This window comes from Lynx canadensis, chromosome B1 (assembly GCF_007474595.2).
Source record: "Lynx canadensis isolate LIC74 chromosome B1, mLynCan4.pri.v2, whole genome shotgun sequence".
In the NCBI taxonomy this organism is placed as follows: domain Eukaryota; kingdom Metazoa; phylum Chordata; class Mammalia; order Carnivora; family Felidae; genus Lynx; species Lynx canadensis.
In genome coordinates, this window is record NC_044306.2 from 58395533 (window position 1) to 58683890 (window position 288358).

The following is a 288358-nucleotide window of genomic DNA, read 5'->3' on the forward strand; positions in this document are numbered from 1 at the left end:
TGTGCCTGAACCAGGAAGAGGGCCTGGGCAGGGGCAGGACACAGAGTGGCAGCGGGTCCAGGGGCCTGGCAGTGAAGGAGGGCACAGAATTCACTTGAGGGGAGGAAATACAGTGGAGAAATGGAGCTCACTCTGTTCGAAAGAGTTATTTTCCTTTTGAAAGACTCCATAGGTAATCTTGGTGCAGTACTTGAAGGTCTGGGAAGAAAGAAAAACTTCCCGGATTGGTCCTCAGAAAACAGTCCAAGTCTGTTTCTGTCATGTGCCTTAGGGAGAGACCTCTCCGGAATGAGCACAGCATCTGTGCTGACACCAATAAGGAAAAAATAACCAGGACCTTCAACCCGCCTCCCTTAGATCATAAACTGATCATTAGTTGGAGAGAAGGAGCAGTTTTTGCCCACCTGGGATTATGCAATTAGAAACAGTCTGGAAGGTTTTATGTTTTCCTCCAAGGCAGCCACAGGGATGAAGAGCAGAGAAATGAGAAGGAGTGACAAGGGACAGCTCCCTGCTGAATCTGACATCTTCGTGCTCTGACACATTTAGAATGCATGGAGTTACTGGGCCTCATGGCATATGACTCCCAAGAGGAGGTTGCCTTCCTTGCTTACATAGGCATGGATCCTGTGATGGTCAGAGCCCCCAGGGAATGTAACAACCCTGACTGGTATTCCTGAAGGAAAAAAAAAAAAAAATACTGGTGCAGCTTATGCTTCAGAAGAGAGACTATCAATGCTCAGATTTCCCTATTGTGTGACATTTGGCTTAGAATAGAAAAGAAAATGTGAAAGGAAAAGACATTGAGAGTCTTCTGCATCTTTGACTTGCTCACCAGGGGAACAAAGAATAGTTAATAGACGATCTCTAACTTTGGTCTGCCAGTTTGAATATACCATGTTATTCTCAGACTGAAATGATAGAAAACAAGCTTTACCAATGGTATCCTCCTGAACAGCTTTGAAAGTCGTTGGTTCAAGAGCTATATTAAGAAATAAGGACGCTTCCTGAAACCAATGAAATGTAGTATTTGCTTCTGAAGATAGGCTGCATACAATCACTATTCAATGGCCACCTATTTTCTCCCCTACACTCAGCATGTATATAGTACATATATATTACACAAATATCCTCTATTGGACAAAAATGCTGCAACACACATACACATCAACACACACATACAAAGACTCGGTTCCTTTGTTCAAGGAGTTTACAAGTGGTTGGTAATTACTATTACAATTATTCCTCACCACAGTATACCACATGCCATTTCCAAAGTTATTTTTATAGTCAAAGCTCTTAAAAGCTGATTTTAGAGATAAAAAATACTTTTTCAGGAAAAAAATCATTGGCAATTGCTAAAAACACATAAGGATAATGTGCAAGTAACAGAATGGAGTCAAGAAGCAACAAAAATTCTTAAACCTTCCCTGCACCCCTTCTCATCACCACTATAAACCTTGAAATTAGTCACTTTGGGCTACAGAACAATTAGGCTAAAACTGATGATGAAGTCAAACTTTTAATTATCAAACAAAAATTATAAATTCAAAAAATCTTTCCTTAAATACTCTACTAATAAAGAACTGCTTCTATATGTAACCTCGTTTACTATCTTAAGCATGACTCTATTTTAGAAGGGCTACATGTTTTGTTGAAAACCAATCTTTTCTTAATATTACATAACTGAATATTTCTTTTTTCAATGTGTTGCTATAGCATTCAGCCAAACAATAAAATTAATTTAGTTGAAGGACCTGTGATAAACTCCAAGCCTTTGCAGAAGTGATTAATCATAATATGAAGAAAAACAAAGCTAGCTTTAGAAAGACTGAAAATAAGAAATCTAGAATACTCTTAACCATCATGTTGGAAATAGTTTCCAATCTTTTCTGCCTGTAGCGTGCAAATGTATCTTCCAATGTAGGTAGAGAAAAATAACGGTCAAATATTTAAGGTTAACATTTTTTTTTCTTTGAAGCATTTGGTAGAGAACTGGAAAAAAAATAAGAGCAGGGGAATGGTAAAAATGACACAACATTTCACTCAACATTTATTCAGTGTAATGTTCATGCCAATCACTGTGAGAGAGGCTGAGAACACATAAGTGAACAAAACTTGGACTTGCCTTCCCAAGGAGTGACCATTTGCTTATATTGGAGAAGACATTTCCTAGTAAGATGATGGTCTCCTCTATCTTTCATCTTGGCCACATCCCTAAATCCTACCTGCTAGTCAAAAATTAATTAGCAGGAAAATGACTTAATAGTCCTTCAAACTCAATACTTCCAAACCTCAACAATTTTCTGTAACTCCACATGTCCTGCACACCTCACCCATCATTGTTCCTGGTTCTACAAGCTAGAACACTCTGGGCTAGCTTCAGCTCTTCACCTTTTCTCTTACCTCTGTTATGTGTCATGCCAGCCTATTCGACCACAGAAATAGCTCTTCAGATCTTCTTCCCATCCATCTTATGCCCTCTTCCTAATTTAAGACCTTGTGATCTTGGCAGTGAACTAATGAAAAGGCACATCCAGTGCCTCTTCCAAGCTCCTCCCTCTCCCTTAAGTCCTTTGCACCAACACAAGGGCTATCTTCCAAAACACATGAAGATCTGATCATGTCTCACTGTCCTACTTGAAAACTTCAGCTGAGAAATATTACCAAGTTCTTTCAAGTGGCACTAAAGCCCCTAAATATGGCACAGCTTACCATTTAGAGGCTACTGCATGGTATGCATCCACACACCTCGTGCCATGCTAAACTATATCCTCTTCTTCCAAAAACAATCCAGATATTCATACTTGCAAACCTTTCTCCCACCGGTTCATGTGCAGAGAGTGCTCTCTTGCTTACCACCATATCCCCAGACTACACAGATTTGCAGTCTCTGGTTAGAAGCCAGAAAGAGAGTATAGACTTGTGGAAAACTAGTCCTTGAGGCAAAAGCAGGTGGGTGGACATGATTTGGTCAGATACTGGCAAAGTTTAAGACTAAAATGAGAAATCTGAATATATAGGGACCTTGAAATCTGAAGGAGGAAAATCCAAGTACAAAGCTGGCAAAATTTAATAAGGAAAAAGGCATGCTTTGTCTACCGGGCATTTGTTGTATCTGTGAAATGGTCATGAACAGTGATTCTTGACTTGATGCTTCTTTAGAGGACCCAGGACTCCACTACTGCGCTCTCCTGGGTTTTCTCATGAACACAGACCTCTACAAGGCTAAAGACTGACAGAACATAATATCGCAGCCCATTCACATAGCAGCAGAGTATTAGACAACATTGCTCCCATAATGAAGAACTATTTCTCTTAGGTTGACTAACAGGTGGGTTTCAAGAATTTTTGATAGCACTTATTTCATAGTGTTCTCTCCTTGGCATACTTCCTAGCTCTAAGATTTTTGTTTAATGAAAAAAAATTGCTGCCATGCAAAGGAGAGCTAAAAACAGCATATGCAATTTTATATAACCAGGCTTATCCTAGCATGTCAGGTCACCTTAATCCCTCAGTGAATAAGCACTAGTTGAACTACTGAGATATTTCCATCCATTATAGTCTCATTTCTTGAATGTCCGAGGCAAATGTAACCAAGAGCCAATTACCACTGTAGTTCATTAATCATCAGTGTTGCTTAATGCCAAGAACTGGAGGGAAGCTGCCTACATTGTTTTACTTAAGTTTCTCTACAAGAAATGCATAAATGAATAGCTGGTCCTACAAGAGTAGGCTAGTCTTGTGTAGGCTCTGGATAAACTGCACATGAAGCCTCATAAGAAGTTTCTTACGGGGCTCTTGGGTGGCTCAATTGGTTATGCACCTGACTCTTGATTTTGGTTCAGGTCCTGATCCCAGGGTCGTGAGATCGAGCCCCCTGTTGGGCTCTGTGCTGAGCATGGAGCCTGCCTGAGATTTTTTTTCTCTCCCTGTGACCCTCCCCGGATCATGCTTGCTCTCGCTCTCTCTCTCTTTCTCTCTAAACAAAACAAAACAAAGTTTCTTCCAACAAAATGTGGTGTTTCATGTAGTTTCTGTGTAAGTTTTAGCAATAAACCATAAATTCACATATCACATGTAATATTTTTATATTTTATAAAATGCCTATTGGACTATCAAAACCTATTCAAAGTTTTTACTGTATCTAGAGATCAGTTATAGGAGTATTGTTACAAATCTATGTTATCAAAAACTGCAGCCTATTATGTACCCAATGAGCTTAAATGTGAAGCCTAAGCCATATCAAGTATATTGTTTTTCCAAAATGAATACAACTTCCCATATGAAGAATGTTTGTACTTTTAAGAAAACTATTTGTAGTCAAATACATACAGAATTTAAACACTTTCATAGAGCCCTAGAAGACAGGTACCACTGCAAAGGGGATGCTATTTGTTCTAAATGGACCCCACAGATTAGGAAAACTAATTTTATCCATAAATGGGTAAAAATTCCACAGGATGGATTTTGGCTCCCTAATGAAAGCATGTCATGATAGTCAGATGCTCTAAGATAGAAAGCCATACCTTGGCAAAGAGAAAAATGTAGGACCAAGGAAATGTCGGGGACACTGAAGCTTGAGCACATGAAACCATAACTTCCCAGGGCAGAAAATAATGACTTTTAGGAAAATAGATACTTAAAATTTTTAATTTAGGTGTTGTTCTGTAACTTATTTTTTATGTGTTGTCATAGCCTCCACTATCCCAAATCTCCAACAAAGGCAGTTACACACAGAAATTCAGGGAGAGACAATCTGAACCATACCCACCAGGCCAGTAGGGAATAGAAAATGGGAAAGCGCAACACAGAATGGGAGTGGGCAATTCAGAGGAATAGCCATTCAGAGCCAATAGAAATTAAAAAGAAATGTAAGTTTCCCAGAACTCACAAGAGGTATTAGGTGCTAAACAGAAAATGGAAGATGGAAGCCAATTTTGCTTTCGATTTCAGAAGACAGTATGAGCCCAGAATGTATCTGGGTTATTACCATTTATTTATCCAAATTGATTCAGCACCTACTATGTGCCAGCTACTAATCCAGGCTTTGGACATAAAGGTACAGTAGGCGGAGCAGAGAGTAGAGGCAAGTAGTAGGAGCTGAGGCTGAGAGCCAACAGGGCAGACTACAGGGGCTGGTAGGCTCTGATAAGGACCTTCCATGATGAGGTGGTCTCTGAGCGAGATGGGAAGCCACTGAAGAGCTCTGAATGGAGGAGTAACTCAACCTGACTTACATCCTGTCCAAGGCGTTTAAAACAGTCTAAATGGAACAAGGGAGGAAACAGAAGACCAGCTTGAAGGCCAGTAGTTTGAAGGTCCTCCAGGTGAGAGACAGGGGCAGGATAGATGTTCTCAGAGGAAGTGGTGAGAAATTTGGAGCATAGATATATTTTAAAGGTAAAGAGGACAGGATCAGCTGACAAATCGGACGTGGGGTGCAAGAGAAAGAAAATTCAGGGAAGATTCTAAGGTTTTCACGTTGAGCAGCTGCAAACATGAAATTCAATTCAGATTTCCAAATCAGAGACTTTTTCCCCTGCCTTTAAAGTCTAGGGAGGGACAGAACTGAAAACAGTCAAATGGCAACATTAGAACCCGCAAGGATGTTTCAGCCATGCTAAGCCAGTCTCCTTCCCCATTCTCGTCCTGAAACATAAAAGAAAGGCAAAGTTTCTCCATTGTTAACCTGCTAAGAGTTAAAGCTCAACAGTCTTTAATAGTACATTGCAAATGATAGCACTTCATGACTATTTTCATTAAGTAAAACTAACATCTTATTTTGATTTTAAATAACTTTTGAGCAGATTTTCATTATTTGCAATTTTATCACTTGGAGGAAAACTGCCTTAACTCATAACAGTCTGGAAAGCTTTAGAAGTTCCTTGGAAGAATATTATGGTAGCTCTAAAAATATGACCGTAAGTCTGACCCTATATTAATGCTGGAGGAGAGAGAGAGAGGAAAAGGGAACAGAGCAAGTTAGAAACCAACTATTAGAGCTACTTTGAACTACGTAAGGTTACCCAAGACATACTAATCTCTGGGCCTGTTTTCCAATTTGTAGACTTAAAGTGAAAATGTATCACAGGATTGACATAAGGAAATGTCTTCTTTTACAAATAAAAGCATTTAATAAAAGTATGTTGATATTCCCAATGTTTGGGGTATATTTTTACTATGCAATAAAAGTAAAATTTGGTCAGAGGAAAAACAATTGTGACAGCTTGCAAGCCTCAATGTGACAAACATTAGCATTTGCTTCTTTTTTTAAAAATATGACCACTTTTAGCCATGACTAAATCCAACAGCTCCAAGAGGGTTGTTCCCAGAATCATGTGGTGCTGTGCCCACCCTCCTTCGTGAGGATGAGTGGAGCCTCCCATGACAGCAGACTTCAGCCAGGCTGTCCCAGCTCCAGCCTCACCCCCACCCACTGGGGAAAGATAGGACCGATCGGCACTAAACCCAAACTATCGTAGCTCTTGCTGCTTTTATTATCTTAATTACCATATTCCTTTTGCCACTGTTGCACAAAATGCTCTATTTCCTTTCAGCAGCTCTTAAACTTTCTTGGCTTATAGACCTGTCAGGCAGTCTGGGGAAGTCTCCTGGGCCCTTCTCAAAATCACATTTTTTAATTCATTAACATAAAATGCACAAGATTACAAAAGAAACCAGTTACATTCGAACACAGTTGTATCCTTACTCCCCGTGGCAGTTCATGGACAAAGTAACAGTTCACAATGTTTTTTCTTTAGTAATCTTGGAAACCCATTTGTGGCTCGACCCCACAAACTGTGAGATCATGTCCTGAGCTGAAACCAAGAGTTGGACACTTAACCAACTGAGCCACCCAGGCGCCCCCAAATTACTTACATTTTAGCCCTCAGTTTTTATGTCAAAAACATGTTGACCAAAGTAAGATTGTTCATCAGAAGCTTAAAATAAATTGAGAATTAACAGAGACCATGACAATTTGGGCCATTAAAAGGAAGTGATTAAATTTTCTGATGCCCCCCTAACAACCCAAACCATACACACTGCTGGTCTATATCCCTCATCCCAGCATCTCATACTCCACATGCCTAACACACTTACTGTGAGGTCAGTGTGAGCTACACTCATGCCTTCACAGAGGCCATCATCTGGGACTGCTTTTCCTAACCACACATTAAGGCACACGTAGTAATATAATTTGGAGGAACAAAAGTATAGCCAGGGGAACAGGGGCTTCTGGAGCATCTTTACTATTAACCAGGACCTAGAACCTCCAAGGCTCCTACAGATTTGAATGTAGAGCAACGTGAAATAGGAGTTATGCAATAATTACTTTTTGAATGACTAATGATGACTGTAGTCTTTACTTCATAAAATAGATTCATACATTTTACTTTTTTGTTGATTTCAAATTTTTACTTATTTTTCTCAATTCTTTCCACATTTATTTATTTTTGAAAGACAGAGCTTGAGTGGGGGAGGGGCAGAGAGAGAGGGAGACACAGAATCTGAAACTGGCTCCAGTCTCTGAGCTGTCAGCACAGAGCGCGACTCGGGGCTCAAACTCATAGACTATGAAATCATGACCTGAGCTGAAGTCGGATGCTTAATTTTTTTTTTTTAATTCTAGTTAGTTAACATATAGCACAATATGGTTTTAGGAGTAGGATTTAGTGATTCATCTCTTACATATAATACATATACATATACATACATATATGTATATATATACATATATATGTACATATACATATGTACATACATATAATACATATACATATAATCACAAGTGCCCTCCTTAATGCCCATTTAGCCCATCCCCCTCATCCCCTTGTCTCCATTGTGCCACCCATTGAACAAATTCAATCAACTGCTAGAGTTTCTGGTACTTAAAAACAATACTAATATATTACAAATATTTTGTATTATTATACAAAATTACACGTATAATTTACATATATAATTTATATTTATATATTTATATATAATTTATACACATATAAAATATATTAATTGCCTGTGTTCCATTTCTCACTTATTTTTTTAAAGAACATGATAGAAAGCCTCTGCAGCTTTTGAGACAATGACGAAGGAAAAGCCACATTCCTGATTGATACACGGAGTCTAATAAAACCCAAAAAGATTTCAGATTTCTAGGATTGGTATGTTCAGAAGTTTTATATTTCCCTCAGCTTTGTGCTCTGTCAGATATAAACATAACAAAAGAAAGATCTCTAGAGCAAACATGAAAATACAGCAGAAATTAGGCTTCTGTATAGTGAATGTTACCTGCGTGATTAAAAGGGGAAACAAGAACTACCTTCTTTCATGTAAATTATAAAATTAAAAGATCAGTTGTTATCCATGGGTGATCTGGGGTGAATCTATCCTCCTACATCCATAATTATTAAAACCACCACTTAATGTACAACATGAGCCTAACCTAGAGTTAGCTAGAAATTGTGCGATTTTGTAGCTTTTTTTAAGATTCTAAAACCCCAGTTCTTGAGATGGTTTTGATGTGCCCTTTAATTAGAGGCAGAAAGATGACCTAAACTTCGGCTGTAAAATACTGAGTTCCATACACTTCCAGTGTATGATTATATGCCTGTCTGCTTTGTTTTAAAATAAAACTGATTACCATCAGCTAAATTTGATTATTAGACCTTCTGTGAAAGAAAATATATATATATATATATATATATATATATATATATATATATTTAAAAGGTTTTTAAATTTCTCAATTTCTAAAAAAAAAAGGTATTATAGAATTACAGTTGGAATTAAGTTTGGGGATTATTTTCTATTAATTCAATGACAAGAGTTTCCTAAATATCAGTTTAAGATCTACTGATCAATATCTATATTATACTGATTCATACATACATGTATACATGAATATACTGATTAATACCTATCATTAACAGTCAGCTTCTTGAATTGTATACTTTGGGCTACAAATAATAGAAAATCTGACTCAGAGTAGTTGAAATATAGGCTATTTCTTGTTTAGTAATAAAAGACTGGACAAGGCAGTCCCATGGTTGCTCCATGATGACACTATGGGATTGCATCCTCATTCTAGGTTTTTCTAGGCAACAAAAAATCCTCAGTCTAGGTTTTTCTTTGCATCCTCAGTCTAGGCAAAACTCAGTTTTGCCACAACCAGTTAGCTATGGCAAAACAAATTCCAGAACAAATTCCAACACCAGAGAGTACGTTTCCTCTCACCCCTCTATCCTTTCCGGGTGGATAGTCTCCCCTTGAAGCCTCAGAAGTCTTCCCCTTACATGTCATCAGCCAGAACCGGATTTCATGCCGACAAACCAGTTGTGGTGATGGAAAATGAGATTGCCACAGTGGCATTAACACTCATGACTAATCCCCCAGGGCAGGCACACTGTTACCCAAATAACCTTAGGATCCTTTTTTTTTTTTTTTTTTTTTTTTTTAATTTTTTTTTCCAACGTTTATTTATTTTGGGGACAGAGAGAGACAGAGCATGAACGGGGGAGGGGCAGAGAGAGAGGGAGACACAGAATCGGAAACAGGCTCCAGGCTCTGAGCCATCAGCCCAGAGCCTGACGCGGGGCTCGAACTCCCGGACCGCGAGATCGTGACCTGGCTGAAGTCGGACGCTTAACCGACTGCGCCACCCAGGCGCCCCCCTTAGGATCCTTTAGGCTAGGAAAGAGCAGGGAAACCCGGCAGTGTCTGCTACACACAATATGTGCCACATACTATAGACCAATTTTTTAAATCTTTAAAATTTTTAAAAGGAAACCACAATGTGTATACTTATACTTCATAAATGAAGAAAGCAAGGCTTCAATAAATTCAATGATTTGACAAAGTCACACTGCTCATAAGCAAGCAAGTCTGAACTGAGGACTGAGGCTTTGGAGCCTCCTATGCAGTCACTGATGACAACCAAACCACAAATAAAACAATGGTCCAGGTTCCTGTGGCTTGAAAGCCAGCAACGTTAGGCTCTGTTCACCAAAATATGATTAGCAACTTCAGACTGTTTCTTCAAAAAAGATGTTCATGTGTATCTTCAAGATATCCTCCAAATGCTAATATGTTTTGGTTCTTCCAAAGAAAAACTCTCTCTGAAGTTGAGGTGACAGGGACCATCAGTTCCAGATAAGAGAAAATACAACCCCATCTACACTCTCCATAAACTGGGGCCGTGCGCCTTGAGACCAGAACAGGTCATATGTCATAGGTGGCATCTTTTTGATGATTTGAGAGCCTCATAATTGTTTATTGACTCAAGCCCAGCTTCACTTCACTTCTGCTTTAGGAGAAACTATTTTTCTAAAATTTAGTGGTAAATGATTTTTGAATAATGAGAACTTGGAGGGAGGAAAGAGGAAGTTATATGAAGCGAGGCAAATAATTGAAGATGTTCATAATGCAAGTCATTTTTCTCCAGAAATAGTACCTGCTGAATTCCCTGTCTTTTTTTCCTGGGTGAGGAAAAAAATAACAAAAAACTTGCAGTGTGTGTGTTAAGATATTGATGCTTGGGTATCACGTGGCAGAGCAGCTGCTATTCATAAAATTAGGCAGTAGCAAAGCTCAATGTTCTCAACAAGATGCTAATTATTTACTCTTACTTGATATATTCTTCCATAAATTTCCTATTATTTGCCTTATGTTCTGTCTGTGATCTCCCATCAAAGAAAAGCATATCACCATTTTTTGTGTTGTTAACATAATGTTTTTAGGGTAAATGTTTACTTTAGGAAGATGTTTAATCCCAAATGCTAATGAAAATATAAGAAAATTGATAAGTAAGTAGAAGTGAAAAAGACACCACAGGGCCATATTCCCAGCATTGCTTTGAACTTGCTAATTGTTGTTCGGTGGTAGCCCTTAATGTCACATTCCCTTTTCCTTAAAATGGAACTTGTAAAAACTGTTTTAAGAAAACAGTTTATTTTGGTACTGGTGGCACAAGAAGTTACCAAAGGAAATGTGTTTCCTATATTTTGTTTAAAACAGCCACACAAATGATCCGTCCCAGATGCCTTGACATCTACTTTTACTGGCAAAAATATAAAACAGCTCCAAGAAGCAGAGTTAGGAATATGATAAACTTCAGTTGTTCGTGGGAAATGAAAGAAAAGAGAAAATTAAGGGCACCTGGGTGGTTCAGTCAGGTGAGCACCTGACTCTTGATTTTGGCTCAGGTCATGATCCCAGGGTCTTGGGATCAAGCCCTGCACCAGGCCCTTCACTGAGCATGGAGCCTGCTTAAGATTCTCTCTCTCTCCCTCTGCCCCTCTCCCCTGCTCATGCTCTGTCTCTCTCTGTAAAATAAATTTTCAAAAAATAAATGCTATTTTAAAAAGAACAAAGCAATGTAAAATTGTGCAAAATATAAATTCCATTTCTCGTAATTTCTGTGTTCCATGCTTTTTCTAAGATATGCCAAGAAAAACATTGTTGTGTTTAATGTAGTATCTAAGGAAATTTTTCAATTCTCCCCAGTATTTTTATTTGTGCCTATTAGCTTAGAAATGTATTTTTAAGAGCTTTACATTACACTGGTCATCAATCATAGGTATATATGGAAATAGAAATAAATACCACCGCTCTCAGCATTTTAAATATCCCTTTGAACATTGACTATGAGTACACAGCTCTTTTTGGCCTATATAAATGCCTTATCTTTTAGAGCTTGACAGTTTATAAAGTGCTGTGTGCTCCGTACTATCTCATTTGTTCTCATGTAACCACCCAAACCTTGAAGTGAATGGGTGGGTAATAATTCCTATTCTACCGATGAAGGTGGGTTCCAAGATGAAGAGTAATGTCCCACAGGTTGTGGTGGAGCCTGGAATAAAACACAGGTCTCGGGGGGGAGCCTGGGTTGCTCAGTTGGCTAAGCATCAGACTTCAGCTCAAGTCATGGCCTCACAGTTCATGAGTTTGAGCCGTGTTGGGCTCTGTGCTGACAGCTCAGAGGCAGGAGCCTGCTTTTGAATTTTGTGTCTCCCTCTCTCTCTCTGCCCTCCCACACTTTCACTCTCTCTCTCTCTCTCAAAAATAAACATTAAAAAAAACACACACAGTCTTGGCATTACTGCCATTATACATGGTATAAGGTAAGAAAAATGGCTGGTAAATGCCTTAACAGAAATGCAAATAGAAAAATCTAATTGTTTCATTCTGGTTTGTTTACACAGAGCCCTACAAGCACTGCTCCAGACAAATGTTTTCTCCAGTAAATGCAAAACACTGATGCCAAAGTCTTCTTGAAATTGGTGTTCAGAGAACCTAAACATTAAAATAAATTCTTCCTTTTAACGGCAGTCTTCCCTCTTGCTGATTTTTCTATCTTAAATTTTTATGTCTAGAAATGCAGAATGGAAGAGTCCTGCAATGGCGTTAACTTGGCCATATTTGTAGATCTGCTGATCAAAAGCCTTTTACACGTTAGCTGGTTTAAATGTAAACCGGGCAGATTATTTGTGATGTGAAAACCATGATTTTTGCTTTATATAGGCACTTTTAGCTGTGAGAAATTTCTGTGCCTTTTCATAGTTTTAGCTGTATACTACCATTTGCAGATTTGTGCATATGTAGTCATATATATTTTTAATTGGTCAAAAGTTGCCCTTGTTCACAGTGGTTGTTAACAAACCAGCTGGACTTTGTTTTAAAAGCCAACTAGTAGAAAACAGTTTGGCCTCAAAATAATAAGCATACAGTAACCATAGGACCCAACAATTCCACTTCTAGGAATTCTATGAAAATTCATAGGAATTCTATGAAAAAGAAGAATGCACACAAAGACTTTGCTCTCAGTGTTCACAGCAGCATTATTCATAATAGCCAACAAGTGTCAACAACCTAAATGGCCATCAACTGATGAATGGCTAAACGAATGTGGCATATCTACCCAATGGAATATTATTGAGCGATAAAAAAGTGTAAAGTTCTGATACATGCTACAACAGGAAGAACCATGAATCATCATCCCAAGTGAAAGAAGCCAGGCACAAAAGACCACATATTGTATTGACCTCATCGAATAGATAAATCCATAGAGACAGAGAGTAGAATAGTGGTTGTCTAAAGCTGGGAGGTGGTGTTGGTTGCAGGTGAACAGAGAACAAGTGCTGATGCAGACAGGTCTTCTTTTTGGAGAACAGGCATACTGCAGAGATACCATGGGTTTTGTTCTAGAACACTACAATAAAGCAAATATCACAATAAAGCAATTCAAGTGAATTTTTTTCATTTCCCAGTGCATATAAAAGTGATGTTTATAGTATATTGTAGTCTAAGTGTGCAAGTGCACTATGTAAAAAAAAAAATGTAAATACATTCATTGAAAAACATTTTATAGCTAAAAAATGCTAACCAGCATCTGAGCTTTTAGCGAGTCACAATCTTTCTGCTGGTGGAGAGTCTTGCTTCAATGTGGATGGCTGCCAAAGGTCAAAATGGCTGCAAAGATTTCTTAAAATAAGACATGGAGTTTGCCACACCAACTGACTCTTCATTTCATTTGAACACTAAGAGACAAGGGGCACCTGGGTGGCTCAATTGGTTAAGTGTCCGACTTCAGCCCAGGTCATGATCTCATGGTTTGTGGGTTCAAGCCGTGCATCAGGCTCTGCGCTGACAGCTTGCTCAGGTCCTGGAGCCGGCTTCGGATTCTGTGTTTCCTTCTGTCTCTGCCCTTCCCCCGCTCACTCTGTCTCTCTCTCTGTCTCTCAAAAATAAATACATGTTAAAAAAATTTTTTTAATGTATTAAAAAAAAAGAGACCATCTCTCTGCCCCTCCCCCACTCATTCTGTCTCTCAAAAATAAATACATGTTTAAAAAAATTTTTAATGTATTAAAAAAAAAGAGACCATCTCTATGCCCCTCCCCCACTCAGTCTCTCAAAAATAAATACATGTTAAAAAAAATTTTAATGTATTAAAAAAAAGAGACCATTATGGGGTTATTAATTGGCCTAATTTAAATATTGTCATGTCTCAAGGAACAAGAAGGCCCAAGGAGAGGGAGGGAGATAGAGGAACAATGGTCACTGGAGCAGTCAGAACCCACAGAACATTTGTCAGCTAAGTTCATGGTCTTAAATGGGTGTGGTTCATGGTGTCCCCAAATAACTATAATAGCCACATCAAAGATTCCTGATCACAAACCACCATAACAAATACAATAGTAATGAAAAAGTTTGAAATATTACATGAATTGCCAAACTGTGACAGAGATAGGAAGAAAATGCTGTTGGAAAAATGGCACCAATAGACTTAATCAATGCAGGGACACGACAAACCTTTCATTTGCAAAAAACAGGATATTGGGGCACCTTGGTGGCTCAGTTGGATAAGTGTCTTACTCTTGGTTTCAGGTCAGGTCATTATCTCATAGTTCATGAGATTGAGCCCCAAGGAGGGCTGACAGCATGGAGCCTGCCTAGGATTCTCTCTCTTCCTCTCTTTCTGCCCCTCCCCTCATGCTGTCTCTCTCAAAATAAATAAACATTTTAAAAAATATGACATCCAGGTGCCTGGGTGGTTCAGTCAGTTAAGCATCTGACTTCAGCTCAGGTCATGATCTCATGGCTTGTGAGTTCGAGCCCTGCGTCAGGCTCTGTGCTGACAGCTTAGAGCCTGGAGCCTGCTTCAGATTCTGTGTTCCCCTTTGTCTCTCGGCCCCCACTCGTGCTATGTCTGTCTCTTTCTGTCTCTCTCTCAAAAAATAAGTAAACATTAAAAAAATTTTTTCATTGGAACGATACAGAGAAGATTAGCATGGCCCCTGTGCAAGGATGACATGCAAATTCGTGAAGTGTTCCATATTAAAAAAGAAAAAATTTTTTTAATATGATATCTGTAAAGCTCAACAAAGTGCAGCACAATAACATGAGGTATGCCTATACTGAAGTCTTCTAAAATATGATGATGATTGCACAATTCTAAATACATTAGACTAATAAATATATTAATATAACAAACTATCACAAACTGGGTGGCTTAAACAACACAAACATCTATTTCTCACTGTTCTGGATGCTAAAAATCCAAGGTCAAAGTGCTGGCAGATTCAGTGCCAGGTGAGAATACACTTTTTTTCTGGCCATCTTTTCTGTGTCCTCACACGGCAGAAGGGGTGAGGAAGCTCTCTGGGGTCTCTTATGTGAGGACACTAATCCCATTCATGAAGGCTCCACCCTCATGAATTAATCACCCCCAAGGGCCCCACCTCCAAAGACCTTCACATTGGGGGTTAAGTTTAAGGGTATAAACTTGGGGCGGGGGGGTGGGTGGGGACAAAAACTCTCAGTCTACAGCACCTAGTATAGGCACGTCAAGTTTTCTGATTTGATATTCAAGATAAACTAAGTCAAAATGTTGCAGGATTTTTTTTTTACCTCAATACCTAGGATTCATCACCTCAGACGCTTTGAAGAATGAAGAGGTGGACACTAAATGAGCAGCAGGCAAAAGCTTATTAGAGTATAAGATCAGAAAGGAAGAATAGTAGGAAAGCTCTCTTTACAGAGAGGGGAATTCGAAAGTGAATGCCTGAGGACTATAGGCAAGAGTCCTTGTTTTATAAGGTTCTGGTCAGCCCTCCCCCTTCCTTTCCCCCTTGTTCCTCAGGTTCTGCCTTTATTGGCTTGATAGCTCTAGGTGCTGGGTTGTGCATTCCTGATTGGCTCATTTTCATTGTATGAGAGGTGGTCTATGGCCATACTGAGGTCTTTTGTCAAATTCCTGAGGGAAACCTGAGGGGGAGTTTAGGTGGGATCTGTTACATTCTTAAGAGGAACCTTATGCCTAAGGGGGTTTGCTGTCATCTGACACTCCCAGCATTGTTCCAAAATAGGTGTTTTTCCCCACCCAGGGATCTCAGGTCCTAATCTTTCCCTCTCTGCCTACTGAATCCTATCTTCTCCTATCATACTCCCCCCTCTGAACGTATGACTTCTAACTCCTGTTAGGAACCAGGATAATGATCTTAACTGCTTCCTGCTGAAAGCAGGGGAAGGGGAATGGCAGTCAGGGCAGGTTCAAAGGTCAATCCAGAGGTCGATAAAATGGGAACATCTGGGCTAGCAGAATTTTTCTTGGATATCTTATTTCTCTGGCATATGCAACGGCTTCTACAAATGACATACAAAGAGTTTAGACCAGCAAGCATTAATATTCCAAATGCAATGCTACCTAGGGAGAAGGCCACACCCTTAGGAAGGGAAGATGCATTGTAGCCATCCAAAAAAATCCCTACATGTCTGGTTATATATACTTATTAACTATAGTTTTTTTTTTTCTCCCTCTTCCATCCTTATTTGGATGATAAGTATAACAACTCCATGATAAGTATTTCATTTTACCTCAAGGAAAGATTGATCTTCGATATCCAGATTACTGTAAATTTAGGCAACTGTTTTTCTGTCCTGAAGCTAGTAGCACTAGAGTCCCTAATTCAATCATAATATCCCTTCCTAGCAAGAGAGTGTGGATCTCTGGCATTATCAAAAAAGAACGTGAGAAATATCAAGTCTCCCCATACACACCCCAGCGGCTGAGGAAAAACGTGATCATGGGTTTTCCAGTGACTCTAATCATCATGTTGTGTTTGGATGGTTGGCCTGGAGTGGAAAGGAGAACAGAAACGGTGACTCAGGTGTCAAGAAGGAAATCAACTGGTTTTCCTTCTATATCCAGAGTTACCAGAGGTGAGGCTCTGGGTTTCCCATAGATAGTTGTTTAGAAGAGCCACCGTAAAGAGCCCCAGGCCCTTTCAGGGATGTTGGTAATCTGAGCGCTCCCAGATCAAGGTCACTGAGAGCATTCCGATTTCTAGTGATTGTCTCCACGAAAGGGGCATGGCTTATGGGTTTCAACTTCAGTTGTCCCTTCTGAAGACATTGTCGCTTCCAGTGCCCTGAATGGCCACATAAATGGCACTTGGTGCCAGGACCTCGGGAAGTCTGGTCTGAATAGTAGGTAAGGCTGTAACTAAGGTCTCAAATTTTTTCTAAAGCCTCCTTTCTTGTTCCTTACTCTCCTCTTGATCTCGGTTGTAATATACCCAATTGATACTTTGTAAGAGCTCCTTGAGGGTCCCTTCCAGGCCAACAGCCAGCATTGTTCCAAAATATGTGTTTTTCCCCACACAGAGACCTCAGGTCCTATCCTTTCCCTCTCTGCCTATTTTATCCTATCTTTTCCTATCATAAAAAGACCTGGGCTCACCTGGGCAATCACTTAATCTCTCTGCCGTTGCTTCCCCTTTTTATGAAAAGTAAGGTTTCACTAGTGACTTAAGATGACTCTAACTCCACAAACCAGCATTATGTTGATCTTTATTTTCATAAAGGCAGACTAAGAAAAATGTTTTGTAATAGAGACAGACCAAGATACCACACCTTGTGCTGCTCCAGCTGCCTTTCCATCGGGAGTCCCAGACATGGTGAGAAAGGGTATGCTATTGCTGGGGCAGCCTTCCAGCTAAGGGAAGTCTGAGCGTGTAAATCATATGGCTGTAATGAAGCCAAGATGTATGTGCACCAAGTGGCTTGCAAGACATTTAAAACTTCACTTTTTAAAAATCCACTCTAATATATGTCTGACGCTTTTTACTCTAATGTCATCAGACTTTATAGAATCTGTAGACTTATGGAATTTGAATTGGAAATATTTTGTCCTCTTTTACCTTTATGTGTTCCCCCAGACTATGGAGTCTATAGTGGTTTTTGATATTTGCAATATAAAACTCATTGTTAAGTAGGTAAACTAATATATCATTTTAGTTGCCGGAGGCTCATTCTATTTAAAAAGTGAAGGGGCAATAAATCCCTTGGCTGTGCAATGATGTGGCTTAGCTTTTTGTCAATTAGCAGTTCTCTTAGTTCTCTTCTACCCAGCCATCCCTACTCTCCCCTCCCCAAAGCAAAAAGAAGTCTAGAAACTCAACAGATAGGATTTGTTACATGATTAGCTCCCTAACCACCAACACCACCACCTTAACACATACACACACACTCACACACACACACACACACACACACACAAACTGAGAAATAGTACATGTGTAGCAATCCGAAAGATATTCAGATGTATCAATGGTACTAATATTTGTTAATGTTCATAGCAGGCATTTATCCTAATACATAGGAGTCCCCACTCCACAGATGGAAGAGTTAGATAATGATATGCATACTTTCTCCAATCCTCTCAAAGGAATAAACTCATTTACTCTTGAGAGAGGATAATGGGACTGACTGGAAAAGAATCTACCTTTCAATGTTCTGAAGTTCTATCACATGTCTCTCCTACCATTGTTCTCCAGGTGCCTATAACGTGAAACACAAAGCATACACAGAGAACCCTTGAGATATTGTCCTCGAGTGCACACCTCACCTAAGAAGAAAAAAACAGGCTATTAAGGCTCAAATCCCAAGGATGCATCCACTCATATAATGTGTCATATATATATATACACACACACACATATATATATATATATATATATATATATATATATATAAAAGAAAGAAAGGAAAAAAGAAAAAGAAAAACAGAGTAACATAGCAATTCCAAGACCATGGCTTGATTTTCATCCCATCTACTAAGCATGTTCTAACTCATTGCTACAAGAGGTCATATCTTAAAGTGGCAAAGTGATGACTGAGGGTTTTCTATATTTAAAACTTCATTGTCAGGAAGATGCACAGGTGTACCTGCTGTAAATCATGGAACAAGACTGAAAATGAACGTGGCACACCCTTTCTGCCACACACAATAAAGCTCCCTTTCCTCAAGCTGCAGGAATCATTGTTTGCAAAGCACTTCAAGGCAAGCCAGGGAAGCATGTTTGGAAAACAAAGGACTTTTTAATTGCTGCTGACATGAATGAACTCTCTGAAACAACAGCTGTGTCTTGAGATTACATTACAAGGCATGTGAGCAGGATACAAAGCATCCTCATAAAAAGACAAAGCCCGAGAAGCCTTTTATTGTTTTCTAAAAAAAATTCCCAAGCCTGGGATGCCTAATTTCAATTCCTACAGGATGCAGCAATCATATGTTTACAGAACAAAATTGAGAAATAACCTTTATATTTACTGTGGCTGATAAAAAAACAAAATCCTGGTAGATAGTTTGGGTAGGAGAAGGAAGTCAGTTGTCAGTTAAAATACTGTCCCAGGAGATTATTTCCTTTCTGTCTTTCTAGTCACAGAATGTCGGCTGCTGAGTATAAATTATGGACAAAAGAACTCATTTGGAGAAATATTGACCCAGTCATACTTCATAGGTTTATTACTACCCTGAGAGAAATGATCCTTGTGAAATTAGAACTGCTGAACTACAACCAAGAGTCTTTCAGAGACAAACCTCAAGGGGAATGGAAGAGAAGGTTAAGGGTGGGGGGAGAGGGAAATCAAGGATGCTTAAACAAGAAAGAAAGGGGCCAAGGAGATAGGGATTTAATGAACACACCAATGGACCTGACATCGAGCTAATGATTATAATGCTATTTCTATAATTCCATTCATCAAGCAGCTTTATTTCAGACATTCAAGTCTTCAGAGTGTTTCCATCAAAACTGCATACGCAACGTAGTGAGAGTACATTTTCCCATAACCTTTATTAGATTCTCAGAAGGCTCCAGAAACTGAAAAAGTGAAGACCGTGCTATATGAAGGATGAAAGAATGCCGCAAAGCCTTTGATTCTCCTTCCATAAACAAGTGGATTATATCTTCCCTCTCCTTGTATCTACACTGGACCCTGGCTGCTTTCACCAATAGGGAGCATGAGGGATGATGTGACTCTGGTTTCAGGCTCAGCCTGCAGGAAGACAACCAGCTTCTACAAGGGTGTTCTGGAATCCCAAGCTGCTATCCTGAAACCACTGGATGTAAGCAGGCCAGGCCACATGCAAAAGGTTCTGGAGGCTGAGATACTATATGAAAAAAGAGGCAAGGAGCACCAAGGCACCAGATATGTGAATGGAAAAGCCATCTTTGAGCTGGATCCTATAACTGTCAAACTGCTCAGAAATGAATCATCCATCCTGGGCCTTCCAGAAGTCCTGATTTCCCAGAAAAAGGAGATTTCTTACCTAACCAATATTGTCGAAAGTTTCCTTTGTGTTTTTGGACCTGACAGGTGTCTATAGTCTACTCTTTCTTTTATGGGTTCTTCAGAAATTCTTCCACTTCTGTACTCCCCCTGATGTGGATCATGCACCCTCCTCTGGTCATGTTTCTGTAACCCCCTACAAATCTAGGAGTCCATCTCCAGCTCCTTCTATGGGGTCCCATCTCCCCGCAGGCATCTCAAATAAGATCTAGGACAACTTCAAGCTTCACTTCTCATGAAGTGAAATAGAGATAAAGCATTAAACAGAGATGGAGATGGTAGAGATAGAGAGATTTTCAAACCCATATTGCAACCATTTTCTCCCCATAACTGAATTTCTTCTTTTACCTGACCACGATGATTTAGATACCAAATTAGATAATAATACAGAGCAATTCCATTCCAAAATGTGCACATTTATGCTCATCTAACCCAACTGCCAGCACTTTTTCTTTCTCACTGCAGATAAAACATCCTAAAATGTTTCAGGATGTTTTATCTGCAACTAACAGTTAGTGTTCTCAAAGGTTATCTGATAACATTTTATAATCTGTAGTAGATGGTATGGAGCTGATGTCAATTCAAAATCACTCTTCTAAATTGGCTATCAATGGCCCATCAATTATGGTCTTGATGTTTTCAATTCTTTCAATGTAGTGCATTGTTTCACTGATATGAAGGTAAAATGAAAGACATCTGCTAATCTCACCTTTCCTGGACCCAGTGCCTTATTACCAGCTTTCTAGAGAATGTTCAAGGAAAAAAAAAAAAAAAAAAACCCTTTCCACTCCTTGATGAGAGCCCCTAGGGGGAACAGATATCAAAAACTCTAACTCATGCTTTGTTTTTTAAATTGTAGAAATAAAAATAAAAATGATGTTAATTTGCAGTAATTTGATGTTTCTCTTCTCAGTATCAAAGGTGGCAATTTATTTTCATCACCTGAAACATGACACCAGTATTATCAATTTGGAATTTCTTGCTTGCCGTTTTTATTTTTCACAGAACTTCTAACCCAACCTGTAATGTTCCCCAAAGGAAAGCACTCATTGTTATTTAATTTCTTCTTCAAACTTTGTGTTACTCTTCACAAAGAAACCTATAACTGGAATTTAAATGAAAACTTGGAAGAAAAAAAAAGAAACTTGTAAGAAACTTCCTCAATGTGAATTAACTATCTTTGTCAAAATGCTTAGCATTTGAGGTTTTCATATCTCGTTCCTTAATATGATTTGATATTTTCACACTGCTACCTTAATTTTTAAAAATATAATGATGGAAGAAAATATTATTTTGATGAAAGAAAATATTTTTCCTGTATATTTGAGTCAAAAGGTGCTGATCTTCAAAATATTTCTTCCCAACTCAACCAACCAAACTTTTATTTATTTTCTTTTCAATATAATGTGGCAATCGAAGCATCCAAATATATTGAAATAGTTTGGTAAAATATAATACCACAACATGATGGAATACATATTTAAATTCTCTGTAGAAATCTGGAAAATTTTGATGTTTTGTTAAATTAAAAAACAGAACAAAGGGGCGCCTGGGTAGCTCAGTTGGTTAAACATCCAACTCTTGATCTCACCTCAGGTCATGATCTCACGGTTCGGGAGTTCGAGCCCCAAGTGGGGCTCTGTGCTGACAGCATGGACCGTGCTTGGAATTCTCTCTCTCCCTCTCTTTCTGTCCTTCCCCCGTGCTTGCTCACTCTCTCTCAAAACAAATAAACTTTGGGGAAAAAAACAGAATACAAAATAGTATATCAAAATCATGAAAACAGTATACACATGAGGAAAATTTTAAGGTAATACAGAAAAATAAAAAACAATTGTGTCAAATGATTTTTCATAAGGGAGCCAAGACAATTCAATAGGGAAAGAATAATCTTTTCCACAAAAAGAGACAACTTTTTTGAGGCAACTGAATATCCACATGTCAGTAAATGAAAATGGATTCCTACATCTCATCATACACAAACATTAACTCAAATGGATCACAACTGTAAAAGTAAGAGCCAAATCTATTAAGCTCTTAAGATAAAGCATAGGAGTAAGTCTTTGTGATCTTGACTTACACATAATTTCTTGGCTTCTTAGGCAAAGCACAGTGGCAAGAGAAACATATAAATCAATCAGACTTCATCAAAATTTAAAACTTTTTTTTTAGAGAGAGAAAGAGAGAGAGAGAGCATGAGCAAGGGATAAGGGAAGAGGGAGAGAGAGAGAGAATCTTGGGCGGATTAGGATGGCAGCATGGAGCCTGATGCAGGGCTCAATCCCATGACCCCAGGATCATAACCTAAGCTGAAATCAAGAGTTGGACACTGAACCAACTGAGCAACCCAGGTACCTCTGAATTTAAAACTTTTATAAACAACCTAATACACCTAAAGGAGCTAGAAAAAGAAGCAAATAAAACCCAAAGCTAGAAGGGGGGAAAAAATAAAGATCAGAACAGAAATAAACAAAATAGAAATTAAAAAAAAAATAGATCAATGAAACCAGGAGCTGGTTCTGTGAAAACATCAACAAAATTGATAAACCTTTAGCCAGACTCACCAAAAAAAAAAAAAAGACTCAAATAAATAAAATCAGAAATGAAAGAGGAGAAATAACAAACAACAACACAGAAATACAAAGAATTATAAGAGAATATTATGAAAAATTATATGCCAACAAATTGGATAACCTAGAAGAAAAGGATAAATTTCTAGAAACAGATAACCTTCCAAAATTGAATCAGGAAGAAATGAAAAATTTGAACACACCAGTTATCAGTAATGAAATGGAATCACTAATCAAAAACCTTCCAACAAATAAAAGTCCAGGACTAGATGGCTTCACAGGTGAATTTCACCAAACGTTTAAAGAAGAGTTAATACAGATTCTTCTCAAACTAATCCAAAAAATATAAGAAGAAAGAAAACTTCCTAATTCATTCTATGAGGACTCCATTACTCTGATGGCAAAGCCAGATAAAGACACCACAAAAAAAGAGAACTATGGGCCAATATCTCTGATTAAATTAATGCAAAAATCCCCAACGAAATAGCAAACCAAATCCAACAGTACATTAAAAAAATCATTCACCACAATCAAGTGTGATTTATTCCTGGGACACAAGTAGTTCAATATTCACAAGTCAACAAATGTGATATATCACATCAATAAGAGAAAGGATAAGAACCATATGATCTTTTCAATGGATACATAAAAAGCATTTGACCAAGTACAACATCCATTCATGATAAAAAAAAAAAAAAAGCACTCTGGGGCGCCTGGGTGGCGCAGTCGGTTAAGCGTCCGACTTCAGCCAGGTCACGATCTTGCGGTCCGTGAGTTCGAGCCCCGCATCGGGCTCTGGGCTGATGGCTCAGAGCCTGGAGCCTGTTTCCGATTCTGTGTCTCCCTCTCTCTCTGCCCCTCGCCCGTTCATGCTCTGTCTCTCTCTGTCCCAAAAATAAATAAAAACGTTGAAAAAAAAATGAAAAAAAAAAAGAAGAAGAAAAAAAAAAAAAAAGCACTCAACAAAGTAGGTTTAGAGGGAATATACCTCTTCATAATAAAGGTCATACGTGAAAAATTCCCAGCTAACATCATACTCAATGGTGAAAAGCTGAGAACTTCTCCTCTATGATAAGAAAAATGACAAGGATGTCTACTCTCACCACTGTTAGTTAACATAATACTGGAAGTCCTTCCACAGCAATAAGACAACAAAAAGGAATAAAAGGCATTCATATTGATAAAGAAGAAGTAAAACTGTCACTATTTGCATATTACATGATAATATATATAGAAAACCCCAAAGGCTCCAAAAAAATTACTAGAACTGATTCATAAATTCAGTAAGGCCACAGGATGCAAAATCAACATGCAGAAATCCATTGCATTTCTATATATTAATAATGAAGCAACAAGAAAGAGAAATTAAGAGAGAAATCCCATTTACAATTTCCCCCCAAATAATAAAATGCCTAGGAATAAACTTAACTGAGAAGGTGAAAGAACTGTACTCTGAAAACTATAAAACATTGATGAAAAAAACTGAAGATGACACAGCGAATGGAAAGATATTCTATGATTATGGACAGAAAATCAAATATTGTTAAAAATGTCCATACTACACAAGGCAATCTACAGATTCAAGGCAATACCTATCAAAATACCAGTAGCATTTTTAACAGAACTAGAATAAATAATCCTAAAATTTGTATGAAACCAAAAAAGACCCTGAATAGCCTAAACAATCTTGAAAAATAAGAACAAATCATATCACAATCCCAGATTTCAATTTATACGATAAAGTTGTGGTTATAGTAACCAAAATAGTATGGCATGGCACAAAAATAGACATATAGATCAATAGAACAGGATAAAGAACCCAGAAACAAACCCATATTTATATGGCCAATTAATCTCTAACAGAAGAGGCAAGGATATGCAGTGGGAAAAAGATAGTCTCTTCCACAAATGCTGTTGGGAAAACTAGACAGCAACATGCAAAAGTATAAACATAAAGTTAAACTCAAAATGGATAAAGACCTAAAGGCTAAAACCAGAAAACTCATAGAAGAGAGCGCAGGCAGTAATATCTCTGACATTGGCCACAGCAACATTTTTCTAGATATGTCTCCTGAGGCAAGGGAAATAAAAGCAAATATAAACTACTGGGACTACATCAAAATAGCTTCTGCACAGTGAAGGAAATAGTCAACAAAACTAAAAGGCAACCTACTGAATGAAAGAAGATATTTACAAATGACATATTTGATAAAGGGTAGTATCCAAATTATATAAAGAATTGATACAACTCAATACCCCAAAAACAAATAATCCAGGTAAAAAATGGGCAGAAGACATGAACAGACATCTCTTCAAAGACACACAGATGGCCAACAGATATATGAAAAGATGTTCAATATCACTCATCATCAGGGAAATGCAAATCAAAACTATGAGATATCACCTCACACCTGTCAAAATGGCTGAAATCAAAAATAAGTGTTGGTGAGGATGTGGAGAAAAAGGAACTCTACCTCATGCATTGTTGGTGGGAATGCAAAACAGTGCAGCCACTGTAGAAAACAGTATGGAGTTTCCCCAGAAAATTAAAAATAGAACTACCTTATGATCCAATAATTGCTGTACTGGGTATTTACCCAAAGAATATGAAAACACTAAATCAAAGGGATACAAGCACCCCTATGTTTATTGCAGCATTATTTACAATAGCTGCAGTATGAAAGCAGCCCAAGTACCCATCTAAAGATGAATATAGAAGGAATATTTTATATATATATATATATATATATATATATATATATATATATATGGAATATTATTCAGCCATAGAAAGAATGAAATCTTGCCACTTGCAACACTATGGATGGATCTAGAGAGTATAATGCTAAGTGAAATAAGTCAAAGAAAGATAGATACTATATGATCTCACTAATATATGGAATTTAAGAAACAAGACAAATGAACAAGAGAAAAAAAAGAGAGAGAGAAAAGCCAAGAAATAGATGCAGGGCTCGAAGTCATGAACTGTAAGATCACGACCCGGACCAAAACCAAGAGTTGGATGCTTAACCAACTGAGCCATGCAGGCACCCCTAGACTCTTAACTATAGAGAACAAACTGATGGTTACCAGAGGGGAGGTGGGTGAGAGGGGGGAGATAGGTAATCAGGATTAAGAGTACATTTATCATATTGATCACTGAGTAATCTACAGAATTGTTGAATCACTACATTGTACACCTGAAACTGTGTGTTAACTATACTGAAATTAAAATTAAAAACTTCAAAAATAATAACATAAAAAATAGAAAGTTAATAAAATTTGTTTAAAATTTAAAACTTTTTGTGCTACAAACAATACAACCAAGAAAGTTAAAAGACAACCCACAGAATGAGAGAAAATATTTGCAAAACCTATGTCTTACAAGGGACTTATGTCCAAAAAATAGAAAGAACACTTACAACTCAATAGCAAACAGAAAACCTAATTTAAAAATGGGCAAAAGCTCTGAACAGAGCTTTTCAAAATGGCAAGTAGGCATTAAAAAAAAAAAAAAAAAAAAAAGCTAAACAACACTAGTCATTAGGGAAATGCTAATGAAAACAATGCTAATGAAAACCCATTAGAATGGCTATAGTCCAAAAGATAAAAAACAACAAGCATACATGAAGATTAGAGAAATTGGAGCCCTGATACATTGCTGCTGAATTGTAAGATGGTGCAGCTACTTTGGAAAACAATTTGACAGTTTCTCCATGTGTTAAATATACAGTTTCCCTAGGAAACAGTGATTCCACCACTACACATATACCCAAGAGAAATGAAAACATTCCGCCACACAAAAAATTAGACCTGAGTGTTCACAACTGCATTGTTCATAACAGCTAAAAAGTGAAAACAACCACTTTGTGGCAAGGGAGCCAAGATGGTGAACAGCATGGAAGTTTTTTGTGTATTTCGTGTCCATGAAATACAGCCAGACCAACACTAAACCATCCTGCACACCTAGAAAACTAATCTGAGGATTAACACGACAATCTGCCTGACCTGAACCATAGAATTCAGCAGGTACGCAGCGCGGAGAGGTGAACTTGGGGAGAGAGAAGCCATGGAGACAGGGAGGTGCTTTTGCATGTGGAGAGAGGACGGAGACAGTGGGGAGAATATGGGAAAAGCACCCCTCCCCAAAAGCAGCTGGAGAGAAAGTGGAAAATTAGAAAAAGCCACAGGGACTGAACTAAAAAGGGAGAAAGGAGAGGGTTTAAATTCCATTAAGACTGTAAACAGGGGGAGCGCAGTCTGAAACTCTGCAGCTCGATACCTGGCGGTGCTCTGGTGGGAACGGAGAATCCCCAGGAGCAGAGTGGGGTCCTGGAGGTTCTCAGGCCATACGGGGAGAAGCAGTTCCACTGCTGGAAGGACATTTGGTACAGGCTTGGAGGCAACCTGGGCCCAGCAGACCCCAGAGAACGGCTACATTCACTGGTGCTAGAGAAAGGTCATTAAGGGTGAAGCCTGGCCCACATGTGTATTATGATTTTCCATAATCCCTGAAACACTGCTGCTACACTGTCTCACAAACTTTTTCTGGGGAGGGCTGGCATCTGGCCGCAGCCTCTAGGCTTTGGCAGCAGTGTGGTCCCACGAACATTCCTGGGTGCAGCCAGCATTCAGCCATTGCTCAGTGAGACCCTCCGCAGAGGGGCAGAAAAGGTCAAAGCCTCAGTCCCTCAGAAGTAAGGGGCTGGGGAAAACAGCCGCATCTGAGACAAAACTTGAGAGAGAGGTACTACCTGGGACTTAGTCACAGACAGTGTAAAACCAGGGAGTGGACAAAAGCTGAATACAAAGGATGGGTGCACAATTGCTGGTCAGGGAGAACAGAGATCCAATACTAGAGACTGGATAGCTGGGTGATGCCATTTTCACTGCTCCCATGCATATGCATATGCACCTATAAGTGCCACAACAATCCACCCCAGTAGGCTAGCAGTGCCATCTAGTGGAGAAGAGAACCATTACAGTAAGCTCCGCCCAACTGGGCCAACCTCGTTCTTCAAGAACACAAGTCTCACTGCCTGCTTAGTTTATGGACTATAATGCGTTTCATAGTTGGACTTCTAGGGGAAAATAAAGTAATTTCACTTGTATTTCAGTCTGTTAGCAGGTTCATCTATTCAATTTTCTTTCTTTTTTCTTTTTTTCTCTTTTTCATTTCTTTTCTTTTTCTTGAAGGAGAAAAATTCATTTTTATTTTCAGTTTTTGTCAAAACTATTTTTCTTTAAATTTTTTTTACTATATTTTTTACTTTTGTGTACACTTTTCAAATTCTATTTTATTTCTATCATTTTATTTCAGTCTACTTCAGTGTATTCATTTTTTCAAATTTTCAAAAGATTCCCTTTTTTCCATTTCTCTTTTTTGTTTCTTTTGTTTTTCTTGAATAAAGAAAAAGAAAATTTTCATTTTTATTTTTAATTTATGTTAAACATATTATTTGTTAATTTTTTTCTATTATATATTTTTTAATTTTTTTAAATATTTATTTATTTTTGAAAGAGAGAGAGACAGAGCTCAGGAGGGGGAGGGCCAGAGAGAGAGGGAAACATAGAATCTGAAGCAGACTTCAGGCTCCAAGCTGTCAGCACAGAGCTCGATGCAGGGCTCGAACTCACAAACCACGAGATCATAACCTGAGCCGAAGTCGGATGCTTAACCGACTGAGCCACCCAGGTGCCCCTCTACTATATTTTTACTTTTGTGTAAATTTTTTTCAAATTCTATTTTACTTCCATCATTTCAGTTTAGTCTACTTCAGTATATTCATTTTTTTTTCAAATTTTCAAATGATTTCATTTTCTTTTCTTCTTTCCCCTTTTTTCTCTAATCTTTCAAGCCACTTTGAACACCCAGACCAAACACCTAGGATCTAGCATCATTTATTCGATTTGTGTGTGTGTGTGTGTTTAATTTTTTAATTTTAATATTTTTTTAATTTTAATTTTTCTGCCTCATTAATTCCTTTTCTCCCATCAAAATGACGAAACAAAAAATTCATCCCAAAAGAAAGAGCAAGAAGAAACGACAGCCAGGGACTTAACCAACATGAATACAAGCAAGATGTCTGAACCAGAATTTAGAATCATGATAATAAGAATACTAGCTGGAGTTTAAAATAGATTAGAATCCCATTCTTCAGAGATAAGAGAAGTAAAAACTAGTCAGGATGAAATAAAAAATGCTATAACTGAGCTGCAATCACGGATGGATGCAGCGGAAGCAAGGATGGATGAGGCAGAGCAAAGAATCAGCAATATAGAGGACAAACTTATGGAGAATAATGAAGCAGAAAAAAAGAGGGAGATTAAGGCAAAAGAGCACGATTTAAGAATTACAGAAATCAGTGACTCATTGACTCATTAAAAAGGAACAACAACAGAATCATAGGGGTCCCAGAAGAGGAAGAGAGAGAAATAGCGGTAGAAGGGTTATATGAGCAAATCATAGCAGAAAACTCTCGTAACCTGGGGAAAGACACAGACATCAAAATCCAGGAACCACAGAGGACTCCAGATTCAACAAAAACCTAACATCAACAAGGAATACCATGGTCAAATTCACAAAATACTCAGGCAAGGAGAGAATCAGGAAAGCAGCAAGGGGGAAAAAAAGTCCTTAATCTACAAGGGAAGACAGATCAGGTTTGTAGGAGACCTATCCACAGAAACTGGCAGGACAGAAAGGAGTGGCAGGATATATCCTAGGTGCTGAATCAGAAAAATGTGCAGCCAAGAATTCTTTATCCACAAGGCTGGATATGCTTCAAATTAGAAGGAGAGAAAAAGTTTCCCAGACAAACAAAAATTAAAGGAGTTTGTGACCACTAAACCAGAGAAAGAAAAGATGAAAAAAAAACAAAAACAAATAAATAAAGACCAAAAGCAACAAACACTAGGAAGGACCAGAGAACACCACCAGAAATTTCAACCCTATAAGCAACATAATGGCGAATAAATTCCTATCTTTCAGTACTCACTCTAAATGTCAATGGACTAAATGCTCCAATCAAAAGACAGAGGGTAACAGAATGGATGAGAAAACAAGACCCATCTAAATGCTGTTTACAAGAGACCCCCTTTAGATGTAAAGACACCTTCAGATTGAAAATAAGGGGATGGAGAACCATCCACCATGCTAATGGTCAACAAAAGAAAGCCAGAGTAGTCACACTTATATCAGACAATCTAGACTTTAAAATAAAGACTGTATCAAGAGATGCAGAAGGGCATTATATCATAATCAAGAGGTCTATCCACCAAGAAGACCTAAAAATTGTAAACATTTATGCATCAAATGTGGAGCACCCAAATATATAAATCAATTAATCACAAACATAAAGAAACTCATTGATAGTAATACCATAATAGTAGGAGACTTCAACACCCCACTCACAGTAATGGACAGATCATCTAATCAAAAAATCAACAAGGAAACAATGGCTTTGAATGACACACTGGACCAGAAGGACTTAACAGATATATTCAGAACATTTCATCCTAAAGCAGCAGAATATACATTCCTCTCCACTGCACATGGAACGTTCTCCAGAATAGACCACATACTGGGACACAAATCAGCCCTCAGCAAGTGCAAAAAGATTGAGATCATACCGTGCATATTTTCAGACCACAATGCTATGAAACTCGAAATCAACCACAAGAATAAATTTGGAAAGGTAACAAATACCTGGAGACTAAAGTCCATCCTACTAAAGAATGAATGGGCTAACCAAGAAGTTAAACAGAAAATTAAAAATCACCTGGAAGCCAATGAAAATAACACCACAACCCAAAACCTCTGGGATGCAGCAAAGGGGTCATAGGAGAACAGTATATAGCAATTCAGGCCTTCTTAAAGAAGGAAGAGAGATCTCAGATACACAACCTAACCTTACACCTTAAAGAGCTAGTAAAGGGACATCAAATAAAACCCAAAACAGCAGAATACAAGAAATAATAAGATTAGAGCAGAAATTAATGCTATCAAAACCAAAAAAAAAAAAAAAAACACAAAAAAACACACAGTAGAATAGATCAATGAAACCAGAAGCTGGTTCTTTGGAAGGATCAATAAAATTGATAGACCACTAGCCAGTTTGATCAAAAAGAAAAAGGAAAGGACCCAAATAAATAAAATCAAGAATGAAAGAGGAGAGATCACAACCAACACAGAAGAAATAAAAACAATAATAAGAGAATATTGTGAGCAATTATATGCCAATAAAATGGGCAATCTGGAAGAAATGGACAAATTCCTAGAAACATATACACTACCAAACTGAAACAGAAAGAAATAGAAAATTTGAACACACCCATAACCAATGAAGAAATCGAATTATTAATCAAAAATCTGCCAAAAAACAAGAGTCCAGGGCCAAATGGCTTTCCAGGGGAATTCTACCAAACATTTAAGGAAGAGTGAACACCTATTCTCTTGAAGCTGTTCCAAAAAATAGAAATGGAAGGAAAACTTCCAAACTCTTTCTATGAAGCCAGCATTACTTTGATTCCAAAACCAGAGACCCCACTAAAAATGAAAACTATAGACCAATTTCCCTGATGAACATGGATGTGAAAATCGTCAACAAGATATTAGCCAACCAGCTCCAACATTACATTAAAAAAATTATTCACCACAACCAAGTGTGATTTATGCCTAGGATGCAAGGCTGGTTCAATATCTGCAAAATAATCAATGTGATTCATCACATCAATAAAAGAAAGGACAAGAACCATATGATCCTCTCAATAGATGCAGAGAAAGCATTTGACAAAATACAGCATCCTTTCTTGATAAAAACCCTCAAGAAGGTAGGGATAGAAGGATCATACCTCGAGATCAGAAAAGCCATATATGAACGACCCAACCCTAATATCATCCTCAATGGGGAAAAACTGAGAGCTTTCCCCCTAAGGTCAGGAACACGACAGGGATGTCCACTCCCACCACTGTTATTCAACATGGTATTGGAAGTCTTAGCCTCTGCAATCAGGCAACACAAAGAAATAAAAGGCGACCAAATTTGCCAGCAGGAGATCAAATTTTCACTCTTCGAAGATGACATGATACTCTACATGGAAAACCCAAAAGATTCTACCAAAAACTTCTAGAACTGATTCATGAATTCAGCAAAGTTGCAGGATATAAAATCAACACACAGATATAGGTTGTATTCATATACACCAACAATGAAGTGAGAGAAAGAGAAATCAAGGAATCAATCCCATTTACAATTGCACCAAAAACCATAAAATACCTAGGAGTAAATCTAACCAAAGAGGTGAAAAATCTATATACTTAAAACTATAGAAAGCTTATGAAAGAAACTGAAGAAGAAACAAAAAAATGGAAAAAGATTCCATGCTCCTGGATAGGAAGAACAAATATTGTTAAAATGTCGGTGCTACCCAAAACAATCTACATACTCAATGCAATCCCTAATGAAAATAACACCAGCATTCTTCACAGAGCTAGAACAGACAATCCTAAAATTTTTATGGAACCAGGAAAACCCCGAATAGCCAAAGCAATCTTGAAAAAGAAAACCAAAGCAGGAGCCATCACAATCTTGGACTTCAAGTTATACTTCAAAACTGTAATCATCAAGACAATATGGTACTGGCACAAGAACAGATGCTCAGATCAATGGAACAGAATAGAGAACCCAGAAATGGACCCACAAACATATGGCCAACTAATCTTTGACAAAGCAGGAAAGAATATCCAATGGAATAAAGACAGTCTCTTCAGCAAGTGGTGCTGGGAAAACTGGACAGCGACATGCAGAAGAATGAACCTGGACCACTTTCTTACACCATACACAAAAATAAACTCAAAATGGATGAAAGACCTAAATGTAAGACAGAAAGCCATCAAAATCCTCAAGGAGAAAGCAGGCAAAAACCTCTTTGATCTTGGCTGCAGCAACTTCTTCCTCAACACATCTCCAGAGGCAAGGGAAACAAAAGCAAAAATGAACTACTGGGATCTCATCAAAATAAAAAGCTTCTGCACAGCGAAGGAAACAATCAGCAAAACTAAAAGGCAACCGACAGAATGGGAGAAGATATTTGCAAATGACATATCAGATAAAGGATTAGTATCCTGAATCTATAAGAACTTATCAAAATCAACCCCCAAAAAACAAATAATCCAGTGAGGAAATGGGCAAAAGACATGAATAGACGATTCTTCAAAGAAGACATCCAGATGGCTAACCGACACATGAAAAAATGCTCAACATCACTCATCATCAGGGAAATACAAATCAAAACCACCATGAGATACCACCTTACACCTGTCAGAATGGCTAACGTTAACAACTCAGGCAACAACCGATGTTGGTGAGAATGTGGAGAAAGAGGATCTCTTTTGCATTATTGGTGGGAATACAAGCTGGTGCAGCCACTCTGGAAAACAGTATGGAGGTTTCTCAAAAAACTAAAAATGGAAGTACCCTATGACCCAGCAATTGCACTACTAGGTATTTATCCACGGGATACAGGTGTGCTGTTTCGAAGGGACACATGCACCCCCATGTTTATAGCAGCACTATCAACAATAGCCAAAGTATGGAAAAGCCCAAAATGTCCATCGATGGATGAATAGATAAAGAAAATGTGGTGTGTGTGTGTGTGTGTGTGTGTGTGTGTGTATACACAATTGAGTATTACTTAGCAATCAAAAGAATGAAATCTTGCCATTTGCAACTACGTGGATGGAACTGGAGGGTATTATGCTAAGCGAAATTAGTGAGTCAGAGAAAGACAAAAATCATATGACTTCACTCATATGAGTACTTTAAGAGACAAAAACAGATAAACATAAGGGGAGGGAAACAAAAATACTATAAAAAACAGTGAGGGGGACAAAGCATAAGAGACTCATAAATATGGAGAACAAACAGGGTTATTGGGGGGGTGAGGGAGGGAGGATGGGCTAAATGGGTAAGGGGCATTAAGGAATCTACTCATGAGATCATTGTTGCACTAGATGATACCTAATTTGGATGTAAATTTTAAAAAATGTGAAAACAACCCAAATTCCCATCACCTGATGATGGGTAAATAAAACACAATGCATCCATGTAATGAAATATTATTCAGCAATAAGAAGGAATGAAATAATTGATACATGCTACAACGTGATAAATCTTTAAATCATTTTGTTAAATGAAGGAAGCCAGTCATAAAAGACCACATAGTGTATGTTCCATTTACATGTAGTATTTAGAATATGCAAATCTATAGAGACAGGCAGTAGATTAGCAGTTGTCAAGGGCTGGGGGCTTTGGGAGAAATTGGGAGCGACTGCTAGTGGTCAGAAGGTTCCTTCTGGAGTTAATAAAATGCTCTAAAATTTAGATTGTGCTGAAAGTTGACTAATGTGAATATAGTATGATATGTACTGTGAATACTAAGATGTTGTGCTGTGAAAATATTAAAAACCCTTGAAATTTACAATTTAAATGGGTAAATTTTATGGTGTATGTACTATATCTCAATAAAACTTTTTTTCAAAAAAATGATGAATACTTGCTGTTGAATGCTCTTTACAATTTGTGGAATCATATATTTCAAATACATAATTATTTGTGGAAATAAAAGCACACTGGTCACTAACACACTAGAATTCTATTGATTTTTTAATTGTATCATGATAACAAGGAAATTTCCTAACAATTTAAATTCATGAAAACAAGTATAAAAGAGAAACCTAAGCCAGGTTTTGAAAATAAATGTGCCAAATTAAAGGAAATTTGAAGACAATAAAAATATGGGCTCAGAAAATTGGTCACTTAAAAATCCTTCTCAGTTAGACAGTTTAATTCATGCAAAATTAGAATGGACTCATGAAAAGTGACAGCTGAAGAAAATGTAATGGCATTAAAGTGGCTGCATCAGAACATTCCATTTCTAAAGCTACGTAGCACAAATCTGCTTTTGTCTTCGTAACTCCAAGCATTGTTTCCTTGCTTCCCTTCAGTCTTTCCTTCTTCAGTTTAAATATCCCCCATAATCATTTTTGATAGGCAATAATTTTCTGATGATTCAATATTCTGATTCCCCATCTCTGTTTTATCAATAACACTAGAAGACACAGCGTCCAGATGTGGTCTGACCAGCACAGAATACAATGAGACTATCTCCTCTTTCCATCTAAATTAGCAAGTTGGCAAATATGTGATATGCATGTCACCATTCTCCTGTCTCACATCTATGACTATAACATTCCTTCTACAGGAAGCCTTCTAACAAGATATTGCTGGCAAACGAAAAAGCAACTAACTATTTCTTGTTCATTTGTATTCAGGTATTTTATTAACAGTTCAGCTGGCCAGGGTATAGGGCTGGGTTCAATCCCAGGCATGAGACCCAGGGAAACAGAGAAGCTCTGGCCACCAGAAACCTGTTCAGACTGGGTCCCTCTCTTGAGTGACAGTGTTGGTGGTGACACCTCACATGTTATTACTCTTAAGCTCAGATGCATAACACAGTAATTAACTAGAGAGCAGAAAGAGAGCCCCTAACATCCCTTCTGAGTGACCGCTCATAAGCAGAAGTGACTGTGACCATAGAAGGGACTGGATGGGCACTGTGGGCAGGTAGGATGCATTGATCCAGACAGGGAATACCAGCTGTTGAGAAAAAAAAATCTTCTAAAGGAAATGATCTATATTGAACTAAGGCCACTGGCAATTTCATGTATGACCTTAATTAGCTCTGAACATGCTATTTAGATGATTGGTCATAAACACATCTGTTTCACTGTATTGAAATAAGCCACTGGAAAAACATGGTCACATGATATAGTCTGCATTTAATACCTAGACAATAACTTTACTTGATTCCTTCAGCCAGTAGTTGAGTTGCAGTCTATGCAACTCATATGTTGCATAGATCAGGATCAAAGATAGGAAGGGAATTTCACCATGCCAAGCCTGGGGAGCCATATCCTGTCCTAATGAAATGTCCATGGGCCAGAGGTACACGAGCAGAGGCCATGTTCCCATTATCAACTAATAGAATAGGACCTTAGAGGTCAAATATTTTAATGCCTACATTTTAAAGATGAGAAACTAAAGTCCAGGGAGATGTCAATGCTAGTTGCATAGCTAGTTAGTGTCAGAGTTAGTACTACAATGTGCTTTTTACTTAACACATAGTTATGGCATGAACTGTGTCTCCCCAGAAAAGACATGTTGAAGTTTCAACCTGCTGGTCAGAATATGACCTTATTTGGCAATAGGGTGATTACAGATAGAATTGGTTGAGGTTATACTAGAATAGCGTGGGTCCCTAACCAGTTTAGTGTCCTTATAAGAAGACAGTCATGTGAAGACACAGGGATACAAAGGAAGAATGCCACGGGAAGATGGAGACAGAGACTGAAGTTACTCAGCTGCAAGCTAAGGAATGTCAAAGATTGCTGGCAAACACCAGAAACTTTTTCCAGAAGCTAGAAAGAGGCAAGAAAAGACTCTCTTGTAGGTTGCAGAGGGAGTAAGGTCCTGCCAACACTTTGATTTCAGATTCTAGCCTCCAGAACTATGACACAATAAATTTCTGTTATTTTAGGCCACTCAGTTTGTGATACTTTGGTACCCCATCCCTGAGAAACTAATCCACACACTCTCAGAAAAATGTTTATTCCCACCACATCGCTCAAACTGAGCCTGGGGATGATCAAGAGATTTACCATGGGGCTGCTTCTGAGTAGAATGATCTTGTCTTTATGATCACAGAAGGTGCAGAAATACTACTCCATATCCCCAATTATTGTCACCATAACCTCACACTCACTTTCAGACACCAAAGTTCACAAGCCTACAAGTGCAAAAGGCATTTTTTTCTTTTTCCTTTGTGCTACATTTTAAGTCACATCAGGACCAGAGGAATAGGAATCACTGTAGCACTTGATTTAAAGGACAAGAAAAGATAGCACTTGATTTAAAATATTCTTGAAATATTTTAAACATCTCCCTTATTATTCCATGATATTGTGTCATCAGACAGAAAGTCCTTTAAATTAAGTACTGAGCGCTCCAGAGCCTTCCCAAATACAGATCAACCTGGGAAAGCCTATACACATTATCCCTGCATGAATGAGTCCATCTGAATGCACACACAGGGCAGCTCCAAAGAAGGGGCAGCATGGTGTGGTGGGAATAGCATAAGCCTCAGAGTTCTAGGAATTCCAAGTGGAAGAATGGTTCTGCATGTGCCCCTGGGAAAGCCATTTTACTTCTCTGAGTTTAATTATCCATAAAGATGTTAATGCCCACCTTGCTGGCTTCATGTAATGAATATAAAGTTAAAACATACAGTTCAATTGGATATACAATTAGTGAATATAATTTTGTGGATGTTTTCATTATTCTTTGATTAAATCCCAGTCCTGAACAAAGATCTTGGTGGAAAATCTAATTATGTCATCTCAATTCTTCTCCATCCTATACTGGAAGCATGAAACGAAAACTAGGTGCCCCCATTTGACTCTGGGTTTATCTGTCTTACTAGAGTGTACATTCAGAAGGCCATTGGAATAGGGACCAATGCCTACCTAAGTCCCTGTCACTAGTAGGCAGTAAAAAAATTTTGTTGTATGCAGAATTTATCCTCCGTGATCAGTTTTCCTCAGGATTTGCAATCATCTAAAGTGGGCAAGTTAAAGATTCTTCTCCTAACACTGATCACTTTTGCCATTGAGGAGCACCAGTACAAACTTCATCTACGTTTACCTGGACTCAATCCTAAAATAAGTTAGGTTATACTAGAGCTTTACAAAACCAGTGATGCATCAATGATACTTTGCTTTAATCATATTTTAAAATAAGACAAAGTCCTTTGGATACAGAAGACTAAGAACAGAATGTTCACACTTTCTGGATATGCATTCTCTTTCACAGAAGAGAATGGTCTCAGTTTCTCAACTGGCCTCAGTTTTTAAATCTGAAATCTTCAAAGGGGATGAAATGCACAAAAAATGTGATACTTGGCAACATGGATGGGATCAAATTTTAACCCATGCGTTTTCCCTTGATTCTCTATAGATTCATCATACCCCTTTCCTTCTTGCCTCAATATACAGCCTTAAGATGTGTATCCTTCTCCATATTCAACCTACTGTATCTCAGGTCTGTCCAATTCCTGAGTTTAATGCTCTGAACACCATTATCTGAGGACTATGACAAACAAACAAACAAAAATCTTGCTGTGGAAACATTAGAGCATTCTTAATGCAGCTTTCAACAAGAGCAGTTTTAAAAATGCTGTGTCTTGACTGCCATCTAGAGAAAACTAGAGATACTGAAATTAACCGAGCTAATCTAGTATCTTGATGGGTTTACTTTTCTCTAACCCTGTGGCAAAAACCATACGGAAAACCATCTTAAATAAGAAACAGAAAATATTTAAATGTTGTATTATGAGTTGGGATGGTACCATTAATCTCTTTTTTACAAAACAATATGCAGCAATTGTATTATTTCTAAGGAGAAATGATACTATTAGTGATAGCAATCTGCTTGCCTTTGAATTTATTTTATGGATTCCTCATGAAAATATACATCAAGGTAATGTAATTATTATATCTGCATAATTGTAATGCTGTAATTAAAACTGGGTGCTTGCTCTCATTAAATTCTCCAGATTGTTTGTGGTTTATTTCCTGCTGGCATGAGTTTTCACCTTAAAACAGATTTTAGAACCTTTCTATGCTCTTCTTGTCATAATAATACTAATATTACCAGACAAGAAATTTCTCCAGTTTTGTAAAAAGTTTTTTAGCAATTGTATTGTGAAGTATCAATAAAACTTAAAGGCACAGAGAATCTAGAAATGATTTTTCTCTGAAAACCACCCCAAAGTGTCCCCTGTTTATATGCAGCAAATACATGGTTTTGTGCAGGCTTCTACCACTAGAAATTTAAAAGCATTGGTGGTGTTCATTGCCTTTTACATCACCGTGGGAATTATCTATTACTCAGATGCCAAGAAGTCAAAACTTGAGCTTATTGAAATTCCCAACCATCTTCAACAGGGTTTTTATTTGCTGCACTTTGCAAATAATGGTGATGAGAGTGTTAAATTCAGGAAATTGGAAAAGTGAAATATAGCAGGATGAATTATAGTGAATGATGCACATCTTCAAGCTGTACATTGAGATAAGGAAAGGGACATGAAGACTTCACAGAGTATTAATTTAAAAACCACAGACTAAATTCTGACCCCATCCCTTGTTGCCAGATATCACACTTTTTGTGTCTTGCATCTTCTTTAAAGATTTCAGATTTCAATACTAAGTTGAGCTTCTGTGAAAGAGAATGCATATTTGGAAGTCTATGGATGAGAATTTGGGGCAAGACAAAATCCAAAAAGTATGAATATTCCACTCCTATTTTTCTATATCCAAAGGACTTTGACTTATTTTAAAATGTGATTAAGGCGGGGCACCTGGGTGGCTCTGTTGGATGAGCATCCGACTTTGGCTCCGGTCCTGATCTCACGGTTTGTGAGTTCAAGCCCCGCGTTGGGCTCTGTGCTGACAGCTCAGAGCCTGGATCCTGCTTCGGATTCTGTGTCTCCCTCTCTCTCTGCCTCTCTCCCGTTCATGCTCTGTCTCTCTCTTTCTCAAAATTAAATAAACGTTAAATATATATATAGACATAGAGATAGATATAGATGTATAGACATATATAGATATAGATATAGATATAGATATAGATATAGATATAGATATATAGATATAGATATATGATTAAAGTAAAGGATCATTAATGCAACATGGGTTTTGGAAAGCTCTACTGCAACACAACTTACTTCAGTACTGAGTCCAAGCAAATATAAATGAAGGCTGGGTGCTCCCAACAGGGGTCAGCATACTTTTTCTTGAAGGTTCAGGTAGTAAATTTTTTTTTACTTTCCCAACCATAAGGTCTTACTAATCAATTACCATTGTAGCATGAGAGTAGCCAGAGAGAATATGTCAACAAATGGGTATAGCTATGTCCCAACAAAACTCCACCTACAAATACAGGCAGTTGTGGTTGGCCAACCACTGTGTTGAGACAAAAACCTTTAATTTGCCCAATGTAAAATGACTGTCAGATTGTGCAGCCTAGGAATTATCTGTGACTGAAGTGTACAAGGACTCAAAACTTAATGTAGGCGACCAAGCACAGCTCATACCAACTCCAACCTACTGCAAATTAGTCTCGGTTCGGTTCATTTTTTTCATGCATCTGGTACATCTTCTAACTGTACCAAACTTAAAATACTCTCAGGGAAAATAATTTTTTCTTGGATAGTGAAGAATTCAACACACAAACTCACACACACATGCATGCGCGCGCGCACACACACACACACACACACTCACACACAAATACTCTTCTCAGATTAGTAATAGAAGCAGAAAGTGAAAGACAAGTAAATTTAGAGTAGACAAACACTTATATATATTAATGTGTATCTCCAGGCCTGTTTTAGGTCACTATTATTATCTCTCTATATTGAGCTCTATATTGAGCTATGAGACGCGTTTTCATTTCAAACTTAGCTTCTATCTCACCATCGGTCCTCTCCCATGAGTCATGCCTATAAAAAGGCAACCACTTGTCTTTGCACTTGTAAGAGCTGTTGATATTAGATGGAACACATCTGAAGAGTCAGGCTGTAGAGAAAATAGAAATCAAGCACAGTCTGAAAAGTTCTGCTTCAATCAAGTGTAGATAATTTTTCTGGGCTTTTTGGTCTGTTTTACTGTTTCAAGGATGGTAAGGGAAAGTTTGATCTCCAGTTTGATAAATTACCAGCTTCACCCAATAGATTATCAGCTTCACTTCCTGCTTCATGAAGTCATACTACTATGAACTCCCATAGTCAATTACTTCCATGGTACTTTTTTCTTCCTATTAATGGCCAGAGTAGAGTACAGAGACAGAGCACAAACTCTAAGGAGGACAGACCTGAATTCAAACCCTCGCTGTGGTGTATACTGGCCTTGTGACCATGGGACTGCTCTGAGAGTCAGTTTTCTCTCTCTAAAATAAAGGTAATACTAATAGTCCATACTAATAAAGGTAACATGTATATTGCAATATTGTCATTAAGATTAAATAAGAACACTTGTGAGGGATCTTGCACATTGCTCAATCAATGTTGGTTTATCTCTTCTCCCCCTCCCCACCCAGTCCCTTCTCTAGGACATAGATTGCTGAAGTCTGGGACTGATTTATACATCCTGCCTCCTTACATGCCTGCTGCTAAATTGGACACACAGTAGGTGCTTTATAAATGTTTCTTGAATAGCTGTGGGTTCTCATATTTTGCTTTATTATTGAATATCTTACCATTTTAAACTGCTATAAAGGTAAGCCAAAAAAAGGGGCACCTGAGAGGCTCAGTCCGTTGGGCATCCAACCCTTGATTTCAGTTCATATTATGATCCCAGAGTTGTGGGATCAAACCCCATGTTGGGCTTCATGCTGACAATGGAGCCTGCTTACAATCTCTCTCTCTCTCTCTCTCTCTCTCTCTCTCTCTCTCTGCCCATCTCCCCTTCTCTCTCTCTTTTTCTCTAAAATAAAATTTAAGATAGAACTGGAGAGTGTTATGCTAAGTGAAATAAGCCATACAGAGAAAAACAGATACCATATGTTTTCATTCTTATGTGGACCCTGAGAAACTTAACAAAAGACCATTGGGGAGGGGAAGGAAAAAAAAAAAGAGGTTAGAGAGGGAGGGATCCAAACCATAGGAGACTTTTAAAATCTGAGAACAAACTGAGGGTTGATGGGGGGTGGGAGGGAGAGGAGGGTTGGTGATGGGCATTGAGGAGGGCACCTGTTGGGATGAACATTGGTTCAATGGAAACCAAAGTGATGATAAATTTCATATTAAAAAAATAATAATAAAATAAAATAAAATTTTAAAAGCTGTAAAAAGATAAGCCAAAAAGTATTCTCTGAGTCATGAAAAGAAACAAATTTTGTAAATTCAATAACAAAATAACCCACTCATAATATTGGTATATTATACAAAAAGTAGACATTCAAATATCTGCTGAAAAATGATGATACATAATTATGTGGACTACATTAAGGAGATACAGTCATGACATTTTTTTCTGTTATTGAGAGAGATGATTTGACCCACAATATTATCAAAGCTGTGGAATAACAAGGTGCTTTCTCATAAGGTTTTATTACCTATTGTTAACTTCTGTAATTCTCATCATGACTCATTGGTCAAATTTATACACCACTTAACTGCTCAGGGAAGAATCTTTATGTTTATCCTTCATGTCAAAACTGGCCTCACATACATTTATTTACTTACTTATTTATGGTCATACATAGTACTACAGGTTGAAAAGTTTATGAACATGTCATTCAGGGAATCATCAAGATTATATGTGACAAATTTGGAGTCTTCCAGGCAAAGGAGTTTTGAACAGAGAGGAAATTAAAGAATCATCTGTGGGGGATACAAGTGGAAAGAGAATAGAACCCAGCAGTTATTTAAAGACAAAGGAAAAGGAAATAGAGCCAGAGTATTGAGAATGCTTAAAAAAAATCACTAGCTGTGGGGCACATGAACAGAGGAGCTAAGATGTCAATAAAAATAAAATGGGATTTGTGAAATACCAACAGAGCATATAAAAGGAAACCAATTAAATAGAATATTCTCCTTTGCTTTTCTGTATCTATCCTGGCTCTAAGGAATAGGAGCTACCAATTTGTTTCCTTCTCTTTGCTTTTCTAGCTCTATAAGACATAAAAAAAAACTAGTTATGCTGACACAGTTAAATTTTTATTAGTCACTTTTAAAACTTGAATTTTTCTCATGAAGCATAACTGCTGTCTATTCTGGCTATCAGAGCATATAGGATTTTCTAGAATATCAGCATTACAATAAAGCAAATTGTCACACAAGTGTTGTGAATGTTAATAGACTTACAGAATTTTTATAGCCCATGATGTACAATATCCCTGATAAGTTATCTGTCTGGCCATAAAACTCAAAAGCTGTTTGCAAGAGTGATTTTACTTATCAGTAATTAAAGATCCTTCAATCAGTTTGTTTAAATTTATTTATTTATTTTGATAGAGAGAGAGAGAAAGAGAGACAGACAGAGAGAGAGAGAGAGAGAGAGAGAGAGAGAATAGCAAGAGGCTCCACACTTGGAGCCCATATCATACAACCCAACCAGGGCTCGATCTCACAAATCATGAGATCATAACTTGAGTGGAAACCAAGAATCAGACATTTAACTGACTGAGCCACCCAGATGCTCCTCAGTCAATCAGTTTTTAAAGATCAATATGCTCTTAGGAATATCTATGAGCATATCTATCTTTGGAATATATGCCAAAGATAGCCATTCAATATTTATTAATGGCACTAGATTCTTCAGAACAACTCTGATGTGTGTCCTCAGCAATTTTCATCTAAAATGATAAGAGCTGACACTTATGGAGTGTGTACAATGTGTCAGGCTCTGTTTTAATACTTTGCCTGTAATTAAGTCTGCCAATATTCACAATAACCTCATTAAATATGTTATTAATTTCCTCATTTTACAGATGTAGTAACAGAGATAGAATGGTTAAGTAGCTTACCCAGGGGCATACCACTTGTAACCAGATTCTAACCCAGACAGTCTGACTCCAAAGTTCACACTTTCAACACCATGCTCCCAGGCAAACTACTAGGGGTATGCAATACCTTAGGTTTTTAGAAAGCAGTTTAGTATAAGCTACTCATTACTCTTTAAAAAAACAAGATTAAAGAAGCCTCCTAAAGAATAGCATATTACTTAGATGGAATGTCTTTCTAATATGATCCCCAAAAGAAAGAACTGTAAATAAGTGGGAAGAGGCAAGGCCTTCACCATTAACAGCCCAATAACACATACACAACTTTTTCTAAAGCCTGTATTTTACCCTAGAGAAATATAATCAAACTTCTGTCTTTAAGTTAATCCATGATTCAGCATAATAGAAAATGTACCACAACTCAGTGTCCTGAAAACATGTGAAATAAATTATAAACACAAAAAGAGGAAAACTCGGGGTGCCTGGTGACATAGTTAAGCATCTGACTCTTGAATTCAGCTCAGGTTATGATCTCACAGTTTGTGAGTTTGAGCCCTGTATCCAGCGCTGTGCTGAGAGCACAGAGCCTGCTTAGGATTCTCTCTGCCCCTTCCCTGCTTTCTCTCTCTCTCTCTCTCTCTCTCAAAAAATAAATAAATAAACCTTTAAAAAAAAAAAAGAGGAGAACTCTGCCAACTTCTTAAGCAATACAAGAAACACTTTAACTGAGTGAATTATAACTAAAGACCTTAACTCAAATTGTTTAATCAGCAACTGTAATTTTTTTTAAATAAAGAATCATTGACATAAAAGAAAACGATCTATCTGCTCTTTTCAGCGAAGCATTTAATCAATGTTACATAAAAATTTTATCAACGAGTTCACCAAGGGTTTAAAGAAAGAACTCAGGCAGGATAATGGAATTTATTTCCAAATCTAGTCATTTTGGAAGAACTACATCTTACCTATATGTTCTTTCTTCATGTATGCACTCTTTTTGTAACAGGTAATATCTTTTTATAAAACAATTGCAAGTGATTTTCCAACAATAATGATCTTGAATCATCTTGAAGCTCTAAATTATGGTTTTAGTCTTGTTCACAGACATCTTCCAAGTGAATAATTCTACAATTACTACACAAGACAGCCCCACAGGGACCAGGAAGGAAGAACAACTGCCCCACAGAAACCAAATAACTCCATGATGGCCCTGATATGAGTTTGCTATCAGATCAAACTCAATAGTAGTATAAAGAAAATCAATCCTTTGAGCACAAAACTCAACTGGGTTCCTTCTGCCTGCAGAATGAAGTCAAACTACTTAGGCCAGTCTTCATAGAACACCAGGATTCCGCTTCCACTTTTAATTCCCATCCCTCTCTTCTTGTTGCCCTTCACGCCAATCAAAGGAAACCATAATTTTCTACCCTCATCCTGCTTTTCCTTACTTCCTGCCTTTCTTTTAATGCTTTGCCTTCCATTTCAAATATTCTCCCTCAAATCTCTCTTCGAAACTCAACTCCAATACAATTTCTTATCTACACACGTTTCTTTCAGCTGTTTGTATATGTGACGGTTAATTTTATGTGTCAACTTGGCTAGGCCCTGGTACCCAATTTTAGGTTCACACATCAGTCCAGATGTTACTGTGATGGTATTTTTCAGTTGAGTCTAAGCTCTTGTCAGTAGACTTTGAGAGGCGCCTGAGTGGCTCAGTCGGTTAAGCATCTGACTCTTGATCTCAGCTCAGGTTTTGATCTCAGTGTTGTGACTTCAAGCCCCACGTTGGGGTCTGTGCTAGATGTGACACCTACTTAGAAAGAAAAAGAAAAGAAGAGAAAAGAAAAGAAAAAAAGAGAAGAGAAGAGAAGAGAAGAGAAGAGAAGAGAAGAGAAGAGAAAAAAGAAATCAGTAGACTTTGAGTAAAGAAGATTACCCACCATAATAATGTAGGTTGGCCTCATCCATCAGTTGAGGTCTTATAAGACTGAGGCCTTCCAACTCAAGAGTACGACATCAAGTGTCCCCAGGTCTCCAGCTTGCTGACCTACCCTGCAGATTTCAGACTTGCCAGTCTGTGTAGTTTTGTGAGCCAAGTCTGTAAATCTCCCTCTATTAATAGATATGTGTATACACCAAAAGAAATAGACCATAAACACCATATATATATATATATATATGTTTTACATATAGTATATATACACTATATATACACTATACACACACACACACACACACATATCCTATTGGTTCTGTTTCTATGGAGAATTCTAATTAATACAGTATAATATCTGATTTCCCTACTAGAATGTAAGCCCCTAAAAAATAATCATCTTTCCATTCCTCAAGGAACAATGCTTTAAAAATACTGCGTTTAATAAATATTATTTTAATATTAAATGTTTGGTCAATAAATGAATAAATATTTGTTCAATTCCACCTGTGAAATAACTCAGTTTAATTTTTTATTCTCTCTTTCCTTTGGCAGTACTGTAGTTCACACACTTATCTTCTTTATCTACACTATTTGAGTTTCTACATAGATGTCTCTGCTTCCAGACTCTTCTAATTCCTGCCCCAAAGTATCCTTCACATTGCTACTTAGCTCTCTCTCCAAATCATACACACGCGCGCGCACACACACACACACACACACACACACACACATTCAGTGTCTTGCAATAAAACACATAGTGGCTTTCAATTACCTGGAACCTCTTTACAGCTCTCATAAATACTTATTTTGCCTTCATGGCTAGTATTGTCTTACTAATGTCTCTCATCAAAATGTTCTTAATAGATTTCTAGTTAAAAATAAGTTTTCTGTGTATTTATCTTATAACTAGCAAAGGTAACTGAAGAGAAGTGATTTAAAAGTTCTAAGTTATTGGAGCACCTGGGTGGCTCAGCTGGTTAAGCGTCTGACTTCGGCTCAGGTCACGATCTCACGGTTCATGAATTTGAGCCCCACGTCAGGCTCTGTGCTGATAGCTCAGAGCCTGGAGCCCACTTCGGATTATGTGTCTCCCTCTCTCTCTGCCCTTGCCCCACTAACACTCTGTCTCTCTCTGTCTCTGAAAAATAAATAAACATTTAAAAAAAAGTTTTAAGCTTTTTCCACTTTACAAGAGGTGGCTTATATTATATTATATTATATTATATTATATTATATTACATTACATTACATTACATTACATTACATTATTACACAGTTCCAAGAGGCATAGGTATTTGGGCTGCATGCTTTACCATCTTGGGACCTCTGTCTGCCTGTCAACAACTTAATTAACTTTAAAGTCCAGAGGTTACCTCCTCTGTGAAAGATTCCTTTCCATCCTCGTTCAGGTAGGTACTCCTCCATCTCTCATACATATTTTCCATGTATTTGGGGGAATGTTTGTCTATCTCACTAGAATGCAAGTTCCCCCCAGACTTTATTCTTATCTCATCTCTCTTGTATACTCAAACATCTAGCTTATTGCCTAGATAATCCCCTACCCTCTCCCTAAAGGATGTTTTATGTTTTTATAGGCCTGCAGGAATGTGTGAAAGTCAGTAGCAATGCATAAATTGGTGGCTTTTCGTTGGAAATTCTTTCTCAAAACCAGAAACAAAAATTAGGCAACATGAAGAACCATCTGTTGCTGTGCACTGATGAACAAATGCTTCTCTTCTTTTTCATCTGAGCATGTTGACATGGTATAGACCCAGCTGGTAATTCTGAAATTATAACCTCTGGGTTTCTCGTGTTTCTTCCTGCAGAAATTCTGAATGTTGCCCATTTTGCATCTATGAAGTCTATCTGCTATTTGTCCTATACAAAGTTCAAAGTGTCATCCAGCCAGTAGCCATGAGTTTGCCAGGTTAAATAGTAAATATCACCATTTGTTAAAAGTGCTACTATTGAATTCTGTTGTAAATGTCTAACTTTTAAGATGGCTGAGCACAAACAAAGCCAAGAACAAAGCTGAAATCTTTTGATAAATGTCAAGTTGCCATTATAATGCTGTTCATAGACTTTAAGGTACAGTCGATGTCATCGTTCTCACCAAAGAAGCAATTGCTTCCCCTCGATACCTTGACAGATCTGCATGAGTCCATAGATTATCACTGCCCTTAGAACTCTTTATCATGTTTTAAATCTGTTGAAGTATGAAAAAATCAAGTGTGCTTCACAAAACAGGATCATAAAAATGAACTTGGCTAGAGCTGTCTTTGATGGAAGATTCTGAATCATGCCCTAGACAAATCAAAAAGGAGACTGGGAAGTCGGCTGAGACATCTGTACAAAAATGCTAAATACAGCAGCCGTGCGTTAAGTGCAAGAAGATGTGACTGCTCAGTTAAGGGCAGACAAAACCCTGACACAAAATAGAGCCAAACTTTTGAGAAAACTGCTTTACAATAATGTCTGTAACAATTTAGCCCACAGTTGAGCACATATACAGCCTGTGTGGATATTATATACATTAAAGGTAAATAATTAAATGCTTTTAAAATTCCATTTACAAAAAGATCCCTCTTAACTATCTTCTATTCTACCCACATACTTAAATACCTGAAGATTAATTTTCTTTTGTAAACAATACTGACAACCTATGCCACATTAATGCCCCTCCCCTGCATCCTCGACTTTTCCTTTCACCCACAACTGCTTACCGATTCCATCTATTCACAAAATTGTATGTGTCACTAGACATTGTCATAACTAATGTTTTAATAAATGTTATGTAAACTGATGAAATGAAAATGTAAGAATAATGGGGTTGTTCTCTCAATTTTTCTAAAGCCAAGAAAAATCAATGGAATCACTAAAAAAAAAATGCTATTATTTGATGGCTGGTTGAGACCATTGCAGCATTAAAAAAAAAAATGAAATTCAGAGGCTACATTGCTTCAAAAAAAGAAAGGAAGGAAGGAAGGAAGGAAGGAAGGAAGGAAGGAAGGAAGGAAGGAAGCCAAACAAAACATGCAGTGCTTGCCAACCTGCAGAGAGTGGGGTTATGCCTCTGCAACTCCCTTTGTGCCCTCACAGTCAAGGTCCTGTAATGCTAGAGTATTAAATCTGCTCCAATGCCCTATCTTTTCTGTCATATTCTAGGCTTGTTGAGCTGTTCGTGACTAATACTAATGAGAGACATGCCCTTTCAATTGTTACCTCAAAAAAATGCGAAAGTTGCTCTGATGTGCTCTCTAGCCTGGCCTAATTTCCCATCAAAGAAATAGAACTCCAGCTACTTGACTGACTTTTCATATTGACTCTTGAGAAATCAGAGATGCTTCATGCGTCTGCAACACTCAAGGAAATAAAATAGCTCACACTTGGTCATATTTGATGTCTGGATTCACAGCCCTTTCATTTTTAATGTAATTCGTTACTTGGCTTTCTATTTTATTTCCTCCGGTCTTCACTCAGAGACCAGGATTTCTATCTTTTTAACCTCAAAAATTTACCAATTATGACAATGCCAAATATATCAAAGTGTATAATTAATGACAACTTCATCTATTAGTGTGGTGTGTGTGTGTGTGTGTGTGTGTGTGTGTGTGTGTGTGTGATATGTTTTGGTTTGGTTCAAATCTGAATTTTGGTGGGGGCCGTTTTGACAACTTTGGAATTTATTTGTGGGGTTTTTCAATGAAATGATCTCTATAAATTATGCTTATGAGAAAAGAAAAAACACCACAGATTAATTATCACAGATTCTGTTAATTCTGAAATGAAAAAAAAATTTGCTATCCTTATATTTGGGAAAAAGTGACCAAATGTAAGGTGAGTATACATGACAAAAGTGAACTTGGCCTTTACTCCATCCCCTGAAGTGCACAGAGGAAGACTAAAAATGATAATAACCTGTCACTGCTAATTCGGCAAAGCAGCTACAGAAAGAATTGTGCTAAACAATGTAAAAGGTCCAGCTTTCTGTGTTGCCTGTCACATAAAGAACAGAAGATAGCCAGCAATATGGAAATGGGGATAAGAATGTGAAAAGGAGCTGAAGTTCAACCAAATGGGCACTGACAAAACCATGGTGATCAAACCATTGAGGGCATATTTAAGACTGAGATGACTTATCTATTCTTTGATTAAACCATGTTTATGGATTACTCTGTTACTGTATAGAAACTACAAGTGAGCCAAACTCTCTGCCTTCAAGGAGTTCACGGTCTATGAGGGAGAAAGAGGCACAAACCCAATCCCAGGAGCAGAGGGCTATAATATAATAGAGAGGTACATTCAGGCTTGGACATGAGTGCAAGTTCAATTGTTCTCCCAACCTGTGAGGAATGTTTTTTCATATTTTCTTTTTGGAGATAAGTGAGGGCTATGGACTGAATTGTGCCTCCCCCCAAATTCCTAAGTTGAAACCCTAACCCCCAGTGTGATAGTATTTGGAAACAGGGCCTTTGGAAGGTAATTAGGGTTGGATGAGGTCATGAAGGTGGGCCCTTATGATGAGATTAGTGCCCTTGTGAGAAGGGACACCAGAGAGTTCTCTCTCCCCCACCCCCTTCACCACCTTAAGAGGACAAAACAAGAAGGCAGCTATCTATAAGGCAGGAAGAAAGCTCTCACCAGAACCAGCCATGCCGGTACTTTGATTTTGCACTTGGAGCCACCGGAACTGCGAGAAAACGAATTTCCATTGTTTAAGCCACCCAGTCACGGTGTTTTGCTATGGCAGCAGAGCTGGACAAGACAGAGAGCATTCTTTAAAAATTAGAAAGAAAAATATTGGAAGCAGCTAGAAATGAATATTCTGATGAGTGAATAGAAATCTAATTATCAACCTAGTATGCAAGTGAAGAAAGGAGAAAGAACTTCAGACTCCCTAAGAGAAAGCATGTCATGTCCTTAGATACTAAGTTCAGGGAGAGAAGGACTTCATATTAGTTGGCTACTTCCCACCAATAAGCACGAGCCTGGAGGCTCTGTGGTCGCAGCACACACTGGAGAACTAGAACTAGAACTAGAACTAGAACTAGAACTAGAACTAGAACTAGAACTAGAACTAGAACTAGAACACTGGAGAAAATCAAAAGGTATGCTATCTTCCAAGAGGAAGGGTGTAAGAACCAGTCTTGTCATAGCCAGAACCACCATGATGTGCTCTCCAGGAGGACAGCCTCCAGACTCATGCAGGCACAACCTCCCCAACCCTGGCCACAGCTCATCAGACTCACTGGCCACCTACGAATATGGAGATGAAGGAAATATGGGAAACTAGCTTCTCTAGACACTGAAAGCTCAGAGTAGGACAGAAACTCCTAAGCACAAATAGTGGTTTTATCACTTCTGTCACTTGATGACCATGACTACAGGGAAAAAGAAACATGGCAGGAAGGGAGCAATGGTCTACATATGTGACATGAAAGGAAAAGTATTTGGCTTCCTGGACTTTGGTCTTTATAATAATACGTGTTCCTGCTAAAAGATTAGGTACCACGAGGGGCGCCTGGGTGGCTCAGTCGGTTGAGCGCCCGACTTTGGCTCAGGTCATGATCTCACAGTCTGTGAGTTTAAGCCCTGCTTCAGGCTCTGGGATGACAGATCAGAGCCTGGAGCCTGCTTCAGATTCTGTGTCTCCCTTTCTCTCTGCCACCCCCCCCCCCAACACTCTGCTCTGTCTCTCTCTGTCAAAAATAAATAAACATTAAAAAAATTTTTTAAAAAAGACTAGGTACCACTTACATAAATCGAAAGAGTGTATTTGTCCAAAGACTCTATGACCTAATCAAAGATTTTAATGTGAGAGGGAGGAAACAATGACTGGGAAGCTATAATAGAACAATATTGAAGTTATCAAGCATGTGATGCAAAGAAGCATCAAAATGCAAATATAACCTAGTATATCTCACATGAAAACTAATTAAGACAACGTGTTGTCTCATATTTGCCCTACACAGAACAACTACAAAGCAAACAGATTTCTCCTAATGTTAGAATGTACAATCACCCCCAGGAAGACCAATTCAGAGCTCAAACTCCCCAGAAGGGAGTTCTGAGAGGCAGGTCTATAATCACAAATCTGGTAGATGTCCCATGCCACCTAAATCATGTGAGTCACCAATAAATACAACTAGGGATGGTTAAAAACAGAATGATAAATTCAGTGCAATTAAATTCCACTTCAGTTAAAGAACCTGGACGTTTTCTCCATGGAAATGGTAGCAGGGTACAGGAAAAACACTCTGCCAGAAACTCCAAATGTAATATAATCTTAAGTATTTGAATCTTGTGATAAAAGCTGCCTCTTAAAGCTCACTATTTGCTAAGTATGCATTCAAAATATGAAGACAAATATAATTCTAAGATGAAATAAGTTTGGTGTGATTAAACATAATAATAATACCATATCTGGAGAACCTAATTTAAAGAGAGGAATATAAACCATTTCATTATAACTTAAAATGGTTCATCATTGTTTTCATAACTCATCACTTTAAATGTAATGTGCAAGTACTATACATGAGGATGATTTTTGTGGTTAAATTTAAAGGCATTTTATGGGGCTCCTGGCTCACTCAATCTGTAGAGCATGTGACTCTTGATCTCCAGGTTGTGAGTTTGAGCTCCTCACTAGGCAGGAAGATGACTTAAAAAAAAATTAAGGCATTTTAAGTAACACCAAAAAAATGCTAACTTTAAGTAGTAAAATATTAAGAAAGGAAAAATTAATTAAAGTGTGACATGGTGACATGTCTATTCCAGGTAAGTAATGGAGGGAAAAAAATTTGAAAATTATGGTATCACTATAAGTCTGCCAGATAAAAGTAGAAGACCCCATTGTTCACCTGCAAAATGACCCTATCTCAAATACATCCATGCAAACAAGTGGGAAGAATGTTATGTAATTCACTTAATCTCAGTAACTTTACGATTTAGATACAATTATTATCAGCATTTTGCAGATGAGGAAATCAATAATCAGAGAGGGGAACCCTTATGCCAACAATTACCAAAAAAAGAAAAAAAAAAAGAAGGAAGGAAGTAGAAAGAAGAGAAGAGAAGAGAAGGGAAGGGAAGGGAAGGGAAGGGAAGGGAAGGGAAGGGAAGGGAAGGGAAGGGAAGGGAAGAGAAGAGAAGGGAAGAGAAGAGAAGAAACCCATGGAGAAGCCAGGGTTTGTATCCAGACAATTCAGTTCCAGAGTCTGCACTCCTAACTACTATACTAAGCTGGAAAGAAATATAGGGCCTAGTAAGTAACAAAATGAGACCACAAGAGCTATGTCAGAAAACCCATAGTTCAAAGAAAAAAGGTGTCAAGAATAATGCCAGGAATCGATATAGTTTTCCCTTTTCAGAGAAATTACTACAGCCTATACTATACCCATGCATGGCATACACAGATTACTTATCTGATTATAGAAACATAAAGTAGCAGAACCTGTGATTAATTGCCATGGCTTGAGAAGGATATTCAAAACCATAAATGCTGATTCCAAAATGTGGAGGGTTTTCAAATAACAGTCCTCAAGAATGTGTGCTACTTCAAATTTGTACACATCTACTCTGACATCAACAGAAACTACACAGCAAGACAATTCCCCAGTCTGAACCTGCTGCTGAGGAGCAACTCCAGTAGACACTACATTACTGAAAGGCTAAATGTAGAATTGGAGAAGTTCAGGAGCCTCTTTGTTCTCCCAAGTTCAAGGGGAAGAGTAAGCATTCACTGCCTGAGAGTCATGGTTGTACACGTGTATTTTATTGCTAGCCTACTTAATTTCATCTACCTTCCTGTAACATCATCTTTTGTAAATTCCCTATGGGCTGCACACTCTCCTACTAACATTCATTTAGATCCTTACCTTTGGGAATTTGCTTATAGCACCCCTCATCTAAACTACTTCCTACTTACATTTTTTTATCCAGTTCTGACCCAGCCCTCAAATATAGTTCCAAATTCTATCCTTTCTTTTTTTTTAACTTTATTTTTTATTTTTTAAAATTTACATCCAAATTAGTATACAGTGAAGCAATGATTTCAGTAGATTCCTTAATGCCCCTTACCCATTTAGCCCATCCCCCCTCCCACAACCCCTCCAGCAACCCTCAGTTTGTTCTCCATATTTATGAGTCTCTTTTGTTTTGTCCCCCTCCCTGTTTTTATATTATTTTTGTTTCCCTTCCCTTATGTTCATCTGTTTTATCTCTTAAAGTCCTCATATGCGTGAAGTCATATGATTTTTGTCTCTCTCTGACTAATTTCACTTAGCATAATACCCTCCAGTTCCATCCACGTAGTTGCAAATGGCAAGATCTAATTCTTTTTGATTGCTCCATTGTATATATATATATATATACACACATATATATATATATATATATATATATATACACCACATTTTCTTTATCCATTCATCCATCGATGGACATTTGGGCTCTTTCCATACTTTGGCTATTGTTGATAGTGCTGCTATAAACGTGGGGATGCATGTGTCCCTTCGAAACAGCACACCTGTATCCCTTGGATAAATGCCTAGTAGTGAAACTGCTGGATTGTCGGGTAGTTCTATTTTTAGTTTTTTGAGACACCTCCATACCTGTTTTCCAGAGTGGCTGCACCAGCTTGCATTCCCACCAACAATGCAAAAGAGATCCTCTTTCTCTGCATCCTCGCCAATATCTGCTGTTGCCTGAGTTGTTCATGTTAGCCATTCTGACAGGTGTAAGGTGATATCTCATGGTGGTTTTGATTTGTATTTCCCTGATGATGAGTGATGTTGAGCATTTTTTCATGTGTCAGTTGGCCATCTGAATGTCTTCTTTGGAGAAGTGTCTCTTCATGTCTTTTGCCCATTTCTTGACTGAATTTTGTTTTTTGGGTGTTGAGTTTGATAAGTTCTTTGCAGATCTTGGATACTAACCCTTTATCTGACATGTCATTTGCAAGTATCTTTTCCCATTCTGTCAGTTGCCTTTTAGTTTTGCTGATTGTTTCCTTCGCTGTGCAGAAGGTTTTTATTTTGATGAGGTCCCAGTAGTTCATTTTTGCTTTTGTTTCTCTTGCCTCCGGAGATGTGTTGAATAAGAAGTTGCTGCAGCCAAAATCAAAGAGGTTTTTGTCTGCTTTCTCCTCAAGGATTTTGATGGCTTCCTGTCTTACATTGAGGTCTTTCATCCACTTTGAGTTTATTTTTGTGTATGGTGTAAGAAAGTGGTCCAAGTTCATTCTTCTGCATGTCTCTGTCCAGTTTTCCCAGCACCACTTGCTGAAGAGACTGTCTTTATTCCATTGGATATTCTTTCCTGCTTTGTCAAAGATTAGTTGCCCATACATTTGTGGGTGTCTTAAAGTCTTCTATGACGATTCTGGAAATGATTTTTCCTTCCTATGGATTTAATCAAATTAGTAGTCAATCACATGTGAATCTATAGTTCACATTTGACCTTTAATTAGGTACCTCATAAGGCAGTTGTAAAAATTAAATTTGACAGTGAAATAATTAATGTGAAGTGTTCAGGACAGTTTGTGGCATATAGTAAGTATTCAGTGTTAGCTATTATGATTATTTCTGATTCTTTTCATTTTACATTATTTAGGCTATTACTAAACTATGATTTTTATTTAATTTCATTATATGTATACTTTGTCTTTCCAATAAGGATAAAAGCAGTATTAACTCTAGACTTTCCCAAAATTTCCAAAACTCCTAACGTTGTACCAAACACAGAATGTATTGCCAGGAAATATTTAGATGGTTAAAAACAGGACACTAAACTTGTTAACAAATACTACCTTTTTATGCTCTGCAATTTCTGAACCATGTTCAGGTAGTAAAACAGGTGGGACTATTCTTATCAAAAGATTTATAGTACAAAATAGTTGTTAAAATCTCTGTCAAGGCAATAAACTGCCATTCCAACGAATAACTAGGTGGTCTTGACCTTAAGATCTCATGTGAGCTATAAATTCTTGGGAGAAGGTGGTTTATAGTCAACCATCAATCTGCAGACATGTTTCCATATAAATTTCAGAAGGCTAGTGCTGGCTCACAAATTTCCTTGTCAGATGTAGTCCATAAGATTCTAAAACCCTAAGGAGGCAGACACATCGACAACATATATGTTTGTGTTTTAGAAATATCATTTTGGAAGCAGCTTAGAGAAAATGAATTGTTTGTGGAGAGGTGGAAAACAAGGAAAGCCTTGGAGGCTCCTTATAGGAGGCCAGATGAGATGCTCTGAAGACTTGATCTTAAACAATGCAAATGAGAACCCAGATGTCTGAAACATACTCTCTCTTACGCCTTTCCAAATACTGCTTTCTCTGCACTCAAGTCCCCCTACTGTATAAAGCATTCCAGAACCTGGATTCTGTGAATGTCGTGAATTCTACCATGGCTGAGGTCACATGTTCGCTATCACAGATCTCTTATTTTTTCTCACAGCTTACAAATTAATTTATCATCCTTAGGGTTCATTGATATTACTCAAAGCACAATCCAGCACTCTGAGAATTGCTATTTGATCTTTTCTCTCTACATTTTCATCCCAGATTTCTTTTCACTTACTCTTTCCTGGAAGGTAAGATGGAATTAATGAGTAAATAAAAATGCAAGGATAATATTCTACTCTGCTAGTTATCAAACAATTTAGGGTATAATGATTTAGGTGTTCAGCAAAAAAATAATTCTTTTCCAATGACAACCAATGCTTCCAAAGGTAAAGTAAAACTGGTAAACTCATATCTTCTGAAGACAGTGCAAACTGTTTGGAAAACAAGTCATAAAAAGCTATAAGGAACCCCATCCCTTTGACCTTGTAATCTCACCTGTAGAAAATTATCCTCAAGAGGTAATCAAAATGGAGGAAACTCTTTGCTCACAGAATGTGCTCATTGCAACATTATTTAAAATAGGCAAAAATTGGGAGCAGTTTTAATGATTGGTTGATTACCTATTGTATGATAACATAGCACCTTGTGTTTTTCCTTTCTTAGCAACTAATTTGTCTCTAACAATACCTAGTAAATTTTTCTAAGTAAATGGAATCAAGACAAAGGAAAAACAAAGTAAAAGCAGAAGTGAAGTTAGCGTACAAAATGGGTGTGAACCCAATTACCCAAGGGTAATTGCTATTGCTGAAAATGACACTGTACAAAGATATGATAATAGTACGTGGTAGAACCCAGAGATGCCCCAGATAGTCTGCTCCAGAGACTGAATGTTTACCACTTCCTTCTACTGCCCCCCCATTGTTTGCCCCTCAAATTGTTCACCATTTAAAAATACGATAGCTCAATGAGATTCTGAATGCCAGACAGAAATCCCCATTTACTGTCGTAGAAGTACTAACTTTAAAACTTTTCTTGGGGCGGCTCAGTCAGTTAAGCATCCGACTTCAGCTCAGGTCACGATCTCACAGTTTGTGAGTCTGAGCCCTGTGTCTGGCTCTGTGCTGACAGCTTATACCCTGGAGACTGCATTGGATTCTGTGTCTCCCTATCTCTCTGCCCCTCCCCCACTTGCTCTCTCTCTCTCTCTCTCTCTCTCTCTTTCTCTCTCTCAAAAATAAATAAACATCTAAAAAAAATTTTAACTTTTCTAGAAAGTAATATTTATCAAGAAACTTATTGTTCAAGGGGTGCCTGGGTGGCTCAGTCGGTTAAGCGTCCGACTTCGGCTCAGGTCATGATCTCGCAGTCTGTGGGTTCGAGCCCCGCGTCGGGCTCTGTGCTGACCGCTCAGAGCCTGAAGCCTGTTTCAGATTCTGTGTCTCCCTCTCTCTCTGCCTCTCCCCCGTTCATGCTCTGTCTCTCTCTGTCTCAAAAATAAATAAAAACGTTAAAAACATTTTTTAAAAAAGAAACATTGTTCAAGAAGTTATCATTCACTTCTAAAAATCTACTACCTAAAAAAAAAATATGACACGATGGGAATTATGGTGAATTTCTTAGGTGTAGTATGATACAGCTGCTGTAATTTTAAGAGATTCCTTATCTTTAGATGTACATATTGACATGTTAATAATGTCTGGAATTTGCTTCAAAACAATCTGGGGCATAGAGTTTTGTAGATAAAATAGCTTTGTCTGTGAGTTTTTAATTGTTGAAACTAGATGATGATTACATATTCATTTTACTATTCTTCCTTCTTTTATATGTATTTGACATTTTGCAAGATAAAATGATGAAAATTCATCAAAGATACACATTAAGATCTGTGTGCAAGGATGAGCATTACAGGGAAATCATCACATAAATTGTAGTATATCTTTATGCTCAAGTTTATGTAGCCATTAGGAATTCTTACTTTCAATGGTTAATTAATGATTTAACAAAAATGTTCATAATACAACATTAACTGAGGAAAGATTTGTATAAATATGAAAACCCTGTATAATATGGATTGGGGGAGGAGGACCTTTTTCAGAGTTAGAAAGAAACATATCAAAATATCAACAATGGTTATCTCTATATAGTCATAGGCTATATTTGTTTGCTCTCTCAAAATTTTTCTGCATTTTCCAATATTTATACCATGACAGTGAATCAACTTTTATATTCAGCAAAAAGTCAATGTTATTATGGGATCTACAAAGCAAAAGAAACCTGATTGTGAGGGAGTAGAAGAGTCTCAGGAGACTATATTTGGGTGTCCTTACCATTAGAGCCCTAACATCGTAAAGACTGGGGCACAGTCCCATTATCCACCTGACTGACTGGCCTGGCACTTCCACACCTGCTGGCATCCTGGAAGTGGGGACTCCTGGACCCAAACGAGACCTGCCTCACCAAATGTCCTCAATCCACGTGCTCTGCATATTGGACCAATGTGAACAGTGGAATAATTATAAAAAGAAGTAAAGTCATGAAAGTCATGAAGTCATGAAAAATGGAGGTATACTATACATTATGTACAGACATAAATGGTACTGTTTCTAGGCATCTTAATAAAATAGAAAAATTATTCAAAATGCATTAAAAAAGGACAAATTGGGGAGAAGACTTAGTAAATGTCAAAGGAAGATGTGAATCTTCCATTCGTTTAAAATTTCTTGAGGTGAATGAAAGTGAAAATGCAACCTACTGCTACTTATAGGATGCAGGGAAAGCAGTTCTAAATGGAAGGTTTACAATGACAAACGCCTACATTAAGAAAATAAATATCTCAAATAAACAATCTAATTTTACAATTCAAGGAGCTAGAAAAAGAAGAAGAAACTGAGCCAAAAGTTAGCAGAAGGAAGGAAATAAATATCAGACCACAAATAAATGAAATAAAGAACAGAAAAATAAAAGATCAATGAAACTAAGAGCTGGTTTCTTTAAAAGATAAAGATACAATTAGCAAACCTTTCGCTGGACTCACCAAGAAAAACAAAAGGAGACAGCGCTCAAATAATAAAATAAGAAATGAAAGGGAGACATTACAACTGATATCGTGGAAATGCAAAAAATCATAATAAACTACTATGAACAATTATGCACCAATAATTGGACAAACTAAAAGAAATGGATAAATTCCTATAAACATATAAACTACCAAGACTGAATCATGAAGAAATAGAAAATATGAACAGACAAATAACAAGTAAGGAGATTGAGTAAGTAATCAAAAACCTCCGAATAAAGAAAAGCCCAGGGCCAGATGGTTTCTCTGGTGAATTCTACCATATATCTAAAGACTAAATACCAATCATTTCTCAAGCTCTTCCAAAAAACTGAGGACAGAACATACTCAAAATCATTTTATGAGATCATCATTATCTTGATACAAAACCAGTTAAGGACACTTACAAATAAAGAAAACTATAGGCCAATATCCCTGATTAATATAGATGGCAAAAATTCTCAACAAAATAACAAACTGAATTAAATAACACATAAAAAGATCATACATGTTGATCAAGTGGTATTTATATCTGGGTTGCAAGGATAGTTCAACATCCACAGATCAATAAATGTGATACATTAATATAAAGAAAAATAAAAATCATATTATCATATACATATATGCAAAAAGCATTTGACAAAATTCAACATCTTTTCATGATAAAACTTTTAAAGAAATTGGATATAGAAGAAATGTATCTCTGCATAATATAGGTCATATATTATAAGCCCTTGGCTAACTTCATACTCAACGGTGAAAGGTTCAAAGTTTTTTTTTCTAGGATCAGGAACAATAAAAGTGAGCCCATTCTTGCTACTCCTATTCAACACAGTACTGGAATTCCTAGCCAGAGCAATCAGGCAAGAGAAAGAAATAAAAGGCATCCAAGTCAGAAACAAGTGAAATTGTCTTTTTTTGCAGATGATATGAAAACTCTAAAGACTGCCCTTCAAAACTCTTAGGTCTAATAAATGAATTCAAGAAATCTGCATGATACAAAATCAAAGTACATAAATCAATGGCATTACTATATACTAGCAATGAAATATCTGACAAAGAAATAAAAATCTCATTGACAATAACACCAAAACAATAAAATACTTAGGAATAAATTTAAAGGAGGTAAAAGGTCTTTACACTAAAAAATATAAGACTTGGCTGAAAGAAATTGAAGAAGACACAAATAAATGGAAAGATATCTCATGTTTTGGATTAGAGGAGTTAATATTATTAAAGAGTCCATACTAACCAAAGCCATCTATAGATTCAATATAATCTCTATCAAAATTCCAATGGCATTTTTCACAGAAATATAAAAAAAGTCCTAAAATTTGTATGGAACCACAAAAGATACCAAATAGCCAAAGCAATCTTGAGAAAAAGAGCAAAACTAGAGTCATCATACTTCCTGATTTCAAACTATGCTACAGAGCTATAGTAATAAAAATAGTATGGTATTGGGGCACCTGGGTGGCTCAGTCGGTTAAGCGTCCGACTTCAGCTCAGGTCATAATCTCGCGGTCCGTAGGTTCAAGCCCCGCGTCGGGCTCTGTGCTGACCGCTCAGAGCCTGGAGCCTGTTTCAGATTCTGTGTCTCCCTCTTTCTCTGACCCTCCCCTGTTCATGCTCTCTCTCTCTCTCTCTCTCTCTGTCTCAAAAATAAATAAATGTTAAAAAAAAATTAAAAAAAATAGTATGGTATTAGTATGAAGAAAGACACATAGATCAATGGAACAGAATTGAGAGCCCAGAAATAAACTCCCACATATAGAGTCAGCAAATATTTGACAAGGAAGCCAAGAATATTCAATGAGGCAAAAATAATCTCTTCAATAAATGGTGCTGAGGAAACTGGATAATCACATGCAGAGGAATGAAGCTAGACCCCTACCTTACACCACTTACAAAAATTAACTCAAAATGGATTAAAAATTTAAATGTAATAAACATTGGGGTACAAGTGCCCCTATGCATCAACACTCCTGCATCCCTTGGGTAAATTCCTAGCAGTGCCAATGTTTATAGCAGTACTTTCAACAATAGCCAAATTATGGAAAGAGCCTAAATATCCATCAACTGATGAATGGATAAAGAAATTGTGGTTTATATACACAATGGAATACTATGTGGCAATGAGAAAGAATGAAATATGGCCTTTTGTAGCAATGTGGATGTAACTGGAGAGTGTTATGCTAAGTGAAGTAAGTCATACAGAGAAAGACAGATACCATATGTTTTCACTCTTATGTGGATCCTGAGAAACTTAACAGAAGACCGTCAAGGAGGGGAAGGAGAAAAAAAAAGTTAGAGAGGGAGAGAGGCAAACCATAACAGACTCTTAAAAACTGAGAATAAACTGAGGGTTGATGGGGGGTGGGAGGGAGGGGAGGGTTGGTGATGGGCATTGAGGAGGGCACCTGTTGGGATGAGCACTGGGTGTTGTATGGAAACCAATTTGACAACAAATTTCATAATAAATAAATAAATAAATAAAATTTAAATGTGAGACTTGAAACTAAAACTCCTAGAAGAAAACAGGGCAACAGGATCTAGACCTTGATCTTGACAATAATTTTTTGGATATGACAACAAAAGCACAAGCCACAAAAGCAAAAATAAACAAGTAGGACTGCATCAACTAAAAACTTATGCACAACAAAAGAAACAATCAACAACAAAAAAAGGCAACTAATGGAATGGAAGAGAACATTTACAGACCATCTGATAAAGGGTCGATATCCAAAATGTATACGGAACTCACAGAACTCAATTGTAAAAAAAAAAAAACAAAAAACAAAAAACAAAAAACAAGCTGATTAAAATGGGCAAAGGATCTGAAAAGACATTTTTCAAAAGAAGATACACAAATGACCAACAAGTACATGAAAATATGCAAAACATCACTCTTCATCAAGGAAATGTAAATCAAAACCACGAGATATCATTTCACATCTCTTACAATGGCTATTATCAAAAAGACAAAAGATAAGTATTGGTAAAGATGTGGAAAAAAAGAAACCTTGTGCACCATTGGTGGAAATGTAAATGGCGCAGCCACTATGAAAACCAGTATGGAGGTTCTTCAAACAAGTAAAAATAGTACTACTATATGATCCAGTAACCCCACTTCTGGGTATATGTCCAAAGGAAATGAAATTACTACCTTGAAGACATCTGAACTCCCATTTTCATTGCAACATTACTCACAATAACCAAAACATGGAAACAACCTAAGTGTCTGCTAACGGATTAATGGATAAAGATGTGGTTTATATGCATACAATGGAATTATTCAGCCACAAAAAAGAAGGAAATTCTGCCATTCATGATAATATGGATAAATCTGAGGGCATATGCTGAGTGAAATAAGTAAGAGAGACAAATACTATATGATATCACTTATATGTGGAATCTAAAAACATTGAACTCACAGAAACAGAGATTAGATTTGTGGTTGCCAGGGGTGAGGTTGGGGAAAATGGGTTAAAGTAGTCAAAGGCACAGACTTCTAGTGACAAAACTAGTCCTCAGGATCTAAGAATGACAATAGTTAACAACAGTGCACCATAAGGGCACCTGGGTGGCTCAGTCAGTTAAGTGTTTGACTCTTGATTTCTGCTCAGGCTCTGATCTCAAGGTCATGAGTTCAAGCATCGTGTTGGGCTCTGTGCTGGGTGTGAAGCCTACTTTAAAAAAAAAAAAATCAAAGAAACAAAAGTGCACTGTATACTTTAAAGTTGCTAAAATAATAAATCTTTTAAGTTCTCACCACTTAAAGACAAAAGGCAACTATGTGAGGTGATGGATGTGTTAACTTCCTCCTGTGGCAATCATTTCACAATATACACATTTATCAAATCGCCATGTTGTACACCTTACACTTACACAATGTTATATGTCAATTTTATCTCAAAAACTCTGGGAAATAAATACATAATAAATAAATAGGTCTGTAATGCTGTGGGAGGGGGTGGTGGAAACAGTTTAGGTTGAAGGCTTAATAACTGACAAGGGAACAATGTGAATTTTGCCCTAGTTTAAAAATTCCCAGTCCAAAATCTTTGTCCTTCATCCTCATTTATATTCATAACAATATCAAACGGAAGCTCCTTGCCAAGTACTGGTGACTGGGCACATCTGATTGTCATGTTACTATAAAGGACATCATGTAAAAGTTGTTCACCCAGAACATCCAGCGTGCTTGCCGGGCATTAACTTTCAGACAGTCTGAATATTTTCTAAACGCTGGATTCATCCCTGGATTTAGAGTGGATAAAAAAGCCCTTGTCCCAAATGATTCTCTGGCCTTTGAACATGTGAACTCAGTCAAAAAAGATTTTTTTAAGTCTAATCTCAAAAGGGTAGCTTCAGTAAGAATATGAACTTACAGCACCTCTCTTGCTAGGTGTTAAAAAACTTCACGCTCTGTCTCTACCAAATTGAAACAGCTCCTCCTTATATTACAGTTCCTCAGCTCATTGGAATTTGTTCACATTATATCTGAACACCATTTAAAATCATTAGATCTGTATGTAAAAATCATTCTAATCTTTGTTGAATCCTTAGCTTATAATCTTATTTCTTTGGCCTCAGAATTGGTCAAGAAATCTATAAGATCCATAGAAACTTTTCTCACTTACTTTACAAAAATTCTTGTTAAATAAATTCCAATCTTCAAAGAAAATTTCCATTCTCTTTATCCTCTTCAGAAACTTCAGACATCCTATAATACACATTACAATATAACTGCACAATTCTGAAGAGTGAAGCTTTAATTCACCTGATAACTGCTGTCCACCAAAACTCTTATGTATCTGTGTATCAAATAGAGCACAAAAATATGTTGATTTTGCCAAAAGGCTTCAGGTTGAATGATCTCATTTTGTGGGTGATGTTTTCAAATACTGTCTTGAAGCCTTTCTACAGGAAGGAAGAGAGGACAAAAACAATTTTAATTATGGTTAAATTTTTAAGTAAAAATGAGAATCTCAGAATCTAAAATAAACATCCTTCTTTGTCACATGGTGTGAGTTACAGGGAAAAAAGAAACAAATATCTGAATCAGTAAATGAGTCAGAAAATCTCAGAAACATACTTTGCTTCACAAAGCCCAGGACCTTTAGAAATCATATTAGCAAAATACTTATTGAGTGACTACTATGGTCACTCAATAAGACTCATAGACCAGACTAAGCTGGTCTATGCTTGGGACACATCAATAAACAAAACATGCAGGGATCCCTGCCGTCAATTAACTGACTTCCTATTGGATCTTTCTTTGGAGGCACAACCTCCCTAAATTTCCCAAAACCTGACTGCTTTCTCAGTCCATATGTGAGAATGTCGGTCCAACTTCTACACCCAGGCAAAGGAATCTTTATTCTTCTGACAATTGCATTATTGCCATTCTTCTTGCTGGCACACTGTGGTTCATACCCTTGATCCCAGTTCAATAGATGATGCTGACACTAAATTGGATTTTGATGCTAGTCAGCTGGGTTGATATTCATTTGGTTACCACACAGGCATCAAGTGGATCTTGAAGAGAAGATAACCCAACTCCCTCTGAATTAGAACAAGACAGAGCAAGGCCCTCTATTGCCTGAATTTCCATAGTTGCCAATTCTCAGTCTACCCTAAGGGGTCAAGTCCAGAAGCACTATGCTTAGGCACAATCCTTGTGTAGACCTTGAGATTCTAAACCCCTTCCCTTCTAAGAAATATGCATTCTCAAACATCAGGCAGGGGCTCCCCTTCCATCTGGGAAATACCAAGAATCTGATTATTCCTCTCTTCTTAGAAAATAAAAGTATCCTCTTCAGCCTCTAGAAGGCATTACACTATTCATTCATTCATTCATTCATTCACATCCAATACTTTTTTACCACTACTCTGTCAGGTAATATTCTTAACCCCAATTGCCTCTGGGAAGACCCTTTGTGGAGGAAGCAGCCTTTATACCTACAAAGCATAACAAGATGACTTTCTGACAGTTCTCTCCCTAGAATAAAAGGAAAAAAATAATAATAAATGGGACCTATAGCTGGGCATCCTATTACATATATGAGTGTATTATAAATAACAAGGGTGTCTAAAATTTTTAAATATCCAGGTGATAATGAAAACAGTGACCATGGAAATAATTATCAATCCCTTTATAAAAATATATTCTGAAAATTATTTTAGGAAGAAAACATACCTGAATTCTGAAATTACCCAGCTCTACAGGTGTTTGGTTATTGTTGTTTTGTTTTGTTTTTTCAAAAGCTCATGTAAATTATTTCTATAAACATGAAAAAATAAACAAATAACAACAAAATTAATTGATCCATACTCATTTTTAAAGAAAACTTTCTGCTTAGGACAAGTCACTGACCTGGAAGGTTAGAAAAATCCAATCCAGGCTTAGCTCCTGAATATACTTGACCATGATTCTTGTGGCCTCTGAGTTCAGGACACTCTCTTCTGTGAACCTCCTTCCTCCTGGCTTTAATAGTGCTGCCCGTCACAAGGACTTCTGCATCATACTATCTGTCTCCCTGTGGCTTCAAACCACTGGTACTAAATATTATATTTTTGAGTCATATAATTCCTTTTCTCTGTGTAACAAGCCCTGAAATATGTGAAGAAGTTTTGAATCCCCAATTTTCCTCTTGCAACTGTGTTCAATTATTCTCCTACAACTGTTCTCAAATGGCATCTTTTCCAGTCCCTTCGTAAAAATAAGTCAATACCAGAGCACCTGGGTGGTTCGGTTGGTTGAGTGTCCAACTTCGGCTCAGGTCATGATCTCCCAGCTTGTGAGTTCAAGCCCGGTATCTGAGCTGTCAGCACAGAGCCTGGAGCCTGCTTCAGATTCTGTGTTTCCCTCTCTCTCTGTCCTCACCTGCTCATACTCTCTCTCTTTCTCTCAAAAATGAACATTAAAAAATTAATAAGTCACTATCTTTTGAACATACTTCATTTGTCTATAGGATACCAATACTCTTAAGAAAGACACCAATACTCTTTTTATCTGGAATTTACACTTTAAGAATGTTCTTTAAGGAAATAATAATCTGGAATCTGAGTAAATATCTATCTTATGTTCATCACAGCATTATTTACAGTATTTAAAAATAATAGTATGGTAAGTATACCTATCTGATTAAACTTACATGTTAAAGAAGTAACTTAAGAGTATTTGAATGTTTACTGCATGTTGGGAGAAAAAAGAGATTACCAAAATACGTATAATAAAATCATTTGTGTGTATCTATGTGTGCATAAACTCGGAAGAATATATAACCCATGTTAACAATGGTTCTAATTCATGAGATTATAGATGATTTTTACTTGATGTATTTTTTTTTGTACTTTCCAGATTTTCAATAGTGAAAATACACTACTCTGTAATGGAAACAAATAATGTTATATTTTTTTTAACGTATTGCCCAAAGCTGAAAGCAAATCCAAAGGTGTGCCCCGATCAACTCACAGCCAGTGGAATACTGCCATCACCTAATCCACTTGCACTAATGCTGCATATATATTGATGACTTTGCAGCCACATTACACAATTGATTCATTTTGAGAATATTCTTCTTTATAGCCTCTAAAACATTTCACAAATATTACCATTAAATCTCTCATCTTGTTCTTGAACATTAGCTGTTTTGTTTTGTTTTGTTTTAATTCCTAAAATTTTTATTTTTTTATTCTTAAAATAAGTGACTCCCATTATTGCCATCTTGTGCCCCCCATTAGTCCCACGGACCCTCCACCACGCCCAAAATGGCACATTCAGCAGAGGCTCCCCCTAGGACATTCCCAGAAACTGATGAAGAGGTGGGCCCGGATCTGAGCAAGGTGATCACCAAGATGTTCAGAAATCAGGACACCAGAGTGGAGGCTGCTGACGACGTGTGAGACAAAACTTTCTATATCACACAGAGTGTGCAGAAATTAATGATAACTAAGTGGAACCTCTCATCATGATCAATAATGCAAAATTTGCATTGTCATCCAGGGATATTCCCATATGCCCAATAAGAATATTTTTAAGTGAGACATGCTCCAATTTCTGCAAAACTTGTAACCAATACAATTTCAGTAACAAAGCAGATATGCACCTCTCAGTTACAGAGATTTTTAAAAAATAGTCATGTAGATTGTTTATGTGCAGAACTTATAGTCTGCGGTGGATTCAAGAAAATACAACAGAGTAGAAGAACCCTATCATTGCTTTCCCTCATGAAGGCAGTTCCAAAAGTGTTACCTAATTGCAGACAAACAGACTTAATGCTGAATTTACTTTGATTCACAAAGAGAGAAAGAAAGCCAATGGGATGGATAGGGTGGTTTGGTTTAATGTTAAAAAGTGTGTGACTATCCTCATGAATGACAAGCCTGGCACTGTAGCCAATATCCCACATTTTAGACAGCTACTCTTGGCTGAAACCATGAAAGTTTAAGATATTCTTACTCATGGACTCTTCTCTGACCAGCTATTTCTAGAACAAATAAAGCTGACTTTGAGGCTGTCATTGTCAAAACTACAGTTCCCGGAGAGGACAAGATGAAACTGTCCTCCAAATTTTAGGCTGTTGCATTTTAATGATCTTGATGAGACAACCTAGAACACACAAAGGTGAATCTGTGACTTACCTATTTAGCTGTGTCCCACTGTAAAATATTGTGTTTTGAACCATCGTACTAATATTATAACATAATTACATGTCTTTTAACAGTATAATCACACATGTTTATAAACATGTGTTCTGAACTACTCTACTCTGGAATATTTTTGCTTGTTTTTGTTTTGATATGCTTCTAATGTTAAGACTCTACGATACTAAAGCAAAAAAATTATAGAGTTCTTGGTATTTATCCATTTCAAACTTCTTTACTGTTTGGTTCATCTCTCTGCCCATGTTAAGACCTCTTTCATCTGATTCCATCATTTAGTTTCTTTATTAACCTTCTTAACTCTCGTCACTCACAAATTTAATGAGTGTGTCCTTCATATCTTTATCCAAATCCCTAATGAATGTATCAAACAGAATATGGGCCAGGATAAAGCCATGAAACTTACCATCAGAAAGCTGCCATCAGATAAACACCTTCTGGCTGAAGGTGTTCAACCAGAAACTCATCAAGCAAGCGGTATTATGATTTAGTCCACAATTTTCCCTCTGTGTGATATCATATGATATCAACAAAAGACTTTACAGAGGACATTTGACTTTTTCAAAATATTAAAGTGAACTTTTGTTTCACACTTATACCAATGAGGTCAAAAATTTATTAAACCAGTGGTGGGGCGCCTGGCTGCCTTGGTCAGTGGAGTATGTGACTCTTGATCTCAGAGTCATGAGTTTGAGCCCCACATTGGGCATGGAGCCTACTTAATATAAAATAAAATGGAAGTTGATATCAGAAAATATATTTTTTTAAATTTATTAAACCAGGGTAAGCCCAACCTGAAGAGTAAAGAGACATACTCGGGGCTCCTGTGTGGCTCAGTTGGTTAAGCGTCTGACTTTTGGTTTCATCTCAGGTCACAATCTCAGGGTTCATGAGTTTGAGCCCCGCATCAGGCTCTGCACTGACAGTGCGAAGCCTGCTTGGGATTCTCTCTCTCTCCCTTTCTCTGCCCCTCCCACTCTCTCTCTCTCTCAGAATAAATACATAACTTTAAAAAATAAAAGAGAACTACTCGAACTTGGTTACAGTTATTATCTCAAGTAGAAAAATGTATCACCCAATGCATTCACTTCCTGACTTGACATTTCACTATAGACCCATGGTATTTCTTCTGCCCCATAAATAGGAATCAGAGAGACCAAGTTTAATTCATCTCTATTTATTCCACAATGCCTAGCACACGGTTTTATTCATAATACTGTGGAGTCTACTCCATGCCTTTCTAAGGTCAGGATGCTCTTGCCAAAACAGAAGTTTCTATCACCACTTATCCCCCTAGAAACCCAGCGGTCACTTGAGTTTACTATTTCCCATGGCATTGCAGAGAGAAACATATAAACAGAGCAGCTAAAATATGTGTTATTCTCAAGGCATGGGGCATAACACTGATTCCCCACTCAACAGATGATGAGGTAACTGGCTAAAAAGATCTCTAGGTTTAGGCAGGGAGATATTGCTACTAATACGCCGTCGATATTTTAGCTGTTGATATTAGCTGTAGTTGACTTTGAATGAAACACAATAATGCCTCCATTTAATAACAATAATGACCCCTTACCTTAGACCACTGGTCCAGGGCTGCACAGCTTGGACATGTGACTGGTATATCCATTCCAGGAAACTGATCACCGGCTATCAGACTGCTCCTGGGGATGGATTCAGGCAGCCCCTAGCCTTTTGCTTATTTTTCCTGTGCTTCAGTGCTCTCTTCCTGCTACACCTAAATTCTCATTATCCCTCCCACACAAAAGTCCCAAACTGCCCCTTTTTCTCTGACAGTAAAACTCAATGTGTCCCCTCTCCCTGAAGTATTAAGAACACAGAACGTATTTATCCTTTTGTAAGTTAGAAAATGCATATTTTTTAAAAATGTCCAGCTTACACTCTCTGGTGGATAAAGAGATCCTTTACTATGTCTTGGGGAATTTCCATTTTCCCCAAAGATTCTTCTAAATGCATCAGGAACAAAGATGAGGAAAAACATAAGATAAGCCTGTGCTACACACAAAATGCAAACTCAAGAAACGTTCTTTCAGTGCATGAATCAATGACTCAGTACAGGTTATATAAGATATTTTGAATGTTGTGATTTCAGAGAACTATGGATGGAAGTTTAGGCATGCTACACTGCAAGACACTTCTTAGACAAGAAAAGCAAAGATTTTAGGACCTACAAAACAGTGAGATGGACAGATTCAGGAATTCTCTCCCTCAACAGACCAGGGAGTTGAGGCAGGGGAAGGAGGCTTAATCAGAGATCATAGATTAGCAGGAGACTGGCACAAATATCAAAGAAGTATGTTCAAGTGCAGAGGAAAGATTCAGAAGAGTTATAAATCATGTGCGAAGTCTAAGCCTGAAGGAGCTAGCTGAATCCTACGGCTAAAAACAGGTGCAAGAGAGCCCCCTAGTGTTCCCGCGCAAAAATGCAGCTCCACGTCCAGCTCCGCGTGCTTCTCCCGCCCGCATTGCAATGATGGGTGCTCTCCCAGCCTTGGTGAAACACACCTTTCGGTGGGCACCAAAGCAGATAGCGAGTTGTGGTATTTAGGTACTCAGAGATGTGTTTCACCCGTCCCATTTCGTAGCCCACCCGCTCTTTTTAGAAATAGAAAAACTGAATTCAAAAGAGAAAGCAACGTGCCAGAGAGTAAGCAAGGAGAGAAATCTGAAAAAACCGATGGGACCAGAACCCAGGACGACCTATCTCGCTCGCCCTGAGCTTTTCTCTTTACTGAGCCACCTCCAGTACCTTAGTTGGCTTTTTAAACTGGTCCACGATAGATCAAGAAAAAAAACGATTAAAAGGCTCTGGTGTAGGCATACTGCTTTCTGAACAACTACTTGTATCTACCAATTATTGAATCTCTTGTATGTGCTATCCACTCTAAGGAAGATGTGAGAAATAGTACCTCAAATCCTTACTGCCCTAAAATTCAGACATTATTACACATAAATTCTATGTAGAAAACTAAAACTCAGACAGTGTGGGTCATGTACCCACACACATTTCTAAATTGCAAATTTAAACCCAGGTCTGTCTCCCAAAACTCAGATGGGTCCCATTAATGCCCTATCGCCTTTCCGGACCTATTTCAGTGTGAGAAAATTGGTGTAAAAGAAATATTTCACCGTGAACATTTCATTATCTCTTTATTAGAGTTGTGTTTCCCTCTCAGAGTAATTCTACTTATTTCTTATCCTCCAAATCAGTATATATCAAGTATCATTTCAACAAGTGTTATGATTTTATTAGCATTTCTTTTTATACTTATTTTCAAATAAAATAATATTTTCTCTCAAGTAAGGCCCCCTAGTTTTCCAAAGAGGTATTAATTTATTTATATCACCTAAACTCACAAAACCTTTTAGTGGCACAATCGGACCAAAAGTACATATTTACTCTGTACTTCTCTGCCCAATTCTTTCTATATATCATGACTGTTATGTGACTTTTTTGTCTAGTCTCTAATTTTTTACATAATGTGGTTCCACTTACCTATATAACCAAAGTGCCAGATACAGTGTAAAATAATTATTTATTTATTCCAGCAATATTTATGTATTACCCCAGATGTTCCAGGCACTAAGGAAAGCACCTAGTTTTGGAAACAAAAGGAAAGGAGTAAGAAAGAGTGGTTGCCCTCAAGGAGTTTACCAGTTCTGGGGGAGGGACAGACCCATATGCAATGTGATGGATATTGTGATAAATCTTCAACGGGTAATAAGAAGACGTAGTGAAATAAATCCAGGAAGGACACTCGTGATAAGTTTCAAAGGGGTAGGTGAACTTTGAGATAAATTATTCATGTATCCTTTGTTCCGGTAAGTCATCTTTCTGGGTCACCTCCCCACACATACTTCTTTTACACTTCCTTATGCAATCATCACCTCTCCCTTCCTCCTACTCACTTTGTTCCTACCCAGCCATGTGCAACAAATTGCCTCAGTTATACTTCATAGTGTTTCAAATATTCCCTAGCAGTTCTGATCTCAATTTTTAACACCACACTATTCAAAGCGGACAGCTTCTGTAACTGCTGTAATATGGCATGGGTTTCAAAAACAAAAACAGAAACAAAAACAAAACAAAAACAAACAAAACAGATTCTATTTAAACAGAATCAAATAAAGCCCAAAGGAAAATCCTCATCCATCTCAGAACAAGTCACAAACAAGAGTCACCCTGCAACGCAGGCGTTGCTGACCACAGCAACTCGGTGCCCCACTGGCACGTCACAAGTAAGATCCAGCCTCCCTGAGAAAGACTCCACATGCTTCTCTGAATAAAAACAGACACACATTAGACACTTTCTCTTCACAAAAACACAGCTGCATAGCAACCAGCCTGGAACAACCAGGGGGAAAAAAAGGACACCCAAATGCCCTGTCAGCCAAGTCCATCAAGTCAAACCTGGAAATAATGTAACGTGTTAATGAAGCTACTCCCACCAGCACCCACACATCCAACAACAACAGCCAAAACAAAACCTTAGAACCTGTCAAGTGAGCATATTTTTCTATTGTTCAATAAATCCCACTGTCATCTAGATGCTAGCTGTTTACATGGACTAATGCCATGCTTACATAGCCAGTTTTAATTTCAATTATCGCCTATTTGCAAATGCACTGAAGAAATAAAATACAAATAGATCATCCTTTTGTTTTAAAATTTTCATAATAATAAAATTCACAAGATACATTTCTGTCCTCCTTCTCCTAGATGTCATTAAAGCAACTTTTTTTTTAAACATCTTGTTCCGGGTTTTAACATTCCCCCCACCCTGTTAGCTAAGCAAGCTGTTTCTCAGAGTTGAACATAAAACTTCAGTCAAACACTGTGAACTTAGATGCCTAAGTTTGATATCTTGTAAAATAACAGCTTCTAAAATTATTAACTCAGAAGTTGGCCAACACTCTTCTAATTACCATATAGCATTTTCTTCTGCTTAAAACAAATCTGCATGCCTTATAAATATCTTTTACACACATAATTCTATTTTTTCCCAGCTTTATTAAGATAAAATTGACAGAGAACTGTATAAATTTAAGATATACAATGTGGTGATTTGATATTCTTGCGTATTGCAAAATGATTACCACAATAAAGTTAGTTAACATATCCATTACCTTACCATTCTTGTTTTTTTTTTTTTTTTTTTTTTTTTTTTTGTGGTGAGAACTTTAAAAATCTATTCTTTTATGGAGCACCTCAGTGGCTCAGTCATTAAACGTCCAACTCCTGATTTCTCACAGTTGTGAGATCAAGCCCCATGACGGTCTCTGGGCTGACAGCATGGAGCCTGTTTGGGGTTCTCTCTCTCCCTCTCTGCCTCTCCTCCACTGGCACACACACACTCTGTCTCTCTCTCTCTCAAAATAAACAAATAAACTTTTAAAAATCTATTGTTAGTATGCAATAGAGTATACAAATAACTAATAATTCTCAAGTATACAATACGGTATTGTTAACTACAGTCATTATGCTGTATATCCCCAGAACTTACTCGTAACTAGAAGTCTATACATTTTGATCACCTTCAACATTTCCCCCAACTCCACCCCTGGCAACCACCAATCTAATCTCTGTTTCTAGAAGTATAATGTTTTTAGATACCACATGTGAGTGAAATAATTCAATATTTATCTTTATCAGACTTATTTCACTCAGCATATGCCCTCAGTTTTATCTGTATTGTCACAAATAGTAAGATTTCCTTCTTTTTGTGGCTGAATTCCCTTGTATGCAGCAAAGTACATCTCTCTCCATTAATCCAATAACAGGCACTTAGGATGTTTCCCTGTCTTGGATATTGTGGGTAATGCGGCAATGAACATGGGGCTGCAGATGTCTCTTCAAGATAGTGATTTCATGGGATACCTGGGTGGCTCAGTTGGTTGAGCATCCAACTTCGGCTAAGGTCACTATCTCACGGTTCAGGGGTTCAAGCCCCGCATTGGGCTCTATGCTGACAGCTCAGGGCCTGGAGCCTGCTTTGGATTCTGTGTCTCTCTCTCTGTGCCCCATCCCAGCTTGTGCACTTGCGCTCTCTCTCTCTCCATCTCAAAAATAAACATTTTTTAACAAAGTGATTACATTTCCTTCAGATATATACCCAGAGGTGGAATTATAGTCCTATCTCTAATGCTTGGGGAACTTCCATACTGTTTCTCACAGTGGCTGTACTATTTATTTCCCTACCAGCAGTGCGCAAGGATTCCTTTTCCTCCACATCCTTGCCAACACTTAGCTCTTGTCTTTTTGATAACAGCCATTCTAACAGGTGTGAGATGATATGTCACTGTGATTTTAACTTACTTTCCCTGATAACTAGGAATGCTGAGCATGTTTTCATGTACCTGTTGGCTATCTAAATGTCTTCTTTGGAAAACATATCTTTTCAGGTCCTTGGCACACTTTTCAATTGGCTTGTTTTTGGTTTTGGTTTTGGTTTTGGTTTGCTATTGAGTATGAATTCCTTATATATCCTTTTGGATATCAACCTCTTAGATACATGATTTATAAAGATGCCCTCCCATTCCATAGGCTGCCTTTTCATCTTTTGATGGTTTCCTTTGTGTGCAGAAGCTTTTTAGTTGTGTAGTCCCACTTATTTTTGCTTTTGCTGTTTATTTTTGTTGTTATAACCCCCCAAAAAACTCATTGCCAAGAGCCATATCAAGGAATTTTTCCCCTAAGTTTTCTTTTAGAATTTTTATAGTTTCAGGTCTTACATTTAAGTCTTTAATCCATTTGAGTTAATTTTGGTGAATAGTCTAAGACAAGGGTTCATTCTTCTGTGTATGATTATCTCATTTTCTTAACACCATTTATTGAGGAAACTATTCTTTCTCCCATTGAGTATTCTTAGCTCTTTTGTCAAATATTAGTTGACTATACATTCAGGGGGTTACTTCTAGGCTATTGATTCTGTTGCATCGGTCCATGTGTTTATTTCCATGCTAATACCATACTTGTTTGCTTATTAAAGCTCTGTAGTTTAGTTTGAAATCAGAAAGTATGATTCCTCAAGTTTTGTTCTTCTTTCTCAAGATTGCTTTGGCTAGTCAGAGCCTATTATGGTTCCATATGAATTTTAGAATTTTTCTCTATTAAAAAATGTATTGGGGGGGGGGCACCTGCGTGGCTTAGTCGGTTGAGCATCCAACTTCGGCTCAGGTCATGATTTCATGATTTGTGAGTTCCAGCCCCGCATCAGGCTCTGTGCTGACAGCTCAGAGCCTGGAGCCTGCTTCAGATTCTGTGTCTCCCTCTCTCTGCTACTCCCCCACTGACACTCTGCCTCTCTCTCAGAAATAAACATAAAAAAATGTTTTGAATGTCATTGGAATTTTGATGGGAATTATATTAAAGCTATAAATGGCTTTGGGTAGTTTGGACATTTTAACAATATTAATTCTTCCAATCCCACGAACACAGGATATCTTTCCATTTTTTTGTGACTTCTTCAGTTTCTTTCATCAGTTTTATAGTTTTTAATGTATCCATCTTTCACCTGCTTGGTTAAATTTATCCCTAAGTATTTTATTATTTGGGTGTTATGGTTAATGGTATTTTTTTACTTCATTGTCGGATACTCACTGGTAGTATACGAGTGCATTTAATTTATGTACATTGATTTTTGTATCATGCAAATTTGCTGAATTTGTTTATCAGGAGTTTTGGGGGTGTAGTCTTTAGGATTTTCTACATGTAAGATCATGTTATCTGGAAACTGAGACAATTTTACTTCTTTCTCTGATTCGGATGCCTTTTCTTTCCTTTTATTGCTTGATTTCTCTGGGTAGAACTCTTAACAGTATGTTGAATAAAAGTGGCAACAGTGGGCTCACTTGTCTTATTCCTGGTCTAACTGGAAAAGCTTTCAGCACTTCACTGTTGAGTGTGATGTTATCTGTGGACTTGTCATATACGGCCTCTATTATGTTGATCGTGTCATTTTAATTGTGTGTCACATTTACTTATTTGCATATGATGAGCCATCTTTGCATCTCAGTAATGAATCCTACTTAATCATTGTATATTATCTTTTTAATGTGCTATTGAACATGATTTGCTAGTACTTTGTGGAGAATTTTTGCATCTATATTCCTTAGGATTGGCCTGTAGTTTTATTCTTTGTAATGCCCTTATTTGGCCTTGAATTACAGTAATGCTGGCCTTATAAAATGAGTTTTGGAGTGTTCCCTCCTCTTCAGTATTTTGGAAGAGTTTGGAAGAGAACTTTTGGCATTAATTCTTCCTTAAATGTTTGGCAAAATTCACCAGGGAAACCATCTGGTTCTGGGCTTTTCCTTTCTTTTCTTTTTTCAATCTCCTTAGTCATTATTAGTCAGTTCAGATATTATATTTCTTCATGATTCACTCTTGCTAGGTTGTATGCTTTTAGAAATTTATCCATTTCTTTTGATTATCCAATTTGTTAGTAAATAATCACTTATAGAAGTCTCTTTTGATCCTTTGCATTTTGGTGATATCAGTTATACTGTTTCCTTTTTTATTTCTGATTTTTTATGAGTCCTTGTCTTTTCTTCTTAGTTAGTCAAGTTAAAGGTTTGTCAATTTTGCTCATCTTTCCAAAGAGCCAACTCTTAGTTTTGTTAAAATTTTCTATTGTTTTCTTATTCTCTAAATCATTTACCACTGCTCTAATCTTTATAATTTTCTTCCTTGTGCTAACTTTGGGCTTAACTTGTTCCTCTTTTTCTAGTTCTTGAAACTACAAGATTAGGTTGCTTATTTGAGACCTTTTTTCCCTTGAGATATGTATTTAGAGTTATAAACTTTCATCTTAGAACTGCTTTTGCTGTGGAGGCGCCAAGATGGCAGAACAGCATGGAAGTATTTTTCGTGTCTCATGTCCATGAAATACAGCCAGATCAACACTAAACCATCCTGCACACCTAGAAAACTTATCTGAGGATTAACACAACAATCTACACAATCTAAACAACAGATTCAGCAGAAAGAGAAAAAAAATCTATTTGTTTTCAATTTCTGTTAAAAATATTTTTTAATTCTTTTCTACTATATTTTTTAATTTGTGTAAATTTTACCAAATTTTATTTTACTTCCATCATTTCACTTTATTTTACATCAGTGTATTATTTTTTCCACTTTTCAAATTATTTCCTTTTTTTTCTTTATTTCCCCTTTTTCTCTAATCTATCAAGAGCCTTTCAACACCCAGACCAAAACATACCTAGGATCTAGAACCATTTACTCTATTTTGTGTGTGTGTGTGTGTGTTTGTTTTAAACTTTTTAATTTTAACATATTTTTAATTTTAATTTTTTTCTTTTACTTTTAACTTTTTATTACCTCTTTAATTCCTTTTCTTCCTTCAAAATTATGAAACAAAGGAATTCACCCTAAAAGAAAGAGCAGGAGGAAATGACAGCCAGGGACTTAACCAACACGGATACAAGAAAGATGTCTGAACCAGAATTTAGAATCACGATAATAAGTATATTAGCTGTAGTCAAATATAGATTAGAATCCCTTACTTTGGAGATAAAAGAAGCAAAAGTTAGTGAGGATGAAATAAAAAATGCTATACTGAGATGCAGTCTCGAATGGATGCCACAGTGGCAAGGATGGATGAGCGAGAACAGAGAATCAGCGATATAGAGGACAAACCTATGGAGAATAATGAAGCAGAAAAAAAGAGGGAGATTAAAGCAAAAGAGCACAATTTAAGAATTACAGAAATCAGTGATTCATTAAAAAGGAACAACATCAGAATCATAGGGGTCCCAAAAGAGGAAGGAGAGAGAAATAGGGATAGAAGGGTTTTGTGAGCAAATCATAGCAGAAAACTTTCCTAACCTGGGGAAACACACAGACATCAAAATCCAGGAACGACAGAGGAATCCAGATTCAACAAAAACTGAACATCAACAAGGCATATCATGGTCAAATTCACAAAATACTCAGGCAGGGAGAGAATCAGGAAAGCACCAAGGGGGAAAAAAAGTCCCTAACCTACAAGGAAAGACAGATCAGGTTTGCAGCAGACCTATCCACAGAATCTTGGCAGGTCAGAAAGGAGTGGCAGGATATATTCAAGGTGCATAATCAGAAGAATATGCAGCCAAGAATTCTTTATCCACAAGGCTGGATATGCTTCAAATTAGGAGAGATAAAAAGTTTCCCAGACAAACAAAAATTAAAGGAGTTTGTGACCACTAAACCAGAGAAAGAAAAGATGAAAAAAAAACAAAAACAAATAAATAAAGACCAAAAGCAACAAACACTAGGAAGGACCAGAGAACACCACCAGAACTTCCAACTCTACAAGCAACATAATGGTGAATAAATTTATACCTTTCAGTACTCACTCTAAATGTCAATGGACTAAATGCTCCAATCAAAAGACAGAGGGTAACAGAATGGATGAGAAAACAAGACCCATCTAAATGCTGTTTACAAGAGACCCCCTTTAGATGTAAAGACACCTTCAGATTGAAAATAAGGGGATGGAGAACCATCCACCATGCTAATGGTCAACAAAAGAAAGCCAGAGTAGTCACACTTATATCAGACAATCTAGACTTTAAAATAAAGACTGTATCAAGAGATGCAGAAGGGCATTATATCATAATCAAGAGGTCTATCCACCAAGAAGACCTAAAAATTGTAAACATTTATGCATCAAATGTGGAGCACCCAAATATATAAATCAATTAATCACAAACATAAAGAAACTCATTGATAGTAATACCATAATAGTAGGAGACTTCAACACCCCACTCACAGTAATGGACAGATCATCTAATCAAAAAATCAACAAGGAAACAATGGCTTTGAATGACACACTGGACCAGAAGGACTTAACAGATATATTTAGAACATTTCATCCTAAAGCAGCAGAATATACATTCCTCTCCACTGCACATGGAACGTTCTCCAGAATAGACCACATACTGGGACACAAATCAGCCCTCAGCAAGTGCAAAAAGACTGAGATCATATCGCGCATATTTTCAGACCACAACGCTATGAAACTCGAAATCAACCACAAGAAAAAAATTGGAAAGATAACAAATACTTGGAGACTGAAGACCATCCTACTAAAGAATGAATGGGCTAACCAAGAAGTTAAACAGGAAATTAAAAAGTATATGGAAGCCAATGAAAATGGTAACACCACAACCCAAAACCTATGGGATGCAGCAAAGGCAGTCATAAGAGGAAAGTATATAGCAATCCGGGCCTTTCTAAAGAAGGAAGAAAGATCTCAGATACACAATCTAACCTTATGCCTTAAAGAGCCAGGAAAAGAACAGCAAGTAAAACCCAAAACCAGCAGAAGACAGGAAATAATAAAGATCAGAGCAGAAATTAATGCTATCAAAACCAAAAAAAACCAGAACAATAAAACCAGAAGCTGGTTCTTTGAAAGAATTAACAAAATTGATAAACCACTAGCCAGTTTGATCAAAAAGAAAAAGGAAAGGACCCAACTAAAAAAATCAAGAATGAAAGAGGAGACATCACAACCAGCACAACAGAAATAAAAACAATAATGAGAATATTATGAGCAATTATACACCAATAAAATGGGCAATCTGGAAGAAATTGACAAATTCCTAGAAACATATACACTACCAAATCTGAAACAGGAAGAAATAGAAAATTTGAACACACCCATAACCAATGAAGAAATCAAATTAGTAATCAAAAATCTGCCAAAAAACAAGAGTCCAGGGCCAAATGGCTTTCCAGGGGAATTCTACCAAACATTTAAGGAAGAGTGAACACCTATTCTCTTGAAGCTGTTCCAAAAAATAGAAATGGAAGGAAAACTTCCAAACTCTTTCTATGAAGCCAGCATTACCTTGATTCCAAAACCAGAGACCCCACTAAAAAGGAGAACTATAGACCAATTTCCCTGATGAACATGGATGTGAAAATCGTCAACAAGATATTAGCCAACCAGCTCCAACAATACATTAAAAAATTATTCACCACAACCACGTGGGATTTATACCTGGAATGCAAGGTTGGTTCAATATCTGCAAAACAATCAATGTGATTCATTACATCAATAAAAGAAAGGACAAGAACCATACGATCCTCTCAATAAATGCAGAGAAAGCATTTGACAAAATAAAACATCCTTTCTTGATAAAAACCCTCAAGAAAGTGGGGAAAGAAGGATCATACCTCGAGATCAGAAAAGCCATATATGAAAGACCCAATGCTAATATCATCCTCAATGGGGAAAAACTGAGAGCTTTCCCCCTAAGGTCAGGAACAAGACAGGGATGTCCACTCTCACCACTGTTATTCAACATAGTATTGGAAGTCTTAGCCTCTGCAATCAGACAACACAAAGAAATAAAAGGCATCCAAATCAGCCAGAAGGAGGTCAAACATTCACTCTTCGAAGATGACATGATATTCTACATGGAAAACCCAAAAGATTCCACCAAAAAACTGCTAGAATTGATTCATGAATTCAGCAAAGTTGCAGGATATAAAATCAATGCACAGAAGTCGGTTGCATTCCTATACACCAATAATGAAGCAACAGAAAGGGAAATCAAGGAATCAATCCCATTTACAATTGCACCAAAAACCATAAAGTACCTAGGAATAAATCTAACCAAAGAAGTGAAAAATCTATACACTGAAAACTATAGAAAGCTTATGAAAGAAACTGAAGAAGACATTAAAAAATGGAAAAAGATTCCATGCTCCTGGATAAGAACAAATGTTAAAATGTCAATGCTACCCAAAGCAATCTACATGTTCAATGCAATCCCTATCAAAGTAACACCAGCATTCTTCACAGAGCTAGAACAAACAATCCTAAAATTTGTATGGAACCAGGAAAACCCCGAATAGCCAAAGCAATCTTGAAAAAGAAAACCAAAGCAGAAGGCATCACAATCCTGGACTTCAAGCTATACTACAAAGCTGTCATCATTAAGACAGTATGGTACTGGCACAAGAACAGACACTCAGATCAATGGAACAGAATAGAGAACCCAGAAATGGACCCACAAACATATGGCCAACTAATCTTTGACAAAGCAGGAAAGAATATCCAATGGAATAAAGACAGTCTCGTCAGCAAGTGGTGCTGGGAAAACTGGACAGTGACATGCAGAAGAATGAACCTGGACCACTTTCTTACACCATTCACAAAAATAAACTCAAAATGGATGAAAGACCTAAATGTAAGACAGGAAGCCATCAAAATCCTCGAGGAGAAAGCAGGCAAAAACCTCTTTGATCTTGGCCACAACAACTTCTTACTCAACACGTCTCGGGAGGCAAGGGAAACAAAAGCAAAAATGAACTACTGGGACCTCATCAAAATAAAAAGCTTCTGCACAGCGAAGGAAACAATCAGCAAAACTAAAAGGTAACTGACAGAATGGGAGAAGATATTTGCAAATACATATCAGATAAAAGGTTAGCATCTAAAATCTATAAAGAACTAACTTATCAACACCCAAAAAAACAATCCAGTGAAGAAATGGGCAAAAGACATGAATAGACACTTCTCCAAGGAAGACATCCAGATGGCCAACCAGCACATGAAAAAATGCTCAACATCACTCATCATCATCAGGGAAATACAAATCAAACTCACAATGGGATACCACCTCACACCTGTCAGAATGGCTAACATTTACAACTCAGGCAACAACAGATGTTGCTGAGGATGCAGAGAAAGAGGATCTCTTTTTCACTGCTGGTGGGAATGCAAGCTGGTGCAGCCACTCTGGAAAACAGTATGGAGGTTCTTCAAAAAATTAAAAATAGAAGTACCCTATGATCCAGCAATTGAACTACTAGGCATTTATCCAAGGGATACAGGTATGCTGTTTTGAAGGGGCACATTCATCCCACTGTTTATAGCAGCACTATCAACAATAGCCAAAGTATGGAAAGAGCCCAAATGTCCATCAATGGATGAATGGATAAGAAGATGTGGTATATATATACAATGGAGTATTACTCAACAATCAAAAAGAATGAAATCTTGCCATTTGCAACTACGTGGATGGAACTGGAGGGTTCTATGCTAAGCGAAATTAGTCAGAGAAAGACAAATATCATATGACTTCACTCATATGAGGACTTTAAGACACAGAACAGATGGACATAAGGAAAGGGAAGCAAAAATAATACAAAAACAGGGAGGAGGACAAAACATAAGAGATTCAAATATGGAGAACATACAGAGGATTACTGGAGGGGTTGTAGGAGAGGGGATGGGCTAAATGGGTAACAGGCTTTAAGGAATCTACTCCTGAAATCATTGTTGCACTATATGCTAACTAATTTGGATGTAAATTAAAAAAATAAAAATAAATAAAAATAAAAAATAAATTAAACAAAAGAACTGTTTTTGCTGCATTTTGTGAGTTTTACTAATTCTGTTTCCAGTTTCATTTGTCTCAAGATTTTTTTTTAATTTTTCTTTTGATATCTTCTTTGACTCATCAATTGTTCTATAGCGTATTGATCACATATTATGAATTTCCATGTATTTGTAAATTTGCCAGCTCTCCTGTTGTTGATTTCTAGTTTCATACCATTGTGGTCAGAAACATCACTTGATATAATTTCCCTCTTCCTTAATTTTTTTGACTTGTTTACCAGCTTAACATGAGGTCTATCCTAGAAAATGTTCCATGTGCACTTGAGAACAATGTGCATTCTGGTTGTATTGGATGGAAATATTCTGTATGTATCTGTTATGTCCATTTGGTCTGCAGTGTTTTTCATTTCTACGGTTTTCTTATTGAATCTCTCTAGATGATCTATGCATTGTTAAGAATGGGATATTAAAGTCCCCAACTCCTATTGTATTGCTGTTTTTTTCTCCTTTTCGTTCTATTAGTATTTGCTTTATATATTTAGATGCTGTGCTCATTATATAATGACCTTCACTGTTTCTTGGGCCATTTTTAGCTTAAAGTCTATTTTGTCTGATATAAGTATGGTTACCCATGATCTCTTCTGTTTTCCATTTGCTTGAAATATCTTTCTCCATTCCTTCACTCTCAAACTATGTGTGTCCTGGGGCGCCTGGGTGGCGCAGTCGGTTAAGCGTCCGACTTCAGCCAGGTCACGATCTCGCGGTCCGTGAGTTCGAGCCCCGCGTCGGGCTCTGGGCTGATGGCTCAGAGCCTGGAGCCTGTTTCCGATTCTGTGTCTCCCTCTCTCTCTGCCCCTCCCCCGTTCATGCTCTGTCTCTCTCTGTCCCAAAAATAAATAAACGTTGAAAAAAAAAATTTTTAATAAAAATAAAAAAAAAACTATGTGTGTCCTTAAAAGTGAGTCTTTTGAGGTCAGCACATCATTGAATCCTTTTTTTTTAATCCATTCCATGTCTCTTTATTGGAGAAAATAATCCGTTTATATTTAAAGTAATTATTGTAAATAAGTAAGGACTTACTTAGTGCCATATAGCTCGTTTTCTGTTTGTAGACACTTTGTTTCTTGTTTCCTCTCCTATCTTCCTTTGTGATTTGATGACTTCTTGTGGTGGTATGAATCCCTTATCATAATATTTTGTGTATGTACTGTAGGTTTTTCCTTTGTGGTACTATGAGGCTTACATGAATTATCTTTTAGTTATAATATGCTATTTTAGGCTGATAACAACTTAACTTCAATAGCACAGAAAAATTTATACTTTTACTTCTTTCCCACTCACATTTTAGGTTATTGATGTTACATTGCACATCTTTTTATATTGTGCATCCATAAAAAATTATTGTCATTATGGTTACTTTTAATACATTTGTTTTTAACATTTAAACTGGAGTTGTAAGTGAATTATGCACCATTACAATATTAGAAAATCTGACTTTGATTATATTTTCACTATTACCAGTGAGTTTTACAAATTCATACATTTTTTCTATGTTAATTAATTTCTTTTTATTTCCACCTGAAGAACACCCTTTAGCACTTCTTGTAAGATAGGCCTATCTGTGATGAATTTCCTCAGCTTTTGTTTGTTCAGGAAAGCCTTTATTTCTCCTTTTTTTCTGAAGGACAGCTTTGTTGGGTATAGTAAGTTTCTGTCTTTACCAGAGCCCAAAGGCTATTTTTGTGCTTCTCCTGTGAACTCCAAACTGCACTGAAATTAAGTACTGAGATCTCCAATATATGCACTTTATCTGGCATATTTTGGTCACAAGGCAGGGCTGTCCATGCTAACTCAAGGAATTGTTCTGGGGTAGTTGCCATTTAAGGATAGCCATTTTTCAAGTTCCTATGTGTGCGATCTCACAATTATTCCCAAATGAGGCATGAGCTGGCACCAAAGCCCAATTAGTCTGAATAGCAATTGGGATTTACTCTTACTTGTTAATGAGAAAAGGTTAAAGTGTCCATTATGAACTTTGGTAAGAATGCCTTGATACGTTCCCATCCATCATCCCACCCAAGAAACCTAATGTTGATTGTAGAATCTGTGATTTTATCTGGGTTCATGACCGTTGGTTGCTCATCAAAGTTGGAAGTTGATCATTAATAGAGGTTTCATCTCTATCCACTCATCTATCTACTCAAAGCCCATCATCATATCAATATGTCATATTAAATAAGACTTGATGGTAGCCTCTCAGATTGATATTTTTGTAAAAGTTTATATATTGGAAATTTTTCATTGGCCTAGAGAAACAGTAAATAACATGATAAGAAAACTTCACCAGAGTGGTTAAGCCCATGATCTCTGAATCAGACTGTCTGGGTTCAAATTTTAGCTCTGCTACATACATTCATATGAGCTTCTATATCTCAATTTCCCAATTTATAAAATGAAGCTAATAATAGTACCTACCTCACATAGTTCAGCTTTGAACCTTAATTTTTAACCAACTGGATCTCAATATTTCCTCATGTAAAAACAAGTTCCTATCCTAAAAATAAAACTCCCAATTAAAAGGAGAAGAAGCATAGATACATGTTCACAAAAATGCATTTTACAGTTGCCAACTCCAAGAAACATTATTCTGATTCTTACCTTTTGGGTTTTAATCCATTTCTTGTGAAGTTACTTGTGTGAGAGACTCATCTTGTTTACCTTGCTTCTTCCTAAGATTGAAGGACAAAACCTAACTCACTGAATAAGTTGAAGCTTCTATTAATTCCAGTAATCCAATGAAGCTAATTTACAATTTTATAATTTTTCTGACCCCAAACAGCCATACTATCTGAATTTTACTAAAGATGGTGATCACTGGCCATCTCTCCCCAACTTTTTATTTTTAAGTTGTTTGTAGTATCACAATGCTGCCACCATTTGCCCCACTCTTTTTTACTCCTTAGTAATAATCTAGTCACAAGGGGTGATGAGCATGGAAAAACAAATGTCATTGCCATTGAAAGTCATGGGTACATGATTCTCTACCAAGTGCTCTGCACCTTCATTCAGTATTTCTCTGCTCAAGTAGTCTTTTATTGGGCCAGTCCCAGTTTTGGCCCCTTTTGTTTTGATTGAGCATTAATTCTGCTATTAAAAATTGCACCCTTTGTGGAATGTCTTTTCCTCCCTTGAGGGCTATGAATATAGACCTGTAATCAAGGTTTGGGACCAAAGCTACTCCAGTCAGACTTATCCCAGGTCTTTGCATCTTTATGGAAATGATATAAGAACAAAAATGTCAAAATTTATTTATTCCAGTGGTGGTTCCTGGACAAGACCATAAATAGTTTTGCCCCTGAAGCCAACCTGTACCAGACTTATTCTTCAGCATTTCTGTATATACTTTTAAGAAATTTTTTTTTGCTTTAAGCCAATATTAATTTCTGCACCTTGAAACAAAAGGATCCCACCTATTAGCATTTGTACCTGCTCATGGCCCCACAGTTAAAAATCAAAATCCCTTTTGATGATGTGGGTTTTTTCCCCTATGGGTTTCCGAAAATGAAAGCAACCACCCCAATTATTCTCTGCTTACAAGAAATTTACTACTTTTCATTAAAAAGGCATTTTACGTGAAAGGATTATGATAGACATCTGAAAACGTGCTGGTTATTTTCCATTTGCCTTTCCAGATCCACCCTCCCCTTGCTTCCCTACTCTCTCTGCCTGAGGCCACAGAGGCTCATCTGTTTGCAGTCATCAACAGGCTCCCTTGCACTGCTGTTTCCAGTTGGATTCAGTCAATGGAGAGCCCCCAGAGGAAAAAAAAAAAAATCAAGGAAAGAAGAGAGTGAGGTTGGTGTGTTAGTCCTTGGGCTCCCTCCCTGCAGATTGGCCCTGGGCTGGCTGCCTGGCTCCTCTACCCCATGTTGCAGCCCTGCCAGGCAGCCCTTTCCATACAACCCCTTTTCCTCACCTCTGTAGGCTTAGGAGTGGTGTAGCACCACAGTGCTGAATTATCTCAGTGGCTCCTCCACATGAAACTATACCTCTATAAATACAGTTGATATCTCAGTGTTTCATCTACTTCCTGACAGAATCCCACCTATTACAGCAAACTGGCATTGTCTTTCACGCGTAAGAATATCCTCTTTTAGTCATTGCCACATAGTTGTCAATACCCTATGACCAGATTCAAGAAACAAAAAACAGAGGTTTGTGATCTGATGAAGTGATCCAGGCAATTGCCATAGTTTCCTCACTTAGCTCAGTTTTCTAATCTCTGCAGGACTGAAGCCCATGATAGGCACTGGTCACTTTTTATCTAATTCATCCCAAATTTATGATAAAATTCTCTCTTTCTTGTTGCAAGGGATATAAAGATGAAATAGTAAAGTCGGCTCTTATCATGACTTTAGGGGGCAGGGAAAATTTAGCATTGGCTACTGCTATTTGCAAAACTGAGTCATGCTAGATAGGAAGTTGACATTATGAACACAAAGTTTGTGGAACAGTCCATTCCAGTTTTTTATCTAATGATCATATATTTCCCTGACATCTCTTTAGGCCATGAACCTGAGCAATTTCCCCTGTTACAAAAGTTGGGTGGATGTGTCAACTTAGTCATTAGGGCAGCTGCCCAGTTCTCGGGATGTGTCAAGCATCAGAAAAAGGATACACTGGTCATTTGCATTTAGTTGTAGGCATATGGCTTTACTCCCACATATATGCTCTCTCTCCCAAAAGTTATCAAAAATCAAAATAAGTGGACTTGCAGCCCAAACAGTAAAGATGCAATTTCTTTAGAGACTGAAGCAGACCATGGCTAGGCTTTCTATAGCACAAAGGTTTAATATCTGTCGCATGGTGAGGAATTGCCTTCTATGGTAATAAGATGAATCTTTTCGTAAGGGGTGATGTGGCCCTGCAGCAAAACTATACCTCTGGGTTCCTCTGCATAGTCTACATCGACCTTTGATTTCTGAGGGCCTCACCTTATGTTATATATATCTGACATATATCCTTTATACTGTTGGCCCTTTTTATACTAAATCAAAATGAGAGACCCCTTGCACTGAGTAAATCATTTGTCTGGTTTTCAAATCTAGACCAGATTTTTTTGGCCTGGCCTAACTCAGTAACTAAAGTGGACTGAGTATGAAGCCAACAGGTTCTCATATGAAAGAGACTTAGATTCTAATTCCAACTCTGTTATTTACAAGCTGTGTGTTTCAGGTCAAAGAATTTCACTTTACTAAGCCTTAGTTTTCTCATCTATGAGAGTGTCTATATCATAAAATAACATGTATTTAAAGCACTGAGCACAGTGCCTTGCATATTACAAGCACACCATAAATATCAGCAATTATTATTACATTATAATGCCCAGCAACAACTGTAAGCCCAAAGATCAGGCCTGAAGGAGTCATTTTCACATTATAGATGCAGTGGATAATAAGAAGTACCTTGAAAAAAATCCTTTTATACTTTTAACCTGTCCCAGAATAGGAATCATAAGATCAATTTTATATAGATTCTACCACAAAATTCCCCAGCAAGGCAACAAAATTCATCTTATGCACTAAAATTGAATATTTGTGCTGATTACATTGGACAAGTCAGATAATGGATTTCATTAAAAAAAAGGGGGGGGGGAGCCAGAACCCAAATAAAAAGTCATCAACAGAGAATTTTACTTTACACAATAAAAAATTTAAACCTGTACTATCTATAAAAGCATGGAAAGCTCAAGTAAAAGGGACTTAAATCTGTTTGTTAAACTTAGTCTCAGATGGGTAATTCATAATGTCACAGTTTGACCACACACTTAAAAAACAAAAACAAAAACAAACAAAAAAACAACTAATGGTGCCAACTGTATTTTCCAAAGATTACCTCAACTGTATTTCCCATCATACATGCTCTTTTATGATGTGGCTTTGTGCTCCTCCATCGGGAAGTATTTATTTCTCCACCCTGTTGAATCTAAATGTGTCCTGTGACTGCTCAGATCAAGTGAAATTGGGAGAAGTCACTCTGTGCCAGTTTCATATGTAACCATTAACTGACCTGGCAGATGCTATGCCTACAAAACCTAAGCCATATGGAATGGCCCTCCTTCCATGGCCCCAGTAGTTGCCTACAGTTGGCAACAACTGCCAGCCACATCAGAGAGCTACCCTGGATGTCCAGCACAGTCCCACTTCCAATGACTCCATCCCCAGTCTCCATAGACAACAACCCAAGAGATCAGTAAACCCAGGACTGTGTGAGAAAATCATACATGGCATTCAAAACCACTGCGATGTTGTTGTTGCTGTTGTTGTTTAATGTTTATTTATTGTTGAAAGAGTACAAGGGGGGAGGGGCAGAGAAAGGGGGACAGAGGATCTGAAGTGGGCTCTTTGCTGACAACAGAGAGGCCAATGTGGGGCCTGAACCCATGAACCACAAGATCATGCCCTGAGCTGAAGTTGGAGGCTCAACTGACTGAGCCAACCGGGTGCCCCCACTGTGTTTTGAGTTTGTATACTAAATAGCAACAAATGACCAGAGCAATTAGCCACATTTGACTTAAATACCTGTTTTTATCCCTCTATCTGGCTCCATCTTCCTTTCTGATAAGCAATAAACACTTGGGATTCCTTTCCTAGATACTTGGTTCAAATCATAGCTATTTATCTAAAAGTCCCAATTAGCTGAATATCTTGTAGTCAATAATGCTTTCTACATTAACTAACATATCAGCAACTTGAAAAAAATGTGATTTTATTAAAATTTTCCAACATCATTTGATTGAACTAAGAGATCAACAACAGCAGACAAAACAATCTCTAGCTACATCAGTAGAAGCAGAAACACAAGTAAATCAAACCAGAAGATTTATGGCAATTTTTTCTACAGCTAGAAATTCTTAAGAACTTTAGAAAAATCTCCTCTTGATAAGGTCTAGTCATAATAACATAAGCAAATATGATATCATTTTCTTAATGTATAATCCCTTATGAGATATTTGAATAATATACTTCAAAGTAAGTACTACTTCACAGAAAGGCAAGTAAATGGTAGAATTTTTTTTTCTGTGAGAAGCAAGTATTCCTTTCAAATTTTCAATTCATGTATTTAAATGCAAATGCAGGTATATAAATACATTCTAAAAGTCTTTTTTAACTATTTGTGTATGCCAGAAATAAAGCCATAGCAATTATGTTATTATGAAGATTAAAAGCAAAAATTCACTTAAGAATGATCAGTTAAAATATCAAATTTAAAATATTATATGAGGTATTTTTTAATTATTTATATGTACATGGAAAAAAAATGGGAATTGTAACTTTACACAATGCACATAAGAAAAAAATCAAAACACTGATTTTCAGAAATAGATTTTATAACTATATAAGAATTTTGCTAGGGACACCTGCATGGCTCAGTCAGTCAAGTGACTGACTCTTGATTTTGGTTCAGGTCATGATCTCAGGGTTGTGAGATTGAGCCTCACGTCAGGCTCCATGCTCTGCATGGAGCCTGCTTAAGATTCTCTCCCTCTCTCTATGCTCCTCTCCCCTGCTGGTATGCACTCTTCCTCTCTCTAAAAGTAAAAAAAAAAAAAAAAAAAAAAAAAAGGTTAAAATTAATAAAATAAATTAAAAAAAAGAATTTTGCTAGAAACCTTGTTAACTCCATAGTTTTGATTATCATATGGGTTAATTCATGGCTCACCTTCATTGTTTTCATATGGTAACATCATGCTTCTCTCTTTCAATATCAGTAAGAAGCTACTAACATTATCCACTGGTATCTAAAAGAGAAGTACAAATTAGAACTACAAGGAGATAGCCTTTTTCGCACATTATATTGGTAAACTTCCATAAGTTTAGCAATGTACCTCACTGGCAAAGCTGTGGGGAAAAAGCATGTTCATAACTTTGTTGGTAGTAATACAAACTAGCACCACCTCTGTGGAGGGAAATTTAGGAATGTCTAGCAGACTTACTTAGGCATTTGTCTTTGCACCACCAATTCTATTTCTAGTAATCTATCCCAGACATAAGTTAGCAAAAATATAAAATGATTTAAACATGAGGTTAATTGACATAGTATTTCTTGTATTAGCAAAAGAGTAAAAATAATCCAATTGTCTATCAACAGGACAACTGGTTGAATAAACTATGAGACACCCATATAACTGAAGCCATGCAGCTGTAAAACAGAATGAATAAAAGCTACATATGTGGACACAGAAGAGTCTTTGTTACATATTTTAGTGTAAAAAAGCAAGATGCAGAAAAGCACATATAGGATAATGCCTTTTTAAAAATTAAGGCAAAAATGTGAATACAAATATAAAATATTTACAAAATTAACATAGACTCATAAACCACTTATAAACAACATAGGGGTGCTTGGGTGGATCAGTCAGTTAAGCACTGGACTCTTACTTTTGGGTCAGGTCATGATCCCAGGATCATGCAATCGAGCCCCACATCAGGCTCCATACTGAGCGTGGAGCCTGCTTAAGATTCTCTCTCTCCCTCTGTCTCTGCACTTCCCCCGACTTGCTCACATACTCTCTCTATATCCCTCTAAAATAAAATAAATAAAATAAAAGAAACAATTTAAACATTAACCTACAAAGAGAGAAAATAAGGAGGAGGAGATAGAGACAGATGTGAGATTTCTCTGACCATTCCATATTTATAGTTTTGACTTTGAAGTCATATAGAGGCTTTATATACTTAAAAAAAAAAACTTAAAGAGAATCCCTAAAATTTGAATACAGAAATGACTATACCTAATTAATATCAAGTTAGTGGCCTAATTTTTAGTATTTTGATTGTACAACTTCCTAGAATATTCTAAGGGCAAATAAAACTGCAAAGACATCTTAAACTACATTCAATAGCCTTCTTGGAACGATTTTATATCTAATAGGATAAAGCAAATGAGTAATTATGCTAATACTATTAGTATCCAAACTTGTCCATGTAAAAAGATAAGTTACAAGTATAAAATCAAAGACTTTAAGTAAAAGCCAGATAGTAGTAAATTAGACATAGAAATACCAATAGGAATTCATAACTATTTCCAAAATATGTATTTCCAATAACCAAATATTGTTGGTGATTTTTTGAATTCCTGATATGTACCTGTATTATCTAAATTTCCTTCAAAAACTATAATATATTCAATAATAAACCATGAAGAATATTATTTGCTGAAAACAAAATTCCAATTCTGTACTCTGTACTCTGAACAAGCCTGGAAGCAATGACAATAGAGTTGCAACAAGCACAACAAGTTCCCAAATTCTAGTCTCTTAATACTATTTCTCTCAAAGAAATTACCCATTCCAGCTCTGGGTAAGGGATATTCAAGATGAGCATAGGCCCTCTATAGTATCAGAAAGCAACAGATGTTTTCAAAATAGGGCCATGTCAAAAGGTCACAGGAGATATCTGGAAAGACTTCCCACTGGGCAAATAAAACAAAAATGAGAACATCAAGAATGGTGACTATAATTTGATTAAAAGCATTATATATGTAAAGATTTTATTGGTTTCCTATTACTGCTGAGTAATGACAAATTACCATAAACTCTGTGACTTAAAACAACACAAATTTATTATCTTACAGGTTAATCCTAAAATCAAGATGTCAGCAATGTTATGTGCCTTCTGGTGGCTGTAAGGGATAATCCATTTCTTTGCCTTTTGCAGCTATGGGAAGCTGCCTGTGTTCTTTGGCTCATTTCCTTCCTCCATCTTTAAAGGCAGGACTGTGGTATCTCCATATTTCTCTGTCTCTGACCCCTGCTTCCACCATCACATCTCCCTCTCTGCCTCTAATACTTCAGCCTCCCTCCTATATGGACCATTGTGACTACACTGTGCTCATCCAGATAACCCAGAATAGTCTTCCCACCTTAAGATTCTTAATTTAGTCACATTGGCAAAATCCCCTTTGCCATATGAGGTTACATTGTCACAGGTTCTGGGGATTAGGACATGGACATCTTTATGGGGCTATTATTCTGTCCACAATAATGATACTCAACACAAAGAGAAGGAGGAAAAACCCTCACTGAGACATCAACTCCTTCCTCTGAAAACTGACAATTAAAGGAAAAGAATAGGAGTGCCTGGGTGATTCAGTCAGTTAAGCGCCCAACTTCTGCTCAGGTCATGACCTTATGGTTCATGGGTTTGAACCCTGCATCGGGCTCTGTGCTGACAGCTCAAAGCCTGGAGCCTGCTTTGGATTCTGTGTCTCCCTCTCTTGCTGCTCCTCCCCTGCTCATGTTCTGTCTCTCTCTGCCTCAAAAATAAAAATAAACATTAAAAAATTACAAAATAAAAAATAAGGGAAAGAATAAATTATCATTTTTGCAACTATTTCAGAGTAACCGAATATCTCTAGTTGATGAAGTCACTTCTTCATTACAGAATAATTCCATCTAATAAATGGAAAGAAATGATAGAATTAGAAAAATCACCATTTTGCAATCTCTAATGTAATCCTTATTTCAGACAATAGACAAAAATGGATGAAATCATTAGTTGGAAGATTGATGGGAATTTCACAGTGGTGAGAATACAGTTATCACCAGCTGAACCTATTGACTAGAGAGTCACTAAAATCAAGACAATTGGACATCATGTGCCTGATGCAAAGCCATGTGTGGTGTTAATACCAAAGAAATGGAAACCTAAGTGTAATCAAATGTTTAGAACTAATTTCCAGTCAGCAGGAAATATGAAAAAGAACAAATTAAACTACATTATGAATAAGAGATAAATTCAAAATGTGGGGTTTGCTGCAGTACAAACTGACTGACTTTTTTAAACAAGCCAGCAATGTGAAAAAGAAAGAAGAAAAGGAAAGGTGAGATGTTCCATCCAGAAGAGATATAACAGACAACAATCAAGGGCAATGTACAAAATCTGTTTCGATGGTATAAAAAGGCTGTCCTATAACTGGGGGATACGATAATTGGAAAAACTTGAATATAGACTGGGTATTAGATACTATCAAGTAATAATAATTTTGAATGTGTGATAATTAATGGTCACAAGTCTAGCTAAAATAATATCTTGGTCCCTCTTTTTAGAGATGTGTAATAAAGAATGTAAGGGTGAAATGACATTGACTCTGTTTTCAAATACTTTAGCAAAAGAAAATAACAAAGTCAAACTATACAAATCAACCTGGGAAAATTGTCCATGACATATTGTTAAATATAAAAAAAAAATACAAGTTACTGGGGGAAGATTGTGGAGTAGGAGAATCCTAGGCTCACCTCATTCCATGGATACCCCTAGATAACACCCACATCAGTGTGGGGAAAAAAAAAAAAAACAGAAAATGACCTAATGACTGGCAGAATAGTTTCTCTACAGTTAGTCATAGAGAAGATGCCACATCAAGAATGATAGGAGGGGTAGAGACATGGTCAGGAACCAAACTGACCCAAAAGACTGATCTCAGAAGGGAGGGACACTGATGATATGCAGAAGAAAGAGAAGCAGACCCAACACCAGGTACCCCAGGCATGGGGGACCTGCACTGGGAAGATAAATCCCCGTAATATTTGTCTTTGAAAACTAGAAGAACTTAACCTTGCAAGTTTTTTAAAATCTGTGGGGCTTAACACTAGGAACTTTAAAAATCACCAGGCTCGGCTCTGGTAAAGCCACAAGGCACTAAGAAACTGAGGCTATGCCCTTAAAGAATAGCATAACAAACAACCCCACCAAGATACAGCATAGAAGCAGCAGTTTGAGAGGCACCTGGGGTATACAGGAGGGATATTTATTTAATGGTCTCAGAGCACATGCAGGAGGGGCAGGGGTCTTTGCAGGACTTCTTCAAGAACAAAGGAGTTGGCTGGTGCCATTTCTCTCTCCTCGCTTCCAACCTAGATACCCAGACACCTGCAGGAACCAGTCCAAACACTTATCACTTAGCTTGCTAATAGCACACCCAACCCCATGTTCTCCTTGGCAGGAATCCATCCAAAGCCAGTGCCATAAGCATCTCATTGTGCAAGCAACCCCATCAGTGGCCAGCACCATTCTGAAGGGACTCCTACCCTGGAGAGAGGGGCAGATAACCACAAATACCAGTTTGACTACAGCCCCAGTAATGGGCTGGGGGAAGATATCTGATATGACTGCTGGCTCTGCTCACCAACAAAAACCTCACAGGGGGCAACACAAAAAGACAGCATAGTAGCTCAGGGTCACTGCAACCCCAACAGACAGACTGGGAGTAGACATCTTATCTAACTGCAAGTCCCACCAACCAACTAGAGCCTTTCAGAGGACAACACTGGGAGAGCACCCTGTACTTCAGTGCAATACAGGTCTGGCAAACAATCTGAGAACAGGCATCTGGTCTGACCTGACTCAAGCCCAAAGTGGCCCCAGACTGCCACTTACCAGCACAGGGACCAAACCCTGTTCACAACAGGCAAAGAAGGTCATAACAGATGACTGGACTGAAGGCAAAGATGGCTCAACCATAACAGTAGGGTGCATGCAACACTCTTAAAAGACAGCCCTGAAGCACCTGGTTCTAGTGCACAGGGGTCACCGCACTGAAGGGCACTAGAGGATCTCTTCTTCATAAGGCCGCTACTTTAGAGATTAGGAGACATAGCTGACTCTTCTAACACACAGAAACAAAAAAAAACACAGAGAGTTAGACAAAATGAGGAAACAGAGGAATATGTAACAAATGAAAGAACAAGACAAAAATCACAACAAAATTGCGAAACAAAATGCAGATAAGTAGTATGTTAGAAAGAGAATTCAAAATAATGGTCATAAAGATGCTCCCTGGACTTGAGAAAAAAGTGTTGGATGTGAGTGAGGCCCTTAACAAAGAAATAGAAAATATTAAAAAGAGCCAATGAGAGATGAAGAAACTAAAAATTGAAATTAAAAATACATCAGATGGAATAATAGAACACTAGAGGAAGCAGGCGAATGGATCTGAAAGAGTAATGGAAAGCAACCAAATGGAACAGGAAAAAGAAAAAAAAATAGAAAATGAGAATAGCATAAGGGAACTCAGCAACACAAGCAAGCATAATAACATTTGCTTTATAGGGATCCCAGAAGGAGAAGAGAGAGAAAAGGAGGCAGAAAATTTATTTAAAAAGTAATATCTGAAAATTTCCCAAATCTGAGGAAGGAAACAGAAATCCAGCTCTTGAAGGCAGAGATCCCCCAACATTTCAACCCAACGAAGTCCATATAAAGAGAAATAATTAAAGTGGCAAAAAGTAGTGATAAAAAGAGAATTTTAAAAGCAGAAAAAGAAAAGACAACAGTTATATACAAGGGAAACCCCATAAGGCTATCAGCTGATTTTTCAACAGAAACTTTGCAAGTCAGAACGAAGTTGCATGATATATTCAAGGTTCTGGATAAAGAAAATCTACAACTAGGAGTACTCTATCCAGCAAAGCTATCACTCAGAGTAGGAGAGAATGCATATCCCAGATGAACAAAAGTTAAAGGAATTCTAAACCAGACATAGAAGAAATGTTAAAGGGGATTCTTTTTTTTTTTTTAATGTTTACTTTTATTTTTGAGAGACAGAGTACAAGGAGGGGAGGAGAAGAGAGAGAGGGAGACACAGAATCAGACACAGGCTCCAAGCTCTGAGCTGTCAGCATGGAGCCCGATGCGGGGCATGAACCCATGAACCATGAGATCATGACCTGAGCCGAAGTTGGACGCTCAACTGACTGAGCCACCCAGGCGCCCCAAGGGGATTCTTTGAGTTGAAAGGAAAAACCATAATCAGGACCAAAAAAAATTAAGAAAGGAAAAAAATTCAGAGGTACATATAAACATAACAAAAAAAGTAGGTTAGAGGTGACTGGGTGGCTCCAACTCTTGATTTGGGCTCAGGTCATGATCTCACAGTTCATGAGATTGAGCCCGGCATCAGGCTTGGCACTGACAGCATGGAGCTTGCTTTGGATTCTCTCTCCTTCTCTCTCTGCCCCTCCCCCACTCACATGTGCACTCGCTCTCTCTCTTTCAAAATAAATAAGTAAACTTAAAAAAGACTTTCTCTAAAACATAAAAGTAGTAGATAAATCACTTACAAAACCAATACAGAGGTCAAAGTATAAAAGCAGTAAAATCAAGTATACCTATAAAAATCAGTCAAGTGAGTCACAAAATAAAAGGATGTAAAGTATAATGTCATATACCTAAAACATAAGGCGGGGGAGGTGAGTAAAAATTTAGTCCCTTAGAATGAATTCAAACTTAAGCGACCATCAACTTAACACAGACCATCAACTTAACATAAATATGCACAAGATTTAAAAAAATTTTTTTTAACGTTTTATTTATTTTTGAGACAGAGAGAGACAGAGCATGAACAGGGGAGGGGCAGAGAGAGAGGGAGACACAGAATCTGAAACAGGCTCCACGCTCTGAGCTGTCAGCACAGAGCCTGACGCGAGGCTCGAACTCATGGACGGTGAGATCATGACCTGGGCCGAAGTCAGACACTTAACCAACCGAGCCACACAGGCGCCCCTATATGCACAAGATTTTATATATAAGCCTAATGGTAACCACAAATCAAAAACCTTTAATAGAGATACCAAAAATAAAGAGAAAAGAATCTAAGCACATCACTAAAGAAAGTCATCAAAACACAAGAGAGCAAGAGAAGAAATGAACAGTGAACTACAAAAACAACTGTAAAACAAGCAACAAAATGGCAATAAGTACATCCCTATCAATTATTTTGAATGTAAAGGGACTAAATGTCCCAATGAGAAGACATGGGGTGACTGAATGAATTAAAAAAAGCAAGACCCATCTATATGCTAGCTACATGACATTCACTTCAGACCCAAAGACACATGCAGATTGAAAGTGAAGGGATGGAAAAGCACTTATCATGCAAAAGGAAGTGAAAAGAAAGCCGAGGTAATAATACCTACATCAGACAAAATAAACTTTAAAACAAAGACTGTAACAAGAGACAAAGAAGGATACTACATAATCATAAAGGGAACAATCCAACAAAATACAACAATTGTAATTATTTATGTACTCACGATGGGAGCACCCAAATACGTAAAGCAATGATTAACCAAAGAATAGAAGAAATTAATAATAATACAATACTATTAGGGGACTTTAACACCCCACTTACATCAATGGTAGATCATCCAAACAAAATCAACAAGGAAACAGTGGCTTTGAATGACACATTAAACCAGATGGATCTACCATATATCCAGAACATTCCCTCCTAAAACATCAAAATACATATTCTTTTCAAGTGCACATGGAATATTCTCCAGATCACATGTTAGGCTACAAAACACATCTCAACAAATTCAAAAAGGTTGAATATTAGCAAGCATCTTTTCTGACCAGAATACTATGAAACTACAATCAACCACAAGAAAAAATCTGGAAAGAGCATAAATACATGGAAGTTAAATAACATGATCCTAAACAATGAATGGTTCAACCAAGAAATCAAAGAGGAAATCAAAAAATACATGGAGAGAAATGAAAATGAAAACACAATGATCCAAAATCTTTGGGATGCAGCAAAAGCTGTTTTAAGAGGGTAGATTATAGGAACAATGGCATACCCTAACAAGCAAGAAAAATCTCAAAGAAACAATCTAACCTTACACCTATAGGATCTAGAAAAATAAAAACAAAGCCCAAAACAAGTAGAAAATAGAAAATAATAAAGATTAGAGCAGAAATAAATAAAATACAGACTAAAAAAATAAAATAAAATAAAACAAATCAATGAAACCAGGAGCTGATTCTTTGAAAAGATAACAAAATTGATAAACCTTTAGCAAGACTCACCAAAAAGAGAGAGGACTCGGGGCGCCTGGGTGGCTCAGTCGGTTAAGCGTCCGACTTCGACTCAGGTCATGATCTCGCGGTTTGTGAGTTCAAGCCCCGCATCAGGCTCTGTGCTGATGGCTCAGACCCTGGAGCCTGTTTCAGATTCTGTGTCTCCCTCTCTCTCTGACCCTCCCCCGTTCATGCTCTGTCTCTGTCTCAAAAATAAATAAACGTTAAAAAAAAAAAAAGAGAGGACTCGAATAAATACAATCAGAAATAGAAGTAACAACCAATACCACAGAAAATACAAAGTATTATAAAAGATTACTATGAAAAATTACATGCCAACAAATTGGACAACTTAGAAGAAATGGATAAATTCCTAGAAACATATAACCTCCCAAAATGGATCAGGAAGAACTAGAAAATTTGAACTGACCGATTACCAGCAATGGAACTGAATCAGCAATCGAAAACTCCCAACAAACAAAAGTCCAGGAACAGATGGTTTCACAGATGAGTTCTACCAAACGTTTAAAGAAGAGTTAATATGTATTCTTCTCAAACTGTTCCAAATAATAGAAGAGGAAAGAAGGTTTCCAAATTCATTCTATGAGGCCAGGATTATCCTGATACAAAACCAGATAAAGGCACTACAAACAAACAAACAAAAAACTGCATGGTGGGGCCCTCAGGTAGCTCAGTTGGTTAAGCATCTGACTTTAGCTCAGGTCATGATCTGTGGTTTGTGAGTTTGAGCCCCACGTTGGGCTCTGTGCTGACAGCTCAAAGCCTGGAGCCTGCTTCAGATTCTGTTGTCTCCTTCTCTCTCTGCCCCTCCCCCACTCACACTCTGTCTCTCTCTCTCAAAAATAAACATTGAAAAAATTTTTTTAAAACTGCAGGGCAATATTTCTAATGAACATAGACATAAAAATCTTCAACAAAAAAATTAAGAACTGGAATATAAAAATAAGTTTAAAAAATGATTCACCATAATCAAGTGGAATTTATTCCAGGGATGCAATGGTGGTTCAATATTTGCATATCAATCCAAGTGATACATCACATCAATAAGAGAAAAGATTAAAAACCACATGATCATTTCAATAGATGCAGAAAAAGCATTTGACAAAGAACAATATCCATTCATGATAAAAACTCTCAACAAAGTAGGTTTAGAGGGAACATACCTCAACATAATAAAGGCCATATATAAAACAAACTACAGCTACCATTATATTCAATGGGGAAAATCTGAGAGCTTTTCCTCTAAAATCAGAAACAGGACAAGAATATCCATTCTCACCACTTTTATTCATCATAGTACTGGAAGTCCTAGCCATAGTAATCAGACAACAAAAAGAAATAAAAGGCATTCAAATTGGTAAGGAAGAAGAAAAACATTCACTATTTGCATATGACATAATACTATATGTAGAAAACCCTCAACACTCCACCAAAAAACTACCAGAACTGATCAATGAATTCAGTAAGGTTTCAGGACATAAAATGAACATATAGAAATCTGCTGCATTTCTATACATTAATTATGAAGCAGCAGAAAGAGAGATTAAGAAAACAATCCCATTTATAATTGTACCCAAAATAATAAGGTATCTAGAAATAAATTTAACCAAGGAGGTAAAAGACCTGTACTCAGAAAACTATAAAATATTAATGAAAGAAATTGAAGACACCACAAACAAATGGAACAATATTCCATGCTTATGGATTGAAAAACAAATATTGTTAAAATGGCCATACTACCCAAAGCAATCTACAAATTCAATGTAATCACTTTCAAAATACCAACACAATTTTTTACAGAACTAGAACAAACAATCCTAAAATCTGTAGGGGACCATTAAAGACCCTGAATAGCCAAAGAAATCTTGAAAAAGAAGAACAAAACTGGAAGTATCACAATTCCAGGTCTCAAGATATACTACAAAACTCTAGTCATCAAAACAGTATGGTACTGGCACAAAAATAGACACCTAGATCAATGGAACATTATAAAGAGCCCAGAAATAAACCCACGCATATATGGTCAATTAATCTATGACACAGGAGACAAGAATATGCAGTGGGAAAAAGACAGTCCCTTCAGCAAATGGTGTTGGGAAAACTGGACAGCAACATGCAAAAGAATGAAACTGGACTACTTTCTTATACCATACACGAAAGTGAACTCAAAATGGATAAATACCCAAATGTGATTCCTAGAAGGAAACATAGGCAGTAATCTCTGTGACATAATCCATAGACATGTTTTTCTAGAAATGTCTCCTCTGGCAAGGGAAACAAAAACAAAAATAAACTACTGGAAACAGCAAAGGAAACCATCAATGAAACAAAAAGACAACCCATGGAATGGGAGAAGATATTTGCAAGTGATATATCTGATATGGGGTTAATATCCAAAATATATAAAGAATTTATACAACTCAACACCAAAAAAAAAAATCCAATTTAAAAATGGGCATAAGACATGAACAGAAATTTCTCAAAGAAGACATACAGATGGCCAACAAGCACATGAAAGGATGCTCAACATCACTCATCATCAGGGAAATGAAAAGGACACTCCTAGGCTAGCCGTTTACCATCTTTAGGAACTGGCTAACCCTCAGAAGGGCAGTCCCTCCAAGGTCAGCAAGGCTTCAAGACATCAAACCATCAGAACATAGAAAATAAAAGACATGGTTAACACACCCACAACAGGAGCAATGTCAACCTCCTCACTGACTTATGTTGCTCCTTTAGGACAGCAACAGTTCATACTCATGCTTTCAAGGTGAGGCTTTGGCAGGCAATCCACAGTAAATAATGTCACTTCCTTCCCTCGGTGCGTTAAGGGCTCAGACGGCAGAGTATTTGGATGCAGTGATCACCTGCAACCCTCTATAACTGGAGGACTGGGAAATCCAAACCTCCTCTACCTCTGCCACTTCTTCCTTTTGGAGCCCAAGTAGTCTCAGGAAACTAGGTGTGACAGACCGCCCTATGCCAATTCTAGTCCAACTCAGGGGAAGCTCTTGTCCCAGGAAGGTTTGCTGTTTCCAAGAATTCCAGTGCCCCATGGCATTCATTTATTTCCTTATTACAGTCTCCCAAAATGTGCTCTGACACACGGAAGAGTATAGGTTAAGGTGAATTCCTCTCTTTGTGGAGTTCTAAGATTCCCTCATCTGATCACTGACTCAGGCTATTAATAAAATGTCCCCACTCTGCTTTCCAGTGGCCTATAAAGCTTTGTTGGGACTTCTAGGTGTTCGGAGAGCTCCTTTTCCAGCTACCAGAGACTTGGTTGGCCGTACAGTCAAGTGCTTTGTTGAGGAAGTGCATCCCTGGCCTGCAAGGTTGACATTTATTTTTCCCTCTTTCCTTTGCCTGGCCAGCTTCACTAACTAGAATTACATTGAACCACAGGCTGAGTATAGATGGAGAATTTTGTGCTCCACATTGATCTGAGTAAGACTGATGTTTGTTTTCCTAATCTAGAGTCTCCCAGCCAAAGACCTCTGCACGAAAATCAGTGCACAGCTTTTAACCCATCTTCTTGCTGCATACTCAAGAAGGTGACATTTACTAACCCAGCTCTCTACTCACCCTGATCACAGATACATTTTGTCACCAATACTTAAGGATTGTTCACTTTGAGAACAGAAGTGACCACAAAAGCTAGACATCCTGACATCCCAACAGTCTCTGACATTTCTCACACTCTGACACCTGCCATCCTAGAAACATCCTCATTACACTTGCTAACCAGGGTCCAAAAGGAAACTTTCACTGTGCTGGAGAAGAACATCCAGAAAAAAGCCATAGCATTTAATAATCATTTCCTTCTAAGAAACCATCAACTATGACAGTCAGCTTCTTCTTACAGTAAAAAAGGCACCACTGACAATTCTCACTCATTCCACAAATGACTAGCCACAGAAAACCCTCTGCCCCTGATATTAAACAATCCTTCCTCTTTTCAAATGTTTTAAAATTGCTCATTTGGGGGTGCCTAGGTGGCTCGGTGTGTTGAGCGTCTGACTTCAGCTCAGGTCATGGTCTCATAGTTCATGAGTTCGAGCCCCATATTGGGCTCACTGCTGTTGGCACAGAGCTTGCTTTGGACACTCTGTCCCCCTCTCTCTGCTCCTCCCCCATTTGCGCTCTCTCTCTCTCTCAAAAATAAACATTTTAAAATTATTAAACATTTAAAAATATTAAACATTTAAAAATATTAAACATTTTTAAATAAATAAAAAATAAATAAAATTGTTCATTTGTTACCTTGCAGCCAACCAAGGACTGCCCAATGTACCCAAAGAATTACAATTACAATTACAATTAGTAAGTATTCTCTGATTCTAAAACCTCACCTCAGAAGGCCTACAGGACACTCAAAATTTTCTCTTTTTATGACACAAAAATTACTTTCCTTTCTAACATTTTTTAACTCCTGCCAAAACAAAAGTAGACAGTATGTGGGTTTCCTTGCCACAAGTTTATGAATAAACAGCCTTTATTAATTTTGTCTTGGACTTTGTTTTGTCTTGACACTTAATTTATAAGAACCATAGTTTTCTCAGAGATGCATCACAGGCTTGAAACTTCCCTAAGATGACACCATAATTGCTCAGATGTCTTGTAGAGACAACGTGAAGGGCTTAAGAGCCTAATGTAAGTTTAAATTGGATGCTCATTTTTTTTTATCTTATAGTGTAAACAGGGGAGAGGGACAGAGAGAAGTGTGTGTGTGTGTGCAAAAGGGAGAGAGAGAGAATCTTACTATATTGAGGCTCTAGTATCATCTGAGACAGTGGGCTTGGGTTGGACAGCTGGGACCTTATATTTAGCTAACAAAGACACTGAGCAAATTTTTCTTCCCAATATTCAAATTTGGAGGAAATTGTTTTTCCCAAATAAAGCCTATTTGCTTTCATCTCTGCTTGCAAACTGCCAGTTCTTGCCTGAGCTCATCCCATATTTATAATACTTTATGAAAAGCAGCAAGGAATGGCCAAGACTCTGACTCTAGGCAACATCTTCCCCTAGGGCAACCGGCTCCATGAACTCATGATCTGACTTCTGAATTATCACGGAGAGCGGCAGAGGGGCTTCACCGAATGATTTCCTATGGTATGACCAGACTCACCTGTTTCCAATTTTCTAAATATAATCCATTCTTCACCATCCATGGCTCAACTGTTAAGACAATGTCATAGATCTTCGATTTTTGTTACAACAACACTCTACTTCCAGTATTAATTTCTATATGAGGGAAAGAATAGGCTGAGATAAATTTTTAATGCAGTGTCTTTTTTTTATGTTTATTTATATTTGAGAGAGACAGAGCGTGCGCCAAGGAGGGACGGAGAGATGGAGACAGAATCTGAAGCAGGCTCCAGGCTCTGAGCTGTCAGCACAGAGCCCAAGGCGGGGCTTGAACTCATGAGCAATGAGATCATGACGTGAGCTGAAGTCGGATGCTCAATGAACCGAACCATCCAGGCGCCCCTAATGAAGTGTCTTAAAGATAATAGTCTGGCCATTCATGTGGTATGGCAGCCTTTCTCCCTCAGGACATTTAGGGTCCCAGATTCATTTTATTTTGTGCTTAGCCATATGCTATTGCAGAAGTAAGCAAGCTTCTTCTGTAAAGGACAAAATAGCAAATATTTTAGGCTTTGCAGGCCATACCGTCTCCATTGCAACTATTCAACCCTGCCGCAAAAGCAACCACAGACAGTAAGTTTTAAAAAATGAACGTGGTTATTTTCCAATAAAACTTATTTATGGACACTGAAATTTGAATTTCATATAATTCTCACATGTCATGAAATATTATTCTTCTTTTGAGTTTTTTCAACCATTTAAAATGTAAAAATAAGTCAAAAACAAGGCCAGATTTGTCCCATGGGCTGTGGTATGCTGATCCCTGTATAAGAAGGTTGTCCTCATCTGCATGGTTGAAACTGAGTCACAGGCATGTCTATGACCTCACGTGGTATGAAAAGAGGGAGTCTGGAGCAAGAAATTTTGTTTTAAGCAAATTTTGTTTTAATACCTTTTTGTTCACCTTCCACTGGGAAGAACTTAGTCACATAGCCTCACCTCATGGCAAAGGAAGCTGGAAAATAGAGTTAAAACTGGCTGGTCACATGCCCCAGAAGAAGGGGAGAGCATACAACAAATAGCTTTCTGTTACACAACCCCAAGACTAGTTTCTAAGAACCTCATTAGGGGTCAGTAGCCTGATGTACTTCATATAAAGTTGTCTAGGGGCGCCTGGGTGGCGCAGTCGGTTAAGCGTCCGACTTCAGCCAGGTCACGATCTCGCGGTCCGTGAGTTTGAGCCCCGCGTCGGGCTCTGGGCTGATGGCTCAGAGCCTGGACCCTGCTTCCGATTCTGTGTCTCCCTCTCTCTCTGCCCCTCTCCCGTTCATGCTCTGTCTCTCTCTGTCCCAAAAAATAAATAAATGTTGAAAAAAAAAATTTAAAAAAAAATAAAAATAAAAAAAATAAAGTTGTCTAAGCCACTACTTTAATCCTGCAGCTTCCTGGGTCTAATTTTGCCTTAATGTCTCTTTCACACAGCTGCATGAGACGAAATGCTCTCCAGTTCTCTGTATCATTCTTCTAATGATCTATGTCCATCTAGAAAGAAACTAGAGAAATATTCTTGGCTCGTGTCTAAAGTATACTGTATACATGATGCAGTGTTAATCTATGAAGACTGACAAATTTTGGGGATCCTTGATGAGCTCTCACATATAATAATTATAATGATATAGCAGTTATAACTATATAATAGTTCAATAACAGCTAGGGACTCATGTGTGTGCCAGGCCAGTAAACTGCTTTAGAATCTCAAGTACAGCTGGATTTTTTTTCTATGGCACTATCCATTAGTGACACTTGTCCCCTCCCCAACCTTTCGGCTTATAAATATCCTGGGATATTAAAACGGATATACAACCATAGAGAAATGTCACACTGGCCCCTCAGTAGCTCAGATAGTGGTGCAGATGGAGCAAAATCCTCTAAGGCTCCAACCAGAATATCCATTGCTGATGTCCTGAGTTCAAGTAATGGGAAGTTGCCAGAACTCACAAACATTACCCAGTGACAAGAGCCAGCACAAGTGAGCGGGATTGATGTCAATCTATCACTTCCAGAAGCTGAATAGAATGTAAACAGGTTAAGATCTAATTTTATGGAAAGGTCATAAATGAGATGAAATTTTTCAATTGGTAGCAGAACTACAGACAAAAACTTCACTGGGGATGGATGGGATCCTGACGGAAAGAAACTGAAGGAGCTAAAGTTGATGGGATTACATTTAGGAAGCCGATTTCTTTTCTACCTCCCCTGACTTCAAACAGACTCTGTGGAATCCTCGTCCTCTGCCCCTTCACAGTATCTGGAGCAGATCCCAAAAGATTTTGGTCATTTTCAGCTTTGAGAACAGCTTTAAGATCGCTGTCAGGGTGCCACTACGCAGGAGAGTTTGAAGACAGGGAAGAAGGAAAAGGGAAACAAAGTCAGTATTTCTCAGCCTGACCCGGGATTGCGCTGCTCCATTTCCCTTTCATTCCATTTGGTCAAGTGCTTCACACAAACACTAATGTCAGCTGGTAGTTTGGAAGAGAAGTTCATCTCTACGAATAAATATGGTACTGTCCCTTCTCTTCTCATTCTCTGATACTATTCTATTACTTGCCCAAACTACTAAAAACTAACGTAAATCCTGTTCTACATTCTCCCCCAACCCATTCGATATACTTGTGGCTACAAAGTCCACCATTCTGTACTCTGGTATCCTGATATGTGTAAAAATAATAGAAGTGTCATTCCTTCTAAACTCACAATAGTACCACCCAAATCTAACCTCCTCCTATGGTCCCTCAGTGCAGACGTACCTCATTATACTGCAATTCACTTTATTGCACTTCACAGATAATACGTTTTTTACAAATTGAAGGTCTATGGCAACTCTGCATCAAACAAGTCTGTTGGCATCATTTTTCCAACAGCATTTGCTTACTTCATGTCTCTGTGTCACATTTTGGTAATTCTTACCATATTTCAAACTTTTTCATTATTATTATAGTTGTTATGGTGATCTGTGATCAGGTATCTCTGATGTTACTATTGTAATTGTTTTGGGGTGCTACAAACTGCACCCATATAAGACAGCAAACTTAGTCAATAAATGTTATATGTTCTGACTGATCCACTGACCAGCTGACATCCATCTCTTTCCCTGTCAAACCTCCCTATTTCCTGAGACATAACAATATTGAAATTAGACCAATTAATAACCCTGCAATGGCCTTTAAGTGTTCAAGTGAAAGGAAGAGTCACATGTCTCTCACTTTAGATCAAAAACTAGAAATGATTAAGTTCAGTGAGGAAGGCATGTCAAAAGCTGAGATAAGCTGAAATCTAGGCCTCTTGTACCAAACAGCAGAGTTTTGAATGCAAAGGAAAAGTTCTGGAAGGAAATTAAAAGTGTTACTCTAGTGAACACACACATAAGAAATCAAAACAACCTTATTGCTGACATGGAGAAAATTTGAGTGGTCTGGATATAAGATCAAATTAGCCATAATATTCCTTTAAGCCAAAGCCTGATCCAGAGCAAGGCCCTAACTCTCTTCAATTCTGTAAAGGCTGAGAGAGGTGAGGAAGCTGCAGAAGAAAAGGTGGAAGCCAGCAGAGGTTGGTCCATGAGGTTGCAGGGAAGAAGCTGTCTCCATAACAGAAAAGGGCAAGGTGAAAGAGGGAATCCACTCCTAGTGAAGAAACTGTGATAACTGTTGAAATGACTACAAAGGATTGAGAATATTATGTAAGCTTAGTTGATAAAACAGCAGCAGGGTTTGAGTGGATTGACTCCAATTTTGAAAGAAATTCTACCGTGGGTAAAAAGCTACACAACAGCATCACGTGCTAAAGAGAAATCCTCATGAAAGAAAGAGTAAATCAATGCAGAAAACTTCATTTTTGTCTTATTTTAGGAAACTGCCACAGCCACCCCAACTTCACCAACCACCACGCTGATCAATCAACAGCCATCAACATCGGGGCAAGACCCTCCATCAGCAAAGAGATTATGACTCACCGAAAGCTCAGATGATGGTTAGCATGTTTTAGCAATAAAGTATTTAATTAAGGGATGTACATTGCTTTACATATGCATATATTATTATGCAAAAATGCCATTGCACACTTTGGAAACTACAGTACATTGTAAGCATAACTTTTTATATGCACTGGAAAACCAAAAAATTCATTTGAGTTGCTCTGTTGTGGTACTTACTTTATTACAGTGGTCTAGAACCAAACCCACGATATCTCTAAATAGTACCACTGTCCACCCAGCTCTGCCACCAAAAACCCAGAAATAATTTTTGTCATTCCTTCTCCCTTGAATCCATTTCCAATCCATCAAGTACTGTCAATTTTGTTTCCCAATTTGTCCATTTCTCTTGGTTTCCACCATCATAACCAGGTCTCAGCCAAAATACTCCACTCTCATCTGGATTAATACAGTAATCTCCTAATCGATCTCCCTTCATCCAATTTTGCCTCTTCTAATCCAGCATGTTGAAGACAAAATGAACCTAACGTGCTTCCCTTCCGAAACCACGTCTATCCTTACCTTTATATTCCCATTTGAACTCTTCCGTGTTTTCAATTACTGTTGGGATAAGAACTGAAACCTTGACTAGAGCCTACAAAAGCCAGTATGATTTGATCTCTGTCTACCTAGTTTCATCTCTTTCCATTCAACTCTTCAATTCCTGGCTTCCTTTCACTTCCTTGAATATACCATGTTTTGTTATCTAGGAAACCTTTGCATGTTCTGTTTCTGCTACTGGGAATACTCTCTCCCTTTATCCACTCTACATTTGCCTACTTCTCCTCGGTCTTTAGATCTCAACGGAAACATTGCTTCCTCAGAAGACTGTCTCCCTTCAACCCAGAGACTACATCATTGCACCATTATACACTATCACAGCACTGTGTGCATTTCTTCTCAGCCCTTCCCAGTGCCTATTAAAGCACCTGGTATAGGAAATGTCAAACAAATATTTTTCAAATCAACCCTTGCTCTGGGGGCTTCAACTTGCCAAAAAGAATAATATCCTGCTTCTTATTTTGAATCTTGTTTCAACTGCCACCTGCATACTTCTTTTTGAAAAAAAAAAAGTCAACACACCAAAAATTTCTATTTCTTTTGAGTTTATGCCCATGAGTAGTTCTAATAGTTGGGTAGGCAAGATAATATTATACACCCCTCTTTACTACAGATATTAAGCCCAGAATGCCCACCAATAAACTTGACTGTTTAAAACAAACCTCTCTTGGGGCGCCTGGGTGGCTCAGTCAGTTAAGCATCCGACTTTGGCTCAGGTCACGGATCTCACGGTTTGTGAGTTCAAGCTCCGCATTGAGCTCTGTGCTGACAGCTTGGAGCCTGGAGCCTACTTTCAATTCTGTGTCTCCTTTCCTCTCTGCCCCTCCCCTGCTCATACTCCATCAGTCTCTCTTTCTCTCTCAAAAATAAACATTTAAAAAAATTTAAAACAAACCTCTCTCATATCATGGTTAGATTCTGTGGTAAATATGTTGAATAAGGGAAAAGGGTCTCTTTTAAAATTAACCATAATAAAATGCTTTATATATGTACTTTGCTCACCTTGTAGTTTTTACATTGTTCTATCATTATTTGTTGACTTATAGTACCCGTTGAATATACACATAAGTATGCTTACTCATCAGTAACAGGAACTTTGTGTTATTTGTCTTAGTAAACTCAGCCCAAGTTTGCACATGGTAAACATTTAGTAATTCTTTTTAATATAATGGATTTAGTCCCCTCAGTTTTCTGAGAAATCCTTGAGATAAATCTTTTTCTTTTCTTTTCTTTTTCTTTTATAAAGAGAGAGAGCAAGCAGGGAAGGGAGCAGAGGGAGAAGGAGAGAGAAAGAGAGGGAGAGAATCTTAAGCAGGCTCCATGCTCAGTGGGGAGCCCAACAAAAGGCTCAATTCCATGGCCCTGGAATCACAACCTGAATCCAAATCAAGAGTCAGACACTCAACTGACTGAGCCACCCAGGTGCCCTGAGATAAATCCTTTCTAAGTAGGATTTCTCAGAATATTCTGAGTTGTCCCTTTTATCACTAATATTGTTTATTATCATTAATATTTTTAATTTAATATTGCTGATGATAAGAATGAAAACAGCTGATAATTATTAGGCATTTATATGTCAGATGCTGCAAAGCAATTTATATGCATTTAACACTGATAATAATCCTATGAGGAGCACCTGGGTGGCTCAGTTGGTTAAGCGTCCGACTTGGGCTCAGGTCATGATCTCATGGTCCAATGAGTTCCAGCCACACAACGGGCTCTGTACTGACAGTTCAGAGCCTGGAGCCTGCTTTGGATTCTGGTCTCCTTCTCTCTGCCCCTCCCCCACTCATGTTCTCTCTCCCTCCCTCTCTTTCTCTCTCTCTCTCCCCCTCTCTCCCTCAAGAATAAATAAACATCAAAAAAAAAAAAACTAACACTGATAAGAATCCTATGAGATGCGTAACATCTTAATGCAATTTACAATCTAGGTGACTTAGAAATAAAGAGTTTAAGTAATTTGCCCAAGGACACACAGAGTGTTAAGTGGTAAAGTCTAATAGTCCCTTGGCCATATTCACTGCACTATATTACCTCCCATCCTTTTAAAAAGGCTGCAGCCATAGGCTTCTATTTTGGATATAAATAAGTATGATCCTGTTGGACCCAAACCTCCTGAAGACAACAAATATAAGTTCTGCACAAAATGCAAAAGGGAAGGAAGGAAGGAAGGTCAGAGGAAAGGAGAGGAAAGGAAAGACGAGAAATGGAAACAAAGAAAACCTGGAGTCTTCAGAGTAAACAAAAGCCTGCAGAATCTGGAGGGAATCTATATTTGCAATAAGAGATTCCTATTTTTACAACTTCCAGCACAAGAACAGGCCAAAATGAACACCTCATGGGGCAGCTAGCTCCAGGGAGAAAACTGCAGTCTCTCTGGTCTAAAGAACAAAAGGACAGAGTTCAGAGCAACCACAGGCACTGAAAAGTGAAGGGCAAAATCCCAGAAAAGAGAGCTTGAGAGACGGCGTCCCAAATTCTGTGTATAAGTCTGTGTATTCTCTGCCCAAGTCCCTGACTGATCCTTGAACCACGCAGCATGCACGTACAGAAAATACCTCAGAGCAGCCCAGCTAAAGATAAAAGAGCTGAACTGAGTTTTTAACTGCTGCCCAAGAGATAGAAATTATACTCTGATGTGAACCAATTTAATTGCCTGCTGAAACAAAAAAACCTCAACGCTTTTAGACGACTATACCAGAATTCAGAGTCTTTACAGCATAACAGTCACATGCCAAGATAAATTTGAAAGTATTCAGTTTATTAAGGACCAGACAAATGTCACTTCATCTCAGGAAAAAAGATGAAGGAAATTAACTCTGAGATGACCCAGACATTTCAATTAGCAGAAAAGGATTTGAGAGCAACTATTGTAACAATGATAAACCAACTACTAATGCTTTCCTTGGCCTTAGAATGTTCCAGGAAAACATGTTTACAATTATGAAAAATATAGTTGATTTCAACAGAAAAATAGAAACTTTTTAAGGGACCAAATGGAAATTATAAAACTGAAAAACACAATATCTGAAATTAAAAAGGCAGCTTTGCAGGTACAACTTTCTTCCTCGGAAGAGTTCTTTCTCTTTTTATATAAAATAATCTTTTGTTTAGTCTCTCCAATAACTAACCTTACCTATCTAACTACTCGGTTCCTCCTGTCTTGAGTGTTCAGGGCCTGATTCTAGCATTTATGACTCGTATAATCTCTATGACTTGATTCCTGACTTAATTTTATGCCACTACCCTAATTAATACTTTTGTCTAATTTGACCTAACTGTGCATCACATCTGCAGTAGTTTTAAAACATGCCCATGGGGCACCTGACTGGCTCAGTTGGTAGATCATGTGACTCTTGATCTCGGGGTTGTAAATTCGAGCCCCATGTTGGGTGTAGAGATTATTTAAAAGTAAAATCTTTTTTAAAAAGTCCAAATTTCATGACATTCCTTCCTCCAAAATGTGGACCTTGATTCCCCTCCCCTCGAGAGTGGACTGGACTTAACCATTTCTAATAAAAAGAATATGTCAAAAGTGGCAGTGTGATTTCCAAGATAAGGTCATAGAAGGCATTGAAGCCTCTTCCTTTCTTTCTTGGGTCATTCAACCTGAGGGAAGCCACATCATTAAGGCATTCAAACAACTCTATGGAGAGGTACACATGTTCTACCAATAGCCAGCAAGAGGTATTCTGCCAATAGTCATGTGTTATGGGTTAAATTGTGTCCCTCTCCCCCAAAAGATAAGTTGGGAGTCTTAACCCCCAGTACCTAAAAATCTGACCTTATCTGTAGATAACTCTATAGAGTTTTTACAGAGGTAATCAAGTTACAACAAAGTCATTAAAGGTAGACTAAATCCAGTAAGACTGGTGTTCTTATGAAAAAGGGAAATGTGGACACAGAGACATGCACACAGGGAGAATGCCAAGTGGAAATGAAATCAGAGATCAGGACGAAGCAGGTACAAGCCACAGAAGATCAAAGACTGCCAGCAAACCACCAAAACCTAGGAGAGAGGCATGGAATAGATTCTCCCTCACAGCTGTCTGAAAGAACCACTCTGCCAACACTTTGATCTTGCACTTCTAGCCCCCAAGACCAGAGACAACACAATTCGGTTGCTCTAAATCACCCAGTTTGTGGCACTTTGTTACAACAGCAGCCCCAGGAAACTAACACATCATGTGAATGAACCACTTTAGAAGCAGATTATCTAGTCCTAGGGACAAGCTTTCAGATTACTGCAGCCTTAACCATTGATCTTGACCTCCGCTTCCTGAGACAACCCTAGTCAGAACTGAGACAGCCAAGTCGCTACTGAATTCCTGACCCACAGAAATTATAAGATAACTGTTTGACGTTTTAACTACTGTTATGGACTAAATTGTGTCCTCCACCCTATATTCATATGTTAAAGCCCTAACCCCAAAGTGACTGTATTTGGAAACAGAGCCTTTACAGAGGTAATTAAGGTTCAATGAGATTGTTAGGATGGCACCCTAATCCAATATGACTGTTGTCCTTGTAAGAAGAGGAAGAAATACAAGGGATGGCCACACACAAAGCAAAGGCCATGTGAAGACACAGTCAGAAGGCCGCCATCTGCAAGCCATGGAGAGGGGCCTCAAGAGAAACCAAACCTGCTGACATCTTGACCCAGACTTCTTGCCTCCAGAACTAGAGAAAACAATTTTCTGTTGTTTAAGCCACTTGGTCCGTGGTATTTTGTTATGGCAGCCCCAGAATAATGCAGCTGCTAAAATTTGGGGATAACTTGTCCCACAAGAATAGTTTACAAGATACTTTCCCACACCAGCCCCCTAAACACACACATTTTCCATCTCCATTCACCACCCAAAATGGTCCCATCAGTCTAGCCCCAAAGTACACAAATCAGAAATGTCAGCAGTATTTTTTTTGAACAGATTTGATGTTCTGAAACTCCATTCTCTCACAGATTGTGGAAAAGGCCCTGTGATAAATCCATCAAGTGACAAGCAATTCTCACCTTTAAGTGAAAATAGTAAAGGATGACAATTAGCCTGTGCATGACCCTGTTCGATTTTAGACTACGACCATGACCAAGATCATAATAGAACTTTGAGAAGAAAAGAAGCTTATAATCCTAACCCAATGGAGAACTTCGGTCCATTGGAAATAACCACTACCTTCTCTCTGCTTCTCTTAGCAGCTTGGTCCTCTGCTGTGGATGTTGAATTATATGAAACTGTTAACCCCTCAACCAACAAACACTTGCTCTTCCAGACCAGTGACTTGTCTCCATTAGATTTTTTAATTTATTACAGTTCCTAGCACAGAGCAAGCACTCAATAAATGTTTACAGAATGACTGGATCCAGAACTGCCCCCCACCCCCTTTATTCTACTGGAGGCAGTCCTATGCCAAGACTATAAAAAGGCAGCATTGAGCTGTGAACCTTGCTCATTCATCTTATCCCCTCAGGAGAACTCCTTCTGCTGCAGCTCCTGACAAATTCAAAGTCTGGTCTGTTTGATTTCTCTGGCAATTTTTAGCTTCTTATTGGCAGGTAAGCTCTCTCGAATTTAACTCTTGCCTGTCCCTTTACCATCACAGTGACCATTTTCTGCTTCACGTTTTCTGAACACAACCCTAAGGGCCCGTGCATTCCATTAGCCCTCCTTGTGGGCCAATTCTCAGCCTTCATACCTGGCCTAAATCTTTACCCCACTTATAATCAATCAGCACCCTTAACCATCCTACCTATTCAACTCCAGGGCTGAAAACCTGAATCTTATGACTTGATGGCTTTAAGTCTCTTTAGTTTGGGTTCCTGGAATTGTGTTCTACTGACTGGTAAGGGGGGAGGAGGGATTAGTTCTGCATTATTTTTAATGCATATATAATAAATATTATAAGAGCCACAGACGTGTGCATGAATGTGGTTGCAAAAGCTAATCTTTTCAGTGTTTCCTTGGCCTCAAACTCCAAACTCCTTTCACCCTTTCCTACTATCAAAGGGAAGTTTAGGTTTGTGTTAAGTGTCAGAGGTGACCACACTTATTGGAGGCAAAAAAGAAGCTGGAGTATCCAGTAATATCAATATTTTTAGTTATATTTCATAATTAACCCTGACCTATACCTTTAGATGTATTTAGAGGTTCTTGAGCTAATTTCTGGAAACATTCAGGGGAAACTCTTTTTAAAATACACCATCTCAAGGAAGATCCTTAATGCATTCATGAATGAACTAAGGACACAATTTGCCTTAAAAAGTTCCCAAGCAGTTTCTCCAGCCAAAAACATTTGGAGGCTGAGTACTTAAGTAAAAACACTGTTACTATTCATAATAACAGCTAATATTTGGGACGCATGGGTGGCTCAGTTGGTTAAACAGCGTGGTCTTGATTTTGGCTCTGGTCATGATCTCACCGTTCAGGAGATCAAGCCCCTCACAAGTCTCTGCTTTGACAGTGCATCCCCCAAAAAACACAGCTAACATTTATTGAGTGCTTTTACAATATGCAGGCTAATGTGCTTGTGTGCTTAATAGGGATGCTCGCATTTAATCCTGCCAACTGCCCCATGACAAAACTTAGCACAAAAGAGTAACTTGTCCAAAGATACCCAGCTGGTAAATCATCAAGTGGAATTTAAACCACTTTAAGTTTCTGAATCCAGAACTCCACTGCCTCTTGGGTTTCTAGCAGCTTTACTAATGACATTCCCTTCTGGTATTTAGCTGTTGGCATAAAGTATTTCACTGGGTTATCTCATCCTTTTGTTGCCAGGACCTGGATAAGGATAGAAGTGTCTCTTGGACCAATTTATTCACGTCTAGAAGAGAGCCCTTTAACAGTGTGTCAACACTTATCCAGGAAGTACTCAATGTTTACTGAATGAATGAAGCCAGTTTGGAATTTGTTAAAAATAAATGACTCTTTTATAGCCATTTAAGAATTTAAAAAAGAGGGGCAGTCTCAAAATCGTCTCTCATTAAGTGCTCACATGGAAAACTGTGCATTCCATTTTGGTGATTCGGGAAGGTGAAATCACAGAGATAACTGGGGGTGGAGAGGGGCAGTGGAAGGTGGGGAGGATTATTCTGTAAGAAAAGAGGACAGAGTGCTAGACCCAAAGAGATAAATCTAAATCCTAAATCTAAACTAAGTCCATAATGAATGGTCAGAAAATCCAAGGGGAGGGAAAGACACCAAACTTCGAGGAGACCCTCGAAATACGTTTCAACATTCCACCCTCACTCTCAAATGTTCACATCTGAAAGTTACATTGGAAATCACCTGGGTCGCCTTGGTGACTTCCCGAGATGGTGCCAATACTTATATAATAAAAGGTCAGTATGAAACGCAACAGCGTCCAGGGGCATGAAACGCGCCAGCTGCTCTGCCAGAGAAGGCCAGCCAGGTAACCACCAGCGCAGAAATGTGGGGTGCGTACCAGGCCCAACGCAGTTTAGGAAGCCCGCTGCAATGGATCAAAGCAGCCACCAGATGGTACTCCAGGCTTAGGATCGGGGTGGACTTCCGGCCCTCCCCACCTCCCCCTTCACCCCCACCAGCCCCTCAGCAAGCTCCCAGGAGGGCGTCCAGGCCAACCCCGCCGCTGTCTTGCGGCGACTCCCAGCTACGAGGTCAAGAGGCGGGCTCCCTTTGAATGGACTCAGGCACTGGCCCAGGGGTGCAAGTGCCTCGCGACAGGCCGTTACCCCGCCCGCCCCGCGCAGAGGGCGCTGACCCCAGGCGGGCCGGCGCGCGCGGCGGGCGGCCATAGGCTGCGGCGCTGGGCGGGAGGGGGCGAGGCAGGCCGGGGCGAGGTGGGACCTGCCCCGGCCCCCGCGGTGGGCGGCCGGAGCGCGTGGGGCCCGGGCCCGGGACGGGCAGCGGAGCCTGGATTGCGGTGCGCTGGGCCAGTCTGCCACCCGGCCCAGGCCCGTTAGGGACCCAGACGCTGAGCGCAGTCCCCAGCCGGGGAGTTTCAGCGGCGGGGGGACGACCCAGGTGGTGTTTCCGGAGTTGGGAAGCACTACCTGACGCGGCTATTTTGTTTTTCTAGTTTTCAGCTACCGAAGGTTGGATATCGGACATGAATTACTCACGGTTCCTCACGGCCACGAGCGCAGCGAGAAAGCCTTCTGCCATCCGAATCATGAGTGAGTCCTGGGCTGGCGCCTCTGCTCCGGGGCGGGGGTTGCTGCAGAGACACTAACGGTGGTGCCTAGGGTCCGCGCCAATTGCACCCTTTCATTAAACTGTGAAAGCCTCTGTGAGCCAGGCTCTGCGTGCAAACCTGAAGCAGGCACAGACTTTGTTTTCGGAGAACTCGTGCTGGAACGGAAGGCACCGAATTGGTTATCTCTGCTCCAGTGTAGCAATAGAGAGAGGGGCACAGGCTGTTGTGGGACACGTCCGTGCAAGAGGGAGGGTGTGCTGTCTAGAAAGGCTCTTGCCGGCAACATGAGTAGATGTTGGTTTGGCACAATGTGCAGGTGTGTGCGGAGTTGGGAGGGTCCGGTAAATTGGAGAGAAAGGAGTGAGCCTCGAAGCTTGACAGTCCGGTAGGCGCTAAATGGAGGAGGGTTTTCTGTTATCATGGCCCATTGCTTACCTTCCTGATCCCTACGCCTTCTTAGTTGGACATCTCCAGTCTTTAGTTCCTCCACCAGTGAGGCCGGTCCAGAAGAAGTTATTTTATGTGCTTATTTTCGACTAGCATTCTATCACTAGAAATTGTTCAACTTTACAGTTTTATGGACTATAATGCAATACATCGAGCTATCTCTGTTTATGAAAATCTTCACTGAAAGTGTTTCTTCTTCTCTTCCAAATTTATCATAGCTGAGACATTGAGCAGGGCACCGAAATCGGTCATCTCCTTGGCTACTGGATCACCAAACCCCAACACCTTCCCTTTTAAGACTGCTGTTATCACCGTAGACAATGGAGAGCCCATCCAGTTTAATGAAGAGATGATGAAGAGAGCACTTCAGTATTCTCAGAGTGCTGGGTAGCTATCAATAGATAACATAATTTTGTTGGTTTACTTTCATGAGTAATATTCCAAGGCCCATTGATAAAGTGGTGTGTCTTTTTTAACTGGGTATTCAACAGGTAGGAAGGTTTGGGGTAGAGTTTCCAAAGAATAATTAAGAGTAACAGATGCATTGAATGCTTAACACCCCCTCCGTGACTTCTCCTTGACTTTAAATGATGGGGAGACTCAGAGAAGGCTTCTGAGAGGAAGTACCATTGGAGATGAAACTGAAAAAAAAAAAAGAGAGAGAGACAGAGAGGGAGAGCTAGAGGAAGAAACCTGTTGGGATAAAGGAGGAAAAGGACAATCCAGGAAGAAGCAATTTTAAGTCTGGGGGTAATTTTGTAATAATTAGATTCCCTTAATAGTTGCAGACACCTATGCAGATACTTAGCCCTCAATGCAGAGGTCTTTAATTTCTTAAAACAAAGTTGGAACATACACTTTATGATTTTTCTTAGCTGGTCTTCTTCCAATGATAAAGAGTAATTTATATAGTGTCTACAAATTATACTTCATTAAATTTTCTTTGTTCTGTGATTAAAAAGGACACTTAAATATAGCACATTATGTAAACATGAATTATGTGTAATAGACACATAGGCTTTTCTTTCCATGATACAAAGAACTTGAGATTGAACTTCTAGGTAGCCTATGGAAAATTTCCTAGGATAACAAAGAATTGATGATGCAGTGAGTGCTCTAGTGTAAAAGAGACCAGGCTTTGGAATAAGAAAGATGGAGATTCATATCTTAGCTCATTTAATGTAAGCTGACTAACTTTATGTGAATTTCTTAATCTCAGTCTGTTGCCTTCTACTATAAATAGGGATATTAATATTAGCAAAAAGCATTTGAAGATTTTTAAATTGAATGTATAAAGTGCATAATATAAAGCTACCATCTAATTCTTATCTACTATTATTACAATTTTTAATACTATAAATTTGAAAATACATTTTATGCTGTAGAATCCCCGAGCTGTTGTCCTGGCTAAAACAGTTACAAGTAAAATTGCATAATCCTCCCACCATCAATTATCCAACCAGCCAAGGAAAAATGGACTTATGTGTAACATCTGGCAGCCAAGACGGCCTTTGTAAGGTAAGACTGAAAGGAAAGGGAACCCCACATTAAGAATCATATTTATGTTCAGGGCGCCTGGGTGGCTTCAGCTCAGTCATGATCTTGCAGTTTGTGGGTTCGAGCCCCACATCAGGCCCTGTGCTGACAGCTCAGAGCCTGGAGCCTGCTTCGGATTCTGTGTCTCCCTCTCTCTCTGCCCCTCGCCCACTCTCACTCTGTCTCTCTGTCTCAAAAATAATGTTTCTTTAATGTTAAGAAAAAAAATTTTTTTTTAAAAGAAATATGTTCATAAATACACTCCTCTCTCCTAACCACAAGAGGATCATGTTTTATGAGTTACTGGTAGTCTATCTTTACCTAGAATTTTTTTTTTTCAACGTTTATTTATTTTTGGGACAGAGAGAGTCAGAGCATGAACGGGGGAGGAGCCGAGAGAGAGGGAGACACAGAATCGGAAACAGGCTCCAGGCTCTGAGCCATCAGCCCAGAGCCCGACGCGGGGCTCGAACTCACGGACCGCGAGATCGTGACCTGGCTGAAGTCGGACGCTTAACCGACTGCGCCACCCAGGCGCCCCTATCTTTACCTAGAATTTTAAACATGGAATTTAAAGACATTCACTAACCTGGTTTTTCTTCAGTGTAGATCATGTGGTTAATAACCCATAGCCAGGAGTCATTAAAACAAGATTCCCATGAAGGAAATACTCAACTCCTACCAGAAGCTTAGTGAGCACTGCTTAATTCATTTGGCTCAAAGACTCAGGTTACATTTTGATTTATGTAGTTATGAAATTTCAATATGATTTTTAAATTCTTTAGAGGGGATATCCTGATAGTCCTGAAGTGAAATGTAAATATTTTGCATGGCTGCTTATATAATCATCTGTGTTCACAACTGCTTACATCTGGACTTCTTGGATGTGTGCTTCCCTAGATCTCTATGTATGTCTGTCTCTGACTTATTTCTGGGTTAGTTCTCGTGTTATCTCTCTCTCTCTGTGTCTCTCTTTCTCAGTTATTCCATCTGCCTCTCTCCTGGGTTATAGGAAGTCTATAACCACCATTGGGGGGTTTTCATAATAAAGAGACTGTACCTATGGTTCTCGATTTCATCTGGTTTTTTTTCTTTTCTTTTTCATGAATAATTAGTCCTAAAGATTCTCTACATTCAGTCTTCATATCTAGATTAAAAAGTGCTCTTACTTATCTTAAACCATAGTAGCTTTGTTTTTCTTCTTATGAAAATGTGAAAGCTGTAATCTAGTTAGCTTTAATGAATTTAAAAAAAAATTTTTTTAACATTTATTTATTTTCAAGAGACAGAGAGCAAGGGGGGAGGGGCAGAGAGACAGGGAGACACAGAATCCAAAGCAGGCTCCAGGCTCTGATCTGTCAGCGCAGAGCCGGATGTGAGGCTCAAACCCAGTAACTGTGGGATCATGACCTGAGCTGAAGACGGATGCCCAACCAACTGAGCCACCCAGGCGCCTCAGCTTTAATGAATTTTAATTAAATTATTATTACAGCATGATGTATTGAAGTAATAAGAATATAATTTTTCCTCCCTATTTTTTTATTTAATTGGGGGAAAAGGAAGATTAGCTACTGTTTGAGTGTTTGCTTGAAGAGAAACAATTGTGATTCCATAGACTAATATGAAAAAAGGTCTTTTCAGTTAAATTCTTAGGAAGGTATACTATGAACCTTTTTTTTTCCCAGAAAGATGCTCAAGACAATTTCTTTATCTGTCACAATATCCATCATATCAAAGGAAGATAGCATAGATGGTCAAATACATCAATAACTCACTCATTTACACACACGTTATGATAGAGGCCTTAGTGGGAATCTGGTTTACTATTCCTTCCACTTTGTTCTCCAAGATAGATATCATTTTAGTCACCTGTGTCTCTGTCTGCATCTATTAAACAGTGCCACCAGATAATAAACAGCCCTTCTTTTCATTTAGGTTATTTGATATCCTCATGTCCCCTAATGGACATAGAAAATGTATATAATTAGGTTTTCATTTGACCTATTGACAATGGACATGCCACCCAAGTAATTTGTTTAGTCCTAGGATGTCCTGTAAAGCTGAATCACTTGGAAACTTTATGGAGGTGGATACTGTTTGTCATATAAGGCCAAAACCTCATAAGGAAAAAGGAAAGAGAACATCCTGGGCAAAATCAGGAAACAAAAGTCAATTGTCTATCTCAGTTGATAACGGCCATACTGTTTGTCATGAGATACAGGTTTAAGATGAGGAAGGAGAGGCTTGAACCAAGGATTGTGACACACCACAAGGAAAGAAAAGATGATTCCACGAGTTATGTAAGATTTAGTCATAATAGACCCCCTTTGATTTAGGCTAGAAGTATCTATTGTCTAGGTCATATTGTCTGCAAAATCTCCTAAAATTTGTCAAGCCTATCTTACCTGACCTCTAAATATCCTTTAACATTGTTGATCTTCCCATCCTTTCTGAAACACTCTTCTCTGATTCTCTCAACACCTCACTGGCCCAATTGTCCTGCCTTCTTTGCTGTGTCCCCTTCTACATATCCATCATTTATTAGACTTCAAGGCTCAGTCCTCAAACCTCTTCTCCCCTCAGTCCATATACTTTCCCTGGGTACCTCCATTCACACCCTTGTGCTCATCATAGCTAGTAACTTACATGTTCCTTCCAAATCCATGTTATCCATCTGTCCACTTGGAACTGTGACAGAATGTTTCAAAGGCATCTCAAACCAGAACATACTCATCACCTTGTCCCCCAGAGATGGACAACTTTGTGGTTCTGTTTATCAGTGAATAGCATCACTCCCTCCAGGAGTCAGTCTTCATGGTTCCCCTTCCTCATTCTTCTATAATCCATAATTGTGTTCTCTTGGCATGGATTTTCTAAATACCTCTTCAGTTTTCCTCTCCAATTCCATCGTCACTGTTGGTCAGGCTATATCTGCATCTTTCTCCAGAACTACAGCAAAAACGTTCCAGAGAATCCCAAAATTTCCCAAACTTTCCACATGTGTTCTCACTCGTCTTTTATTCTTTCATATTGTTGCCAGAAATATCTTCCCAATATGCATATCTGATAATGTGACTCCTCCTTCCCAGCCTCTACCTAAAATTCTTACTGGCCTCGTGTGGCTTGAATGCCAACGTGGTATTTCTCTGCCTACTTCTATCAGATCTCACACCACCTTCCTCTTTACGTCCCACTTTAAGCCACAGAATTCTTTCAGTTTCTCAAAATGTACCTATTGTAATCCCCTATACCATCTCATCACTTCCTCAAGGAAGCCTTCCCTGAATGCCTGGAATTCCCTGATTGTCCAAGTCCTCTTTCAGTGAGCCCTTATAGCATTGTGCATCTATAGTTAATAGAACTCACCATTGTTTTTAAGTATACATTTATTTAGTTATTTGATTAGCATCTAGCTTTCCCATTGGACTAGTACCTCCATGAGGATAAAAACCTTGTTGCTCTGCTCATCATTTTGTCTCCATACCATACGCTGGGTTGGCTTAGAGTAAATATTTAGTATATTTTCAAAGAAGGAATAAAAGGAATAAATGAATTTTAGAGTCAAGCTAGTTATCTTACCCTAAAACAGAGGTTGGAAAACTATGCATAGCTTGAAAAACCAAATCTAGGCTTCATCTGACTTTATAAATAGAGTTTTGTTGGAACTCAGCCACACCTATTGGTTTACATATTGTCTTTGGCTGCTTTCTCACTATAGAGGCAGAGATAAATAGTTGTAATGGAGATATTATGGCCCACAAAATATGTACCATCCTGCACTTTACAGAAAATTTGCCAACTCCTACTGTAGAATCCTAATGAGCTCAAAAAAAAAAAAGGGGGCTCTAAGAATTGAAACAATACTATCCAACCTAACCTATGCTTCTTTTGTTAGGTGTTTGAAATGATCATTAATCCTGGAGATAATGTCCTCCTTAATGAACCTGTTTACTCAGGAACACTTCAAGCTGTGAGTACACATTTTTATAAAAGGCAACTCTCTTTCTTATAATACATAAGAAGAAAACATTGTACCTTTAGAATTATCTGTCCACTGAAAAATAAGATAGGAGAATCTTAAATGATATATGTAAAATATATTAAGCGTACCCTCCACTTTATACATTTCTTTTTTACAAAATCTAAATATGTAGGTGCTAAAATTAGGTTGTGCAAAATCACGTCCAGCTTTCTTCATGTTTCACTTGAAATGCAACTTCATTTACAAAACCGTATCTTTCCATTACCATCTTTTATTACCGTATGCCTAAGTATAATCATGTTGTATGTCAATTTAATATAACAGTAAGCCAACATGGTATAATTAGGACTTTCCACTCTAGCATTAAATTAATGGGACTATAATATCCAGAATGAGGAAGCTGGTCATCTGGCTGTACTGTGCACTAATCAGAACACGCCATTGAGAATTAGGTTTGTTTGGGGCACAATACTTAGGATAGCCATGGATTGACTTCTGCATGTCCTCGGGTTAACAGAACTGGAATGAAAGGGTGGAAACTACAGGGAAGCTATTTCAACTCAATGTAATAACTTCCTAGCCATGAGCCTCACCTGGCTCCTGACTGCCTAGGGAGGTAAGGTACTTATTGCCCATCACTGAAGATGTTCAAAGTTACTCTGAACTGTCATTTAACACAAGTGTTAGAAAAGTAACTCTAGCTTAAAATAGGGAAATGAATGAGATGACCTTTATGCTCTGTTGATTCTAATATCATGGATTCTCTCTTTTTCGAGTTTAATACCGTCTTTAAAATTAATACATAAAACAATAATATAGTGTTAATGAAAGGCATATTTTCTCAAAACTTCTAAGTAGGGATAAAATTGATATTATAAAAAATGCTTTTCCTATGAACAACCTGAAAAGGAAATTAAGAAAATAATTCCATTTATAATAATAGCCAAAAGAATAAATATCTGAAATTAAATCTAACAAAGGGAGCAAAGGACTGGCACTTATAAACTATAAAACACTGTTGAAAGAAATTAAAGAAGATCCAAATAAATGGAAATACATCACCTATTCATCAATTGGAAGACTTAATACTGTTTAGATGTCAGTAATACCAAAGCAAACTATAGATTCAACATAGTCCCTGTCAAATTCCAGTAGCCTTTTTTGCAGAAATAGAAAAGCCAATTCTTAAAATCATATGGGATTGGAAGGAACCCAAATGGCCAAAACAATCTTAAAAAAGAACAAAGTTGGAGGATTCCCACTTCCTGATTTCAAAACCAACTTCAAAGCAACAGTAATCAAAATAGTGTGGTAATGGTATAGGGATAGACATATAGACCAATGGAATAGAATTGAGTCCAGAAATAAACCCACACATCTATGGTCAATTTATTTCGGTAAGGGTACCAAACCATTCAATAGAGAAAGAATAGTCTCTTCAGCATATCATGCTGAGACAACTGGATTTCCACATGGAAAAACAGAAATTGGACCCTGACCTCACACCTTATAAAAATTTAACTCAAAATGTATCAAAGACCTAAGTGGAAGAGCTAAAACTATAAAATCTTAGGAGAAAACATACAGGCAAATCTTCATGACCTTTGGTATGGCACTAAATTCTTAGATATGATACCAAAAATGTAGTCAAAAAGAACAAAAAATAGATAAATTGGACTTAATCAAAAATTAAAAACTTGTGGGGTACCTGGGTGGCTCAGTCAGTTAAGCATCCACCTTCAGCTCAGGTCACAATCTCATGGTTCATGGGTTCGAGCCCCACGTTGGGCTCTGCTGACAGCTCAGAGCCTGAAGCCTGCTTTGGATTTTGTGTCTCCCTGTCTCTCTGCTCCTCCCCTGCTTGTGCTCTGTCTCTCTCTCTCTCTCAAAAATAAACATTAAAAAAAATGTTTTTAATTAAAAGCTTTTGCGTATCAAAGGACACTATGAAGAAAGTGACAAGATAGCCTACAGAATGGGAGAAAATATTTGCAAATCATATATCTGATAAGGACTTAATATCCAGAATATGTAAAGACCTCCTGCAACTCAACAACAAAAAAACAAATAACCTAATTTAAAAATGAACAAAGGACTTAAATAGACATCTCTCCAAAGAAGATATACAAGTAGCCAATAAGCACGTGAAAAGTTGCCCACCCTCATTAGTCATTAGAGAAATAGAAATCAAAAACATAGGGAGATACTACCTCACACCTACTAGGACAACTTTTTTTTAATGTAAAATAACAAGTATTGTTGAATATGTGGAGAGATTGGAACGCTTGTACATTGCTTGTGGAAATGTAAATTGGTACAGCCACTGTGGAAAAGTTTGTCAGTTTCTCAAAAAATTAAACGTGGAATTACCATGTGATTGATTAGTTCAAGTCCAAGTATGTGCCCCAAAGAACTGAAAACTGGAGCTCAGATAATTGTACACAAATGTTCAGTGCAGCATTATCCATAATGGCGAAAAGGTAGAAGCAACTCAACTGTACATCAACAAGTGAATGGATAAAGTGTGGCATATACATATGATAGAATATTAGTCAGCCATAAAAAGGAACAAAGTTTTAACACATGCTACAAAATGGATAAAACTTGAGAACATTATGCCAACTGAAAGAAGCCAGAGACAAAAGGACAAATATTGTATTACTCCGCTTATATGTTTCTTATATCTAAAATAGGCAGATTTGCAGACACAGAAAGTTAGTGGTTAGCAGGGCCTGGGGATAGGGAGGAATGGAGAGTGACTGATTAATGAGTACAGAGTTTCTGTTTGGAATGATGAAAAAGTTGGGAAATCAATAGTGATGATGGATGTACACATTGTGAATGTGATTAATGCCATGAATTGTACACTTAAATATGGCTAATATGGCAAAATTTTTGTTGCATACCTATTTACCACGATAAAAACTAAAGTAAAATAATTGCTTTTTCTTAATTACTGGATACTAATTAATAATTACTAAACTCCTTATATAATGCTCATGAATGTAAAACCAATGTCTGTCTATGTAAACACATGCACAAATGTTTTCACCTACCCAAGCAGAAACTGTGTGCCACACTGAGGAAATGTGCAAGTAAGCAATATGTATTTATTTCATGGCCCAATATTAATTTGTTTTATTCATGGTAGATGTGCTTTCTTAGACTAAGAATTTTTAGATTTGTCATAAATTTGTCTGGATTATTCCCACTTAGTACATAATTCCACATTTGACTGCTAAGAGTGTTTGCTTATCCTTTGGAAAACTTTATTTTCTGAGAACCTCACTAAATTATTGTTATTTCCTAAGTTTCAATTTTTTTTTATATTCATCCAAGAATAAGACTCCACAAGATTTTTATAAAATTAGGTCTATAAGCAAGGCCGCTACTCGCCATCTCAGGCTTAGCAGTTGGTGAAATGTGAAATACTTGCACATACCCTGGTAAACTGCTGCCCTCCCTGTACCTCCTCATGCCCATCACTACCCTGGTTCCCCTGGCCCCTCCCCTAAAACCACCCTTAACTTCCCATCATACAGAATTAATGCAGGGGGCCTCCAGGACTCTATTCCAGTCAGATACTGTTTCTGATGTTCCCATGCTATATCACCTGTTAAATATTTTGAATATCACCTCTGCTAGTAACTATTTTAGGTATTAGCATAACAGATGCTTTCTGTTTAACTTGCTTTGTCAAAAAAAAAAGCATTCATTAATAAACATCTACTTTATGAACCAGTTCTAACTATAATTATAAAGATAATTCAGTCAGAAGAGGCTAGGTTATGCTGCATAATGAATGACCCCAATCGCATTGGCTTATGGCTAAAGAGGTTTATTTCGCTTATATATTCCATGTCCACCGAAAGGCAGCCGCAGCTCTATTCTATGTCATCTCCATCCAAAGCCCCAAGCTGACAGAAGCAGTCTCTATCTGGGACACTCCCAGTTTCAGAGCAAGGGGAAAAGAGAAATAAAGAACCACAAGCTGGGATTTTAAAGCTTCTGCTTGGAAGAAACATACATCACTTCTGCTCACAATTTATCAGCCAGAGCAAGACATAGGACTGGTCAATCCTGACACAGAAGAGCAAGGAAGTATACTCCTTCCTCTGGAAACTGGCAGGGGATATTGTCGAACAATAATGGAATCTACCCCAGGGCAACGATAAAATGAGAATATACAACATCAACCTTTGTAGCATAGAGCTGAGTGCAGATTTATATGTTTAAGGGTCTAAATGGTAACATTCTTGGTTAGTATAAGAAGAACCATTGATGACACATTTTGTAATCATGTCTGAACTTGGGCTTTCCTTTTTTTTGTGCTCAACAGCTAATGCCACTGGGCTGCAACATTATTAATGTTTCCAGTGATGAATATGGTATTATTCCAGGCTCCCTCAAAGAAGTACTTTCCAAATGGAAACCAGAAGACTCAAAAAACCCCAAGAGAAACACCCCCAAATTTCTTTACACTGTCCCAAACGGCAACAACCCTACTGGAAACTCATTAACAACTAACCGCAAGAAGGAAATCTATGAGGTATTTTAAAAGAAGGTGTATGTGGCCATGTTCTTGTTTATTTTCAACGTTTGAGAAGAGTACTGTGCAAGCTCTCTTATTAGCCTCTTGCTTACAAGGAAAATAGCTTTTAATAAAAGGAAGTCCTCTATGCCAAGGGCTCTAATAAATTTAAACACAAGAAATTACTCCATCCTTTGTTAACTATGAGATTTTTCTTTTCCTTTAATAGATTATTTTCATATAAAAGGAAATAGTACTTTTGACCCGATATTAAATTTTAGGAAGTTATTTAATATTTGACCGCAAGTTTGATTTTCATTATTTTATATTTATATTTTCAACTTGTCAATTTTCTTTCCTACTCCTTATCATTTCAGGTTACAAAGAAATTCTTTAAAAATGAAAGGAATGCTCCTTTTGTAAAGTCTCTTTTAGGTACCTGACTATGATGCCTAAGCTTCCACTATAAACATTTTTTTAAAAAATCAAACACAGGGGTGCCTGGGTGGCTCAGTCAGTTAAGTGTCCAACTTCGGCTCAGGTCATGATCTCCTGGTTCATAGTTCAAGCCCCACGTCAGGCTCTGTACTGACAGCTCAGAGCCTGGAGCCTACTTCAGATTCTGTGTCTCCCTCTCTCTCTGCCCCTTCCCTAATCTCTCTCTCTCTCTCTCTAAAAATAAATAAACATTAAAAAAAATTTTTTTAGGTGTGTCTGGTGGTGGCTCAGTCAGTTAAGCGTCTGACTTCGGCTCAGGTCATAATCTCGCAGTTTGTGAGTTCGAGCCCCGCATAGGGCTCTGTGCTAACAGCTCAGAGCCTGGAGCCTCCTTCAGATTCTGTGTCTCCTCCTCTCTCTGCCCCTCCCATGCTTATGCTCTGTCTCTCTCTGTCTCTCAATAATAAATAAATGTTAAAAAATTTTTTTTAATAAATAAAATTTTAAAAAATTTTAAATATCACACACATACCTAGCTATACAAAAATCTTTGAAAAATAAGAGAAGTATGCCTTTTGTAAAGTCTCTTTTATGTACCTGACTGTGTTCCCTAGATTTTTAGCTACAAATAGCTTTTATTTATTTATTTTTAATTTTTTTTTAATGTTTATTTATTTTTGACAGAGAGAGAGACAGAGCATGAGTGGGGGACGGGCAGAGAGAGAGGAAGACAGAATCTGAAACAGCCTCCAGGCTCTGAGCTGTCAGCACAGAGCTGGACGTGGGGCTTGAACTCACAGACCACGAGATCAGGACCTGAGCTGAAGTTGGATGCTCAACCGACTGAGCCACCCAGGTGTCCCAGCTAATAAGTTCCAAATAAGGGGTACCAGGGTGGCTCAGTTGGCTAAGTGTCTGACTTTGGCTCAGGTCATGATTTCACATTTCATGGGTTTGAGCCCCACATCAGGCTCTGTGCTAACAGCTCAGAGTCTGGAGCCTGTTTCGCATTCTGTGTGTCCCTCTCTCTCTGCTCCTCCCCAGCTCATGCTCTGTCTCTCTGTCTCAAAAATAAAAATAAATGTAAAAAAAAAATGTTTTTAAATAAGTACCAAAGTCATATTAAACTGTATAGACTGTACAGTGGAATCATAAAGAAAGCTTTCAAACAGTTTCTTTCACTCATTTATATATATATTTTTGAAGTATTGTCTTATTTTTCACGCATTCCACAGTTCTGTCCTGAGTTCTCTTCTTATTTACGTATTACTCCCAGATAGTCTCATCCAGTTGTATGGCCGAAAATTTCATTCTATATCATAGAAACGCCTTTCCCCTGAACGCCAGACTTCTGTATCCAACTTCTCCATCCAATTTATGTTTCCAACATCCAACATAAGTGTCTAATAGGCATTTCCAACCTACCATGACCTAACAGAACTCTTGATTTAGTGCAGCCACACCCCAACCTCCAAGTCACACCCCTAACATTCTCCATCTCCATAAATAGTGCCACCATAAACAATCACCTTTTATTCTTCTCTTTCCCTTCTCTCCTTTCCCAACTGTGGACTCCACCACCAATGGATCCAAATCCACCTGTTTCTCTCTTCTCCCCTTAGTCCCACCATCTTCCCAGCCACCACCTTCCCTCACTGGTCTGCTAGTATGGTTTCCTCACTGGACCCCTGCTGCATTCCAGTTTTGATCCTCAACCAATTATTCTTCACACAGCAACCAGGCATATATGTCGTTCCCCTGCTGAAATATAAATGTAAAGCCTGTCTCATGGTCTTCCTGTTTACAGTCCTCTTGTGACTTCCCCTTGCAATTAAAATAAAATCCAAATTCCTTCATCTGCCTCCCAAAGCTATGTGACCTGGTAGTCTCTTCTCAGGCCTTGTCATTTATTATCACCTTCTTGCTGCAGCCCCCTGGCTTTCTTTCCATCCCTTAAACATGTCAAGTTTTTTTTTTCTTTTTTTTCCCCCCACCCAAGGGCTTTTGGTCTCACTCATCCCTCAGCTTAGAATCTTCCTTGATATTTGCACAACTGGCTCCATCCTGTGATTCTGAGCTCTTGCGTAACCTTGTCAGAACAGGTTTCCCAATAATTCACTCTGAAATAGCTACCCTATCTCTCTCTCTTCCTCTCTCTTTCTCTCTCTCTCTCTGCCCCCACCCCCCACTCAATATCACCCTGCTTAATGTTCTCCCTAGTCCCTAAAACCTCTCATCTGTATTTCTTCTCTTCGTTATCCATGGTCTTATGTATATCATCTTTCCCAGAACTTGGAATGTAAGTTCCATGTGAACGAGAGGCCTCAGTGCCTTGTTCATCCCTCTGTCTTCATTATCTACAACAATAAGTACTCAGTAGTTTCTTGGATGGATGGATGGATGGATGGATGGATGGATGGATACAAAGAATTATGATTCCAGTCAGCTTAGACAGTTCTTAAGAATTAAATATATGACTTTAACCTTTTTTAGCTTGCAAGAAAATATGATTTCCTCATAATAGAAGATGATCCTTACTATTTTCTCCAGTTCAACAAGGTAAGTGGTGATATGAATTTATTTCACAATTGGAAGGTAAGTTGTAAGTTATTACACTGATTTGATTTTAGCCTGGCTGCTGAGTCAGAGCTAATCTATCTTTATGTGGAAATTAAATAAAATTATTAGTAATTTGCTACCACTTCAATCTTAAATCTTTCAGTTTTATCACAGAATTGGTATCTCTCGTGTCTGGCATTACTGCTCTTTCCAGAAATAGACTTACCTTTAAAATAGTAGCTAGCTCTCTATACCACGCATTTGGGCAAACAGTAAATCAGGGCTGATGGTCTTCTTGAACTCCAAATTCTAGTTCATAGCTTTTTAAACATCATACAAGGGATATGAGGTAGGTTTCATTTGGGATATGAACTAGTTTCTTGGCAGTGGCTGACTAGAATGATGTCTGCAAAGGAATGGGAAGCTGCACCCACACTGAAAGAGAAAGAGGGTCATGCCCAATTAGTGATGTCCATTATGGACATAGGAAAAGGCATTACTGGCAGCATGCCACATATTTTCCATCCCTGTCCTGAAGGCCTGGATTCTACCTGCAGAATAATGGGTTTTTAGATTCTTTTCCACTATATATGCGTGCAACTTTTCATGATCATGCTCTCCTAATAGATAGCAGCGGTGGTACAGACTCCCAGTGCCTGATTCTTCAAAATCAAACACTATATTTGCTCTCATGTCTGCAGAGAACATATACTTGCATTCAATGCTCCCTTAAAATCTGCTGGAAAGAAACCAAAACTCTTGATTTTTCTATATAGCTTGCTGAATACCACATCTACCTACCTATTCTTTACCTCAACATGACCGGGCCCCTTTTCTTGTATGCATCTACATTGAAGTCAATGTTGCAGATTGACTAAATTTCTCATCTTGTTTTATCTCTCTAGCTGTTCTAAGGATCATTCTCTCTCTAGATAATCCTGACTGCTGCTGGCCCTCTTCATTTTGATCTAATCCAGACAAATTTTTCTTGAATCCTTCCTCAAAATCTGCTGATCCTGGATGTCAACCTTTGAGGCTAGCAGGGCCTATTTGAGGTGTCCCTAAATTCATAATAATAGCATCTTAAGCAAATGAATAAACCCTTCTGTGTGTTTCTGGCAGAAAAGCCATGAAGAAAGACAGGTACTAATAAAAGAACGTGCATCTCTGTTTCTTATTCCATTTTAAAGGGTTGAGATTAAGGTAACAGAAAAGATGGCTGTGTCCCTATCCAAACCTATGCCCTGTCCATTCTCTACACAAAATAATTATACAGTCACTAACAGAGTTCTCAAGCTAACAATATGTATTTTTTCCATTTCAAGTCCTGGTCACCAACATTTCTTTCCATGGACGTTGATGGGCGTGTCATCAGAGCTGACTCTTTTTCAAAAGTCCTCTCCTCTGGGTAAGCCCTTGTGTCTCAACTTATGGCCAGATCTAAAAAAGATAGACTGCACCTGAGTGTCTTTTAGTCCAAATAATTCTCATTTGAGATACTTGTATTCCCCTTACCTTAAAGCATCAGTTTGATTATTAATATATGCCTTTTCTTTCTTTATTCATCTCCAGAAATCAAAGGTACGTGGGCATTAATCTAAAGTTGTAGTGGGACTGGTCAGGTTTTGGGTTTCACATATGAAAGAACACACTTCAAAATACTTGGTCAGATTTGCATTGTATCTTTAATGTAGTCTTAAATTTGTATTTTAAATAACAAGTAGTTAGTTTTATTAGAACGTTTTCGTGGTCTAGACCCATTTGTCCCCAGGTTACAACTGTCTTCCTAATGAAGGCAGTAAAGTGACATGTAATATTTGTTAATACAGGATTGGTTTTGCACCTTTTTTCTTTTTGTGCAGGTTGAGACTAGGGTTTATAACTGGTCCAAAACCCTTGATAGAGAGAGTTGTCTTACACACACAAGTTTCAACTATGCACCCCAGCACTTTTACACAGGTAAGAACAATTTCAGAAATAGGTTTTTTTTTTTTAAACAATCAGAATAGAAAATAGATATTAGCAAGTAAGACTGAGTTAAGGTGGCAGGGAGTAAGTCACTGATACTGAATCTCTAGTTCCAATATGGACTGAATTAGAAGATCAGATACCACAGATGTTTACTCTAAAAGGCAAATCAGGAGTGCCTGGGTGTCTCAGTCAGTTTAGTGTCCAACTCTTGCTCTTGGCTCAGGTCATGATCTCATAGTTAGTGGGTTCAAGCCCCACGTTGGGCTCTGCACTGACAGGGTGGAGCCTGCCTGGAATTCTCTCTGCCTCTACCCCACTCATGTACTATCTCTCTCTCTCAAAATAAATAAACTTTTAAAAAATGTTTTTAATAAATAAAAGGCAAATAAGAATTGAATTGACCTGGTGTTTGCCGTGTAGACCAAACTCCTTGCAGGTCATGGTGTCTTAGTCATCTTGTGTCCCTAGCATCTACCCCAGGAACGCCATAAAAACTTTGTTGAACTTGAAGAAAATGGAAGTGGCCTTACTGAAGTAATATAACTTTAGCTTCATTGTCTTGGAATCCATATTGAGCACAAGGATTCCAAACCTATTTAGGAACTTCTTGTTTGCCTTCATTGCACACGTGCTAACCTCCCCTAAAGACACTGGTTGTAATGCATTTTAGTTTAATAATAAAGTAAAATTTATTTTGGAGAATGTATAAATTTCCTCACAAGCTTTGAGAAATTGTTGGATCCATCCCTAATGCAATCTTTAGAATCAGTACTTAATCTTAGGTAGAATTGCTACCTAAGAACTCAAAATGAATAGAACGGTATACTAAGACCAGGACACTTGTTTGATATTGTACATTCCATAAAGAACACATCCCCATTTTTATCAAGTTGGGGTTTTTTCCCATATTTTTTGTCTGTGTTATCTACAAAACTTCACTATCCATCTATGGCATTAAAGCTTTCATATATAGAAAAATCACTGAGAACCTTATATAACTATATATCTACTATATATTTTTTATATTTAGAGAAGCAATACAGTATGGTAATTAATGGCATGGATCTGGAGCTAGACTGCCTAACTTGAATCCAGGCTGTGTCTGTGACCAGCTGTGTGACCCCAGGAAAGTTCACCTAACCCTTGGGCCTTGGTTTCCTCACCAGTAAAGTAGAAATAATAGCCTAATTGGGGTATTATGAAGATTAAATTATCTACATATGTAAATATATTGTAATAGTTTCTGGCATAGAGCAATATAAATATTTGTTATTGTCATTGTTATTAATTCACATTTATTTTATTATTTTCTTCTTTTTTAAGCTTTATTTATTTTTGAGGGAGAGACAGAGCATGAGTGGGGGAGGAGCAGAGAGAGGGAGATGCAGAATCTGAAGCAGGCTCCAGGCTCTGAGTTGTCAGCACAGAGCTCGACGTAGGGCTCGAACTCACAAACGAACTCATGAACCATAAGATCATGACCTGAGCCGAAGTCGACGCTTAACCGACTGAGCCACCCAGGCGCCCCTAATTTACATTTATTTTAAATCACTATGTAAAGCTGGTTCAGCTTGTTATATTTTTTTGTGGTTTACAGGTAATCAAGAGTGATTTGCTTTGATGTCACTTTTTAGAGGGTGAACCATGACATTTGTTGTCTTATCTCTTTTAGCTTCTAGTATCACAGCTTCTACACCAATGGGGAGAAGAAGGTTTCCTGGCTCATGTAGAGAGGTATTGCAATTTAGGTTCCAAATTTTACATAGAAATGTAATTCTTTCTGTTCATTTTCATTTTTGAATTATTCCAAAATAACGGGAGAAAAATGCAATGGTACAAAGCTTACCAGCAGACAGGTAAACAAACATGCTGTGTTCCCATTTCAAGTATTCAACATTTTAAACAAGGTGGAAAACAGATTCCTATAGACTGGACTCCAGAGCCTTTGGGTTTCTTCAATCAAGCATGTATTTAACACATGCTTTTCATTGTTTGTTTCTTCCAGGGTTACTGATTTCTATAGGAAGCAGAAGGATGCATTACTGGAAGCTGCAGACAAATGGTTAAGTGGTGAGTGGAACATATATCCTGTCCTGTGGTAGACACTAGCACTTTTATGAGTGGGGAATAAACACCGCATAGTGACTGATAATAAACCTGGGAGAAAAGAAATAAGAGTCCAGAAGTATTCTTGCCAAGAAATGGTGCCCTGTAAGTAGTCTCAAAAGTAACAATCTCCAAACCCTGGCACTGTTCTACCTATCTCTACATTACCTGTCCGCTGCGAAGAGCTTGTGTTTTAAAGGGAGAAAAAAGGACCTTTTAGTCTAAAAACCCATCAGCAATAACTTAAAGCTAAATGATGCCAATACTCAAAAGGTTTTAGAGTTACTTCAGAATTTCCCGCAAACAGCTGAGGAATTGTCAAACAACAGTATACTCCTTTTCTAATCAGACTGTATAAAAACAAAATAGTACATTCTAAGGCAGTTCTCTCATTACAGATTACTTGCATTCTAATCGTTAACCTCATTTATCTAATATTGTCTATTGCTAATGTGATTGCAGGATGGTTTAGATTTAATTTTCTACTAATGAATTACATGGTTTTAATTACATCATTAAAAAAGCCTTCAGTATGATTAACAGTAAACAAAAAAAAAACAGTTCCTTATTTCTGTCATATCTTGTTTCTTGTAAGCTCTTGGCAAATACAGAATTGTCTTTTTGATAAGAGTACTATCCTACCACTTTGTATAATGGAGTTAAAGAAAAGGTTTGATTCAAAAGCGACTTTTAAAAAAAGATAATTAAAATCAAAATAATTATCCTTCCTTCTTGGTTTCTCTATCCTAATACTCAATGAAACTTAAAGCCTACAAATGCATGTGGTCTTGAATTTCAGGAACTTCTTTTCATAATTAATTACATTCTGATAAAAACTCTAATCCATTGGACTTCAAAACTATTACATAAAAGATAGGATTTATTGAAGCACTGGAATAATGTAGGAGTTAAGGAATCTCCTAAATTTGAAAGAGCCACATTTGGCTTCTGTATGGTTCTAATTACGGGAAGTAGACATAGGCCATAGACTCCTCACACAACCCTAAGACTGACTACAATTAGAAATATATACTCATGTATATATCTCCCTCTATACCTTCACCACCTCTCTTATTTGTGAAATAAACTCAGAACATCAATTGTCAGGACTCATAAAATTCTATGTTTTAAGACAGTTATTGCCATTGCATCATTAAGTAACAGATTTGACATCATCAAAACTGGCTTTAGCAGATATTTATTCTCTTCTTTGGTTTGTAGGTTTGGCAGAATGGCATGTTCCTACTGCGGGAATGTTTTTATGGCTTAAAATTAAGGGCATTTATGATGTAAAACAACTGATTGAAGAAAAAGCCATTAAGAAAGAGGTAAAAGGGGAAAAGAGTTGTACTTTTTCTTTATTTTTTTTTCAACGTTTTTTATTTATTTTTGGGACAGAGAGAGACAGAGCATGAACGGGGGAGGGGCAGAGAGAGAGGGAGACACAGAATCGGAAACAGGCTCCAGGCTCTGAACCATCAGCCCAGAGCCCGATGCGGGGCTCGAACTCACGGACCGCGAGATCGTGACCTGACTGAAGTCAGACGCTTAACCGACTGCGCCACCCAGGCGCCCCATCTTTAACATGACTTCTTACTTAAAATAAAGGTTGCCCTCCACTCCAACCCATAATATTTTAATATCAGATGTCACCTCCTATCTCTTGATCTCATGTCTCTAGTAATATTATTAAAATCATAATAGATTTTTGAGTCACATAATTATTCTTCTGGTCTACATTAATAATAATATGGTCATCCCAGCTACTGGTTAGTTTAGTAGCTAAGAGCAGAGGGATTTTTTTTTCCTTATTAAGAAAGTAAAACACACTCATGGCAGCAAACTTGGAAAATACATAAAAGAATAATGAAAATTTTTTAAATAGCCTACCCCAATTTTGTGACCATTTGTAATATATTTTCTTGAAGGGCTTGTCTAAATCTAGTATTTTGGCTGTGCAATTATTTTCCATTGTCAAAATTACACAGAAAAGTTTGTATCTTGTTATTTCCACTTAAAATCAGACTATAAGGACTTCTAGGTTTTTTGTTTTTTGGGGGTTTGTTTCTGATTTTGTACTTAAACCTACTTAGTTATCATTCGGGGGCATTGATTAAGGTGAAAAATCTAAATATTTTCAAAATTTTTACCTAATAAGGTATCTTTTCTCCGTGAATTAATTCTTTTATCACATTTGCCAGTCTTTGTAAACACTAAGATCTGTTTCTAGGATCACTTTTGTCTTGAAGCAGGAAGTACAAGCAAACAGATTGTGTTAATGCTGGCACAGGACCACGCTAGTGCCTGAGACAGGTGGTGGTCTGGACGTTGAAAAACTCACGTCCAGAGAGTAGACGTGGAAGCCAACTACCCAGACTTCAAGTCAGACATCCTCTCTAACCATCTTACTTGAGGACAAGGCTCATCTTTATTCATTGTTCTAATCCTACTAATTCTACATACTAAGTACTTAACAAGTACTGACTTGTTTCAAAGAAATACATTTTAGTATAATAAACCAGTTTTATGTCTCCTTTGCTTTTCTGCCAATGCCATTATCATCAAGAACATTTGATAAGTGGCTATTTATTTGTATGTATCTCTGAGCTGGGTGCTAAGGATATAGACCTCAGACTTTCTTGTAGTTTTTTCAGTGTTCTCCATTTATCCCATTTATCCTGTTGCATGTAACCTTTTCTTTTTCTAAATAATCTCTAACTTTACAATCTCAACCTTAGCCCAATCCTGGTCATCTTGTAAAGGGATTATTACTACTCCCACCTTCTCTTACGGCCCCTTGCTTGTAATACATCCCCAAACTTTTCCACTATATTGGGAGAAATGATGGTTTTCATTTTACTGTTATTCAGGACACAGAAACCCATCTTCTGCCTTGAAATCTCTTCCCCAAAATGGGCCAAACCATGTCACTCCCAACTCATCTTACTTTAGCAGACAGTGCCCAGATTTTTACCATGTAATAATCCTTTTGAATATCATGATTGTATTAGACAACATTCTCAAAGACTTAACGCAATCAAAGTTTATTTCTGACTCACATAAAACTTTTAAAGATGTGATCTGCAGGCAACTCTGTCCAAACAGTGAATCAGAGACTGTAGTTCCTTCCTTCTTGTTGCTCTTCAGTCTTCAACCCATGGATTACACAATGGCTACAAAATGGAAAGAGCATGATGGATCACACATGGAGAGATTTTTATGGGGAAGGCCTAGAAATGGCATGTATCCCTTCACATCCATTGGCCAAGATTTGGTCATATAGCCACATATAACTGGAAAGAAGCTGGGGAACAGAATATATTTCTATACCCAGGAAACAGAGGAAATGGAGTTCACAGTCCGTGAGCCAACTGCCATGGTGCTCACATCAAGAATACCACTTGTTCCCACCACTCTGTCTTGACACACTTACATAATATTTTTTAGTCATTCACTTCATTAAATTTTTTACCTCCTTCTTTGGCCAGACCAATTTCTTCCCATCTCAAGGCCTTTACACTATCTTCTCCCTAAAATACTCTTCCCCCACTTTTTGCTCAGCCAACTACTACTTATCTTTCAAGTTCCGGCTTAAAAGTTACTTCCAAATTTGATAACTTAAAAATGGTCTTTCATTGTTTGAATTTATATTACTTTTCTAGTTGGTTAAACATTTATTCATGTTTATTACTATTTCTATTTCTTTTATAAGCTGTACTTTGCCCATCAAAGCTCGAATTTTAGTGTTTTTCTTCTTAGTTTCTTTGTATTCTTTATATGGAGAAGAGGTAGCATTTGCCATATTTCTTATAAACATTTTTCCAGTTTGTGTGCTATTTTATTTATTATAGGACATACAGAATTTTTATATAAAATGATTTTTCTCATGATTTTCTTAAGTTTTTTTCAAATGTAAAAAGTCTTTACCCACTCTGAGATTAGATCTACCTATATTTCCTTTAGTTTTTTTTTTTTGTTTTAATGGTCATTCACTTGTTTTCCACAAACTCTCTTAGATATTAATGCTTCCTGGAAATGTTTTCTACACTGATACCTCAGCACCTAGCCCTTACTTTAGAGTGTCCTTCTCTTCAGCTTCTCCAGAACAAATGGATATGGTGAGCACAATATTCTTTTCATAATAACACTAGATATCAATTCCACTTTTTTGGTGCTTGTGTTCATTTTGTGAGTTATAACATTATTTAATGTCTTCTTGGGTTTCTCAACAACAGGTATCAGTTAAAAAGTCATGAATTACTATTAAAAGACACACTTTAACAGTCATAAATAGACAAATTCACGAGACCAAGTTGTAGTTAAATTTCCTTGTCTTCGTGAATAGTTTTCAGACTTGATGAACAGTGTGTGCAGATTATTAACATGTTATGAAGAAAATTTCTTTCCTTCCTTCATGGAATTAACATGAGTCAACAGTACAAATTCATGAAAGCCATCAGTCTCTTTCTCTGAAGAAAAATGTATCAGCAAGGGTCAAATACAATGATATTAAATTCATCACAAGTCTGGGTTTAGCCAAAATAACAAGAAGCAAAGAAATGAGTTCCTAAGGACTGTGTGTTTGGGAGTCCAATTAGAAGAGCCCTGATTGAACAGTACCCTTAACCTTGAGAGAAGAGTCTGTACTTGCCCTTGCAGATGCATTGGTTCTTGGTGTGTTCTTTATTTACTTGCTTTCTCATGTCGCTAAATATACTTTTCAGAAGTTATGTCTGCTTTAACATATGAATAGAGTTAGACAATTGAAACAATATATAACGTATGTTCAGGTGAGAGATCATATGAAAAAGTAATTAGTGTTGTGGAGAAAATGGAAAATAATGATCTTGAGGGCTATAAGAATACACAAAAATCCTGGAACTCTGACAAGCTTATATCTACATGTATTAGTGGACATTGCTGGCATCCTACCCTGATAAAGCTGATGTTAAATTTGACTTTCCATTGCTTCACTTCAACCTAAGATACTCTTTGTGTGAACTTTTTAAATTATCACAGACTTTTCCTAAGTAGCAGCCTAATTTCATTAATTCTTATCTCTTTCCTTTTTTAGGCCTTCCAGAGATTATCCCAAATTATTAAAGAATCTTTATGAAGAAATATTTATAGTACTCATGGATTTTTCAGATAAATTATTTTTATGATTTAGCAGGAAGAAATGATCGTTGGCATTAGATTTACAGGTTAGATTTCATCAAACATGTCATATCTGTAGTAATTTAACTAGATGACTTTTAAAGTGCCCTTAAATTCATCAGATTGCCAAAATATATTTATAATCTACTTATACCTTTTGATAAATATTCAGCTTGAAAATTATTTTTATCCTGGATTTTATTGTAAAGAACTCTAGCTGCTCTATGGTTTCCCATAAATTTTCCTTGAAACTTAACATTTTACAGTAAATTATTTTGAAAATGTAAGAAAATAAATTCAAAATGGTATATAATGTGAACTCTTTCTATTTTTAGGAAAATTTAATGAAAGCTTGTTGCAAAAATTGTTAGGATCTGTCCATTGTAAATGATTTTCAGTAAGAGGACTAGAGACATTATGTTGTGCCACAGATATCCCTTTAAAATAAAATTCTGAAACTAAGCACACCTAAAGGCATCAGACCTATTAATTCTAAATAAGGAAGAGAGATCAGGGGCTTAGAAAAATATGCTACAGTGTATTTTCATAATACTGCACAATGTACAAAAATACAGTCTTATCAGTTTTGTAATTTAAATCTACACCCCTTTGAGGTACTTAGGATATACTTTTTAATGATTTTCTTTCTCACCTTTTCAGACCTTTATTTTTCCCATATGGCTATTGATATAATATATGCTTGTTAGAAATTTTTCAAACAATATAGTAAATATAAGTGATAAAGTAAAAGCCACTTGCTGTCTTACCCCCCAGTGAAAACCGCTGTAAACATTTATCATCCATCCTTTGAGATGTTTTTCTATGCATGTGCATGTTATATGTAAAATAATAGGATCTCCTTATGACAGTGTATCATAAATACCCTGTATTTGCTTTCTATTGCTGTTTAACAAATTACCGCAATGTTCCAAGATCTAGCAATTGTTAAGTTGTAAGTTCCTTTAAGGAATTAGGAAATCATTGTTATTTATGACATCCTTTGTGTATACAGGCATACCTCAGAGATATTGTGGGTTTGGTTCCAGACCACCACAAATAAAGCAAATACTGTGATAAAGCGGGTCAAATTAATTGTTTGGTTTCCCAGTGCATATAAATGTTTACAGTATACTGTAATCTATTAAGTGTGCTATAGCATTATGTCTAAAAAATAATGTACATACCTTAATTGAAAAATACTTTATAGGGGTGCCTGGGTGGCTAAGTCGGTTGAGCATCCAACTCTTGATTTTAGCTCAGATCATGATCCAAGGGTAGTGGGATAGAGTCCCACATCCGGCTCTACACTCAGCATGGAGTCTGCTCAGGATTCATTCTCTCTCTCTCTCTCTCTCTCTCCCTCTCCCTCTCCCTCTCTCTCCCCTTCTTCCCCTCTGCCCCTCCCTGTTATCCATTCTCTCTCTCTCTCTCTCTCTCAAAAATAAATAATAAAAATTAAAAATACCTTCTTGCTAAAAAAAAATGCAAACTACCATCTGAGCTTTCAGCACGTAGTAATCACTAATCACAGATATTAACAAATATAATAATAATGAAAAGTTTAAAATATTGCAAGAATCACCAACACATGACACAGAGGCACTAAGTGAGCAAATGCTGTTGGAAACATGGTGTCAATAGGCTTCTTGACACACAATTGCCACAGCCTTCAATCTGTTAAAAAATGCATTATCTGTAAAGCACAATAGAGCAAAGCATAGTAAAATGAGGTATGTCTGTATAAATATGTCCACCATAGTTATTAAATATTTTTTTGGCATCTGGATGAGATGTTACATCTTCCAACAGCTAAAGTTCTTGAGCAAAAATCTCATCTCAAAGCTCTTATTAGCTGACTCCAAGCCTGTCTTTATTTAATATTTATTTATTTTGAGAGAAAGAGCATGAGCAGGAGAAGGGCAGAGAGAGAGGGATACAGAATTCCAAATAGGGGATATCCCAAGTAATAGGGCAGAGCCCAGTACAGGGCTCCATCCCACAAACCATGAGATCATGACCTGAGCCTACATCAAGAGTTGGATGCTTAACTGACTGAGCCACCCAGGCACCCCTAAGCCCATCTCTGTTTTTAAGACAACAGTGGTAGTCATTTAGGAAAGTCTGGAAAGACACAGGGCCTGGAGGAGGCCTGAGATGAACCTAACAATTCCACTACTGTAAGAAGAAAGAGGAAAGTATGAATTCAATTTATAAAAGTAAAAGTAAAATAAGCCTTCTGCTTATTCAGTAGTTTAAAAAATAATGAAAATTTCTTAGCCAGCACTATATAATTTCTGGCTTGCATTCGTTTTTAAGTCACCAACAAAGAATAGTTGATTTACATATTGATTTATAATTCCCAGCTTTCAAGGAAGGGATTACCTCTAACCACAATCTATAGGAATCTGTTTCTTCCAAGAAAAACAGAGTGGGAGAAAAGTAGGGAAGGAGAGCACAGGAAATGATTAGGCTGTCCCTTATTACTCAGTGTTTATTTTCATCCAGGGAGATTACCTTCCCCTCAGAGTAAAGCACTAGAGAACTTTCTGGAGCCACTGTCAATTTTTCCAGCCTCTTGGGAAAGCTGTTTGGCAGTGTATATCAAGAAACGCTAAAACGTTTATATCCTTTAACACAAGATATTAGATAGTGTGGACTGGCCCACTGGACAGAATTCTAATTTCCTTCTCGTGTCTTTGGGCGTGGTGGAAATGAAATACCACATTTCCAGATGCCCTGCAGCTACAGGTCCAGGTATGAGTGAAGTTCCATCATTCAGACGCCTGGATTCGGAACTGAGTTTAGAGGGGAGCAAGTCAAGAGGCAAGGCATCCATTTGCTAAGGCAATGTGATTTTACAGCAAGCAGCTTCTTGGTGTGGGGTTTTCTGATCCTGGCAGAAGAAATGAAATCCCAGGGCTAGAAACTGTCTCTGGAAACCCCATTTACTTTTACACACATTCCAAACAATTTTGGAAACCACAGAATATATGATAATAAACACTTCGCTTAAGTTAGCTAGAGTAGTTTCTGTTATCTGCCACCGAATGCCAACCAGGCCAGCTGTGTCCGGGTCTCCAAGACCACCCTCAGGCTTGATGGTTCCCTAAAAGGACTCAGAAGACCAGAAGCTAGTGTAGCCACAGCTGCCATTTATTGCAGCAAAAAGGATAGAGTAAAATCTCAAAGGGAAAAGGCACGTGGGACAAACACAATCTGGAGGAAACCAGGCACAAGCTTCCAAGAGTCCCCTCTTAGCAGAGTCACACAGGATATGCTTAATTCCTTGGGCGATGATGTATGACAGCAAGGGCAAAGTGTCATCAACAGGGGAAGCTCACCTGAGAGCCTGGTTGTCAGTGGTTTTATCAGGGGTCAGTCACACACAGTGCCTGCAATGGTGGACCTCAGTTACTGAAGCTCCACAGCCACAGGGGGATCTCAGGTGTCCACCGTAAAGCACGTAGTAAAAACGATCTAGAAAAGCAGTTATAGCATGGCTCGAGACCCCAGACATGAAAAACACTCATTAATGAGAATATTCCAAGAGCTCAGTCCCCACGAGCCAGCCAAGGGCCAGTCACAAACACAGCCCTCATTGGAGTGACCCAGATCTGCTGAGTTAACCCTTTACCACCCACTGGGAACTCCACTTATGGACATTCATAGTAAAGAATTACCCAAAATATGGAAGAAAGTAAAAAAACATGAAGACAGTAATTGTAATTTAAAACAGCAAAACATTGGGGGTAGGGGTTGAGGTTTTGGGACTGAAGTTCTCGCAGTAAGAAAATGGGTTATGTCAATTATGGTTCATCCACTTAAGTTTTAGGCAACCACTAAAACACCACTATGAAGCAGTATCATTCATTTTATGAAGCACTATGTTAAAATGATTATATATAATATGGAATGAAAAACCAGGGTATGAAAGCATACATATACTCTAATTACAACTATGTAAAAAAATAAGACATCCACCAAAAAAGCAAAAATTGGGTAATTTTTTATTTTCAAAATACTCTTTAACATGGCTCTTTACTTTTATAATAAAATAATTAATTAATTAATTTTTCGGGGCACCTGGGTGACTCAATTGGTTAAGCATCTGATTTTGGCTCAGGTCATGATCTCATGGTCCATGAGTTCAAGCCCCACATTGGGCTCTGTGCTGACAGCTCAGAGCCTGGAGCCTGCTTCGGATTCTGTGTCTCACTTTCTGCCCCTCCCCCACTCATGCTCACTCGCTCTCTCTCAAAAAATAAAAAAAATAAAAAGTTTTCAAATAAAAATAAAAAAAATAAGTTATTTTTTAAAACCTCAAGCAAATTAGTCACAGTTTTGTTTTTGTTTTTGTTTTTTTATTTCAGTTGGATAAGTAGAGGTTCCTAGAGGCAATAGTGAAAAAATAGATCTAGGGACAGCAAGTGGGCAACTACCATGTAATGAAAAATCAAATTGAAAGTCATATCCATACAACCATAATCAATTTGGATCTGGTCAAATATTACATAGGTTTAATTTCCCAGTATTAATCCATTGTAGTTTCTGTGTGGAAACCATGGTGTCACTACATATGGTCCACGATGAACAGAAGTAGCTGCAACATTTGGTCTTGGTGGTAATCAATATGGATATTGCAGGTTGGTCTAAAAGGGAGGTTGTCACTTGGCATGGTTTCCTTTTAAGTTTGAATGTTTGTCAACTTTAGCAATTTCCTCTCCCCCCATATAAGAAAGTCTTTAATGCTTTTCATATAATGTTTGTACAGCATGGTATAGCTTTAAATTCCTTTTCAAATGCTAATTAAATCTCTCGTGGGTAGAAATTATTAACTTATCAAAAGTAGGTTTAATTAAAATTTTTGGAGAACCTAAAGTCTTAATAAAAATAAAACAAATGAAATTTTAACTGGTGATGTGTATTTATTAAGGTTTTAAGTTACCTTAAGTAAAAATCCACAACACCTTTCTCCAGAACCCAATGGTAACTACAAGAATGTCATTTTATGGGCAAAAGACATGAATAGACACTTTTCCAAAGAAGACATCCAGATGGCTAATAGACACATGAAAAAATGCTCAACATCACTCATCATCAGAGAAATACAAATCAAAACCACAATGAGATACCACCTCACACCAGTCAGAATGGCTAAAATCAACAACTCAGGCAACAACAGATGTTGCCAAGGATGCAAAGAAAGAGGATCTCTTTTGCACTGCTGGTGGGAATGCAAACTGGTACAGCCACTCTGGAAAACAGTATGGAGGTTCCTCAAAAAGTCAAAAATAGAACCACCCTACGACCCAGCAATTGCACCACTAGGGATTTATCCAAAGGATACAGGTGTGCTGTTTCAAAGGGGCACATGCACCCCAATGTTTATACCAGTGCCAATGACAATAGCCAAAGTATGGAAAGTGCTCAAATGTCCACCAACAGATGAATGGATAAAGAAGATGTGGTATATATATACAACAGAGTATTACTTGGCAATCAAAAAGAATGAAATCTTGCCATTTGCAATAATATGGATGGAACTAGAGAGTATTATGCTAAGCAAAAGTCAGAGAAAGACAAATATATGACTTCACTAATGTGGAATTTAACATAAAAAACAGATGAACATAAGGGAAGGGAAGCAAAAAGAATATAAAAACGGAGAGAAACAAAACATAAGAGACTGTTAAATACAGAGAACAAACTGAGGGTTGCTGGAGGGGCTGTCGGTGGGGGGACAGGCTAAATGGTTACGGGGCATTAAGGAAAATACTTGTTGGGGTGAGCACTGGGTATTATACATAGGGGATGAATCACTGGAATCTATTCCTGAAATTATTATTGTACTCTGTGCTAACTTCAATGTAAATTAAAAATAAATAAATAAATTTAAATAAGGAAAAAAAAAACAATGTTATTTGTAAGATGGTATGTTTGATTAGCACGACTTTACAGTGACCCTACTTTTATGCTTCAAGGATTAAAAATTTCATGTATTCATTCTGTTTACTCACTGAGCAAATATTTACTGAGTGCCTACTATCCCAGGCACTTAACATACAGCAGCAGTAAACAAAACAGACCTTACAGTCAGGGCAAGGGTTCATGAGGGAAGATAGGTGACAAAGAAATGTATTAATAAAGTATTTTACATAGTGTAAGTGCTTACAGGGTAAGAGGATAAATAATGATGGAACAGGGTGCTATTTTTAATACAAGACTCAGTGAAGCCCCTAGAACAGGTGACATTGGAGCAGAAAGCAGACTGCAGTGAGGGAGGAGGCCATGCAGGTGAGCAGCACTCCATGCAGAGGGAATTTTCAGAGGCAAAGGCCCTGAAAAGGGACCGCACTTGGTTTGTCTGAGGTACTACAAAGACTTCAAAGAGGATAAAGAGTAAACAAAGGTGGGGCGCCTGGATGGCTCAGTCAGTTAAGGATCTGACTCTGACTCGTATTCTTGGCTCAGGTCATGATCTCATGGTTCATGGGATGGAGCTCCATGCTGGGCTCCGTGCTAACAGCGCAAAGCTTGCTTGAGATTCTCTCTCCCTCTCTCTCTGCTCCTCCCCAACTTGTGTGCACATATTCTCTTTCTCTCAAAATAAATAAATAAACATTAAATAAAAAGAATAAACAAAGGTGTGTTAGACTGCTTGGCTGCCATAACAAAGTACTACAGACTGGGTGGCTTAAGAGAAATTTCTTGTCTCACAGTTCTAGAGGCTAGAAGTCAGAGCTCAGGTGTTAGCGGGGGTGGTTTCTTCTGAGGCTTCACTCCTAGGCTTACAGATAGCCATCTTCTCCCCATGTCTTCACCTGGTCTTCCCTGTGTACACAGCTAAGTCCTAATTTCTTCTTCCTATACGGACATCAGTCACACCGGCCAAATTGGAGGATCTCATTTTAATGTAATTATCTCTATCTCCAAATACAGTCACATGCTGAGGGCCTGGGGTTTAGGACCTCAACATACGGATTTTAGGGGGACACAGTTCAGCCCATAACAAGAAGGGAGGGGTAAAAAGATAAAAAGTCAAAGAGATGGGAGGCTTAGGGGAGCAGACTAGGTAGGGCCTTGCAGGCCACACAAGAGTGTGAACTCTTCTGATGGAAATGGGGAGCCACTGGAGGGTTTTAACCAGGAGAACAGCATTAGCTGTTCTTGGATTTCAAAATCACTCTGACCCCAGCATGGACAATGGATTGGAATGGAGCAAGGGTAGAAGCAGGGAAACCATGTCATAGAGTGGAGACAAGACCTTCTCTTTTAATTAGGACAATCAAGAAAGGACTCCCTGATGGCATACCATTGAACATGAGTGAGTAAAATGAATAAAAAGTAAAGGGAAATTCCTGCTAGCACCTGAGGAAAGAGAGAAGCAAAACAATTTTTCAGTAGAAATTGAATATAAAGAAGCCATGTAATGAATTTAAGGTTGGAATAAGTATTACAGGATTCCTACTTTCACATGATTTAAATATGTTAACTTATTTATTACTCTTATTAGCTTGACTCGGCTAATTTGCTTTTCTTTCCTATTGCTGCTGTCAGATTTTTTTTATTCCCATTTTATTTCATGTACTTTCTGCAAACTGTTTTGTGTCTTCTTTTATTTGTCATTTATAACTGAAATTGAAATGTTAAGTACTAACCTGAAATATAGTCATAATTTCAGTAGCACTTAGTATTTAAATAGCGAGATTATCCACATACTACAATCATGTACTCATTAGAGTCACTGAAAAAGCAATCAAAATTAGAGCTCCAGGAGCTCTTAATAACTTTTTAAAGTTTATTTATTTTGGGAAAGAGAGCACGTGCACACATAAGTGGGAGAGGCAGAGAGAGAGGGGGAGAGAGAGAATCCCAAGCAGGCTCTGCACTGTCATGCAGAGCCTGATGCAGGGTTTAATCTCATGAACTGTGAGATCACGACCTGGGCCAAAACTAAGAGTCCAACGCTTAACCAACTGAGCCACCCAGGAACCCCACTCTTAATAATTTTACATGTAAAGAAGAAACTAAATAAAGAGAAAATAAAAACGTTTTTTAATACGCTTCAGAAATATTGGAAACTGCTTTGCAAGTTTGGATTTTTTGATGCCCTCCATGCTGTGGCATTGCTACTCTCTGCCAACCTCAACTCACAAAGACTTGCCACAGGGTCTTCTTTTCCAAGGCTCCTTGACCCCCTTCTCAACCCCATCCTGGAAGGAAGCAACAAAATAATGGGGACCTGGAATTTCCTAGACACCTAAACTACTGCCCTTCCAGCAACATCGTACATGCAAAAATTCAAGAAAGCAGAGAAAGAAGGAAGGAAGGAAGGAAGGAAGGAAGGAAGGAAGGAAGGAAGGAAGGAAGGAAAGAAGGAAGGGAGGAAAGAAGGAAGCAAGGAAGGGAGGGAGGGAGAAAGGGAGGGTGGATCTGCATATATTTTGACCTAGCAATTTTACTTCTAAGAATTTACTGTATGGAAGTATTTTAAAGACCCTCATCACAGCATATATCACTGAAAGAATGAAACAGCCTAGAAGTCTAGCGATAACAACTTTCCTTCTAGAGCCCCCAATTGGCTGTACTTCCTTCACTTGCTTAATTCCTACTCATCCTACCAGGGCTCAGTTTAAATTCCACTTTGAGGGAACCCTGTCCTGGCCCCCAGGATGAGAGAGAGTAGGGCATTCTGCTAGTGACTCAGATGGCATCCTCTTTTCCTTTGTAGCTCTTACCATAATAGTTAAGTAATCACATGTACAGTTCTTAATGTTTGCCTTTCTCCTTCTCTTCTCAGATCATAATTTCTGTAAGGGCAGAAACGAGGCCCATTTTCTTCACAGCTGTACCCTCAGAGCAGATCACAGTGCCCAGAAGATAGCATGCCCTCAATAAATATGTGTTGGCCCTGGATCTACTTTAAATGGATAAATTTTATGGTACGTGAATTACATCTCAATAAAGCTTTTTTAAAAAGATGTTGCCATTAATCTGTAAATTAATTAAACATTAAACTAATGAAAATTGTCAGACAGTGGCATACAATGTAGTTAGAAAAAAATATTTGAGCTGTATGTCTACTGACACGGAAAAATCTTCAAGAAATAGTATGCAAAAGAGTTTTATAAAACAGTTTACACAACAGGATCCCATTGGTTTGGTTGACAAAAGGATATACCCATATATTCAACTAATATTTATTGAATGCCCATATTTCCAGCCACCATTCTAAAGGTTTGAGATTCCAGTGAATAAAGATCCTCGTTATTGTGGAGCTTATATTCTAGCATGGCAGATTGGCCATAGGTAATAAACATAATTAATAACATCTTACAGTATATTAGAAGGTAAAAAGGGCCATGTGGCGGGGGGCGGGGGGCATGGGGTTGGTAGGCGAGTATCTGGGAGTGCTGGACAGAGACATACTGCAGTTTTAAACGGGAGGTTAGCCTAATCCTTTGCAAAGGTGAATGAAGACTCAAGAGAGGGAGTTAGCCAAGCATGTATCTGACAGAACAGCAAGCCCCCAAAGCATGTTTTGTTTTCTTCTGCTCAAGGAACAGGGTGGAGATCAGTGTGGCTGCAGCAAAGCAAACAAGAGGGAGTGCATTAGGAGAGGAGGCCCAGGTAGTGATAGTCCCTTGTTACCATTGTAAGCACTTCAGTTTTCACTCCATAAGGGGCAGGGGTGGGGGGGTATTGCAAAATTGTGACCAGAGAGATGATTCCCGTTTGAGAGGACGGCTCTGGCTGCTGAACTGGGGAGTATGGGAGAAGCAGGGAGGATGTTTAGAGTCCAGCACAGTAATCCAGACAAGAAAGGATGGTGGCCCACACCCAGGAAAGGGCAGAATGGGTGGCTAAGAGATGTTCAGTGCCCAGATTTCTAAGGATAGAGCCAACAGGATTTCCTAATGGACTGAACGTGAGGTGTGAAGAGAGGAATCAAAAATCAAAGTTTGGGGTCTAAGCACCTGGGGGATGGAGTTGACAATAACAAAAATGAAGGCAGAGGATGAAGCTAGTTTGAAAAGAAAGAATTGGAATTGAGCTTTGGATGTATTATTTTTGAGACATCTACCAGACATCTGTGGTATACTGTTTTCAAATTATCATAACTGGCACCCTCTGCTAAATTAGCTGCTGAGAAGAGTCCAGGACTACATTGCCCAGAATCCCCTTCTCCATCAGTCAGCCAGTGAGAGGCCTGAACTTTGAGGCACTTGTTCTCTGGAAGTGGTTGCAGCTGCAGTGAGGTTCCAAGTGGCATCTGGTTGAGCATTCTGAAAAATGCCCACATGGGGATAGTTCGTGGGTGCTTGTTATTCACAGTAGCTTCAGGACTTTACTGACTATAGCCTGAAAGATTCGGTGCAAGGATCCCAAAATGTGCCATGGCTTCCAGACATGTGCTTGCTGTAGGCTAAAACACACGTGACAATTTTTGACTGTCCTTTCTTCCAACCAATGGCCTTCTAACCATTGTTTAAACTTCCATTCGTAGTCAGCGTGCATAGTCTTCTGTTTCCTTCACTGATGAAACATGCAAATGGAGATGTGCAGTGGGCAGTTGGGAATGTCAGTCTGGAGTCTAAGGTGGGAGGTTGGGGCCGGAGATGAGATTTGGGGGTCAGCAGCTAATGACGGCATTCAAACCTTGAGCTTGAACAATCATCAAACACAGAGAGAGAAAAGTTCAAGAACTAAGCCTAAAGCAAACCAACCTGGACAGGCCACAGGAAAGAAGAGGCTAAGTCTGCTAAGGAGGAACCAATGAGGCAGAAACATCCAGACCAGCCTGGCACCCCAGAAGCCAGAGGAGAAACAGCCACAAGGAGGAGAGAATGGCCAACCATGCCAAGAGCTGCTGACAGCTGAGAACTGACCCACCAGGTCACATAAAGTGGATGTTTTTGGTAACCTGGACAAAAGCAGTTCTGTGGAGTAGAGGGGGATTTTTAAGCCTGATTGGAGGGGGTTTTAGAGAGAATGAGAGGAAAAGAATTGCACACAGCTGTGTTCATTGTAAAAAGCCCAGTGACTTACATGAAAATGCCAACAAGCGGGGCGCCTGGGTGGCGCAGTCGGTTAAGCGTCCGACTTCAGCCAGGTCACGATCTCGCGGTCCGTGAGTTCGAGCCCCGCGTCGGGCTCTGGGCTGATGATGGCCCAGAGCCTGGAGCCTGCTTCCGATTCTGTGTCTCCCTCTCTCTTTGCCCCTCCCCCGTTCATGCTCTGTCTCTCTCTGTCCCAAAAATAAATAAACGTTGAAAAAAAAAAAATTTAAAAAAAAAAAAAATGCCAACAAGCAATATCTCTGGGTCATGTTATTACAGGTGAGGATTTTTACTGATTAGCTCAAATGAATATGCACTTCTTCTATAATTAGTAAAAATAAAATTATTATCAACAGCTCTCTCTAAATGCTTCAATTACCTATCTGCCATGGCCAGAGGCTGACTCTGAGTTCCAAGGGGCTCCAGTCTAAGAAACAGAAAGTGTAGACAGATACAAGTTCCTGGGTGTCAGTCTCACGTCCCAGACACTGTGCCACCTTCTCTTTATCCCAAGAACACCAAATGATGCACCTACTGTCTGCTGTTCCCAAACTTCAATTACTGAGCATTTTCAAATTAAATAGCACCCTGATAACTTCAAAATTCTTTTCAATTATTAAAATAAATGTTTATGGAACACTTCCCATAAAGCAGGAATTTGCTAAATAAACATTGCATTTAAAAAGATGAACGTGGGGTACCTGGGTGGCTCAGTCAGTTAAGCACCCGACTCTTGATTTTGGCTCAGGTCACGATCTCATGGTTTGTGAGTTTGAGCCCTGCACTGGGTGGTGTGGCCCCTACTTGGGATTCTCTGTTTCTCTTTCTCTCTCTCTCTCTCTCTCTCTCTCTCTCTCTCTCTCGCATATTCTCACTAGCACGCGCGCATGCTCTCTCTCTCTCTCTCAAAAATAAAATAAAACTTCAAGAAGATGAATGTGATTGTCAAGTGCTTAATTTACACCGTGAACACCATTTATTCAGGATAGCCAGAGACCCATCTAGCAGATATACCTGTCAATCCCACCGAGGAGAGAAGGCAAACATGAGAAACTTCAGGCACTTGAAGCTTGTAGGACCTAAAAAGGTAAAAAGGAAACCTTGAGAGATCTAAATGTGACATTTTATAAGGAGTGTTAACTTGTTATTGGGATTTAAACAGTTGAGAGATTTTTGTGAACTGCTTCTGAATGGGGGCTCTCTTCCTGATGTTCTGTATCCAGCACCTTCCCAGTAGTGCATATGGTTAGCACTTAATTAACATTTATTGAACTAATTACCTCACTTACTCTCTTTTACAGAAATAGTCATAATGATTATCCCCTCTTTCTAGCAAGTACAAAGTTAGGTTTAATGAGGGCAGACTAATTAACATACGAGGAAAGCTGGAGAATCTTCAAATGTTTGGAGGACCCATGGGGGTGTTTCTCTCCAGCCTCCAGATGATTTCTGTCATGTTAATAGTGATGGGCTCAATTTCTAGTCCCTGGGGTTGCAAAGTCCATCTGCCAGTGAAGGGGATCTTCAAAGTACAAAAGGAAAGAAAACAAGGATTTTAAAAAGTGGATTTGACAATATACTAAGGTGAAAAATAATGATGTTACATCTCGAAGAATCTTCTAACCATTGATAATAGACATACAGTAAAATCTTATAAGGTTAATGAATAATAATGAAGCTAACTGCTTTTCGTGCATTACCTAAATTAATGTTCAAAACAACTGGAAGCAGAATTATTAGCCTTATTTTACAAATGAGAAAACTGAGGTTTTGAATGGACTGAATGATGAATGACCTAAGGCTGGGCTCAGGGCTGCCCCGATGAATGAGGGAAAGCACCGGTGGGGTCCCAAAAGGGGACACAGAAGCATTACCAGTATGTTTGTGCCACAGTGATCAGAAAAAGAAGAGGCACAGGAGTCCAATTCTGTAGGAGGTTTAGCAGCATTTAGGGACCTCCTAGCTACAGATAGATTCTTGGTATATAATTGCTCAAGAGAAAGAAGCCAGAATCGAACTTACATTATATCAAAGACTCAGGAATACACAGCTGTAGATCTGTTATCAATGGTTATCAGGAGGGAAGAATAGGGACTCCTGGGGTGGCTCAGTCGGTTAAGCACCTGACTTCAGCTCGGTCATGATCTCACGGTTCATAAGTTGGAGTCCCGCATCGGGCTCTGCGCTAACAGCCCAGAGCCTGGAGCCTGCTTGGGATTCTGTGTCTCCCTCCCTACCTTTCCCCCACTTGCACTCTCTCTCTCTCAAAAATAAACATCAAAATTTTTTTAAAAAGAGGGAAGAATAAACATGAAAGCCTTGGGGGGATGACAACTGTTAGAATGTCAAGCTTCAATAATTTGTGACAACCTAGGAAATCTCAAAAGTGTGTATGCAGAATTGCTTCAAATTGTATTACATTCCCATGCTGTAATGAAACATGTCAAATTTATTTGCAATGTAAAATGAAGTGATGAACCTTGACCAGCAGGTGGCAGGCTTACCTCATGACGATTTTTTAAACTTTGCAGAGGGATTACAGTAAACTTTTGATTCTAATATCATTACAAAAACTCATGTTTAGCAGGAATTAGAAGTACAATATTATTTGATTACACTGTGTCCTGGAACTTCATGACTAAGGTTGACTAAATTTGTTCATTCAATTAACTGCAAGAAGACAAGATAATACAGGTAGGTATTAAGTGAATTCATCATCAAGACATTTCCATACACTAGACATAAAGTACAATGTCTAGACAATTCTAAATCATGGGGGGAATAATATATTTAAATATTGATTTCCTGAGAACCCTGGGGGGTTCAGTCGGTTAAGCATCCGACTCTCGGTTTTGGCTCAGGTCATGATCTCACAGTTAGAATTCGAACCCCATATGGGGCTCTGCACTGACAGCGTAGAGCCTGCTTGGGATTCCCTCTCCCTCTCTCTCTGCCCCTCCCCTGCTCTTTCTCTCTCTCAAAAAATAAATAAATAAATAAACTTTAAAAAACAAATAAACAGGGGCGCCTGGGTGGCTCAGTTGGTTGAGCGTCTGACTTTGGCTCAGGTCATGATCTCACGGTTTGTGGGTTTGACCCTGCATTGGGCTCTGTGCTGACAGCTCAGAGCCTGGAGCCTGCTTCTGGTTCTGTGTCTCCCTCTCTCTCTGTGCTCCTCCCCTGCTCACATTCTGTCTCTCTCTCAAAAATAAATAAAGATTTAAAAAAAATTTTTAAATAAATAAATACATAAATAAAAATGTTAAAATGAATTTAAAAAAAGAGTATGTCTTTCTTCACCTTATTTACATTCAGATAACCTCGGGTTTCACTAACTAATGTAATAAGTTAACATGCATGACTTCCCCCAATAGTACGTTGGGCAGAAAGGAGGAAAGGAGAAGGTTCCTGCCTTCAAGGAACATATAACCATATAATAGAGACAAGAACAGTAGAATCTTATGTTCCTGGGAACCTTCTAAAATTCTGAAATACATGATTCCATATATATTCCCCTCAAAAGACCTACATTATCAAAGAGCAGGATGCCAGTTAGTTTGACTTTTGAGTAGGGAATGGTCAGCTAGGCACTCACTAACTCAACTACTCATTACCACCTCACCCCACAGCCCGACCCCCACACATTCGCACATCTTCAAAACTCGGGTGATTAAAATTTGTATGTCAGAAAAGCTTCATGTGCCTAGGTATCAAAGTTCCTTTTACCAACAGAACCAGAAAATGTTCCATCTACAAATGCCAGGTCTAATAAACACACGGCACAATAAAAACATAAAGTGATATCGGGGCACCTGGGTGGCTCAGTCAGTTAAGCGTCGGACTTCGGCTCAGATCATGATCTCGCAGTTTGTGAGTTCAAGCCCTGCATCAGGCTCTGTGCTGATAGCTTGCTCAGAGCCTGGAGCCTGCTTTGGATTCTGTCTCCCTTTCTCTCTGCTCCTCCCCCACTCACACTCTGTCTCTGTCTCTCTCAAAAATATAAATAAATAAATAAATAAATAAATAAATAAATAAATAAATAAATAAAAACCATAAAGTGATATCAGGGCACCTGGGTTGCTCAGTCGGTTAAGTGTTCAACTCTGGCTCAGGTCATGATCTCACAGTTCGTGAGTTTGAGTGAGCCCTGCGTTGGGCTCTGTGCTGACAGCTCAGAGCCTGGAGCCTGCTTCAAATTCTGTGTCTCTGTCTCTTTCTGCCCCTCCCTCACTCATACTCTGTCTCTCTGTCTCTCTCAAAAATAAGTAAACAGTTTTTAAAAATTTAAAGAAAATGGGGCGCCTGGGTGGCTCAGTCGGTTGGGCGGCCGATTTCGGCTCAGGTCATGATTTCGCGCTCCGTGAGATCGAGCCTCGCGTCGGGCTCTGTGCTGACAGCTCGGAGCCTGGAGCCTGTTTCGGATTCTGTGTCTCCCTCTCTCTGCCCCCCCCCCCCCCGTTCATGCTCTGTCTCTCTCTGTCTCAAAAATAAATAAACGTTAAAAAAAATTTTTAAAGAAGAAAACCATAAAGTGGTATATACATTTCAGATGCCAGTTAATAAAAATCAGGTTAGTGGTGCAGGTTACAAGTATAGAACTGGGCAGTGTGCTGGTGAGAATACTTAAGGAAGATTTCCTGAAGTCAATAAAGGTGAGCTAGAGCTGGGATGATGGCAGAGAGTCAAAGAAAGAGGAGGGCCATTTGGGTTGGGAGAGAGATATGAGAAATCATAAAGGAGCTTTAATTATTACAGAACGTTTAGAAGACACTTCGTTTAATTTAATTTTTAAAATAATGTGCTCTTTACTACCCACTAATCTCATAAGAGGGTTGCATCTGATAATTAATCTTCTAGGATCCTACTGGTGCCAACCCTCTATAAGTTGATTATCTTCATGCCAATTGCACTATTATGGACTGAATTGTGTCTCCCCGAAATTCTTATGTTGAAGTCCTAACTTCAGATATCTCAGAATGTGACCTTACTTGGAAATTGGGTGGCTGCAGATGTAGTTGAGATGAGGCCACAATGGAGTAGGGTGGCCAGAATATGACTGGTGTCCTTATTAAAAGGAGACATTTGGACACAGACACACACCCCGAAAGAACGCCATGTGAAGACTGTAGTTAGGCTGCCACAAGCCAGTGAACTACCAGAAGCCAGGAGAGAAGCCTGGAATAGATCCCTCCCTGATGCCTTTAGAGAGAGAGCAGCCTGCTGACCCCTTGATCTTGGACTTCCCGCCTCCAGAACTATGACACAAGTTTCTGTTTAAGCCACTCAGTAGCTGGTCCTTTGTTATAGCAACCCCAGCAAACCAACCACACGCATCAACCAAAACCCACTACCTTAACTCAGCATCATATATGTACAAATGTATCCAGTGAAATCCAGTGAGCATTCAGATGTAGCAGTCTATTAGAATTGCAGATCAGGGTACAAACTGTGTCATGCAGAGGCTGTATAAATTCAAAGACTCTGAGTAAATCTTCTTTTGCCAATTTGAAATGAAGTGTAGCTGCTGGTGGAGGCCAGCGAAATAGCAAGAGAGGCCAGCTGAGGCTCCTGTCTGAGTTCTACACCATGTGGAGGCGGGGGGGGGGGGGGCTGTGCCACTGCTCGATTAGTCCCCATCTTGTTTGGAACATCAGGCTCTAAGTAGTCACACCGCCCTCCTTGAGTTACTCTTCCTGTTCTTGCTCGAATGGTGCATCGGTTGGCAGATGGACTACCTTGTGTGGCAGAACTGGGCTTTCAACTCCGACTGCCAACCTGAAAAATGATCCAGAGTGCTCCTGACCCTGATGCCCGCATCTATACCTCTCCGGCTTTAGTGGCAGTACTGCGCTGATTCCGGGGGATAAAATATGTCCATATCTCTTTGCTTATTTGGTGGCTTATTTATTAATGTGTATCTCCATTTCTGCAAAGGACTTGAGGTGACTTAAAAACACCTGTCCAGCATGTACATTACAAACTGTATGATCTGGGGGCTCCTGGGCGGCTCAGTTGGTTGAGTGTCTGACTTCAGCTCCGGTCATGACCTCACAGTGAGTGAATTCAAGCCCCACACTGGGCTCCACACTGTCAGCACCGAAGCTTTCAGGGCAGAGTCTGCTTCTGAACCCCTGTCCCCCTCTGTCTCAGACCCTCCCCCACTTGTGTTCTCTCTCCCTTAAAAATAAAACATTAAAAAAACTGTATGATCTCAAATGGACAGGGTAGCTACACATTCTATAAAGTCTGTTTTTATGGAATTGTCAGGTCTTCCCAGATACTGAGGGCAAATGCATGCCTGTCTGTGCTGTTAGAATGATGTGTGCTTTCAAACTCTAAACTAAGTTTTATCTGCCATCATGTTACCTTTTACACAAAGCAGATAATCAAAGGTAAATTGATCAGTGTAAATGACAGAGAAAAGGGGGAGGGAGTTCCCATTTCTCATTCTTATCTGCTGATTACATTTCCCTATTAGAGGCTCAGTAACACAATAAACTCCTTATGCAAGAAAATTCACTTTGTGGAAAATGTTCTGTGTGTGTTTATAACTTATTCTCATATGTACTGTAAAGGTGATAGAGCTTCTAAAAATTAAAAGACAGAAAAAAACTATGACAAGAGCCTAATATACAACAACAACAACAATAACAACAACAAAAACCCAGGAGAAATAAAAATAAATTGAGTGAATAATTTTTTCTAGAGACATAAGCATTCAAGCACTACCACTCCTTACAAATTTTGTACACAGAGCACTGTAATTCCAGAAAAGAGGCAAGGGTAGGGAATGACTGACAGCATTCAAAATTTGTAAGCAGTTGATTTTTTAGAAAATATTTAAAGAAGGGGCACCAGGGTGGCTCAATTGGTTGAGCATCAGACTTTGGCTCAGGTCAAATCTCTTGGTTTGTGGGTTCGAGCCCTGCATCTGTGCTGACAGCTCAGAGCCTGGAGCCTCGTTAGGATTCTGTCTCCCTCCCTCTCTGCCCCTCCCCTGCTCATGCTCTGTCTCTCTAACATCAAACAACATTGTTTTTAAGTTAAAGAAAAAAATCAGAATCCAAGAATTTCAGTGACAGCAAATGATCGTAGACCTTTCCTGTAAGAGATGCTTTGAATTATCCTCAAGTATCACAAAACAACAAACAAACAAACAAAAACAGAACTGCATGAAACACAGCCGCTCTATCCTGAAAACCTCATGTAACTGCATCCTTACAAAAAAGAGAACTCCTCAGGCCCTCATGACAGCAGCACACTGCACTAATATGGCACTAATGTTGGCTGATGCTGAAATTATCACTCCTTTGTCCTGCTGTAAGCTGATTCTTGCACATAAGGAGACATGAGTCAGTGTAAGACTATTACCCTGAGGGATGATGCTAGGTTCTAGATAAATGTTTTCTGGAAACACACCATCTTAGTCAGTTCTGGCTACTCTAACAAAATACCATAGGCTAGGCAGCTTACACAATAGGCATTGCCTACAGTTCTGGAGGCTACAGTCTGAGATCAGGACATCAGAATGGTGGGGTTCTAGTAAGCGCTTTCTTCCCAGCTGTGGATGGTTGCTTCCTCACTGTGTCTTTCCATGGCAGAGAGAAAGACCTTCTTGTGTTTCTTCTTGTAAAGGCACTAATCACAGCGAGAGGATCCTACCCTCATGACCTAACTACAACCCTACTCCTAACATCATCACAGTGGGGGAGAGGGTTTCAACATAGGGATTTTGAGAGAACTCAGTCCATAGCACACACACATAGGATTTATGCAGTTTTGCCCATCTTTTGAGGTCCTCTCTCATGGAAATTACTCTTATGCGCACAGTACACAAACCAATGGGTTTTGAATCTGTATTTTGGGTTACGACAGTACAGCAAATGCACCTCCACAGTGTCGGTGTGCTGTGCCCATGTGTGTATGGAGCTTCTCAGTGTACATTCAAATGCCATATACAGTTAGTTAGCACTTTTACACACAAGATCACAGGCACTCGAAGGAAGGACCACTATTCCCATTTTGTAAATGGAGAACAACTCAAGTGGTAGGATACACCAATGGGAGGAGAGGAGCATCCATGGCAGTCTGGCCAGAGGATGCTGGCGGGATAAAGCAATATGTAGAAGACTCTTACTCCAGAGCAACTCAGCCTATGGAGGCCCAGCTACTCTGCTCCCATAGAATGCCAGGCCTGTTGGAACGGGGTTCATTATGTTCCACTCTGGGTTGGAAATATTAAGCGTGATTAAATGAGAAGAACACAAAGATTCGTGGAGCTCATGAAATCCACGCTCTCCATCATTCAGGTTTTATTCAACAACATGGCAAGTATCAGTGCCCTTGTGACCCCCGGAAAACCATGTTGTAGCCAAAGCTCTCCGTAGTACTGTCAGAAATATATCTCGTTGCTAAGATAAGCCATTGCAGCCACTGATATTTCAAGCCTAAAATTAACTCAGCATTCCTGGCATCTAAACCATCAAGTTATTTCAGGATAACCCTTGGTTCAGCTTTGATCACCCAGTTTCCTTAAGCAGGTTACAGAGTCCTGCATGGCACTTAAATTAGTAAGGATATCATTAAAGGAAAGGCTAAGAAATGTACGGTGCACTCACACAAATGGAACAGAAATAAAACATTATTAATGACCGACCTCAGTCATTTAATCAACTTCAGACTGCCCACCAGGCTGCACATTTTTCTTTAAATGATGACAAGTTGTGCTGATCCATTATGCCTCATCAATCTGCCTTGTGACCATCTTAAAACATTGGACAGACTCCTCTAGAAACCAGTACAAGGTGAAATCAAATTCCAAACATAAATGATATCTTGGTTTCACTGGCATGCTGTAGTATGCTGTTATCTGAGAGCAGTAACCAACCAAACAGGCCTTCAACAAACAGTTCAAACTGGCTCAAAACTTCTCTGTGCCAGCCTCGCTCCAACATGGCTTAAGCATGGAGCTGTGGCAACTCGCAAATTATTTCACTGAATCAAAGAATTGCCATGGACTTCACTTCACAAAACTCCTACTTATAGGACAAAAGGCACTGGAGCTTCTGACTTTAGCATCTGATCCTTATTAGATACAGAAAATGTGACTCCTTATTATGTTTAATCCTCATAGCATTATGCATCTCTTAGACATTATAGTTACAGAGGTTTGATATTAAGACAGAATGGCATCAATCTTGTGGTCAAGCAGCAACCCTTACGTGTCTCCCCTCTAGACTCCATTCACCTGGGAATTTGCTGGGTATCTTCCAAACAGATGGATCTGACACCCAGATAGCTGTATAGAGACTTTCCTTTCATCCCTTCTTTTTGGAAATAGATTATATACTCAAACAGGTATGTTAAATATTATGGTCAATGTAAGAAATTTTCTAGATTAATTTTTACTATATACTAATTTCTGAACCTGGATGTACAAGAGAAGCCACATCCCCAAATGTCAACTTGCTTCTAACCAAATAATCATTCTTTATTTTTTTTTAGGCAAACAACTATTCAGAATGAATTCGTTGCCTTTTTCTCCATATACCTCTTTTCCTAATGGAGACTAGTTTATTTGAAAACTGTATAAGTCATTATTAAGTTCATATTTTATTCAACAGACATTTAGCAAGCACCTACTATGTATAGACTAATACTGTGGATGCAGGCTGCAAGAACATGAGATGTGGCCTCTATCCTCAGGAGTTTTAATTAGTTTGGGTACATAGGCAATGCATGTTAAATGTAGCTTGCACAATAAAACAGTTTTAATGTTGTACCAGATAAAAATGAAATCACTTAATTTGATGTTTAGGAAAATTCTTTGGACTGATTAAAAACATAAAATTCATTATATTTTTATTGTTGCTGATATGTATTCTTGCTGTAAGCCTGTCACTGAAAATTCATTCATCATGCTTAATGGTTTTATTAATCTTCCACTATAAATAACTCATGGGATAAGAGTCACTCTCCAATTTGTTTTATAGCTTACCAAAAAAAAAAAAAAAGTCACCCTAGTTCTTTTGTAAATGAACTGTCACTATAAATTATGCAATGTCCCTGAATTGTAGACAAATCTGGCATATTTGTTTTATAATAAATTAAAATGCATGCATTAGACTTGATTTTTCCTCTTACCGCAATATTAGTTTCACTGATCCAAAATATTACATCTAATTCATTCTAAAACTCATGAATTATATGGCTAATTTATTGTGATGAAATTAAGAGTAAATCATACTGAAACTGAAAAAACATTATTCAACTTACCATGTCATCATATGTGTGCTGGTGATCCACAGTCACCTTAATGTTTAGGATGATACACCTTGACAGTTAATGCAACAAATAGAAAATAATCTCACTCTAAAACTATCAATATGCATTTACAGATATTAAAGGTAATTATTCCATTAAAAAGTTGCATTCAGTTGATAAGAGCATAAAGTGAAGATATATATACTCCCTTCTCAAACCCCTGTTTCTAGGGCACTTAGGTGGCTCAGTCGGTTGAGCATCCAACTCTTGGTTTCGGCTGAGGTCATGATCTCACCATCATGAGATCGAGCCCTGAGTCTGGCTCCTCGCTGGGCATGGACCCTGCTTGGGATTCTCTCTCTCTCCTGCTCTCTCTGCCTCTCTCCCACGCATACACGTGCACGTGTGTGTGCTCTCTCTCAAAATAAATAAATAAACTTAAAAAAAAAATCCTGTTTTCTATCACTCCATGGCCCCACCTCTAGACCTTCCAAGGAACTCACAGCTCTAAACTACAAGTCCAGATCGAGCTGCAGCTCTGAGAGTCCTACTGGCATTTGAGGAGCTCTGAGGAAATCCCTAGGGGTGATCCACTGGATGCTAGATATCTTTAATAGGACTGAGTCAGGTGTAACAGTGCCTTAGCACTAAAAACTAGCAGGGCATCAGCCCATGCTTGGTAAAGCAGAGCTGATAAGAGGATGGTGGGGAGTCATATCAGCCCCAACACCAAGCTTCCACCTGGTATCACTATAACGGATTGGGAGATAGCAGGGAGGAGGATTAAGAGCAGTGGCAAATGACTTCTAACTACATTCTTTTATCATCCTCAACCCTGATGACAGAAGGTAAATGCAAGCAAAAATAAGACAGGGACCAGGAAAGAGCTGGAGCAGGAAGCAGGATACAACACTCCTGATCCAGGGTAACCTTGAGCACCCAGAAGATCCCCAGGACCCTGTGCTTTTAGACTTCAGCCTCTTGGCCCCCTTAGCACTGCCTGAAGAAAGATCCACTTAGACTAAGGCCTTTTCCTACAGGAAATGAGACGCTGGCGGAGCCAGGGGTTGGGGAAAGCTGAGGACGTTGAGCAAGGGAAGCCTAAGAAGGGATCTGATAATACATCAGCCTCTCTGAAGCTGCCGATACTACTCTCTTCATATGGTTTCTTAACAATTTAAATGCATTTGTAAGTAGATCTCAAATTTAAAAAGGTACATTTTTGTACTAAATGCAGGCATCAAAGAGTCAGTGACCCTTGAACTGGGTAACTTCTGCATTCCTGATTTGCCTGTCATATCTATCACATTTTGAATATTTTAGGTTAGTTAACAATTTAAGGGAAACCTATGCCTGAGCCAGAATCTTATAAGAAATCAATGAGTTCAAACATTGAAGCATGTGATCTTTGGGGACCATCCTGGAAGTCGGGAAACAGGGATGCTGTTGGACAGCTGCAGCCTAGCTCCTCTCTGAGGAGTCTCTTGGATTCTTCCCTTATGGGCTTGGGCTCCTCATTTCCCCATTAGTCTTCTCATGACTCTTCCCACAATATTATGAAAGGCAGGCAAAGAACACTCTCAAGAAAAATAGTGTGACGGTAAATACAAGCAAAAATAAGAGACAGACAGAAATCCAAATTAAGACCTCTGTAAGCAAAACACCCTAGTCCCCAAAGTTCCTAGTACTAGTCCGTAGTTGTAGTATGTAGGAACTTCAAAATACCAGACCTCAAGCTATAAAATGAACTTACAGCAGGGAGAGGGAGTGTGACTTTCCCCTGGATGACTATTTTGGTGCTCTTTTTTAACACTAACACCTTCAGAAATCTCGTTCATTCTCTGGCTTTTCCAGTACCCTTAGGAGTGGGGGCCCAGGGCCAGGTAAATTACAGGCTGGTAAAGGGCTCACGGATGACAGGGAGCTGCTCTAGGTGAACTCATTATCTACCCTGTCTCTTATGAGCAATAAGCAATAGTAGACTTTTAATGTGATTAAATGTCATATTCATGTAACAGTAGAAGACTCCTAAAGACAGGCTGGGTATTCCCCCTTTCAAGCTTAGTCCATCTTCAGTAATTAGTGCTATGGACCAAAGCACACACACAGAATTATAAATCACTGAAATCAATCACATCAAGACAGATCTGCAGAGTCCTTTTATACTCCACTCTATCTTCTCCCTGTCATTGTTAGGCAATGTCATTATGCTTATTAATGACACTTAGCTGTATCTCTGAGCCACCTCACCCTACATCCTACCTTCTACCCTTACGAGCACCAAATCGTAATTTCTGCTCAGTTTAAGAAAATCGGCCCATTTAGTTCATAAATATAGTCACAAAATTCCTCCAGTTTTATGGATGGTTAATTTCAAAATCATGCCACCTTTAAAATTCCTATGAAAGCAAAAATGAAGACTCCTTGAAACTAATAGCAGAAATGCTATTACATATAATTAATAGCAGGAATTATGATAGGGAACCCATAAACTATGATGCTGAAAAATCAGCCACTAACTGTTCCTTAGTAACTTTCTCCTTCAAAATGCTCATGCTTTCAGCCATATACTCATTCACAATTTATTAGCAGCCTTGCCTTTCTGCCAGCTGACCCAAATCAAAAAGAAACATGCTGATGACATTCCTGAAACACATCATCAGAAAGAAAAGCAGAATCAATATCATACAGACTGAGAGGCTAAAATCTGAATGGCATTTCAGACCAGCCAAACAACTGATGGTATTTGTATTTTAAAGTGCCTGCCTCCAAAATACTCCAATGTGCAGTTCTAACACCAATATCCAGCATGCAACTTAACAAAATTTATTGGCATCTATTATATGGCAGAAACTATACTGGATTAGGTTGAAAAGACTTACTAAAGAGAAGTTTCAAAGCTCATATATGCCTGAAAAGCAGGTGGTCCAAATGGGAAACCTATTCCCTTAGCCAGATAACCACAGTTATGTCATAACCCCAACACTATCCTTAAGAGGAAAAAAAAAAAAAAAACTATTCATAAGCACACGCATCCATGGTGGAGAATGAACCAAACACAGTGGTTCCATTAATTACATATAGAAGTTGTATTTACTATTTGAAAGAGGGAAGGCAGGATCACATTGAAGGTTAGCACACTGAGCTGCATCCTTGTGATGGGAAAGAACAGTTTCAATCTGTTAGAAAACTTTATTCCAAGAGTTGGCTCAAACCACCATTGTAACATCATAAAAAGTAAATTTTAGGGCCCTCTCAGCCCTGAGCCGTGGTGACAATTCACTTGTAGACATCCAGAGCCTTCACGTTCCCCACTATGGAGCCTCTCAGGGAAAGGCCTGAGCTTTGGATGACAGCTCCTTGCTTTATGGAAACCTGGCCCAGCAGAGGGGAAGACCCCAAGAAAGGAAACCAGATCTCCATAGAATGAGGGGCTTCTAAGCTTTCCAGTGTCCTTCAAATCTTACCAAATGAAAGCTAGCTCTTTCTACCTACTGCTGGGCTGGCATCTTATTCCCCCCATTCTTGGTGCTGTAAGTACCGTAAGCCCCCACAGAGAGCTAATACTTCCCTCTCCTCCACCTCATCCTCTGTCCTCTCTGCCCCAGCCACAGCTTGGGGCTTCTTCCCAGCCTTTGCCCTCACAGAAGTCCCTGTATCCACACGGAGACTTTTGGTGTCCCATTTAACCACAAGACAAAAAGAAAAAATATAGGATTTCCTTCCCTTCCCTCTGAACTCTAGTATATTTGCTACTCAAGAGAGAGATGCATGAAAATCACCAGAACGGAGATGGACAATTACTTTCAAAATTTATTTTGGATTTCTCATTGCACAGACTTATCAGGTTATTCCAGTTGGGGTCACAGTGATGCTCCAGAGGCTCACCTGGGCTTGAGAGCCCTTGGTGCCTGAGCAGCATTCTGAAGCTGGTACTGTGACCTCCCCGTCAAGTGTTGGGGACAAAGGATTGTCCTCGTAGGACTCCTGGAAAATATGTTGGCTTCCTTTGGATGTTTGCTTTCCCACTTGTCAGACAGTGATTTGTTCATTTGATAACTTGGGTCACCCAACACCAATCTCCTCCACCCTATCGTTGGAAAGTGAAGGTTTGGCCTTCCTTCCTTCCCAAGGAAAATGTAAGCTGGAAGAACAAAACTTCATGCTATGCACAAAACAGAACTTTTCCAGAATCCAAGAGAGAGGCACTTGTGAAGTCAAGTTTTTACAAAGGGGTCTCCCTAGGACTCACGCCATGGCCCCAGTCAGCCTTTCCTTTTCACACCTCTCTTACCAAGGAGTTCCCTCTTCTCACCTTCCTGTGCAAATATCCATCCACCTTTCAGAAAGCTCCTACACAGAGGTGGTGATTTCTAGATTCATCTCTTCTCTGGCCAATAATTCATTTCCTTAAATGGGAGTCATTGTCCACAAGGAAGCCCTGGGGGGGGGGGTGGGAGGCTCGACTACAATGCCCATTAATGTCCCAGGCTGGCAAACTGTCCAGGAAGGCAGGGCTTCAGTATTGTCTCACAGGGAGGTCCAGGAAGGGTGTGACCCTATAAGTTGGAGCTTCTGCTCCCTGTGAGTAGCAGGCACGCCATCTGCTGCCCTGATTTTTGCAGCTGGCTAACTGGTTAGACCACACACATGCACACACACCTCCAAAGGACCAACACAAATACTCAGTCTAAACCCACGATGAGGAAGAAAATATTTTTCTAATATTCATTCAGACTTCTCAGGAAGCTTCCCTCTCCTTGGCCAGCAAATCACAAGACTGTGGGGAGACATATTTGTTTTCTTTCATCCCTTCTGCTGGCCCCTCCCTAATTGCATCCTTTCAGACTCCCAGGAACAAGGAAAAAGCCTAATGTAGGTTCATAAACCTCTTATTGTCTCTTCCAGGAAGGGGACAAGGTCAGACCTTCTGCTGTCCCAGTCACCCTTTGTCAAAGAAGGCCGAATTGAGGGAAGAGGTGCTGGAGAATAATACCTACATGGTCATCTGGCCTACATGGTCACCAAGTAAAACCCCTGTGGTTCAACACACAGAAAACCAAGAAGCTACTTTGCTACGTACTCTTCTATATTCTCCAGATTCTAAGTCAAGGCTATTTAATAAGCACAAATATGGACAACACTTTTTTAAATGGACCAATTCCCTTCCCACTCACATATATCTCTCCGCCAAAGAAAACCAATACTGGGGATACTTGAAGTTCTGGACTGACAGTTATTACATGATGTAGAACTACAGTTCTCAAATACAGTGTCTGGAATCCCCTTCAGGGCTTGCTAAAATTGCTGCCCCATAGACCATTCTATCCAGGAGGTCTGTAATATGTTCCTCATCCCGTGGAGGGTTCTGAAGCCAGTGGTCAGTCCCTTCCATAAGTTAGCTGTAGGAGCTCTGGGAAGACAATGGGAACTGGTAGAACCATAAAAATTATGTTCATTCCTAAAGGGTTAATCTGCTTTCCAGAGGTGCCATACTTTCAACAGAAAAAAAATAAACAAAATCTATTCTAAGGACTAACTATATAATTAGAGGATTATAACAACCCCAGGGAGGGAAACACAATGATAGAGAACAATGGAATTTGTGGATTAATTAGCAATACAATGCTGAGCTTTCAGCAGTTACAGACTGATAATACAAGAAAATCAGATTGGCTCACAAAACGCTTCCTGATTTCCGAAGCCGGTAAAAAATTCACTGGGTTTAAGGTCAAATCTGAAATCTTGCTTATATTGCTCAAAAAAACATAACCATTCAGCAGGTTGTATGTGATGTGACTTTGTTCTGGTACTTTTTCTTTGCATTCCATTTACAATATTCGGGAAGAATTTTAAAAATTAATGAACTTTAAATATCGCAAGGGTACAAACGTCTATCATTCATTTGTTAAGTAAAATGTTACTAAAAACTGAACATAAGGATACAAAGATGGTTGAGACAAGCCCTTGCTGTCACATTGCCTACAATGTAGTGGAGAAGTTGAAAAAAAAATAATAAGTCAAGGTTAGGTATCAAAATGAAGACAAAGTATATGATACAGGTGAAGTATTCAGGATGAAGTCATCTTGTGGAGGTCACAGGGGAGTCAGCCTGAACTGGACCTTGAAGGCTTAACAGTTGCCAAGGGGTGAACAAGAGGAAAGAAGAAACAAAAGAACTAAAAGAACATGGAGGCAGGAATTCCCATAGCAAATAGGTTGCATCCACTAGGATATGGGACATGAGGAGACACTGGCTGGAGACTAATCTGGAGAGGGAATCAGGGGCCAGTTCATGCTTAAAACTTTATCCTGAAGGCACTATGAATCAATTTAAGATTTTTAGCAGATATGCTGAAATATAATTTGCTTAAAAGGAAAAGTCTGAGGAGGCAAGAAGGCTAGATTGGAGGCAACACAGAGACAGAGAACCCATTTAGAAGGGATGACGGACCCGAGAAGGCAATGCAGGTGGAGGGTATGTCTAAGGGCAGTGATTCACTGGATGACAGAGGAAAGGCAGATGGGTGAATCTAGGATAGCATTCATTTTTATGGGGCACACACCAGTAGCCAAGTTAGGACATTTAAGTAGAAGAATAACTACAGCTCATAAGTTCTGTTTTGAGACGTATTTGGCTCAAGTTTCCCGAGGGTCATAGCAATTAAGATTGGTAGATGACATATAAAGGTCTGAACACAGGGAGATTTGGAGAGGAATATAATGTTAGGAGTAAAGATAATATTCAAAATATTAATAACCAGTAGAGACAAATAGTGAGGCATAGATACTGACCAATCAGAGCAGGTACCTGATGGACCAGAAACAATTGGACAATCAACAGCTACCATGGCCCTATATGCACACACCAACTGAATACCACCTTGGCACTGACAGTCATAGCACTGGATGAGCACCCTTAGGGAGAGCCGAAGAGAAGAGGGCATAGGACAGAAAACTTACAATGGAGTGGTCCAAAGGAAAAGAACCTGGAGAAAGAAGAGGAGAAGGAACAGTCAGAAAAGTATTAAAACCAAGAAAGGTTTGTGTCATGGAAGACTGGGGACCAGGAAGCTTCATTTGTTCCCCCATCTGAATAGCAGTATGGACTGTTAAAGAGATGTCCTACCCATCTTTTCCCCAGCCAGACTATTTGTGGTGTGGATGTCTATAGGGATCAACAGCAGTGCTCAGAAGGTACCAGCAACAATGGAGTCTCAAAGTTCAGGGATAAGGGTGACCCCAGCACAAGTTAGAGTCTAGGGGGAGACAGTGAGGTTCTTCCTAGGAGTGACCTTCCACCTAAAGACGGTGCCTCCCATCAGGCCAAAGCTGAACCAGAGCTGGATGAGAGGGAAAGGTTGAGATGAAGCCAACCCTTAGTGAGGGTATTTCCCACTCTCAAACCAAACATCACCTGCCTATCTTTCTCCTCCTCAGATAGAAAACAGAAAACAGAAAAGTATCCCACTCCCCCACCTGGGCTTACTGCAAGGTTCTCTCTGGGTTCTTGAGTTTATTCACCACAAGCCTGTAAAATCTCTTCCCTGTTATCCCTCTGCACTTCAGTGTTCTCTTCTGCAACAGAGGATTCAGAGCAAGTTTCCCACACTTGCCTCAAGCCTATCTAAGACAGCAAGAGAGTATTCTGCAGATTCTCTGAGAATTTGAAAAGAGGTGGACAGGAGAGTCAGAGGGAACAAAGAATTGTCCAAAGGGGGGGGGAATATAATCCTGCGGAATTATTTGAAAGTGAGGACAAACATTAAATCTTTGATAAAACAAGTGAGAATTTAGGGTTCTACTACAAATGTAAAGAGTTCTTATTAAATACGTGAAAAAAGGTTTACACTTCTCTAAAGAAAGATGGGTTGAAAAGTTCTTAGAGCTAAAATATGTGATTATTGGAGATGCCATAAAGCTAATGTTAAAATATGATTTCTAATTTCAATCTTTTAGGGAAAAATCAGGCTTTGAGTGACTTATAAGCCAGATCCCACGCACCCTGCCCCCGCCTCCCAATTCAGCCTGGGTAGGGGCTACGTGTCCAGGTGTCAAGGCAATATCTCCCCCTCCCCCCCCCCCCCCCCCGCTTGCACCCGCCTCCTGACCTTCGAGGTCGTGACTAGCGAGCGCAGCTACATCAACCTTGGGCAACGAGATGCAGCCGCGTGCGGCATTCTGGCACTGTTCTGAGCATGCTCAGTCGAGTCCTGACCCACTTTGCAGGTCCGAGCTCCGGGCAGGGGGTCGGAGGTGCTACTTTGTTTCGTTCGCCAAGGACAGAGTGAAGAAGGAGGGAGATTGAGAGTTGCTTAAAGACGCCTCTCTCCTGTCAGCAGTCCCTGACCCGGCGGCGGAACATGCCCAGTCTGGCTACAAGAGCCACGGGGAACGTCAGTGTTGAAAATCCACCTCTCCTTGTTTTCGCAGCAGCCGAAGGAGAAGGGGGCGGTACTGGAGTAAAAGGATCGAGGTGAGGCGTGGCCAAGGGGGCGGGCCGAAAGGAGCCGGGGAGGAGGAGCCTGGCCCAGCCCCCAGAAATTGTCTCCCTCAAGTCTAAAAAGAAAACGAGGAGGGCGGGGGGCGCTGCCTACGTCGCAGGGTCGTGCCGCCGAAGTTCTGCAGGCGTTACTCACAAATAATTTTAGAATAACATACCTTCTTTAAAAAGCACCATATCGTTCATTAGAGAAAACATAGAAACCTACAAATAATCGAAAATGAGGAACATTTAAAATCCCTGGAACCCCACCTCTCAGAAGCCACCAGTGAACGTCCTGCTGTGTTTTCTTCCAGCTTCTTCAGTATGGGCTTTAGAACTGACAGCAGAGTCACCCGGGGAGACAAGCGAAGCTTTTAATTGCAAAGTGGCTTGACACGTGGCCTTGGAGACACGGTAAGTTCAGGGGCTGGACGTTGGCTCTCTCCGGTATCCCAGGATGGGATCCTAGGAAACCTGTTCCCGGGTGTCCCTAAACAACAAGGCGACGCGACGCTCAGAAAAGTTGCGCTGGAAGCCCTGGGAGCGCCCTGCCCCCTGACAATTATCAGTCACGCTGCCCAAGCACCACAGCGTCGGAAATAAGTGCCCTCGGCTCCAGCAACACCCAAGACGTGCTTGAGCGGGGCCCCGGGGCCGGCGGAGTCCCACCCCGGGAGGCTGCGCAAACTGAATGAGGGACTCCGCGCCCCCAGCCGGCCCCACTCCTCTGCGGGCGTGTCCCGCGGCTCCCACAGGTTCACCCGGCGCCGCCAGCTCCGCCCCGCGCCGGTGGCTGCAGCGAAAACCCGGCGGCGACACCCCGCCTGGCCCCGCGCCTCCGCGCCGGCCGGCGAGCCGCACTGGGCATGCTCGGCACCGGCCGGCTCCGGCTCCTGTAGGTGGGAAGCTCCGCACTCTCGGCCGCCCGCGGCGCAGCCCGCATCGCTGCCAGGCGCTGGCGGAGGCGGCTCGCCCGCAGTCGGTGCTGCCGGGCGTCGGGCGCGGGGCGCGGAGCGGCGACAGCTCGCAGGCTGGCCATGGCGAGAGGCGCACGGCGGCCACCTGAGTGGCGCGGCGGCGTCAGGTTAGCAGGGGCGCCGGGACAGCATGGGGCGACTGGGCGCGGGTGGCAGGGAGCCCCGCACGGGGTGGGCGGCCGGGTCGCTGCGGACGCTGGGGCCGCGGAACTTTCGGGCGCTTAGGCTGGCGAAGCCCAAGGCGTAGGCTGCGCACTGGAGGCGCCGCCAGGTCCCAGAAGCGGGCTCATGGGGGGTCGCAGGATGCTTCGAGATCCGTGCGGGGCGGGACCCCGGGGGCCGGTGGGTTGGGAACAGCCACCTCTTGGGCTTGTGCCATAATCTTCCTACGGTGAGGAGCGCGGTGTCTACAGTGTGCTGCCGAGGAGCCTCCCAAACCTCCGGGGCAACTGGAACGCCAAGCAGCGGTGGGGGCCTTCGCCAGACTCCAGATCGCTTGGGTCACCGTGCCTCAGTTTCCCCGGGACGGGGGTAGGGTGTACTGTCCCGTGGCCGGGAGGCCCGGAGTTTGGGTTCTGCGCCCAGAGCCGAGAGAGTGCCGCGTCCTGATGCTGCAGGAGTGCGGGAAGCTGTGGGTGCAGCAAGCCGCCGCCTCGCGACTGGAGCTCTCGGAGTTTGTCGCATTTGACTCCATAGCAAGTTGACATCGAATTGCTTCATGGCGTGGAATGGGGAAACGTGCTTCGTTGGTTTAAAAAAAAAAAAAAAGTAATTGCAAAGCCTATTTATTTTAAGCTCGACCATTAACTTGCCTTCGCCTCCAAAAACAACTTGAGCTTGCAAGTTGCAAGATTTATAAAGCAAGCCAGCAAAAAAGGAAGAATGTTTGTAGGTCCATTATCTGCTCACGCTGTAGAAAATAATCTATTATGGTTGAATTGTCCTTGTTTTTAAGGATACTTGGTAGCAGAAAAGTTTGGTTACAGTGGCAGTCTTTATTTTGCGTTATCTTAGCTTATATTAAGAACTTGGAAATCTAGCGTTGGAGAAGCTCAGTGTTTTTTGTAAAGGTTTCTCACTTTTGCTTCTAGATGAAACACATTTTTTTTTTCAGTTGCTACTATGCTGAACATAGTAAGATTGTTCAGGATGAAATGAAAGATGGAAAAAGATTTATATTAGGAAAAGAGAACGTTAGAACGATGCGGTTCTACTGGCGTTTTACAGAAAAATGCGGTTTGTAGATCCCACTGGAGTTTCTACTGTTGGTTCTTCCTAAAACAGTTGGTACCATTACCACTCTTTGGATTATTGGATTTAATAGGAGCAAGGTAAACAATTCTTGTTCTAGTGGGAAACAGTTCTACCTCTAAGGCTATATTCTCAAGCCTATTTTCATAAGTACCACTTAGTAGGTTCAGTTGTTTTCTTTATTAAGCTTATAATAAAATTTGTTTGCATTCTTGACAGACCTTAATATGCTTTGGAGGTGCATTGACTGTTCATTGGTTTGTGAATAGCCTTTAATGTTTGTTTTGGCCTGAGATGGCTCCAGCTCTAATTCCAGATACTCTGAGTGATTTCCCCAGTGGGCTTTATGCTTTTGCCTATACATAAGCAAGATTTAAGAACAGGGAAGGCTTGAAATGTCCAGACAACAATAGCAATATGATTAGTATTTCTACCAATTTCCTCCATTTTAGCCAAAGAGTTTGGCTGGTGGTGTTCATTGCTCCTAAATGTACTTCTAAATACATTCATAGAAAAATTTAGAAGGTTGAAAGAAAACAGCGCAAATATTGAGAATTGTACTTCCCTTTTCTATAAAAATGCATCACATTTAAAGTCTGCCATGAAGTACTGAGTATATGTGCAACTTACCCAGTACACAGGTTGTGTTCTCTGGCTGCATTCCCCAATGGAAGTTGGTCATGTCTCCCCTTAGCCTTGGGCTCTTCTTGACCTAGAGGAAGCAGCAAGGTTTCAGTTTTCCTCTTGGTGAATGTAAGCTCTAATGCAGATCAGTAGGACTCTTCTGGATCCAAACATCTCATTTTTTCAAGGTTAGAAAAAACAATGAAATTTAACAAGAGGCACGTTGAAACACTGCTTCTGGCTTCAGGGATTCCACCAGAGGATGGAGTCCCCTAAACTAAAATGAACACAGCTGAAAGGAGTTAGGTTGAAGAGGGGTCTTATTAACGAAGAAAATGAAGGGTTTTACTAATGAAGAAAAAAAATAGGAGGGTAGACTTTGTATTCCAATCAGGAAACAGGTGATAATTGCTTCTTTTTTGTCCCTGTTGGGTTCTTCCAGCTAAACTGTTAGGCACGTCATTTTTCATTTTATTTCCATGTCTTCAGATTTCTATACTGTACTGTGTTGTTAGTGACATTGGAGATTCACAGCAAACTATTGGCCTTTAAAAATAGATATCCCTCTCCCCTCCTCCCCACCCCCCCCCCAGTTGGTTCAGTCGGTTAGGCATCCGACTTCGGCTCAGGTCATGATCTCACCGTTTGTGGGTTCGAGCCCTGCATCAGGCTCAGTGCTAACAGCTCGGAGCCTGGAGCCTGCTTCGGATTCTGTGTCTCCCTCTCTCTCTGCTCCTCCCCATTCACGCTCTCTGTCTCTCAAAAAATAAATAAAACATTTAAAAAAAATAGATATCCCCCCATTCGTGTGACCATAATTTATTCAACCTCTCATTTGGCTTGCGATTTAAATAATTGAGGCTATTTCAGCTTTGCTTAATTGGAGCTTTTTGTTCTTTTTTTTTAACGCAAGAGCTTCCAGATACTGAAATACCAAATAAATATTGTGGCAAAGTTGCTTTTAACCTCCAACGTAGTACAGTCAGATTTGTTAGACGAGTGTCATTTTTTTGGAATTCAGAAATCACTCGGATAGCATCACTTCCCTAACCTGACCAAGCACTGGGGGTGCAGCTTGCCCTTTTCCATCCATGCCCAGGAAGACACTAAAAATTTAACATGTTGTGATCCATGGCAATTCACATTAAAGTTAGAAATATCCCTAGATGCAAATGGTTTAAGTTTGCTACAGTGCCTCCCTGGAATGGTTAAAGGATTAAGGGGTTTGGTTGATGATGTGATAAGACCCAGTTCAGGGGCGCCTGGGTGGCGCAGTCAGTTAAGCGTCCGACTTCAGCCAGGTCACGATCTCGCGGTCCGTGAGTTCGAGCCCTGCGTCGGGCTCTGGGCTGATGGCTCGGAGCCTGGAGCCTGTTTCGGATTCTGTGTCTCCCTCTCTCTCTGCCCCTCCCCCGTTCATGCTCTGTCTCTCTCTGTCCCAAAAATAAATAAATGTTGAAAAAAAAATTTAAAAAAAAATAAAAATAAAAATAAAAAAAGACCCAGTTCAGAGCTGTCAGAACTAGTTTCTAAGCTGTACTCCAAACATACTGTCTTGCCTCTGCCTCCACCCAAGGTCTTCACTCATTAAAATATAACATTCATTTTTCTTCCCCACAGCCTTTAATAGGTAGGCCCCGGGGGCTGCAGAAACAAATAAGACTTAGTGACTCAGAATCTAGTCAGAGACACATACTAGAGGACAAATAAACTCTAGTGTGAGGTAAGTGCTTCAGGAAGAGGTATTTGTACATGCGACTGAGGAGACCAGAGAAATGAGCTTCTTGGGTTGGAGGAAGAGAGGCCCCCACGAAAATAGTGACATTTCCACAGGAGCTTAAGGAATTCCTGAGGAATTTGGGTGGAAGTCTTCCAAGCAGACACATGAACTCTACAGGCAGAGGGAATACCAGTATGGTAATTGGAATAATGCCCCCCCCCCTAAGCTGTCCACTCTGGGACCTTGCAGATGTGATTAAGTTGAAGCTTTTGAGATGGAGAGATTATCTGGATCATTCGGGAGGCCCAGTGTAATCACAAGAGTCTGTATGGGTGGAAGAGGAAAGCAGAAGTCAGTGTCAGAGGGATGCCATGTGCAAAAGATTCAACTGGCCGTTACTGGCTTTCAAGGTGCAAAGGAACCACAAATCAAGAATTCAGCCACCCTCTAAAAGCTGGCAAAGGCAAGGAAACAGATGCTGTTCTAAGGCTTCCAGAAGGAACCCAGCCCTGCCAACTCTCTGATTAGCCTAGTAGGATCCATCTTGAACTTTTAACCCACATAATTGAAAGGTAATACATTTGTATGTTACAGTCACCAAGTTTATTTATAACTTAGTGTCATAGAAAAGAAGAAGACTTGGTATGATGGAATAATGAACAGAGGCAGGAAAAGGAGAATGTAATGGTCCTTTCGTGGTGAAGTTGATGCCATGCAGGGGAGTTTGGATTTTATCCTATTACATACAGATAAATAATGGGACACCAGCTAAGCATTTTTAAACAGGAACATGCAAGAACAGACTACTGCCAGATTTATCTTCCTAAAAAAGCAATGTATGGCTAAACCCCGAGTTTCATACAGCCATTTAACAAAGGTGTCTAGCCAAAGGTGGTCAGTGACAGATATCGGGAAGTAGCGTGTTCTGTAATTTACTTCTCTGAATTGACCTACAATGGCATTTGTGTGTGTGTGTGTGTGTGTGTGTGTGTGTGTGTGTGTGTGTGTGAAATCATTAGCTTAAGAAACTTTCGTTCAGTCTGTAATGGAAGGTCCTAAAGGTAAAAAGCAGAAGGGCTAAGTCACATTTTAACTACTTTGTTTCCGCCCATTTTCCTCTTAGCAGACCACTGCTCTGCTGGCTGTGTACCATGCAGACACAAACAGAGGACTAGGAAAGCTCAAGTCTAATGCAGTGAACTTGAGATGATGTACTGTCTCAAGTCACCTGGGCCAGCTCTGACCAGTTGCTAGTAGCTTGTGGGGTGTTGTGGGCTTTTGCAGGCTTAGCGGGAAAATGGCCATGTTTGGCCATGTTTCACAGTGTTTGTCATGGGCTCCATATTGGCCAGGGTATGGATGATAGTATGATCCTAGATGACCGAACTTCTGTGTTAAAAATATAAGAAATTCAGTCATTCCTTCCAAGCATATTTATTTATTCACTCTCTCTTAAGTACAAGGGCTTAATTTCTGTCATATAAAAACTTCTAGTCTGGTTCAGTTGACATCTCTATGTGTCTAGAAAACCTAAACTGAAGAAATCCACCTTAGTGTTACAAGAGTGGCTCTGAATTCAAACTAAACTATATGTTAGAAAAAAATTGATAAGAGGGGGTGCCTGGGTGGCTCATTTGGTTTGGTGTCCAACTTCAGCTCAGGTCATGATCTCACAGTCTGGGGTTCGGGCCCCACGTCGGGCTCTGTGCTGACAGCTCAGAGCCTGGAACCTGCTTCAGATTTTGTGTCTTCCTCTCTCTCTCTCTTTCTCTCTCTCTCTGTCTCTCTCTGCCGCTGCCCCGCTTGCACTCTCTCTGTCTCAAAAATAAATAAACATTAAAAAAAACTTTTTTTAAGGAAAAAAATTGATAAGAGAAAAATACACGTTTCAGATAACATGGTAAGGGAAAACAGTGGGCTGGCAAAATCTGAAACTGGAAACAGTAAGACTTGATTAAGAATTATCTTAATAGGGGCGCCTGGGTGGCGCAGTCAGTTAAGCGTCCGACTTCAGCCAGGTCACGATCTCGCGCTCCGTGAGTTCGAGCCCCGCGTCAGGCTCTGGGCTGATGGCTCAGAGCCTGGAGCCTGCTTCTGATTCTGTGTCTCCCTCTCTCTCTGCCCCTCCCCCGTTCATGCTCTGTCTCTCTCTGTCCCAAAAATAAATAAACGTTGAAAAAAAAAATTAAAAAAAAAAAAAGAATTATCTTAATAAAAACAAAACTGTGTCTATATTGTGTAGCCTCCATTTGCATAACTTTATAAGATTTTTACCCACATGTCCTTATACAATGATGTGATAATTATCGTTTACCACTGTAAAGGACTAGCTCAGTGCAAACCATTCCCTCTTTCTTGAATCTCTTCTGCCTTGGTCTCTAGGATACAAGCCCCTAGTTTTCTCCGTGCTTTTTAAATTTTTTTTTATTTCTCTTTCCCTGAGGGTTTGTCTTTCTTTTCTCCAAATTATAACCTTGGTCTTTTCGTCTTGTGGTTTTCTATGTTCTTTCTGGGTGATTTATTTTCCCTCGTGACTGTACCACTGGCCCATACACCAATATCTCCAAATCTGTATCTTCAGAAGTTTCTCTCATCCACTCATTAATTAATTCATCAATCCATTCAACAAATACTGATGACCTGAGAGTTTATCTAATTTTGGGACAGATGTGCACAAAAATAATTGCAGAAAAAATATGAAGGTATGGGTAAAGGTCAGTGAAAACAGGGGTGTCCAGGGCTATCTGGGGTGAGTCCTGGAGGGATCTTGAACCAAGACTTGAAAACCAAGTTGGGGTTTGCCAGATGTGCAAGGATATGAAAGTATGGCCAGCTGGAGGCACAGAGGTGCTGTGGGGAATACAAGAAGCTCAGGAAAGGGGAGGGCCAGGGGAAACTCCAGAGGTGCAGTTAAAGAGTGGATAGGAGTCAGATCATGAAGGATCATGTATGTCCTTTCGAGGACATTAGTTTTATACTGCTGACAAACACATCGAATATGTTTTAAGTCAGATCTTTTATAGTCAGCTGATTTCAGCAACAACATAGAATGTGGATCGGAGGCAGGTGAGACTAAAGGCAGGTCAGTGAGGAAGGAGTCTGCTAGGGTGGTGCCTGTCAGAGATGATGAGCACATAAACCTGGGACAAACCAGGGATGTGATAGTCATGTGGGCAGGGAAAGAAAGGAGGCATCTGAAGCAGCTCCCACATGATTGCATTATCTGTGTCAAGTACCGCAGAAGTGTGGGAAGGCATACTGTCTCAAGGGTTCTCCTGCTGAGCACCAGACTTTGCAGGACCAGAGGGACTGACTGCCACTGCGTGTGTTTAACCAGAGAGACCTAAAGCCGCAGAGGAGCAGGAAAGCCCAAACGCAGAGCTATGTGTGAAGGAAGAAATCAGAATTTCTTTGCAGGGCACGTACTTTGTAAGGGAGGCATCAGAGAAAGAAGAAATTGATTCCCTGATGGTTCATCAGCTTCTGGGCAGAAGGATTTGGGGATGCTAATGAGACTGAAACCATGTTGACATGTTGACGTGGGGTAGACTTCCCTAATTCTGCATTGGAAGGCAACTGTCTTAGAGGCTGGGCTGAAGCTGACTCTGTAATCCATGCAAAAGAGGAAGTTTGCTGAGCAGGTGTTTAAATTTAATTCAAGATCTTTCCCTTCCATTGAGGATTTGAGTTGGCTGATGGCACCAGGAAGAGTGGAAGGGAAAGCTGGGTGCTCCTTAAGGAAATAAATGGGATGGAATAAAGTGCTCCAGAATTACCCATTGATGGGTCCCTTCTGGTTCAGGACTGGAGGGCCCAGACTGGGGATAATTCACATCATTCTCATCAGCTCATTAAAGCAGCCCCTCTCCTAGAGAAGATGGGATGTTCTGTTCCGGGGTCTACACCTTTCTGTACCCTTTTGGAACTAGCAAGAGCTCTATAATATTTGTGAGAGTGGGAACCATCTGAAGTTGACCAGTTAATTCCTTTCTTCTCAGTGGCCAAGCTCCCCCGTAAAGAAGTAAGTAGATGTTTAGGGACTATGTTTTCTTAAAGATGCAAAACCCACTTTCCCTGGTCCTCAGTGTGGGGATGTATTTGCCTAAAGACTGCATTAGTGTTTGGCTCTCAGTTTCACCCAGGACTTCCTTCTGGGTCTTCACACCCCAGGATGGCCATGGGAGGGATCAAACATCTGGTAACGATGGAGCTTTCTTGCTTCTCAGCTGCTATTGTTAACTTCACTTAGTCGATTTCTGCCTCCCTACCAAAGCCAGGTACTGGGCTGTACTGCTGATACTAATCATGCCTGTACTTCTGTTCTTGCCCTCTCCCCACCCACCTTTTTGCCATGCCCAATATCAGTCCCAGGTCAGAGGGAAGTCTTTTTTTTTTTCCTTCAAGGTTTGAACAACCCTAGATTACTTGCTTTTGTTAGACCTCCCAAAGATAACCTAGTTTTCTCCATCTTAAAACACTTTTGAGGACCTTGAAGTTAATTGCCAGAAAACATTTGCGTATTACCAATACTTTACTGAGGGCAGAACATTACTCCTTGTGCAACTGAACCCTGGACCTATAGTGTATTTTTGCTTCCTTCCTGCCCTCCCAGGGCAGCTCATCCCTGTCTCCATGCTCTGGCTGTCTCCTCTTTCACTTGTGTTTAGATTTACCTTGTAAGTAATGGATCAACTGTCCCAGAGCCCTCATTATCATTTTTCCTAATCAGACCTAAAGGCCCCTTTTTAATATAATTTCTGGAGGAGCACCCTAATATCCGAGTTCTCGAGATGGGGATGCACATCAGATCCATTGCATGAGCCTTGTGAAAACATACTATAGCATTGATTTTTGTTTTTAATTGGCATGCCATGTTTATTTCCATTGCTGTTTGTCTAAACTAAGCCATTACTCCTGCTGAGAAAACTGTCCTGTCTCCTTTTTTCATCCTGCAGGATTTGACCAACCCCAGGGAACATTCTGTGACCTTTCCAGCTGCCCCTCCTCTGAATTTCTGTGGTATTTACCCAGTTTAGTGCTTAATTATATATTGCTTTGTATGCAAGAATCACCAAGATTCTGAGCACCATTAGGGTAAAGAACTGGCCTTTAAATTTTTTTAAATCCCCACAGCAATTGGTACTAAACTGATAATAGTGGCCTCATAAATACTTTGAGTTCAGCTTATTGATATTACCGGCCCCTAATTTTTTATCACTTAGATGAATCTGACTGCAGAGGTGAGAAATCATTAAGGACATCTGGCAAGTGTGCTCAGGGCCTCTTTCCGTCAAAGCTGAGAGAATGGCAAAGCTTTCTTCAGAAGTCCCGTGTGGCAGTCAATGAATCCGTATTTTCAACTTTCTTCTGTTTTTTTTGTTTGCCGCGCTCTTAATAACAAATCAAATTGAGTTTGAATTACAGGATCTCTCCCGATCTGTTTTTCACTAAGATCCAGTTCTTAGTGTCTATGAAACACACTTGGCATACGTGATTCACAGAAATAATTCATTATGCAATTCCACTTTGTGTTAATAAGCTGGTAAAGGAGGAAGGAGGAAAAGCTTTTTTAACCACCTTCTTCAGTTATTGAGCATATTTTTTCAAATAGATGAAATTTTACTCTGCTGAAAGAAGAAACCCCGGGTAATCCAGTTCCTACACTGTGAATTTGAATGGACTTAATCAAACAAATGGAGAGATAAGAAGTGAGGGATGGTTTCGACATTTTGAGGTATAAATTAAGTTGGTGTTTGCTTTTCATCTCCATAATAAAAAGTGTGTATTTCAGGCATAGAAAATAGTCCCCAGAGGGGCACCAGGGTGGCTCAGTCAGTTAAGCCATGACTTCAGCTCAGGTCATGATCTCAGGGTTCATGGGTTCGAGCCCCACATGGGGCTCTGAGCTGTCAGCTGAGCCTGGAGCCTGCTTCAGATTCTGTGTCTCCCTCTGTCTCTGTCCCTCTTCTGCCCACGCTCACTCTCTCTCTCTCTTTCTTTCTCAAAAATAAACATTAAAAAATTAAAAAAAAAAAAACAGTCTCCAGATACATTACTCATGTCAGACAGTGACTCCAAGTCCTCTGACAGACCAGATTCCCTCAGCCTCTGCTCATAGGCTGTGTTTGGAGCAGCTCAGCCTCTCAGGGCTCTGTGTAAGGAAGGATGTGTTTCTGAAGACTGACCGACCTTTAGAGAAATATTGGTTTATATTTTAAAGTCAGTTTCATGGTGAGGAATAGACCTAGTTACCCACAATTTCTAAGAATGGGTAGAGGGGTGCCTGGCTGGCTCAGTTGGTTTAAGCATCTGACTCTTAAGTTTTGTTTTTTTTTTTTTTTTTTAATGTTTATTTATTCTTGAGAGAGAGCATGAGCGAGGGAAGGGCAGAGCAAGAGAGGGACACAGAATCTGAAGCAGGCCCTAGGCTCTGAGCTGTCAGCCCAGAGCCCAATGCGGGGCTAGAACTCACAGCCTGTGAGATCATGACCTGAGCTGAAGTCGGATGCTTAACCAACTGAGCCACCCAGGCGCCCCACGTCTGACTCTTGATAGTGACTCAGGTCATGATCTCATGGTTCATGAGTTTGAGTCCCACGGTGGGTTCTGTGCTGATGGCATGGAGCCTGCTTGGGATTCTCTCTCTCTCTCTCTCTCTCTCTCTGTCTCTCTCTCTCTCTCTGACCCTCCCCTGCTCGTGCTCTCTCTCTGTCTCTGTCAAAGTAAAATAAACTTAAAAAAAAAAAAAGAAGAAATGGGTGGAATTTGCAGGAAATGCAGGGCAAATGTAGATGCCCAGTAAGTTAGTAATATGTCTAAATGAGAGGGCACATAACTAGTATAAATTAACTCAGCAGATCTCCAAGCCCTTGCTATGAGCAAAGCATGTTTTCAGACACAGGGGTGCGACAGTGAACAATGTCAAACACAGAAGCCTGTCCAACCAGGAGCTCACATCTTAGTAGGAGCAGACACGTGCATACATACAGGGTAGTTAATGGTTTGAAGAAAAAGGTAGGGTAAAGGTGACAAGGAGTGATGGGGGTAGGGGCAGAGCACACTAATTTTTGTAAGATGACCAGGGAGGGCCTTGCTGATGAGGTGGCACTTGAGAAAGAAAATGTATGGAGTGCACGTTGCAGGCATCCTAGGGACTTGTTTCAGACAGAAGGAACAGTAAGGGCAAGGGTTCCGTATACCTGGCACGTTCCAGGATTAGCAGGGCCCCGTGTGGCTGGCAGGGAGTGAGAGAGGGGTGGAGAGGTCAGAAATGAAGATTGCAAGGCTGCTAGGAGTCCAATATTGTAGAGGCTCTGGGAAGGCCTTCTCTGGCTATTACTTGAATGAAGAACCCTTGGAAATGTACATGGTAATAACTTAAAAAGTGTTCATGTTTCACTCTAATTTTTTTTGAAGCTTCCCCATGCACAGATTGTTAGTAGTCATTTAAAAAGTGGCAGTGGCAGGGTGGTGGGGGGAGTAATGAATGCCTGGTTTCTAGGGCAGTCAATATATATTTGAGCACAATCACATTTTGTTGTGGTGGAATTTTCATGATAAAGATTATACCCCCAAATTGCAAGAGCACATAGAAGACTTTTCTATAGTGAATTATCAAGTGAAATGAAGATTTCAAGGCCCTAGATGGGGACTCTGGTCTACCTCAACCAGCCCCCCCCCCCCAAGTGGTATAGCCCTACAGGAGTCTGAGCTGATTCTCAGCAGTGTGGGAAGGGTGTGGTTGGAAGACTCAAAGGCCCTGGGAGCTTGAGTCTGTTTCTTTTTCATTATATTGCTTAGGATGTGAGAAACACTCAAGAAGTCACATTCCCGACGGAGAACAAGTTACCGTGTGATATATGACACACAAGCTGGTATCTGAGCCGTCACCAAGTCACAAATGGCATGGCAATCACAATTCTTTGCCCTGATTGAATTCTCTGCGGTGGGATCTTCATCGAACACAAACACTCCTTGCTCTTTCCCTCTTCTCTCCACCGCTCATCATTCCATCTCTTGGCCAGCCCCAGTCCCACTCGCGGTTGTCATGGTCATAGAATGGTAGACAGGAAGGGACCTAAGAGGCAGGTCAGAAGCTCAGAGGGATCAGCTGACTCCCAGAGGTCATCTAATGGCAAAACTGAGGAAAGGAGTTTGTGGGTTTTAATCAATCCTAAAGTGCTTAACTGGTGCGTGCTTCACACCTCACCCCAAAGTTTCCGTTCTCAACCTTAACCGCAGGGCCCATCCCGTTTCTTATCCTAGGAACCTAATTTGCATTTCTAATTTGGATTTCTAATTTCTAATCCTAGGAACCCCTTTGCTCAGTATGGGCAAAGTTATGATCTCAGTTCTCTGGCTACCAGGAGACCAATGGGAAGAGGCTATCACTTGGACACTGGATGTATTCCTATTAGACATCACTCTGTGTCTTAGTTGGGTCCTATTAATGCTATCCTTCACACTCATAGTAAGTGAAATAGCTTTATCATTGGCTGTCCAAGCACAGCATCATCAGCCACGCTTTGTAAATATCATGTCTATGGAAAACTGCCCACAAGTGCATTACATTTGGCCAGGTGGGAAGCTGTCTCTGTACCATCAAGTGGGGAAACTGAGAAAGGTGCTTTCACCATCAAGGCCTTAAGAGTTTGCAAAGTATACCAGAATCCACAAGAAAATGTAATTGTTTGCAATTGCCTCTAAGTGTATATCCTATTTAGGAAAGCCCGGTAAGAAGATTGCCTCCTGATTGATGCAACAGCGTGCTGTGCAGGCTGCATGGGGACATGTGTCTGCTGCCTCTGTTCAGGTGGAGTGCTGGCCAGCCTGGATCTGCAAGCAGGCGGCGAGGGGTCAGCACCTTGATAAAGTATCTCCCTGGTACCATGGATCCCCTGGTCAGTTTTCCAGGCCAGAGAAAGCGTTCGCACTCATCGATGTGTCCGGGCTACCAGATGCCCATCAGCCCCTGCCTGGCTTCTCTCTAGCTTAATATACTAATATATCAGGAACTTCTGAGGAAATGGGCTTGAGACGAAATGAAAACAAGAATTGAAAGTTGGCAGAAATAGTGCTATAGATTAGCAGTGACATAAATTAATTGTACTAGAAAGAAAATAGGAAATCTCTGTATATACACACTCCAAGTGAGTAGGGAAAATATTTTGAAAGGATACATTTTTTTAAAGGGAGAAGATACTGGAAAAAGTAGTGACAGGGACAGGAAGAAAAAGACAGAAACAGGTGCTTCTAAACCAGCTTTGGGCTTTATATGTGTATAAAATCTGATAATGAGTGTGTCAGAGGTTGAAAAAAACAATGCCAAGACAGTGTCTTAAACCTTTCATCGGCGTTGTAACGTGTTTTTGGTATTGGGCTGGTAGCACAAAGGCACCAGCCACCAGTGCATCTGTCCTATTTGTATTCATCTCCCAGGTTGGGTTTATTCCCTGGACCATCAGATTTTGGAGGAAATATCTCTCTGATCAACTAAGGATTTGCATTCATTGGGCCCAAAACTGTTTTAGCCTATTCACTTAGAATGAGAATTTGAAGAAACTAAATATTCACTGAAGCATCAGTAAACTCTTCCAAAAGATATACTGTGATTAGAATAGCGCTCAATGCAGGTCTCGACCACTGGGACAAGTCAAGCAGTGCCTTTTTGGAACCAAGAGACTGTGAGGTCATTCAGGCCCGTTCTGGGCATGAGCTTTTTATCCTGGTTCTGAGCCACTCAATCGTGTGACCCTGGGCAGTCGCTCATCCTTTCTGGGCCTCCCTCATCTTGTATAAAGGAAAACCTTTATAAAAAGACATCTAAGTTTTTCCAGCTCTAATATTCTAGTGATGTGAACAAATATGTATGATAGACCCGTTTCTATCTTGCCTAATCGTATCTGTGTAGGAAAACCTTTACTGTAGTTCTTTCCCTCGTCCTCTTTTTTTAAACATTATATTTCCGAGAACTTTATTTTATATCAGCCTTGCTTTTAATCAGAAAAACATACACATAGGAAAATTGTGATGAAGATCCAAGAGTGGTTTCTTAACGTTGCGCACCACCAAAAATAAAGTGTTACAAAGATGGCATCTCTCGGCATAGAGTTCATTTTCAGGTTTGGAAAACTGTGATTTAAAACAGATCAGTTTTTGAAAAGTATGTGCCTTTGGTGTATAGAAAAAATAACAAAGCATAAAATCCTGTAGAGGCCTTATCATTAGTGCAGTTGATAAGACAGGATTGAGACCTTTTTGTTCTAGCTCCTTCTGAATTGTTCCAGTGAGCTTAAAGAGCTCATCTGGTGGCTATTCACAGCAGTCCGGCAAGTCAGGGTATGTATCTTGTTCTACCCAGTAAGTAGCTGTAAATTATCCTAATGCCACGCAGTTAATAGACAAAGGGTGTGCCAAGAATGCCATGAAGCCTCTTGTCTCTTTTTCCTTCCAGGGGCCGGCCGCTTTCATGAGACAGCCTTACTTCTTCCCATGATATGCAGCCGTGTAGCTCTCAGTTTGTGACAGTTCGTAAATTTAAGTATCACTGCTGTCGCTTGCCTTCACAGACCTTCCATCAGCCAGGACTTGCAAGGCCAGGAGAGAGAGAAGGCAGGAGGAGAGGTTAGTGGAACAGGCAAGGGCCACCACAGGCTCCGCTCAGCCACACGGCCAGCAGACAGGCCTTCATCCAAGTGTAAAAGCGACCGGGCATTGCAGCCCCAGGGAGTTGTTGGTTGAAATTCCTAACTCGTGTGTTCATGTGGATTCCACACGCAGTGCCAGGCACTGGTTCTTAGCAAACGAAACACTCCTTTCTTCAGAGAGCTGTTGGTGTGACCATAGGCACTGTTACTCCACAGGGCTGGGGGTTACTTTCACCTGCTGTGTAGTCAGGCAGTCATTCAGTCCCGTACTTTCTAATTCCTGTACTTCCTTTGGATCTGCCCACGTCTTTCCTTCCCCACTGCTTTTAGTCCATGGCCCTATTCTTTCTGTCCTTCCTGGATATTATAGTAGGCCCCTAGCCACCTCTCCATCATCAGCCACACTCTGAGCAAAGTGATCTTTCTAAATACAGAACTGGCCATGTCACTTCCCCCTTCCAAAACCTGTGAGTGCACCCCATCCGTGGTATTACATACCGTTCCCTTCATTATTTGGACCAGCCGACCTTCCCCCTGCTGCATACCACCAAGAGGTACCTAATTCCTTGTATTTCCCCAGTTGTGCCAGGTTCTCTCCGTTCAGCATTTCCTTGAATATGCTCTTCCTCCTTTTTGGGTCAGCTTCTCTCCTTGGCCTACTTAGTGAATTCTTCTTTGATTAAACTAAAGGGCCACTTCTTATAGATTATTCTTCCTGGCCCTTCCAGACCACTTGGGTCTCCTCTCTTGTACCCCAACAGATCTTTGACCTCTCTCCGATGGGGCAATTATCACATTGTCTTTAACTGTTGCCAATTTCTCTTTTCCCCCACTAGATTTGCGGATGACAGGGGGTAAGGACTGTGTCTTAACTTTGTATTTCACATCCCTAGCAGTGTGCCTGGCACAGAAAAATTTCTCCATTAATGTGTATTGATTTGGATTTAACTGACCTGTCTGGGTGCTTCTAAAAGTAACCCAAAGACAGTGTTCTTACATACTTTCATGTAATGATCACATTTGCCACCTGAGTCGGGAATTATCTTTGTGTTATTACAGGCATCAAGGATCTCTACACAAATAGATTTTAGACCATTCATAAGGAAGAAACAAAGACAGGATGAATCTTTTTGCAATATGACTGGATGGACATTGAGATAAAACTTAGTGGATTTAGCACTTAAATGATTTGATCCTGGACAGTAGTAATTGCTACAGGAACATTCTTTTTCTACAAATGGTTTGGACTTTTTGACTTTGGATTCTCATAGTCCATACTCAGACACTACCTTAACTACCTAAAAACTCAGTATATGTTGATCTTTAAAAAAAGTTAGGGGAGTCCAAAATTGGGCCATAACCAAAATGGCCTCAGTTGGCTACCAGTTTTAAAAAGTTATTGTTTATGATGTAATGAGTATATTAGTGTCCCTCTTCACTTCACATGAAGTTGGGATTTCTTCTTGCTTCATGAGTAGAAACCTGTCAAGAGTGTGCTTTAAACTAAAAGGCAGCCTTCGTGCCTATGGCCTCATTTGTGTACAAATGAAAAAAGTGATAACTCTCAGTAGATGTTGTTACAAAATCCAGTTATGTAACTATAAAATTACTCATCGTAGTTGATGAGGAAATGCCAGCGTGAACAGTGCCAAGAAAAAACAATAATGTATATTCATTTAGTCCAAAACACCCTTAAACAAGGGGCCCTTTTCCTCCCAACTCCAGAAATACATGGTCAATAGTCATGTTTTATTATAGGTGAAGAAACAAAAATAAGATCCAACAGAGCATTTTATTACACGTTTTTAAGATGAAGTACAATCGGGAAGTAGGGAAGAGGTTGAATTAAAAAAGGACATTAGATGTTTGCTAAATATTTTCTCTTTTGTTTTATTTATAGAACATAAGTATTCTATGAAAGTTTTCCCAAAGGCCATGAGCAAACACATGAAGCTTAACAATTTGTCCATTGTAGCTTTTGTTAAACCCTGGTTTTGGACTCTGTGGCCTTTGTTCTTGTATTTTGAAGGACTGACTGCATTTTAAGCTGCTGGATTATAGTACTCGTGGTTTATTCTTTGGTGGCTAAAATGTCTTTCACAATGTTATAGTGTTATTAACTGAACTTTTCGCCATGCTGTCTGTAAAATCCAACAAGCTACACAGAGTACATTTGTAGAATATTTCTCCAGTGCCCAAAGTGACATGATGTCTTTATGTTCTTCTGGTAACACATTGTGAGTTTACTCTGAAACAGTTGCCATTGAATTTCAAGAAAGTGTGGCTTCATGCAGCACGTGTGTGCACATTACTGTGGGTGCCCAGTATTAAGGATACTTTACAGAGCTATATGCCAGAGTTTCTGCCATGAAAGAGCTCTCCTTGCAATTGAAAAGAAGTTTCCTCAACACAGAACTAAAAAATGCAAGATCATATGCCAAGGAGGAGTGTTAAAAGTTTGGTACAAACTGCAGGTGCAGTGGAAGATTAGAACTGGGAAGGCTGTGAGAGCCATGGAGGCTTGTAGGAAGGGGGAAGGTGGGATTGGAATGCATGCTGGGCAGGCTATCAACAAACATCTCCTCCAAGCCTCCTCACCCAGATCAGCCTTCTACCTCCTCTGCCTCCCCACCCCTAAACTCACTGCACCTGGAGAACATACTGAAATCAGCTGGATCTCTCTCCCTCGTAGATTATAAGTGGACATGGCCTATGGTTTATTGAGCTTTGTAGCACTCTCACACCCTACCCCCTGTCCCAGACCCCTAGCAGTGTGCCCTGCTATAAATACTCAAGTAAATACCTAAAAAATACTTAAAAAAAAAATGACCTGAAAGGGCATGGTATGAGATCTGGTGAATTCCTACTAAAACCTTTTAAATCATTAAGGTTGATGAGTTAAACACTCTGTTTTCAAAAATAAATGTTCACAGAGAGTTTTAGAGCAAAAATGCACTGACACAAACAACCTACAAATTACACATTGTACTTTCTGTGCCTTGGTAACTTTTCAAAGTGGGAAAGGATGGGAGTGAGATGGGGGAGGGAGGAATGAGTTTAACTGAAATCCCTGCAATAAAGGCAAGACCTCTGCCCCCCACCCCTACCCCCACTCCATGCCTGCCAGGGTCTCTGAGGGAACTAGTTAAGCTCTGGAACAGTTACTGTGTTTCTAGCCCAAAGTGCCCACAGACATTATTAAAATATAGAAGAGGAGACTGTTCCATCCTGTTCATTCTTGCTGGCACAATGTGTGTGAAAGTAGAAAACCACAGCAGCCAGCCTTTGTTTGAAAACAGTTCTCAAGTTCTGTATTTAAATTTTTTTTTATCTTTTTTTTTTTTTTTTTTTTGAGAGAGAGAGAGAGAGCAAGTGGGAGAGGGAGACACAGAACCCAAAGCAGGCTCCAGGCTCTGAGCTGTCAGCACAAGGCCTGACATGGGGCTCGAACTCACAAACTGTGAGATCATGACCCCAGTTGAAGTCGGAGGAGGCTTAACCCACTGAGCCACCCAGGCACCCCTCGGGTTCTGCATTTTAAACCTTAGTGTGATCCTCCACTTGTTGCCTTCCTCCTATTTGTGGGGGGGAAAAAATGTTACAGTATATTTACTACACACACTTATTAGAAGCTACTTCATACTTTGTCTTGTCTCTCATTCTCCCCTAAGCTATTTAATCAGGCATTTGCTCTGGCGTAGACATCAGGGGGTCAGAGAGGAGTGACTCCAGACACTGTCCTCAAGATGCTCAGTGCAGTGTCTGCCCAGAGGGACAGCTCATGTATTTTCAGACTCAAGTCCCTGCCAAAGGACCCATTGCTAAAAATCATTTGTAATTGCTTCTGGTGGTGGGAGGGCACCCGATAATATATTAAACAAATCCAAGAACAAGGTATGCCCTTTAAATGCTATAACAAAAGTCAACTTGAGAAGCACAATTTCAGCAAAGGATGCTATTATATACAGTATCCTAATAATTATTGTTTATCAAGCTGAACATTAGGTTAAGTGCTTTATGTGCATTTGATCATGAATCTTTATAATTGTCCTGTACTTGGTGAGGTCTTGGCCAGAAACACGTAGCCAGTTAGAGTGTTTAGATCCCAGATCTTGAGCCAGTCTACCTACAACCTGAGGCCATGCTCTTAACAACCATTCTGTACTGAACAGATCAGCTTTACAACTTCCCTGTTAAAAGGAAACCACAAGTTTAGCCAAGAAAACATTTACAAAGTCATAACAGGGTATGTGTCATGCTGGTGCAACCCATGCTATCTCCCTTAGACCACAATTCTTGCTGGTGGAAAAATGTGTTGGCCTTCCTGGGGCAGGAAGGCACTCAAGTCCACAGGGGAGTATGGAAGTCTCCAGCACTAAGAAAACTCTTTTGTCTTTCCCACTGAAGAAATATATGGCCTGAAGCTGATTTATCACCCCTAATTTATTTACCTCTTCAGTTTTATTGTCTACAGAATTAGAATAATTATTTCTGCCTTTAGAGAGAGATTCATGTATTCAGTAACTTATTGTCAGGGATAACTTCAGGCAGTGCAGATGTAAAGATAAATGAGGCAGACAGAAAGTTTAGTATGGTATTGGCACAAGGGTAGACATAAACAGTGGAACAGAATAAAGAGTTTACAAGTAGATTCACTGATTTTGACAAGAAGGCAAGGTAATCCACTGAAGACATGATAGTCTTTTTTAGAAAAAGAGCTGAAACAACTGGATGTCCATACGGGGAAAAAATGAACCTCGGTCCTTACCTCATGCCATACATATACACTCAAAAAAAAAAAAAAAAAATACTGGAATGGATCCGTGTAAAAACTACCATTGGGAAAGGGCACAAGGGAACTTTTGGTGATGATGGAAACATTCTATATTTTGTTTATTGTGGGAGTCACCTGGGTGTACAAATTTGTCAATACTCACTAAAATGTATACTAAAATAGGCGCATTTTATTGTTTGTAAACTATACCACAATAAAGCTGATTTTTTTTTTTTTTTTTTTTTGAGAGAGAGAGAGGGCGAGCAGGGGAGGGGCAGAGAGACAGGGAGACACGGAATCCGAAGCAGGCTCCAGACTCTGAGCTAGCTGTCAGCACAGAGCCCAATGCAGGGTTCAAACTCATGAACCATGAGATCACGACCTGAACGAAGTTGGACGCTTAACCATCTGAGCAACCCAGGTACCCCAAAGCTGATTTTTAAAAATAATATCCTGTCACTCCTTTGACAGTGAATGTTAGGTAAAATCTAAATTCCTTACTCGGTCCTACAAAGTGCTAGGTGATCTGGACCTGTCTACTCCTCTGACCCATCTTATAGTGTTCCATTTGCTTTTGTTGTTCTTTCTGTAATGTTCTTCTCTCAGATCTAGGTGCAGCTGATTCCTAAAGAGGCTCCAGCTCTGGGGCCATCGCCTTGGTGAAGTTCCTACCTCCTCAGTGAAGTTCTCCTTGGTTGCCTAACTCAGCACTTGACTACATCATAGTGTGTTTTCCAAAGCATGCATCATTAGCTGAAATTCTTACTTACATGGTATTTATTTATTGTCTGCTTCTCCCCACGAGAATCTAATATCCGCATCACAGGAAAGATCTGTCTTGTGTACTCTTCTATCTCTAGGACCTAAATAATGTCTGCCTAATAGTTGGTGTTCAGTAATTATTAATAATATAATAAGGTAATAAAAAGAGTGAGGATTCTATCATGGAGACAGGACAGAAACACAGAATGTTGCTAAGTAAAGTAACGGCACCATAGATTTTGTGTTGCAAAATGGTTATAGGATTGGATTGCGAACTGGGGAAGACTGAAGGCAGGCAGATTATATAGAAGACTACCACAACCATTTCTGTTAAGGAGAAGATAGGGAGGCTGAACTGAGGCTCACTCAGAGGAGACAAGGGATGGAACAATAAGAGCAAAGTTAAGAGGTGGAATCAGCAACCTGTATTTATGTTCTGAGGGAAGGAGGGCAGTAGTCAAATTGAAGATTATATCCATGCACATCTGAGTTAATGGTGGTGTCCTGAACTGAAACAAGGGATGTGGGAGATGTAGCATAGTTAGCAGATGAGTTTGGTTTGGGAATGTTAGCTTTGAGCTACCTGCAAAACATCCTGGTAATGCTGGTCAGTGGACAGTTGGTAATACCAGTCAGAAATTCGGGAAGGAGTCAGAACTGAGGGCATGGATTTGAGAGTTATTAGGTTGTAGGTGGTAATAAAGGCATGGGAATGGAACTTTAGCAAGAGCTGAGGGTAAAAAGAAAGGAGGGCCAATGATGAAATTCTAGGGGTTGACTAACTTTTGAGGACTAGGAAGAAGAAAAATCAGTAAAAAATAATGAGAGCAGTTGGGAGGAGCAGAATGTGGAACCCATGAGAAAGAACAATTAATAGTGGCAACTGCCACAGAGATCTGGCAAGAGAAAGACTGAAAACTTGGCAACTAGGAGTGACTGGTGACTTGAGCAAGAGCTGTTTGTTTCAGGCAAAATACAGAATGTAGTCATTTGAGGAGTAAATGGCGGGCATGGGGAAGGGACTTAGGATAGGATGCCGAGGATTCTTTCCAAAAGGTGGGAAAGTAGGAATTCCTGGCTGCACACCCTAGTAGGAGAAAGCTGTCTTTTAAGAATACAGCTGGACTAAAGCATTTGATTCAAAAGCTGAAAGTGTCTGTAGGCATTGTGTGCAAAGGATACTGAACTACCTGAGCACTGATACACAGATTGCCAAATGTCACCAAGGGCCTGGCTGGGGTTGGAGATGGTTCCTTTAGTTTGGCAATAATGGCATGGTTGTATGATTCTCTCCAGTGGTCTCCAGCCTCCTGGGTGTAGGAGCCAGGATGCCAAGTGACTGGCTTGATCACAGTTGTATCCTGGCAGGGTAGTTGTGGCAGAAGGACAAGAGGTGAGGATATTGGGGATTGTGGTCTACAGGATTGGATCTAGACTGAGACAAAGTAGAGCAGGCAGGTCGAGTGGGGAGGGGGTGGAGATAGAGACAGAGGGAAAATAGAAGGGCTAGAAAGTCCAGTGAGATCTGAAGAATGGTAGGGTGCAGTTAGAGATGGTTGTGTAGAACTTCAGAATTACTTGGAATTTCAGAATTTAGAATTTGGAGAGATGAAAGATCCAGGGTGTGCTTATGTGATTAGTGGATGAAATGGAGGATAGAGACATAGGTGAAGGTTAGATCTTTGAACTTAAGAAGTGTAGCCACCATAATGTCACCCCATTCATACTGATGTTCCCCTACCTCTGGGAGACAGATGAAGATTGAAACCAGGGAATCCAGTGAGTAATCAGGAATTGGTAGATAACAGTTACGTGGAGCAGAGAGAGCTGGATGTATGAAGCTCAAAGGAGCATGGGCATTGCATGAAAGGGGGAAGGCATATCCTGAAGGCCATAATGGTGAGTTAGGAGAATGCCAGACTGATTCTGGTGGAGCCCTTCCAAATCCTGGCAGCATCCAAGCTGTGACCACTGGAATAAACTGGAAGTCATGTGCACTGGAAGAGAAGAAGTTAAGAAAGGCCCCAGGGGAACAGTCGGGTCATCTGCAATAGCGATAGGTGATGGGGTGGAAAGAGACCTCATAATGCCTAATGAAAGAAGCCTGAATTGGTTTTGGAACTCTCGGAAGTAATGCAATATAAATTTAACATACAAAGTGTATATTTGTTCCCACTAAGAGCTATACATTTCAGTAGCAAAAATAACAAAATTATATTGTTATGATTTCTGTGAAAAATGTAATTTAATATTTGGAACAGCTTCTGAATCTGTGTTTAAAAATTAGGTTTGTATTTTAGTTGGGTTTCTAGCATTTTATAAATAATATTTTTAAAGTATTAATGCTAATATTTATGTGTGTGGGTTTGTTTTCTTTTTTAAACAGGTTCTTAATCAAGAACCAACTCTATGGATCCAGGACAGGTTTATCCCATGGCCTGCTCTGAACAGCGTGTTGTCCAATAGAAGATTCCATTGGCAAACCGTCTCTGTTGCCTTATAGAGCAAGCAAAGAAGATGGATCGACTGAAGAACCATCTGCCTGTGTGCTTTCTACCTACTGTGCCCTTTTTAATCCTAGTATCCACTCTAGCGGCTGCTAAGAGTGTGACTAATAGCACTTTAAATGGCACTGACATTGTCTTGGGCTCTGTGCCTGTAATCATTGCCAGAACTGACCATATCATAGTCAAGGAAGGGAACAGTGCCTTGATTAATTGTAGTGTTTATGGTATCCCTGAGCCACAATTCAAGTGGTATAATTCCATTGGCAAGCTGCTGACAGAAGACGAGGAGAAAGGAGGAGGTAGGCTTTCAAGTTGTATCAAATATCATAAGATATAAACATGGACTTTGGAACCCGCACTCTGAATGTTAGTTGTTCCCATTCAAGTGATTTAAGGATCTCATTTTGTCTTCTTTCTCTAAGGCAAGAGGGAGAAATATATATTCTTAAGGATTCGAATCGCTAATTACTTCATAGTTTGCACTTTTTGACTTGGAAGACAGGGCAAACATAAGTCTTAAAACGCCTCTTGGAATTTTGTAACATAGTGCATACAAAATGTTATAGGGACGAATGTAAAATGGATTTTCCATAAGTATACGTTCCATTTATAAGGGAGTTTTATTTTGTGTCATGGAGCTGGGTCCAGTAAACAGTATAGCAGGTGTTTATGGTTAAATGTCAGTTTAATTCATTGACTGTGGATTTAAAGACCACACTTCTTAAAACACGTCTCTGTGCAAGGTTCTCAGCCACGACTTGAGATCATTCTGTGCTTCTGAAGACCTGGCTGAAGTTTCTAGATTGTTGCAGCTGAGGCCAAGACGGAAGATTCAGTAGCAAGAAATAACATGTGGCAATAGGGGAATGCTTAGTTTTTAATGAGTGCGTTTCTGGCCAAAAAATGTGAATCACCTACATAAGCACTGAGCCTGCTTCAGGAAAGACTTCGGCCAGAGAGAGGATTGACTGGGTCATTGTGAATAACTACACTTCTTGTTTTAGGTGCGAGAAGTACTTGTCTGAAAACCCAAGCCTGAGCTAATTGACCTGAAGGAGTTAATGTACTTTCTAAAGCATTTACTGTGTGAAGTAGGGGTGGGGGAGTAAAAAGATCATTGTTCTGAAGTAGCAGCTTACTAGTTTCTGTCACCTTTCATTCATGTTGTACTTCCCATCCACAGCCCTTTAAGCAATGAATAATCCACAGAGAGTTTCTGCTCCAAGAAAACCTACGTTTTTAATCTCTTTCCTTCATTTTATCTCACTCTGGAAAAGAATGGAAGCTAATACCTTATGTCTCCTTAGGAGCTGAGCAAATGGAGTTTTCTTGCCATTACATACTTGTGGCTCACTGCTGTGTCCCTCATGGTTAAGGCCACTAGCAGTCCAACTACCTGGGATCTGGGGTTTCATTGTTGCACTCTCACATTGCTTTGAATTAACCATTCAGGGATGTACAACATGACAAAGCTTCCTCCCTCCAGTGAAAATACCATATGTTACATGTATGTCTGTCTGTTTAATTTGGTAGAGTGGACCTCTATCCCCACCGAGTAAAATTTTGAGGCCATAGAATTTTTAAATTGGAAGGGACTTAGAGACAGTGTAATCCAAATCTCTTCTTCCACCCACGTTTTCCCGAAGTCCCACTATTAATGGCTGTGACTAGAACCTTCACTAGTGACAGTGAGAAGAAGAGACACCACCACCCCAAGCCCACAGTTGGTTTCCATCCCTACCATTCCTTCCTCACAGACTCCAAGTCAAAAGCAAGTGATCCCACACTTGTGAAGGGGGCAGTAACCATGGTAACATAAACACACTCAAGTCTCCGTACTCCATCAGATCCTTCTGCGAGCTGGGCCGCCGCGGGGAATAACAAGGGAACTGAATTGAGGGGAACAAGGACTCCAGACCTGAATCTACCTTTCACATGGACACTGAAGCACGGGTCATCACTGGTACCAAGGAGCTAGGGCACTAAACCCCTGAGTCCTAGAGAGGGAGACACTGTGGGAACCACAGTGCTGGGGCCTGAATTTCAGTTACCACATTTTGATTGCAGTCCTAAAGTAGGGCCTTTCTGCTTCAGAGAGATCACATGTTGCCTCAGTTGAAAAGGTCGTTCTAACTATTAACGTGGGCTTGGCAAGCACACTCTGTACCTGCCTTCTCGATCTGTGTCTTAGGAGGCTGGACTAGATGGAAGCCACATGGCTCGATTTCCTTTTGTTCTGTGGCACTCAGGTGGTCCATAGTAGCAGGCTGCAGAAGCCCAGAACCCCAGAACCAGGGGAAGCCAGCAAAAGCCTTTGTGGCACAGAGAACTGCTCCATCAGAACCCAGCATTTGTATTGTGTTTGCAGCCAGCAGTCTTGCTGATAAATCAGTTAGCCGTTTTCAAATCTCATAAGGAAGATGCACTGCAGATTTTTAAAAAGAACTCATATGATACTAGTACTTGATGTTCCAGCTCAGCCTTTGTACTGCAGTGCATAATAATAGTGATTCCAGAATGTCAGGAACACAGGGCAATACACAAAACACTGTACCTCACAACCAAGCAAGACATAAGAAATAGCAGAAATGACACTCCTCGTCATGAAATATCAGAACTTCAGTGTTCAAATGGCCTATCAGAGGACGCATAATTCTTTAACTCTTTCTTTCTGATGGGGAAAATGCCCATATTATAACCATGGACAAAAATTTCAGTTGTCAGGCTAATAGTCTAGAAGTTTAAATGGAGCAGTGTTTCATTATAACTCAACAAAGAGGTGATTGAATGAATATAGTATGAAAAATGATGCTAATATCCCAGAACATTACCTAGATACAATAGACTACTGTTAAAACCAAACTAAAAAAAACTAATGTAATTTTCATTAACAATCCCAACCATTGATTAAGCCCTCGTATACCAAGTTACAGATACCATTTCTGATCCTTACAGTAAGCATGACGGGTAGATATTATTAATCCTCATGTATACAGATGAGGGACCAAGTGAACAGAGAGGATACTACACGGCCAGAGTGTGGACAAGCTAGTATTTATTCTCCCTCTGTGTCCAACCAGCATCTGCTCACTCTTTGGGTCTTGCTAGGTGAAAAATGTTGAAGAGCATCCAACCCAGACTGAGCGAATGAGAGAAGCCTTCCTGGATGGAAAATGCATGGTAATCACCCACATCAGTTTCAGTGTCAGGATATGTGCTGTCACGTGTATATGTGACACACACACACAAAGCATCAAAATCACCTGGTGACTCGATCTAGGAGCACATCACCATTCATTGTGTGATTAGGAAGGACCAACTTCATTTCTCGTTTATGCTGACAAAGTGAGAGAGCTATTATTCATGCCAGCCCTGCCGGTCCTGGAAAGAGTGGGGCTACTGCCCGTCACTGGTGGGAGCGTCAACTGCTTCACTGCCCTTCCCTGCTGCTCATTCCTTCAAGTCCAGAGGATCGAGACAGGCTAATGTGTAATCTGTCTCTGGAGGAGGACTTTTCTTTTTCTGGCCATTCACCAAAGGACATGTTTTGGGGGTAGTCCACCACCCATATTACAGAAGTAGCTCAGAATTCCAATAACATGCATAACCACAAATGACCACAAAGTCCTTTTGCTTGAGGTGAGTAGAAATAAACAGTTGTCAGAAAGTATTATGAAAAAAGTGCCAGTTATTTCAGGTACTAATTAGCCAGCGTATTTTTGCCATGGCTTCGTACTCTGACTTTAAGCCATTTAAATGCACATTAGCACCTTTGATGATAAATAATGAGCATTTCAGGAAAGTCAGCCAGCAGAGGCCTTGCCAAACACCCTCTGCCTTGTTAGCGATTAAGTTTGAAATTCTTCTTCCAACTTAGGTTTGAGACTTCCGTGGATTGGTTCTCCACACCCTTACAGCATTCTTCCACCAAAAATAACTAAAGACTGTCTTTTAAAGTAAAACATGCACAGAGTAAATGGAGCCAAAGTGCACAAAGTTCCCAATTGTCACCTCTGCTACTTTAGCGTTGTGGAATTCATTATTACAGGTTTTGGTTTGTTTGTTTTCGTTTTTAAGAGAAAGAGCACTCACCTGTGCACACCAGTAGTGGAGGGGCAGAGAGAGAGGGAGAGAGAATCTCAAGCAGGCTCCACGCTCAGCTCGAAGCTCCATGGTTGGTGGGGCGGGGGGAGGGGAGGCACGATCTCATGACAGTGAGATCATGAACTGAGCTGAAATCAAGAGTTGGTCACTCATCCCCCTGAGCCACCCAGGAGCCCCATAAGTTTTGCCTTTATTTATTTATTTGCATTCATCTCCACTTTTCAAATTTTTGGAATAGACTATAAAATGCCTGTTCACTACTTCTGCAAGGGACAACAGCCTGTGCCAGCCCTGTTTTCAGACTAGTTAGTATATGACCTCCTTACTTAATGCACGTCTAAGAAGGGTCAGTTCCCATGGTAAATATAAATCATCCTTTACCTCTGAGATCAGCGTGAAGTAGTGCATTAACTACCGAAAATATGCTGAATTCTTCTTTTAGTAGATTAAATATCTGAGATGAAAAATCAACTTACCAAAGGCATGAAATAAAATTAGTGTAATTAGGAATACATTACTGGAAATCCCACAATAGCCTTTCCTTGAGTAAGTGCCTTAACTCCTCTGAGCCGCAGTTTTTGTAAGATAGAGAAAATCCTTTTTTACTAGCAGGTGGGGCTGAGCGTCTTGAATAAACTATTGTGTATTAAACATTTTGCACAGTGACCTGGAACATGTCCAGCCGTCAGTAAATGGCAACTGCTGCTATTGTTATTGGTAATATCGCCCTATATTTTGGCAGCCATAGATTCCAAGTGCCTAAATCTCTATTTCATAATCTAGTGTGTTTTGAAAAGACAGGAAATAATTTCCTGGGTAACTTCTTATTCTCTATCTCAATCTCTCAACCTTAAAAACATTGAATTAATATAAAAAAATTTATAGCCCTTCAAAGTTATTTGAAATTTCAGGCTGCCTGGGCAGCTCGGTCATCTGACTGTTGATTTCGGTCAGGTCATGATCTCACGGTTTTCAGGTTTGAGCCCCGTGTCAGCACAGAGCCTGCTTGGGATTTTTTTCTCTCCCTCTCTGTGTGCCCTTCCCCTACTTGTGCTCATTCACTCGCTCTCAAAATAAATAAATAAACTTAAAAAAAAAAGTTATTTGAAATTTCAAAACAATGTTGAGACTGCCTTGGCAGCAAGTTTGGAATCCTTTCCTTCATCAGAGGCTTCCCCTTGCCCCACCATCACTCTTGAGTACACAGGACCTGTTGATATCCAACATGCTTCTATCTCTGAATAAGCAGTGAGCGTATGTGGACATTACTAAATGTGTTATACACAAGATGAACTTTACATCTGCCTAACTCAGTGGTTCTTGGCGGGAGCCTGTGTTCCACCCAGAGGACATTTGGCAAAGTCTGGAGATATATTTTGGTTGTCATAACCTGGCGGAGGAGGGAAAGGAAGTGGGGGAAATTATGCTACTGGCATCTACTAGGTAAAAGGAAGGAATGCTGCGACACATCCTTCAATGCACAAGATAAACCCCTACAAAGAATTACTCGGCACAAAATGTCAATGGTGTCAAAGCTCAGGGACCCTGATCTAACCCAAAGAAGCACTCCTCTGCTAACTAAAGAATCATTCCAAAGTAGATCTTGAGGTCAGTTGTTTGAACCCATTATGTATTCTTTCATAAAAGTAGTTTAAGTTATTATGGCTCATTTTCCAAATTGATCCATGTCAAGGGCCAACCTGATAACTAACCACCATTTATAGTTTTTCTTGGATGAGTTATGCTCCATTTGGGATATGAACTCAGAGTGCTATAGTCTTAGCTGTGAAAAGACCCTTCTGGATCCACCTCAGATAAGGATGACAGCTGAAATTCCCAAAATGGAAGTCATTTATATGAACCCAGCGTAGGGTGCCCTTGTCTTGGAAAACCACCTGTAGCTGTTCTCAGAAAAGACTTGCTAGCCTGCTTGGAATAACTTGGCACTAAAAATTAAGATCACCAGATCCAGTTAGCTGGAGGGTCATATGTTTCCTTTGCCAGGAAGTGAAAAGACAGTAGGTAATCTTTTCAGATATTATTTATACTTTTAAGCATAGCGTAACTCCAGGCTGTGAACAGCATAGCCTTCCACCCCCACCTTCCTGAGCTGAAAGCTGAACTAAGCCTGTATTATCCCAGGCCACCTTTACTCCACATGATGTGTAGGAACTAGCTTGTTAGAGCTGGCCTGGTAGCCTCTGAAGAGGTCTCTTGGGAGGATTGGGGGAGTGGTGCATAAGAGCCCTTACGGCTTGCAGTGTTTATAACCAGAGTCTGCAGTGGCTTCACGGAGCCGTCATCTACTGCAGAAGCCTGTAACAGGTGCAGCCATGCAGTGCTAAATTTGTTTTCAATTATGTTTTGTAAAAAGGCATGGATCCTTTCTCTTCAGTGGTCTGTTTTTCACATATTGGAGGATAAGTACCACATTTATAGACACCTACACACACATGCATCTAGTTCTTATTTGAAGACTCGATTCAATGCGATATTCAGGTGAATCTTGTACTTCATTTATGTTTACCTAAACATTTATTGGAACTCTTACCACATGAATTTTTTTAATTTATTTTAACTTTTTAAAATGTTTATTTTTGAGAGAGAGAGAGCAGGGTAGGGGCAGAAAGAGAGGGAGACACAGAATCTGAAGCCTCCAGGCTCCAGGCTCTGAGCTGTCAGCACAGAAGTCGAACGCTTAACCGACATGAAAATTTTTAAAGTTGGCTTCAAGAAAATAATGTATTGGGGCACCTGGGTGGCTCAGTCTGTTAAGCGTTGACTCTTGATTTCAGCTCAGGTCATGATCTCGCGGTTTGTGGGTTCAAGTCCCATATTGGACCCTGCACTGAGCCTGCTTGGGATTCTCTCTCTCTCTGCCCCTCCCTCACTTACTCTCTCTCTCAAAAGAAATAAATAAACTTAAAAAAAAAAAAAGAAAAGAACCTACTTGTTTTGGCCAGTTGAAATCTCCTCCTTAAAAACCATAGGTATGTAAAGCTCAAGAGTCTAAGTACCTCACTGGGATTTTGAACAGAGTTTTAATCTTTTCATGCCACTCACTGGGGACATAGACAAACCATACATCACCTTATTTACACATTCACAGAAAGGTATCTCCAAAGAAAAAAGAAATCCTTATCTTTGAATAAGTAATTTGGGGGAAATTCTAAGAGCTTAGTATTTGGGCATAATTTTAATTTCTAATGCTCCATGATCCTCAGGAAAAGCTGGAGAAATTTAGGATTGTAGTAGACATGGTGTTTGAAGGAAGCTGTAATTATAGTATCTTTGTAGGTTGTGTTCTCACTTTCCTTATGATTCTTTAGTTCCAGAATGTATCAATGCTGTTCATTTCTATACAGCAGTAATGTGGTCAGAAGTCGTTTGCATGAGCCATAGTTCTGATCTAGTGCCATACACTGGCTACACACTGAGCCACAGTGACTCCCATCATATGACTGTAGCCATATGAGGCTGCTGATCTGCTTCTCTCATTACTGGACAGGGTCTACCTGACCCTGACACTGTCCTATTGACATGACATTGTAGTGTCTGGAGCAACTTCCTCTTCCATGTGTGTGTGCCCCACAGTGAGCACGGTGGTACCAGGTCAGCCACCTTCCTGGCTTGGGACCAAGGTTATGGCTTCTCCCAGAGAATGTTGGCAGGAGGGGAAAGTTCTGGAACCATGTCCCTGTAGAAAAACTATCCTGAAAAGGAGATTTTTCTCATTACCTTGATTTTCTTATATTCGTTAATATTTTTTCAGTCAATTTAGGCTTGTCTGATTTGAGAAATTTCAAGAAGTCTACAAGTAGGTCATAGACTACATTCATTTTGAATTTTGACAGATGCCTCCATATCAACCTTCCAAAGGTTTTACCAACCTCCCCACTGCCACGTGTGTAAGCATCCCTTACCCTGTTCTCTCAGCAACATAATATATAATCAGTGTCTTCCCTCTTTTTCTGGCACTCTGAAAGGTTGCAAGTTATGTTTTGGGGGGTGCCTGAGCAGCTCAGTCAGATAAGCATCTGACTTTGGCTCAGGTCATGATCTCATGGTTCGTGAGTTCAAGCCCTGAGTCAGGCTCTATGCTGACAACACAGAGCCTGCTTGGGATTCTCTGTCTCCCTCCCTCTACTCCTCCCCTGCTCACACTGTCTCTCTCTCTCTCAAAAATAAACTCTTAAAAAAGTTATGCTTTTTATAGTTAGACACTATTCATATTTCTTTTTTTCTATGATTTATCCATTCGTATCCTTTCCCCATTTTTTCTTTTGAGTTATTTGTCTTGATTTATAGGAGTTTTTTTTTTTTATGTTTTATACCTAGTAAGCATTTGTCTGTCAAATATTCATAATTTTCTCCCACTCTGTCATTTGCTTTTACTTTTACTTAGTATGACATATTTTATAGTGTAAAAATTTTAATTGTGGAGAAATCTAATCTATTATTGTTTTCCTTTATAGTTTCTGGGATTCTTGAAATGCCTAAAAAGACTTCTTATCCCTAGTTTGTAAAAATGTTTTTATATCCTCTATTAACTTTATGCTTTTTAAAAATATTTTTTAATGTTTATTTATTTTGAGAGAGAGAGCATGTAAGCAGGGGAGGGGCAGAGAGAGAGAATCCCAAGCAGGAACTGTGAGATCATGACCTGAGCCAATATCAAGAGTCTGACACTTAACCAAGTGAGCCATCCAGGCACCCTAATTTTATACTTTTAATTTACATTTAGATCTTCAGAATACTTGGAATTTATTTTTATGTATCACATCAAATAGGAACATAACTTCATTTTCATTTTTCTTTTAAATGAATGGTCAGTTATCCCAGTATTCTTTCCCTGCTGATTTAAAATATCTTCCTTATTTTTAAAATTCCCATGCTTACCGGCATCTGCTTCTGGACTTTCTGATTTTCTTCACTGGTTTAGTCAGGGGTCAGAGAAGGTTTCTCAGGTAGCGAGGTGACAGCGAGGTGGTGTCTGAACTGGGCTAAGAAGGGGTGAGGCAAGGCTTGGAGGTGGGAGGGAGGAGAGCTTTCCAGGCAGAGAGGAAACCTGTGGGAAGGTCCTATGGCAGCTGTAAGAAATGAAATAAGGCCTGTTTGTCAGGGGGAAGTCCTGTAGGGTGAGGGGTTCCTGTTCTCCCACAGGATAAATACAAAGCTCTTGAACATTCTGGCCCTGCATTCCTCTCCGGCCCTGTCCCCACCCTAGCCCTTCTTGGTTTTGGACATAGTTTGTCAGCTGCAGCAGCACAGCCTGGGTTCCCTCTATTGCTCCTATGCCACCTGCACCACCCAGCCCGCCCTCATCCTGGCCCGGTTCCCCAAGCCTCTCCAAGAAGCTGGTGCTCCCACCCCACTGCCCTGGGCCGGCACTTTGCCAAGTGAGCCACGGTCCTTTGTTGCCGTCTGCGTCCCTCCTTGGGCCGGATGGTTTTCTCAGTCGGGGATCCTGTCTAACTCATCTTTGTATTCGTACAGTCGAGCGTGGAACCTGCTGCAAACGCAATTTACTCAATAATGTTTGTTGACTAAACACTTGAACAAGATTAAAAAAAGATCACTGCCCTTCTAAAAATGTCAGCTTTTGTGTGTGTGTGTGTATGTGTGTGTGTGTGTGCGCAGCATAAAATACACACTGCAGTACAGCTAAGAAATAACATCTGTTAGCTTTTCTCTTTGCAAAGGAGAGACTGTCACCACACTACTTCTCCCACGTGGGAGGTTTTCATGTGCGATTCTTGTGCCTGGAGTTTCTCGGGGAGACTGTGACAGATTCCTGGGCAAACTCTAGCAGCCCTTCTCCTACTGCATGTGTCAGTATTTTAGGGTGAAGCCTTCAGGTGAGGGTCACCTTACAGGACCAGAGTGGATGACGGGAGGTGGAGGAAGGGCTTTCGAAGGGTTACAATCTGAGCAAGGCACAGGGCATGTATTAGTGAATAACTGTCAAGGGCATTAGGGAAATGTTTTACACGTAATCTTTGGTAATATATTCAGAAAGTCACGGTTTAACATCCGCCTCTTTATTTCCTCCAGAATCGTTGCATGTAGATCTGACTCGACATCAGCTGCCGACATTTTAGGTTTTTATCTGTGCTAAAGTGATGCAGCTTAGTGAAAATTCAGCACAACTTTGACATGCCCAGTTACCATCTAAAATACACGAGGACAGCACTGTATACGCACTTCATGAATAGCACTGATGGTTTCCTATGACAGTCATTGTGGGTGTTCTTGTTTTCTTAAGTAAAGTTAAAGCTAAAGCCAGGACCCTTCCAGAATGAGTCTCAGGGCAAGATATTTGTAGACTGAGGCGAATGGTAACGTGCAAGACAGAAAACGTTCTCAAGATGATCCCAGCTGGATGGGTTCTATATGGAAATTCTTCGTGAGCCTGGGTGCAGAGCTGATGTGGGAGGACCACAAAGTGCAATCTATGCCATCTTCGTTGTTTTCAGGGCTGCATCTGGTGGTAGAACACACAGAAATCTTTATTTTTCACTAACCAGCGGTCAAGCTGAGACTGAGAGGAAATATGTAGAGTCTCAGTATCAGCCTTTAAAAAAGAAGTGATACAGACTTACATCACCTTTGAGGTGATAACCTTAGCTCCTGTGACATTATAGTCTTTGGAAGGGGTGTGTGTGTGTGTGTGTGTGTGTGTGTGTGTATGTGTGTGCGCGCACGCATACATGTGTGTGTCTGTTGGCTACCAAAGACTTGCTTTGTGACCCATAACAGAATACAGTGATCACTAAAATTATTATTTAGGTGTGAAGAGAAGCTGTTCATAATACCATCAGATACCTGCCTTCTTAGTTTAGTGCTCTTTTCTGCTCTTCTGCTACTCCCAGGTTCAGACTACTTTGGAGGTAATTCGTCCATAAAAGGAATGGCCATGGGAGGTTAGGAGTTGAACAATTTGACCCTTACCACTCCCCATATAAATAACCTCACCTCACCTTCTTCCATCCTAGTTCCTGTTATATTTTCCAACAAAAGAAAGAAGGTAAATTTGAGAAACTCCTACAAGTATAGTCTGTAATTTTCTGGAACCAAATACCTTCCATATCTGTAAAAAGTTTCCAGTCAACTCGAGTTTGCCTATGCCCGCTGTAGTCCACCTTTATGAAACATGCACATGTTAAAAATATAAATTGATAATACATTGATTCCCTTGCCCCAGATTATTTCTACATTTGGACAAACCTGCAGCCGAAGTATCAAAATCCACGTTTGGGGAATGAAGGGAGTGGAAGGCCTGCCCAATCTAAATGAGAGAAGATTTCACAGACTGGGTGCTTAGGTTTGTCGGTTGACACACATTCACAAGAAACCAAAAATTCACTAGATTTTCCAAACCAGTGTTTTCTACTCTTGGGGAAAAGATACTGGCCGAATTGTTAGAAAAGGGTTACTCGGGGACACTAGGAACCACTCTTCACAGATGTTCTTTCAGAAAGAGTAATAGGACAGCACCTACAAGAGGCATCCTGCCAGATCCAGCGTGCCTAGCAGGTAGGAGGGGCCGCAGGTCCCCAGAAGGCACCTCACCGCTCCACCCTAGCTTCCTTAAGGATGTTCCTAGGAGTAGAAGATGCTGGAATGAAGAAGGCCCTCTCTTGCTTCAGTCCATAGTGCCCTGAGACTGTAGTCACTTACGTGTTCACAAGTTTAAAAGGGGGGGAGGAGGGGAAGAAGTTGCTTATTGCTTTTGGGAAATACCAGATTTTTAAATAGAATTAGAAGTCACTGCCAGAAGGAGAAGAAACAAGTGAAAATACAATTCGATAGTAGGTACTTAAAAGGAAAACTACATGTTGAACTGCTCCATCTCTCAGGAGAGGCTCCTCTAGTTGGCTTGTGGAGCCGGAGTGCTTTTATGGAGAAATATCTCCCTGCCTGCTCCTCAGAGCTCCCAAGAGAACTGTCCTGGACCCTTCCATCTCTATAGGACAGTATAGGGAGGTGGTAGGCTTTCAGAAAGCCTCAGACCCAGGACCTAGAAGCCAAACCTCTAATGACCTGTGGGTACAGAGGCAGACAAAGAATGAATCCCAATGAAAGAGTTTCCCCTGATTCAGAACTTCATCCCTGGGGCAACACTCGCTCCTTTCCAGGCCAGAGAAGGAAATAGAACTGCACTTATCAACATGCATTCTCCATTATGTGAGGCTTATTTTCGACTTGATGGGTCTATAATTTATTTGCAAGGCTAAAACATTAAATTGGTATTAATTCATACCCAGCCTCTGAATGTTCACATTGTTAGCTTGTAACTTTTAAGTACTATAAACAATTCATCATAAATTCTCAAAATTAATGACATGTTATGCTTGAATTAACTGAGGTCATACAAGGATAACTTCAACCTCAAATATGAGAAACCCAGGTAAACAATTATAATTTAATTGGCTTACTCCAGACTTTATGTTGATCCTAAAATACTTTATATTCTTAGAAGCATTAAACTCCCTCAATGAACATATATATATTCAATAGCGTCATACTCGTGGGCAGGTTAGAAAACCAGATGCTACGTTTAAGGAATTCTTTAATAAGAGCGCAGTATTTTCCAGATTGTTTATTTTTCCTACTTTTCACGAGGCTGTAGAATTACGTAGCATGGTTTGGGGGTTCAGAGTATAGCCTTTCGACCCTGAGTTCATCTGCTCTCCCACTTCTTCCAAACTGGTGACCTTGGGAAGGTGGGCTAATCTACCCGTGCCTTAGTTTCTTCATCCTGTGAAATGGAGCCGGTATGAGTACCAACCTCACAGAGTCGTTGTGGAGATGAAAAGCATTAACGCACGTCACTGTGTCACTGGCTGGCACGTAGTAATTGTTCACTGTCGGTATCAGTAGTAGTAGTAGCAGTGGCGGCAGTAGATGTTTTTAGTAATGTGAGAGTTTGTAGACACTTTAATATGACCTGTGTGTCCTCGGTTGAATTTTCCCCCCTTCCTTCCCGCAGGAAAATGGCAGATGCATGACAGCGGCCTCCTGAACATCACCAAGGTGTCTTTTTCAGACCGAGGTAAATACACATGTGTTGCTTCTAACATCCATGGCACTGTGAACAACACGGTGACCCTGAGAGTCATCTTTACCTCTGGAGACATGGGTGTCTACTACATGGTCGTCTGCCTTGTGGCCTTCACCGTTGTCATGGTCCTCAATATCACCCGCCTGTGCATGATGAGCAGTCACCTGAAGAAGACCGAGAAAGCCATCAATGAGTTCTTTAGGACAGAAGGCGCAGAGAAGCTGCAAAAGGCATTTGAGATTGCCAAGCGGATCCCCATCATCACCTCAGCCAAAACTCTAGAGCTTGCCAAAGTCACCCAGTTCAAAACCATGGAGTTTGCACGCTATATCGAAGAGCTTGCCAGGAGTGTGCCTCTGCCTCCCCTCATTATGAACTGCAGGACCATCATGGAGGAAATCATGGAGGTGGTCGGGCTTGAGGAGCAGGGGCAGAATTTTGTGCGGCACACTCCAGAAGGCCAGGAGGCCTCAGACAGGGATGAGGTTTACACAATCCCAAACTCCCTGAAGAGAAGTGACTCCCCCACTGCTGACTCGGACGCCTCATCGCTGCACGAGCAGCCTCAGCAAATTGCCATCAAGGTGTCTGTGCACCCACAGTCCAAAAAAGATCATGTGGATGACCAAGACGGTGTGCAATTTGAGGTCAAAGATGAAGAGGAGACAGAACCGTCAGCCGACCATTCCCCGGAAACTGCAGAGCCTTCCACAGATGTAACATCCACAGAGCTAACGTCTGAAGAGTCAACGCCTATTGAGGTATTAGATAGAGTCCTGCCACCAGCTCACCTGGAAACTTCAGAGCCAGCAGTGGCACAGGACAGAAACACCTGCATTATTTATGAAAGCCATGTCTAATATCAACCATGAAAAGCTATGCATATCAAGAAAATCAGGGGCTGCTCCTTGTAGTGCAGATGTAGTACGCACTCGCCGCTAAGCCTTACCAGGAGACTCTCATCCCTTAGGTAGGAGTGACGCCATTTTAAAAGGGGAAACACCTGAGTGCAGTTTATGACATGACTGGAATTTCCCCCACAGTAAAGGATGTGAGAAACATCAGGGTGCAGAATTGGTAATACTGGACGGAAGGTGTCTGTCCATGCGATACGAATTTTAGAGGCTCTTCTCTGCCAAATAACCTTAATGGGTGATGCCCTTTTGTCAAAGAGAATATTACTATAAGATATTCTGAGTTCAAGAGCCCTGTCCAATGCACACTGCATTGCTTTTCCTTTAAAAAAAAATATAGGTCTGCTACAATAGCAAATGCACGTACATGGGTTTGTTGCACTTTCTTCTCAGTTTTATTCCTTTCACTGTTCCTTTATAATGGAGTAGTTGTTGTTACATTAATACTAATTGCTCTTTCTGGTTTGGTCCTCTTTGCCACTTTGTCCTTATTTTCCCCCTAGAATACTTACCTCAGAGGCTTTGGTATCAGTCACTGGTGCCAGGGTTGATACCTACAAGTCACCTGTAATGTTCCCGAGTAGTTACTAGGCTCATTATTTTTGTCACTACCCAGGCCTATGTTCATACATCACTTTTTTTGTTTCCAACGAAGCTGCTATTGTGAAACTGAGAAAAATTTTGCCCAGGAATAGCACTTTATTAGCCAAAAACAAATGTGTTTACCTGTCCGATTCTGAGAGCCTTTTGGTGGAGGGAAATTATAAAAGGTTGAATATACCTGTATTACCCATGAAACCTGCTCTCTATGTGTAACATCATCTTACAAACAAAAACTGATTATCTGGAAAATGTATTGCTTCTGAAGACAGCAGCATATGATGAATCCCTGTAGGTTGTAGAATATTGACTTCCCAGAAGGGCTTGGAGGGCCATATGCCTTCGAGTGACTCAAACACTTAATTCAGGGCAGCAAAATAAAGATCTGTGAAGTTGTGTAACCAGGTCCGCTTTGTGAACCACGTAGCTAACTTGTTGGTCTTGAAGGGGAGAGTGAAAGGTTGGAGTAATGACCTAGGGAACTGTGTCATCAAATTTCACGCCAAATTATTGAATTATTTTTTAGTCTCACAAGAAAGTAGTAATATGTGAGGCTGAATGATGTTATGGAAAGGAGAAAAAGTCAGTCTATGCAAAGGTCAACACCTTACCTGACTGTGCCAATAACTAGCTGCCTGGCTTTGGGCAGGTATGGGTCTCAGCTTCCTTATCTGTCAGAGGGGGCAGACTAGATAGGCTCTGAGCACCATTTAAATGGTCTCACTCTCTCACAGAACCACATCAATATCATCGTGCTTGCTGTCTTTCCAGTTAACAGATTTTCACTTTCATCTCTGGGTTCAGCTAACATTTTTTATGCTGCCTTACTTACTCAAGGAGGATCAGTTTTAAATAATCATAGCATTTTAAGCAAGTTGTGGATCTTCTCTCCCAAAACATCATTAGGACCACTTCTGTAGTTTAAATTTAACCATAGTGAGAATGAATGGTATTTCATTGTCACTTAGAAGCAGGGGGAGTAGCCTTAAAGTTGTTGTAGGGGTTATGGCCACATCAAGTGATGGGGTCGTGTTGTTGAAGGTTACATGGGCCACGTTGGTACTGAGGGAGCAGACCCAGATGTTTAGTCCTCACTCTGTCACTATCTAGTAAGTGATCCCGAACAACTCCCTTCCCTTCTCTGGGGCTTAATCTTTTCCATCTGAAGAATATGGGGGTTGTGCTTGATGAGTCACAAGGTCCCTTCTAGCTCAGACATGTATTGTTTTACAGAGTTTGTAATCTCCCAAGATAGGTCCCTGCTGCAAGAGACAAACAACATTGGGAGCCAAAATGGGTACAGGAGATTGGATGCTTTTTGCTGTCCAAAATTTTACAACAAATGTATTTGGCTGTGCAGCTGAGGGCAGTGGGTTTGGCTTTAGGGGTAGCCTGAAGGGCTTCTTTATTCATAGACAACCAGTGTGGAAGGCAATCTAACAAGACATGGAGTTTGGTTAGACACACTTGTCCAGGAATGAACTGCTGGCATCTAGTTAGAAGGGTCTTGGCTGGGGGGGAGGGGGGAGGGTCACATAAAGCAACTAGTAGTACAGCAGTCAAGAGAAAGCATGACTCCTATGTGGGCTCTCTGGATTAGGATTTTATGTATTTGGGTTGCAGAACACCTTTATCTCCAACTCTAAGAATATAAACATTTTCCACTTGCTATGGAGGCCAGCAAATTCTTACTACGGATCTATATGCCCAAAACAACAACTGAAATTTAAGCTCATTTTGTGATATTGTGTGAACTTTTTTGCATTGTGTTCAGTTATTCCACCCAAACCCATGTGCAGATTTCCACATGGAAAGGCATCAGTTCTATCTAGACATTGATAAGAAATAAAAACTTTAAAATCAGCAGATTTTTAATGAAGCAGGAGCAGGAATTTATGACCAAAGAATGTTCCAGATTGGTCTTAGCTTCTTAAGACTGGGGAGATTATTATTATTATTATTATTATATAGATTTTTCCAAACTTTTCCCCTCTTAGGGCATCAAAAAGCTCTTGATAGAATCATAGCCAACCTAAAAGGAGGTTGGTTTACAATGAAGATTTCTCCTTCCAGAAATTCTACACTCTTCCTATCCATCCTACATCTTCTTCGTGAAATGAGAAAGGCTCTCTCCTTCTAGAATATAAAATGTAGAAGACCTTGTGACTTTCAGCTGATTTTTCAAAGATAAACTGCTCAGCTTCATAGAAATTCATAGACGTATGGCTGTATATGTGTGTGTCCTTTGTGCACGCATGAGCGTCAGGCTGTTTGGGGCAGTTTTAAAAGCTTAACGCTAAATCCCAAGCTACATCCTTTGGGTCTTATGTAGTCATTCTCAACATCAGTCTCTGGTTTCTGAGTCATATTTCTAGCAACTTCTTTCCTTGAAATTCTGAAAATGATTCAGATACGTGTGCATATTTAATTCACTTAGATGATCTGTAAACTTGGATGGTATTTATTCTAAATGGAAAAAAACACAATTTTATACTGAAAATCTATGTAATTTATAATGGTTTTGTTTTATATATTATATTTTCATATCTTTAGGGCACATCTACTGTTCTCATCTTTTTGTATATCATACTCAGCAAAAAGAAATACTAATACTTGACTAAAATCTCTAGGAACCAAATGTGATGTATAACGTTATAGAAATTGCTCTAAAAATAGCTGAATGTTCTCACCATCCCAAGCATTATGGTGCCATTACATCCAGAATGAGTTGTCTCAGATGTTTATGAGCATTCCTTTTTTCAAAACTAAGGCTAAAAGGTCTTGACATCCCACACAATGGATTCTGGAATCTCCTTCCTATCTTTATCTTTTTTATTGTTTGTTTCATTTTTAACTGTAGAAGTCTGTGTTGTTCAAGCTTGCCTTTGAAGGGCAAATGTGAGATAAGAAAGCAATTTGATGAAAAGACTGAATTGAACTCTGGCTATGTAAATTATTTAGTGGACTGCTGACATGTTTTAAGTCTAATGCTTAGATTGTTATTTATTGGTAATCTAGGGTCTGCTCAGCTCTTTAGCACACGAAGTAAATGTAAGGCACAAGAATATTTGCATGTTTTGAACAAGCACTCTCTCAGTGTAGTGCAGCCAACACAGATCTGCTTACCTGCAAAAACACCCATCCCAGCCATTGGAGAAACAGTTTGGGAGAGGCAAATCAGCCACTTTTTATTGGTAGATTGAAATCCAGTGTTGTTATCAGTGCTAACTCTTAAATGGCAGCCCCTGAGGTTCTGTTAACAGGGGATTTCCTGTCAGTGTTTCATTTGGTAAGAAAATGGAGCATTTAACTTATCTTTCAGATACTGTATTTTATATTCGGCACAGTTCAGCTACTGTTCTGTACCTATTTCACAGATCCTTTTGGCATTCCGTTAAGATTATAATCCCTGTTTCTACTCTTGCTTTTTAAGCTAATTTACTGGTACTCTTTAAACCTACCAAATCTCATTGTATGTTCACACACATCTTTTGAGCACCTGACATCTTCAAGACACTAGCCATTTTTACATTCACCTATTCATTTAAAAATCCCTCAGTAGATAACAAAATTCATTTTCCTAATGACTTTTTTAGGGTTTCTACAGTGATTAATCAGGTCTGGATTAAACAAATCAATGGTGGGGGATTGGAAATCAAAACAATTGTTTAATACGTTTTCCAAAGGACTGAGTGCGTGTCTGTTATACAAGAAAATATCATATGAGGGTGGTAATGATCTTTGAGATAGTTTAGAGATATCATTTTGAAGGGGGCTAATATTTAGAAGACCACAATCAAAATTGAAGCTCTCAGAGAATGTAAAAATAGAAAACAAATAGTTCTAAGAATATTCTGGCATAAATTGATTTTATTTAACCAGTAATAAAAGCCTTCAGATGTATCTGTCAGACACCATAGAGCTGCTTACAGTGAGTTAGGGTCAAAGACGATGTTTGCTTGCACTTATGTTTGGCTTGCTATATCTCTAGTTCTGGATGTCCTTTGTTAAAATTGGAAAATAAGATGAAAAACTTTATCTGGGCAGAAATGTCAAACTGGTGGATTTGTGAACTATAAATGTTCACTTTTTAAAAATAATTTAAAGATATAAACAAATGGCATTTAAGTTGATGTTATAGTAGCAAAAGAAAACACCATGTGCTCCATCCTGTGTTTTGATCATTGCTTTAATAAAGGATTTGCGCAGGAGTGTGGATTTTGTGTCATGTCCCACCTGAAGGGCATGTGATTGTGGCATGTGATTTATTCTTTCCAATGATAGGAAATCCGTTACTCATTCTTTTTTTTTCTTTGTTTTTATTTTAACTTGTTTTATTTTTTTAAATTTACATCCAAATTAGTTAGCATATAGCACAATAATGATTTCAGGAGTAGATTCCTTAGTGCCCCTTACCCATTTAGCCCATCCCCCCTCCCACAACCCCTCTAGTAACCCTCAGTTTGTTCTCCATATTTATGAGTCTCTTCTGTTTTTGTCCCCCTCCCTGTTTTTATATTATTTTTGTTTCCCTTCCCTTAGGTTCATCTGTTTTGTCTCTTAAAGTCCTCATATGAGTGAAGTCATATGATTTTTATCTTTCTCTAATTTCACTTAGCATAATATCCTCCAGTTCTATCCACGTAGTTGCAAATTGCAAGGTTTCATTCTTTTTGATTGCTGAGTAATACTCTATTATATATATACACCACATCTTCTATATACATTCATCCATTGATGGACATTTGGGCTCTTTCCATACTTTGGCTACTGCTATAAACATGGGGGTGCATGTGTCCCTAAGAAACAGCACATCTGTGTCCCTTGGATAAATGCCTAGTAGTGCAATTGCTGGGTCGTAGGGTAGTTCTATGTTTAGTTTTTTGAGGAACCTCCATACTGTTTTCCAGAGTGGCTGCACCAGCTTGCATTCCCAACCAATTCTTTTCCCTACCTTTTGCATCCATGACGTATCTTGGGAGAAAAGGAAAAATCAAATAATTTTTTTTTTTAACGTCTATTCATTCTTGAGACAGAGAGAGACAGAGCATGAATGGGGGAGGGGCAGAGAGAGAGGGAGACACAGAATCAGAAGCAGCCTCCAGGCTCTGAGCCATCAGCCCAGAGCCCGACGCGGGGCTCGAACTCACGGACCGCGAGATCGTGACCTGGGTTGAAGTCGGACGCTTAACCGACCGAGCCACCCAGGTGCCCCGCAAATAATTTTTTTTTAACTACAAACTTTATCCAAATTCAGAAACCTTAACTCCATCCTAACAAACTTTATAGCAATGTATTTTTATCTGTTTCAGGAAATGATTTTTAACATGTAATATAAAGCATACTCTGGAGAATCCAAAAAAACCAGGAAACTCACATACCCAGAACATTCCACAGAAGGTATAAGTAATAGATCTGCGTAGACAATACCAAATCCAGGCCAAATTCAAAAAATGCTAAGTAGGTCCCTTTGACAATCAGCTTCAAAAACGGAATCCCTCTCAGATGAGATATGGGACACGTAAGCAAAACCAGATGGGACTACCAGATAGGAAAGCAAGACAAAAAGGGCAGAAACTAATTTACTGTAGACTAAAGAGACAAAAATAACTTGAGTTTTCCAATAAATTATACATGTAACTTAACATCCACAGGTTCTCCCAAGCAAAACAAAAAACCATACTGAGTACTATGCTGGCATTAATGGAAAAATTAACAATCATATCATTATGAAAGAGAAAATAGGAAAGTTTCATGCTAACCAGGTAATTTTCACTGACGCCTATTTTCAGACCCAGAACAAATAGTTGCTAAATTTTTTTTGCAGGTTTTGGAATGCCATGTTCTGCATGGGCCTTAATCAAAAGAGCTGTATACGGATTAATATTAATCTGCATGATTTTCAAAGAAGCCTACAGTCACAGAGTTGGAAAATCAATGTGAAGTTATCTAATTTACGTATCTTCTACAATGTGCCTACATGTAGTAGTTCAGCTCTGCTTGAAAATCTCTGACAAACGGGGAACTCGTTCCTCATGTAGCAGCATATTCCATCCTGGCTGGGTCTTAAGCACTGAGGCAAGAATTTTAAAAGTGCTACCACACTGGTCCTTGAGCTCCCTGAAGCCAAAAGTGTGAGTTAGTCCTGCCACAATAAAATTGTCTTTTTAGTGTCAACACAAAACTAAAATTGTAAATATATTCATATAAAAGGATTGCAAAAATGCGGGATGCTCCTGATATGGCTAATTAACATGCCATGTGGCACACACCCTTTTGAGTGAATGGTTTCTGCCAGTGGGGGGGGTGTTAGAGGCAGAATTCAGGTGAATCAGGTGCTCGCCTTCCCAGCCCCTGAGATGTCCTAAGGCTACAGCTCACTGAATAAAGGGTGGTTCGGCAGCGAGAAAAAAAGCAAATCAACCAGCAGATGAATTGCCTCATTATATTAGTATACTTTTGAAAGACTATTAGAACAACTGAAAGAAGTGTATATATACGTTATTTTCAAAAAGCAAATCTCTACCAGTGGAGTGGGTTTTCTTACAATTATTCATGTTTTAAGATTCATTATGGAATAGGAGTCCCAGTAAATTATGCAAAAAAAAAAAATCACTCTAGCAAAATTAGAGGACTTTTTGTTCAATGCAGATGCTCTATAACATCTACTTCCTGAAGTTCTCCATGATTCCTATGAAGCTGATGTGTTAATAGAGACCCCTGAAGCGATTGGCACCTCTGGTTTTAGGTCTGATTGATTATTATGTCTACTGATGTCACACACTTCTTCCACTTAGGCATATGGCAAGGTGAACAAAGTTCCCCAAAGCTTTAAGAAAAGTCCTTTTTTTTTTTTAACTAGGATTTTATTTATTTATTTTTAAGTTTATTTGAGAGACACAGAGACCGCGAGAGTGGGGGAGGGGCAGAGAGAGAGAAAAGAGAGAGAGAATCCCAAGCAGGCTCTGTGCTGTCAGCACAGAGCCAGATGCCAGTCTCGAACCCATGAAACTGTGAGATCATGACCTGAGCCGAAACCAAGAGTTGAACACTTAACCAACTGAGCCACCCACGTGCCCCAAGAAGATTCCTAATTCTAACCATCAAGGTTTTTACACCAAAGGCAAAAATGACAAGTGTGTCTGGACAAAGAGGTAGGACTCTCTGTCTTAGCTCTACAGATGGTCCCTATTGTTGGGTGATGTTTCCCACGCTCCTCCCTGTTGGCATTACCTCAGCTGTTCTACCAGAGGACGAAGTTACTATGCTTGAAGTAAAATGCTGTATTACAGAACAAATAGAGTCCATGAAAAAAAGCATCTACCATGAGGTAGACACTTACCAGTTTAACATAAAAGAAGTAAATTTCAATGCCGGTTATGTTTGAAATTATTTTAAAACTGAAACATTACACAAATTATGACTTGGCATCATATTTGTAGAAATGTCTTCATCTGAAGAAGAGATTTGACAGTGTTAACACCTTCAAAAATTGCAGAGGATTTAAATACATTCTATTTGTAGGAAATACGAAAAATGACAGCTGATGTGGAGCATCTGTGATCATTAATTTTTTTAATGTGCTGATTATAATGTTCCTAATTTTTTGGTCATCACAATAATTACTGTGATTGATGATACTTCTGAAACCCTGCCAGATCTTGAAAAAAAAAGTTTAATCCCAAATTAAAAATATATATGTATTATTCTTGTATCATGTTAACTATTCATTCCACAATGAGTTGTAGATGACTGAGTTAAATACACTTTACTGTCTGTGAGTCCTTTGAAATTGGAAATTGCTGTGTTTCATACAAGCTCACTAACTCTGGATAATGAGACTACTTTATTAATCAGACAGTTTACTCCCAATCATTTGGAGTCAATGATAGATTTACAGTGTGATTAAAAAAGCAGAAAGCTGGATGATCTATAAGTGCTTTTCTTAATCTGAAGCAAAAAAAATGGAAGACATTCTGTTTATAACACAAGAATAAAACATTAATATGCTATGCTTCCAATAGACTGAATATTTGTGTCCATCCAAAATTCCTGTGTTGAAATCCTAATCCCCAATGTGATGGTTTTTTTTTTGGAGGTGGGGCCTTTGGTAGGGGATTAGGTCATGAAGCATGACGCTCTTATGAATGGCATTGGTGCCCTTATAAAAAAGACCCCATAGGAGCACCTGGGTGGCTTAGTCATTTGAGCGTCTGACTTTGGCTCGGGTCATGATCTCACGGTTTGTGAGTTCAAGCCCCACCATCAGGCTTGCTGATGTCAGCACAGAGCCCACTTCAGATCATCTGTCCCTCTCTCTCTGCTCCGTCCCCACTTGTGCTCTCACAAAAAAAAAAAAAAAAAAAAAAAACAAACTCCACAGAACTCCCTCATCCCTTCTGCCATGGAAGGACACAGCAAGAGGACAGCTGTCTATGAACCAGAATGCAGACTCCCACCAGACACTGATCTTCCCCTCCCTTAATCTTGGACTTCCAGCCCCCAGAACATTAAGAACTAAATCTTTAGGGGTGCCTGGGTGGCTCAGGTTATGATCTCAGGGTTCGTGAGTTCAAGCCCCACATCAGGGTCTCTGCTGCCAAAGCAGAGCCTACTTCAGATCCTCTGTCTCCCTCACTCTACTCCTTCTCCAGCCTCTCTCTGTTCTCAATAGAAATTTAAAAAATAAAAAATAAATTAAAAAAAAAGAACTAAATCTTTGTTGTTTAAGCCACCCAGTCTATGGTATTTTTGTCACAGCAGCCCAAGTGGACCAGGAAAGGATGAATAGTGTAAAACAATGTAAGAATACCTAAAACATGCAACTCGATTCTTCCAAGTCCTTACATATGGATTTGGACTGCCTTTTTAAACATTTTCCTTATAAGATTTTTTTCAACACTTCAATATAAAAATCAATGCAAATATAGAATTATGAACCTTCAGATTATTTTCCTTCTTTATTAAACATTTACATTCACCAGGATAGGAAAATCATAATATAGTCACACTTGTCCTCTTTATATGAGATCTAAAGAGAATGGCTATGCCTTATGACATCAAATTTAGATTCAGTCCCTTGCCTAAACACAAAATTGTCTCCAATTGATAGCAAAACTGTCTGTATCCACTGAGTGGGGGCGTGGGGGCGACTGAACCTTGACTATTCTTTGTGAACATGTGTGTGTGCTTTTATGTTGCATGTATGGATTTTATCTTTCAAAATACTCTGAGTCTAGAACATGAAACACATTTTACTTAGACTTTATTTTGATATAAAATTGTAGATTCACTTACAGTTGTATGAAACAATACGGAGAGATCCCAGGTACCCTTTACCCAGTTCGCCTCAATGGTCACGTTTCACAAAACTGTATAGCACACTGTCACAATAAGGGTAGCAACATTGATCTTCATCAGATTTCCCCAGGTTTACATGTACTCATTTGCATGTATGTATTTTGTGTATCTACCACCACAGCCAAGATACAGAGCAATGCCATTACCACAAGGATCACTCACGTTGCTTTCTTACAACCACATCTGCTCCTGTCCCGCCCCAGAACACATTTTTTTTTTTAATCCGTAAACTCAGATAACTGAAACATGTCTGGAACTAATTCTAATAAGTGTGTTTTTTCCATAGAACTATGTTCAAATCTGTCAGTTACTTCCTATCTGGTTTCCTGTCCCTCTTGAAAGGACACAATGAAGACAGAGAGATGGCTTCTGAAACATGAAGGAAGAGCACAGCCATATATTTGAAATTCTATAAAACACTTGAGAAGTACAGGATCTGAAGTACCAATAGGTCACAGTATCTTTGTGGGGGAGCTCTTGAACATCCCACTGGCACCCTAAACTATTCTTGCAACCAAAAGACATTGAACATAGAACAAGGGCATGGTTTTTCCATGTCTTTAAAATCTCAAGGGAAGCGGTGCCTGGGTGGCTCAGTCAGTTGAGCATCTGACTCTTGGTTTTGATTCAGGTCATGATCTCACCGTTTCAGGGGATTGAGCCCCACGACGGGCTCTGTGTTGGCAGCACAGAGCCTGCTTGGGCTTCTCTCTCTTTCCCTCTCTCTCTGCGCCTTCCCTGTTTGTGCTGTCTCTCTCTCAAAATAAATAAATAAACTTTAAAACAAGTCTCAAGGGAAGAAAAAGTAGTCCCTCCAGTATCTAAAATGTCTGGTGCTCATCACCACCCAAGAAATCCCCAAACTAAGGGAGGTAGAAGGAAAATCAAAAGTAAAGATTCAAACAACCTCTGTGATACTGGCAATATTGTCAGCCTTGTATCCTTCCCTCTTGGACAGGACAGGACTTAGAATTTAAATGCAGAGCACCTAGGCCATAATATTGATTCTGATGTTATATTAAGCATCAAGGGCCATAGTAAAACCCTAATAATGCCAGTGACATCTCAAATATTGAGATTAAGACCATGGGCCATACTGTTGAGGGAGAAGATCCTCTGCCCACCCAACTCAAGGGAATGTGCAGGAGACAGACTCCGGAGCAAGGTCACTTGAGTCTTGAAAGGTCCTCACTCAAAGCCGCTGAAATGGCATCATGAAAAATTCATTCCTTCAGAGTACCATTTTTCTCTTATTACACAAATACCCTAGACCCTAGTAATCACCTTAAGCCTCTGTCAGGCATCGTGAATACAGAGTAGGAATTGGTTTAATCCTATGACTCTACCCAACAACGAGATGAAATCTGAGCACCGAAGGGGCAAGGAGTGTTGAAAGGGTAGAAGAAAAGAATGATGTTGTCTCCAAGGAGACTTCCAGAAGGGCATCCTCCCTGGATGGAGGGCCAGAGAAGCCAAAAAGCTGCATGCTGACATCTTAGAAGCATAAGAGGAGTTGCATAAGGGAAATATAAGAAAACTAAAAAAAAAAAAAAAGAAAATTTATTTCACACTGTTACCCAAGATTAGCCATGCCCAGATCATCAGTGAATTTTTAAAATATGGAAAATAGTATATGCATTAGCTTACACAAATCAGTCATTAAAATCGTAGAAAATTATATTCATCTAATTTCTAGTCAAAAAAAAAAATCCCTTCAGTTTTAATCCTTGTTGTCTCCTCAATGACATGAGCTTCAGTGCGTAAAGCATTGAGTTCTAAGCTAATCATCAGTTTCCTGTTTTAAAAGAAAAAATTTTTAATGTTTACTTATTTTTGAGAAACAGAACGTGAGCTGGGGAGGGGCAGAGAGAGAGGGAGACACAGAATCTGAGCAGGCTCCAGGCTCTGAGCTGTCAGCACGGAGCCTGATGTGAGGCTCAAACCCACAAACCATGAGATCATGATCTGAGATCATGACCTGAGCTGAACTTGGACATTTAACCAACTGAGCCACCCAGGTAGCCCAGCAGTGTCCTGTTTTAAAAATCAACTTATTAAATCATTTCTAAAAAATTATTCCCAGTGGTAGTGGAGCGCAGTCTTTCAGTTGAGTAGCAACATTAAAGCATCTTTCAAATACTTGTTTATTTTGAGCATGATGTATTAATTAGGATGCTTTATTTCAATCAAAGTTCAAAAATGTTCTTTACAATTGCCATAGCAGTAACATTACTATTCTGTATTTTCCACTCAAACCTCAGGATTAAACACAAAATCTACATGCCATACTCTTACTATAATGCTCAATTTTATTCTGTTCTAAGTTTTGCTCTTTTTCTGTGCACATGCTGTATTTCACAGTCTTAACAAAATTGTTTCTAGTCCTTAAAAAACAGTGGGATGTAACATTTCCTGTCTTTTCTTTTTATATTATTATTAAAATAATTAGATAAAGCAGGGTAAACCCTTATGACTTTTCTTTGGTTTCCCCTCCATAACAATACATACTCTTCCTCCATCTTACAGGCAGGTTAGCCTAATAGATGATACCATGTTCTAAAAAACAAAAAAAGTGAAGTAATTTTCCCAAGACTATACTAAATTCTTTAGCTACTAGACTGTGAATTCTATACAAACAGGACTTGCACCCATATTGCCACAGTGCTTCCTATAGAACCTTAAGGATTACTGATGTTTAGTAAACGTTAATTAAGTAAAAACTAATATGTCTTCTAGCTAATTAGGATTTATTGGGATTGGAATAACTATCTTCATTTATAGGGCCTCATGAAGGGCAAAAAGTGCATTTTGAAGAATCTCTTTGAACCTAAAACCTACTTGTACAGACTCCCCTGTTCTCAGGATGGTTTTTCTGGGTAGATTTCTTTTCTCATGAATAGAATATAACTTTAAATGTCTTCCCATTTTCTTCTCTCTCACACTTTAACCTCATATTTAAAAGAGTTATTTAAAAGTCTTTTGTCCACTCTACTGGTGTCGTGGTGAGACAATTTTCCACAATTAAAATCTGCAGTGAGTTCAAGAGAAATGAATTGTGACATTGAAATTACTTCTATGTCATTACATGTCATGTTCTCCACAAGAACTTTACAGTCACTGAAAGATGGAACAGAATAAAACCATGCCTTTTCTGCAGTGAAGATATTGGTGGGGACAGTCAATGCATCCCTGTTATAGGTTAATACATTAACCGTTCAGATCGCATTGGTTTTGTTCTAGGTTTCTTTCACCTCAAAAGAAACCAAAACTCTAGTGAAAAATAGGATTAGAGAATCCAGTTCCTGGAGCTTGCGCTACCCCCTCAGTAAATCTTCACCAAGGCAGACTAGCTCTGATGGAAATGTAACCCCAAACAGCTGCTGAGTTTCAATTTTCCTTTCCTACATGATCAGGTCCTTATCTTCCCTGATTTGCTCTCAAGGCACAAACAGGGTGACACCGCACATTGACCTCATTGTAGAAGCAGGAAAATGGGACTCATTAAGTGAGGGAATTATTTCAAGATTGAGAGGGCGGAGGTTATAAACATAATCGGCACACCACACCAGCTTATACATATACTGACTGCAAAATAGTGAGCCTGCACATTCTGCTGCTGCTCGTGCGCATTTCTCCTTACACAGCCAGTGCCTATGCTTGTGAAGGGCCACCGTTCACTCACACCATTCATGGGGAGATGGAGGCCTTCTTGCAGCTTGCTGCTGCTTCATCTTCTCAGTCACCACTTCTTCCCCTACCTCCTCTTTCCTCAGAGAAACCCAATCTCCCCTTAGCTTTGCATGCCCCTTCATCTTGGTCTTCTTACGTGGCAAGTTGGACCAGTTACCCAGCTCTGGCCTCAGCCCCAGTGGGCAATGGACACTTTTGTTTTCCTCCTATTTGAAGTTAGCCAGCTGCTTCACAGGCCGTGTGGTGCTCAAATTTACGCAGGCAACTACTGAATATCCGAGAGATACTAGCATTTATTCATATTTATGCCTTAATTATCTCTGACCCCTCCACCCATTCTTGGTCACCGTATGTATCCACTAAGACACAAAAATGCCCAAACATTAATTGCTTTCATTGCTATGAGTTAACTTTTCCTCCATATTTTACAAAGGCCTTTGAAAGATAAGCCTGCATATTTCCTTAATTCCACCTCGCTTTCCAAACTTCCTATTTGATTAGGCTTCATTTATCTCCACCGGCCTGACTTCCTTCTTAGTGTCCTCATCCCTGGACCTTACAAACTGATTCTCATTCTCTCCTTCTTGAGCCTACCCTCCACTGACCCACACCATGAACATTGTTACCAGCTTCAGAACATTATCATCATTGTTCATCCTTGTTCTCTGGGACACTCAGCAAACTTGTCTAAGAGGCCTTGAGTTATTAGGCCCTGAACCGCTTCCCTATGTGATAAACTGCTTATGTACCTGTGTACCCCACTTCCCCATCACACCTGCACCTGTGTTCATGTGGACACACACACATGTACATACAACCCAGCACCCTATTGGCGACCAGAGGCAAGCAAGGAAGACAAAACAGTGCCAACAGAGATCTGAGCCATTCTGGTCATTTTCAGAAACAGTAACCATAGATAATCAAAAGGATAGGTCTTATAATGGCAGAACCACATCACAATACAACACACATGTGATCTTGCAGTAGTGGGACTGATAAATGCCACCATGAAAATCTACCTATCCCCTGTCACATCTTCCATGACACCCCATCCAGACAGAAACACACTCATAACCAAATCACCCAGTTCTTCATCTTGGTGCTAATACTACCCTCCATCCTGAAGTTTAATAACATTCTAGAGGCAGTAGTGAAGGCTGAATTCAGGGCCAGGTTCCAAACATTTCTGCTAGAGTCCATTTGCAGCCACTCTTCACGCTCCCCTGAATGGCCTAGATCCATAATCAGTGCTGTGTGAATCTGAGAAAGTTCCAGGATCCCAGAGTGCTCCACTGACCTGGCATCTGGCAGGGTGGCTCAGCTATTGCCTTCTTATGTAACATCAGTCTGCCCAGTCTCACTGTAAATCCTCTTTTCTAGCATTTGCAGAGTCACGAGAGGCTGGACTCTAGGTATTATTTAATGACACCGTAGAAATCCTTTTGAACCCTCTTTGTAAATCACTTCTCTCTACTTATTTGCCGTGTTTCTCTGAGCTCCACTTGACCTCTTTATCACCACTTGATAAAGGAACCATTAGATCCAGCTATGGATTGAAGTTAGGCCCAGTTGGTGTGTACTGTTATGAGACTATTATACAAATAAAATCTTAATTGTTCTTGCTAAATACTCAGGAATTTAATTTCAGCAATTATCAAGTGCTTACTTTGTAATCTGTCCTTAAACTGAGTCAGAACAAATCCTACTGGCATTGGGTTACATTATCTTCTTACCCAATAAGCAATACATTCATGAAAAGGAATAGGGTGCATTTACCATAGTTTTTCCGATCTAATAGCCTCTAGATCTACTTCTATTTTACACTGTGTATTAAATTTAAGCTAAAGCGCAGAAAAAAATTAAGGGTGAGAATGTGTAGAGAATAATCCTAAGTATTTCTCAGAACCCCCCCCCCCCCCCCACGTATGGGTATGCATTGCATTGTTTTTCTGCAGACCAGCAGATTAGATTCCAGAAACTCAATAGAACCCCCTTGTGTTCATTGTTGACTAGGTAATTATGCATCTCATCATGATACCTACCAGTGAACTGCAGCACACTAACCTTGATAAGCAGAAAACTCTGCCTAGGGAAGAACTAGGTATTTTTTAAATAAAAGTATCCTTCATACTGATATTGATGCATGAGGCTCTTGACTCCTTGAAAAGTGGTGTTTTCCAGTAAAACAAAACCATTCTTTTGTAAAATTCAAAAAATAATCTTCAGATGAAAGACCAAAAAGTACTTATAAATTTGGAGAATAATGCTGAAGCCTATGTGTTATTCAAACTGTCTTCCAGATTAAGAATATCTCTGAAATGGAAAACTAAGTTATCTATGTTGGTTGTAGTTAATATAATTCTGAATTTATTACCTCTTAAAGAATTCTCCCTCATGTCAGGGGCACCTGGGTGGCTCAGTAGGCTGAGTGTCTGGCTTCGGCTCAGGTCATGATCTCATGGTCCGTGGGTTCGAGTCCCATGTCAGGCTCTGTGCTGACAGCTGGGAGCCTGGGGCCTGTTTCAGATTCTGTGTCTCCTTCTCTCTGCCCCTCCCTCGCTCTCTCTCTCTCTCTCTTTCTTTCTCTCTCTCAAAAATAAATAAACATTAAAAACATTTAAAAGAATTCTCCTTCATATGATTCATGACCAACTGACTAAACCAAGCAATTTCCCTTTTTTCTAAAATTTTATTACATTTTAATTGATCAGATGGTGATTAAGAACAAGACTGAACAGAAAGCCAGTTACTATTTAGTAATTCAGTACTATTTATTGGATATTTGTTACAATCAAGGCAATACTAGGCTCCAAGATGAACACAAAAATGAACAAGATCCAGTTCCATCCTCAAGAACTTCATCTTCTTAGAAAGCACGTAATATATGTAGTAAATAACTATGACAGATGGTTAAAGGTAATAAATGCCTTCATTAACAGAGAGATGAAATCCCAGTAAAATCCAGGGGATGATGAGCATAACAGTTTTGACTGGGAGAAATCAGGAGATCTTTGTACAGAAAAAGGTGATTTCAGATTCTCTGAAGGGTAGTTAGGATTTGAACAGATGGAAGATAAGAAACTCAATGTGAGATGAGGGGTCAAAGCAATAAAGGGCAATAAAGGACCTTCTCTTGGTCTAGCACATGGAATCCTAAGAGGACAGTGGTGAGGAGGAAGGTGGAGAGGTCAGTTGGAGTCAGCTCTTCAGACCGTGAATGCCAGCATATAGTGCTCAGGCTTTTTCCTGGGGCAATCTAGACACACTAAGGACAGAGTACGCATGACAGATCTCTGCTTTAGAAAGAAGAATGGAGAGAACATGGAGGCTTTCTGCAAAGCAGTTCAGAAGGCTTTTGGTGAACTAGGTTAGTGGCAGTGAAAGTAGAGCACACAGAAGGGATGTAATCTTATTTCTAAGATGGCATTATTGAGGGCTTGGCAACAGTTGTTTCTGGAGTAAGAGAGTAGGAGGAGCCAAAAATAAATTGGAGGTTTTAAGCCTGGATGACTAAGAGAATTATAGTGCCATTAGCAGGAATAGGGAGGAGAACATTAAGAAAATAGAACATTTGGAACAATTAAAATTATTAATGTGATTAAAAAAAATCCTTTTTAGCTCCTTAAAATTGACATATAGAAGCATATAAACATGTAATTTGACAGAAATGTTTTCCCTCAGTACATATGGAATTATTAAATATCTTCTTGTCCTTGGACTAAAAGAGTAGGCAGTTAGTTAGACATGAGCCAGGGGCAAAGGCAGTGATAAATAGGTGACACATTAGAAGCCAGGAGACACAACATCCTCACTTTGTGGCTTCCAAGTCCCCTCAACATCCTGGCCTTATGGCTTCCAAGACTCTGGGGCTAACAGACCAAGAGCCCCAGGTTCAGAGGATATGCTCTCCTCTTCCACCTCTGCCCCTGGGTAACCTGTAGACTCATTATAATACATTTGCATTGTGGTCTTAGCCCCCACTCCCGTGGGGGAAGGCTGCCATGACAGTTTCAGTACAAACCTTGTAGAGTCAAAAACTCCCTCTCCTGACCTGTGGGAGGAGTCCCCCAAAAGATTGGAAGCAGCCTCCATTAGAGACCATCCCTGTCCCTGACTCAAGACCCTGCTCACACAAAAAGAAAAGACCTCTGTGGCCTCAGGGCAGTTACCACCTCTAGGCCTGCCTGCTCTCCCTTCTTTAGAGCGTACGTCCTTAATAAACTGCTTTGTGCTTGCTACCTTCCTTCTGCTTGCCTTCATTTGAACATAAATCTTTTGTGGGGAACTCAAGAACTGAGGCCTCTATTCACCCAACACAGACTCTCCCACGGGTAGCAGGACTCCTTCACATAGTACGACTTTAAGAGCCTGCTGTGATAGGAGAATATGCAGTGGCATTTTGTATATTGAAAATAAAAGAACACTGAATTTTGTAGCACTCGAAGAACAGAAACAATAATCTGTCCTCTGTTGAAAATACAAACTTATCATATTTAATATCTTGACTTATTAAATACTAGGAAGTCTTATTGTTGTTCATTAGTCCCCAAAAGAGTGAAGAAGGAGAATTATAAAGACATGTTGAGCAAACAACCAGAAGTGACATGGCTCAGTTAAGATGCTTTTGGCTGCCATAGGAGAAAGCCCAACTCCAAATGATTTAGCCAGCATTAGGATTTTTTTTTTAATCTCAAATTACAAGAACTCTGGAGAGTGTCCCAGATTGATTAAATCATCAGCATAATTGAGTACTAAGATTTCTCTAGGCTTCAGCAGTACCATTTTCTCCATAGTCCTTTATCTGGGTTCCCTCATAGTACCCACATAGCAAAAGCAACTACAGACATGGTCTGTTCGTACTTGCTGTTTGGAAACAGGAAATAAGAAAGGGCCATTTCTTCAGATTCCTGTTAGTTTATTTGTTTTGTTTTAAGGAAGGAAAATCTTCCTTATTAAGTGCACCCAGCAAACTTCCTCTCACACCTCATTGCCTAGGACTGAGTGAAATGCCCATCCCTAAATCAGGCTGTGGTTTATAACAACCATAATACATACCCTGTCTAGAGGGCCAATCTCCCCCTGAAATCCACAACTATGAAGAGGGGTGAAGAGGGGTGAGCAAAATCAGGGTTCTATTAAAAAGGAAGACAGACAGATGAATGGTAGTGGGTGACAACCAGTGGAATTTGTCATAATCCTAACAGCAGAAAAGAGAGAAAAAGAGGACAAGGGAGGGGAAAGAGAAAGAGAATAATCAACTTGAGAATGGATTCAGAGGGTGGATTTTTTTTTTAACATATCAGTGAACTCAGAAATTGAGAACAATCTGCCCTTATTTTCTGTCACTCTTTCAGGGGACTTTCGTAGCCATAGAAACTAGAACTGATTGGAATAAAGTTCTTGGCCTCTCCAGCCACGGCCAACGTTTGGAACGGAATTCAAAGTCACCAGAGAGCTAGCGCTGATTCTTGGGAGAATGTGAGAGCAAACCCTCCTCACACTGCCAAACTGGCACGGGATACTGCGGCCACTCTGCAAATGAACAGTACACAATAAACAAGCCAAGGGAAAGAGCTTCAAATTCTAAATGCCCTCTTGAGAGAAGAGAGAAGGCAGTTCCTGGGAACAGTGAACAAACACTGTCAGAAAAGTGGAATCATTGATTTCTATCATGAATGACTAATGATCATTATGGTGTGGTTTAGAATAGAAATACAAGTTCTGCAGCCCAAAGAACTACTGGTCCTATCTCCTGTGACATTCCATTTACACTCACTTGATAAAAGCATGCCGATGAATTAGACTGTCTTGGGTTTGTTTAAACGCGTCCATCTCAGATTCATGAAAGTATTTACCCATGAATCCAATTTTCATTTCCATTTGTTGTGCCTCTGAGAATTATCTTACTTGATTAGGGATGGCTGATACATGTCAAAGGTTTGAGTAAGATAAATACTGCAAACACAGCTGAGCTCTTGGTATCTTCATGTCAATGCATACTTTTAGCATGTCAATTTGATAGATCTGTGCATTTGCCATCATAAGACAATATGAAAGCCTTGAAAAATTCATGCCTAAGTCTCTAAATCCAACTGACTGGACACCACTTATCCTTACCAGCAAGTTAATAGACAGCTTTGTATCAACTCAATAGTTCATATGCAAATGCTACTACAGCCAGGTGATCAAGGACACCCTGGCCTATTTGTTGGCCTTACTGTTCTCCATTCTCCTCTATTCATACATCAGTATGAAGACTATATATCAATATACCCAAGTCAAAATATGATACCACAGAATAATGGTGATAATCATGATGAACATGATCATTCATTTCACAAGTGTTATCAAATGCCTAGTAGGCACATGCTAGGCACTATTCTGGGTGTTAGAAGTGCAGCAAGGCAAAGTCCCAGCTCTTAGAATATTTATTTATTTATTTATTGCTAAGGCAAAAAATAATGTAGGGTAAAGAGAAAATGAAGTGCGGTAGGTGGGGACAGGTCCCTCATCCATATATAGTGGTCTTTATGTGAAGGTCTCAATAATAGGGTAATATTTGAGCAGAACCCTGAGGAAATTGAGAGAACAAGCCAAAGTGGATATCTGAACAAGGAATTTCTAGGCAGAGGGAAGAATGAGTACAAGATCCCTAGAGAGAAGAGTACTCAGTGTGCTCCAGGAACAGCATGGATCCAGTGTGAGCTAGTGATGGGGAGTGGCAAGAGGTAAGACAGGGAGGGAGAGGCAAAATCTCCCAGGCCTTTTTTCAGCAAAATTAACATCTGTGACTTTAATTTGAGATGGGATACAACTGGAGGACTTTGATCACAGTAATGATATGATCTAGGGAGTCTGCAAGATGAGGACATTCAGTACCAACTTCAAGTCCAAGGACTGAAATAAAGTGAAATAGTGTAATGACCCTAAAGTGTTGCCTCTGGTAGAGCACAGCACCTCCTCTCAGAGGCCTATTCCTTTGTACCAGCCTTCTGCGGCCCAGAGCGTGTGCTGTCAGCAGAGTCTGGCAGAAAGCAGCTCATTCTGCCTACTTCCACTCTGGCTTTGGCCGTGCATGTCATGGTGGTCATTTGCCACTCTTTTAGGCACCTCAGTATCTACGCCCCTTCTTGTGTTTGAAGAATCCACCACCTCATGAGACAGAGGGTAGCTCTCACTCTAGAGGCTGAAATGCCAAATACTCTACCAGCTTCCTTTGCAGCTAGGACATGGCTCCACAAATAAGACACACCATATTTAGAGGTCCGATAGGAAGGTAGTGGCCTGTGGAAGCATCCTTTCTTCCTCCAGGGCCAGCAATGGCAAAGGTTTTGTCATAATGCTTGTGCTGGCACAGGTGATTGTAGGGCTACAAAGTTGCCGGGTCTGTCTGTACCCCCAGTCACAGAGGCAGTGCATTGTTCTGGTTATCTTTTGCTGCACAAAAAAACCACTCCTTCACAACTACTTGACTATATGCACACTTTCAAATACACACTAAAGTATTGCTAACTGTAGACACAATGCTGTATATTACATCTACAGGACTTATTTATCTTGTAACTAGAAGTCTGTACCTTTTGTCCAACTTCACCCTTATATGTCCCACCTCTGGCACCCACCAATCTGTTGGGTGTTTCTACAGATTTCTACACAATCTGTTCTGTTTCTACAGTTGTTGTTTTTTATAGATCGCAAATAAAAGTATCTCTGTCAGACTTATCCTCACTTAGCATCATGCCCTCAAGATTCATCCATGTTGTCACAAATGGCAGGATTTCCTTCTTTATTGTGACTAAATAATATTCTGCATCTCACTTTCTTTTTCTTTCTTTCTTTCTTTCTTTCTTTCTTTCTTTCTTTCTTTCTTTCTTTCTTTCCTTCGAAAGCTTTATCATTTTTTTGGTGTTTAAAACACCAATAATTTATTTTATCTTTCACAGTTCTAGAGACCAGAAGTCTGAAATCAACCACAAAACAGTCTAGCAGTTTCTACACTTACCACATGACCAAGCAATTCTACTCCTAAGTATGAACTCAGTAGAAATTCTACTAAGTAGAACTCACATAACAATTTGTATACAAATATTCAAAAATGCATACAAGCCAGTGTCCATTCTTTCACACTTCTGGAGGCCTGAAGTCTGAAGTCAATTTCACTGGGTGAAAATCAAGGTGTAAGCAGGGCCAGCCTCTTCTGGAAATTCTAGGGGAGAATCTGTTCCTTGTACCTTTCAGCCTCTGGTGGCTACTGGCATCCTTGGCTTATGGTGCATCACTCCAATCTCCCTCTGTCAAATCTCCCTCTGTCTCTCCCTCTCTTTTTAAATTTTTATTTTAATCACCCAGTACTCATCACGACATGTGCACTCCTTAATCCCCTTCACCTGTTTCACCCATCTCCCCCCACCCCACCTCTGATAACCGTGTTTGTTCTCTATAGTTAAGAGTTTGTTTCTTGGTTTGCCTCTCTCCCTCTATTTTCCCCTTTGCTTGTTTTGTTTCTTAAATTCCACATATGAGTGAAATCATACGGTATTTGTCTTGCTCTTACTGACTTATTCACTTAGCATTATACTCTCTAGCTCCATCCATGTCATTGCAAATGGCAATATTTCATTCTTTTTATGGCTGAGTAATATTCTAGGTGTGTGTGTGTGTGTGTGTGTGTGTGTGTGTGTGTACACACACATACATACTACCTCTTCTTTATCCATTCATCAATCAGTGGACACTTATTCTGCTTCAAAATCTTGGCTATTGTAAATAGTGATGCTATAAACATAGGGTTGCATATATCCCTTTGATTTAGTGTTTTTGTATTCTTTGGGTAAATACCCAGTAGTACAATTGTTGGATCCTAGGGTAGTTCTGTTTTTAAACTTTGAGGAGCCTCCAAACTTTTCCACAGTGGTTGCACCAGTTTGCATTCCCACCAACAGTACACAAGTGTTCCTTTTTCTCCACATTCTCTCCAACACCTGTTGTTTCTTCTGTTGTTGATTTTAGCCATTCTGACAGGTGTAAAGTGATACCTCATTGTAATTTTGATTTGCATTTCCCTTATGGTATGTGATGTTCAGCATCTTTTCATATGCTTGTTGGCCATCTATATGTCTTCTTTGGAGAAATGTCTATTTATGTCTTCTGCCCATTTTTTTAAATGCTTATTTATTTTTGAGAGGGAGAGGGACAGAGCATGAGGAGGGGAGGGGCAGAGAGAGAGGGAGACACAGAATCCAAAGCAGGCCCTAGGCTCTGAGCTGTCAGCATAGAGCCCAATGCGGGGCTTGAACCCGTGAACCACAAGATCATGACCTGAGCTGAAGTTGGATGCTTAACCAGACTGAGCCACCCAGGAGCCCCTCTTCTGCCCATTTTTAATTGGATTATTCATTTTGGGGGTATTGAGTTTTATAAGATTTTTATGTATTTTTTTTATTCTAACCCTTTATTGGATATATTGTTTACAGATATCTTCTCCCATTCTGTAGGCTGCCTTTTAGTATTGTTGATTGTTTACTGTACAGAAGCTTTTTATTTTGATGTAGTTCCAATAGCTTATTTTTGGCTTTGTTTCCCTTACCTCAGGGAACCTATCTAGAAAAAAGTTGCGACAGTTGATATAGAAAAGTTACTACCTGGGGCACCTGAGTGGCTCAGTCGGTTAAACACCCGATTCTTGGTTTTGGCTCAGGTGAGTTCGAGTTCTGCATCAGGCTCCATGCTGATAGTGCAGAGAGTGCTTGAGATTCTCTCTCTCCCCGTCTCCCTCTGCCCCTACCCTGCTCATGCTCTCTAAATAAATAAATAATTTTTTTTAACATTTATTCAGTTTTGAGAGACAGAAAGAGGCAGAGTGCAAGCGGGGGAGGGGCAGAGACAGAGGGAGACACAGAATCCGAAGCAGGCTCCAGGCTCTGAGCTGTCAGCACGGAGCCAGACGAGGGCTCGAACTCACACACCACAAGATCATGACCTGAGCTGAAGTCAGACACTTAAACCAACTGAGCCACCCAGGCGCCCTTCAAAAGAAATAAATGAACTTAAAAAAAAGGTTACTGCCTGTGCTCTTTTCTAGGATTTTTATCCTCCAATACCATTTGTTGAAGAGACTGTCCTCCCATTGGATATTCTTGCCTCCTTTGTTGGAGATTAATTGGCCATATAGTCGTGGGTATATTTCTGGATTTTTTATTCTGTTCCATTGAACTGTGTGTATATTTTTGTGCCAGTATCATACTGTTTTAATTACTACATCTCTGTAATATAAATTCAAGTCCAGAATTCTGATACCTCTAGCTTTGCTTTGCTTTTTCAAGATCGCTTTGGCTATTTGGGGTCTTTTGTGGTTCCATACAAATGTTAGGATTGTTTGTTGTAGTTCTTTGAAAACTGTTGGTATTTTGATAGGGATTGCCTTAACTGTGTAGATTGCTTTGGGTAGTATAGACATTTTAACATATTTGTCTTCCAATTCATGAGCATGGAATGTCCTTCCATTTCTTTGTGTCATCTTCAATTTCTGTCACCAGTATTTTACAGTTTTCAGAGTACAAGTCTTCCACCTTTTTGGTTAGCTTTATTCCCATGTATCTTACTATTTTGGTTACAATTCTAAATGGAATTGTTTTCTTAATTTCTCTTTCTGCTGCTTCATTATTGGTGTATAAAAATGCAACAGATTTCTGTACATTGATCTTGTATCCTGCAACTTTACTGAATTCATTTATCAGTTCTAGCAGTTTTTTAGTGGAGTCTTTCAGATTTTCTATATATAGTACCATGTCATCTGCAAATACTTAAAGTTTTGTTTCTTTATTACCAATTTGGATTCCTTTTATGTCTTTGTGTTGTCTGATTGCTGTGGCTAGGACTTCTACTACTGTGCTGAATAAAAGTGGTGAAAGTGAACATCCCTGCCTTGTTCCTAACCTTAGGGAAAAGGCTCAGTTTTTCCCCATTGAGGATGATGTTAGCCATGGGTTTTTCATATATATATATATATATATATATATATATATATATAGCCTTAATTATGTTGAGGTATGTTCCCTTTAAACCTATTTTGTTGAGGGTTTTATCATAAATGAATGTTGTACTTTGTCAGATGCTTTTTCTGTGTCTATTGAAATGATCGTATGGTTTTTATCCTTTCTTTATAAATGCGATGTATCACATTGCTTAATTTGCAAATATTGAACCACTCTTGCAACCCAAGAATAAATCCCACTTTATCATGGTGAATTATTTTTTTAATGTATTGTTGGATTCAGTTTGCTAGCATTTTATTGAGGATTTTTGCATCTGTGTTCATCAGAGATATTAGCCTGTCCTTAGCTAATATTAGCTAATATTAGTATTAGCTAATACAGACATATTAGCCTGTAGTTCTCTTTTTTTGTTGTTGTGTCTTTATCTGGTTTTGGTATCAAGGTAATGCTGCCATCAAAAAATGAATTTGGAAGCTTTCCTTCCTCTTTATTTTTTGAAATAGTTTGAGAAGAATAAATTTTAACTCTTCTTCAAATGTTTGGTAGCGGAGCACCTGGGTGGCTCAGTGGGTTAAGTGTCTGACTCTTGATTTTGGCTTAGGTAATGATCTCACAGTTCTTGAGATCAATCCCCATGTCAGGCCCAATGCTGATGGCATGGGGCCTGCTTAGGATTCTTTCTCTCTGCCACGCCCCACTCATGCACTCTCTCTCTCTCTCTCTCTCTCTCTTTCTCTCTCAAAATAAAAAAATACATTTAAAAATGTATGTATATATATATATATATTTCGTATATATATATATACATATATATATATGTATATATATATATATTTCGTATATATATATACATATATATGTATATATATATACACACACACACGCACACATATATATATACACACACACACACATATTTGGTAGATATATATATATATATATATATATATATATATATATATATATTTGGTAGAATTCACCTGTGGAGCCATTCCTTTTTTTTTGTTGGGAGTTTTTGATTACTGATTCTTTATTTTGCTGGTTATCGGTCTGTTCAAATTTTCTATTTCCTCATGTTTCAGTATTGGTACGTTATATGTTTCCAGGAATTTATCCATTTTTGTAGGTTGTCCAATTTGTTGGCATATAGCGTTTCATAATATTCTCTTATAATTGTTTGTATTTTTGTGATCTTGGTTTTTACTTCTCCTTGGTTGTGACTTTATTTATTTGGGTCCTTTCTCTTTATATCCTGATAAGCCTAGCTAGAGTTTATGAATTTTATTGATTTTTTAGAAGAACCAGCTCCTAGTTCATTGATCTGTTCTATTGTTTTGTTTTGTTTTGTTTTTAGTTTCTATATCATTTATTTCTGCTCTAATCTTTATTATTTCCTTCCTTCTACTGGTTTTAGGCTTTGTTGCTCTTTTTTCTACATCCTTTAGGTGTAAGGTTAGGTTGTTTCAGATTTTTGTTTGTTTCTTGAGGTAGATCTGTATTGCTATACACTTCTCTCTTAGAATTGATTTTGCTACGGCCAAAAGGTTTCAAACTGTTGTGTTTTAATTTTCATTTCTTTCTATATACTTTTTTATTTCTTCTTTTATTTCCTGACTGACCTGCTTTTACTTTCATTTATTTCCATGCACTTTTTTATTTCTTCTTTCGTTTCCTGGCTGGTCCATTCATTGTTTAGTAGCATGTTATTTAACTTCCATGTATTTGTGGTCTTTCTGGATTTTTTCTTGTGGTTGACTTCTACATTCATAGCATTGTGGTCAGAAAAGATGAATGATATTACTTTGATCTTCTTGAATTTGTTGAGACTAGTTCTGTGGCATAATATATGATGTATTCTGGAGAATGTTCATGTACACTTCCAAAGAATGTGTATTCCACTGTTTTAGGATGGAATCTTCCAAGTATATCTGTTAAGTCCATCTGGTCCAGTGTGTCATTCAAAGCCATGTTTTCCTTTTGATTTTCTGTTTAGATGATCTGTGCATTGATGTAAGTGGGGTGTTAACATCCCCACATATAATAATAACTATTATTATATTATTGATTACTTCCTTTATATTTGTTATTAACCATTTTATGAATTTGGGTGCCTCTATGTTGGGTGCATAAATATTTACAATTGTTATATCTTCTTGTAGGATTGTCTCCTTTGTTATTATACAGCCTTCTTTGCTCTTATTAGTCTTTGTTTTAAAGTCTGTTTTGTCCAATATAAGTATTGCTACTCTGGCTTTCTTTTGACATCCATTTGCATGATAAATGTTTCTCTACCTCCTCATTTTCTTTTATGTTTTTATTTAAATTCCAGTCACACACACACACACACACACACACACACACACACACACCACATCTTCTTTACCTATTTATCAATTAATGGATACTTGCGCTGTTTTCATAATTTGGCTATTGTAGATAATGGTGCTATAAACATAGGGGTGCATGTATCCGTTTGAACTTGTGTTTTTGTATTCCTTGTGTAAATACCTAGCAGTGTGATTGCTGGATTACAGGGTAGTTCTATTTTTAACTTTTTGAGGAGACTCCATACTGTTTTCCACAGGGGCTGCATTCCCACCAACAGTGCACAAGTGTTCCCCTTTCTCCACATTCTCGCCAACACCTGTTATTTCTTGTGTTGTTGATTTTAGCCATTCTGACAGGTGTAAAGTAATATCTCATTGTAGTTTTGATTTGCATTTCCCTTATGGTACGTGATGATGAGCATCTTTTCATATGCCTGTGGCCATCTGTATGTCTTCTTTAGAGAAAATCTATTCATATCTCCTGCCCATTTTTAATGGGATTATTCATTTTTGGGGTATTGAGTTTTATAAGTTCTTTATATATTTTTGATACTAACCCTTTATTGGATATATTGTTTACAAATATCTTCTACCATTCTGTAGGCTGCCTTTTAGTATTGTTGATTATTTCCTTCACTGTACAGCAGCTTTTTTTTTTTTTAGAAGTTTTTTGTTTTCAAGTAGTCCCTTCCCATAGTTTATTTTTGCTTTGGTACCCTTGCCTCAGGAGACATATCTAGAAAGAAGTTGCTATGGCTGATGTCAAAGAAGTTACTGCCTGTGCTCTCTTCTAGGATTTTTAGGTCTTTAATGTATTCTGAATTTATTTTTGTGTATTCCACCCCCTCACTTTTAATCTGCAGGTGTCTTTAGGCCTAGAATGAGTCTCTTATAGGCAGCATATAGATGGCTCTTGTTGTTTTTAGCCATTCTGTCACTTTTGATTGGAGCATTTAATCCATTTGCTTTTTTTTTTTTAATGATTTTCTTTTTTTTTTAATGTTTTTTATTTATTTTTGAAGGGGAGAGAGAGACAGAGCATGAGCAGGGGAGGAGCAGTGAGAGGGAGACACAGAATCCGATGCAGGCTCCAGGCTCTGAGCTGTGAGCACAGAGCCCGATGCAAGGCTCGAACTCACGGACTGTGAGATCATGACCTGAGCCGAAGTCAGATGCCTAACCGACTGAGCCACCCAGGCGCCCCAATCCATTTGCTTTCAAAGTAATTATTGATATATATTTATTGCCATTTTATTACTTGTCATATGGTTGCTTCTGAAGATTTTCTCTGATACTTTCTTGTTTCTCTCTTTCATGGTTTGCTCGTTTTCTTTAGTTATATATTTGGATTTCTTTCTCTTTATTCTTTGTGCATTTATTTAGTGGTTTTGCTTTGTGGTTACTATTAGATTTGCATATTACAACTTCTGCATATAATAGTCTATACTAAGTTGATGGTCATTTAAGTTTAAACGCATTCTTTACTCCTCTCCTCCCCACATTTTAGATATATAGTGTCATATTTTACATCGTTTCATTTCCCAGATTAGGGAATTTTTCACCTATTATTTCTTCATATATATTCTCTGCCCCCTTAGCTAGCTAGCTAGCCTTCTTCTTCTTCTTCTTCTTCTTCTTCTTCTTCTTCTTCTTCTTGGACTCCAAGAATATAAATATTATTACATTTGATAGAGTCACTGAGTTCCCTAAGTCTATTCTCATTTTACGTAATTCTTTTTTCCTCTCTTCATTCAGTTTGATTGCTTTCCATTACTCTGTCTTCTAGATCATTAATTCATTCCTCTGCTTATTCCATATTGCTGTTCATTCCATCAAGTGTGTTTCTCATTTCATTTATTGAGCCCTTTATCTCTGCTATGTTATTACTTTTCTCTATATTAATGGTCTGATGTCCTCCCCTCTTTCCTCAAGTCCAGTGAGTATCATTATGATCCTTGTTTTAAATTCTCCATCAAGCATATTACTTCTGTTTCACTTAGATCTCCTGCCAACAGCCTTGTCTTTTTCTTTCATTTGCAACAAATTCCTCTGTCTTCTCATTTTGTCTTAGTTTCTGTGCCTGTTTCTCTGTGTTAGGAAAGCCAGCTCTGTCTCCTGTTCTTGAGGGTAATGTCTTTATGCAAAGGAGGCCTTGTACTGTCCTACAGTGTAGTGTTCCCTGTTCCCCAGGGCCTAGGGCTTCCAGGAGTATATCTAATGTGTGTTGCCTGCACTCTTGCGTTGTGCCCTGGCTGCTTTATCCTTCAGGCCAGTCAACTGCAGATGCTATCTTTGCCTTTTGTGGGAAGTGTTTGGTCCCTGGCCTGAATGTGGCATTTTAATTAGGTGTTCTCTGGCCTGCTGTGGAATGAGACCTGTTGCTGCCACCACTGGAACCATCGCTTTGCAGAACTCCTAGGTCAGGAGGCATAGTGTTGGCAGGGGTTTGGGCCAGTCTTCTGGGGGAAGTGGCCCACCACCTGAGACTGAGGCAAGCATTACTGGGAAGGAAGTTTCCACCAGAGCATGGAAGGGCAGGGTTTAGTGTAAGCAAGTTAGGTAGCGAGTGTCAGCGCTGCACTCGTTTCCATATGTGGCCCTGTGTTTATTCTGGTGTGCAGGGCAAGGAAATGGTGCCTACCGGTTCATTTGTTCCTGGAGGGGTTTCTTCATGAATGCTGCCTCTCTGGGACATGTTCTGAGACGTGCAAATAATTTCCCCACTCTGTGCCCCAGGCACTCTTTAGATTGTTGTTTCCATGTTGTATGCCCACAGACTGTTTGCCCTTTCTTCTCTCCAAGAGCAGCCCCTATGTCCTCTGAGCTTTCCCAGAGCCAAGCATTTGCCTTTAAAACTTTAGGCTTTGAGCCCTGCTTGTTTCAAGAACTCACAAAATTTGGGCACTCTAGCTTTCCAAGCCAATTGCTATGGGGATTTGTTTTCCCTATGTGCTCCCCTGTGTGTCAGTCTGTCTCCCACCCTTGTCTGTGACTACAGCTCCCTCCCTACCAGCAGCCACACTCTGTTTCTCTCCCAAACCACATTTCTGTACTTTCTGCTTTCTTAGATATGGCCTCTTCTCTACCTTTAGTTGTGCAGTTTGTTCTGCCAGTCTTCAGATCAATTTCTGGGGTATTGAGGATGATTTGATAGTTATCTGGTTGTATTCGTGGGATGAGGCAAGCCTAGGTTCTTCCACTCTGCCACCATTTTCCCCTTCTTCTACTTCTCACATTTCTTGATCCATTCATCTGTTGATAAACACTTAGGTTGTTTCCATGTCTTGATTATTATAAATGCTGCAATAAACATGAGGGTGTAGATATCTCTTTGAATAGTGATTTTGTTTCCTGTGGATAAATATCCAGAAGTAGAATTTCTGGATCATATGGTAGCACTATCTTTAAATTTTTGAGGAAACTCCATAATGTTTTTGATAATGGTTGCACCAATTTACATTTCCACCAACAATGCACAAGTGTTCCCCTTTCTCCACATCCTTGCCAACATTTGTTATCTCTTGTTTTTTAATGATAGCCACTTTAACATGGTATCTCATTGTGGTTTTGATTTGGATTTCCCTGACGATTAGTGATTTTGAACATACTTTCATATACATGTTGGCCATTTGTATGTCTTCTGTAGAAAAATGTTTATTCAGGTCCTCTGTCTGTTATTTATTTATTTATTTATTTACTTACTTACTTACTTACTTACTTATTTTGAGAGAGCTAGTGATAGAGGGAGCTGCAGAGAGAAAGAGGATCTTAAGCAGGCTCCACACTGTCAGCGTGGAGCCCGATGCGGGGCTCAAACCCATGAACCATGAGATCACGACCTGAGCCAAAATCAAGAGTCATATCCTTAACTGACTGGCCACCCTGCCTTATTTTTAAATCGATTGTTTGGGGTTTGTTTTTTCATTGAGTTGTGTGGGTTTGTTACATATTTTGGATATTAACCCCTTATTGGAGATATGATTTGTAAATATTTTCTTCCATTCCATAAGTCATCCTTTCATTTTGTTGATGTTTCCTTTGTAGCACAGAAGCTTATTAATTTGATGTAGTCCCAATTGTATATTCTATCTTTTCTTGCCTTTGATTTTGGTGTCAAAACCAAAATAAACTCATTGCGAAGACTGATATTAAGGAACTTACTCTTTATGTTTTTTTCCTGAGTTTCCTGGCTTCAGGTCTTATGTTCAAGTCTTTAATCCATTTTGAGTTGATTTTTGTGATGGTGTAAGATAGGGATCCACTTTCATTCTTATGCATATGGCTGTCCAGTTTTCCCAGCACCATTTATTAAAAAGACTATCCTTTTCACAATTGCATATTCTTGGCTCTTTTGTTGTAAATCAACTGACCATATACGCACGGAAAAGACTTCAATTCTTTAAACCTAAAGCATTCCTATTACTGTTATCATCCCTGAAATCAGTTCATGGTTTTTGCAACCATAGAATCTTGGGTCTATGAAAATTACATTCATACATACTTTTTTCTTTTCTCTGATCCAGCATTTTGATTGCCTCAGTTGCTGCTGGAGAGGAAGAAATTTCCAGAAGCCCCAAACAGATGTGAAAACTCCATCTATCTTCAGTATGTCAGGCTACATAAGCAGTACCTCACTAAAGCTATCAAAGGACAATTCTTTTTCAGACTACCAGATCTATGAGCACTGAAACAAGCAGTCAGTTGAAATAACAACAAAAAAAAAGAAGAAAAAGAAGAAAAGAAACAAAGAGTACATGCTGTACATTTTGACTATTCATGAAACTTAAAAGTTCAGAGTTATAATACATAGAGTGAAACATATAACACAAACATTTGGGTTTTTAAATCCCACATATCTACATACTAATGTTTATGAATAGCTTTCCACTCATATGCCTCATGTTTGCCTAGAAATATCTTGCCATTACCTTTGTATTTCCTACCTGTCTTACGGATCAGTGGACAAACATAACTGTCAAACATCATGAGCTCCCCAGAATATTAGAGTTATATAATATTATCAGCCATGATTATGGCCATTAGTATAAAATGCTAGAAAACATGCTTTTTTGGTTTCTTTGTGTGTTTATTTGCCACTGAAGTATAAACATCAACTATCAGGGGGAGAAATGTACTGATTCACCACGTTAAAATCTCTCAGAGACTGAGACACATTTCCAATGGTTTCCCACATAACTATTTTGGACCATAGTATTTCTACAGCTTGGACTTGTGCCTAATCATACAATCAGATTGCTTCAACCACCCAGATGTATATGGACAAAAATAGTAATTCCACACCAAGTTATTATTAGCTTTTGTTGCTTGAATCATGGCTTGAGATCTATTTGTTTTTAGAAGTGATATTGACATAATCAAATTACAATTAGTTTGAATATGTTCTTCCTAGCTTGTGCCCCCATTAGCAGCTCTCAGTTAGAAACCCTCTCATAAATGGACAAAGTATTGTTCCTTAAGCATTATCAGTTTACCCATAAAATCTTATTCTTCTTTAAGGAAGTCTGACCTACTGCATATGTTATAGTAATGAGCTTTTTAAGTATAAAACGTTGATTTTAGAGGTAGCTACTAACTATTATTTTAGGTCAAGGGCTTTAAAGTTGAAGCCAATCACCCAGCAGGATAAGAGATTCTGAAACAGTGAGAATTAAATATTACACACAGTATTAGAATCAGAACAGGCAAGCCCATGGTATAACATGGCAATGCCCTTTATCTAACAGGGAGCATGAAGTATAGGGGTCACTACATAAATGTGAAATGTGCGTGTATTAATTGTAGTGGCCATTTGGAAAGTTCTGTTTCATTTGGTTTTAACTAAGTTTCAAGTCTTCAGATAACAATTCTACACCACCTAAAATCCTTTTTAATAGTAGATATTATATTAGCTGTATAATTGGTAATATACAAATTAAGTATATTAATTTGAAATGTACCTGTTAATAACAAATGGTGTGTCATCATTCAGAAGGTATAAGTTGGGTGTTACTTTTTTTTTTTTTTAATTTTTTTTTTCAACGTTTATTTATTTTTGGGACAGAGAGAGACAGAGCATGAACGGGGGAGGGGCAGAGAGAGAGGGAGACACAGAATCGGAAGCAGACTCCAGGCTCTGAGCCATCAGCCCAGAGCCTGACGCGGGGCTCCAACTCACGGACCGCGAGATCGTGACCTGGCTGAAGTCGGACACTTAACCGACGGCGCCACCCAGGAGCCCCCGGGTGTTACTTTTAAAGACAGCATTTGGAGTTTTCCCAGACTAGCAGTTCAGATTTAAAATGAGTTACTGGCTCAATTAACCCTTTCGTGAAGTAGCAATTTGAGGAAATCAAGCCAAATTAAATGTGGGGCGGGGGAGGGGAGGTGAAATACATAATCTTTGTTTTGTCAGTTTTCCATCCTCGCTTTCATTTTTCCCTCCTCATTCCTGATGCCTCTGCTTTCACTAGCTTCCTATCTTACACCCCTCTTCATCCAGCTATTCAACAAATCTCCAAGTAAGTTTGAACCTGATAGCTTTTTTTTTGCCATGTCATTGCTTTTATTTATATTTGAGAAAACAAAGTATATTTTAGCTCAATTTTCAAACTAATCAAGCATTTGTGAACCTGATGACCTGTTAAACAAGATCCAAGAAATACCACTAACAGTAGAATTTCAGGTAGATGGTGACAGGTTAGGATCCAGGTAATTGGATCCAGTAGGGGTGGTTGGAAGGCCTTGGAAATGGAGGTTTTTGAATCCCCTATCTGCCTCCTCTTAGGTTCTAAAGGTCAGAGACGAAGAATGTTAAGAACACCCCATCATTACTGTTTTTGCCTATCACAAACTTTGGCCAGACCAACCCCCATCCAATGCCCTTGAAATAGATACACCAGAGATATTGGCTTACCCTGACCTATCATTTTTCTGTCAATAAAACATTAATAACTATAAATAACTTAGAATACAATTACTGGGGGGAAATGGCAAAGCAAAAGCTCCTTCCACATTGACAGATAAAAGCAACATTTTAAATCAGATCAGATTGAAGTACTGACAATATTTAATAAAATGTTTCTAAGCAACAGGGTAGAAGAATCAGAGCTTCAACAGAGCTGACATTAATAGAAAGAAAAGGGATCCAAAAATAGCCTCATTTTCTTATAAGCAATTCAGTCTGCAAGGTAAAACAAACTCCTTTCCAAAACAGCCTCCTGAATAATAATCTCTTTCCAAACATCCTGTGTTTGGCCTCAGCATGGAAAAACCATGATAGTAGCCAACTTTTAATATGTATGAAAAACTTGGGGAGTAAGTGCTGGGGAACAGCAATGATTTCGATGCCCTGGCCATGTGGTAAACCCTTCTTCAACTCTTGGTTACCAAGATAACCACAAATAAAAAGGAATGCTTGATTTCTCTTGTATATATGTTCTAAGTCCATCTAAGTGGAACTTTTTAAATCCCATTGCTAGTGGCACCTAGCTTTGTCAGCAAGAAAGATTTTTGAATTTACAGAAATTCAAATGTCTGTAATAAGCCAGAATGAGTCTTAATAGATTCAAGTCAAGAGGAGAATATGTGATCTTTCCCTGTCACCTTAATGCCATAAGACCAAGAATGATTTTAATACTTGTATATCAGTTTTCTCACCACTGTGTCTTTGAAATTACAGCTTAGGAATCAGTAAACATTCTCATTAGCTTTTTCAGGAGATGAGTACAGTATGTGTAAATGTCCTTTTTAAATAACAGTTTGTAGAGAAGGCCTGTGGCATACAAATGTTTATTCTCGGCTCTCTTTTACTCTGCATTAAAAAAAAGGGGGGGGCGCCTGGGTGGCTCAGTCAGTTGGGCCTCTGACTTCGGCTCAGGTCATGATCTCACAGCTTGTGGGTTCGAGCCCCTTGTCAGGCTCTGTGCTGACAGCTCAGAGCCTGGAGCCTGCTTCGGATTCTGTGTCTCCCTCTCTCTCTCTCTGGCCCTCCCCCACTCATACTGTCTCTCTTTCTCTCTCTCAAAAATAAATAAACATTAAAAAAATTTTTTTTAACTTAAAAAAAAAAAAAACAACCATGTATAATGGGCTCAAGAAAGAAAAAAAGAACACTGTGCAGGCTACTGGTCTGACTGACAAACCAGTATTGGATACTTTGATTTCTGCATTTCTGCTGCCAGCTACAGGCAGAAATAGAGTCAGGGTAGGAAACTGTACAGATCATTTCATTGGAGAAAAAGATGTTTAGTAAAAAACACATATACATACATTCAGGGAACCATAGTTTTTAGGGTTATGTGATGATTAGCCACACTGAAAAACCTCACCAAAAATATATATTGTGTGATGATTTACACAATTAGGCCACAATACTTTGGTCCCACCAACTTCCAGCCCAAGGACTGCGTACCTCCTGCCAAAATGAGCCTGACTTTCCTCCATGTCATGTCTTTCTACACTCCAAATACAAATTCTAAAACTACTGCTTTGCTCTTTCAAGCCATCATCAATTTTAAAACTAACTTAACCTAATCCAGTGTTTTTACACAAGTTTCCTTGGTGGACATTTTTTTAAAGTGCATTTATGTATTCTGAGAAAGAAAGAACGCAAGCAGGGGAAAGGCAGAGAGAGAGGGAGAGAGAGAATCCTAAGCAGTCTCCTCACCATCAGTGCAGAGTCCGATGTGGGGCTCAAACCCACTAACCACGAGATCATGACCTGAGCCAAAATCAAGATTCGGATGCTTAACCGACTAAGCCACCCAGGAACCCCCCTGCCTCCCTTGGTGGACATTTTTAAGACATGGGTTTGATGTTATGGTTTTCATTGTTCTTATTATTCCTATCACTTTTTAATATATCTCAGTGAAAGGATAAAGTCATCCAAAAGTAAAATGTCTACGTTTTTTATAGAAAATGATTAGCACAATGTCCATTTAAAATCATTTCCACAAAGCCTGAAATTAAGCTGCCAACTGCTCCTACCATTTTTCTAAGGTAGCCATTATAGTGTTCCTCCCCCCACTTTTTAAACTATTATGCATCTTAGGTTCTCTAATAACTACTTGAGGGAGTCAGAGATGTGAGACTAAAATTGAGTGCAAGGTTAATGTTCTTTTACTCAGCCTCCATCCCTAATACTCTGCTGATATAGCCATTTTTCATTTTAATAATATAATGGTGTTTTCGTTCAGACATATTGCCTACATTAATGCTGTCTTTCCTGATGTCAGCATGTATATTTAAATTGTGCCACACCACACAGAAGAATATCAGGTCAGCCATAGCTCATGGCAGTAAAAACGTGCTGAATTGATGGAGAAATTAAACTGCTTCTAATTATATATTGCTTTTTATCTTTGAGAGTCAAACTACAAAATATGCTTTGCATTATTCTAGATTATTACCCTTAAAATGCCTCCTGTAGGTAAATCAACTGATTTGACTTAACATGGAGAGTATCTTGCAGATAAATCCTGCATGGCAGGGCGTGAGTTACCATCCACCGCCCCCCTCCCCCCGCCACCCATTGCTTGCTTGTTCTTCAAGAGCCCAAGCTCTTAAATCATTATTTAAAACATTGAGAAATAGTGTTGAAGCATGAAATATTCTCTCCAGGCACAGGAACTTTGGGGAATAGCAAAGAACACTGAAACAAGAAGCAGAAGACTGTTGTCTTCTTACCTGGCTCAGCCAATAACTAGCTATGTGAACACAATTTAGACCACCTTTATTGCCATTTTATATGCTCTAAGTGGCTCACAGTTACCACACAGACCAAATTCAAGCCCTCGGTGTGGCCTTCAATTTCAGCCACTGTTCTACTCCAACTGTCTAAAGGGTGATCGTGTGTAGGGGTGAGGTGTCCAGACTGCTGGGAATCCTCAGTCCACCCCTGGCCGGCCATGTGAACTTGGGTAAATTACTTAATCTCTCTGGGACTCAATTTCCTAATTTGTAAATGAGAGATAATAGCTGCCTTGTTGGGCTGTGCTAAGAATTAAGTGAGTTGAAATTGCCATGTCCTTAGTACAGTACCGGTAAAGAGTAAGTACTCTGTGTTTGTTAAAGAAAAAGGAGTCTCCTCCCAACTTCCACTTTAAACCCATCTGCTCCACAAAGCTTTCCCAAATGAATGTATATGCTTTCAGAATCAATGGACAATTGTTGAGTTACATTAGCAGCCCAGACACGTTGATGTGTTCAAGGTGTCTGAAAGCAATGAGACTGATTTTCCTCTGATGCTTGATCCACTTCATAGTCACCCTTCATGTTCCTTCTTATGTTTCTTTGTTCCCTGTGTATGTGTAAGCATGAGAGATTTTGTTCCCTCTGAAGAATTAATTCTTACCCACTCCACTTCCCCTGGCAAATTTCCATTCCTCTTTCAATACCACCTCTTCTGTGAAGCTTTTCCTGACACCCCCAGCTAGTAAGGCACTCTCTTTTCACAGCAGTTTTTAAATGGCCACAAAATTCTTTGACATTCCTCCCACTGAGAGTTAGGGTCTATGTTCCTTCCTCTTGCTTCTGGGTGGACTTGTAGCTGCTTCATCTGAAAGAGTATGTGGCGAAAGTGAAACCAGTGTCTTACGAAGCTGGGCTTCCCACCTTGTTTCCTGGAACACACGCACTTGGAGCCTGAGACTGCCATGCCTCGAGGAAACCTGGCCACATGGAGAGGTCCTGTGTACACACTCTGGGCAGTAGTCCTAGCCATCATGCCTTCCCGGTTGGGTCCCAGACATTGTGGGACACAGACATGCAATTTCTTTCCTGTCTTTTTTATGCCCTTTCCAAATGCCTAACCCACCGAATCTGTGAGAAATGAAAATATGGCTGCCTCAAGCCATTAAATCCTGGGCTAATTTATTACACAGCAAAGTAACTGGAACAATTTTCTATGATTCCAAGTGACTTTGTATAGATCAACATTATAGCACTCAATAGCAGTGAAGAATAATAATTTGTATTTGTCCCTCTCACAGGATTGTGAGTTCCACAAAGGCTTTATTCACCTCTGTATGCTAGCACCAAATATTGTGCCTGGCATATAATAGATGCTCACTGTATGTTTATTGAATAAATCATTTCTTAGAGAGCACAGATGTCAAATAGAGTAGACTTAAATTATGATAGAGTTAAGATATAATTTTAGTTTATAAGCACCGAACAAATGGCAGTGTTTATGTATCTGTATATATGTTTAACACATGCAAATGTACACACCCATTTTCTGTGCATTTGTTCACCCCAGACTCCCTGCCCCTACCACACCAGGACCTACTATTTACTGGGCTGTTCACTTCAAGGGATCACCTAATTTGGACTAGCTTAGAGAAAACTCTTTTTTCTTCTTGGCCCTAAATTGTGCCTGCGCACAAAGCCCTCCTTGAAGTCATCCTTGTTAAATTAGTACAGAACATGACAGGAAGCTGGCCTCTGGCTTCCAAACCAAGAGGCGGTCAGACCGTAAAATTCTTAACAGATTCTTTCATGGGATATGCACACACCCTTTAACTAGCGGTGGCTTCCATATTGTTCTCTATTTTTATTCAGTTCAAGTAAGCCAAGAAAGTGCAGAGTTTTTGTTTTCATTGCCAGCTTTAGCTAACTATATATAGATACGATATTATATGCTCACGTAGACATGTAACATATATATGTATATTCACACCAAGTTTTTTCCATCAGGTTAGCAGCCTGATTTGGCTCGACTCTGTAGCTTAGAGCTCCTGGTAATACTTCAGGGAATGCTGTTCACTTGCTCCGCCATGTGCTGTGCTGGGGAAATCTGTGCCATCCCTGCTAAATGCCAAGCAGAAGCCTCATTCTGGCTTCATTTATTTTGTTGGGTTTGAGGAAAATCTTTGATTCAGTGTCTACAGGAAAACCAATCTTGCCACTTCTCAAATGTCTAATTCTATAAATGGAATTTAAAAAACCATGTGAGTCAACAAGTATGTAAAAGGGCCGAGATTGAAGTAAACATGAATTGTACTCCAAAGTGACATCACAGACTCTGAGATTGGGATTTATGGGGCAGTGCCAGGCCGTGAACCATACAAGTGTAAGGTGGAACCACATATATACACTGGGATTGTAACCATCCTCACAGAGGCTTTCCCAGACCTTCCTATATAAAGTGGTCCTCTGCACCCTTTTGTTTCTTTTTTCATAGAATTCTATTTTCTTACATAGCCAGACAAGTCTCAGATATCATGTCTTCTAGGATAGATGAAGCTTCATCTATGTGATTAGGTACTGGGAACCCAAGCTTCTGCATTGAATTAGATAATGTTCTGGATATTGGTTAAGATTTATTTCTTTCTCCTAAAATAGTAGTAATACATGTCCTGGTTGTTTATGACTTCAGGCCTAAATCCAGTTTGTTTGTGTTTTTTTTTATTTTTTTTAACGTTTTTATTTATTTTTGAGACAGAGAGAGACAGAACATGAACGGGGGAGGGGCAGAGAGAGAGGGAGACACAGAATCCGAAGCAGGCTCCAGGCTCTGAGCCATCAGCCCAGAGCCCGACGCGGGGCCCGAACCCACGGACCGCGAGATCGTGACCTGAGCCGAAGTTGGACGCTCAACCGACTGAGCCACCCAGGCGCCCCCTTAAATCCAGTTTTAGGTAACAGGCAAGAAAACATATACTAACACTTTATCACAATTTGTCATGCATTGAATTAGCTTGTATTTTATCTACTTAAAATATGGGTGCTTCAATGTGGCATTCATGTGATATAAATAAAAATATATGCAAAATAATGTAAAACTATATATCATAGGATTTTACTGGAAGAGTTTAACAGCATGTAAAACATCATGCATGCCAAGGACCAGACACCCCATTAATTGCCCCTCATCTACTTATCTGTATTTTATACACATCTATATTATACCACCAAGCATATTGTATTTTTAGCTATATATACATATATATATGTATGTATTAGCTATATATATATATATATATGTATTAGCTATATATATATGTATTAGCTATATATATACACATATTAGCTATTATATGTGTATTATATATATACACATATTAGCTATATATATACACATATATACACACACACACAGTGTGTGTGTGTGTATATATGTGTGTGTGTATATATATATATATATTTATATGTGTATGTGTATATTTATATGTGTATATTTATATATATATTATTTTCTCATTACATAGCACACAAAATTATAATGATTAATATTCGGTGAAGTCATGCCTTCCAGTTTCTCTCAGAGCAAAAGTAACTATCACCATTTTTTATCCATTACTCCCTCCTACCCAATATCAACAGGGAAACTAAATGTAAGCCCAGGAGGAGCATGCTTATAGATATTTCTTAATCTGTAGTCCTGTGGAGGCAAGAATGCCAGGAGAAAGGTTGTTCTGCAGCTTAGAGGAAACCCAGACACTTAATAGTAAACTGAGGTTCATTTATGTTGTGAGTGATTGTGGTGAATGTTAAAAAGGAAGTGGGATGATTTTCATGGCTTACACTAGAAAAATGATGGAACGCAAGACATGGGATGGTGAAGGTGAAAGTTAGAGAGGTAGTAGGCACCCCCTGCTTTGCTTCAAGTACTCTGGAATTTCGTTAGCTGAACTGTGTTCCACATAAACAGCCTAGTTGGCAGCCATTGTGTTTTCTCAGGCTACTATTCAATGATCTACAGATATGTTTTTCATCATCATTACCTAAAGAATCTAACTTCCAAAGACATCTCAGTAGTAAGCCTTTTGAGGAGAGCAGAAAATTAACCTTAAACACCTATCACATATGGTCACTAAATGACTCATGGCAAAATTCCAGCCCAGTTGGGTTCTCAAAATTTCACGCATAACAGGATCACCTGAAGGGTCTATGAAGGCATGGATTGCTTGCCCCACCCCCAGAGATTCTGACTTAGTGATCCTAGTTGGGGCCAGAGAATTCACATCTCTAGCAAACATCATCCCAAGTGATGCTAACGCTACTTGACTAGGGACCTCATTATGAGAAGCACTGCCCTCACTCATCTCCCATGCTGATCTCCCTGGCAGGATATGCATACCTTCTCAAAAACTCTTCCTACCATTCCAGTCTAATGGGATGGGATGCCAGGTGGTGAGCATTAGCAATGCCCATACATTGCTAAAATAAATACATATATCTAAAATAACAAAGAGATGAAGTTATGAAAAAAGGGAAGTGAAGAAAGATATACATTTAGTTGGCAAGAAAACAAAAAACTGATATCCCTTGCCTTCCACAACACCAAACGTTACACTCTGTCAAGGGTATGGCATGTGTTATTTTGAGCTCCTCTACAAGGACTTAAAACTATCTCATTCACAAAAGTTTTCTTTGAATCCTCTCAAAAATACACTGTCTTTCCCAAATGTGTTGATAATCCTTCCTCCCCCTCCCTTCTATTGTTCCATGTAGGTAAAGACAATGCTAAATGGTTTGCAGCCATAACATTAATGATAAAGAAAATCATAGATGTACATTTGATTTTCACAACTCAGTGTCAATTGGGGTCACTTTGTGTTTTGAGATTAAAATAAAATTGGCTCAAATCTCCAGTTCATATAGTCTGGGCAATCCTCTGACCCTCCCAATGTCTCTATGGATTTCATGGGATTATGTTTTTGCCTACTCACTTCTAACTACCATTTTCTCTTCTACTCAATTCTAGAACTCACTCATTCCTCACTTCTTGAATTAGAGCCTTTATCTGCACAGTTTAATCACTCAACTGGGAAATACAGCTGTTGAGGAATACAGTTCAACCTATATTTCTTCCCAAACACTTTTTTATTCTAAGCTCTTTTGTATTATGGATCCTACTGAAGACTTGTGGATAATAGTAGGAGATTTCATAACTTCCTAATATAAACGCACATTTGAATATTAGATATCTATTTTTTAAGCATGAAAAATGGCTATCAACATGGAAAAAGATAAGGGAAGTTGTGGAGCCACACACAGAGCTACTCCTCTAAATTCTATCAATGCTTAGAATTGTTTTGACTCTTAGATTCATTCGTTCATTCAATAAATATTTATTGAGCAACTACTGTGAGCTAGGTATTGTGAAAGGTATTTCAGGTACAATAACTAATAAGACAGAATAGTATTGGAGAAAGAAAAATAAGAAGGTTAATACTATAGAATGTACTAAGTTCATTGTTCCATAAGACAAGTTGAACCCAGGACAAGGGAGTTAGTAACCTCTAGGCTGTTTCCTGAAGGATGAGTTGGAATAAGCCAAGTGAAGAGGGCAATATAGACAGACATATGGCTGAAGAGCTACACTAGGTCCAGATAATTAAAGTCCTAAAAGCTCATTCTAAGGATTTGTTCTTTAACATATATACTGTGAATCCTAGTGCCTAGTACTGATAAGTTCTCAGTACATAAGTTCTCATCAAATCTTATCCTGTATTATTTATTATAGGGGCAACAGGAAGTCAATGAAGGATTTTAAGTGGTGTGTGTGTGTGTCAGCATGGGTGTATTGATATAATAAGATTTGCATTTTGCAAGTTCCCTTTGACTCAAGGAGGAAAACAGATTGTAGAGGATTAACATTAGAAGTAGTGAGGTACTGTAGGAGCCTGATGGAGTAAGCTGACAAAATATGATGATAGCTGGAGTGGAAGAGTGACAACATAAAAGGGGAGAGTGGTAAAGTGTTTCTGATGGCTATGGGGTAAAGAAAAGAGTAGTGTCGGGGATGACACTGAGTTTCCTAGTGCAGCAAATAAGTGAGTGTTGGTGCCATTCTCCAAAATAGGGAACACTGGAGGAAGGGGAGGGCAAGGAGAGAGGGAAAAATGATGCTTTCTATTTTTGAAACGTCCAGCTTCAGTGCCCGTGGGACATGCAGGCAGCTGGGCATAGGCTAAAACTAATGAGAAAATCTGGACCGGAAACATAACTTTTGGAAGTTGGCAGCCTTTAGAGAGTAATTAAATCCATGGGAGTGGATGAAATCACCCTGAGAGGACAAGAAGAGAAGCAGGCTTAGGGGGGAAACCCTAAGGATGAAGAGAGGATCAAGAGTTGCTGAACAAAATCAAGACTCCAGAGAAGTGGGAAACAACCCAGAATGTGCATATTATGGAAGCTATGGAGAATATTTCAAGAAGAGAGTGTTTCCAATTTTGCTGGAAATTCCAATAAGATTAAGATTTTTAAAAATTCTCTTTGCTATGCCACTTTCTTAGTCTTATTGAACCTAATATTTGCCTCCATGGAGATCTCACACCCTTCAAACTCTTTGTTCTTAGCATTTTTCACTTATAAGAATAAGTGACCTCATTTGCCTCCTTCCACAGCTTAAACCTCATCATCAATCATTTTAACATCTCTCCTATTGTTGGTCAATGGTTCTAAATCAATTCATGATGAACAACATAATATAGTCCTGTCTGCTGTTTATTATCTTTTTCTCTCCCTAGTTTCACTTCTAATCAACATCTATAACATTCCCCATAGTACTTATTTCAAATATTTTCCACTTTCCTCAAAGTACGAATCTCCCCTTAATACTCAGGACAGTTAATAATATCACCTCATATTTATCAGGAGGGTCCACTCTCTTGGAAACTTTCTGATGAGAACTCTATTAGAAACTTCCCTTCTTCACACATTAAAACTTCTCTTACCTTTTCCAATTACTTCCCTCTTTCTATATATTCAAAATGAAAAATATTCCTTTCCAAATCTAACTTACATGTGACCTTAACCCTTGTCCACCAGTCATCCCTGCCCTATCTCTAAAGATTGATTTTTCCTGTACTCTGGCCATTGCTTTCCAGACTATAAATAAATTCAAGTCTTCTGTCACAAACCAACTCTAAGATGGCCCCTATAATCCTCATCTCCTGGTATTCATGACCTTGTGTGTTTTATGCCCTTAGACTGTGGGCAGGACTTGTGACTTGCTTTCTAACAATTAGAATATGGCAAACATGACAGGATGTACATGATTACATGTATGTGATCAAAATAATAATGCCTGTCTTTCAAGGACACCCATTCCTTCTTTCTGGCTTTGAGAAAGCAAGTGCATGCTGGAACGTCTTATATGGCAAGTAACTGAGGGTGGCCTCTAGCCAATAGCGCCCAAAACTGTGGTCCTTCATCCAACAGCCCACAAAGAACTGAGTGCTGCTAAAAGCTACAAAAGCCTGGAAATGGGTCCTTCCCCAGTTGAGTATTAGATGAGACTGCAGCCCCAAATGACAAGCTCTGTGAAATTCTAATGCAGAGGACCCAACTTGGCCATGACTAGACTCCTGATACATAGAAACTATAAAATAACAATTGTGGTTTTAGGCTGCAAGTCTGAGGTCATATTGGCATATAGCCCTACATAATCTATATTTCAACCTATACCCTAAAAAAGCCCTTCCCTAAAACCTCTGTGCTCTCAACCACCATTGTTCTCTTTTCCCCTTTATTATAAAATTTCTTGAAAGGTAAATGAGAAAGAATGAAATCCTGCCATTTGCAGCAACATGGATGGAACTGGAAGGTATTATGCTGAGTGAAATAAGTCAGTCAGAGAAGGACAGATATCATATGTTTTCACTCATATGTGGATCTTGAGAAACTTAACAAAAGACCATGGGGGAAGGGAAGAGGAAAAAAATAGTTTCAAACAGAGAGGGAGGGAGGCAAACCACAAGAGACTCTTAAATACAGAGAACAAGCTGAGGGTGGATGGGTGGGGGGAGAAGGGAAAATGGGTGATGGGCATTGAGCAGGGCACTTGTTGGGATGAACACTGGGTATTGTATATAAGCCAATTTGACAATAAGTTATATTCATAAAAAAAAGAAAGGTAAATAGTATATATTAACTACATCTACCTTGTCATCACCCACCCTGCGGTAAATTAAAAACGGGCTCAAATTCTTGGCCAATTCTCCCATTGAGTAGAGTCCATTTCTCCAATCCCTGAATCTGGATTTTTAATCTTGGTTAGCCTTGTGGCTTGCTTTTACTATTAGAATATGGTAGAAATAATGTTAAATTCAGAGACTAGGACTTAAGAGATCTACAGCTCTGACTTTTATGTACTTGAAATATATCTTATTATAATCCTACTGCTATGCTGGGAGAAATCCAGGTCTCATGGATAAACTCTACATCAATATTGGATAACCAATACTCTTTGGCCAAAAGCCAGCACTCACTGTCAGTCACGTGAGTGAGCCACTTTGGATGTTTCTGGCCAGACCTCCAGATAACTTCAGCCTCCCAGTGCCCCAGTCAACACCAGGTGGAGCTGAAGAACCACCCAGCTGAACTAAATCAACCCACAGAAATGTGAGAAACCATAAAGGATGCTATTAATTTAAGACACTATGTCTGAAGTTGTTTGTTAATCACCAACAGATAAACACAGAGCTTTTCATCTTTACTTCTCTGGTGGAGCAGTTCCTTTAAAGGTTAACAATGACTTTAGTCTCAAAGTTCAGTGGCCTTTGCTTTGTCTTCTTCTTTCTTGACAGCTCCAAGGCATATGACACTAGTGAAATTTTCTCTAGATTATTTCATTTCTGTGTTATACTCTAGAACTCAATTTCTTCCCCTCATGCCCTAAACGTAGATGTTCCCCAAGGTACTATACTTGAACATTTCTCTCTAAACCCTCTTCCCTGGTAGTCTCATCCAATATCATTGTTTTAAATATCACCTCTATGCAGATTATGTTCAAATCCTTTAAGAGACATAATGATTAGAAGCTCAGGTTTGGAAATAGGCCAGACAAGGCTTTAATCCTGAATCTGCCAACTACCAGCCATGTGACATTGAAGTGAACCACTGAAGTGGGTTAACCTCTCTACCCCCACATTTTCTCCTCTCTTAAATCTGGGTAATAATAGCATCTTGCTCATAGGGATATCACTAGAGTCTGCCACAGAATAAGCACTCAGCAAATCAGTGCTTTCCACTGTTTTACAGTTTTTCATATCACTGCCTACATAAGCAAAATGATAATGTTTGTATGCACTCTGGGGTAAATGGAGATGGCTGTTCAGGTCAAAGACAATTGGCCCAGGGGTTCTGGCCTCTCCATCCCCCCCCAGCCCCTACCCACCCTGTAGCCCTTCCCCCGGGGGATGATGAACACTTATCCATTATTGACATACCAATGGGAAGCTTTACAGTAAATGGGAGCAATTATTATCCTTCTGTCTGGTTGTGATCTCTCTCCAGGCCCTCTCTACTGGATACCTCCCACCATCTCCGCCCCAAAAACTAGATGGTGATTCTCAAAGTGATGGCCCCTGGTCAGCAGCATAGCATCACCTGGGAACTTGTTAGAAATGCAAATACTAAAGCCCTAACTCATACCTACTGAACCAGAAACTCTAAGGATGGATGGACTCAGCAATGTGTTTTAACAAATCCTATAGTGATTCTAATACAAATCAAAGTTTGAGAACCAATGACTAGTAGCAATTTCAACTTGGAGTAGCGAAACTGGTCCTCTCCCTTGGTTCCCAAATTGGGTTAATTAGTTCCACTACCTTCCCAGCTACCTGGGTCCAAAACCTCAGATTCATTCTTGACTCCTCCCTCCTACCTGTCTTCTGTAACTACTTGGTCACCAATCCTATCTTTGCCTCCAGCAACATTATTCACATCTTTCTCTCTCTGTTCCCACCACCATGCCCCCTGAGGTGGAGCTGACCAGTTTCTCCCAAACCAATTCGCTTAAAATCCAGTTTGCCTGTGACCAATTTCATGAACAGCCAGTTAGGATAAAGCAAATTTAATTTAAAAATTAAACTAAGAGGGGCACCTGGGTGGCTCTGTCATTAAGCATCTGACTTCAGTTCAGATCATGATCCCAGTTGGTGAGATCAAGCCTACATCAGGTTCTCTGCTGTCAGCACAGATCCTACTTCACATCTTCTCTCTCCCTCTCTCTCTGCCCCTCCCCTGATCATTCTCTCTCTCTCTCTCTCTCAAAATAAATAAATAAACACTGAAAAATTAAATTAAGATTAAATTAATATTTAATTGAATAATAAAATATAACTAAAATATAATTAATGATAATTGTATGTGAAAATTTTAAATTATAGATAAAATATTAAGTAAAAATTAAATTAATTTTAATTAAAAATTAATTTCATACAGTCAATTCTGCTGATTCTTTTCTTCATGACTTCTATCACCACTTAGAAGTTTACTGTGTCCTTGCCCCTCCCGATGTTTGATAAATATCTAATTCTATTTTTCTAGTTTTTCTACACTTTAATTTTCTTACATTTAACTCGTGAATTGTCTGGAGTTCTTTTGCTTTTTGGTGTAAAGTGAAGATCAAATTACCTGCCCACTTACTGCACAAAAGGGAAAGGCTCCTCATTTACAAGTTCAAGTTCTTAGCCACTTGTATTTTATTCCCTTCCAGGCCAAGCATAAAGATCAAAGATCACCAAGATGTGTAAAGTGCTGCGGTTGCTATTTCACAAGTGAGTGGTTGTCCCACTTTCTACATTTGACTGACTTTCCCTAAAGGGCCTTCTTTTCTTATTAGTAGCTTAAAATGGGTTTATTTACTGGAAACTAAGGCAGAAGTGTCCTTGGACAAATAAGCTTGAAAATCCTTCAATGCTCAAAAATTGGTGTTAGGAAGTTAAAACTTGTGCATTTTCCCTTTCCCTGTGGCAGTTTCTCTCCCAGGCCCAGGGAAGGAGGTGGGATGAAGGAGGGCATGGAGAAGTCACTACAAGATCAGAGAAAATAGCCGGCCACTCCTTCTGCCCTGAGAGAATATTTAAAGGAGCAAGCAGGGACTGGGGAGACCAGGGTCAGACAAATGTGGGATGACTGCTCCCTTCTAGACCCATCCCTGAAGGGAAGCAATATCACACAAACAGAGGGGAAAGCTAAAACCACAGAAGTGCAACGTGGTCCCAGGCAACACGTAGAGCTGCAGCCGAATGGGAAGAGGTAGGGCCACCTGGTTTGATGAGGAGCAGCGCCTGAGTTACCTCCCCTGAACTGCCCTCAGCTTCTGGGTGGAATGAGGGAAAATTCTTTCATACCCCAGGGTGAGAGGAAGTGAATTGAGAGCAGTGGGCCTGAACTGGAAGCTGTCATGGCAAGGGGAAAGCCTCTGAAGAGGCTCCAGAGGCATTATTGGAGACGTAGCTGAGACTCAGAGCAGCCTCTAGTGCTCACAGAATCAGCAGGGGAGGGATCGGCAGGATCACCAGGACCTGATGGAGCCAAGAGGAAATCAGAAGTTCCTCCCTTTGCCTCAGGGAACTGGCAGACAGGCCCTGGGGCAGGCAAGGCCAGTAGCCCCCAGTGAACATCAGCAAGGCTCCAGAGGACTAGAGGGTCTAGGCTAGAAACCCCTTCCCTTTGCCACCATGTCACACACCCAGACCCTAGATTTCCAGGAGAATCAAAGGAAGAAGGAAAACATCTGAAAGACTAAACATTTCCAGGCACCTGCATGGGTCGGTCAGTTGAGATTCCAACTTCGGCTCAGCCCTGATCTCATGGCTTGTGAGTTCGAGCCCCACATTGGGCTCACTGCTATCAGCCTGTCAGCACAGAGTCCGCTTTGGATCTTCTGTCCCTCTCTCTCTGCCTCTCCCCTACTTGTTCTCGCTTGCTAGCTCTCAATACATACATACATACTTACTTACATACATACATACATACATACATAAGACATTTAAAAAATGAACATTGCCCAAGAGAATGAGCCATGTGGAAAAGACCACTGAAACCTATAGACATAGAAGAGCCTATTAAAAGGCCTGACTGTGCCCCCTGCTTTCCCTGCTTATCTCCACCCAGCAGTGTGAGAGTGGATGATGAAAATTAGATTATAGAGACTAAAGAACTGTACAGTAAAACCTTGGTTTGTGAGCATAATTCATTCCAAAAACATGCTTGTAATCCAAAGCACTTGTATATCAAAGCGAATTTCAAGAACCGTTGGGTCAGTTATGATCACATGACATCTGATGTTGCATACTACTCATATTGCAAGACATCGCTCGTTTATCAGGTTAAAATTTATTAGAAATTGTTGCTCGTCTTTCAGAACACTTGCAGAACAAATTACCATTCAAGGTTTTACTGTATTTTCATTGCACATCTGAGTAGTAGATATGTGTAAATTAGAAAATACATCTAAAATTTCCTCCCAGAAATGAACTGTCCATTTCCCCCATAAAAAGGGGCCAACCTGCTTACAATTAGTTTTAACTTATTAAGTAGTTAATAAATAAAAACTAATACTTATAAAATATGCATAACATATGAAAAATAGTGATTCAACAAAAGCCCATATACCCATGGGCCTATAAAAGGACACCCCCATAACTCGATGGCCCTCCCAGCCATCCTTCCTCAGCCCCCGCCCCCTTGCTCCTTCTACAAGGGTTCTGCACTCATCATTCCTGTGAGGTGAAAGAGACAGGAAGTATGACAATCTGTCTGCCATTTCTGGTTTTGACAATGAAGAGGATTACAAACAGGAAATGCAAGCAGCCCCTAGGAGCTGTAAATGACCTTCAACTGACAACAGTCAGCCAGGAAACAGGGACCTCAGTCTTATAAATACATGGAGTCAAATTCTCCCAATGACCTAAATGAAGCTGAAAGCAGATTCTCCCCCAGAGGCTACAGATGGGGACCCAGACCAGCAGGCACCTTGATTTCAGTCTTGTGAGACGCAGAGCTGAAAATCCATTGAGCACACCCAGACTTCTGACCTAAAAAACTGTGGGATCATAAATTATGGTTGTTTAAAATAAAGTTTGTGGTAATTTGTTACAGCAACAGTAGAAAATTAATACATGTGCCTCCTTGTGGGAAGAACCCTGAAGTCAGACAGGTGTGTTCAATCCTATCTTTCTTACTTATTATTCAACATCTCCGAGCTTTTGTTTCCTCATCATTGAAAAGGACTGTAAATTCTTCTTTAGCTTAGCTCCCAGATGTTCTGAGGGGAATTCAAAATAATAACTCACATAAAATGCCTCACGTATTTGCAAGATTTGCAAGAAATAACATCCTTACACATGCCACATTTTCCCACAATACAAGGCCTTTGTTTTGCCTCTTACACTCTGATTTCTTCACATCTAACTGCTGTCCATTCTCCAAGGCCCTGCTGGAATGTCACCTGTCATGCAAAGCTTTCATCATCCACCAACTAGAAGTAGTATCCTTCTCCTTGAATTAAATCTTGCAGGATACCAACTTGATTTCTCAGATCAGAACAAAATTAGAGCTCGGGCCTCTTCTTTCTGTAGAATCTCAGGAAATAACAGAAAAGAAATGCAGAACTTTAAAAGTTCCCATTAGCACTCTTTCATTTCATCACTGAGCTCCAGGAGCATGGGTGAGATGCCACCCACTGCCCCAGAGGAAGTATTCTATAGATTCTCTGAACCCCACACTTTGTCTTGCAGGACCAAAACTACTTATTAGGATTGGTAAGGATTGTTATGGACTGAACTGTGTTCCCTCAAAATTCAAATGTCAAATCCCTAACCTCCAGTACCTCAGAATGGGGCTGCATTTGAAGACAGGGTCTATAAAGTGATGACTAATTAAAATGAAGAAGCCATTAGTGGCGGCACCTGGTTGGTTAAGCATCCAACTCTTGATTTAGGCTCAGGTCATGATCTCACAGTTCATTGGATTCGATCCCCACATTGGGCTCTGCACTGACAGTGTGGGGCCTGCTTGGGATTCTCTCCCTCTCTCTGCCCTTCCCCTGCTTTCTGTGTGTGTGTGTGTGTGTGTGTGTGTGTGTGTGTGTGTGTGTGTGTCTGTGTCTCAAAATAAATAAATAAAAAATTTTAAAAATATATGTAAAATGAGGCCATTAGGGTTGACCCTAATCCAATCTGACTGGTGTTCTTGTAAGAAGAAATTTAGACACACAAAGAGACATCAGGAAGCATGCACAGAAGAGGCCATGTCTTCACAGAAAGAAGACAACCATCTGCAAGGAGAGAGATCTCAGGAGACAGCAAACCTGCCAACACCTTGATCTTGGGTTTCTAGCCTCCAGAACTGTGAGAAATACATTTCTGTTGTTTAAGTCACACAGTCATGGTACTTTGTAATGGCAATCCTAGCAGACTAATACAGGAAGAATAAAATGGTGTGACAGACATCTGATCATTGGTAATTGTCCAATCATGACAAAGTGTATTTGGCTTTGCTTAGAGTTGGTTTTACATTTGAGAACTTACATTTTTTAACATATTGTGTATATTACGAAAATAGACCTTCAAAGCCTACCATGAAAATGTTAGGGTAATACTCCAGGATAAAACATGAATCTACATAACCAAGGAGTGTTTGAATCACTCTCTTTGCAGAAGCAACTGTCATTGAATTCTAATCCAAAATGCAAGAGAAAGGACTAAGGTAAAGCTGAAACATTCCACAATTCTCTGAGGAATCTCTTTCTGTCAGAATCAGATCATTGATCATTTATTAACTGCCCATGATTGGCAATGTCTTGGAGGAGGCTATGGATATTCCTGTGAGGAGGGCTCCATTATTCTAACAATGAAAATTAGTGAACAGCTTCTCCGTACCTCTCCAGACCATGAATGAAGAGCTCCCACCTGACATTTGCCCTCCAAATGTTTATAATCATGTTCACCAGTTTCTTCCCAATAGCATACATTGCTATCAGGCATATGTTTATCATGCATTGTTCATTGCTTCTGTACTTTTTCCACCACTGTGATTAAATTGACAGCAATGTCTAAAGGTGAGAGGGAGGGAATGAAAGACAAAAAGAGAGAGAAGAGCCTTCACCTGGGACCACTGTCACTGCACCTTCCGCAGCTGCAGTTTTGTTTTATCACAGACTACCAAAGGGGGCAGCCAGGCTACTATCCTTCGTAACACACTGCCGCAAAGAGCCTCGCAAATGACCTCTTAATAGCATCCTCTCCTCTCTAACCCATCCTCTTCCTCTACCTCTTCCCAAATTACTGGTATAAAAGACTTTTCCTGAAATGTACAATTTTTAATTTTGCTCAAACCATTATTATGAATTTATTCACGTATTATTTATCTCCTTGGGGAGATTCTAAGCTCCTGGGCACAAGGACTGTGATCTCTTGTTTACTGTTGAACCCCAGTAACAAGCACAGTGCCTGCTACAGAGGAGGCAGGTAATAAATATTTGTTTAATGAATGAAATCCAGTCCCCAAGAAAAATACCACCAGAGACTTAGAGAGGAAAAGAATGCTCTAATAAATCACCTTCCATCCCACTGACTTATTTCTATAGGCCCAGTCTGAATCCTTTTGGACTCTAAATATTTGAGCATTCTAAATATGCATACTTTGAGCAGAAGCTAATCCAGTCTCTTCTTGGCTTTCTAACAGCAAAATCTGGCCCAAAGCAATATTTGTTTCCTTCTCCTTTCCTTCCTTTATGACCCGTACTCTACCTGGGAAGACCTTCTCCTCTTCTCTGCCTTTTCAGATTCTTTGTGCACATGTGCCACAGAATGATCCTCCTTTTTTCCAATCAAGCCTAGTCCAACTATTGCATTTCACAGTGATCTTTCCTTCTAAATTCCTATTGTACTTATTAGCAAATAATGCTCGTTTTGTTAATTTGTGTTGCTCACACACACACATCCCACTACCCAACATGTTCCATAACTTATATGTCTTTAACAGCACCTAACACATGCTACTTAATACACAACAGGAACTCAGTGCTTCCTTATTAACTACTTTGTCTAAAGTGATAGGAAAATATTCACCCATGTGCTCACATCTCTCTCACTTTTGTCTTGATTGTTCCCAAAAGGCAAGGATGCCAAATCCACTGGTCCAATGTACTGCAGAACACTGAGTGGGCAACATTTACTTTACTTTGGTGGGATGACTTTTTAAGATTATTCACTTATTAAACCATTATTTACTGAAAAACCTCAATAAATAATGCTTGTTTTATAGAGCAAGCCAAACACCGTTTTAGTCCCTGGGGATGTGGCAATGAATAGACTTGGAACTTCCATTGCAAGAGGAGATAACAATATGTACATCAACAGATGGGATCATCTTATATTAAAGAATACTAAGAATAAAATAGAATTAAGTAATAGTCCTGGGGTACAGGTGGCTTATTTAGTTTAAGGTGTCAGAGAAGGCCTCTTTAAGGAGGCATTAATTTAGCCTAAATAAAAACGAATCAAAGATCAGATGAAGCAAGGCCACAGAGACTTGGGGGTGGCATGGAGAATGGTCAAGAGGAGGGGGTGGCATGGAGAATGGTCAAGAGGAGGTGCAAGAAGCAGACAGACACTAGACCATGAAGAACCATAAGGACCATGATGGCCAAGTTGGCTAAGAGGTTGAGATTTTATTCTAAATGCAGTGGGAAGCCCCAGGAAGATTTTACACAAGAAAGGATATGAATTGATTTACATTTCAAACCCCAGCTCTGGTTCTGGTGCTGGGAATGACTGCAAGAAGGCAAGAATGGAGGCAGGGCCAAAGTTACAACACTGTCCCAGTAATCCAGGCAGAAATTATAGAGGCTTGGAATCGTATAGTAGTGTAAAAACAGTGAGAAGGGTATGGATTCAGAAGACATTTTGGTGGTAAAATCGAGAGGACTTCTTGATGTACCAGGCACTGTGGATGCAAGTAGGAAAAAGGAGGAAATTAGGATGAATCAGATTTTTAGCCCAAGCAACTGGGTACTATTAACTATACAGGAAAAACTTGAGGGTATGCAGGTTTAACTTTTTTTTTTTTTAATCTTTGAGAGAAAGAGACAGACCACTAGCTGGAGAAGGGCAGAGAAAGAGGGAGACACAGAATCCAAAACAGGCTCCAGGCTCTGAGCTGTCAGACAGAGCCTGATGTGGGGCTCGAACCCACAAACTGTGAGATCATGACCTGAGCAGGAGTCAGACACTTAACCAACTGAGCTACCCAGGCACCCCAATATGCAGGTTTAAAATAGAGCTTAGGAGGCACTCAGGTCATGATCTCACAGCTCATGAGTTCAAGCCCTGCATCAGGCTCTCTGCTATCAGCACGGAGCCTGCTTCAGATCCTCTGTCCCCCTTCCTCTAGCCCTCCCCCACTCAGTGTCTCTCTCAAAAATAAACAGTTTTTTTATTAAGAAAATAAAATAGAGGTTGGATATGGAGACTCCTGTTTTGAACATATTAATTTTAAGGTAACTTTTAGACATTCAGTTAGGCCCACATAGAAGGATCAATTAAGTCACCATGGCCATTTCTTTATTTTTGCATGCAGGCTGGCTAATCATTGCTTCAATGATGCAGTCAGAGGTTCTTGTATCACATAGCTATCCCAAGGTGAAGGGGGCAGAAGTTCAATTTTTAGGATTCTGAAGATGTAAAAGCTCCACATTGGCCTCTGGTGTAAGCCACATACACCATCTTAGTAGCATGGACATCACATAACAAGGAATGTTACTTTGATTAGGACCAAAAGCATATGATCCTAGAGTCCAGGATTTTACCCCTATACAAATTGTTGCATGTATTTTTGTGTCCCTACCTGTATACAATATACATAGGAAGAAGCTAGAAAGTACCCATTGGTCACACAACTCTCTCTCTCTCAAGGCTTGTTTTAATATTGAACTCTCTGAGACCATGACCTTGGGAGCTGCCAGTAATAAACTGTTTCTTTTATTAGAATCTCTGAAGTTACCTGCATCCTTTATACTGCATTGCTAAACCTCTTTTCCATGAAACTATTCATGTCGAGAGTAGGTGCTAGTATCATGCTTAGATCAAACTCAAAAACATTTTTAAAAGGCAAATACACTATTTCTTATTTAACATTATCCTTTGTCTGAATGATTCCCTTGAAAACCACACAGGAGGAGGCTTCCTCTAGCTAAATACCATCAAATAATATCCAGTTCCTAACCTCATCCTAGAAAAAAGCTGATACTGCTTGCATATAAAATTGCACTATTTTCATAGTATATATCATAGCCAAAAGTCATCAGAAAATGAGGTATTAAATTGAACTTATAGTGGAATTATTTGCAAAATAGTCTTAAAGGAGCTTTATGAATTTTTAAAAAAATTTTAGGGGCGCCTGGGTGGCGCAGTCGGTTAAGCGTCCGACTTCAGCCAGGTCACGATCTCGCGGTCCGTGAGTTCGAGCCCCGCGTCGGGCTCTGGGCTGATGGCTCAGAGCCTGGAGCCTGTTTCCGATTCTGTGTCTCCTTCTCTCTCTGCCCCTCCCCCGTTCATGCTCTGTCTCTCTCTGTCCCAAAAATAAAATAAAACGTTGAAAAAAAAAATTTTAATGCTTATTTTTGAGAGAGAGAGATGGCATGAGTGGGACAGGGGCAGAGAGAGATGGGGACAGAGGATCTGAAGTAAGTTCTGTGCTGTCAGTGTAGAGCCCAATGTGGGGCTTGAACGCACAAACCATGATGAGATCATGACCTGAGCCTTGTTGGACATTCAGCCAAATGAGCCACCCAGGCATCCCCAGAAGCTTTATGATTTAAAAAAATTGTTTTTAAATATTTATTTATTTTTGAGAGTAAGAGAGAGAGAGACAGAGAGAGAGAGCATGAGCAGGGGAGGGGGAGAGAGAGAGGGAGGGAGACACAGAATCTGAAGTAGGTTCCAAGCTCTGTCAGCACAGAGTGCCACGTGGGGCCCGAACCCACAAACCATGAGATCATGACCTGGGCTGAAGGTGGATGCTTAACCAACTGAGCCACCCAGGCGCCCTGAGCTTTATGATTTTTTAAATGACCTAGCAATTAATCTAGGTTGTGGAAAATAACCACAAGCATAATTATCATTGTGAGATATCCTAACAACTATCTGTAAAAATCAACCATTAATTCATTAATATAAAAAACTGAGAATAGAAATGTCAAAGCAAGCATATGCCATACTTCCTTGGTTATTGATGGACATTAGGTGTTGGCAAGCATTCTCATGGATCTCATACATGTATACCCTTAAATAAGCACCTACATCAATATTGTTAATACCCACTTCAAGCAAAAGACCTTATTCAAAATACATGGAAACTCTCTTTATCTTTCCCCAACTGTAGGGGCTAAGGCTATATTTGAGTCAAGTCTACAAGACGATTTAATGAGCATAGCATCCAGAAAAAAAAAAAAAAAAAAGGGAAGGATCCCCTTCTCCCTCTCATGAGAAATGCATCAAAATCGAAGCCATCCTCAAAGGAGGTCCAATGCCTCCCTCAGCAAGAACCCCATTCTTTTCCTCACATTAACAGTTGCAGCAACTCTGCATTGTATCTCAAGAAACTAGAGTTTTCTATTTAAAAGCCTGAGGAAAATATACTTGGCATGAGTCCTTATAGGAATGAGAAGCTCACTGGTTGGGATGAGTAATGGATATTATATGTAGGGTGTGAATCACTGGATTCTACTCCTGAAATCATTATTGCACTATATGCTAACTAACTTGAATGTAAATTTTGAAATTAATTAATTAATTAATTAATAATTGATTCTTTTAAAAAGGAATGAGAAGCTGTCTTTCTGCCTGGCGGAGCTTATCTGCTTCCCCTCCTCCTGACATATTTCAGAACACAAGGCAGCACTTTTCTTGTGATCTGGATACTGATATTCCAACCTAGTACCCAGAGGCTCCGCAAAGATTTAAGGGCTTTGAAGGCTGGCCTTTGTGGCTTAGCCTTAACCCAGCCTGATTTTGAACTACCTTTCCCAGTTCACGGAGATTTTTCTCCTTTTTATATTATCAGTCATTGGTCAAACTTTTTTTTTTTAACGTTTACTTATTTGAGAGAGTGAGCACAAGTGGGGGAGGGGCAGAGAGAGAGGGGGACAGAGGATCTGAAGCAGGCTCTGCACTGACAGCAGTGATCTGGATGTGGGGCTCAAACTCACAAACCGCGAGATTATGACCTGAGCTGAAGTTGGATGCTCAACCAACTGAGCCACTCAGGCACCGCAGTCAAACTTTTATATGCTTTATTTCTCACTAACCATGGCATTTTCCCCTCAGTATTTAAATTGTTAGGGAATTTATTCAACAGTGTCAAAGTTTAAAGTGTGGATATAAGAAGGTACACCTTGCTCCCTCCCACCTTCAGGTCAGAAGTGCTTCTCTCTGTACCAAGTTAATTTTTTAAAGAGATAATTTCAGAGATCTTGTGTGACTTTCAAGATGAAGCCTACTTCAGTGGAAGGAAAAGAATTAAAAGCTTCTCTGTTGGTGGCTTTAATATTTATGACACTGCTGTGCAGAATGAAGGGGTGGGTATAGAATGGAAATCAAGGCAATGCTCACCCTTACTTTTCCTTTGTATTCTACAGCTCATTGGAAGGCAGTTGCATGTGCCCTGCCCATCTCTTCTACTCTCCAACCTCTTAACTAAAAATGACTTCCCTAAAAGCCAGCATTGTCTTGCAGGTGTTACACAATGTTGTTTTTAATGTAATTTATGTGGAAGGGTAATTATGCAGTGGCCATCAACTTTGCTCATGCTTATTCATAATAACTGAGTATTTGTTATTGATAATGTGCCACTGGAGACACTGGGATTTCTGCTTCAATAAAGAAGAAGGATTTATGAAAGTTTGTCCCTGACTTTGATGAAGCAGAGGTCTAAATGCCATCATCACAGAAATGCAGGCCACATTTTTTAAAGCTACCCCCGGGGAAAACCAAACAAACATATAACAGCAACTCTTAACAAATCTCTGAGCATTTAGGCTATAAATATTAATAGTATCTTCCACTTGTATAAACACTTTAGGGTTACAAAGATATTTCTTATTCATTGTTTCATTTATTCTCCACAACACCCTTGTGATAAAGGAATGAGGCTATTATATATATTTTCCAGATGGAACAACCACAGTTCGAGGGCCCAAGGTTATATGGCTGGTAAGTGGCCTGGGATTGCACCTAGGTCTAGCACTTTCTCACTGTATTGTCAATAATGTGCTGTCCTTGAAACATAAGACCAAGGTCTTCATGTTGCTTTTTCCAGTAATTGTGACAGGCAAACATGTCATAAACATTCTATAGCCCAGTCATTTTATGTTTAGTGATGCACATTGCTTAAAAGGCCAGTCCCAGTTGAGGGTTCAGTTTATAAATGTGAACTAGATTGTTTTATTTAATTGGACTATGTGGAGATCAAAATTGTGATCTCGATTATACTATACTAGCACCATGCTTAAACCAGAATATTTTTTTCAACTGCTAAAAGAGCTTTATAGGTATCTTTCACACTCTTGCTATGACATAAATTTTTAACAAAAACAAACATGAGCTCTGATGAGCATGGAGACACATGGCACTCCACTGACCACAGTATTTATTAAGTATTTGTTATGTTCTGTAGAGATCGGGACCCTAATGGTACTACACCCTCCTCTTGTCATCATCCATATTAGCCAAAGAAGTGTTTTACAACCATCCTGCACATTTGAATCATCCACAGGAGAGGATGTGCTGACTTGGAGTGCTCTTAAAAGGATGGTAATTAATGGAATTGGGATGATTTATGCTCACCCATATTACAAACCAGAGATTGACCTCCCTGGATGGTGTTTTTATAGTTTCCTAATGTTATGCATTTCTTCTCACCAGATAGAGCCACAGGTTCATGTGCATTCCATTTTAACTTTAAAAAAATTTTTTTTAATGTTTATTTATTTTTGAGACAGAGAGAGACAGAGCATGAACAGGGGAGGGTCAGAGAGAGAGGGAGACACAGAATCTGAAACAGGCTCCAGGCTCTGAGCTGTCAGCTTAGAGACCGACGCGGGGCTCGAACCCACGGACCATGAGATCATGACCTGAGCTGAAGTCGGACGCTTAACCGACCATGCCACCCAGGCGCCCCCCATTTTAACTTTAACTACTGGTCTTCAACTCTCCCCTATTTTATATGTAAGAGCTACATGATTTTGGTATTCTTCTCCAATACTAGGGCTGACCATTAGGGAGGAAATCTATGGATTTGAATGATAACTTTTCTTTTGCTGTTTTCAACAAAGGGATGGTTGCTGGAGGGGATCGGGGAAGGGCAAAATGGGTGAAGGGGAGTGGGAGATACAGGCTTCCAGTGATGAAATGAATAAGTCACAGGGATTAAAGGTACAGCATAGGGAATATAGCCAGTGGTATTGTAATAGTGTTGTATGGTGACAGATGATTGCTGCACTTGTGGTAAGGATAGCATAACCTATAAACTTGAATTACTAGGTTGTAAACTGTGCTGAAACTAATGTAGCATTGTGTGTCAACTATACTTTTTAAAAAAGGTTCCTTATTAACACCATTTTTCCTAATCTAGAAGGGGTTTCTCTTGTGTATCTTTGTTGTTCATGTAATGTAATTCTATTTTAGACAAATAGATAAAGTGGACAACTCTTCAAATGATCTTGTAATCTAAAACCTGTGGCAGTTCTCTGAACAGCAGCTGCTTCAATCCCAGGAGCCTCAAGCATTGCAAACAGTTACATTGAAGAAAAAGGTGCATTAGTTTCTATTCCATTTTTTTTAATGTTGACACAAATACAACTCAGTCATTCATAAACTGAAAATAAACACAAAAATTCCCTAGTACTTCAAGACCAAAATTCAAAGTTTAAAGTTTTTCAAGACAGGGGCACCTGGGTGGCTCAGTCAGTTAAGCATCTCTCAGTTTTGGCTCAGGTCATTATCTCACGGTTCCTGAGTTCAAGCCCCATGTTTGGCTGTGAGCTGCTGATGGTGTGGAGCCTCCTTGGGATTCTCTCTCTTTCTCTCTCTCTGCCCTTCCCCAGCTTTCTCTAAATAAATAAATAAATAAATAAATAAATAAATAAATAAATACTTAAAAATATTTATTTTTTAATATTTTTATAAAATAAATAAATAAAATAAAGTTTTTCAAGACTATTTTTTACCAGGTTCTTTTTTTCTGACAATCTGACAATACTTGAGAATGTCCAATTTCACTCCTTTCCTCTTTCCCCCCCTTCTCTTTCTCTCCCCCGTCTTCTCGCCTCCCTTCCTCCCTCTTTTCTTCCCTCTATCCCTTTAGTTTTTTAATCTTAAAGTAGACTAGGTGTGTTTGTTTATTCTATGTTCTATGTTTTCAAAACACATTACATATTATTACAGATGCAATGACACCACATTATGGGAAGTCTGGAGAACTGGAGAAAATGATGGGGAAGGGAGTAATTTTGCTTCAAATAGCTACCAGCACCTGCTCTATTTCCTCTTAAATCTTCTAACATAAATACTTGTTTTTATTTTTACCTTATTGGTATAATTACAACACATAAATGTATACTCCTTTTTAAGAAATAACGTTTCTATTTTTTACACTTACCAAGATAAAATTAGTGCTTTGAATAAGGTACCTTTTTTTACTCGTTCCTTCTAAAAACAGTCCTGATTGCTAGGGAAGGAGATAAGAAGCACTGCCCCTTTAAAAGTGGTTTTAAGCCAGGGGCCCAGGTGGCTCAGTCAGCTAAGTGTCCAACTTTGGCTCAGGTAATGATCTCCTGGTTTGTGGGTTTGAGCCCTACCTCAGGCTCTGGTTTGATAGCTAGGAGCCTGCTTGGGATTCTCTCTCTCTCCTTCTCTCTGCCTCTCCCCCACTCTCTCTCTCTCTAAATAATTTTTTTTTAATTAATAAACAAGTAGAAGTGGTATAAGCCAGACAAACGTGGTCAAGTCTAATGATGCCAAACCATTAGATGAGCTTTCCATGGGGTCAGTGAAAAAAACTTTCTGCACATGGGAAAGTCTTGTGTAGCTGGGAATGGTCAAAAGGAAAAACAGCTATTCCCCATCCACCTCTTAAAAAAAACCACAAGATTGGTCATAAATTATTATTTATTCAGATTCCCACTGGGTTAGGCTAAATCCCACAACTTCATGATGCATATGTGGGCTGCAGTTCTCAATTTTAGGAATCTTTAACATTTTCAATTGACTTAACGTAGAGTCCCAAACAGGATAATCCACTTCCCTGACCCAAAAACACTTACATAATTAAAGTTTTTCAGGTTGCAAATAACAGAACCCACTTCTGCTTAGCTTAAGAAAAAAAAAATTTAAGTTAGGGAATTATTGGGAAGATACTGGAGTAGACCATGTAACTGAAGGATGAGTTAAAGTCCATGGTCTCCTCTTTAGAAAGCTGTCATCGACGTGACTCAGCTCTGAAAACTCCCAGACTCTGTCTCTCGGGTCCAAATTTTAAATTTCCAGGTAAAAAACTTAGGTTCACTTGGGGTCAAGCGTGTACCGTGTACCAACCAGCTTGTGGCAGGGGACAGTGTCACATGGAACTTCCACCGATGCTGGGAGGTCCTCAGTGTGAGCTAGACAATGACCCCAAGGTATCTACTACTTTCTGCCTCAAGGGAAAGAGCTCCATCATATCCTAAGCAACACATTTTATTTTTTTTTAATTTTTTTTTCAATGTTTATTTATTTTTGGGACAGAGAGAGACAGAGCATGAACGGGGGAGGGGCAGAGAGAGAGGGAGACACAGAATCGGAAACAGGCTCCAGGCTCTGAGCCATCAGCCCAGAGCCTGACGCGGGGCTCGAACTCCCGGACCGCGAGATCGTGACCTGGCTGAAGTCGGACGCTTAACCGACTGCGCCACCCAGGCGCCCCATAAGCAACACATTTTATACCGGATTCTTTTTACTAGACCTTTCTAGCAGGCTAACTTTGAATATGATGGGGGTGGGGGGTCCTGCTTTAAAGAGTAGGAAGCCAATATTAGGTGCAAATTCTGTTTAGAAAGAGATTACTATAAGCATTCCAGGGTTCCAGAGGGAGAAACTGCTCAAGTCACTCAAATTCCAAAGCCAGCTAAGGTCACATTTGGCCAGTAGAACAGCCATCCTTTCCCCAAATGCCATTATAGAGAGAGTAGCAACAGCTTCTAGATCATGCTCAGCAATCTGACAATGTGACACCACATTCTTATGGGGCAAAGTTTAGGAACAGGGAGGCCTGGCAGCACAATGTTCAATTGCAGTCTCACCAGTGACGTGTTCCCCAGGCAGCCAGCTAAAGGTACTCTCTATGTCAAAACCCTGCAGTGGTTGCCCCTGGGGCCTGACATTACTGTAAAGTGGTCTGTGAATCTACATGCCCTCCCAATCTTATCATTAAGCCACGTGAATAATACATCTCACCCGTATATTTTCTACCACTTTCAAATATATGTCATTATTGTGATCAAGAAAAGCATTCTGAGGGGGCCAGGTGGCTCAGTCAGTTAAGCATCCAGACTTTTGATTTTGGCTCAAGTCACGATCTCCCCATCATTAGATCAAACCCCAAATTGGGCTCTGTGCTGATAGCATGGAGCCAGCTTGGGATTTCCTCTCTCCCTCTGCCTCTGCCCCTCTCCTGCTCACATGTGTGTGCGTGCTCACGCCCGCTCTCTCTCTCGTATCTCTAAATAAATAAATAAATAAATAAATAAATAAATGTTAAAAAAAAGAAAAGCATTCTGATTTCACAATAGCTTTATATAAATATATCTATTTCCTCAGTCAACAAATAATTCAATTAAGTATTACATGTGGAGATCCCCCCAAATGTTTAATATTGAAAAGGAACTATTGTCGTGTACCTGTGAATAATATAGAAGACAGTGAATAATATAGACGACAGTGAATAATACAGAAGATCAGCAAATATTGTGGTGCCAGCTGGACAAAAATAATAGGGGACCCAAAGGGCACCCTGACAAATGTGATTTTCTTAGCAACACCTGGCTATGGCTTAGTAAGGATTAATTTGAAGCTGACTCCAGAACTAATTTTGATAATAACTGCACTCTGCGATATATGAAATTACATCACATAAAAGCTATGTTCAAATTAATGGCTTGTTAAATATTCACATTTACATAGAAAGTTTAACTATATTAACTAAAGTTAATTTATCAATGTAATGAAGTTAAATTCAATCGAAATAAAAAAGAGTGGCTGAGCTCAAAAAAGTTGGGAAGCACTTTGGTCTGTCCCATTCCTGTGACAAACATGATCTTCTGAGTGGTCACTGTCATTACACAAATATTTTCTCTCTTATTTTTGTTGCCTCTCTTTGTCTCTCTATTTTGCACCCAGGAAGTGTTCAGCAAATATTTGTTTCTGAAAGTCTGTACCCCCCTGAGGCAAAATGAAATTGTTAGGCGGAGCCATCCGGGAGATTCAAAATCTGGCTGGGTTCTTCCTTCCCACGCCTCTGCTTGGGCCCCCGCATTGGGGTTGAGGCAATCTGGCTGCTTTGCTCCCGCTCTGAACCACGCCCTTGTACCACTCATCCCTCTCCCCGCCCGCTGTGAGGCTGGCTTCCTCCACCCCCTCACAAGAACTTAGTTTTCCCAGTCTAGGACTAATAAAACAGTGGCTTTCTGAATCCAACTGCGGGAAACATTTAAAGCAGTAACTCATCTCTCTTTATAAGAATGTAATCTGTAAGGAAAGAAAAATCTAACAAGTCAAGATCTTTTGCTAACCACTTAACTTCAGATTTAATGAGACATAAAGGAGATTATTAAACTCGCAATGAGTTAGAGTTACAATTGGCCCAGGGTACAATATTTAGCTTTGAAGGTGAATTTCCGCTTTGCCTTCCCTTTTGCCGAATTCGTGGTTTTCCTTATGGGGAATGATGCTGGCTTGAAATTTGATCTTGCTAAGTAATTTTCTTCTCTAGTTGGTCTCTTGATGGCTAGACAATGGCTGAACCATAAAGCAGATACAGTTCTAAAGCTATTTTTTTCAAACAAATGACCATGCAGAGCAATGTTTTGTTGTCACTGTCTGGAGCCTGGGTGGCAGGAGAAAGAGTCTGAGGCAGAGGCAGGAGCTTTGCCAACTGAAATACCAGCACCTGGACAGTGGTATTCTGTAGCACACATGTCCTCAGGGATGTCACAACTATATTGCAGGAACAACTTGAGGCCCCAAGAGCAGCAGGAGCATCTTGTTTCCTGTTTTCTAACTCACAGCCTTACAATGCTATTAAAGACTCTATTTCTTTTTGTGCTTTAAAAGAGAAATTATAGCAAGCATCAGCACGGTGATCACCTGGCCAAAGTGGAATCATGCTATAGACTGATAAGACGTACATTCTGATTCCAGACTCTGATTTCAGTTCCTTCACTACTTTCCTTCCCATCACCCTATGCTCTGCAGTACCTCCCTCCCCCTCTCTCTCCCTTTCTCCCTCTCTCCACCTGTCTCCCTCCCTCTCTCCATCTCTCTCCATCTCCACCTCTCTCCATCTCCATCTCTATCTCTGTCTCCTCTCTCTTCCTAATGCAATTCACAACAGGACTGCAGACTGCCTGGACCTCAAGAATCCAAGTTAATAGCTAAAAGTCTTGAAGCACCACTTAGAGTCAACCAGACTTATGCAGCACCACCATTTCTCACCAAAGAAAAAAGAAGAAATTCAGGAACATTTGGAGGTGAAATTAAAAGGCTTTTGTTTTTGTTTTTACCCTATGGTTCTCAATAGTATCGAAATCATAGCCATCTTGGGTGCTTGATATTTTAGGTCTAAGATGTCTTGCTTGTCCCATTGAAATAAGTCACCAGAGGGGCGCCTGAGTGGCTCAGTCAGGTAAGCCTCTGACTTCAGCTTAGGTCATGATCTCACAGCCTGTGAGTTTGAGCCCCACATTGGGCTCTGTGCTGACAGCTCAGAGCCTGGAGCCTGCTTCTCATTCTCTCTCTCTCTCTCTCTCTCTCAAAATAAATATTAAAAAAAATAATACAAATTTTAAAAAATTAAAAAAAAAAGAAATGTCACTAGACCAATGACAATATAGGTAGGACACACTGTAATAAATAATAATGATGGTAGGTGGTGTTTTTTGAGTTTGGGAGGGTGGCAGAGTAGGAGGACCCTGAGCTCACCCTGTCCTATGTTTTCAACCAGACATCATCCACATCCAAGTCAATAATCCAGAGAGCAAGCCAAAGACTGGCAGAATAAATTCCACGACTAAATATAAAGAAGAAACTGCAGCTGAAAGGTTAGGAAGGTCCGAAAGTGGAGGGAGCCTCTGGCAGGAGCGAAGGAGCTGCATGGGCAGAGAGGGCAGGGAAGCGGGCCATCATACCAGAGAACTCACATGGGGAAGACTAATCCCCAAAATGTTTGGCTGAAAATCCAGAGGGGCTAAATTCTGTGAGTTTGTAAAACCAGTGGGACTTGGATGTGGAGCTTTAAACGTCAGCTGACTCAGCACTGGGTGAGCCTGAAGGGAGAGGGATAGCTGCATTGTCGCCCTTAAAGAGACAGCAGCTTGTGGAGAGGCAAGGTAAAAATTGCAGTTTATACAGTGCAGGGTAGGGGGGCAGATGGGAGACAGATGTGTTCATACTGATTTCAGGGTGGGTTGGGAGATATTTTTGAAAATGAGGGAGCTGGCAGGCACCATTTTCCTCCCCCCGCCCAGTACCCCAATATAAACACAGAGCCACCTGTGGAAAGTGGGGCTACACAGACACTTGTAGCTTCAGCCTCAGGGCAAATTTTGTTAAAGCTGCGTGAGAGCGCTGCCCAGCCAGATCGCAGGGCCCAGCCACCATTGTGCAAGGCGCCCAGCCACTCAGTGCACAGCTGCTGGGGCACAGCACTCAGCCGCCCCAGGGCACCCAGCCACAGCAGCGTTTCAGGGGATCTGGCAATAGGACTAGTGGCCCAACACAAATTTTGCTAACACTACTGCTCTGCTCCCAAGTGCCCAGAGGGCATGCCCCCTTAGAGCTGGCCTGCCCGGGTCCCACTAACACCACAGAGACCAAGCACAGCCCACAAGGGGCTGAGACTCAGTGCAGATGACTGCACTGAAATGAAAAGTGATTCAGACACAACAGCAGGACACAAGCAACACACAGAGGATATTCTCCTGAAGTGCTGTTGAACAGGGGACACTGCAGTGCAAGGCACTACAGGACGTCCTCTTCATAAAGTCACTATATTCAAGAGCAGAAAGCACAGCAGACTTTCTAAACACAGAGAAACAGACACAGAGAGGCAGACAAAATGAGGAGACAGAGAAATGTGTCCCAAATGAAAAATAGGACAAGGTCATGACCAGAGATTTAAGCCAAACAGATATAAGTAACATGAATGATAGAGAATATAAAGCAGTGATCATAAGGATACTCACTGGACTTGAGAAAAGAGTGGAAGACATGAGTAAGACCTTTAATACAGAGATAAGGAATAATATAGCAAAGATAGAGGGCTCAATAAGTGAAATGAGAAACACAGAGGAATGAATTACTGACCAAGAAGACAGAGTAATGGAAAGTGATCAAGCTGAACAAAAAAGAGGAAAAAAAGAATTGCACAAAACAAGACTTAGGGAACTTAGTGACTCCATCAAACATAATGACATTCATATTATAGGAGGCCCAGAAGAAGAAGAAAGAGAACAGGGGGCAGATAATATATTTGAAGAAATAATAGCTGAAAACTTCCCTAATCTGGGGAAGGAAACAGATATCCAGATCCAAGAGGCACAGAGAACGCCCATCAAAATCAACAAAAGCAGACCCACGTTGTAATTAAATTTGCAAAATATGGTGCTACAGAAAAACGCAGCAAGACAAAAGAAGTCAGTCATTTACAAGGGAAAACCCATAAGCCTAGCAGATTTTTCAACAGAAACTTTGCAAGCCAGAAGGGAGTGGCATGATATATTCAAAGCACTGGATGTGGGGGCACCCGGGTGTTTCAGTTGGTTAAGCATCTGACTTGGACTCAGGTCATGATCTCTTGGTTCACAAGTTCGAGCCCTACATCGGGCTTTGTGCTGACAGTTTAGAGCCTGGAGCCTGCTTCTGATTCTGCGTCTCCCTATCTGTCTGCCCCTCCCCTGCTCCCACTCTGTCTCTCTCAAAAATGAATAACTGTTAAAAAAAAAATTTACAAAGTACCGGATGGGAAAAACCTGCAGCCAAGAATGTTCTGTCTAGCAAAGCTATCATTTAGAATACAAGAAGAGATCAAGACAAACAAAAACAGACAAACAAAAACTAAAGGAGTCCGTGACAACAAAATCAGCCCTGCAAGAAATATTAAAGGAGACTCTGAGTGGAAAGGAAAGACCAAAAAATCACAGTATAAAGGTAGGAAACACAAAAGCAGTGAAAATTAATATTTCTGTGAAAAATTAGTCAAGAAACTCACAAAAAAAGAAATGAAATATAATGACATATACCTAAAACATGGGGAGTTGAGGAGAAACGGGTTGAACCCATTCAACCTTAACTGACCATTAACTTAGAATAGACTAACGTATGCAGAAGAGGTTCTATACAAACCTAATGATAACCATATATCAAAAACCACCAATAAACATGCAAAGAAAAGAAATCTAAATATATCACTAAAGAATTTTAGCAAACCAAGCAGGAGAGAAAGACAAGAAAGGATGAGAGAAAATCTTCAGAAACAACCACAAAACAAGAAATAAAATGACAAAAAAATATGTATCTATCAAACGTACTTTGAATGCAATGGACTAAATGCTCCAGTTGAAAGCCATAGGGTGACAGAATGGATAAGAAAACAAGACCCATCCACATGCTGCCTCTAAGAGACTCATTCTAGACATAAAGACACCTGTAGATTAAAAGTGAGGGTATGGAGAAATATCTATCATGCAAATGGATGTAAAAAGAAAGCCAGAGTAGCAATACTTATATTGGACAAATTGACCTTAAAGCAAAAAGTAAGAGTAAGGAAGGCTATACAATAATAAAGGGAACAATCCAACAAGAAGATATAACAATTGTAAATATTTATGCACTCACTATGAAAGCACCCAAATACATAAAACAGTTAATAATAATATAAATGAAGTAATCAATAATAATACAATAATAGTAAGGGACATTAACACCACAGTTATATCAAAGGACAGATCATCTAAACAGAAAATCAACAAGGAAACAATGGCTTTGAATGAAACACTGAACCAGATGGACTTAACAGTTACTTCAGCACACAACAGAATACACATTCTTTTCAAGGGCACATGGAACAGTTTCCAGAATAGATCACATATTATCCCATAAAACAAACCTCAACAAATTCAAGATCAAAGTAATATCATTCATCTTTTCTGACCACAACACTATGAAAGTAGAAGTCAACCACAAGAAAAAATTCAGAAAGATCACAAATACGTGGCAGTTAAATAACATGCTACTAAACACTGAATGAGTCAACCAGGAAATAAAAGAAGAAATAAAAAAGTACATGGAAACAAATGAAAATGAGAACAGTGGTCCAAAATCTGGGATGTGGCAAAAGCAGTTCTAAGAGGGAAGATTATAGCAATATAGACCTACCTCAAGTAGCAAAAAATATCTGAAACAACCTCACCTTATAACTAAGGGAGCTAGAAAAAAACGAAACCTAAAACCAGCAGAAGGAAGGAAATAATATAGTTTAGAGCAGAAATAAATGAAATAGAAACTAAAAGAACAATAGAACAGATCAATGAAACTAGGACTGGTTATTTTTAAAAATCAATAAAACTTAGCATAACACTCTCCTAAATGAAATAAGTCATACAGAGAAAGACAGAAACTGTATGTTTTCACTCTTATGTGGATCCTGAGAAACTTAACAGAAGACCATGGGGGAGGGGAAAGGGAAAAATAAGTTAGAAAGGGAGGGAACCAAACCATAAGAGACTCTTAGAAACTGAGAATAAACTGAGGGTTGATAGGGGAGTGGGAGGGAGGGGAAAGTGGGTGATGGGCATTGAGGAGAGCACCTGTTGGGATGAGCACTGGGTGTTATATGGAAACCAATTTGACAATAAATTCCATATTAAAAAATAATTACAAATAAAATAATAAAATAAATCATAATAAAAAATCAATAAAACTGATAAACCGCTAGCCAGACTTACCAAGAAAATAAAAGGAAGGACTCAAATAAAATCATAAATGAGAGATGAGAAATAACAATAAACACCACAGAAATATAAATAATTATCAGAGATTATTATGAAAAACTATATGCCAACCAATTGGACAATATAATAAATTCCTACAAACATATAAACTACAAAAACTGAAAGAGGAAGAAATAGAAAATTTGATACCTAGGAATAAACTGATAACCAGCAAAGAAATAGAATCAGTAATCAAAAACTCCCAACAAACAAAAGTATAGGACCAGATGGCTTCACATGTGAATTCTACCAAACATTTAAATGTTTATTTATTTATTTTTGAGAGAGAGACAAGAGAACACAAGCAGGGCGGGCAGAGAGAGAGGGAGAGAGAGAGTCCCAAGCAGGCTCCACACTGTCCACACAGAACCTGATGCAGGGCTCCAACTCATGAACTGTGAGATCATGACCTGCGCTGAAATCAAGAGTCAGCCACTTAATCAACTGAGCCACTCAGGCACCCCTAGCAAACATTTAAAGTTGAGTTAATACCTATTATTATCAAATTTATTTAATCAGATTTATTTAACTTCTCATAAGAATTCCTCTTTGACCCATGTGTCATTCATAAATGTGCTGTTTAGTCTCTATGTATTTTGGCAGTTTCCAGCTATTTTTTGTTATTGATTTCTAGTATAATTTATTTGTGGTCTGACAGCATACTTTTCATGATTCCTATTCTTGTAAATTTATTCAGGTGTATTGTATGTCCCAGAATGTGGTTGATCATGGTGTTTGTTCCGTGTGGGCTTGAAAATAAGGTGTATTCTGCTGTTGTTGGATGAAGTGTTCTACAGATGTTAATTAGATACAGATGGTTGATGGTGCTGTTCAATTCAGTTATGTCTTCACTGATTTTCTGCCTCAATTACTGACAGAAAGGTTGAAATTTCCAACTCTAATTGTGGAGTCACCTATTTCTCCTTGGAGTTCTATCAGTTTTTGGCCTCCCGTGCTTTGATGTCCTATTATACATAATTCCAAAAAAAAAAAAAAACCAGAATAGGAGGGAAAACTTTAAAATTCATTCTATGAGGCTAGCATTATCCTGATACTAAAACTGATAAAGACACCACAGATAAAGACACCATTAAAAAAGAGAACTATAGGGCAATAACCCTGAAAGCCATAGTTGCAAAAATCCATAATAAAATGCTAGCAAATCAAATCCAACAATACATTTAAAAAATTCACCATGATTTACGCCTGGGTTGCAAGGGTGGTTCAATATTCACAAATCAGTCAGCGTGATACATCACATTTATAAAAGGAAGGACAAGACCTATATGATCATTTCAGTAGACACAGAAAAAGCATTTGACAAAGTACAACATCCATTCATTATAAAAACCCTCAACAAAGTAGGTTTAGAGGATACATTCCTCAACATAATAAAGGCCATATATGAAAAACTTAGAGCTAACATCATCCTCAATGGGGAAAAACAGAGCTTTTCCCCCAAGGTCAGGAACAAGACAAGGAGTCCACTCTCATCACTTTTATTTTACATAGTATTGGAAGTCATGGTCACAGAAATCAGACAACAAAAAGAAAGAGAAGACATCCAAATGGTAAGGAATAAATGCAACTTTCAGCACTTGCAGATGACATGATATTATATATGAAAACCAGGAAAGACGCCACCAAAAAACTGCTAGAACTGATACACAAATTCAGTAAAGTTGCAGGATGCAAAATCAATGTACAGAAGTCTGAGGCATTTCTATACACCAATGATGAAGCAGCAGAAAGAGCAATTAAGAAAATAATCCCATTTACAATTGTACCCAAAGTAAAGTGTCTTGAAATAAACCTAACCAAAGAGGTGGAACACCTGTACTCTGAAAACTACAAAACACTGATGAAAGAAATTGAAGACATGCAAAGAAATGGAAAAACATTCCATGCTCATGGATTAGAAGAACAAATATTGTTAAACGTCTATACTAACCAAAGCAATCTATACATTTAATGCATTCCCTATCAAAATATGAAGAGGACTTTTCACAGAGCTAGAACAAACAATCCTAAAATCTGTATGCAGCCACAATAGTCCCCAAATAGCCAAAGTGACCTTGAAAAAGCAAAGCAAAGCTGGAGGCATCACAATTCCAGACTTCAAGTTATATTACAAAGTTGTAATAATCAAAACCATGTGGTACTGGCACAAAAACAGACACACAATTCAATGAACATAATGGAAAATCCAGAAATAAACTCACAACTATATGGTTAATTAATCTTTGACAAAGCAGGAAGGAATATCCAATGGGATAAGGACAGTCTCTTCAACAAAGAGTGTTGGGAAAACTGGACAGCAACATGCAAAAGAAAGAAACTGGACCATTTTCTTACATGATACACAAAAATAAATTCAAAATAGCAAAGACCTAATGTCAGACCTAAAACCATTACAAATCCTAGAAGAGAACACAAGCAGTAACCTCTTTGACATCAGCCATAACAACTTTTTTTCTAGATATGTCTCATGAAGCAAGAGAAACAAAAGAAAACTAAACTATTGGGAGTAAATCAAAATAAAAATCTTCTGCACAGCAAAGGAAACAATCAATATAACTAAAAGGTAACCTAAGGAATGGGAGAAGAGATTTGCAAATGACATATCTGATAAAGGGTTAGTATCTCAAAATATATAAAGAATTTCTAAAACTGAACACCCAAAAAACAAATAATTCAATTTAAAAATGGGCAGAAGACATGAATAGACATCTCTCCAAAGAAGACATAGAGATGGGCAACAGACATATGAAAAGATGTTCATCATCACTTACCATCACAGAATTGCAAATCAAAACTACAACGAGAGATATCACCTCACACCTGTCAGAATGGCTAAAATCAACAACACAAGAAACAACAGGTGTTGGTGAGAATATAGAGAAAGGGGAGCCCTCGTGCACTGTTGGAGGGAATTCAAACTGGTGCAGCCACTGTGGAAAACAGAATGGAAGTTCCTCAAAAACCTAAAAATAGAGCTACCTTGAGGCGCCTGTGTGGCTCAGCCAGTTGAACATCCGACTCTTGATTTTGACTCAGGTCATGATCCCAGGGTCATGGGATTAAGCCCCACCTCAGGCTCCAAGCTGGGTGTGAATCTGGCTTAAGATTCCTCTTTCCCTCTCCCTCTGTCCCTCCCCACATACACATGTGCAGGCTCTCTAAAAATTAAAAAAATAAAATAAAACAAAAAAGATACATGCACCCCTATGTTTATAGCAGCATTACTTATAGTATTATTGTACTGTATACACACACACACACACACACACATACACACACTCACGCTCACAATGGAATATTACTCAGCCATAAAAAATGAAATCTTGCCATTTGCAATGACATGGATGGACCTAGAGAGTATTGTGCTAAGCGAAATAAGTCAGTCAGAAAAAGACAAATACCACTTGATTTCACTCATATGTGGAATTTAAGAAAGAAAACGAGCAAAGGGGCAAAAAGAGAGAGAGAAAGCAAGAAATAGACTCTTAACTAGAGAACAAACTGATGGTCACCAGAGCAGAATTGGGTGGGGGATGGGTGAGATAGGTGATGGGGATGAAGGAGTGCACTTGTCATGATCAACATCAGGTGATGTATGGAATTATTGAATCACTGGATTGAACACCTGAAACTACTATAACACTGTATGTTAACTGAAATTAAAATAAAATGATAGTAATAATGGTAATTAAATTTCCCTGTTTATTCTTGGTACAGTGCAGTGAGCACTATACCTCTCCCCGCCGATCCTGCAGCACATCTGCTGTTTCTCATGCTGTCTGGAGAGCAAACACAAATTCACTCCATCCTGTAACATGGTTATGGGATGATGGAGAAGAGAACGAGAGAGGGGAAGAAACACAAACAGGAAGATAGAAAGGAGAAGAGAAGCAGAGCAATGTGTGTTTACAGATATAACCTGGACTTCAGGAAGAAGACAGATACTACCTAACCATGCTCTCCCTAGCACATTCTCTAAAGTGCCCAGCCACACATGCAGCTTCCATGGTCTTCATATTGTGTCACTTCAAGTGGTTCCCAAATTTGTTCCTGTTCATCCAGGAAGGAAGACAATCCTACCAAAGACTGAGAGAGATCAATGAATATAGATCCAAAGAACAGATAAGAATATACTTTCATTCAGGCCTTCTTCACCCAGTCTGTCCAAGTTCTGGAACAGAATGTATTCAATCAAGGACTTTAACAGCCAGCACAATGCAGTCCACTCAAAGCCATGGTGAGAGGAGAGGAGAAAGCACAGGATTCAGGGGTCCCACCCGACAGACATCTTGCTAATTAGGATACCTGAAAATGCATTTGCATTTATAACAAATGTGAGCCTCAGGATCCAAACTCATTCTTTTGATTAATAAGCGCTCAGTTTAGGAGCCTGAGCAGTATGTGATGGACCAGTAATACAATAAAGGCAATGGGAAGGTGTTTCTGTTCCCATTGGCTAATTTCTATTCTACTCAGGTACCAGACTGACCAAATTGGCCATCATGGCTGTCTACTTCATTACCATACCATTTACCATTAAATATGCTCAAGCAGGAAGAAGTGTGTCTTTATATTTGCTGTTAAATGTAATCAGAGACTATCTTTATGACCATTCTGGATCGTTATCATCAGTATAATGATTACTTTAGAGAACCATAATCATACATATGTGTAGTAGGATATGCAGAGAGTCAAATGTAGAAATGTAGAAGAGCAAGCAGTGCCTGTGAACATTTTATAGAAGCTGTAATAAAGGTTGAAAATTAACTAATTTACATAAAGGAACAATTTTATATAGGCTATCATTAGCTCAGTGGATTCTGCAAAGGAGAAAAATTGATTTAAAAAATTTAAAAATCTACTTAGTACATTGATGCTTGAAATTCCATACTTATAATTAAACTATGGTATAAGAGTTATGTAGGTTTAAGAATTATCTGCAGTTAGGGCACCTGGGTGGCTCAGTCGGTTAAGTATCTGACTTCGGCTCAGGTCATGATCTCATGGTTTGTGAGTTCAAGTACCAAGTTGGGTGAACACAAGCCCAGCTTCCAGTGAGCACAAACCCTGCTTCCGGTGAGCCCTGCTTCTCTCTCTTTCCCTCCCTTTCTCTGTCCCTCATGGGATTCTCTCTCTCCCTCTCCCTCTCTCTTTACTCTTTGCTCACTTGTACCCTCTCTCGAAAAAAAAAATTATCTGCAGTTAAAATATAAATATCTTTAGATGAGGATGTTCATTGAATCCTGAAGTCAATAACTATCTAAGTAGGCATGTATTTCCATATATACTGTAAAAGAAACATGACATGTTGAAACATGTTCTTATTCCTTTTTCTTCCCCACTTTCTTGCATATGACATTTCACTCCTTCAACAGAAGGTTCCATCTGCCTTAGGGAGAATTAGAATTGTTACTGTAAAAATGCAAAGAGAAAGAGCTCAGAAAAGGATTTTTGAAACCCACAGAAACATAATAGTCTTGAAAATCTAAAAGCAGGAGAGAGGGGAAAAAAATTTCAAAAGCCTGAAATACCTCCTTTATATCTCACAAGATATAAAACCTGCAGGACTGATCATAAATTTACACTAAGCCATCAGCCAGAAGAACTTAGGATTTGCCATAAAGAAGGTTCCAGCCAGAAAGAAAAGTTTGCCCTTCAAGTGTTGTTTTACAAGTGTAAGTTTATGACGCAGTCAGTAGTGGTGAGAATGGATGAATCGAGGTGCCTGCAGCATTTAGCACAATTCCCAGTATATGATATACTCACATGTTTTTAATAAATATTACTGCACTTGCCACACCACCTAGTAAATAACACCTCTCTATTTGTCTGCTCCCATCCCAGTAGGCAGCACATGGAATAAGAGCAGGGATTCCATTTTACTCATTGTTGCGTCCTCAGCTCTTGTCACAGAGCTTCATGCTCAATATCTGTTGAATGAATGAACCTCACTGCTTCTCCTAGACAAAGAACATGCATAGTGAGAGGTGAAAAGTTGGCCTTGCTTTTTGTCATCCACCTACATGACACCATTACTGCAAGCATCAGTCTGTGGTTGTGGCAAAGAAAATACAAATCTAAATTAATCATCCAAATTTTAGGTTGGATAAGGATGAGCTTGTTTGTGTTTTCGTTTTTGTCTTGTATGATTTAGACATTCCCTGGCTTGAAGATAGAGGCTGGGCCAGATCATCTTTGGAAGTGCCTTTAGCTCCATTACCCTATGATTCTATTAACCAGTTAATATTTTCCTGTAATTTGCTCTTAGCAACTGCTTAATAGCATTACAGTTTCTTTCATACGATGCACTGATGTGACATTAATCTAATACTATGTAACCCCTCTGCCCGCTCCACCAAAGTCACTTACTCTGCAACTCTGAAGAATTATTCAAGGACACCTTCCTTCCTTTTCCTCAACTAAACAAAGACTATCCTTAGGACTTTACACCAATATCTATTATATCCTCAATACTTACTAAAAATCTACCTGTAGTTTCAGATATTTCATTCACCAGGTCTTAAATCCCATCCAAATTTTATTCTCTTTGCTGTGATGAATGAAATCAATTGCTGGCCATATAAACTGGTTCAAGAATCTGAGTGTCATCACATTCCAAATGTCTGAAAATTTCCAAACCTCACTGTAAGCCTTTGTCCATCTTTCCTCAGTAGCACAGGCTAATATCACCAAACCTATGAAGACAGACTAGACAAGAGATCATGGTCAGAGGATCAGGTTGACTCAGTAGTTCCTTTCTTGTCCACCTCCCAATCTCATATCATATGAAAGAGAGATAGAACTGATTATTTATAGGGAACTTACTGAAACAGTAAGTGCAGCCTCACAAAACGGTTGATTTATCCCTACAGAATTAAAATCTGTATGAAGCCTTGAATGCCTAGACAAAGGCAGCTCTTTCACTGCCAACTTACACAGCTCAACTTTGTGTCTGCTGGCATTGTCTTCTTTATACTTTAAAAATCTAGTGGATGGGATTTAGTGATAGCAATAATAACTGACATGTGTTGGGTATCTAATATGTATTAGGCCCTCTAACCGGACAGTGCCACGCACATCACAGTCCACATGGATGGCTGCCCTGGAGCATCCAGTCTTGCAGCCTAGCCCATCACACAATCATACGATTCAATCCTATTAATAACCACACAAGGTAGTATTATCGTTCCCATTTACAGATGACGACACTGGCTCATCAAGGTAACAGAATTGACCAGAGCCACATAAGTAATAAAGAAAGAGCTGGGTTTAAAGCTCAGTTCAAGAAAAAGAAAAAAAAAAGAGTGGCAGGGGGCACCTGGGCAGCTCAGTCAGTTAAGTGTCCAACTCTTGGTTTGGGCTCTGGTCATGATCTCATGGTAGTGAGATGGGGCTCCACATTGGGTGTGGAGCCTGTTTAAGATTCTCTCTCTCCCTCTGCCCCTCCCCCTGCTATCCTGTTTCCATTCTCTCTCTCTCTCTCTCTCTCTCTCTCTCTCTCTCTCTCTCTTCCTCCCTCCCTCCCCTCCCCCCTCCCCCCCAAAAATAAAAAAAGCTCAGTTCCGGTCTAATACCAAACGGCATGCTATTGTTAGGTATTCTGCTCCACATTGTGGGAATTCAAAAATAAGCAAATGGATCTGGTCTTTAAGGACTCTGAAATGCAATTAGAGAAAATAAGACAGATTCATGTAAAATTAAATAGCAATGAAATAATGGTTTAAGTCAAAAAAGAAAATCTGTCACAAGCAGAACACGATTAATCGCTAAACGGACCATCAGGCAATAATTGGTACAACCATTTAGAGGAAAGAGGGATCTATAAATATTTACAAGCTTTGGTAAACATAATCCACATATTGAGAGTTTCTACACACTTCTCTAAAACTAGAGGCAGGACAAAAGCAGTTATTTAAGAGAAAAATATGTCCTTGTTTCTACTGCAAAAGGACCTTGGGGAAGAAAAGCCAGAAGACACAGAAGATAAAGGGTCCATGGCAAAACTTTCAGAACTCTGTGAGAATGATTGGATGTGATTCGTTTTCCTTTTGAAAGTTTTTATTTCAGATTTAGCTTAAGGCCTGGGGAGCTCAGTATTTAAAATGTGTGAAAGAGATTATTTGAAGTGAAAACGTGGTATATTCTTTGGGTTTTATTTTATAAGTTAATATAAAATTATCTGAAAGAGCTGTGGTTTTTAAAAAGAAATCTTGAAGAATTTTAAATTTAAAACTGATAAATGGGAGCACTCTGGAAAAAATCTAAATTAAACAACTTCCAATTTAATTCTAATGTTTATCAGTGAGACAATTAAAGCCTTATGTTCTTCCAAGTTCCAATATGTGGGCAAAGGAGATGCTGATTAATAATACTACAGTTTTCTCTTTTAAATTTGCACCGCAGATAGCAGCCATGTGTACTTTTGATTACATCAAATAAATCTGGATTTATAAAAAGCTTAGAAACGGAACGCCAAACTTAACCAGCACCTTGATTCATTCCTATGCCAGAGTGGTACCTCTTCTTTTGAACAGTTACCCTGGTGGTTTGTTAAGGAAAACATTTTATAGTCAAAACTATGATAGTATAAAAAGTATACCCCTATATGACTAAATAAGAAGGACTAATTATTTTATAGACCTTAATATGCAACCATTTTCACATGCATTTAATTCTTAAAACTACCTCTGGGGTAAATATTATTATTAAGCCCCCAATTCATAGATGAAAAATCAGCTCATAGAAGTTAAGTGAATTATCTAGTAAGTTGCAGAATCATACTTAAATTCAGATACCCCAATTCTCACTTAAAGAGCTTACAACACACCATTGAAGGTGATTATCCTACTAGAAATATACACGCCCCTTCATGTCTACTGACTGTTGTGGGAAACTTGGTTAATCCTTCTAGGCTAATATTCAAGGCCTCAAAGGTTTGAAAATGTGACAACATTCTAAGACAAAGAATCCAAAGGGATGAAATTTGAGAAAAGCACTGGCTTTAGAGTCAGACAGGCAGCTAAACTTGACTTCCACCTTTTATTAGCAATTAAGATCTTCAGGAAGTTGTTCAACCTCTCTGGGCTTCAATTTCCTTATTTGTAAAATATGGGTAACAGGCCTTGGGTCATGGGGTAGTTGTGACCATCAGAGAAGATATTGTATACCAAGAGCTTAGTTAATGCCTAGAATTTAATATGTGCTCAATAAATGGTAAGTCTGCCGCCATGATTCTTTCAAAAAATATATTGTGTTTTGGATGATGGGAATATTGGAAGAGAGAATGTGATTCCTGTCCTCATAAATAATATACTTTAGTAAACTGTCTCTATAATTTGTAACATAAGCTCATCATGAAAAAATTTCTGATTAACAGCCCCAATATATAAAGATATATATTACTTTATAAGTTACATGCACATACTACTATACCAAAAATTATGCACTTTATAAAATATACATAATATATAACTTCAAAAGAACAAAAGAATAAACAATTAAGACCCACTGGATTATCTTGTAGACTCTTGGAAGTACATAGGTCATTTTGAAACCCATTGTTTTATACCAAGAGTCAGCAAACTTTTCTGGAAAGGTCCAGATAGTAAATATTTAAGGTTTGCAGACCATGCAAAGTCTCTGTTGCATTGTTTAAAATATTAGACAGTGTTTTAAAAATACAAAGCAATTATTAGCTCCAGGGCCATACAAAAGCAGGAGTTGGACTATAGTTTGCCTACCCTGTTTTAGACACAGACTATTCTAGAATAGATGTTTACAGACAATTAAGTAGAAAATAAACAAGCACTATGATTACTATTAATGAAATCAATTGTCAAATGCAATGGACAGTAAAAAAGAAGAGGTCAATTTCGGCTAAGATGGTCAGAGAAGGCCATGTTTAAGCTGAGATCTGAAGAGCAGAAAGGAGTCAGTCACAGAGTAGCAAAAGAAAACCTTCCCTGCAAAGAGAAAGGCTTGTAAGTAGATGGTGGAAAGTCTCAGGTGGAAAGAGCCTACTTGTTCAAGGACTGAAAGAAGTTTGCGCCTGGAACTTGTGAGCAGGAAAAGAGCAAGGTATGAGATGTGGTTTGGGAGTCTGGCAGGAGTCAGCTTTGGAGATTTTTGAAAATGATTTTGATAAAGTAAAGCATTTGAAGCAGTTAGAGCAGTTAGAGCTGATAAAATCAGCAGGCTGTAAGTCTTGGGAATGTAGGCAAAGTGAAATAATAACCAGAAGGTCATGGGTCAAGGATTGGTTCCTGGGGCAAAACTCAAAGTTAAGGAGAAGTAGACTGCTTTGATTATGTCCTCAAGCTATTTAAGACAATGATTAAACTTGTAAGTTCTTTATTGCTATTCAACCTTGAAAGAAAGTCATCACTGAGGCATATGCTGTTCTTTCATTAACCAAACTAAGTTTAGAACAAAATTCTTATATTCCCATGTACTCATTTTTAAGTTTCTTCTTTTCAGATTAAAATTGCATTAAAATGCCTTCCTTGGAAGGCTACATAAGAAATAAATAACACTGTTGCCTCCAGGGAGGGAAACTAGAGGTCTGTAGCACAGAGGTAGGAGGGAGACGATATGCCATATATCTTACTGTACCTCCAGGTTTTTGAACCATGTGGCTCTAGTACCTATTCAAAAAGCAAGTAAATAAAATTAAACTCAAATGGAAATTTTTTAACTGCATTCATTGTGTGCAGATCCAGAAAAATGAAAGAGTTCCCTAAAAATTCATTTGACTAGGAAAACATAGCAGTTTGCCATTCCAATATTTTCAAGACACAAGTACGGTGACAACTTTGCAAAGTATGTGTATACATATAACAACAATACCTAGAAAATGTATAAATTAAGGAAAAAATTTAGTCTAACAGAGAATTGAAGTATAGGCAGCATTTTGAAAGTCAAGTTATACTTTTGAAAACAATTTGGCAGTTCCTCAAAAAGTTAGAGTTACCATATAATCCAGCACTTCTACTCCTAGGTATATACCCAAAAGAAATGAAAATACACAACCACATAAAACTTGTACACAAATGTTTATAGTAATATTAGTCATAGTAGCCAAAAATAAAAAACAACCCAATTGTCCCTCAACTGATGAAGAGATGAATAAAATGTGGTATATTCGTGCAGTGAACTATAATCAGTCACTAACATGAAATAAAGTACTGAGAAATGCTACAACATGGATGAACCTTGAATGCACTATACTAACTGATAAAAGCTAGTGACAACAAACCACATAAAATACGGTTCCATTTCTATAAAATGCCCATAATAGACAAATTCATAGAAACAAAAAGGAGATTAGTGGTGGCCTAGGGCTGAAGGAAGGCATATGGGGAGTGAATGTTAGTGGGTATTGAGTTTCTTTTAGGAGGGATAAAAATGTTTGATGATTAAATAGTTGTGATAGTTGCATAATCCTCTGATATATTAAAAACCATTGAATTTTACACTTTAACCATTGAATTTTTTAAACTGTGGATTTATAAAAGGCTACTTAACTATTGTATTGTAATTTCAGTTAGATTAACTGACATTTAAAATCAAAGACTAATAGGGGCACCTGGGTGGCTCAGTTGGTTAGGTGTCGGACTTTGGCTCAGGTCATGATCTCACAGTTCGCGAGTTTGAGCCCCCCACCCCACTCCCACCCCCGTCAGTCTCTGGAATCTGCCTTGGATTTTGTGTCTCCCTCTCTCTACCCCTCCCCGGTTGCACTCTCTCTCTCACTCTCTCTATCTCAAAAATAAATAAACATTAAAAAAATATTTTTAAAAATCAAAGACTAATAATGTCAAGGTATGAACACTTGAATTTATCAAAATGAAAACCAACAGGATATCTTTTGTTACAAAAAATTTAGTTTGGATTTCTTACTTATTAAGCTGAAAGTATGACCTCCATGGAGTTAGTTATTCTGGAACACATCAAGTTGCCTGCAGTGATCTGCTCTCCGAACTGCACTTGATTGTGCAAGGTAGTGGGCCAGAGGTGAAAACATTTCAAAACTATAAACAGTCCTGAAATCAATAAAAATGGCCTCTAGGAAGCACTTTGATACATACAGATACTCAACTTGTGTGTGCCAGGACTACAATTCTCTTCTGCCCACGAACACAAGTCACAGGTCATGAAACTGCAGAAAATCTGCAAATAGATAATCTACTTGGGGATAGTGAAGAGTTTTGGCAGCATGCATATTTATAGCTGATTCCTATAAATTGCCCTCCATTCCTCACAAATTGTTTTACTGACATAGATGGCCAATTTCCTTTGTGTTGTAAAACATCCCAGCTTTTTTGCGTTATATAGTCTTGTTTTGCCAATTATATAAGCTCCTAAAATTAGTATTCGAGAGATTCTTGTGGTAACTGATAACAGCACATACTAACCACAGTGACTCTTACTCTTGCCATATAAAATACTTCCAAATGAGTTATCATATATGGTCAAATTCAGATTCCCTATAGGAAAATTCAGTGACTATCTACTCTTCTCTCTAAAGTTAACAGTTTTAATTTCACAAGTTTATAAAAGCAGATACTCCCAATAATAATTTGTTCAAGGTATTTTGCAAGCTTTTCAGGGGCAGAATTGCAAACTAAAACAATTTATTCAGTTCATATTTAAAGGTAGAGAAGTGTGAAGTAGGAAGGAACTTGTTACTAATGTCCGGTGGAAGTCATATATTTACTAACGCCATATAAACCATTAAAAGGCAAATAATGAAAAAACAAACAAAAAATAAAAAAAATAAAAGGCAAATAATGATTCACAGTAGCTCTCATAAAAACATAATTTATATCTTTAGTCTGGGCCTCTTTCTTGTACTCCAGCCCTATCTTGTATCCATCTATTCTATTCAACTGTCTATATAACATTCCATATGGTGTCTAATAGACATTCCAACCTTACAGGTCCAAAGACCAGCTGCTGGTCTTTGTCCCCACACCAACTCCTCCTGAAGTTGTCCCCACCCCAGTTAAGGACAGCTCAATTCTTTGAGAGGCTTAGACCAAAAACCATGGTGGCAATCTTAACTCTACTCCCTCCTTCACACCCTACATCCAATGTGTAGCAAATCCTTTTGGCTTTACTTTCAATATTCACAGAATTTGACCTCAGGATTTTCAGCACATTTACCGCCACCTTCCTAATTCATGCCACCATCAAATCTTACCTGAATGTCTGGAGGAGCCTCATAACACGCTCACTCTTACTAACAGGGATATCGCTAGCCCATACAGTACCTTTGTGTAAATTAGAAAAAAAAATATCTTTCTCCAAGACATGGATTTCCATCTGCCAGAACACTGTAGAAATAAATATATAAAGCCATGATGTGTACAATATCATGGCCCTCCCTTAGATGTGGCATGCTTGTACTGCACTCAACATGCATAAATGTATAAGATTCCTTGATTATTGGCATATTATACTTTTATTTACTTATATTGTTTATTGTCTGTTCCCCCAATAAAGTTCAATATTTGTAAAGGCATGAATTTTTGTGTCTTGTTCATTGTTATAGCCCTATCACCTTAAACAATGCCTGGCACATAAAAAGTAATCAATGAATGTTAATTTAAAAAATGTCCAAAGAACAAAACAATCACATCCCCACAACCCCTAGGAATGAGTTGCTAGCAGGATAACCTAAATATTCGTCTGAAATCACTTCATTAGAGGCATATCTCCAAGTACTCTTTATGAGGAAAGACTACCTGAAAATATAATTTCTTTGAGTTGTTAGTTCTATTGTAATGAACACTGCCATGATTCTTTACACTTTTCATAATTTGTAAGCTTCAGCTTTTGGAAGCAAGGTGTAATAGAAAGAGAACTGGAGGGGCGCCTGGGTGGCGCAGTCGGTTAAGCGTCCGACTTCAGCCAGGTCACGATCTCGCGGTCCGTGAGTTCGAGCCCTGCATCAGGCTCTGGGCTGATGGCTCAGAGCCTGGAGCCTGTTTCCGATTCT

General features: G+C 39.3%; 2 protein-coding genes, 3 long non-coding RNA genes and 1 pseudogene across 8 annotated transcripts in view; 3 read left to right on the forward strand and 3 right to left on the reverse strand.

Moving 5' to 3' along the window:
• Positions 1 to 62, reverse strand: part of LOC116738037 — a 10009-nt gene extending 9947 nt beyond the window's left edge. Inside the window, exon 1 of the long non-coding RNA XR_004343572.1 lies at positions 1 to 62. This exon is cut by the window's left edge and continues 119 nt beyond it. This is a non-coding gene — a long non-coding RNA (uncharacterized LOC116738037).
• A 13020-nt stretch (positions 63 to 13082) lies between these two features.
• LOC115512086 lies at positions 13083 to 89511 on the reverse strand. The gene is made up of 3 exons (XR_003968278.1): positions 89437 to 89511; positions 84373 to 84443; positions 13083 to 13210 (listed from the first exon to the last, which is right to left on the reverse strand). It is a non-coding gene; the product is annotated as an uncharacterized LOC115512086 (long non-coding RNA).
• On the forward strand, positions 14750 to 14843 carry LOC115513147 (annotated as a pseudogene).
• Positions 89512 to 114843: 25332 nt separating the features above from the next.
• Positions 114844 to 138479, forward strand: AADAT (aminoadipate aminotransferase). The gene is made up of 14 exons (XM_030312760.1): positions 114844 to 114910; positions 115333 to 115429; positions 116115 to 116283; positions 117282 to 117414; positions 121328 to 121402; positions 125754 to 125963; positions 128877 to 128942; positions 130268 to 130350; positions 130805 to 130901; positions 132586 to 132647; positions 132919 to 132983; positions 134241 to 134347; positions 137036 to 137137; positions 138094 to 138479. The coding sequence occupies exons 2-14, from the start codon at positions 115363 to 115365 to the stop codon at positions 138133 to 138135; spliced, it is 1278 nt and encodes a 425-aa protein (XP_030168620.1). The 5' UTR covers positions 114844 to 114910; positions 115333 to 115362; the 3' UTR covers positions 138136 to 138479.
• LOC115512085 lies at positions 136003 to 168056 on the reverse strand. Its single transcript, XR_003968276.1, has 3 exons — positions 167611 to 168056; positions 150251 to 150315; positions 136003 to 136192 (listed from the first exon to the last, which is right to left on the reverse strand). It is a non-coding gene; the product is annotated as an uncharacterized LOC115512085 (long non-coding RNA).
• Positions 168057 to 168330: 274 nt separating this feature from the next.
• Positions 168331 to 237021, forward strand: MFAP3L (microfibril associated protein 3 like). 4 transcript variants are annotated; one of them, XM_030312757.1, is made up of 4 exons: positions 168331 to 168398; positions 191125 to 191544; positions 204342 to 205174; positions 236822 to 237021. In XM_030312757.1, exons 2-4 carry the CDS (start codon positions 191256 to 191258, stop codon positions 236984 to 236986), a joined length of 1287 nt encoding a protein of 428 aa, XP_030168617.1. In that variant the 5' UTR covers positions 168331 to 168398; positions 191125 to 191255; the 3' UTR covers positions 236987 to 237021. The 4 variants fall into 4 exon arrangements, with proteins under 4 accessions (XP_030168617.1, XP_030168616.1, XP_030168619.1 ...); XM_030312756.1 differs by lacking the exon at positions 168331 to 168398 and adding an exon at positions 168713 to 169068; XM_030312759.1 differs by lacking the exons at positions 168331 to 168398; positions 236822 to 237021 and adding exons at positions 168713 to 169068; positions 211755 to 212112.
• The last annotated feature ends 51337 nt before the right edge of the window (positions 237022 to 288358 follow it).

Excerpts from the sequence above, each read along its gene's own strand:
- AADAT (XM_030312760.1), top strand. The coding sequence starts at position 115,363 with ATGAATTACTCACGGTTCCTCACGGCCACGAGCGCAGCGAGAAAGCCT. Across the intron at positions 117,415-121,327 it reads GCCAAGACGGCCTTTGTAAG|GTGTTTGAAATGATCATTAA; the intron begins GTAAGACTGAAA and ends TTCTTTTGTTAG. Across the intron at positions 132,648-132,918 it reads TTCCTGGCTCATGTAGAGAG|GGTTACTGATTTCTATAGGA; the intron begins GTATTGCAATTT and ends TGTTTCTTCCAG.
- MFAP3L (XM_030312757.1), top strand. The coding sequence starts at position 191,256 with ATGGATCGACTGAAGAACCATCTGCCTGTGTGCTTTCTACCTACTGTG. Across the intron at positions 191,545-204,341 it reads AGACGAGGAGAAAGGAGGAG|GAAAATGGCAGATGCATGAC; the intron begins GTAGGCTTTCAA and ends TCCTTCCCGCAG. Across the intron at positions 205,175-236,821 it reads AAGAGTCAACGCCTATTGAG|CATTTTGATTGCCTCAGTTG; the intron begins GTATTAGATAGA and ends TCTCTGATCCAG.